The sequence below is a fragment of the Rhopalosiphum maidis genome, chromosome 2 (assembly GCF_003676215.2).
Source record: "Rhopalosiphum maidis isolate BTI-1 chromosome 2, ASM367621v3, whole genome shotgun sequence".
In the NCBI taxonomy this organism is placed as follows: Eukaryota; Metazoa; Arthropoda; class Insecta; order Hemiptera; family Aphididae; genus Rhopalosiphum; species Rhopalosiphum maidis.
Genome location: NC_040878.1, coordinates 21,929,759 through 22,193,194, shown reverse-complemented (window position 1 = coordinate 22,193,194; position 263,436 = coordinate 21,929,759). Strand labels below are relative to the sequence as shown.

Sequence of the window (263,436 nt, the reverse complement as noted above, 5' to 3'; positions counted from 1 at the left end):
TAAAATATCAAAACCTAGAGACTAGAGAGACATGTTATATATTTTAATATGAAATTATGACTCCTATACAGGCTTAATAATTTATTATTTAAAGGATATAATACTGTTTCTTGATTGGAAAGTATATTGTACACTCTTGAGAAATGAATGTTTTCAATTTATATTTTAGTTAAAGATGAATAACGAGCAAGAAACAATACATAGTTTTAAGTACTAAAGGATAATGAGCATAATAATTGAAATTTGAAAATTAGAAAGTTTAATGAAGTATATTGACTTAAAATTTATTTATTATGATAAATAATAAAAAGATGATAAATGTACCTAAAGTAAAAAAAAGTTAAAATAATTAAAAGATCATTAATATTAAAAAAAGGGTACACAAGTGGGTATCGCTCTGCTGTATAGTAGGTCACTATAATAATGGATGTGTTAAATTTGAACGCAATGACAGATATCATTGAACAACGATTTTTAACGGAGATGATATTTCAGTCTAGTATAATTAGTAGGATATATTAAATTATTAGCTGCATTTAAATTGTAATATATCATTATTTTACGTGATTTCGTAAAAAATTAAATTTTATACGCTCATAAAATTGTTTCTATATTGACGCTAGAATTTTTTTTACAGTTACTTGAAGGAAAACTTATGGATAACCATATATTGGGTTTTTCAATCTTAGGTATAAATTACAAAATGTTTACTAATTTTCAACTTCTAAATTTCTTGCAAATTTTCGCTATTTTGATACACTTCATAAACATTTGAACTTTAAATGCTTATAAACAAAAATTTTGACTAACGATTTTTGATTGTTTTTTACAAAGATAAGTACAACTTATAATAAACCTTCTATTAAATTTTAAAGATCTTTCGGATTTGCCAAATTCTTTTAAGCATTTCAAAAAAAAAACTTAAAAAAATCAAAAATTTTATATTTTTTATAAATAGCTTTAAAAAATCAAAATATTTTGAAAATTTAATCGTAAATATATAACGCTAATATAAAAATTTGATGAAAATTTCAAATATTTACAATGATTCTTTTTTTTTAAATAAAAAATCGATTTTGTAGAAAATTGATTATGCGTAAAAATTCCCGTTTTTCTGTCACTTTTTTGGGGGTTTTTCCTAACGCTTTTGAAAACTACTGATTTTTTTACTTTTTACCTCCTTAAGTACCAAAACTGCTGAAGTCAAAAATCAAAACATATTTCTACTCCAAATCATTATGACACAAAAAAAAAACAACGTACATCATTATAAAATCAATACATTCCTCACTTCCTTCAGAATCTGAAAAATATACATGATTATAAAATCAAAAAGAATACTTATATGACTAAAAGTTAAAAATATATTTATTTATTTAAAAATTAATTTGGATATAATAATATTAAAACATATATCGTTATAATAACATGAACCAAATTTACTAAATACACCATCTTTAAAATCAATACATTTCTTGAAATTTCAAATTATTACTCTTTATAAATTATAAATTTATTATTATAGACAATATGAGTGCAAAATCACTAAAATTTAATTAAATAAATCGTTTAAAAACCCGTAACTAATGAATAATAAAAGTAAATTATACAAAATAACAAATGGTCACCCTGAGGAATACCAGGAATTATAATAATTACAACTGAATCAAAGTAATGCAATTTGACGGTTATAGTTAAATGTACTAAAAAGGGTTATAATAATGAAGAAGAAAATGAAAGTTGTTAAATTTCTAATGATGAATATGATCAAACGATTAAAAAAAACCATATAAATTATGTTGGTCTGAGAGTTTTTACATAAACGTAATAATTATACCGCCTTTACTTCTTATTCAGCTGTTTCAGTCTCTACCAGTATTGGTCTTTTGTTAATAATATTAACAAGTTTAGAAATTCACAAGAAGGCATATTTCAGAAAAATTTGGCCTTTTGCTATTTTTTTTTTTTTACTAGAAAAATTTATATTTTGCGCTAGTGAAGCACACCAAGCAAATATGATAAATAATAAATACAAGTATTTAGATAAATTATGTGAAGAGAGATGCCATCCAGTGATGGAACCCAACGTGATTCTGAAAATAATTTATAAAAGTTTTAAGATGGTTAGATTTCTTGATTTTCGAATAATGATGTAGCTAGTATGATAACATTATTTGCATATTCCTTAAAACTTGCTCTTAAATGCGTAGCTAAATAAAATTAAAAACAAAAAAAATACAGAAAAATATCTCTGCTTCTTAATAAGTGGTAAGTAGTGACGGCTCGTCATTGATGGGGTCGCTATAGATAAGTTAAATTTGAATTCAATAAAAAAATCATTATATAATTAACAATAATATATATAATATAACTCATATTCTGAGCGGAGACAGTCTATCAACCCATATTTCTAAAGATAATTTTCATATGCTTATTTTTTATTAGATATAAAATAAGATAAACAATTTTTTTTCGAAATAAAGATAAAACTTATATTAGTGACAAATATTTATAAGATATTTTAGTTATTTAATACTATGAGTAGTAATACAAATAATTGTTATTACTATTCGATTTAGAACAAGCGATTTATTTTTAAATCATTTATTTTCAACACTTTGTTAAAAATATTAGAAAAGAAAAAAATAATTTCTTAAAATATTAAGTTAAAATGTATCTTTTTATTAGATTTAAATTTAACTATTGATTACAAGCTTATAAGTAATAGGTTAAGCATATGATTTTAATAACATATCAATCATTTCTACTCACAATCTTCCTTAAATAAATAATTAGTCGTATTGCTACAAAATATATAAAAATGTATTATAGGTACAGCAGCCTGCCACTAACTAATTTAATATCAAATTAATTTCACTTATTATTTACAGTTTACCTTATTATTTATTTGATTTTAGATAACAGTGATTTTCGTGGAAGATTGAATAAGCTTTTTTTTCATCATTTGGTAGATAATCTTTTTTACATTTTCTTAGAAAAAATCATCGCAGTAAATAGTATAATTTAATTCAAATTGCATGTACGAAAAATGTTACAATCACCTAATTTACCACGAACCACAAACTACGACTTCTTATTAAAATGGAAATATTGCTTAAGTAGTATAAAGCTGTACATTGTTTATGGATTTCACTCAAACAGTAAAAAATATTATAATATAGTGTAAGCATATATAGTTTAATAAAAACATATGAAATAAAAATCTGAATTAACGAGTTCTACAAATGTTATACGGCACAATCTAAATAGTTGAACAATGCATTTTATTTTTTCCTATTTCATAATTTACATAAATCATAACACAAAAATAGATCATGTGGTTTGAATTAATCACGGATGACGAATTAAATATATTATGAAACTACTCGGTCACCCCGAGAGAGTAATAATTGAAGAATGATGAAATGCCAATTATTTTACGGTGAAACGTGGTCAAAGCTGACGACCAAACCTACAGACTCTTCCACATTCAAATTTGTATTCAGAATACGAAATCATCTGAATAATATAATCACATTCTTGCATAGAATGAAATGTGCGATTTATATGTTGTCTACTATATGTCTGTAAACTGTTGCAGGACTATATATTATTTGAACATTGGTCATGATCATATTATTTTGAAACAAATTGACATTTATAAGTTATTGAACATAACGTTTGAAAGAAACATAAGAAGTAAAAATTACTCTAAAATTATTAAATGCCTATTGCTTTTATTAATCTATATAATATGTATATAAATTATACATGTTACAGTTATAAGGTTATAATCCAAAATCTATTATAACTAGTTCCCATAGATCCGTTTAGTCGTTTCTGGTTAAAAAACTGGAATTATAATTAAAACCCATACAATTAAAACTAGTTTTAACTTAATTTTATTAAGTTAGAACTACTTGTGTCTAAAATATTTTAGTGAAATTTAAAATAATCATGTAAAATCCGTAATTTTTATATTGGAAGTTTAAACTAGAGAAAAATAGAAATAACTATATATCACAATGTTTATTATAGACGTGTATTATATTATTTATTTTTAAAATACAAACTATTGTGGCATTTAGAATTGTATAGTATTTAATTTTTCCTACATAAGTGACGATAAATTCCGTAGGATTTTTTTGTATAAAGTTTATGGACTCAGAACTACACCAATGCGCACCAAATTGTGCACGCATATTCATTAAGACTCGAGAAGTATTCTTTGTTTCGTTTCTCAACCATTTTAGGTTAATATAGGGTGATTCACACATAGATTTTGTTTTGACACATGGAAATCTAATATTTTCGTTTTTTTTATTATATTGTTTAAAAAAAATTAAAATATTATTTATAATATTAACTACGACAACCAGAATTAAACATATAAAATATAAAAGAGACTTCTACAAAATATTTATTTAAAAGGCAATATCTATATACTTGTAGCTTATTTACTCAAAAACTACTCTATCTTAGAGATATCAGAATAGTTTAAACTATAGGTTTACCGACATTTGAAAATATATCAAGTGCTCATTCAATCTGAAACAAATGGATTACTTATCTGAACTGGGGTATCTACATTAAGTACATCAAGTCCAATAAGCTACACCGTTATTGTACCGTATTTTATATATTTTGTCTAGTTTTTTCCTGGTAAACTTGGGTAATATAGCAAGTATTTCATAAAAATAATTATGCGATAATCTGTAATATAATAATAAAGATTAAATAGTAACGACTTTGAAAAGCAATGGATAATGGCAAGGCGATGACTCGTATAAGATAAGAAACAAATCGTTTTTAATTAATAACATTTTTAAACCATCGAATGTATGATATATGCTTATAAATATAATTATATAGGAAAGTCTACCACTAGTGTCGAGTCTAAAATGCGCAATCATTGTATGAAGTGCTATGTTTGTCCATATTGCATACTATAATATTGTTTACTTACCCGTGGGCCGGCGAGGTATATAGGCAATTTCGTTACAACGACGTGTAGGTGGCTTTAGAAGTTTTGAATAACATTCGATAAACGAATTAATATTACGATTTTTATTGATTTGGCAATAATTTTGTGATTAAAATAACGAGACAACTATGACGCAGACGTATGTGACTTATTTTTAATTGTAAATGATAGTTTATTTTCAGATGAGCGAACTATAAGCCCGTACGCCCTGAGCACGTGTAATTTCAATGTTGAACGTATTGCAATAAAAAATAATAATTTAATTATCATGAATGGTTTCTATTTTTCGTTATATACGTAAAATGAAGAAATAATATTCCAGAACCACTGTTATGGTATCAAAACAAATACATTTATTGTGAAATGAAATTTAAAAAAACGTATCGTGATCTCAATTGCTGTACATTTAATAGCGACATTGAGCACCGATAAATAATTTGCTATTATATTGTAACATACTCCTTTAGATATTTATGTTCAGATTACACCATGTCCTAACATTTTCTTAAAAACGTTAACGGGAGCCGAACGACTATGGTTTACATATGATTTGTATTATAATATTATACATAATATGATTACTTAATGAAAATTAGTTATTGTTTATACAGTTTAGACCCGAGACAATATGTATATTTTATATAATATATATTATTATATACACTTAGATTCATAGGTGCTTCCGTATACGGCACTCAGATGAAGTTACGTGCAATAAATATTTAAGTATATTGTTTTGTGTGTTATCAATATTTACTTTGGAAGTTAAACAGATTAAACTTTCACATACTGTTTTCTTTACGAAATAAAAATCTAGACTTGTGGCCGTACGTGGGTCTCGGGCTCGTATTATTTTCGTTTGACCCAAGTTAATTTTTAGAAACTGAACGGGACGTCAAATACCAGATTTGAAGATACCGTATAGACATGATCTCCGAGTATATTATTATTTATAGTATAATAACTTATAATATAACAGCAAATTATTTATCGGTGCTCGATGTCGCTATTAAATGTACAGCAATTACTTATTATTTATAAGCTACTCAATACTAGTCGCACAGGAATTATATTATTACTTATACCTTCCTGCAAGTCGAATGTGGGACACCGACAAATCACAGTGCGGTCGAATTTTTAATTACATCCGTTCAAACGCCTTAGAATGTGATACTTGCTCAGACGGTAAACGCAAACTATGGACGAGCGTGACGTTAACATCAAAGTCAAACGAACACGCGAAGACAATAATTACGTATAATAATATTATAGCGTTGTGTTTCAGACGGACGTTTTTTTTTTCGAGTTGTTCAGACGACCGCGGTTTATTGAGACTATATGTCCCGTAGTTCCGTTGTTCATAATCATTTATAATTTTAGTACAATATTATTTTGGTTGCGTCAGAATCGCGCGTTAGATAATTTTTTTTTTTTGCGACTGTACCGAGTTGCGTGCTCGTATTATTCGCGTGACTGGTTCAAATTTCGATTGTAACGTTTTTAACTAATCACTAACGACCGATTTCTTGTTGATTTGCACGTACGCCGTGTACGTATATGTATCTATAATGAATTCGGTATACTTTAATACTGTTTTTTTGGGACTAAATTAAAGCAAATAGTGATTAGATATATGATTATTATTACTCGATACGTGTGTGTAATACGATCTATAAAAAATAGTATAATAATAGTGAGCATCCAGATAGATTAAACGATTAACAAAAAAATGAAGGCACTATTATTTAAAATTATTTTTAAATTCTGTTCTATCCGTAAAAAAAAATTACAAGCGCAATATTCACTTAAATAATAATTTTTGTACACAATTCAGAAACACCGATCTTTTTTTACTTTTCGATGTTCAGTACACAGGATACACTGTAAATTTGTCTCTGAATTGGTTTTTTGATCCGAAATATTGTGTTCTAATACTGGTTATGTCGATGTCGTGAATATATTTACAAACACACAGTGATTGGAGACGAAAGGGACTTCAAGTGTTGAATCCCACATTCCTTGAGCTATATTTAATGATACGTTTTATTCTACATTATTAATTACATGTAAAATGTAACAATAATATTTTTCAATAACTTATGGATGCAAAATAAAAATATTTATTACAGAGAAAGTTTTTGGTATTTATTACACGTACAGAGATATGAATGGTATAGTAGCAGAATCGAAAAGATAACGTGTAGAGTATACGAGGTTCGTTCGATATTATTTTAACCATTTTAATAATATTCTTAAAATTTTTATATATAAGTATATTTTGATATTTAGAATCACAGTGAAAAGGTTCGAACTCGATTTTTTGACAAATCGCAATTTTTACACCATCGTTATTTACATTTAATTTTGGTCGATAAAATAATTTAAAAGCGTTTTATTCTTTACATTTAGTCCACAGCATCTGAATAGAATATTTTCATTAAAACAAAAAAAAAACAAATTTTAATTATTCTTGTAAATGTATGGACAAAATAAATTGGTGAAACCAAAAGCGTATTCACGTGATTAACAGAAACCAGCAGAACCGAGCACAACGATAATATAATAGCACAACAATTAAACTGTATAAAACAAAATATTCTTGGTATACGTGTATTTAGGTATTTAGCAGAGTAGAAAGTATTAATACACGCGATATAAAAATAACTGTTGAAAGTCGGCAAGGGAATTGATAGGTATATAGATAGATGACTTCTGGTCGACAAATCTGTCAGATGCAGTGTCAACAAAACAATAAATTAGTAAAAGTCACTGATCTAACTGAACTGACGTCGGGAGATCGATTCAAAGTCAAACAAAGATATTTGTTTTGTTTTTATACACACGACACGAATTCAAGCAAGTAAAAAAACGAAAGTAAATCTTCGAGGCTCCTATGAACGTCCGAAGACCACCGCTTGGGCTCACACAACAATCGTCGAACGCTTGCAACGGTATGATATTACCACGATCAGTAGGCAAGGTCAGTACGTACACAGTACAAGTGATGGTAATTATATCTAATAAACCGTAACTCGTATTTTGTAAATCTCTCGTGGGGTTATTGCTGCCGATGTACCCGCGAGTGTACACCTCGAACCCGTCGTGCCAAGTCATTCCGGCCGTGGAATTTGCGGTTCGTCGGACACCGCGAGTGTGGTGTATAATAATATTATAGTGCCGGCATGCATATTTATACAATCCGAACGACCCGGCGGGTGGGCGGCGGCGGTAGTCTTCCGTATAATTAAACGCCGCTCGTCGGATGTCAAAACGCGTATCGGCGAACGCACCCGCGTTGTTAATAAATTCTCGTACGAGCGGGCGACCGTACCGCACTGCACACGCGTAGCAACAGCAACAGCAACAGCAGCAGCAGCAGCTGAGGACGATACGTCTTGCTCGCCCGTCCTTTGACTAGTGACACTCGGCCGCGCGTTTTATTATTTGTACATTACCATAACATATTATGTAAACACTGTACACCCGTAAATATATAATAATATTTAATAATATCACATCTTTACAACTTACATAATGCCTTATATATTTTATCGTAATAATAAACACCGCCAGCGTGGTGTGTTATAATGTACTATAATATGCAGACGTTTCCGGCACTGTTCTTACTAACCGGCACGCATACCTACTTATAGTAAATTACTTATTTTTCTGTAACTTCGGCTGTATCGCTATCTCGATTTTAATAGTCAAAACGTGTGCATCGTCTATTCAATAATGTTCTCGCAAATATTAGCTTAATCTACTTTATATTTTACGCCTAATAAGCTATTAGGAAGGTAAATATGACCAAAAGGAGTTATGGTATAAACTGATTTAAAAATGCATTTTTATTTTAATCTATAACATAATTTGGCCTTTGAAATTGTTAGTTTATTTCAGGTGGCTATGCCCATATGCTCAATTAAAAAATAAATAGCGATTCCCAGCGATGGAGACAATTTAGTTTGCAAAAATATTACATCACATTACATGAGAAAAATCAGTGTCTAATACAAATGACTTTGCTCGTATATAATATCACCGTGAGTGAATAATGTGACAAGAAAAATATAGTATTATATTCATTTGAATATGTACTTATTTATGTTGTCAGATATTTTAACGCGCAAGTTGTGTTTTCAAATTTCAAATTTTTTTACATTAAACAGGTTACGACTATAAAATTATTTTACTACGATGATGTGACTTTAATATTACTTAACAACTTGTATATTTGTAGCCATTATTAGGGCAAAGTAGTATATACTTCTAATAGTAGGTCATAAACATTTAAAAAATTGTACTAAAATATGTTTGTTTTTAGTAAATAATAATATAATTCTGGGAAACGTAACTCTTATAAAATGGCAATTAAAGAGAGAGCATTAATTTTTTTGATTTTATATATTCCATAACTATCCGTGGTTCAAATTGGATATGTACCCCAACTCATCTATGTTTATACCATAGTCAACCATTGAGTTATTTGCCCTAATTTCGCTTCTACATAATGCCTATAGATTACATTCTTCTCTATTTATACCTCCTGATTTGAATTATTAACAGTCCCGTTGTTGATTACCTGTAGTTTTTAATCAAAACATTTTTTTTAAGAGTAGATATGTCTTAATAATTCTCGGAAATAATCTTTACTTTTTTTTAATCCCCTGCCATTTGTCCAACATCACTGTAAAAAGCAACATTCAAACTCACCTTCCGCTTAATATAGTATTATTCCATAGTAAAATTTTTATTTTTGACTCTTATAGCTTTATATAAGTTGTTATATTAACAACGACCATGTTCCATGTGTAACCTAACAATGCTCAAATTTTTTTTTTTACAATAAAAACTTTTATTGGATGTATATTAAGATATAGGTATATAACTTATAAACAAAAAAATTGTGTCCACAACACTTAATACATTTCATCGTAAAATTTTTGGTTTTTACCGTACTAAAAAGTACTTGTATTAAAGCTAGTGATTTTTATTTATGTACCTACTTAATTTTCGCGTGTGTGCAGTATACATTTTTTTTTGTAAGGAACCATCTATTTTTATCAATAGTTATTTTTCATTAATTTTTGTGGACTAACAAGTTCTCAAGTTCATTTATGCTCAATTAATTAAAAATAGTCTATTATATTAGATATTATTTTTATGTATACAATTTGTAAACATTTTTTATTACTAGATCATTTTTGTGAGTTAAAAAAAATGTATTTTAAACTATACTATTTTGGTATCGTCAAATTTTATTTAATAATTTTTAAATTAAAATAAACTAATCAATTTTATATATGAATTCCTTCTAGTATTTCTTGGATTTCCATTATTATGTTTTATTTTCTCTTTATGAACTAATTAACTTTTAGTGAACAAAATACTGGATTTTTTTCATAATGGTATTTGTAACTAGAAGCCATATAATTTAAAAAAAAAACCATTTCAATCAGTTCAAAAATGACTGATTGATAGAAGTAATTTCAAAAAAAATTTTACGATACACATGAATATTACACGTTAAAAAAAACAATATCATAAATATGGGGACTTTTTATTAATGATGAAAAACAAAGTCCGGATTAAAAATGAATATTTGTAGACTGATAGAGTGTTTCCAGTTATCGTAGACACGCTGAATAATAATGTGTATTATAAACTTTATTGATTTTATTTTTTATATTTTGTAAAATATATTCGTGAAGTACTTGCATTTTTCAACGTTTTACGTGAATTTAAAAGATTAATTCGTTTTAAGAGTACATTCAACTATCAGTAGAACGATCATCAATACATCAATACTTTTCATAATAATTTATAAGCGATACAATAATATATATATAAATTTATAACATTTATATATTATAAAAATCATAAAACCGTATTATAATCACAGATATTTTAGCGTGTGTGCAAAAATATCGAAAAACAGATAGTAATAATGATAATAATATTAAAATAATTAGGAATTTATTTAGTTTAACAATAGTATATTCATAAACCGAAAAGATTTAACTGTTTTTTTTTTTTTTTTTAAAGTTCAGTTGTATTTGAATTCATTTTAAAAGTCTTCACAAATCGATCGAAAAATCAAACCGACCGGATTTAAAGGGACTTTAAAAATAAACACTAATAAAATATACTATTTGATATAAGTATGAATGTGTATTTTTTCTCCCGTTCTCGTAATACAATTTATGTTTTAACGAGATTATGTAGCAGCGCACCACTCTATTTATTTATTTTTTCATACGCACTTTAGCCGCCGCGGTGGTCTATCACACATGCTTCTCACACATCCGCATTATATTATATCCTTTTATTATACGACCTCTCGTCGACGGACACTTTTCAGATCTAATTTGTCTCCTGACTCTTTCCGCGATCGGTCACGGAGGATAAAAGTTTTACCCGCCATCACGCCGCGTAATATTCGGAACTCTCTCCACGACAAACACCACACACTACCGTAACACCAAATGCGTTTCTCCTTCGTCCGGCCCGTACAGCATACAGTGTACATTATAATATTATTATACGGATGACAGCTAGGCCTATACATATATATGTATGTATGTATGTATGTATGTATGTATGTATGTATGTATGCATGTATATGTCATATACTCATATGGTACGTACATTATATAGACTTACTTTAATACTTTTCGTGCGCACGCGTGCTTTCTTGATTTTATCCGATTCCGACACCGTTTCTGCGTTCTCGGTCGTTTCGCGACGTTCGCGTTTCCCCGTCCCGCCAGCGCGCGCGCCACGCATTCCGGACCACGTCGTTGCGATCCCGTCACGCAACCGGCTCGCGATATTTTCACTCCGACCTAATTGGAATTCCTCCGCTACGTTACGTATTATATTATTATATTACAATACATCAATACGCGATTTAAGGTATACACATTGTGACGCGCATTCGGCAATGTACATAATATATTATTTGCCGTTTCGATCGCGTCCGATCCGTTCTATTCGGCAAATCGATGTCGAAAACGGGCCGATACAATACAGAAATATATTATACTCAATAGGTCGAATTATCGCTATAATAGTAGTAATAATAATAATAATAATAATATAATAATATAGTAGTGATGGTTTTCAAAACAATATATATGATTTGCCGAATAGAACGGATCGGACGCGATCGAAATGGCAAATAATATATATTGTTTAAAAAACCATCACTACTATATTATTATATTATTATTATTACTATCATAACGATAATACGACCGATTGAGTATAATATATTTCTGTATTTTATCGACCCGTTTTCGACATCGATATCAACGACACTACGCACCGGTCATATTTCTCTATTTGTACCGTCGTACAGTCGTAGCACCACAATGTCTTTACGTGTACCTACTAATGACTGAAAGCTACGATTTATCGTATAATATCGGCCCTATTTAATTCGTGTACGCACGGGTAAGTTTATTCCATTATATTCGTATTGCGGTCATGTTTAATTCACTATATAAAATTATGAATAATTTAAATTTTTAAAAAGTTTTTCTTTTGATATAAAACGTGAGTTTATAAAGATATTTAGCCCGCCATATATTTTAACAGTGATGTAATTTTTTCTAATGAAGAGAGTTCATTACTGTTTATAAGTTTTTCTTTTTGATATAATAATTAATAAAGAAAACAATTAGTAAAAACTTTTTACCGATGCCTAAAATAACTATTTTCATGGTGGGTATAATAAACATTGCATAAAAAAAAATAAAACAAAGACTACCTGTCTATTTGCAAAACTATAAAACTTTTCTTCGAATATCAATTTTCTCTTTAATATTATACATATTTATACACCTTCATCGCGTACAACAGTTTATACTTAACCATACAACCGAAACAATTAAAATTAAAGTAAACTATTTTTACTTTTTGATTGAAGTTAATATACATTTATATCACGGTTATATTACAATATATAGATAACCACAGTTTATATACATATCATATTTAAATGTAAAAATATAAATTGAACTATAGATATAATATGTTTATCGTGATGTTATTATATTATAACCATATAAAAATAGATATAATCTAACTATACAAAATTATGGCTTTGGTACTCAATGGAGTTGTGTCTAAGACCTCGAGCCAGGGCCTGGTGATCTTAACAATTTTATAGAATTTGATTTATAGAACAACTAAGGTTTCAGTTTCAGTTTTAGTTTTAAGAAATAAATATTAAGGTTTCAATTATGATTTTAATTTTAAACATACCATTATTAACTTGGTTCTTAAGATTTAAAAACATATTTACAGTATACACGTCATTATGAAATAAAAGTTTGAAAAGTACTGATGCTATACTGCCTATACCTATACAGTCTATACATTGTAAATTAAATTAAATTTTAATTTAAATCAATCGTAAAAGAAAATATTAAATATTAAGCATTTATTTTGTAATCAATTATTTAGATTGAAATCATGCAAATTTTAATTTAACATTTATTCCATAATACTTGAAGTAAAGTAAATAATACAGTACACCAAACGTTTAAGTACTTATATTTTTAGTCATTATTCCGTATCTATAACAGTTGGTATAAAACGGTCAGTGATCGTGCGGTTTGGAAACTGAAGAACTCAAGGGTAATAATTTATAATAAATTAATTCACCCATGTATTATATTCAATTATGATTCACTAAAGTCACTCACTAGCTTTGTCAGTTACCACCGTGACCATAACAGTGCGTTATGTTATAAATGACCCAGCTGATATTATAAATAATTCAGGCTGTAGTAGATGTTGAAATGATCCTGGGCATAAATGATGCATGAATTGTAGAATGTTTAAGAGTGACAAACACGAGTCGCTAGTAAATTGTTTATATGGATGAATTGTAAATGAAAATAGAATTAAATCGTTGTCTTCAATAATCAAGATAATTTTCTCTTCGACTTCTCTCCTATATTATTTCTACCTAAATTATGCATAGGTTATTAGAATTATTACCAATTATAAAATATTATATTTTACAATCTGCATGCACCTAACCGGCAGTTGTGAACTTATTACCTCACAGCTAACCAGCTAACTTTTTTTTTCTGCGGATTTATTACCTATAAATCGTGTATAATATTTAACAACAGAATTTGTACTCGGTTTACTTTTACAAAATTTTTAAGCTATCTATAATATTTCATGTTATAAAAAACCAAAAGTACCTAATTATTTATTTTGTTCTACTTTTAGTTTAAGTTTTCGTTTGTAAAAGACATCAATATTCAATATACACTATACCCATTAAAATAAATAATTATGAACTTAAATTATTTTATAGATATATAAATATTATTCATATTTAATTTAATTTAATTTAAAAGTATGTAGTTGTCAAAGCGACAATAGAAAACGAAAATATACATATAAATAAATTAAGAAGAAAGGAACAACAAAAGTCCACTTTATCATAATGATAGGTGATTATTTTAACAATAAGCACTCATTATATCGAAAAGTATTAACGTTATTCAAAACACTTTATTTACGTAGGTAGTTATTGAAAAAAGTTATATTTTTTTTCTATTTTTATCATTATAATTTTGTATGTTTTAACTTTTTTGATAGACAAAATATATTTTTAATTAATTAAAGAATTTCGATACATTACAATTGTATTTCAAACGAGTACCTTGTTAATAAGATATAATTTTTAAGTATTTTGAATCTTACAAATCAATTGCAAATTTTGAGTGCCACAAAGGAATCTCGTCAAATATTGGTCCACTTCTTTGCTCATTTTAACTCTTAATACTTATAACTAATTAACTACTAGTTCAAAATTTGATTATTAAATACGTGAAAAATGCTCTGAAAATATACTTCAATTTATAACAATTTAAATAATAAGTATTGCCATTCAAAAAAAATAAAACACCTACAAAATAGCAACGATAAATTATTTGAAATATATAATTGTTTTTAAAATACATTTAAATTATATAAAAAAAATATTATCAAAAAGTTAATATTATCTCTTTTTCGTAATAAAAAAAAAAAAATAATAATAATAAAAATGTTCTATATTATTTAGTTGTTATACTTGCATAGAAAATAAAAAAAAAAATTATATTTCTACCAACATATGAAAAAAAAAACCAACTTAATATATGTATTTAACTAGGTATATACATCAACAGTAGTTCGTATTTCTCAGTTATTTGAAAAATACTGAGTATTTCATTTTTATTGTGGTTTTCCATGGATTAGATCGGTATAAAAAAATACTTAATACCTCCAAGTTGGGATCTGTAAAGTCAACACTCAACACCGTATAGTACATACATTATATAATATATAAATAAATTCGGAAAAAATAAATGTGAAGGTTTATTGTACGACCAGACTAGTACTGACACTTTATTCTATGGCTGACACGCTATCATACTTCTTACAGCTTTTCTGTAATATATTATTATAATAACGATCGATACAAATAAAAATGACACGGTCTTAAACTATATAGTAAGTCCACTTCCAGATGTCTCCTGATTCCACACCGATATAATATTAAATCTAGGCAGGTACTATATATTATTATAGTACTCATAAACATGAAGTTATGACCTGTTGTTCTGTTTAGCGTTGAATTCTAATGTATTATCGTGATATTGTATGTAGATATCGTAGTAAATAGGCATTTCGTGTACCGATAAACCGCATAATATAAAGATTAGTTTAATATTAAAATAAAATAGTTTTAATTCTTTGACAATTTTAAAATTTCACACGATAAAAAACTTAAAAACTCAAGGTTTGCGTGTTTCAAAATTGTTCTCCGCTGTACCCACTTGCACACGAAAAGAAAATAATGAAAAAGAAATGCATCATGTTGTTTTATCGTTGAGCCAATGCCGTCGCATAATAATTTACCAAGCGAGGAAACACACCATATATTGATAAACAAATGTTATTAGTCCACAGCACGATAGGTAGGTTATACAGCATAAGAGGGGAAAAAATCAGAAAACCGCACGTCATGCATTTTTATTTGAGAAAGTGGTTTGACCCACGGAAATCCAGTGTACGCAAAGGAAGCGAACTCCGTGTGCATAGCGAACTGACGTGTTATTATAATATATTGAAATTAATTTGTATGATATAATGATAAAAACTATGTCATAATGTGTTACACATTTTATAAATAGTCATTGTATCAAGTTCTGCAGAAACGTCTTGGCAGATTTGTTCGATTACAATGTATCTGCACCTTCGTCCTTCAATAGTGAATAATTATAATAATAACCAACCGGCGTCGGGTATTAAATGAAAACTCTATGGATTTTACTAAGATTAAATAAAATCGAACAAACGTTAGATACTCAAAACAATAATTTAAAACTGCATTTCGAAGAGTAGGAATATCTGATAAACAGTGATTTACTAAGCATACTAACCCCCGATTTTACCTTCATTAATTAATTAATTTATATTTTTGAAATTTTCGAGTAATTAACTTTTGGACCCCATTTAACTTTTTTCAACTTTATTATACCATTTAAAAATGCTCTTTAACGAAATAAACTTTTTTTTATCAAATGACACACAGAATTTTTTTCTGTAAATTATTTTTATATTAATTAATCTAATAATATTTTATAAACACCTAGACCAAAGTTTAATCGAGTAATTTCTGATCTGTTAAAATGAATTATATTTAATATACTATGAAATACTTAATTAATTATTTACTATGTTTCAGCAATTTTGGTTATATAATAAAAAAAATATTTGAATGTTGATCGATTAAATTTGATTTACAAAATATTCTAATCATCTTAAACCCCCTATATTTCAAACATATAATTCTTAATATGTCATACAATTAAATAACTTAAAAAATATTCATTCAAATTTAGATTCGGGTACGCCAATATTTAAAAAAAAAATGTACTTGATAACTAATAGGGAAAAAAGAAGTTGGTATCACCAATAAGGATGATAATCCTTAAATTGTATAAAAAATTTAAGTATTTGAAAACAAAATCATTAAGTATACTTAAGTATTCTAAACTAAGAATTAAATACATTTATTATTAAATGAAAAATAGGGGTAAGCATGCTTGGTAAATTACTTTATACAATATATCTACTTGACTTCATAAATATAATAATCTTAATTACGCACGGAGCATAGTACTTATTTTTTTTTTAAATACAAAAGAAACAATTAAATCGTCTTTTCAACAAACATTTTAGGGAAATGTATAATAGAATATGTTTACAAGTATAACTAGTTTATGCGCATTAGACGACGTAGGTAATCAAATTCTCTAGAGATAATTAAAAATATTATGTTCGACGTATCATACTGTCAGATAGACAGACTAAACGAGCAACAGCATTTAATCAAACAAACGGGAAAAATATATACTAAAAATTATTTAAGACCAGGCGTGAAATCATCAATCGATGTGAACCAATGTTATTATAGAGCAACGAACACAGTTATTGTTACTTATTTTTTCACTAAACTACTACAGAAATACTCCAGGAAATAATTATAATTATTGCAACAGTAATTAATATTATAGGCTAAATATTGTTAGTAGAAATTAATATTCGATATTAATTTTAATAATTTACGACCTAAAGCTTTTAATACTATTGAATATTTCATATTTTTAAATTCATAACTTTTTCATTTTGTATGGGACGCCTAATTCTCTTGTATCTAACAATATTTAAAAAACTAATTATTTTAATATTTATTTACATTGTGTTTATCTCGTTTCAAATTATTAAGTGATGATAGTTAAAGCCAAGGACTGGAACCGAACCGAAAAAAACCAGTTCTGAAACCGGAATATTTAAAATATTAAAAACCGAAACTTTTATTTAGTTGAATAAGGTACCGTAACCAAAGCTTTAAAATTAAATAGGTTTTTTTAGGTTATAAAAATATAATAATTTTATTTATTATAATTTATTGGTATTGCAATTTTATGTATAAATTATATATATCTAATTTATAAATATGATCATCTGAGTTATCTAATATTTCTCATACTTTAATCATAGATCTATACAAAACCCGCAATCATATAATAATATTTATTTAATTTTTCTATTAAAAATTAGTTGGAACCGGTACCGAAATTATTTGAAACTGATAACTTTATTTTTTTTTTTTATCAAAGAATCAGAACTGAACCAGAATAGTTATTTTATTTTTAGAGAACAAGTACCGGAATCGATACTGATAAATTCAAAATATTCCAGTCCTTGAGTTAGACACTTTATTATATAAATTAAAAATATACATATACGTAAAAGTAAAAGTAAAAACATCGAGTAAACGCAATAAACCCTGCAAAATTATTAATTTATGAACAATAAAACAAAAATCAAAATAGACTTCGTTAAAAACTGATGAGGTACGTGAAATATTTATACAGTGTAGTATAAGTATTAAATGTATATCATAATGCACAATAAATTTTTAGCAGTATTTGATAGACTTGTAATTTTTTTAAAAACAACAGTAAATTTTGGATGGGCGTAGAAACCTTTGAAGCCGTGAGACAAAGGAGTCTAACTCATCTATATTAACATACTGATTATACAAAGTTACACGAACAAAATTCCTTATAAGTAACTCACGATAAAACAAAAATATCTTCAACATTTGTAAAATTTATTTTTTTTATATAATTTTGAGGTTAAAATTTGGACGAAATTACATATTTGAACTATGATTCACGAAGTTCATTATTTTGTTAAAATGTAAAAATTTTAATCACGGGAACTTAATACTTTTACTTATATTATTATACTTTATACAAGCAATAACATTTTCAAAAATGTAATGATTTTAACACAAATTAATTCAACCTATTTAATTACAAACAGTAAAATAAATTACTTTAATAGCAGTATAAAAAAATAAAATATACTTAGTAGTTATAGTGATAATGAAGTATAGACTGATAGATCGTCTCCGATCTAAATCGTTTTTTCATTTACAATAATGACATACATTATCATTTAATTCAAATTTATTACTCATCCATCACAGTGGTCAACTCAAAACCTACTGTAAAACAATACTGTATATTAGGTCTAAAATAAATGAAACTTCGTACTACGTTCTTCTTAATTTCAAATTTACACGTCATAAAAAGCTTCTTTATGCCGATTTTTATAAGCCACGAAGTTACAAAGACTTCAAAAATAAAGACTTCTGCATTGAAAGAGGTATTGAACATACATACATTTGGTATTTGATAATAATTCTCTAGTTGAGTCACCAATCAAAATAGCTTCAATGCAAATAATTAATTCAATTCAAAATCGTTTTTTTGAAAATAGTGTCATTTAGATGTGGTAGTGATTTATGTAAACCTCACTCCACTTTTCAGTCATTGTTATGTTTTTAAACAACAAACAATTGAAATCAAGTTTTCAAATTATCGAGAATACAACTTAATCATATTTACTGTCCAATTTTTCTTTTCAAATTAAATTATTAGTTTTCAATTGTTGTATAGTAGACAATTAAATACATTTTATGTTCCAGTCTACTCTGGTCTTGATTTCTGACGCAATGAAACATTTTTCGGTGGGGATTAGATACATTATAATTATTAACAATAATATAACACAAAAATTATACTATTAAGTCATAATAATTATATTTATTACATTATACTAAGTAGATTATAGGTAGGTTACCTACTTAAATATAATATGTTATTCACCTTAGTTTAAATATGTAAATCACGGCATTGGAATCTCGATAACCCTATTAATAGATGCATGCATTTAGTTAATAAGTATAATATTGATATACGTATTAACGTTTTGAATACATATATATTAATAGTTTCTACTTCTTAAATCATTAGTACATTTTTTATTTATTTTTCAATCTTTCATAAATTGTATAGTCAACAAATAGCTCTATTAATATAACCATTAAGGTTTTTATATATCAAAAACAAATAGTGGCAGTACCGCAACATGTAAAATATAGACGTTTTGGCTCAAGATGTTTTATTTTATATTATTTCTACACTCGTAGTTGCGTTTTAAAGGTCACATATTGCACCACTATTATTCAATTTGAAAGTTTCTGATACCTTTTTTCACGACTTTAAATTATGTCGTATAATTTAAACCTATAATTATGCCATATTCCTATAAAATAAATATGTAAATGATGTTTGGCAACACATTCTCGTTTCATTGTATAATTATTATTATATGATATATGTTTTTTTCTTTGATATTTTAGATAAAAAATGCTTGGATGCATTGCATTGACTACCATTAATACGGATAGGTAGTATATAGAATATATCACTGAAGATGATGACACGGAGATGGATGACATCAACTTCGCAGTAGAAAATTGTATATTGTATGAATATACAAAGTCTACGCAATATTATATATATATTATTTTTATATATCAATTTTAAATCAATTGGACAAGTTTATTAGAAGGACTATCTTCTGCTGAATCGGACTTTATTAATTGCAGATAATAAATACAGTAAAAACCCTATTGACAACGATCGGCATAATGTGAACGATACCAGTCAAGTTCAAAGCTGCTATGTAATTGCATTAACTCGGTTATACTTATTTCCACCGGTAATCAGTGTACAATGTACACTGTACATACTCAGTAGTACACAGTGTACACATTCAAGTGAACGCTCTTATACAAATAATCAAGTTTCATGTTTACCACTTATCGCCTGCTCGAATGTAGCAGCTTATTGGTCACTACGAGCTATGGATGTCGACACGAATGTGGCTTATTACTATTTATTACTGTATTGAATACTGTACGAGCTAATTCTTGTACGCTCAACAACTGTTCACAATTATTAACGATTTAACCAGGTAAGCATTTTTCAGAAGTTAAATAAATTCTATTGGTGCTCTATAATTTTCACTGTTCTCTATAACTTATAAACACTTGTCCTCCAATTTTTTTTTAATTTTTAATGCTCCACCGTAAGTTTTTACACGCAAAACAATTTACTTGGAGAAATTAGGTAGGAGGTAGATTGGGCATAATTTTGAGAAGAAAAAGAAACTATTGTAATGATTTCCCAGCCGCCCTCCCCCCCCCACGTTCCAAATATTAGCAATAAGTACTATTGATTTCAATCAAATTACAATTTTACTATCTTGTATCTACCGTGAATTCTATTTACGAATATTGGAAAAAAATTATCATTCATAGATTATCAATATCTACTCAATATGCGTATTTTACAGTAATCACGTTTGGTTAAAAGATATGTTACCAATATCGCGCAAAATATATAATATTATCAGTTTATTTTATTTTAACAAACAATTATAAATCAGTTTATTTTTATTGATAAATATTATAAAGAATAATATGTAAGTAATTAAATTTGTTGTAACTACCAATATTTTTGATAAGTTTTTTATCCAATAACTATTACTGAACTTCGTTGAATAATTGTTTAAGATAAAAAAAATTAATAATTAACACGAGAAAAAAATCATGCTTTTTGATTGTATTTTTGTACCCATTTAATTATTATTTATTACGTATAACTATAAAATATGAATCAACAATTATGCCTAAATAAAACAATACTTCAATTAATATTCATTATTTTATAAATTCCTTAACATATAAACAAACATTTTGAGTAGTATATAGTATGAATACTTATTTAAATTTTCATCCCAATCAATAAAATAAAGATGTATGACACAAAAATAATAAATTATTGAATTAAAAAAAAAATGATTATAATATGATTTATATCTAAATTTAATATTCTGTGAAATAAAATATAGGTAATTGTTTTTAAAATTGTAATAAAACAAAGAATTACAATTCGTTAAAAACTGGTTTAGCGTAAAATTGCCGTTTTTTCTTATTATTTATTTTTTATTTTTTTTTGTTTTTCTCAGTTATTTTGAAAAGAACTAAGAATGTTTTACCTTTGATCCTCTAAAGTAACAACTAGATTCAATTTCTGTCAGAAACTACCACCAAAGTTGAAATTCGAAGCATTTTTATTGCCTCAAATGTGATGACAGACACGAAAAAAACACATATCATTGTAAAATCAATACATTTATCGTTCCGCTTCGAATTTAAAATATATAGTTAGTTTTTTTTCGTCATGATGAAACTATTACGTTTTCTATTTAATTTCTAATATTAACAATAAAATAACAACATAATAATAACTTAAAACGTGTTTAGAACTTTCGACGACACATAAATAAATAGATAATACGAAATAATAATTAATGCAACATCTTACAAATAACCGTAGAAATAGGCGTACATTTATCAGAAACATAACAGTTATTTATTGATACAGCGAAGTTGTTAATCGCCTAATTACCTATCCAACTACGATATCCGTTTACAAAACCGGATAGAAGCGTTAAATGACTAAATAATAATTATAATATAATGTGCGCGTGTTGTATTAATTATGTGATCAACTTGAATCGGTCAACGAGTAGTGAGTACATGCATCAAATGTAGAAGTATTGATAAATGATAAATGTAATAAATACTATATTATTGAATATTATAAGTAAGTATGATACATTGTAAAAGTTAAATCAAACTTAAACAAAAAAATTGAGGATGATTATCTACGTAAAAACTAATTGTTAACTGGAAAAACGTCTTTTGACTTCTTAAATTATTAATATAGTAAATTTTAATAAAAAATTTATAACACAGAATCAAAGTAATCAACATTTAAAGTTGTATTAAACATTATCAATTCATAATAAATGTACTTTATTATGATGGAAATCATAATAGTGGTATGTGTTTGATTAATAAACCACTATTTTTAAATTATTCTGTATATTATGTTTTTGTAAATTAGATAATAATATATTTATTCTAATTTCTTTATTAGTTTCTGTAAATTATGACAAATTAATCATAATACATATTAAACAATCATAATATTATAAAATTGTTTTTATGTTAAGAATCGTACAATTTGTAGATTGTTAGCACAAGTCATATTTGTTAATATAAAATAAGATTAAGTTATAATATTTTACAATTTAAAATCAGCAATATAAAGTACATTATTTAAATTTTAAGTTATAATCCAAATTGAGAATTTAAGGGTTGTTTATTTCGTTATAAAATATGACTTCAATAGTTGAGCTATAAGCTTGATGATGAAAGCTAATAAAAACGTATTACTTCATGCACATAGCTAATTAATAAAATATATAACAATATGATATTTTGTGTTCATAAACTTTATTAATGACTTTTAAAAACCAAATTGTTTAGTTTTAATTAAATATTTGACAAATAAAATACCTATTATATTGCAATAAGATTATATTTTGTAAGCATAGATAAGTCAGATAATTACAATATAAATTTTGGATTTTGTACCAAAACATCAAGGGAACACTTATAATATGGTACTATACTGCAGGCGTAATGTATGAGAAAATAAATCTCGTTTGCATAATACGATCAGAATAATAAGTACTTAGTTCTCTCAGTTGTAGTTATTAGTTGGTAACGTTTTATTTAATATTTACAAAATAATTTTAAAAAAATAATAATAATTACATTTAAATTAATAAATACCGGAAACTTGTATAATATTATCGAAAAAATGAAACTATTATTTGTGTAGAAATTATTTTGAAATTAAATAGATTCGATTACAAATTATTTTTTAAATTAAATTTGCATTTATTACAATATGCTTACATGAGGGACATACATTATTGTTGGTAGAAAATTACAATCATTTAAAACACTGCGTAATTGGTACATTTAAATAGATTATATTATACAATATTATTATACATTATTTAATTTTCAAAAATTAAACAAAAAGTAACCTCTTAACACTCAGTAAAATAATAATAATGATAATCTTTTGTATTGCACTAAAAAAAAAATGATAATATTTTAATTTATTTTTTAAGCTGTTTAAAAAATATTTTCATTTTAAGAAAAAATGGTTAAGCTGATAGATAACTAATCCTAGTTTATAGTGAATAAATAAAAATAATAACAACACAATAGTGATATAATTAATAATTGATGTGAAAAATTGTATATAAAAACTACTTTGTATCATGTTTGTTGACGAAAATTTCATTCAGCAATAAATGTTATCTAAAAAATCCGTTTTTATATAAACATATTATAAAGTATAAGTTTAACTTTAGAAAAAATAATTTTAAATGTATATAATTGTTTAACAATGATAGGATAGTAGGATAAATGGAGTGTGACAGGGCATTATTGCAACTAGACGTCAAGTTCGTGTGCAGTAAAATTTCTTTTTCAAATGTTATTTTAGGAATAAGTAATTTGATCTATTTATTTCCATGATGAAAATCGTTTTATTTTTTTATTTATATACTCATACATGTATACAGTTTGGTAATATTGGCAAATGCGAATATTTTTTTTTCTAAATGTATATCCCTTTAATTAGATTACAGTTTGGTTTTTCAGCAGCCAATATAGGAAACCAATTAAAATTGTATCTGTATCAATAAAATTATAATCGATGTTTAATATTCACCTTTTTCTTTACAAGACATTTGTCACAAGGTTACAATAAATAAGTTACCTGATACCTTGTTAAAAAAAATACATCTATTTTAATATATTATCAAATAAATTAAATTTAACAATACCAGATGATTCATTTAAATGTCTACACTCATCAATTGGAAAAGTTTTAATTTATTTAAAATTATTTCAAAACAACACTTCTGAAAATTTTTTTTAAGATTTTACTTTTGTAAATGACATCATATAAATTAAAAATAATTTCGTAATCCTAAATAAAATATTATTTAGAATATATCGATCAATAAAAAACAGACAAGTACTTTAGTAGTACCTAGATAATAGTTGAGTACTCAAAGTTTTGATTAACAGAGTAGTGGACCAACATTTTGTGGGGTACCCCTGTACTACTCTGCTCCACTCGTAAAAACTTTAAATACTTAACTAATTAACTAGTTATTTTAAATTGAATTTATTATAATATATCAAATACCCTGAAAATATTTTACATTGGAATATAAAATGAAAAATAAATTTTATCTTTCAAAAAGTAAAAGATTTAAAAATAAGTAAATAATAATTATGAGAAATATTATATTTCTTCAAAATAACATCAAATTACGTAAAAAAAATGTTTTCAAGATAGTTAGCACTTTTTTAAAATTAGAATTGTAGACACCTAAATGAATCATCCTGTGATAAAATTGGAGAATTTTTATTACAGTCGGTCGTTGTTATAATATATATATTTAAAATGAAATTAACATTAATTTACAAAGATGCCCTACTGTAATAATTATGATTGACACTTTATGTAAAATATACAACCATATTTAATTTTTAATAGTTGTTGTATGAAACGAAATTCAACATTTGAATTTGTTCTAAAATGTATACTGATATATATAAATGCATAATACTATACAGCAAACATATATTACCTAAGTTGCTGTGTAGCATATAATAGTAAATAATTTTATTAATAAAAAACTTTTTCACTATGTTATAATTAAAATTTATATGTCTTAAATCGTGTAGCTTATACTTTTCGAAATCGGGATAATAATCATAATTTATTGATATAGTCAATATTCGTCTGAAAAATAAAAATTTTAAGCTGTATGTACACAATACCGAATTTATGTAAAAGCTTAAGTTATGAAATATTTGAAATTAGAATATCATTAAGTATCATATTGCGAAAATTATTATGACTGCAAGAACTATACAATTTAAATTACAAAATTAAATTAAATGGTATTTAGCTAATCGGTTAAATAAAGATGTGTAAATAATTAACTATTCATGAAGTTTTAAGTGAAAGTGATAATACCCTACACTGATAAAATTTTATCATAGAATCCATAATCACTCGTATAAACTCGAATTATATCAGTAAAAGTGTACCGCATGTTTATATATATTAGGTACCTATACTACTAAAATTATACTAAAAAATAAAAAGCGTATAAGTAGTCTAAATCCATAAAGAGTCTTAAAAACTATACTTGTATATGTATAATTTTTAAGTGCAAACGCAATTTTAATTTTTTGATTTTATAACTTTGAACTTTTAAATAATATAGCTATTAGCTTGTAATTACTTGTATTTTAAGACTTTCATAAAAAATATTATTATTTTTATTATTATTATACAACCCACTATTATATTTTTCAAAAACCAAAATATCTTGTTTCAAACGATATAAAGTAGATAAATACTATCACAAAAAAAATAAAAATCCTTTTTATTTTATAAGTAATACGTAATAATAAACTATTAATTATCTTCGTATTATTCTAATATTATGGATCTTTATTTTTAATTTTGAGTAATGATATTTGAGTTGAGAGATATTGAAATATTGAAATGTCTTAATAATAAAATATTATTATTTCTATAGCATATTTATAAAACCATGATATCGTTGAATGTGTCGTTCCTACTTTTATAGCTATTGCAACGTATGTAGGACGAATAATTAATTTTTCAATGCTATATATTAACAAATATAATATATAACTAACTAGTTTAGGCAAACAATACAATTTTATATTGTTCTTACAAATTTAAGTACGATAATCAACATAAGATAATTTTACAGGGCGTAAGTAACACGCAACCTTCATAATATGACAGAACAATTTGAACCCATTTTTCCTCATTTTATCTGCAACTATTGCCATTCCTATTCTATTTCTTATAAATTCTTGTCTTATTCTATCATATCTAATTACTCCACATAATATCAACATTAGCATTCTAATTTATTTACAATAATTATAAATTGTGTAATAGATAATGAAATAAAACTAATTATTTTTATGATTTCATTTGATTTTATTGATTTATAATAACTATTATTTTAAGTTGTTCACTTATTCATGTGCAATAATAGTTTATGAGCTCTTGCACCAATTAATTCTTAAATTTTAGAGAGCATTTGAATCCAACTACAATATTAACCAAATGTGAGGTACAGTAGCTCTACAATCTCGTATAGTAATTTATATATATATTATACCATATCTCAACCATTAGTTTCTAAAAGGGTTTGGATGATTAAAAAAAAAAAAATAGGCAAATGGATACTACTACATTCAACCTTAAGTATCGATTGAGTCATTTTAATGGGTGAATTCAATTTTAATTCAATGCTAGGTATCTCATCGTATACGACACACGATTCTGAGCAGAAAAGATTTGTCAGCCTATATTGGTGAGTTTATATTTCATGAAATATTTTTTTTTACAAGTTCATAGCTATTATAGAGTAATTTATTTTAATTTTAGTATTACGGTAGGTTGATATTTTTTTCTTGTCAAAAATATTACATTTATTATATTATTAATATTAAACTATTATAGTAATATGTATTTATATCATATTATATTACTGTTATTAACCCTGAAATTTATAAAAATGTATACCTTACTATTAGTACCGTAAAACATTATGTGAATAAATTTATACTGTCCATAGTATAAATATATAATACTTATCATAAAATAAATAAATATAATATTTTGAAAATGTCATTACGTATTGATAACAATATAATACATGCAAAAACTTTAAATCCTAACATCATTTTTCATCGTTAATCATTTCATTCAAATTTGAAATTTTTAGTTCTATTATGAAATACTTATGATGAACATTGTATTATATTTTTAAACATTAGCTATAAAAGTTGAATTTTGTATACGTTGTTTACTGCAAAATACTTGTAGTTTGTAATTTTTGTAATTTTTATATAACAAACCATTACTACCCAATTATTTAATACAATTGAATCCAAACCACAGTAAATTGTGTTTTTGATACCGTGATATGTCAATCAAAATCGATATCTGTGTTCGACTGTAAAGTGATTTTCAGTATACAATATTTACATACCATGCAATGGAGTAGTTACTTCACTAATGAATATACTTATCAGTTATCATTAATCCTAATGTGAAATATTTGAGTTATTAAATGTTAAAATAAATTAAATAATTAAACGCGACGGTTTCGGCTATCAGATTTCATCAAAAGCATCAAAACGATTAAGTACAACTACAGTTAAAAAAGTACTACAAACTCTGGTCAAGCACGTAGTATATGAATGTGAATGACAGCTATTGCCATTGTGACACGTCATATCCGAATATTTTATACTTAAACTGACATCCACTAACATAGGTCATATACAGGTTAGGTACTGCGGTCAACATTTGCGGTAAATTAGTTCCTATTCGACTTAACATTTATTATAAATTATATAGTATTTATAAAGAGTGATTATTTTAACAATGAATACGTGTCGATCGAAAAGCAACAACATTTTATGAAATTGTCTTCTTCAAAAATGAAAATGTTATAAGTACTCGTATTATTTAATGTAATGTTATATTTTTAAATTAACTATATTCTTAGTAATAAAACCGTAAATAATAAATTATTATTAATAATAATACAAAAAGGTTCTGTGTTTTTCTTTCTTTCGAAATTGACTTTTTCAAATATTCTTTATAAGTTTTCAATGGCGCATGTTTTAAGCTATAAATTAGTTTGATACAAGTAATAATAGTAATAATGAATGAGATACACAAAGAATAAAGATTGTATGTCTTTACAATTATCATATTTATTATTTTTTAATATATTAGATCCTTTATACTTTATAACATTTCAAAGATAGGTACTATCTTGAATTACAAAACTATTATTAAGAGAAAGAGTCCTATCCTCTGTTATACTACCAATAACACAATATCAATATAATAATTATTGTTTCGCGGTCAAAACAAAAATTGTTTTCCCAACCAGTCAATCGGAGATGGAGATATTTAAGTGTGTAATTGTAATTACCAATTATTTTATATTATTTTAATTCTTTATAAATTATATACTTCATAAAGCATTTTGATTCCATTATTATTATATTGTTTTCATTATATTTTATTTTATTATTGTTAAATTCATTTAATGTTGCGTTATAACAATATACCTAATAATTTAAATAAAAAGTGATTTAATAAAATATTAATGGATGTTTAAGATAAAATTATATCATATTATAAAAGGTGTATTATGTTGACATGACTGATAACAATTGTGTAATCTGCTATGGGGAAAATAGGTACTATCTAAAAAAATAAAAATTATTTAACGAGTAAAATGGTCCTTTTTATAGAACCTTCTCACACCAAATTGTTTTTTTTTTTGTTGTTCTTCTTTATTTTTAAAGAATTAACTCAAATAGTGAAATTCTATATTCGCATGTTATATTACTATAGAAAGCATGCTTGATTTTGTTGTATAAATTATAAACAATTATACTTATATGATAAAAAAATATTTGACAACAAACCTTAAAAATGCTCTGCTGAAAAATTAGTAATCTTGACATAGAACCATTTTACTCTTATCGCGTGCGTTGTTAATTTAAAACTAAAAAATAATAATGATAAAGTAAAGTAAAAAACATTAACGTTATACATACGTAATTCAAATTTTACAAAAAAAAAAACAATTTATCTTAAAAATGCAGTGTTTTAGGTTAAAATAAGTCACCTCTTACTACCTACTAAAGTAGAATCTAATTTATTATTTGAAATCTAAATAATATGGAATCCTGTTTCGCATGGAATAATAATTTAGACCCCAAGTCAGATGTTTCTTGAATAAGACGAAACCCATCTCACGTATAAAATATGTAAAATATATTTTATTACTCATTCTAGCTGTATAACATGAAAATTATTGTAATAATAATATACTAGTTAAGTAATTTAAATAATTATAATACGATTTAAATTTATTATAAGTTGGATTACGTTGTTATAACTTATAGCACAGAACATTTATGTATAAGTAAGTACTTATTATTTGTAAATTACGAATACATATTTAAAGGAAATAAAATTATCGAAACTATAGTTGCAGTTAATACAATGCAATATGTAAAACTTAATCAGAGTTTACATTTTAAGAAATATCCGTATCAATAAAACCGAAATGAAATCAAACGTCAATGAAAAGAACAGTGAGTTGATGTGAGAGTGATTTTCAAACGTGAGAACAATAAATTTAACTACTTCTGGGCCAATTACACAGACGTCAAATAACTGTAGAACAGCTGCCAATCGTAGAACTTCAAACATAACAGGCTATGTCATTTGCCATAGCTAATGTTGAAATTAAACTTTTTGGAGATTCAAACAGTGTATATGAGAATATTTAAAGAATTATTTTCTCTAAATTCAATTGTAATGTAGTTCAACTTAAGGAAACAATAAACAAAATTTTGTAAAAAATATTGCGTTAAACAAAGTTGTTATAAATAGTAATAAGTATAAAAGTCTGTAATAAAAATCTGTTAAAAATTACCGTTTGTTTGATTATATCTAATTCCTAATTTTTTTTATTTTTTTGTCGTATTTAGTTTAAATGTATATAATATTATAATAATTTGTATAATCATTTATCATCATTCATCATTATACTGGAGGACTTCCACAAATAATGACTGCAGTATTACGTTATACGAGAGTGACATATTTGGGACATGCAACATATTATTTTGTAAAATGTATAAAGTTGTGCTTTTATAAATTTATCGATTTTTTTTATTTTTAACAAAGCGATATCGCACCAGTGAATATATTTTATCACTTGACGATATATAGGAAAGTACGTGAGAGACAATACGACGCGTACAATTTTACGTTTTAAATAATAAAGAAAAAACGCACTTAAACGCTAGAAGGAGAAAGCGTATTTTCCGGTCGACTGCGATCGCTGCAATATAACAAGAAACAAGAATATTAAGGAATAAAACAATGGTGCAGCGGCCAACAGTTCATTGTCGTTTTTAAAAATGAATTATTGGAATAGGTAATGACTTGGGGGATAAATCCGTAAAACCATTGTCATTATACATATAACTCAAATTTATATATCTGCAATAGATATTATGATCACGACAATTGTGTATTAGTTTTCTTAGATATATTTATATACAGACGTCTGGTGGTATTACATGTTTTGATGGATTTGTGTGATTTTATAACTAATAGATAGGTATTTATTTAAAAATTATTTTTATATCAACTAATATTTGCTGAATGAGATTTAAAAAAACTTATCAGAAGTTTTCAGTATCTTTGAAAAAAAAAAAAAACTGCCCATTAAATTTAATTAGAATGTCAGTGTTTGTGCGAAATTCCTACAAAACGTTTTGTATCTTTAAGTGTTCTGTTGATGATATTTTAAGTATAATAACATTATATTTAAAAAAATTAATTATCTGTCTACGTAATATAAAATTAAACATCATGATAAATTAGAAATTATCTTTATCATTAACGTTTTTGAATTCACAGAGTGATGAATGTATTGATTTTACAATGATGTGTACCTATGTTGTTTTTTTATTTTTTTTTTTGCATTAATAATATAAAAATACTTTGACTTTAAACTTCGATATCTTTTCTAATAGAAAAGTGAATCTTTTGTTGGTACCTTTATAAGGTCAAAGTTAAAAATTTTTAATACTTTTTAAAATAATAGGGAAATAAATAAAAAAAAATAGAGAAAAACGGGAAATTTAAAAAAAATCGCTATGTTAAAAACTTGAAAATTTAATACGAAGTCCCTCTCAAGTTATTATTAGTAAAATTTAAAAGAAAAGATGAGCCTAAATCCACAAGCTAATTTTAACTTCCTTATAAGATTCTATTATGGAATCAAAAACATTCAAAAAATAATATATTAACATGATTTTTTTTTGTGTAAAAATTATAATTCAATGCATACAATAAATGACCTTAGTCAGTGACTAAGTAGACACTTGACATTTTCTGTACATATTTTTTCGTTATAAATGTATGTGTTATAAGTAATATCTTCTATGATCATTGATCGCACGATAATAATTTAAACAAAATTCTAGATAAAAAAAAAATCGTTTAATGGATGAATTACAATAAACAAAATAACAAAATATATTATAGTATATAATTAACATATATTATAATATGGCTAGTGATGCATTTTGTATAAGCACCATAGTGTGTTGGTTTGGTTAATTTTTTGTTGGAGATTTTAATTAACTAAAAAATGCTAGAAAGTTTCATCGTTTCCGTGGTGTAGCGGTTATCACATCTGCCTAACACGCAGAAGGTCCCCAGTTCGATCCTGGGCGGAAACAGCTATCTTTTACATATTTTTTACACACATGATCAGTTTTGATTTAGCTCATGACTGGGCTTTGGCACCCCATACAAACCTAAAAACAGTTAACAGCCTTAATACATTGCAATAAAATTATGTTATATTTAATTTAAAAATTATTTATCATTGTACCTAATTGTTATTAAGAACAAAAAAAAAATATAATCAACGAAAATAACATTCATTAAATAAATTATAGATTACGTACAAACACATTAATAACTTTATCTTTGTTTATAAGTTGAATGATGCTTTCTTCGATAAATAGACAAAATAAAGGATCACGCGATGTAGATTAGCTTATCGAAAAACTAAATCTAGTCTTTAATATTTTAAGTTTTAAAAATACTTGATAAATAAAATAAATAATAATTATACACTTGACTCACATTTCAGAAAGTTTTAGAAAGCGTGAATGCAGTTTTTAAGCAAGAGGCGAATCAAAAATAAGTATCAACTAGTATGTAAGCAACAACTGTTCAATGATATTAGGTAATTTTTTTTTAATAATCAATAGGTATATGAGAATGGTATTTTAAAAAATAACTTAAAATCGGTTCGTTTTTTTTTAACTTAAGTATAAAAACAAAAAAAAATAGCTTGAAAATAATGCAAACTGTAACCTACAAACAGAGGTTAAAGTGGGGGACGCGGGGGAACTCAGTCCCCCTACCACTAGCCCTAATGGTGATTAAAAAGCGTCCATTTTAACATATTATTCGTAAGGTAAGACCAGGACGCTACAATTATAACTAAACATTAGTCAATTAAACTCAGAATTCCGTTAAGATTAAATCTTGGTTTCATTTTTTATGAATTCATGTTATTTAATGTTAAAGAAAACAATCATTAACGAAAATACAATTTATGTTCCTATTTAAATATTTATGGTTTTTTTTTTTAAAAATAGCTCTTTATTAAATAATCTAAAATTAAAAAATAAATATATATACAGGTAAAGTGTAAATGTATGATTTTTTAAGCATGATCGCCCCAACATGCGTAGCATTTAATTTTTTTTTGTGCAATGTAAAGTATTAAAAGCACTATGATTTAATATTTTTTGTCTGGGTTTTCTTAAAAGACAACCAATACTTTACATTTTACAAATTAATGTTATGAAAAAAAAATATTTTCTTTCAAAATTTTAAATTTGTATAAAACATTAATTATTCTTAAAAATTTAGTATTATTTCATATTTGTGATTTAAATTTTTCATGAAATAAATTACAAATTTGAACATCATTCAAAGATAAAAGTGGGATGAGTATGTTATACATAATCACTGTTTATACAGCGATTTGTGTATACTTAAAACAGTAAAAACCATATGGAGACATTAGTCCCCCCTTAGTTGGAATATTTTCCCACTTTTAAGCCCTGCCTACAAACTTCATGTTTTCGAATTTCGGCTAATTCAACCTATGTATCGCAAAATTCGCATTAATAGTATCAAAATTAATTAATATAATAATAGAAATATAAAATAAAAATACTTCACGAAACATCGTTACTTATTAATAGTTAATACTTATTAATATATAAGCAATAAGCTGATACACAGTCTTCGCTCAGTGTCGTTATTTGTAAGCAATTATATTTATTATTGAATTCAAAGTTAACATTAGATATTTACCCTTTCAAAAATTTATATTCAATGACAATGACAACGTTTGGCACTTACTATTATACAGCAGAGTGATTACCAACTTTATTACCTCTCTTTTTTTTATCAACAAATATTTTTGATTCTAAAACGCAATTTATAAAATAATATTTTGAATGGACATATAATAGTGTAATTATAGATCTGAAATCAAGTATAATAAATATGGTTTTTTCAGATGAATAACAGTAAATTAAATAACAATTATATTTTGTAAATTATGTACTTATGTAGTGATGTGATGAATAGAATCTACTTATAGTGTGAACGTTTATCTTATTTTTTGTCATAGATTTTAATTGGTTAAGAAATTGCAATTAAAGTTTCATCGTTTCCGTGGTGTAGCGGTTATCACATCTGCCTAACACGCAGAAGGTCCCCAGTTCGATCCTGGGCGGAAACATTCATATTTTATTACATGAATTCAAACACTTAATGACCACGCTACATAATATAGTTTTTATTAACTTTTTTTTTATTTACTAAAATCAATAAATATGTACAAGTGTAATGTATAAACGTGTAACAAGTATATTTAGAAAATTCCGAATTTGTATTATATTTCAATTCCATGTCAGTATATCACGTGTATAATTCTAGATACATAACCTACATTAGTATATTACCAATGTCATATTTATGGAAGGACAAATGGGACAATTGCACTGGGCCCGCTCAAAAGAGGGGTCCGCTAACTTCAGGCGTATAAAATTTATACTTTGGGAAAACAAAATAGATATGGATTTTATTTGGATATTTTGGTAGGTTATTAAGTATAAATGTATAATGGCTTTTTTCCGAAAACGATGGCCTTAAAGCTGAAATCAAATTTGAATTAAAACATTAAGTTTGATATAGAAGTGTAAAAAATAATAATCAAAATACTAATTTTTATTTAAATAAATACGATGACTTAAATTTGTTTACTAACTTGAATAAAAATTAAACATTAATCAGACACATTTAAAGTGTAATGTTCTTGTATACTAAATAATCATATTTTTGAAAACAAAATGTTATTTTAATATTCTATGATCCAACTACTCATTTATAAACAGCTAATTACATATAACATTAATTTAAAAATATATTTTGCGTACGTTTTATTTTGGTATTGAAAAAAATAAAAATGAACAATTTGGGGCCCGAAATTATAAATTGTATCGGACCTATGAATTATTGGTAAATCAGGCACTGTACCTATATTACAATATGTTAAGACATAATTGGAATGAATGAAAATTAACTCTAAGTCAATCGAGGACTATTATACATTTTTTTAATCCATTACTTATTAAATAATTATAACTTGGTGATATTACCTCTCTGATTCCTGTGTCGATTTTCTTGTTGAAATCACAGTTCGCGTTCAAAATGTAACGTGAGGTGATTGATATACATATTAAAATAATTATACCTTTTTTGTTTAATTAACTATTGTAATTTTATTTAACTATTTTTTTAACAAAATTTAACACAAATACTTTAATTTACTACAAACGCATATAACTAATAACTTATTAATATGTCTTATTGCATGAACGATCTGCGTAGTCTCTTACACTCGCCTTTGACCGTCCGTATAATAAGACAATAATAACGCGTCTGAGTCTTGACCAGTAGACTGGAGTCCTTTTATAATATAATGTTGTGTGTGTGTGTGTACAATATCTTTCGTTAATGGCTAATAGTTGTTAAAATTATCTTATTATACATTTTAAATTTAAAAAAAGGTATGATGGCTTAGGCGCTCATCATTACATAATATTATCCTTTAGGATCAAAAACTAAGTTATAATCTGAAAAAGGTAATTAATCTCAATTATAATCACAAAATAATTTCAAAATATTTATTTTAAAATGGGTAAAATATAAGTAATTATGATGTAAACCATGAAATCACCAACTGCAAAAAATAATAATGACCCTAATATCTGTCGACTTAAAAATTAAATTGGCTTTTGAAAATTTGCGAGGATTGAACTAAGCCATGCAATTATTGTATGTACATTGCACGTATTATACTGTACACAATTTTACACATCTATTATATACAATTTAATCATACCAATTATTCAGAATAATTATAACATACCTATAGTTCTATATTATAATTAAAAAAAATAAATGTCTGCAATTTGTTACACTACAATAATTAATACAATACAATACAATACAAAACAATATTATAGTACAAGAAACAGTGTCACCTTTACCAATTGTACATATTAAAATACATGAATTCTATTTAGATCAATATACGTTTCCGTGGTGTAGCGGTTATCACATCTGCCTAACACGCAGAAGGTCCCCAGTTCGATCCTGGGCGGAAACATTAACTTTTTGCAATTTTTTTTCTTCAACATCTATATGAAACATAAGTTTTTTAATTTAAATTAGTATTTTGAAATAAATTATTATTATTACTATTCATAAAGATATTGTATTCAAAATATAAAACTACAGAATATTCATAATTTATAATCGTCTAGCAAATTATTTGCTTTTATTTCACGTAATATTATATACGTATTAAACGTAGTTTACAAAAATAAAATCCTAGAAAACCAATATTTTTACCAACAATGGATTTTATGCACCATAAGTCACAACTGATGACAATTTTTTGAAACCACCAAATTATTTAAATACGTTTTTACAGCATTAAATATAACAATTCCTTTGGTAGTTTCATGTAAAGAACATAACTCTATTAGTTCTTCATACAGTTCAAATTATGATGAAATACCTTAAACATATTAAAAATTTACTTACATCTGAAACATCAGTAATTTCGTCTATCTATTACAAATATGCACAATTTGTGATTAAAGTTGACATTGTTTTACGAATGGCACTATTAGTGCTATAACAGCTATACGATGTATCATATGGTGCTTCTTGAAAGTGATTTTTTTTTTTTAATTCACGCGCTGTTTTGTTTTTATTTATTGATTTAGTTATTTTTACTGCACCATTTTTAACAAATTCACCATCCCGATTAGATAGACCATCCTTAGATTTTTTTATAATTATTAATAACAATAAACTTAAATGATAAAGAGCTCACAGACCATCTCCGTTATACGTGTTGAATGCATTTAAATTTCACATATCCATTACAGTAAACCTACTCAATGACGAAGTACATTTGATTCATTATGCATAGCTGATCGGTTAACTACCACTTTCCTCCTTTTATATTTATTTTTCTCTTCTGTATAATTAAAATAAGTTTTTCGAAATTATCTATCTTGTTTAAATACTAATTGTTTTAAATTGGCACATAATAAACGGTTAATAATGTGAAGATTCCCTCAGAGTCCAACATTTTTATTTACTAAAAATATAAAGACAATTTAAAAGTCATTTTTTTATTTTGAAATTTTAAGAATTTAGAATCATTTTTAAAATTATAAATTATTTAGTTAATGAATTATAACTAAAATATTCGATAAAATAGAAACTGCAACAATCAATAACATTTATAAATCCTTACTATTATAATAATATATGCATTATAAATTTATAAGATAAAATAATTCATCACTCTCTTCACAAAATATCTAGATTTAAAATTAATTTTTACATTGTTTTAATAATGGAAAAATGTAGATAGTTATAAAAAAAACAAACTGCATTATTTTTCATCCAATGCATTCCGCTGACTCCATTCAATTCACGATTTAAAAAATATTACTTTACCCACAATGTATTTAAAAATGTTTATGTAAAAGTGAAAATGATTCACTCGTCGCTAAGTGCACTTTGAAAATTATTCCTAGTATAGGTAAATACTATAAAACCATTCGATTTTAAGTGTAGTGGTTAAAACTTATAATAAAATAAAAATTTCCTAGATTTTTGTATGTAACATTTTATGTCTCATAATATTTTATTTCATGAGATGCATTAACTTTCATCAGGACTTACCAAACAATTATTGTAGGGAACGTGCAAAAACGGAAAAAGTTGTTTTTTTTTTTGTTCTTGGTATAAAAGCATATGTACTCTCCCAGAGGTGTGTGACCTTCTAAACCAAATCAGATTAATAAGTTCACGATAAATAGGTACATTTTTCTCATGTACAAAAGTTTCTATCGAAATATTTACTAAAGTATATAACAAAAGTTATTCAGTAAATGCGAAAAAAGTGTTTTATCTCCATTGTAATACGTTAAAAATACGTTTTAAAATTTTTAAATCATTAAAATTACCCACTGAAAAATTGATGATGAAAACAGATTCAAAGTTAATACATTATTAAAATTCACAAATATTCTCGAAAGAGCGTAATAAAGGTCATTGGACCAGTTTTTCTGGATTAGTGCCATCCGTGGATGATAGTAAAAAGCCGTCTTTAGAAATAAACTTGTTTTTAAGCAGACATAGGTACATTAGATAAAATATTGATATACCTAACCTTGTCATTTAATATAAAATTTCTATTTTCTCATTAAAATATTATGTTATTTATATTTTAATATAATGTATTAGCACAGTATTCTATCACAATTATGAAATTAATATTTTATTGAATTTTCATAAGAATTTCGTTGTTTTTAAAAATCAAAAATTGCTTTTTAATTATATCTATATCTATATTTATAATATTTAAATATGTTTTTCATACGAAAATAAAATGTATACCTGTATATCGGGTTCACAACTCCGTCATCTGTCGTGTCATGTGTCTTTTATCGTATTTTGATTGGCCGTGGTAATTTATTAACCATTTTCTAACGAGAAATTTTCAAATTTCCAACTAACTCAACTTTTGGAGACACGACAGAAGATATCATTGTGAATCCATCATAATAATATGCATACACTTTACAATGCGTAAGTCCAAGGGTTACCAAAATCTAAAAATCTAAATTTTGTTTTGATGATAAACGGAAATATTATTATATTACCCTGGCTGGTAGCAAACAAAAACGTTATTTTTGTTGGAAAATTAAAAACCGATTGTAACAATAGTTTATACTATTCATTTTGTTTTGAGATACAGCTGCACGATATAATATTTATATAATTTTGGATTTGTGATCGACAATGCCAGAAGCATAATCTATTGTTTGTATAACGACGCATTATACAATTTTACATAAACCTGCACTTACGAAATCGTTAAATTAATAATAATTATATAATGCTCGTGTACATAAATGCAATATATGAGTTTGTTTAAATGTGAACTTTGAAATGGTAGCGGTTTCCGAGCCCTAAAACTTTTTTCGCTCGACTTATCATACATACCGCCAGGGTTGTGGCGTACGTAAAACTCACGATTAAATAATATTATATGATATTATGATGTATATTTGGGATGTGATTTTATGTTGTGGTTTTTTTTTCAGCCTTTTTGTCACGAATGGATACGGTTGGTATTTTATAGCTCGAGAGAGAGAGATTTCTAAGGTAAACTTTGTTCTCGGCCACTCGGTATGGGGAAAATTTTCCATGAACCAATTTGTTTGTTACGTACGGAAAAGTTAAAAATTCGGCGTAAAACGTTCCCCGGAGTACGATTTTTGCTGCGGTTGCATACAAATGTCCTACATTTTTCATCCGGACAGTTTCTTCAATAACTAGGGAATAGATGAACATTTCTCAGTGTCACGAAAAAACGTCCGGACGAAAGATTTGTTTTTTCCAATTGCAAAACATGTCCGCGCGTACAGGTATATACGCTATATTCGTGTACGTTACCCCCTCCCCCCCCCCATACGCTGTACTTATGGTAACACGACTTGAATAATTATAACGCGCGTGCACGTACATGTACTTTGGTTACGGTTTAAGAGTTTGTGTACACAGCTTTTTTTCTTTTGTGTACCCAATCAATATAACACGATTTCTAGAAGTTTAATCAGAAGGTTTTTGTTTTTTTTTCACTTAAACCATTTTTGGAAATTGTAATAATTTATTAATAAATGGCAATAACATTTTATGTGTTTTTTTGTTTTTTTTATATAATATGTAAAATACTATATAATTACCGACTACTGTGATGTTGTGTAAATACAGATATTAATAAAACGAACTCTTTAAAAATGTCTATAGTGCCGACCCCCGATATAACACTAAGAAAAATTACTCATCGATATTAAAACTATATTAGTGTGTTGTTTATGGTTATAAAATAACGGCCGGTCTTTGAGTTAATCTGAAGTTGTTATGCCACTTACGTTTTAAATATCTATATTAAAAATTTTACAGCAATTTATCACACTTTATATTATTATATTAGGATAATAAAAACAGTTTTAAAGTTATAAACTAATACATTTAGATATAAATTATAACTATACTTTTAAAATTATGCACTGTAGAAATATTTGTGAGACGTGTTTACATTTGTTTATTTTACATATCTTTTATATATTAAATTAAAAAAACCATTAATTTATTGTTATACATCAATGCTTTTTAATAAAAAAATATTACAAGCACATTCATTATAGTATTTTGTTTATACACTTTTATGAATATTTAATGTTTTTCATTATGAGCAAATTGTCTATATTATTACAATGTTAAGCTCGTATAAATTAAATTAGTTGTATTTAATAATATTTAATTTAAAATAAGAACAATACAGCCTTTTATAAAATATAAAAGTTGAAAAAAATATGAACAAGATAGTACCACTATAGGTGTCAAACGGCCCATTATAATGAATATAATGTTAAATTTAAATTCAATGATATATCATTGTATACGAAAATCAATTTTGAATGGAAAAAGTTTGTCATTATTACATCAAGGACAGTTAACGATATGTTTTTTGATAAAACTATGAGAACAATTTATTTAACTATTAATATTACGGTGTTGATTTAATTGTTTTGCTGAAATCATTGCATTTATTGTGTAATTATTAGTATTTAATAATAATAATAATAATACATTTTTATACCATATTATTATATAATTTTAATCACTGTTGAGTCAATACCACCTAACCTCACGGTAAAGTAATATGTTATAAGTGAATTATATGTTTTATTATTTCACGATAGGTTCGTATTATAAATAGATAATATTTTGAAATTAACGACATATTTGGAATATATATTTATATTAAATATATTGCATATTGTTCAATTAATAATTTAGTTTAAAGTTTTAAGTTACAACAAATAATGTTTTTGATTAAAACAAAATAATTAATGTCATTATTCATCATTAAAATATATGATTTCATCAGAATTTTAACTTCAAATAATTGTATATTTTTCCAGTATGATCTACTTAAGAGAACCATTATAAGACATTTTGAAACCTTATCTAAAAAAATTAAAGACTTTTTAAATATTTAATTACAAAATACTTGTAGTTAAAAATTTAAACTTAAAATGTACATAAAAAAAATTCTTTACCTATATTTTAATAATATATAAACGATATAAGAAAAACTTATGTGGGATCTTGAATTAAATTTTCATGAATTTTAAACAAGTGATAATTTTTTTATCGTTATTTATAGATAAAATAACTAATGACCAAAAATTGTTATACCTATAAATAGTTCAAGAAGAGTCAAAATATTAAAAAATTATACTATATGTAGATAAGATAATATAAAAGTTCAGTACATATTTCTAGTATCTACGATTATTCTTTTTTTAAAAACAACAAAAACCAAAATCGTTTGAGTAGAATAGTTATTATATAGGTCATGTGACTTTAAGTTAAATTCTGTTAAAAGTAGAAAAATCTATGAGAAATCTTGTATTAAGTTTTAAGTCTTAAGAATAAAAATTAAAATAAAATTTTGATGAATTTCTAATTGATAAATAATAGTTATGTCAACATTTTATGAATTTTGTCAAAATTATTTTAACAACTATAAAATAATTTTGTGATTATACATTTTAGAAATTTTCAATTAGTAAATAATAAACAATTTATCAGAAACTTCTTTTTAAATTTTCAAGCAATAATTATTTTTTTTTAATGTCACAAGAAAATTTAAGAAAATGAAAAAAAATTGAAAATTGAAAATGACTGTAAATAGCTCAATAAAAATAAAAATATTTTTAAAATTGTATCGTATGCAGGAAAATTTAAATAAACATTCTTTGGATATTTCAAGTATCTAAGGTTATTACTGACTTTATTAGATTAGTGTAGTGTAATAATCTCATAACCGGTCATCACGCGCGCAGTCATCTATCCAACTCTTTGAACATTGACACAGTGTAAAAAATACTACTTCTTATTGCTCTTACAGTCCTATCCTCACAGGGTCCAATTCGCTGAAAGTGACTTTCACACACGCGAAGAGTTCCCTTCTTATATAAATGATAGAAGTGCGCTAGACACAATCACTTCTCGCAAGTAATAAGATATTAACAAAGACTGATAAAATCGTTTCAATAAATAATGAAAAAAAGGTTATTCGTTTTTAAGTCCCACAAGAAAAACTAAATTGATTTCGTCGAAAACTGGTTTTTTGCAAGAATTACCGTTTTTTCTTAATTTTTTGTTTGCTTATAATACTTATTGGAAATAATTAGTTTTGACCTTTTCGAGATGCAAACTAGATCCAATTTTCTATTTACAACCACCTTCAAAGTTAAAAATTAAAGCATTCATATCGACTATTTATTGTGTACACGTGTGCACACACAAAAAAACACATATCAATGTAAGATCAATGCATTTATCACTACACTTGAAATCTAGTGTATTTTATATATATACATAATATACTATTCGAATAAAAATTAAGACAATAAAATAAAATATATTTGAACAGTTTGAGCTATGATTTAAAAATATCTCGCATACAACTATGTTTACGCCCTTCGATAGCAATTACTATGTACAGTACATATTTTATTAACTTTACCATTCCATTCCTATAACTTATATTGCATAATCAAATTGGTCTGTACGATAATAATGTGTAATTTGCGACCCGACCGTGGTGAGATGTAAATTAATTCGAAACAACGTACGTACATATTAACAGACGAAGAGACAAAAAACGTCACGTTTAATGACGTGTTCGTATAATACTCCACTTGCGAGGCATTTTCTAAAGATAAAATGCCCCATAACAATACGTACCTATCGTATTTCGGTCGTTACGTTTGTTTATGTAAGCGTTGGGAGTTTCCAGAGTACGTCCCGAAATGACCCTTATTTATGTCCGGAGTGCGTCCGGGATAAGCGGTATCACCCGAGTGCGTCCCAAGGAAAAAAAGATTGTTTTTTGACGTGTCATGAATGCGTCCCGAGAAAGTTTTTTTAACGTTCCCCGAATGCGTCCCAGTTAATTTTAAGTTACTTATGGAAGACGGAATACTACAAGAAGGTAAACTTGCTCACATCTCAATAATATAATTTGGTGACCAAAATTATATATAATAATCATAATTATATGATTTTAGATTTGTGCTTATTTTTTATAATAATTGTTGTTTTTTATACTGATTTTTCAATAGGCTTATGTTTAAATTTTATAATAATACATGCACTTTTATTAATAAAATATATGTTTATTTTGAATAGAAAAAACAATATTTGCGTGTTAAGAATAACAAATTACATTACACTTGTAATTCTACGCGTACAATATATACCTCTAAGTTGTGATTTTGATTATCAGTATAAAATAACTTACAGGCGTATATTGGAAACTATAATTTCCCGCGCTCAATAACTTACAAACGAACGAACCAATAGATGTGCCTATAAATTTCTACTTACTCGTCGTTTAATAGCCTAACATGTCTAATAAACACATGCCAATAAGCGGCCATGCGGTACTGTTTAATCAAGTTTGTTCGTATGGTTGTTAAGCAATAAACAAACGGAATTCGCTCTGTGTCAGTGTGTAATCAAAGATATTAAATTTCTTTGCCAATTTGCACGCGGATATCTCATTACAGCCATCGCGTAATATCAGAATAAATGTAGTTAAATATTTAAAATTTTAAAATATATTATGTTGAATGTATATAACCTAATCGATGATAGGTACGAGTATTTCGATTAGCCGCGCAAAATAAATTCAAAACCTAAAAATATGCCAAGAACATTAATTTCACTATTAAACAATGTTATTTTTTTTTTTTTGGTAAAATAATGTACTAAGTGAAGTATATTACACAATAATGCGTGAAAATTAATTAATTCATCATCAGAAATAGAGTACAAGAATGTAGTAATATTATACTAAGAGTAATACACCATTAAGATGGTATAACTTAACGATCGTGCATAGCAAACGAACATATTATTGTGTATTTCTGTAGTAACATGATAATATATTGGTTTGAGAGAAAGGCGAAGCCGAGACTGATACAGTGCAACACAAACACGAGAGATAAAATAGAAATACCAAAATATGTTGAAGTTCACTCGTCGTCTGTTGCCTGTCCGTCCAAAACTTATAAGGCTGCATACTACCATGGCCTCACACTACTTCGTAAACCAAAAGGATAAATAATGCTTGAGCTAGTCGGTCGAAGTCAAACAACAAAAGGTTCCTTCTGCAGTTGATTGTTTAGGATCGGATACGGAAGCAAAAGTGAAATGCTCGTTCTTCTACTGAATTGAATACGTACTATGCTATGTAATAAAGGTTATAGCCCAATGTTATGTATATATATATAGAAGGTATAGTAAGTGTGTAGTTTATAATAATGAAAAATTAATTTGTATTGTATGGGAAAACGAAATGGAGTTATTATTATGTGATAAAACTTTTTTCCTTTGAATTGGTTTTCGCTTCATCTGTTCGTCTTAATTAAAAATTATAGCAGCATAACATTTTCGCTGCTTTCTGTTTGCAAGTCACTGCATAAATATTCATTATTTTCAAAGTTTATCAAATAATCTTATTTAACAATAAATATGTTATAACATAAGTAATCTTTATTAATATCCATTTAAAGTTTAAATATAAAATACGATAATTAGTTAGTTTAAACGCAGAGTATTTACATATTAACCACGTCAAATTTAGTTCATAATCCTAATTAAAGTTTCAAATATAATAAAACTGTGTAGATTTAAAAGTTAATAATATACAAATATTATAAAAGCACATTAGGCTACTACAATATTAATAATATGTCGTGACTACATCAACGAATACCTGTATGCACTGAACGATTAACGTATAAATATTTTTCTAAAAACAAAAAAATATCTTTTTTTAATTAATACTGTTTGATTGAATTTAAGTTTTTTTTTCCCGAAATATTTAAATATAACCTAACCACTGTAACCATATATATAATAATATATAACATATTGAGATGTAGTTAATAATTATGGTGTTATGAATAATATAACTAACCGATTTATACTGACCAACACAACAAAACTAGTTCTTTACATTACAAAAAGTTTATGATTAATTAAACAAAACTGAAAGATAATATTTACAACTCAAAACATAAACGATATGTACCCATATAACAATGTGGCTAATGACCAATATATTAAGAACTAGTGTTTGGAAACGTCTAGTTCAATATTATTTAATTCTCTGAAAAAGTGATTCAATATAATTTACCACACATTTTATATTTTTATCTGCTCAAAAATCAAAGGAATTGGCCATTTAATAATTAGCCATTTGCTTAAGTTGTATTAAATCATCATTATTATAATTATTCATAAAGTTTGAAATTTAATACGATGCAATTTTTTCGGTGGTTTATGTTAATTTTTTGAAATTTCAAACTTCAATTAATTTATAATATAAATTAAATATGAATCATTTAAATGTACTTCACATATGCACGTAGATACAATAGGTACATAATAAATATGATATAATTGTACTTGATAAAATAAATCAATAAATTATTTAAGATAATTATCATTTATTAAAATAAAAATATAATTTTATTGTTTTGAATGTATTTTTTTACATTTTTTTCAAATACATTATTTGAACACTTGATTATAACACTAATAATTGAGACTTACCGTTTTTCTAAAAATATTTTTCCTTAAATTCTATGTAGCTATACTCTATACTAATATACTATGAATGCGAATAAACGATATATATTACTAACATATTATTTTAACGATCACTACCTACTACGTTTTTCTTTGGCTACAGCAGTTACCAAAGTCATTACAAATTTTAATTAAAACAATACGAATATTCGTTTTGCACAATAATTTAGTTAACATAATATTATGTATTCTATAATAAACTAAAATATTTTATTGCATCTTGTGATTTGCAGCTCACCTACAATGATTTTGAAACGCCTGTGAAACAATTATGCACAACACTGGTGAACGACTTGAACAAACAATCTGATAGATAATTTGAATAATATTATACAGACGAATAAATATACATATATATATACGCACTCAGATGTGATTCTTGAAAAACTATCAACACCGAGAGATTTGACAAACGCGAAGCGGTAGACGACAATGCTGCAACGCCTGTGACAAGACTGTCGCAAAATCGTCTAATATTGTATTAATCAGAACTGCGATTTATTGTTGTGGTTTAATTTCATTCGACTCTGGAAAAAAAGACTGACCAAAAAGTTGTGGCGTCAACCGTTATTAAATCATTGAGTTCAATATAGAAAAAAAAGGAAAAACCTCGAAAGAAACCCCTGTCCCACGGCGAAGAAGACTTTCGTAAAGCAGTTTTAACTCAAAAATAACTTGCGTTTATAAAGGTTTCTATAAAACGGTTTATTTCTTGTAAGTACTTAAAGTTCTATAAGCACCTATTACATGGTAATCGCGTCAGCGAGAATTAACAATAAATATTTAACGTTATTTATTTCCTCAACTATTTTGTAAGTTAGTTGATATATTTGTTCACTCATCACTACTGCAGTCTGTACACTCCATACATTATTATACATATTTTACAGACTCTAAAACTCAAAATTATTGTAAACGATCAATCTAAAATACCTCAAACGAATAAACTTAGTGGGACGAGACAAAATTTTAATTTTGTAATCACATTGGAGGGCTTTTGATATGTTATAAAATAAAAAAATGTCGATGTTCGCTCGTATTATATTAAGTCGATAAGATATTTTAATCTTGCTGCAAACGCACTTGTACGCGTATATCATATATATCTCGATCTATTATAGTGGTTAATCGTGTTTTTGGTTAGATGTATTAAAGTTGACATATGTCAATAATAACATTGAATTGCGTATTCCCCAACTATACGTGTTTATTTTTCTAACGGCACCCATATAGGTTATATATTATTATTACTGTTTGCTCGATTTGCATGGGGCGTATTCATACGTATAATTGCGTTGAAAGTTGGGACAGTAACAATCTGGAATGATGTTATTTATCAAGATGTATGTACAATATGTAACAAAACGCATACACAATATGCTTTTACTACAACTTCGGGGATGCGAGCACGTGAAAGCTCCGTCTCACACCCACGCGCCATGTTGAAATACGACGTTATACGTAGTTTAAACAAAGTTTGCACAATCGAGATTAACTACTGCAAACAACTCAAATATTCGATGATTTATATTGCATAATAATGATATACATTAATTAAAATACATGGTTATTGGACGAAATCGAATGCTATGAATTTGTGAACATTTATAATAATATTCAGGTCAATTTTTGTAATAAATCATAAATAACAAAAACCAAAATAAATTTATGGGGTATAGAGATCCGTGAACTTTTATCGCAAAAATTCGACTTCCCAGGAAAAACCCTCACGCCTCGTGAAATAAGACGGATTTTAAGAATATTTTTTTTTCTATTTAAAAGATATCCGTCTCCTCTTTACCAGTCGGATTGAACTCTGATTTCTAAAACTTTAGAACTTTTGAAACTAGAAATTGTGTAAATCGTTACCACAAAACATGTGTACATTTAATAGCCTTGCCTTAATAACTATTTATGATATTTAGCATATTATAATGGTATATGACATACATATTTTATAATAAAACATGTAATATTGTTATTATATATTAGTACTAGATGAAAAATGTATAGTTTATAGAACATGGCATATGTCAGTCTCTATTTCGTATAATTTACTAAGCAATATTATTCAATATTTGCTATAAAAAACGACTAAACTATTTTAAAACTTAAGTGTTTTTAACCCCCATAATATATGACTTGGGATATTGATATGAAAAATTATGAATTTAACCATTAATTACCTTTTATTTATTTCATACGATTAAACAAATAATTTTATTAATTTTTTCATTCATCAAAAATCCAGTTCCACAGTTATTCTTATAAATTAAAAAAAAAAAAAGTAGTATTTTATTATTAAGGCTAGGGACTTCATACTCTAAAAGTATTGCTATGAAACAAATGTCTATATTACTTAGCTATGATTTTAATGATTATTCAAAAACATGCAAACTTTTATAGAAGTCACGAGCCCTACTTATTATTCATTGATAAAAATAATAATGGATGAATTGAATAATGTGACTATAAGATAATTTTTTCACTAAAATAAATTAGGTCTTTATAATGCTTCACACAAGTTTAATAATATTTAATTTAAAGTATTACCTACACTTAAATAATAAAATATAAATATAATATCATGTGTAATATGTATAGAAATTTATGTTACGTTATAATCTCGAATATTGTGTCGAAACTAAACAATTTGTAATGTTAAAAGTTCATAAAACAGAAGACGATTGTCGATTAACACTAACCAATATTTATAACGTACCATCTCCCATGGGAAAATATGTATAATTTTATATAACCTTGCTAAATGTGTATAAAGTTTACCATTGAATTATAATATTATTTAGGCCAAAGTCTTATAAAATGATTATTTAATCATAATAAATTACGTTTAAACAATTTTGGATTAATTTAATTCAGTTATATTATTATATATAGTTTGTTATACTTACATAGTATCATCATGAAATAAATACATTGCGAGTATAAATATTAAGTAACTTTTTTTAAAAAAGAGTTAACACAAACATTCTATTGAAAAAATTTTAAACTGAGGTATAAAATATGATATAATAGTCTGAATTTATAATAAATTTTAATAGTTGTATAAATATAATATATAAACATAATTGTAGCAATAATTATAATAAATACTAATTATAATATATATTTTAGAACGGGTTTTGATTCGTTTGGTACAAAAATAAAAGATCATTCTCGGGTTTGATCCATAATTATACATAATAATAAATTATTAATAGACAATACATTAATTTACATGCGTGATAATTTCAAGTATATAGAATTTCCTTACAGAGATGTCTCTTGGTACTTCTACAATAATATTCGACGATCACCGTGCATTGTATTCTACTGTATTTTAGTAGAGTTCAAAAACGAGTAAAATCATTTTATGACTAGTTAGTTTAAATGAACCAATGAACCATTCACTTTAAAAATATATTTTCAACTAATGGACTCTAGAAATTTATTACATCGCCGTTACGATTGCCATTGTTTAAATAATATTTTGGTTTTAACTAACCTAGAAAACAACACAGTATGGTATGTTTATAGCTTATATCAAGTGTATAATTTAAATGAATTATTTTTAAAATTCAATTACAAGTAATTAAAGTAAACATTTTGTAAAAAAAAGTATTCATATACATTAAAAACACATATTATAAATTAGATACCTACTATTTTAAATTACTATGTTTAAATACTAATATCGTCCACTTACAAATTGAATTTAATATATCACGAGTAATTAAAATTAATTGTACATTTGTACGAGTATAATATATTGTGTTTAACTATGTGAGGTGTCTTCACAATTCAGAAAAAAAGTGAATAGTATCTTATAATTATCGATATTAATATACAAGGTGTTTCAAAAGTCTTCATACGATTACAAATTTATATAGCTCGGCAATCGTTAGCCGCAGGTAAATTACCCATATACTAATCGAAAGATAACTTAAAATAAACTTGGTTATCTAATCTTTTCATTAGTATATGGGTCGTTTACTAGTGGCTAACGTTTGCCGAGCTATATACATTTGTAATCGGATGAAGACTTTTGATACACTCTGTATTATTATAAATTTTTGTTTTAAAACGGTTGAAATTGAATAACTTTACACGAATATTACTTTTGTATGTCATCTGGTAGCGATGATAAAGTATACTATCGACAAACCAAATAACAAATTTAAATACATTTTAAATTACTTTATTACAATTATCGATATAGAAAGAACTTGTTCATCGAGCAATTTTAATTTTTAATCTCTAAAAATCATAACTTTTTAATCATGTATAATAAATATAATATAAAATAATTATGTTCATTATGTATAATAATAACTAAAAAGAAATATTCCAATAAAATATATAGGTTCTATTACATCTGATGAGTTAAGTAACTTGGAGTCTTAATAATAAAATAAATAATAATTTATGCATAGAAAAAAATCACAGTATAATATATTTTTTTATTTTATTTCTATTTATTCATGTAAAACAAATATTATGTAAGTAGGTACGCTTTATTTGTTGTATTTATAAAATCTATTATTGTACACAGAATGTTTTTTTCTTAATCGAATGAAATAACAAATAATTTAAAAGTTTCTGTTTCAGGTTTATAAATTATAAAGAATAAATAAATAATAAACTTAGAAAAAGTTGTTTCATTTTGATTAAAAACTTATAATTTTTTGATAAAAATACTAAATGTTCAACGTGTTCTAGTGACAAAGTTTTGTTATCATTTATCATGTTAGGTACCATTTCGCTACTAAATAAATAACCTTTCACTCGCGGAACACTGGTTCCTTTTATACGTACAAATATTTCTCACTGAAATAAGTAAGGACAATTTCCTTCAAAACTTTCCGCTATTGAAAGGCTCCAAGTTCAAGTTAAGTTTAAGACATTTATAAATAATTTGTAAATGCACCGTCGTAAATATTTTTTGTATTTTCAACAATTCAATTTGTTTTTAATAACACTTCTGTATAAAATATAAATAGTTCAAAATACGAACACATAATACTATATTATATACCGTGTATTCAATTTTAAAGGTAATAAGAAATATTTCGAATGCATGACTTTGAATTTGATTCGGAGTTTTTTTTACTGTGTACAGGACATATAAATATATCTGCTTTTGATAAATTCTAATTTTTAACTATTTTTATAGTTAAATACAAATTTCTTAAATAGGAATCACTATTTTTGATACTGGATTTGGGTTGCTTTATTTTTTTTTTTTTGAGAACTTTGATCTTTACTGTTTTTTGATATCTTCTAAATTGACATTTTTTGGACAGTCGAAAGTTAAAATTAAATAATTCGTAAATTTTAGGTATTATTATAATAATTTATTTTGATTAAAAAAGTGGATTTATTATTACATCGAATTTATAGAAAAATAGCATCGATAAATAATAATGTATATCTAACCTAACCTAGTTATACCTATAAATGCATAATTAAGATAAAGCGTCGAAAAATGTGATAATTATAAATTACCTAATTTAAAAATTTCAACTATCTTAAAAATGTCAATTTTTAAGATTTCAAAAAACTGTGAAGATCAAAGTTGCTTAGAAAAAATAAATTTATCAAAAACAGCTATATTTATATGTTCTGTACGTAGTAAAAAATCTCAAAGTCATGCATTCAAAATATTTCTTGCTACCTTTAAAATTGAACATGCAGTATAATAATATATTATATTAGTTAAAAAAGAAAATGTTTTATCCGAAATCCAAAAACAACAATTAAAAAATATTATAAAGTCAAACAGAAAGACATACTGCAATTCATAATAATTAGACGATTAAAAAAATGCTTAAATTGTGATTTGTTGTTTTTACTCTGTAAAATAATGGATGAAATATAATACAAGACTTCACATCCTTCCCTAAAGTGTGCTGAAATAGTAAAACATCATTCCTAGCTGCGTCTATTGTTATGAGATCATTAACAAAGTGAAATTTATTAAAATTTAAATTAAAATTGTATTTTAATATACTATTATGTATACTGGATAAAATATTGTAGATATTTAATGCAACTTAGTGCTTTTTATTATTTAACTCAAACCTTTCGCATTTCCACATTTGGTATTTATCTATCGTAATAGATGTACCGAACTATAATAATACGACTATTTAATTCTTGTTACTTTTTTTAGTCATTTACGATTAATTGTCCAAATAAGCTTCACATTAAGTTGATTGACAATTGGGTAAATAATGGAAGTGATTTTATTGTAAACATCTTTTATAATATATGGATTTGCATGTTTTTTATTTGCACGTGACTGGTATAATAATAAGGCGACGAGCACTACGTGTCACATTAATGTAGTGTTTTTTTAGTAATTTTTAATGATATTTTTTAATACACACCCGACCGTAATTTGGTATAACGATTTATTGTTAGATGCCAGTGTCTCCTTCAATTGCTCAACGGTTTTGTTATTTCTAGGGAACTATTTATTTACATTAATTCTAATTGGCCATGACTGTTACGCGAAAACATTTACGTATTTATTCGCCGTAAAACATAAGGATAACCAGCAGTTCGGCAACCATACAGCGCGTGGATAAGTGCCAAGATGACGGGTGGTCCTTAATTTATTTCATAAGCTGTGAATATATATGCACTAATTGAACTATAGGGATTTAAGGAACGATGTGAGCAGACTTTATGTACACATTTCTGTTCAGAAATAAATAGTTTTGGATTCCGAGTAAAGCGGGGAAGTGAACTTAACATATTATAATGAACTTTAGATAGGTCATTATTCAAATTGCTCGGTAGTGTATATAGGTGAACAAATTTAAGCAAGCATCCATTTTTTGATAAATATTGACCATTTTTGGATAAACCGTGCACCGCCCACAATCGGTTTTTGAATACTACGATTTATAAAGATATACCCGCCCCACTAAACCCCAGTATCAGCACTTTTTCTTTTTTTGATTCCACAAGAATATAAAAAACAAATTTCCGACAATGAATAATGATGACATCAATCTGATAGGGCTTAACGCCGATAAGCAATTTTAGGTATTGTTATTTGTTTAGAAATAAACAAAAACCGTCATCGACTAATACGAATATTAATGCACAACATTTTATTATTGAGAATAGTTTTCGAGATGAAATTAAAAACATTTTGTTAAATGTTTGTCTATTTAACAATTATATTTATTTTTTTTAAATTAAAAATGTATAAAAGAAATAAAGAGATTATTGTCTGATATAATTATTAATTCATCATAATGTATTATTATAGTGTGTAACACACCTACGTTTTCAATTCCATTCCATCATACTTCTTATAATCTTAGGACTAATCCTTTGGATCGTATTGCCCCTGAGTGTAATGAAATGAAAAATCTTGATTTGTTTTATTTTTATACGTGAGATTTGCATTTAATAAGCCAAGTTTACTAATATGTTTTCGTAAGTTGTAAATTCAATGGATATTGTATATTAATTAATTGCTAATGATAAATCTATTATTAATATGTATACTTAAAAATTAGACAATATTATATTATGTTCATTTTTAACCAGTCTGTATAATTAAGTCCTTTTTGTAAATTTATCTAAACTGTATTGAGCTTCATATTGGTTTATATAAATAAATCCATAAATTATATATACATATCTATTATAATAATATATTATTAAACTATGAGATTAACAACAAAAAATAAATTAGAAACGTGTTATATTATAATAACATGCAACGTCTGATTGATTATTTTATGATGTATGATAAATAATTTGTCGTGTTTTAAAATTTGAACCTAATAAAATAGACAACATTTTGGGTAAATTTTATATTTATATGAGTTAAGGATATATTTTTTAAATAGAATAAAAACCTTAATTTGTTTTTTTTTTTTTAACACAACACAGCCATACACATTTTCTATGGATAATTTTTTTTCCTGAGCCTCAAATCAGTTTTTGTGTAGTACCTATTGTTTAAATTTCAAACTTTGAAAGGTCTACAAAGTAATGAAATATAATAGTTTTGAAAACTTTAAGTAGCAATATAGGGCAATTTCATTTATTCTCAATATTTTACAATCAATTTTTTTGTATTATATAAATTAATAATCATGTGTGTTTAAATTATACAATTCTATGAGATTTTATTAACCTAACCTAAGCTTGTAATTATTAAAAAATATTGAAAAGAGAAAAATAAGATAATTGTTATTTATTTTTTAAGTAAACGAATTATCAGAAAACTTTTGTTTCAACGCCGACGACTGTGGTAGAAAAAAATCATTTTCTAGACGAGTATTTTGTACTCAGATAACGAAAAAGAGTTTTCGTCATTAAAACACAACTGCGTTAAATTTAGATTGGACATACAAATCATCTTCTATTCATTATATAAGATCGTAACACACTATTACAACATGTTAAATACCTAAATGTAAAACGTATATGTTTCAGGTCAAAGCTAATAATTATGTATTGATTTTTCAAATTTTATAAATCATCGACGGATTTAAAAAAAAGATTAAAATATATTTTAAAATCATTTATTTTATAACTGTAATACTTACTCTTTGGAAAATATACTACAATACAGCAATATTAATATTGCATGGCATATTTCCTATTAATCGTAACACAAAATTTGTAAAAAGTTAAGGCACATTAATATGAAATTCAAAGTATCTTGATAGCTTTTCATGTCCTTATAAATACATAATTATTTTAAACTACTTTATTAAAATAATTTCTAATCATAAATCGTGTCGATTAAAGATTGAAATGTAAAAATCACCAATAATTACCATGTTTATTATTCATATTATGTTGATTATAATATATATATATATATTATGAATAATGATTTTAAGATATTTATATCAGAATTTAATTAATTAATGATTGTGAATGTTTTTCACTACTACGCATGAAATCCAATTTTTTGTATTTTAAAAACTTGTTGAATTATATTCAATGAAAGTATTATCGTATTGCACATTATTATTATTGTATTTTAATTCATGTTTAGTCATTAGAAGAAAAATTTTTTTTTAAATCTGTTTGACTACATATTTAATTTATTGTGTGTACATTTGTTTGTAGTTATTATTTTAATATTATACCAAGCGTCAAGAATGCACATTCACCGCGTCGGAAGTGCATGCAATATTGTAAAATGCACAATGCATACGTATATAAAATATAATACAATAGATTAAGTAATCGACATTTCCAGAAAGATATGATGCATTTCCAAAACTCATTATTAATGGCCGTGGTCAACTTTTGAACAGAAAAAAAAGTATATCTATATGTTTCTATTGGCACAACGTTGTTGCACATTTGAAAAACGGTGCAAATGGTCAAAAAAAAAAATCCCGTCCTTAGTAAAATAAAATTCTGCTTATAATGAAACGATAGATACGTTCGGTAGACAGGAATAAAGCTGATCAAGTCGAGACGTTGACATCACAAACTTTAAAAAGCTCTACCGGTGAAAATAAAATATGACAAAATCTCAAAGTGATCTAACAGCGTCTTAAAAACGAGCATAACAATATATTTGACTAGGAAAAATTTCGCTAATGTAAAATTGCGCCGTCAGAGTGTTGTCGGACAAAAGCGACGATATTTCAACTGAGCGAAGCGAATAAAGTCGGACAAAGTCTGAAAGTAATCTAACAACGTCCAACAAGTTACCGAGAAATTTGTCGGGTACATTTCGTACATAACGTCTGTCATGTCTGTGGTGCTCACTCTCTACGAGGATGTACAATAAACTCGTACAGTGGCGACATACCTGCCGTTTCATCGAATTCCGACGAAACTACAACGATAACATTATGTACTCTCTGTATATATTATGCATGCGCGCGACGTCAACGGATGCAGGTTAGCGTGCCGGTCGGCACCTGGCACCGCGGCAAACGTTTATCCGTTTCCCTACCGACCCCCGACTCGGGGGGGTGGTGGTGTGTTTTGGGCGATGTAGTGGTGGCAGCAGGTCAGGTACACGATAAAGAGGCCGAGGGGGTTATGGCTGCCCGAGCTTCGCGCGCTGCGAAATCGGATTAACGTCATGCATGTCGGGCCGACCGGATCTCGCGACGAAAACAGCCAAGACGACGACGAAGACGCCGACGAGGACAAAAGTGCGCGTATAATATCCGCCGTGCCGGTCAGGTGTCCGTAAAGTCGTCTTCGTCAACGTTCTCGTGAAAACCACCACGAAACATGGGCAACACCGAGAGCAACGTGGCCAGTGGCGTCAAGAAGCAGGTTGACACCTCGTCGTTGCAGATATACAACCTGGTCGACCTCAAAGGTTCGTATATCGCATATTGTCGTGTGTTGGACGCACAGCTTTAATAGATACTCCACAGTATTATAATATCTGTGGCCTAATAAATACTATCCAATTTAAAATACACGCACGTAATATTTTATATATTTTGTCACTTAAATGAAACGAGTGCATAACAAATATGGTATACGTAGACGATTTAATAGCATTCGAATAAAAATATTTATAAAAATCTCTGGCAGTGATTAATCAAAAAATTGGTGTTTTAAATATTTTGTATCACGTCATATCAGTAATTTATAATGAGCCAATAACAATTTTAAAAGTATAATATTAACATTTCGTTTTGTTATTCTAGTAAAATATCTTAATGGTAGATAAATCGCAAACACAAAAGAGTAAATGATATTATAACTACATAACCTTCAATTTTAAATACTTATTAGAGCATACATCGCGCGTAAAGCATAATTCAAATACTTTTAATGTCAAACCATATTTTAAGTTTCGCTAAGCAAAATCATTTTTTTTTTAATCGTTGCTGATAGTGCAACAATTTTAGGTAATAATACTGTTTAAAAATCTTTTGTTTTTAAAAGTGATTTTTAACTTTACATTTCCAACATAGTTTTCATATTTTTGTTGTTTAAGTAGTTATTATTTCAACATATAAAATAAGATGAGCAATTCAAAATAGTAAAATATAATATTTAATAATATTATTATATCTTCATTTATAGATATATTATTGTTACTATATCTATTGTAAATTGTAATATTAACGTTTAAGACTCTAGTAAATCGATCAGTGACATTGGAACATTTCAATAATATTCCAAGGTCACTGATCAAAGTTCCTAAAACTCTCAAAGTATTTGTTAGCTAAGCATAGTTATTTATAATAATTTTATATTTTTATTGAATTATTAATAGTTTGATTTAATATATTTGTGTTCACACACAATAGATATATAAAAAACTAACAACTCGAAACCAATATTTCAAAAAAAATTTCTTGCAAAATATTACAATAGCATCATATTATAATATTTACAATACAATATTAGTATTTAGGTAACAGCTAATACCACAATATAACGTTTTATAGAAGTTGTTTCGGTTCAGTATTCATCTATATAAAACATAAGGTCCTATATATATAGCGTTTTAATATCATATAATTCGCTCGGTTCTATGATGTTATATTATAGAATTACGTTTTATGTAAAAAGGTTTCTAAACTTTTCTTGCGATAATCCAAAATGATGTTGGTTCATAAAATATCTTGCCACTTTAATCACTTATTTTCAACTACTACGACGTTTCAACAAAATTGCTTTTAAAATAAATAAAGATTATTAACAAACTTACAAATTTAATTCATATCGCTTAACTCATTAGTCACTGTAAAATGCATGCAGAGTATAACTTAAAAGGAATTAATTATTATGATTTATACCCAATTATGTGTTATGGTAAGTACAATGTTCATGTTATAAAGTTTTTAGAGGAAATTGTTTTTGTTTTTTTAACAAATCACTAACTATACATAAAGTGTTTATTTTAAATTGATTAAAACAATTTAACAAATTTAAAATTTTATAATAATAAAACACTTTTCCAAATTAATTATTTTAAATATTTTAAACTACATTAATTTGATGTGATAAATATTTGTTAAAATCGAAGTTTTCAAATTAAATTTCTATAGAATATTATTTTATTATTTTATTATGTAAGACGAAGACAAGTCGATAAAAAATCAGTATTAAGTTAAAAAAAAACCAAGTCTAACTATCTTCTTATTTTATAGGTTTATCTTGACCACCCATGACATTAAATCGAAACTATTGAATTGGTCTTTAAATAAAAAGCAATATTTTTAAGTGCTATAATTAAAAATAAATGTATAATTCTTAAACGACTATCGTTAGTAATAGTATCTATGTGATGATTATTGCTTAAACTATATACATTCCAGATATAATATGAAACATAAATATTTATTTACAGTATTTCATATAAAATAGTTACTAGTTAAAATAACATCAAAATAATGTATTATAACTTAGGCGTGTACAAAAAATAATAAGTAACAAAACAATTATTATTGTAAATAAATAATAACACTTAAGACGTTTATTATAAAATAAACAATAAAATATTAAAGTAAGATAAATATTATACATTTAAAAAATAATAATGTTTTGTTTTCAAAAACTCCTCGAATACTTATGAATATTTATATAAATATAACTGATTATAAAAAATCTTTAATATAACCGGATATTGCATCTGATTGTTGTCTTAAAAATTACAGATGTTAATAAATAACTGTTTATTTTCTTGTAAGAAGAGACAATTCCAAAAATAATAAAATGGATATATATATATATATTATCAGTATAATAATTTGAATTATTTATAAACGATATTTCAATGTGTTTATAAATATAAATTATATTAAGCAGTGACGGTCTAAACTCTAAACAAATAAAATAAATGTATATCAAGTCAAAGAATTATACAGGTGAAATTGACAATGTAAAAATTATGTTGCAACTTGAAATACATTTTACCAACTATTATCAATATGTTATACCGTTCTCAAGTGATGATTTTTCATGCACGCAGCAATTGATTTGTATACATGTATATAGATTTTAAATGTATTGATCAAAGTGTAAAAGCACTCAAAAGTACACGCAATATCAAGAATCATCCTCTCGCCTCTCGGCCAAAGAACCAATAATGGCGATACAGCGTCCTTTATTAATTATTAAATATTAATACAGTATGCAACATTACAGCGCCACGACCTTTACTTCCCGGAATCATTATAATAGGTCGTCCGGATGGGAATTTTCAACCAAAACGAAATCAAGGGTGAACAGTTATAGTCATAAGTATAGACATTTTATAGATGTAGTTAAAACGATATATCCCGTATGCCGCTTACCAGTACCGGATATATTGTTGGGGTGAAACGTCCCGGGTACTGCGATACCCTTGCTTATGAAAATTATGAAAATTATTATATTCCCGCAGAATGGTGCCCGGGACGGTTTTTGTTGCAGTGTAATAATTACAAATTACTTATTACAAAATTAAATGTCCTTTATATCGATTTCGTTACGAGATGGTTACACAGAAGAGTATATATTTTACATTATATAATATATATATATAATATAGAGTAAAGGTATTATACGTATTATAATTTATTATATATATATATGTGTGTGTAACGAATTAAATTTGGATTAGAATTAAAAAGAAAAGTATACACAGAATAAATGTTAATCTAGTTATCCTTTTTCCATTATATTACATGCGTACCATTTATTGCGGCTTAAATTTATGCCTGCTTGAGCAAAGCATTAAATATCCCTTTTATTTTCACCATCGTCTTAGTGTATATATAAATATATAATATACATTTTATACTCAAACTAATCGCAGTCTTCGATAAATAAACTCGATCCGCATCAAATAATAATGATATGATACTCGCAGGTACACCCGTTTCGTGTCATCGACATTTATTTATCACAATAATATATAATTATACAGACGGTATTGTATTCCGGAATTTTATTCATTTAATAACGCATTGTCTAGCTCAATAAAACTTCCAAGTATAATATTTAGTTATTTTTTTTTATATATATACTCATATCGAACACGAAAAAAAAATGTATACTCTACCTATATAAAATTCCGTCCACACGTTATTCAATTTGAAATTTTTTCTTGCCATGTTCCGATTTGAAAATCAATATGAATTTCGTACGACCTTCAATTGGTCACGCCAAGTATGATATTATTTTTATAACGATATAAAAACGGTTAATTTTTTCGTCCTTTTAGGTTGTGGTCTTCTTGTAGATTTGATGAAGAAAGCTGTGCAGACGAAAAATTTTACGGAGCTGGACAATGCGATCAAAACCCAAGTGGAGCCCATGCTGTACAACAAGGGTGAAGGTAGAATGATACCGATCGCCAAACTCGTATTACTGAGAAATCGTGATCGTTCCCGAGCGAGATGGGTTAGTGAACAAATTCAAAATTAAAATTTTTTATTTTTTTACTACACAATCTATAAAAATAATATTTACAATAAGTGTGATTGTTGTATGATGGCTGTTGGGATAATTGAAAAGGCCACTTTTGATGGATTTGAGGTACTTCAGTGGATGGTCTATTATGCTAAAAGGTCATCACAGCACAACTTACATTTTAAGCACCTTTCAGGATCACCAGGAATGTTAGGAGCTAAAAGTCACAATAATAATAGCTCAGTTATAAATAGGTTGCGATGGTTTTGTAGATGGGAAAATAAAATCGTCTTTAGAGAACGTTAACCACTATTTGGACGAGGGGAATAGAAATATTATTATAGAGCGTGTGGTTAAATATTTAGTATGGTACTTTAATGATTTTATGAAGACATTTAGATTGAAAGGTTTAGACACAGGTCGTGTTGGATAGAGTTTATCATAACATCAGAACTAAATTTCGTAAATCTACATGGATTTGAGTGTATTATACATTAGTGTATGATGTCCATGTAAGTCACCCGCGTGAACTTAATTCTGCATGAGTAACAGTCTAACAAATTTATTAAAGAGTTATTAGAGAGATTGTAAGTTATTCGATAGAACAATCTTTACGCCCAAAATTAGTATTAGATTATTATATTTTGAATACCACAAAATAAAAATATAAACGCATCGTGCATACAATTAAACAAGCAGGCGCAGATTGCGTCCTATATGTGGTATACTATGGCAACGCGCGTGAAGTAAATAAATATACCATACATGTATTCATCGACTTATCACAATTCCGAAGTTATCAACAAAAAATGCATTACTCAATGATTTTGTTTTACTATCAAAACATAGTTTATTAATAATAATCAAATATTTATTTTTCGTTAGTTATTACTGTTTTAGATGAAATTTTAATGCGGCAATTATTTGTCCAACGCGCGTAATCCGACAGACGTATTCTGGTTTTCATACACGTTTTGCGATCATACATCGCTTTATAAAAATAACAAATTAAATTTGAAAGAAAACCTAACCAGGTTACTTATTTTTGGAGAGGTGAATAAAATGGTGACGTTGAAATGTTTAATCATTATTCCTAATCAGAAAAATCAGCATATGATTTAGAATACGATAATTTATTAAAACACAATCCATATCCTACGAATATTCAAATATATATAAAATATCACATTTAATGTTTTTTCATAAATCTAATAGAATTTTATAAAACCTCTTATGGAAATATCTATTGATTTTCATATGAGATAAAAATTTCACCACGCGCTTAGTCAAAGGTAAAGTCGTTATAATAGTAGTAAGCAAAAACTAAAAAAGTGATCTAATAAATAAAATAAAAGAACAAGACTTTATTATTGGAGCGAACAAGATATTGCTTTCAGATAAATAAATCGAACTTGCTACTTATTCGTAATGGTTACGTATCTTTGATATGCTATTTGAACTGGTCATATAGCATTAAACTTTTTAACGGTCGAAAATGGTTGTGTATAGCTAAGGAAAAAACAAAGACTTAAGAGCACTGATTTTTTTTCATTTAATGTTTTACAAAAAAATATTATAAAGTAAAATATTTATCGAACGAAATGGTGTAGTATGATAAATTATTGCGTGCATATATTTATATATATGCGTATATAATTTGGGTGTACAATTAAATACAAGATCATAAACAAAATTTTCCTAAGATTTTAAAGATATATATTTTATCAAAAGTGATGAAAGTATAACCGAGTTTGAAAATCAAGGGGGTGCTAAACGTTACTGTAAGGTTTCAAATGGACTGCCAACTGACATTTTTAGGAACGTACCGTGCTTTCCGTTTCCTCCCAGCATGGCGTAAGTTATATTATAAGTTTATAAAGTATACCAAGATTTATGAAAAAAAAATGAATGATTATACTTGTGTATTAAAATATATAAATATATTTCATTTTTACGAAACAGAATATAATTATGATATCAAGTAATGTTTAAATATTTAATAATACTAGTTTTGCTAAATTTTCTATAAAAATAGTAAATTTTTTAATATTTTAACGTATCGTAATTGAAAACTGTATAATGCCGTTATTTCACTAAATTAACGTTTAAAGTTTAAGCAAAAGGTGTGAAGTATATATATTATCTCCGTAACGTAATGTATTTAATTCTCTACGTTCTATGCATGTCTGAACTTTAAATATTTATAGTTCGACAACTACTACCGAGTGATTAATATTCGATTTTAGTTCATTAAAAAAAAAGTATCAAACTATTCTAACTTATATTACAACAATTTATAATGAAAACACAAAAACACTCCTCTCGTAAAACTGGTATGATTCGATTATTTCCACATGTTCTCTTCGATAAATATAGACATCTAATCCTCTTGTGATTGATAAGAATTAACGATTTCTCAATTTTAAATTGAATAATAAATAATAATAGGTATATTAGTGAGTTAAAAAATATAAAAGCATGGTAAAAAAACAATACGTAAAATGTTACTGACATTAATTTAGTTGTATTGAAATAAATAAATTTATAAAAATATTTCTTAATCGTATAAAAAAATTAACGAGTCAATGAATTATTTTTATGAAATTATGATAATGATTTTCTGCCGTAGTTTATAAATTATAATAGATGTATAAAATGAATCCAAATTAATGATAATTTACAACTGATGGGTTTTTAGGATATTTCATCAAAAGCGTTTTCAATTTATGATTCAGTAATATGTAATACCTATTGATTTTGTAAAATATTGTGAACTAACAATAATCATAATAAATATTATTCTCCAATGTACGGTGACTTCTTTTATTCGAAAAAGTCGTGTCTGAAATAAAATATTATAAAATAAATACATATTACATATATATGTAAATGAAAAATTATTTAATTGTAAGACCGATTAGTTATATAGCAACACACTGTCACTCAGAATCTAAAATAATTTATGAATTTTAATCGAAATAGATATATATATATTTATATTAAGCGGACTGCCCACCTTGTGGGTTGCCAAAAGACACACTATACATATTCAATATTGATATACATAAGATTGTAACAAAATTATAGTAAATAGTTATATAAATATAATTGCAATTAATATAAAAAGATAAAATCTCTACTGGTAGAATTGATGACGATTTATAAAAATAGAAAGTTACGCAAATAATTATTATTAATATAAGTAGAATTATTTTTCTGTACTTTATATTAAATAATTACAGTTGACTATTCGCTATATTTGTTCTTAATACATTTTATATTCGTTACAAATCAAATTTTTAAGTAAGTTGTATCTCATACACTTATGTTCTATTTATGTCACTTGGTGTCAGCAGTATTAAAAACAAAATGACTCAATAGTTTAGATTTATATATATATCAATTTTTATCAAATATCGCCTTATAAAAATACATCAATCGGTACAGTTAATTTATGGTAGATAATAATCGTAATACATATTACATATACTACTGATTTATTTTAGAACAATAACATACTAGAATTGATCATAACATTAATTTCAATTTACATTATTATCCGTCTGACCTAATATCATAGGTCATTAGTCAAATATTAAAAGTAAATTTGAAACCATTTTTATAATAATATCAAAAATAATTGTTACATTAAATTACATTAAAAATCACTTCAAATAAAAACATTAACTTTAATACAATACAATCAAATTCTGTCAATAGTAATATGACATTTGCTTTTAAAAAACTTTGAATGTTGACTAAACTACTAAAGGAACTAAAAAAAACTCCATACATGTTAGACCATAATAACTTATATAGTATTATATACTTTCTGCCTATATACATATGTTCTTACTATAATCATGAAAAAATTAACATTAATTAACAATATATATTAGACTTAACTATAGTATGCACAATATTTTTTTAATACTATTTTGACTTAAGAGTTAATAATATACAATATTAAAATATGCACCAAATTATGTTGTATTCGTAAGTAAATCAATCACCACAATTACTTCGTTTTTCGTGACTATAGGTACTGTAATAATAAAACTACACCTAAAATATAAATATTTAATGATTATACTTTATGCCATGTAAAAACTTTGAATTAGATATAAGATTAATAAAAAAACACTAACGCGATAAAAAATTAAAATGTATAATGAAATATTGCTTTAAAAGTGTTATTAATATTTTCAACTGGAAATTAACTTGTTTCTTTAACTACAAAAAAAAATTATATATTTGTTTATTTTAAACTAGATAATTACATTATTTATACGAAGTATGTGTTTAATTTCCATACAAATCAAGTTATAAAGTGTCGCCATTGGGTAGCTGCTTTTATCATGTACGATGTACCTGTGTCAAACTTTATATACTTCCACATTCATACTTATCGTAATTTTAATTAGAAATTAAATCGAATTTTCGAAAGTATTTCCTTTGACCGTATCGTTAGAACCACAGTTTCAATAATACAATTATTCATTATTATATACACGTAAGCGTATTCGACGAGCTGTAGGTAGGTAATAGGTACCATTTTTCACTCATAGGTAATTTAGTAATTACATTTAGGTCTAAGGGCTTACGTGTAGTAAATAATATATAATTTAATAGATTTCTTATCATTTACTAAGCCTAAAAATAAATCATTTGTCAAAAGCGTATTTCAAATAATTGATTATAATATATGATGGTTCAATGTGTACAACGATAAATTAAAATATTTATAATTACAGACTATATTATGCGGATTTTTGTTTGACGATTTACTCCGATCGTTATTTTCTAGTATCCATTTGTACAATAACAACGAATCAAAAGATATTTATAGTTTTAAAAATCATTAAAAAATAATAATACAATAAACCAACAATTTTCCAAGACTATAAATTAATCAAAATATGAAAAACAAATATATTTTAACTTTTAAGTTTAATTACGTTGGTAGTCGGTAGACTTGTAAATTATCAAAGTTTCCAGACTATACGATTCTCCATAAATATATACACAACAAATATGCACATATATTGATTTAATCGTGTATCTACGCTGTACAATTATTATAATTAACGAATGTTATAATAAAACATTAATGCCATCATTAAAATAATCTTCTACAATGGTGAATGGCGAATATTAGTATGGATATGAATTACCGACAACATGGTTAATATGATACTGTTATATGTGTTTGAATTACTTATGGAAGGCCATTGTCAAAACAGATATGCGTGTTGAACTAACACGTAAGTACTAAACATCCATTCGATAAAATGCCCATCAGATTGATCGCAGGTATAAATTTGCTGTAAAGGGTCCCATTAGGCTTCCGAGTGCTCGTGACTGCCCAATTATAATATTATAATTTATAATATAATATAGTATAGCATAACCAACGTGTGCATAATTTTTGCCCCTGGGAACGTTTGTAAATTTTAATTTTAATTTTATTTTTAATATGTACATTGTCCTCAATTTTTTTATTTTATTTTATTTTTTTGCTTGTAAAATGACAGCCATACGGATATAGGGTGAAACAAAAATACCCGGCTATTGAAATAACTTTTGTTATAATCAATATTTTATTATTATCTCTTTTTTTTATATATATAGAAAACAAAAAATATAAAATTTAATTATATTTGGTTGGGAAAAATTCAAAATTGTTAACCTTAGTTTTTTTAAGTCGTGGTTTACTTTACAATTTTTTTTTTTTTTAAGTAAATTAATTTGAAACGTAATAACTCTTTTCAAAATATTATTTTTGAGAATTTTTAGTTATGAATAAATCTTAAATTATATTTTGTTGCTCATTTAATTTTCATATTTTCTTTTAAAATGTTTAACTTGTATCAATTTTTCATTTTTATTTATCAGGTCTTTCTGTTATACCTTGTATAGTAGAACATAATAAACCAAAATAATTTAAAATAAGTGTAATAACACTAATAACTAATAACTAATATCGTTATAATACTTCATAATTATGTTTATTTATTAAAAAGAAGAAAATTGAAAAAAATTAATCTTAAGCAGTTTAGTGAACTGATTGTCCACCAAATTATTATCTATATATATTTTTTGAGGACTAAATAAATCTGCTTTAAATATATCATGTATTGATACATCTTGTCAAACATAAATCATGTAAACATTTACGAATGAGAAATCTTTAGTATGAAAGAGTCAATAAGTAAATACTTTCACTTTTCAAAAGCTTTATTGTCGGTGATGGTTTATTTATATAATATATATAATACTATAAATATTTATTGACCGTGATAATGTCTTTAATTATTATTTTATCATTATTATCAAATACTCCTAGCTATGTACACGTATATTTATATGATTATATGAATTTAATACTGTAATAAATAGTTATTTATCCTAATCTTTTTTTAATAATACAATAAATGCCACGAATCTTTTTTTCAAAGCAGGACATATTATATAGCTACACTAAGCGTGATTTAAATATTTGAACAATTTCTTTCAATAGGTAAAAGAATTAGGAAAAAAAATAATTAAATTGTGATTAAAACTAGGGAAAAAGTAGTACACGTTATTTCATACATCATAATACTTACCTACCCGTAATAATCGACGACCACAACACTCACACTTGCGCGCGCAGTCACCAAAAAAATATGCTATAGGGCATAACGTATATTTTAGGAACACCGCCTAGTTTCCGGGCGATCGATTTCACTTTTTAACGGTTTAAAAAATCTCTGCCGTAGTTTTAAAAATGTGTGATATCGTTGGGGGGCGTTTGATGTTTTAGTTTGTGGCTTTAACGAGTTTTTATTTTTTTTATTTTTTTTTTGTACCTAAATTAATACATGCACACAACGCAGAAAATCGTGGTGAAAAAAAAATAATCGCATCAGCCATCGTTTACTCACTGCAATGTGAGGCAAAAAAACTCTACGACTAACAGACGATTATAATCTTTATAAAGATTGCATTCACAATTTAAAAACGATACATTTCAATACATATGAATTTGTCGAATGTGTAAATAATAACTAACATACGGTTATTATAATATGATGTAATATTGATGTTGGATACAATATACAATTTAACTATCTGCGTTTATTAATACGATAATATTATTAATATCTAACTGTATTTAACTTTATTTGTAAAAGTTTTAAAATAAATTTTTAATTGCTTATAAATTATAAAGACCCATACAAATGGTGAAAAATCCAATAAATGCATATTTAATTAAATTGTTTTTAACTATAAATATAGTACACTATAACCCACAGAAACTAATTATAGAATTTTTTGCCAACATTAAGTTGTACATATTGCATAATTAATTTCTAACACATATTTTACACGTTATTATTATTATGTTATCCAGTTTATAGCTAGCGTATAACACCAACCCTAAGACCGTGTTCTTAAAGTTACGCAACAATTAGAGGAACGATGCCCCAAAGCATCACTCACCTAAAATTCGATTAAACTTTTATGTAATTTTGTATGACATACATATTATAGACGTAGTATTAATTAAACAGTTAATCATTTCGTTATGATCGTATAATATGCAGTACTTATACATATGTGATACGTCTACACTTACAATAGATAACCAACAATAATTTTATGTGACGATAGTAAGCATTGGTTTTTTGTACAGTAAAAATAATTGTTTGTTATTGCAAACCCAACGATTGTACGTAAAATAACAATAATTAAAATATTACGATCATTAACGCGACGATAATACGTTCTCCCGACTATTTGTATTATTTTTATAATTTATTGATATATCGTTCAAACATATTATTATCCTTGGTAATGAATAAAATAAAACAGCTCATAGATTACTCATTCGAATATTGATTTCGATACTTCGAATTCTTTATAAAAATTGTCCACCAAATAATTTACAGTGGAAAAGGCAGCTGTCGTTTGAAAACCAGAAGTGAGCGTCCACGCAAAATAACATACCTTGAGTAGAGAAAAAAAAAATCACAAGAATTTTTTAAAAAAAAACGGCGTCATTGAGTGTATTTAGAATTTCCAAAAATCACAATTCGAATAAATTCGTACGAGCAAGTGACGACTACGCGGGGGCGAGCGCGTCTGATAAATCACACCCTGTATACTGCGTTTGCACGAATAATATCGAACGGGTTCTCGCCGTTTCCACGTGCGGTGTGACGCGTCACTCGGCAATGAACGATAACAATTACAATACATTGTTATATATACCGTTCCGCGGAAAGCGTCGGGAGCACACAGCGCCGTTCAAATATTGCCATCGGTACGGAACGCCCAAACGGTTCGGTTGTACGATGTTAAATATTACGGTCGCGGCGGCGGCGCGGCGGGTATAAAGGACGACGACGGCGTGCGCATAAATTCGCGGTCGCGCAACACCGATAATGACAATATTCGATATTGCGGGTAGGCAACGCCGCCGTATTGTTATTGTGCGTCGCGTTCGAGGACGTTTCGCGAAAAGGACTCGCCGCAATATCATAACATATGTGCACGTCATGCACTGTGCGTGTACGCCCATACTGTGTGTATTATAATGTAACGCAAAAGCGAATGGAAAACCTACGTCTTTCGCCCGCGACGAGCTTAAGCGGTGTATTCCGTACCCGCATAGTGACGCGTTATAATACTGTATAATACATGTACGGCGTAGACAAACGCCGTGTAGGTCTTGTGTGTGCGTGTGCAATGCGCTTTATCGAGAATACGGCCGCGGCGGCGGCGGCGGCGGCGGCGCGTTATTATTATTTACGATGAATTAATGTTTTACACGCGACAAACACAATACCGTTACTTAATTGGAAAATTACGAATTTAATTGAGTTGAAAGCAGTTCACGAAATTTCGGTCCGCAATAATAATTATTTCAATTATCAGTTTGACATCACAGCGAAAGTTCCAGTCGCTGTCGCTCGGAAACGCGGTCGGTGTGTGTGCGTGTGTTGTGCGGGCGCGTTTATATCATAATATTGTGTTACATAATATGCAATAATAACATGACAACACGGGCGGGTAAACGATAAAAAAAAAAAAGACCGCGCAAACGTAGTTCTTCGTTTTTGTTTTTGTCTTTTATTTTTTTTTTTTTTTATCTCCTTCGACAAATTAATCGACTTCCCAATGCTAATTTACACGGCCGAGTGGAATAACAAATTAAAATGCAAGATTAGCACGGAGGGGGAGAGAGAAAACTTGCGCCATTAAAGCGTCACTGTCGACGAATAAAGTAAACGTAATTTATTTCGTTTGAAATTTAAAACGCGTGCCATAAATAATAAATTAACGGCTGTTGTTTTCCATATGTAAAGTAGAAAAGGCCTGCCGTGTTAAGTCTACTACTTCGCAGTAATAAGTAATAATATTGCGTTAGGGACTTGCGATTTCATTACAAGTAATATTATTATTATGTATGGTATACCAAATATATTGTACATAGACCATTACACGCCAACTACACGGTGCAGTAATAACATTGCAATATAATATTACCAAAAACAATATATATATATATATGTCTCGACTGTCCATGACTCCAAACAACTATCACAATTCAAATGTATATTATTATTCTAATTCGAAGCGACGTGGTCGCGCCATACCACGTTAAACATTAAAACATGTAAAAATAATAAAATATTACCAAATTCATGAAAGTTTGATCACCACTTTGACTGTCGGTTGTGAGTTACGATGAATATTAATAAAACGTAGTTATAATATTATTTCGAATAAAGCTTGATAAGTTGAAATCAAACAAAATTCATGTTCAAAGGCTCATCATCAGTCGCCATTTCCACGTACTTGACTGACCAAATATCCTCTTTTAAGTTACATTATTACATTTTACACTGTTGCGTTTTAAAGGTAATAAGCACATAATTTAGGCCATAGTACGTGCAAAAAGTACAATGATCGTGTACCTAAAACAATTTCAATGTAAAATTGAGCGCCTTTTTTATTAATATAGTTTTTCGTTTTTCGTGTTTATATACCAAAATGGAACCACACTGTACTGGCTGATAGTAAAAATGATGTTACATTATTAATACCATCAACTACGTCTGACCAACATATTTTATTATGAATAAAGACCATAGTTTTATATTAAAAAAGTTTACTACATTAAAATAAAACTCAGTGACTATTATCTCGATCTAAATAATAATTATACTGTATAATATAATATATTATAGCTCTCAATTTTTCAATTGAAAACGGACAACAATGTCGTAATACTTTTAATAAATATATCTAGTCGATTAGATATTTCTGTTTTATTTCTAGAATCATAAAAATTTAAAATTTAAATAATAACCAGTGTACATCGTATATTATCTTAGGATGTAATGGACAATGCACATCTGTCGGAATTTCTACTTGTCAGCTATTTGTTCCATTTATAGAACGTTTCAGTCAAAACTTTTCAAATAAGTTAGCCGTAATTTAATCCCATCGGATCTTTAACGTAAACGCATTTGGCAACCGAGTCAATCTGATTTTTCTTTGTTTTCCCAGTTGAATATTAATTCCACCGCCAATTGGATCCTTCTACTGGGATTCGTCAGATATCTCATAAAGTCTCCATAATAATATCTGTTACTAATGCGATTTGTTTGCTACTACACAGCTACCGCCATTAAAGAACATGGAAGACGCCAATGATTACGACATCGAAAAAGACATTCCAACCATCGAAGAACTGGAAAAACTGGGTAAGTGCACCGCGTCGTTGCGACTCATTCCCCAAATACTATTTGAAAACTTTTCGCTCGCAGGAGAAGTGCAATACCGGGAAGTGTGCTGGGATCTGAAGGAAAGGGGTACCGTCGGTGAAACGGCGTTACATCTATGCTTACTCAACGCTACGTCTATACACGCCGACTTGGCCAAAAGGCTATTGCATTTCTATCCAAAACTTGTAAACGACATTTACATGATTGATGAGTATTACGGTGAGTTATGATCGAACGATTAATCTCGAATAAAATCATCAAATAATTACAATGTTATTTCTATATTCTATATTGTATCTAAAACTTTTGGCATACTGATTTTTGAGTTGTGTTTGTTCTGTATAACTATATCTATAATGACGCTATTGGCTATTTAACCAATACAAATAATTTGATTGAGTTATAACTGACTTTTACGCATACTTTATTATAAATCATGGTTAAAGTAATCAATGGAAAAAAAAATATTTATTTAAAAGAGGTAATCAAAAAAGGATATTTGCTGCTAAATTGGATGTCAAGCACCGGATTTCCAAATATTTTATTCCTTTAACGAATTAAGCAAAGATATTTTTATAAAAAAGTATGAGTATAAGTACCCGATAAAGAATTTGATTTTTTTCTGTTAATAAGTTCGTTTTTAGCCCAGACAAATTAATATGCATTAATAAGAAAAAATTAAAAATTATAGGTAAAGCAAATTTTTAGTTAACTTAGTAAAATTTAAATTAAATACACATTTTTTTATATATATATAATTACTATCCTAATTTATTTTTTTTTTTTCAACTCAAAAGTGTAAAACCACTATACAGTATTTTTATAGAGTACATCATCGAAGTTTTTCATCATTAATAAAAATACAATTCACACCTGCAAAATGACTCAAAATATTTTTGACATGAAAAGAAAATTGATGTAAATGTAATAAAATAAAATTAAAATTAAAACAAAATTAATAAAAATGTAATTAGTTCATTTCGCGTTAATTAAAAAACAATTAATTTAAGTTTGTACTTAAATTATCGGGAACCCAAAAGTAACTAATTTAGATAAATAGTTAATTTAATTTTAATTTTTTAACTCGTTAATACCTATCCTTAATAAAAGTCATTCGAAAACCGTGCATTTCTCGTAATGGACCACTCTGTATATTTATATTTATATGTTTATTATATGTTTTACCCCGCGGAACTGAACAAAAACTATACACTAGTGGTATTTTTGGTTTTTAAATCGATTTCTGGTACAGGAGAAAGCGTGTTGCACATGGCCATTGTCAACGAAGATCCGGCCATGGTGAAGGTGCTGATGGACAGCGGGGCTGATCTTAACGAACGGTGTTTCGGGAACTTTATGAGTACGGAAGATCAAAAGGCTTCACGATCGGATTCGCTGGACCACGAATGGGTGAACCTGTGTCCCGACACCAATTACGAAGGGTAAACAACGTGTATACAGAGTTTAACTAATCCACAGATTTTTACATCGTACCCTAATCAAATCACTCGTCTTATCCAAATCTCAAGTAGACATATAGAAAACGTTTTACTCAATATAAGATATGTGTACCGATCCATCTGAGCTTCTTGTACCATACGTTTGATCGTCATTGTTCTAAAAATCAAAAACACACGAATGCAGTATAGGTTCATCAACGAACACATGCACGCGCTATATATTACCACAAAATAAACGATTTTCCAAATCGCAGGTACGTGTATTGGGGCGAATATCCACTGTCATTTGCAGCGTGTCTCGGCCAGGAGGAGAGCTATCGTTTGATGTTGGCGAGAGGTGCCGACCCCAACAACCAAGACACCAACGGCAATACGGTCTTGCACATGCTCGTGATTTACGAAAAAATCGTAAGTCAATCCATACCAGAAATAATATACTACAAAAACGTATATCTATATCTATATATATATGTAATATGTACATATAGATTTATATGACATGACATGGATGTATATTATACACATCAAACAGAAATTTTTTTTTTTAATAAATAACAATTATTTTTAAATTATCTAAATGTTTGTCAAAATATATTATAAAATAATTTTCCAATTATTAAATTTAAAAAATATATATATATATTATTTATTACCACATTGAAGTATTATATCAAAGTTAAGTATAAGTTCACAGTACAAAATATTATATTAATCATGATAACAGTTATACAGTTTAATTCCAAACAAATATGTATGAATATAAAATAAATAAAAGTATTACTGAGTCAGACAAAATAGGTATGGCTTTATTTTATAAAATTAAAATATGATCATACACGTAAATTATTAATTTAAAAAAATCTCATTTCAGCGATCATAGGTATGATAAAAATATTTTAAAAATCGATAAAAATAAACGTATAAGTCAAATAAAAGTAAAATCAATTTAAACATTTTAAAATTCATATAATTAAAAAAAACTAAGTACTCATAATATTACCATTGTCGAAGTTTATTTCTGCAGTATATATATATCTATATATTATATATTATATATTATTATTTTTTTTTTTGAGGTATGCGGGATAATTATAATTTGGAACAATGAAATATTTTATATAAAATTTCTAATGGTGAAGCATAATGAGAGATAATGAAACAGTGACTTCTCTAATTTTAATTTTCAAAATGAATGATACAATTTAATGATGAGTATATTAATAGACATACGGGTTAACCTTAACGTCCTTAATTTTATTTCAAGTATTTTTTTTTTTAATATTTTTTACAATTCAGAAATACCTGTTGAAACGTTACAAAATTTGACTTTTTCATTTTCATGGTGGTTTACGGTTGCAATCGAGTGGGTGCACAGGGTTAGTAAACACGCAATGTAAATTTCTTATGAGACACTTTTCGAACAAATCGATAGCTGTTATTCTACTATTATTTTTTTTATTTAGTCGTTTTAATATGTTGATCATCTTGCACATATTGTAGAACGTGTTATCATGACCAAATCTCTTGACGACCTTCGTTCACATATACGTTTTATAGTTTATAGTGATTATACTTATGTTATAATATATAATATATACGTAGTATTTACCAATATTTTATGTACATGATGGAATCTTCAAATTATATATTATATTTAATTTTGAATGCAATTTTAAGGTCTAATTAATTATTTTTATTATAATATCTAAATTTGTTACAAATCTAATTTATTTACGCTTCGCCATTAGGAATTTTACAGATAATAAGGTTTTTATGGAATTTTAAGTAGGGAAAAGTTATTCAATAAGAACTTATTAAAAGAATGAGAATTACGTATGTGTATTATCGTAAGGTTTTCGCGATTTTTACATATTCCAGAAGACCATAACATAACTTTTGTTACTTTTTTACTTGACACGTGATACATTTATGCATTGCATAAAATTAATATCAGTGGTTTCTAAACTTTTTTCGACAGAAACAAGAATCAAACCTATTTAATTTTTGGCGAAAACGAGCTGTGGTGAAAACAGTCAATATTAATTTGGAGAAAACGGGTATTACCCATGTATATATACCTACTTTTGGCCGACTTATGTCCCGCGTGTTTATTACGCCCGAATTCCCCCGTGGCCAAACAAGACTCATTTCACTTCGTGCTTCCCATCGATCCTTCCCTTTCCCGACCATACCATAACCTTCTCTCCAAGCCGTCGCCATCACAATAAGCGTAATCATTATTATTTTGTACTTCGTCTCGCTGTCGTAACTTGCATCGTATGGATAAACTACGTCCCGAAAAAAAAAAAAAAAAACCGAAAACCTTCAGCGCACTGAAAATATATCGCCGCACATCATCCAACCTCTTTGTTTAAGACCACACCGTGTAAAATATATTGCACAATACCTGTGGATAATAAATAACCGAAAATCCGACTTAGCATAAAGTTAAAACACAAACAATGGGCAGCGGGAATACACGCGACGATCGATAGTTTTATTTTTTTACGTGTAGCGAGTTAGCAGTTGCAGTCGGTAAATTTAGTAACAAGAATTTACAGCGAGCGCATTTTTATAATACTATAACAGGCGTATTCGCCGTATGGTATTACTTTTTAATCCCGGCGCAACACGTGTATTAACATTTCACGGTGAACGTATATAAAGTTCAAAAATCTAATTCCGGTCGCGTCAAATACTTACATATACGAAAATATCATGGCGTTTTTATAAGCTCACTTTCTAAAATACTGTGCTCCTATTTATATTATGTACTAAATAAAAGTACCTACATCAAAACCGTTATTACATTTTTTTCCATACACGGTGGAAATCTTGTTTTATTTTCTCAACAACAAATCTCACAAAACCATAATAAAATATAATATTAATATTAATATATATTTCTACATTATTATTCATATCTATGTACAATAAGAACGATATACATATACATATTTAAATAAATTCCAAAACTATATTTTAAATTCAAGGCAATTTTCACATATGAGCCATAACGTATATTATTCATTTCTATTAGATTTTTCAACAAACGATTAATTTGAACAAAAAATTATAATAATCAATAAATGCGAATATATGCCTGTTTGTCCTTTATGTATTCCTTCATCATTCATCCAATCACCATGAAATTTTGGGAAATAGTATACCTACTACTGTGTAGTGTGCGAAGTGGGACAGCTAATTGTTAATAATTGGAAATAGATTATATACCTAACCTAATAACCTACCCTAATCTGTGTGTGTGTGTATGTGTGTGTGTGTGTGGCTAAAAACAATTTATAAAATCGATTAAAAACAATGAAAATTAATTAACAAGAGAGAATGATCTGATTACGGAGATTACAGTCTACCAGTGACGTCTTTAATTAACCTAACTTTTATTTTATAAAAAAAACCGTACATCTAAAATGTATACTAGTCAATACTACATTTAGTGTGTCTGATTAGTAATCGAGGAGTTTTATTTTTAGAATAAAAAAAAATTATCATTTTTTTATGATATTGTTTGTTATGCATTAGACGAGTGGGTGTACACGATATGTGATCCAACAATATCTTAGCACGGCGTAAAGTCATTTCCTTTCGTTCATCAAGCATTGATGACACAATAATGCATCAAATATTTTTATCTATACAACATGCCTTACCATCGCCCGCAACGTGTGAAAAATATTAGCCGCCGAGAAAAATGGGATGTAATGGATATAATGTAAAAATCGCGAGAAAAAATATAACACAAAATTCCTACACGGCGGAGACGGGTCCAAGACGGGACGTGCCAGTATTTTCGATATATTATTTTGTGTAGTACATCGAAAGTAGGAGATCTGACAGCGATATAGCAGTGGTAAGGAGTGGAGAAATTTCAAAAAATGGCGATCACACTTTACACGCATACTATCGTGATGATAATAATGTGATATATTAAATAATAAATACATTTCAGTCGCGGCATCCGTTATTTACTGCAAGGAATTACCATAAGGGACACTTTTAGACACTCGAGTTTTACACGGATCCTTAATGAGTGGCAGATTTGCTACACCTGCTGGCAAACTGGTGCTGTCGTTATAAAGATGATTCTCATTTTTTTACTTTTTAGCGGCTCAAAAAAAAAAAAAAAAATACATAAATATATGCAAACATTTATATAATAATATTCTTAAAGTCAGTTTCATTAGAAAAAGAAAACTATTTCGATTATTGTATATTCTCGGATTTACAGATTTGTTAGAGAATATTTTACTCTTTAGTTAGTGTCTCATTCTCTGGTTATTATTATCTACGTTGTTTTTCTCGTTACTTCGGTGTATATACCTAACCTGCTACAGTGCTGTATTGTAGCCGTGATTTGATCGTCGCACGATCGGTGTTTAGTGTCATTAAAGTTCTTTTTTTCTCTTAGTCTTACATGCAGGCTATTGGGTCTTTTTGTACACTTTCACCAAATGTCACATCTATTCCAGTCTAATGGTTTATCCATTCTCATTGACTCATCGATATTTGTGATATATATATAAATATATTTTTACCCTATCTGACCACTGTTAAAGAGGTCTGTCCTTAATCGCTTATATTGTTCCTTGTATTTCCCAGTAATTTCACACAAGCTAGTGAATTTTTTACATAACTTTTCTATCGGAGACAATATTTAATCTTTATAATTATTAATAACTCAGTAATTAATCTTTGCTTTCATTTTACTACCGGGCGCAAGTAGCAAGAATATGATTTTTCTTTTTTAGTTTCGTTTAACCCGCTAAAATTGAAAATTTTTTGTTTAAGATAAAATAGACACTGTTTGCAGCACTAAACTGTATTTAATTATGCATGTTATTGTTAATGTTTATATTTACTCCTAAGTATTTAAACAAATTTATTTGCCCAAAATAATAAGAGTCTACTTTTAGGGCTGCCTTATTCGCCACATATATATTCATTACTAAGTACATTATAGTTTTATTTTATGTATCTCCTAATATTATAATATGATGTTATTGGTGTAATCTGCGAGCGAGCGCAAACACAACATTGTTACCATTTAGTTCAAGTTCGTTATTTACTGATCTATTATCTCTTTAGTCTAAATATTATTCAAATATTATGATTGCTATAAGTCCTAAAAAATATTATTATAAATCATAACTGATCAAAAAATGAAATTCCGTGATAATAATATTATATGTATGCACGTGTGTTTCCGGCAGTCGACGTTCGACATGGCCTACGAGATCGGGGCGGAGCTCAACATTAGGAACGTGCAAAATTTGACGCCACTCACGCTGGCCGCAAAACTGGCTCGGATCCAAATGTTCTTTCACATACTCAAAATCGAACGGGAAATTTATTGGCAGATCGGTAAACGAACTATAATCGCTTACATGAACCACAGCACCCATGTATTACACCACACAAATATATATTTATCAATATAAAATACACATATACACGCGTAGTTAAATAATAACATTTATATGCTCGGGTAGTGTATAATATACATATACATTAAAATATAATATATTCTATATAAAACACATATATTTTTCAGAAATAGATGAAATAGATGAGTATATACTTGGTGATATAGAAAACTCTGGCTTAGCTCCATGAACACATATTATTATATAGTAGGTGCACATTCACCATACACTATAGAAGATGAGAAATTTTACAAAATTAGTGAAAAATCACATTTGGATTTTATCGAATTATTTATTTTTTCAATTTAAATTTAAATGGTGATAAAGCTTTAGATTATGATAGTTTAATGACCACCCATGTATAAATAATTTTTCTATTTAAACTTGGTATTATAGTAGACGTAATTCTAATGTAGTATATATTCTTAAGTAACTAGTTATCCTAAGAGTTAACATATTAAATGGATTTTGACATAATCAATAATTTTGGTTATTTTTTTCGTAATTAATTCAAAATATAACGATTTCAGACTAAAAATGATTACTTACTAATTTTTTAAATAATTTAAATAATATAAATTTTAAAAATAATTTTCGAAAAAAAAAATCATTTTTTGGAATTTTAATTTTATAAAAATAATATATTAATCTACTGCCCAAAAAAGTGAAGCAAGGCGTATTTCAGAACTACAGGCCTATAGCACTATATTTTCTTCCATTTCATTTTTTATAACATCGTGTAACCTGGCGCACTATATAGGCAAAATAGGTACATCTCTGCATAGAATATTATTTTTGAAATGTCTAATATTGTTTTATGAGTAGGTATAGTAACATAATAGTATTATATTTTAATTTCCCTTTTCTTTGTTTTGAAATATTTAAGCTATACTGGTTTGAAATTATCAAAACCCATAAGAAATTAGTCAAATAATGCTCGGAAATTCGCGATCTGAAGTATATTCCTCTGACTGGCTGATTGCGAAGTTATGGAAAACCATCTTTCTAGAATATATTTACATTTATTATTGTTCATTTGTATTCAATTTCATGACCATAAACTGAAAAGCCATATGTATACACCTATTAAAAATTGATAATAACATTTTATCAGTCCAAAATACGAAAATATTAAATATTATTCAATTTGATTAACAATTCATATTTCCCCTAATAATATCATTTTTTTAAAACAATCAATTAAATTACTCACATACAAAGTTTAAATATTTTATTTATGATACATTGTGGTACGTGAAAATTTTAAAACAAACAAGTCCTCGAGTATGTAAATGGCATATTATGTTTTAAATAATTTCCAGTCTTTAATTATTACTATGCAGGACGCGGGAGAATACTGTCAACCGCCAACGTGTAATTAGGACTGTTGAACTTGAATATATAATACTTAAACTTACATTGATTATTTGTGTATTTGATTATTTTATACTTCCTTGTGGTTTTCCGGCAATGAGGTAATACAACGGTGTATACTATGTTTAGGCAGTATAACTTGTGCCGCGTACCCCCTGACCCAAATCGACACTATCGACAACGACACGGGGCAGATCAGCAGAAATTCGGCACTCAACTTGGTTGTATTTGGCGTGAGTTGATATTATTTATTTTTTATGTTAGATAAAAATTGGTTATTAATATTAAAGCTATTAGCAGCTGATTTGATGCAGTCAGTGTTGTAATTATACATTATAATACGAAAAGTATCATTCATTATCTAACATTGTACAAAATAATCTAATGTCTAAATAATATTATATTTCCACCGTTAGTGGTTCATCAAAAACGTTAAAGTTTCTGTTGTACTTTAAAGGAAAGTCCAGAACACTTGGAAATGATGGACGGCGTGTTGGTGGATCTGCTAAATGCCAAATGGAACGCTTTCGTGAAATTCAGGTAAGCCGCCAGTGCGAGCACCTCCTAATACCTGGTATAACATAATAAATCGTGACCAAAAGTATTGCGGTCACGTTTCACTCGTTGTAGAACAAACAAAACGTGAATCTTGTATACGCACTATTATTATTATTATTATTATTATATACAATCATCTGCATTGACGTAAGAAATGGATAAAAATTTAAGGTTAAGATCGATTTGAAAACCTAGTAAAATGTCATTTAAATTAGCGCGACGTTCGTGTTCTTGTAAGCACACTATGCGATGCATATTACAATTTTAGATATCATACAATATACATATATAACACTTTAAAATACGCGCGTGTGTGTATGTATGTGTGTGTGTGTGTGTGTGTGTGTGTGTGTGTGTGTGTGTGTGTGTGTGTGTGTGTGTGTTACGAAGATGTAAGTTCGAAACAATATTCTCAAATGAATGCACACTACAGGGTTAAAAACGTCCAAACTGCGACAAATGTGGCCCAAATAATACCAGTTTTGAACCAATGTTTCGTAAAAAACATAAAAATAAAAATATATATTTATTACGATATAAAATGATATAATATAATTGTGCAACCATGGCACATATTGTATATTAGTACAAATTATATGCAACTCTGTTTTGTGTTACTTATTAAAATGTATAAAATCTTAATCCGTATAATATAAATAAAACAAAGTCAAAAAATATCTTATTAATATATTTACAACGTGTAATCAATAAGAACAAACGTAAAATAAGAATTTAATAAATGTACTGGTAAAATTTCAAGTACAAATATAATAACATATAATACTATACAATAATACAATTTTATTCACCATTTTTTATTTTAGTATCTATTGGATTTATTTATAATCTTATTATTAGAATTTTTAAGTATAACCACAATTTATTTTCAAATATTTGGATTTTTATATTCTTTAAGTCGTATCCTGTGGCAATCATTTTAGGTTTATTATTTTCAAATAAGAAACTCAGTTTTTACATAAATTCTTAAGCAGATGGTTTTCTTAAAAACAGTTTTATATCTAATTAAAAATGTAAGCGACTTATTTTTTCGAATTATTTGGCTTATTATTCTAAAAGCAATGTTTCCATAATAATAGGTTATTACAAAGGCTATAAACCTATTGATTTAATAATGTTATTATTTTATAAAGATCTACTAACATTTGACCATTTTTAAAAATATCTAAAGAACGATTATTATTACTCTAAGTATAATTTATTGCATATAATTTATATTTTATGTAAAACTATAATTATTAAGCACTTAAATCGTATTAGTACACATATTTTAATAACTTAAAAACTACTCATTTGAATTTCAAAAAAAATCACCTGCTTCACAGTTTACATCAAAATAGAGTTGTTCTGCTAGTAAAAATAAATTTATATTACTATAATTAATTAATGATAAAAAAAAATGAATTTTAAATTAGATTCGTTACTCTTAAGTAATCTTAGCAATTTCAAAAACAGAATTTGAATATATTAATTATCATAAACAATCTCATTTTATTTTTTAAATAAAAACTAAATCGGTTTCTGAAAAATATGGAAATAATCAACTTTTCATCTATTCAAATAATATAAACACATTTTAAATTATTAATACGAGGATTTTTGCAGTCAACTTTTTTGTTTTTAACCGCTAAACTACCATAATATGATTTCAAAAAATATACGTACACTACCCTTTCACACTATTATATTTTGTTTCGATGAAATTTTATCAATCGATCTAACGTTGTCTCTTCTTGCACGCTTTATATAATATATATCGTACGTGTGTATATGTATAAGATAACATGGTAATGTAGTCATTATAGCATAAACGTTTTCTCGCTGCCGTCCCCTCGGCCGCCTCGAAAACTTCATTAAAGTTCCAGACCAGAACTTGTGTGTTTGGTTTCTTTTTTATTTCCGGTTCTTTAAAACTATGCACATTCGAGTGGTAAATTTAGGAACGTGCTCACCATTCCGACCGAACTGACCAACTCGCGATTCACCGAGGGCGGCATTTGATTACAACCGCGGTATACGCATCATATAATATAATATGCACGGCGCTCCGAATCGCGGTATAAACTTATTTTATTCAAACACAAAGCTGATTGCACGTCCGCGTTCAAATGATACAACTACCAAACGCGGTATATCAAATATATACCTATAATGTACGCATATAGACCGTGTTATTGTAGAATGCATAGTCGACGACGCGGTCGATCGCGAATAACTTTAAAATATTATTATACTATAATTCGCGTTCGTCTCTGCACGCGCGTACATAATAACATAATACAGATTGGTCAACGTCCATTACAGTTGTTTTCATAATAGCTACGTATTCAAATGTGAAGCCAAAGATGATATTTTGCCGAGCCTAAAGACGGGAGGAGGTAATATGAGTAATAGTCGCTCCAATACAAATTTCTCGTACGCAATCGATATCATAATAAAACATGTGATACCCATTTATACACGAGCAACATCGCCGCTGCTATATTATCTGGCTATGGCGCGCCGACCTGTAATTGAAAAAAAACTACATTTATTTAACCGCTTCGTTTTCTAAGAAAAAATTTCGGTCACGAGACCCGCACTAATACAAGGTAGGTAGTATAGTTACTAGGTAGGTTCATATTGTACGCAGGTATACATAATACATATACGCATGCACTCGTGCACGTCTTCGTATTGTTCGTCCCGATCGCGTGTCGTCGTTGCAACAGACGTGTCCCGTGAGCCATATAAATCAATGAAAATAATAAGATAACAAAAAAAAAAAAAAATATGTGAAATATAAAATATTCAAAGTTTGTCCGCAGTATAGCCTCGGAACCACGTCGTTCGCACACCGACACCTCCCCTCCCCCGACAACCATTCATACACATAAACACACGCGCGCACACTACCTCATTCACAGCGGCTGCATATAAAGGAATTTCGATACGTCTCGTACATTATATATTACTTAGTATATGGATTATAATATTGTACGCAGATGTACGTGGATTAATGTATAGTGCGTCGAGTGTATGTATATAGTTAATCGTTGTTAAAAATGTTATGGAATAACAGGGCGACGGTTGCATGGGATTAACGAAAATAAATAAATCACTTGTATAGTCGTCTACGAACGATGAGGCAATGAGGCATGTTATGATGACGCGCACATATATAATAATATTATTATAGTATTATTATTATTATTATTTACGTTTGCGTGTTGCGCGTTCAAATAGGAAGTGATATTACGAGACAAATCGTATTTTAACGGTTTAACTAAATTCGTATGACCTAACCCGAATACTGATTAGAAGACCACAGGGCGCGCATCCGAATTGATTGCTAAATCCGAATTCACAGCAGGGTCTTTGTTTCGTTTACTCTGCGAAAACTATTTAGTTTAGTTCCCTCTTAATGATAAGTTTTTTGTTAGTTGTCTAAATATTTTGAAATTGTCAAGTACTGAAAATAATAATATACATAATGGTAAATATTTTCAAGTCTATATCAGAATAAAACTATTAACAAAATAATTAAAAACACTAGTGAAAAAAACACCGTTATTGTTTAAACATCAAATATTGTTAAAAATTGAATTTCAAATGTCTATAAAAAAAAATTAATCCTTTTATATATAAAAGGTATTTTTAAATCCTGGAAAAAAAATTTAAGTGGGATCTATATTGTAATATAATGTAACATATTCAAGTTTCTGACTAGGAAACAAAAATACAAAATGTAATCAACCATTAAAAAATTAAAATTAAATTTCCTTAAAACTATATTAGTGTAAATATTTTGAAATGTGATCGTGCATAGAAAATTATAATTTAAGTAATAGTAGCATTTTTGATCTAAGTTTATTAATATATTTTCAATTATAACAAAATAATAAATATTTTCATTTTTTTACCGAAATCGAATTCTATATTAAATGTATAATGCCCTTACGTAATAAAATTAAAACTACTGAGTTTTTAGCAACAAAATATTTTTTATAGATTTCATTATTTTAAATAAAAAAATAATATCAAATTTGTGACGATAGAATTCAAAATTGCTTAACTAGTTTATGAATAAATTATGAGAAATCTTGTATCACCATTTTAAGATTTATGACTTAGAAACAAAAATTTTAACAATATATAAATAAAAATTCAAAATATCTACAAATAGCTCAAAATGAGTCAATATTTTTCAAAACATTACGTCTTTAAAATTCTTATATAAATATTTGATAAAAATTTTACTTGGTTATTTAACTCCTTCCCTTCCTTTTCTTGATATATTAACTATAAAATTTTCTACCAGAAACTGTTGTCTAAGTTAAAGATTTTAACTTCTCCGAGGGAGATGAAATCGCAAAATCTCACGTAATCTAAAATAATTTTAGTTTACTGTTCACTGAACATTTGATCCTAAACGAGGCTCTAATGGAGTGATCGAATTCAGGAAAAATGTCAGTTCTGTCGTAATGGTAGTATCAAAATATTGATAATGGGTAATTTTTTTACAAAAATGTATTTATCATCCATCATCGCCTATAAGACCCTCAGGCCATAGTTCCTATCGCGGTTAGGTTCAATATTACAATATATTATACTCATAACCACGAAAGTTGGCAACCTCTATATAATAGTAAGCAAATTACTTGTGCAAGATAAATATTACCGTAGTATAAGAAAAGCTATGAAAATAAATAACTTATGCGCGAGAAATAATACGTAATTATATAACTACTGTATTTTGCTATCGATTTAAAATATTTGTCGAACGTAACTAGACGAATGCAAGTTGAAATCGATATTTTCGTTTAGGTTCTATCGGCAGTTCATCCTGTTCGCGTTTTACTTTTCCATATCCATGGTGTGCTTTGTTCTGCGTCCCGGACCACCTCCTACTGGTCTTAAACCACCACTAATTAACTACACGTCCACATCGACCACGGTGGCCACCACGCCGTTAGACTTCATGGACAACGAGTCGATGTTGCCCGACAACGTCATATACGACGAGATGATGATTGCTGGCGGCGTTCCGATCGAACTCGACACGGTGATAACCACAGAAATCATGACAACAAACACAGCCACAGACACAGCCACCAACGATAGCGGTATCGAGACGCCACTGATCTACGAAGACGGTGGTGGTGGTGGTGGTGGTAGAAGTGATGGCACTGTAAGTTTGCATGGTAAGAGTTCGGGTTCGGACAGAGGCAAACACAGGAGCACGTGGAATCCGGCCAACCATACGTTCAAGACCAACTACACATACAACTACAACAAAGTAGGTGGCGTACGTACGAGTGTACGACACACCATATTATTATAATAATGCACATTGCGATAAGTCATGATAACGTCGCTTGACACGTCGGAATGTATAGAATAATATTACATGCGGGTAGATATGGGTATAATATATGCACATTTTGACGATACAAATATCCACTCTCTTGGCGGCGTAAGGGATATTTCTCCCCCGAGAAATTATGTAACACAGAAATGATGGGTTTTAGAATTGGAATAATATAGATTTCAAAATCTCATAGAAAAGTCTCCGTCATTATGTATGTATAATTTTTTTGTGAGACGTTTCGTTTATTAACGTGACAATGGAGTTTATAAGCTATCGTCATTCAACTTTATAATATACTAGATTTCGGTTGTAACCTTTAAGATCTTCACACCGTATAAGGATAAAAGATTAAAAACGTTGTACACACGAGTACCGGTAAGTGATACGATTAACGCGAGTTCAATGATGATTTCGATGAAATCAACATTTCAAACTTTCTATAATAGCATGCAGAAATACCTGTTATGTATTGATCAATTTAATATTTATTATTTCATCAATTAAAATTCTATTTTTCTGAACAATTCTTAGAATAAAATTATACTATTATAGTATAGGTAGTATATTTTTAACAGGAGTGTATACTGTATTTACAATTATTTCCTATACAAAGGGATCATGCCATACCTACCGAAGGGTCAAATTTCCAGGGAATAAATATCGTGGATAAACAACCATAGTTATAATAATATTATATAAAACCATTGAAATATAATACATTAACTTTACATACAAGCGTAGGAATTGCACGATTATTTCGATTTAGAAATAGGTATTATATTAATGGCAAACTAAGAAATTCAAGTACAACTGCACTTTAAGTAGCTGAGCATAGGTATGAACTGAGTCGTCGATAAAACCTTATCGAACTAATTGAGTGTCCCGGGTTTCTTAAATAAGTATAAGTACCTATTAAATGATTTGTGTAAATTTTAAAATATAATACTAATCAAGTTATAATGAGGTACAACCTCACATTCAACTTAAAAAAAAAACTTTATCCTTTCTAGTTATAGAAACTTAAAACTGTAATAAAAATACTACATGTATGAGGTGTGATAAGGTGTTTTTTTTAATTTCTTTGTGTTAATGTTAAAATATTTAATTCATTTCATAAAATATGTGTGTAATATAGTGTATTAAACTATAAATCAAGTAGTCTTTCTATAATTAATGCTTAAACTAATAAATTATTAAGTATAATGTTTTTTATTGGTAAGCACATAAACAATAAGTTTTTTTTATGTATTTAAATGTTTGATATTTATTTTGTTTAATAATAGTTACATTTTTTCTATAACTTCGTTTATTTTAATTATATGATTTATTTTGGTTAGATTCAATTAACGTACATTACAATATGTTAAACAGTGATAATATTTCTATTTCAATTAGAACTATATAATACACTCACAATACAACACGTATAAAATAAAAATAACTACGTACCTACTCAAATCATATATAAAAGTGCACAAACACAATTAATTTAATTTCCGTTTCCCAATCGCGAACTCAATTAACTTATTTTTATTTTATACCAGGAAAAATTTAGTATATTATATTTTTTTCTATGTTCAGGTTACGTCAATATAAAATTGACTAGGTATCTTAAATCCACTTTTCCTGGGTTAAATATACTTTGATTAATAATTCAGTAAGCAATGTGTTATTTATCAAATTTTTAATTTTATAATAATTTCTTTTTTTATATAATTCGTATTAATAATAACTGCAACGTTATCAGAATACTGCACTATAGTGTCGGTGAAATGCCAGCAGGATTTGTTTAACTTGTTTTCTCCATTGAAAATTAAGTCACTATACCGGACAAAATGAATGGTGAAAAAAATTAAAACGTAATATTGTTGTAAATTAAAAGTGCTGACATTTATCTCATCGAAAAGTCAAAAATATTATTATTATTGTAATAGTATTGTATTATGTTTAAGCTATTGAAATACAAAAGAGTTAGATAGTATATAACTACACTGTGAATCAATATTTTTATATTTATCCGTTATAACATTATTGTTATTACAGTTTAGAAAAAAAAGTCATTTTGTTTGTACAATGACTTAGCTGTAGGTACTTTATATTGTTTGTACTATTTACTTTTGATTATAACATATTAAAACAATATAAAAAAACAATTTAGAAAAGCTTATATAATCTATGTAAGATAAAATCCAATATTCTACTTGTGTATTGAACTTTTAATTGAACTAAAATCAGATTTATAAGAATTCTAGAGTCTAATAAATTATGTTAACTTCGATGAAAATAAATACTTTATACTTATATACTAATAAATGTTTAAAATTCAAATAGTTAGTGTCGTAATATTTCTAGTTATTATAAGGATAAAAATTTATGAAAAACATGATTTATTGTAAAATAAAAATTATTAATTAAGTATTTTACTTTTAAGTTAAACTATTAATAATTCGGTTACTATATCTAATATAAATAACAGAAAATAAATACAATTATATAACAAAAAAATAATAGTTTTTAAAATACATAATATGTTTATTATAAAATATACTTTACAAAGCACAAACGAAAACCTAATTCACGAAAATATTGCGATAAGTATATTTTTTTCTTAATACATCTTTGGTTGGAAACCATTTCATAAAATTTGTCTTACAAAGTATTATTTTTGTTAATATTTTACTACCGTTGCAGAATGCAGTGTATTATTTTAATTTCAAATTAAATATTTAATTTTAAAATATCTAATTATTATAATATATTATTTAATCATCAACAATTTTAAACACATTGAATAAACAATGACAGTGTCATAGTCATACAATTTATTTGGAATCGCTCAAATGTTTCATGTTATAGAAATTAATTTATTATAAATGTATATAGACTTATACTTATGTTGTTAACAGTCAAAAAAATTTTGGTGGAACAAAAGACAAAAGGTGTGCAGACTAATGGCTGTACACTCAACTGACGATTTAATCAGAATGGGATCGGAAGTGGCAATGTTTGTGGGAGCCTTCCTCTATCTACTGGCTGCCGTCAGGGAAGCTGGATTTTTGGGCACACAGATGTTCATTGAAAACTTGGTCAGTAATCAGAATAATTTAAGCCTATATAGTCATCTTAATGCTTAATAAATACTACTTAAGCTTGCGCCCACATTTCAAATATAACCCTACTTACCCCGGCAGTGATTAATAAGATATCAGCAATGATAAGTCAAATCTCTCGTGACTGAATTTTAAAAAAAAATTGCATATCTATTTATATCAAAGATACATAATTTACATTCAATATTTTTTTTATATCTAAAGGAAGTAAAATACTAAATATACAGCTGACAAATACATAAAAATATGATACATTATTGTACAAAATCTAGTCATATTATTCTCTACCACGTTTGTAAGAAAAAAAAAATTTTATCATGCTTGTTTATATTACAGAAAATACTATACTTCCCATTAAAACAAAATTAAAATCATTTTTTTTTTTCAATTATATTAATTTAAAAGTTATTAAAAACAAAAATAAATTTACTTAGTAGTTACTCATAAGTCATTAGGACTAGGTTTTGGAAGGCAATGAAGAATTATAGGTAGTCTAAGTCCACTCCTCTAAACTCTACTAAGTCTACAAATACTAATAACTAAGCTCATACACAATTTTCACAAACTTACTTTTCGAATTACAAAAACACGCACTATGGAAATGTATCCAATCCAACTGCGATGGGTACACACTATACATCCAAATCCGTGAAAATCGAGCAAATTACTCTTAATCTAACCTAATTGAAATACCCCAGCTCTCAATTCGCCGAAATCTAATACGAAAATAAAGCGTAATAATGAAAATTATAACAGGGTTTTACGATTTTTCATGAATGTTTCATTTAAAATTTACCTTTGAGATCATTAGGATATTAGACAACTTTTGAAACCTACTGCACAATAAAAATGTATATTAAAAGAAAACTACCTATTTCACTAGAAAAATTATAATTTTTATGAACGAAAGAACTCAAAAGACGATAATGTGTACTATTATTTTAAAGAATACTTGATTCAAGGACAACTAGCAATGATAAAAAAGTAGTGATTTGAGTATTGTTAAGGTATTAAATTGAAATGGCATGTATTGCAGTTGAATTGATAATAACAAAATCACCGTACTTAACTACTGAAAAAAAGCAAAAGCGAGTAATGGATTTAAAAACCACTCAATATCGAGGGTCTTTAAATAAATAAAATAAAATTATAAGATCGTGTTAACTTGCTTAGCATAAAAAGTATATTCCCTTGACCTGATATTACGAGCGTTGTCACGAGAGTATACCTGTATTATATGCCAGTGTTATACCTATACCTGCTGTTATTGCTATACATATTCGCGTGGTGGCACGGTGGCGTCAAGAGAACAATAACAATATGCAAAACTGCGAAATCGATCGAAACTGATTAAAATATTATACCAATATGGTCGTTATATACTTCAAAAGTTTCACGCTATAAGTTAAAAGTAGTTTTACATAAATTACCTCGACAGTATTTTGATAAATAAGATTTATTATTATTTATTTTAAATAAGTGTTTGGTATCCACATCTACTACAAAAATACAATTGATACATCTCCTACTTTTTTCCTTTGTTATATGAATGAAACAAAAATCTCGTCATAGTACTTATAGTGGGCATGGTGCAGATGATTTAAAAATTTACGCACAACAATTCAAAAACCAGAAAATACTGGTAAGACTTAGGTTTTATGGATTTTAATTTTAAAAATACAAATTTAAAATCTTCAACAACTCTACTAAATAATAACTGAAGCATTTTTCGTCGTCATTATTGCAGCTCTTATTTGAAATTTCGTAGAATTTATGATTCATATGTATACACTCCACTAGACTGACATATAGATAATTGCACATACACAGCTACTATTTATAAATGGAAGTGCTACAGGCCTGAATCCTCTTTTAACAATAACCTTTAAGACTATAAAGATTAATATTATATATAATACCAGGCTGTGAATTTAATGCACTTAAAAACTATTAAATATGCATGCATATATGCACTAAAAACTAATAAAATAGGCTTAAAAATATGCTATACAAATTCTTAAAATATGCTCTCATTTTTCAAAAATATGCAAAAAAAATAATAAATTTAAGTTTTATCTTTTATCTTATTTTTTTATTAATTTTGGTTAAAAAAAAATCATTAAAACATGCATTTATGTGCCCTAACCCATGAAATATGTAAAAATATGCAAAATAAGATTTGGTATTTGATTTAAAAATAAGTCAAAACAAATTTTGGCTAAATCCATTTTATTACACATTGTAGCAAAAAAAAAACATGCAAATGCATTAAATTCACAGCCTTGCGATATAAACAACCAATAAATTCATTAATATTAACACGATCTTCTGTTAATATTTATGGTAATAAAAATAATTTGCTTACTTTCAATAGTATTATCATTATATGGTTTTACTACCTCTAAGGATTTAATAAAGTTGTTGAAGTGTAAAAAAATTACAAACTTTTAACAGTTAACTTTAAGTTTCTTTGAGAAAAACTTTACCTAACAATATTATTTTCGTATAATATTATTAAGTAATTCGTTCACCTCTATAAAGTTAATATTTTTAAGAAATTCAACTAAACCAGTTGAGGTAAAAATGTAATTGACTCATTCTTTTCGATTTGGTTAACATATATATTATTTATCTAAATACATACGACATAATATATATATCATTATTTAAATAATAAGGTAACATAATATATTATAAACATATTATACAATCCAGCGTGTTTGAGTAAAAATAACTTAATATTGATGTACAATTAAATTACACATACTCATTGCGTAATTTAAGTTATAAAGATCAAAAATCGTTTTTTATTATAGAGATTTTATTAAAACAACAATTTAACAAACACTGAAATATGGTTTTATTATTAATATCTAAAAAAAAAAATACTATTAAAAATACTTTTTGGCATAAATTGGTGCATCCACGCAGGCCATAGCACCAGCGAGAGTGATGTTTCTATTTTCGTGCCTGCTCATGATGACCATACCACCGCTGAGACTGACGTGCTATGACAAAGCCGAAGACATAATAGCCGTAATCATCATGTTGACCACTTGTCCATACTTTTTGTTCTTCTGCAGGTACAAAGTCATATATTATTAGCTTATAATTTATAAGAAGGGAGTGGATTTACATGCAAAATCTATTTATTTTTTTCAAATACAACAAAAGTGTATAGAAACATCTAAGTTAGAAAAAAAAACCACGTTTAAGTCTAAAAACATTTGTTTTTATATGATCAGCTTCATACTTTTGATAATCAGGATCGACTACAAACTATTGCATATATAAATGATCTTATAATACTGTTTTGCTCAACTCTCACAAATTTAATCATAAATTAACGAATTTTTGAGTTCATCCCATTGAGTAATCTAAAAAGCTAGATTTTAAAATTGTTCTATTAATAAATAATGTATGTATAAATGGTGTGGCTACATTATATTATTATATAATATATTGTACTCGATGGATAACGAAATTCTATTCTAATATTTGAATCTTTTACTAAACTATTATTTCATAAATTTAAACACTATAGTACCTATCTCATACTCTCTCTCAAAGTCACATAATTTATGACATACAAATCTGCTCCCTGAATATTTAAGGTTTAACACGTATTAAAGGCACATACATACATGCACATTGCACACGCGTGATAAGGCATAATTTATTATCATGCTAAGAGTGATCAATGGCCAATATTTTTATTTATAATACCTAATAACAGCAATAAGTGAGTATGGTACATTTAACGCACGTTGCTCACCGGCAGGGGTTTCAAAACTGTCGGACCGTTCGTGGTGATGATCTATAGGATGGTCATGGGAGACTTGCTGAGGTTCGTTTCCATTTACATGGTGTTCGTGATGGGGTTCTCGCAAGGTGAGAATATTATCATTAGTAAAATGTACGCGTAAGTACATGTCTAAACGATGACACAGCGGGTTGTCGTTATTATAATTCATAAGCGTTTCGGCTGCAATAGCGCAGCGAGAGAAGTGTTGTAAAATAACACCCCCTACCCCCTTCAGTGGCCCTGTTTATTTATTACAAGTATATTGTGCATAATACAATTTAAAATAATATAGTTATTAATTAATATAAATATTAGTATTGACAAACATTATAGATGATATATTTTATTTGGTCCGTTAACTATTGGGGTCATTATTTTCATAACACCTCCTTTAGAAATTTCTGACTACGCGCTTGTTTCAGAATCATCTCGCATATATGCTTAATTATTTCTTATATTTTTTAAAGCGTATAAGCTGGTTGAATATAATCGTACCCTGACTACTCTTGCCTCATTCCCACCTCAAGTTAACATTTATTTTACTTCCGGAGGGTACATAATGCTGATTGAAAAAAAAATTGTTAAGGGTTTTATAGTCAATCACACAGTCATGTTATAATATTATAGTCCAAAAATCGAACAATACATTATGTAGATATACCTATGTATAAATCATAAAACTATAAACAGTTTTTGAATTAATTGTTGAAACAGTTGTGTAAATTAAAACATGTTTAATCATAAATATATAATATACTGACCTAGCCAAAAATTGATCTAACATGTTGCTCTAATGTCTAATCATGAATCATTTTATGCATTTTATATATTATGTTCACCTACAAACTCTATATAAATATTATAGCCACTCCTATAGCTGAACGATTTCCACAGTAATTATTTTGAAATTAGTATAAAATATATATAAAAAAAAACGACCACCAACACATAAACAAAATTATATTACCATATTTTAAAAAATCTGATTTACTCGTCGTTGTGCACAAACACGACAAGATTCTTTACAAAAAAAAAGTACGCGAAAAGATCACGTTTTAGGAATATTATGTGCTCAAACAAAGTGCATCCCCAATCACTTGGATCGGAAAACGAAGGCTTAAAATGTGAGACTATATACTTGCAAAAACATTTGATTCCGCAGCTTATTATGTGATTTTCCTGTCTTACGACAACCCGCTTACGCCTGAGGGCATTGATGATTCTGTGCTGAACCCAATGCCGACACCGACCGAGTCAATCATGGCGATGTTTCTGATGTCCGTCAACACGTTCACAGACTACTATACGGCGTTCGACAAGACTAGTCACACGTTGGTCGCAAAGGTACGTTACGTAGTTTTGGATTTTTTTTTCTTGATTCCTTTAAACGTGTTTAACTATGTTTACTAATAATTATTACAATAATAAATATCACATATCTACATAGTATACATTCAGAATAAAAACGTAATGATTTACTTGATTTTTCCATTTGGACGACTACGCTGTTAACCATTAGTGATTAATTTAAACGTCTGGGTTAATTTATCCATAAATTATAAAGATTTTGAGGTCACAATTATTATATTATAATATTGAGAACACTGTACACTTATGTGTAGGCTTAGTTTATAATCGAACCTATAACCATTAATCCTATGTAATATTTAGATTAATAAACCACAAATATAAAGATTGACATTTAAAATTCAAAGCTTATAGGATCAGCTTATGGTTTCACCTACAACAATGTTAAAAATGAAAAAATAGGAGCAATATTTTAAAACTTCACATTTAGATCCTGAATCTTTTGAATTTAAAAATTAAAAATATTAAAAGAATCGCTCGTTGGCATAAACACAGTTAGCGATATTTTGATGAATGATGATCATTTAAATGTGTACACTAACTAAATTTACTTTATACAATTTAATAGTAAAATAACACGAAAGATGGGGGTGTATTTTAATTATTTTTCGATAAATTTTAATTTTTTAGACATGGCCCAACACCGTGAGTTTATCAGTGTGTGTATGTGTGCAGTAGTGTGAACACCTTTTTTTTACCATCTTCCTTTTCAAAAATCTATGCCCCTACCACCTAGATATATTATCATATAATATACAGACATGGTTTGTAAAAAAAAAAAAAAAGACAAAAGCAGAAGAAAAATTACTTTTCGACGCCATCGCGACCGCGGTGTGCATGTATAAGCAACAAGAATCACAATACATATAATATATAAGCACGCACGCACGCACGCACGCACGCAAACAGCATATGATACAGTCTAACGCATAACAATAAAAAATGAGTATTGCTATACGGAAATATATATATTATGTATGTGGTTTTTATTTTTTGTGATTATACGCGCGCGTGACGTTGCGTACACGTAAAACGACTGACTTATGTTACGCACATACAGTGTGATCCATTTAGATCATTAAATAATTTTTCTTGGCTATACACTCGTTTTTTACGTCGACATTTTTTGTATTTTATAAGACCATGGCAGTTGTGTGACCATGAAGTTGTCTTCCCAACTTTGTCCGATCGTTTTAAAAAATGTACCAATATTTTACAAAACAATTGCAAATAATTGCAAATTTTTTTAGATTTGGCATATTTTTTGAATAAAATCCGGAAACCAACTTCACAGCTATGCTATTTTCATAGTTTCCACTTTGAAGTTTGAAATACAACTTATTATTTTTATTTATAAAAATCTATTATTTAACTTTTTTTTATAAGTTCCTATACTTTTCAATTTCTACAGTCACATAGGTGTTTTATTATTTTTTTAATAATAATCTATACTCTTTTAGTTTTTTCATAGCTAAAGGCAGAAAACTTACACTTGCTTTTTAATATACCTATGCTAATATTTTAAATTGAATAAATATACTATATATATATATATATATATATATTACATAGTAGTATAAAAAATTATGGAGTAATGGACCACAACTTTTGGACGGTATCGTAGCAATTTTTTTAAATTTGTTAATTACAACATTAAATGATTATTGGTGAAACTAAATTGATTAAATAATATACAATAATAGTCGATGTATATCAATGTACATAAAATATTTGGAAAACTATTCTGTTTCCAATTATAAAATTAAAATATATCTAAAATGTTTTTTTTTTTTCATACAACTGTCATAGGAAATAATAATATAAATACAATTTTTGTAAAAATGTAGTGTTATAATAATAATTATTTGAACCATATCAATTTATTTATTTATTTTCAAATGAACGTAAAAAATGAATTTAGCGAGTTCGGTGAATCAACCCGTATAATAATGCAGTACGACACAACGTTTGCGTGCGTATGTGTGTGGGTGCAGGTGTGTATAAGAGTTATGTGTGCGTGCGTGTGTGTTTTTTAACTTTTTTCTACATACTACGTTTGCCGCGTGAAACGTAGTTTTGCTTTATAGTTTTCATGGTAATTGTGGCCATACTGCTGGTGAACATGTTGATCGCCATGATGGGAAACACTTATCAAAAGATCGCCGAGACTCGGAACGAATGGCAGAGACAAGTGAGTTGAATGTTTATATAACCTACCTGTAAATATTAATATAAATTATCACGATTATATAGTTTAAATAAGTACGCATGATATTATATAAGCGGATTAATATCTTAAAGGAATTTTGGAATACTCCGTTTAAAAGTATATACTTTTGGGGTATACTTTGAATCTTAAATAGAAAAGTTTTTTTTTTTTTTTTGTCACCGGAAGAGGGAAAGTTGAATCTTTTTTCTATATAACAAATAAAACTATACACATTTTATATAAGTAAATCGACTTTCAGTTATTTTTAATTTTAATATTCAAAATGTATGTTCAAAGAAAAAATGTCGACTTTACTGTTACTATTATGCATACAATGAAATCTCTGTATATCAGTGAACAACCATAGGGAATTATAAAATGTCCGGTATATACAGAGGTACAGTGGAAATATATTATAAGATATGTACATAAAAAAAAAAAATTAGTCATATTATGAAATAGTAAACATCAAAATCGTTCTTATTTATTACACATACAATGTACCTATTTATTATAATTTATAAAAATGTAGATATTATTTATATGTATTTATTGTAACTTAATTATAATTTGCTTATAAGTATGTACAATGTACGAGTCTTAAAAAGTAAATAATAATTTTTGTAGTACGTAAAAATGTCCAATTAAAAAAATTAGTGATTTTGATTTTGATTGAATTATCAATCATCATCTGTTCTTCAGATTAGCTTCTAATGTCTATCATCTTATTATTTAATTATTATTTTCCATTCTTCTTCATACGTTTGTTTTTACATCGACTAATTCAACAAATTTTCATCTATCAAATAAGAAAATCATAAAGATAATAAGGAAATATGAACAAAATTTATAATCATAAAGATAAATAGAGTATTTTAATTATTTCAACATTTTCGATAGTAATTACTAATTACATGATATTATATTATATCCATTGATGAAAGATAACCTTTTGATACTAATTTTTAGTTTCCACGTTCGTTATTAAGAGTGCGAGTGTCTGCTTTTAGAGATTATTAAAACCCTATTGAGTTCATATATTCTTTCCAGGGAATTTAAAGTGTCCACTATTAGGAATACGAGCACTTTTGAGAAATTAATTCAATTGAAGTTTTAATGTATACAGTCAAAGACGTATTTAAAGGTAAATGCGTCCAGGCGTCCAGATACCCTTTTCCAAAATGTCATAGATGTTTACAAATATTGACACTGACACAAAATATTTTCAGTTTTCAATTATGAATTTAAAATCCTGATATTAAGTTAACTATTTATTTAACTACTTTAAAGGTTACTGATTTATACTTTTATATATATCATATTGACATATTATTATAGTTTCTATAATGATAGATTGTTATTAATAGATGACGACTTATATCCGTGCAGCTGATTTATGTAAATTAAAAATATTATTAAAATATAATAAATCTCATAAGTTCACCTGACCATCTATAATCGCGAATTGGTATTGTCTTCTTACTTTGAAATGGTAATTTTTGTTCGTTAAAAAAGAGTTAACAAATGAACGTAAAATAATTTATTTGATCAATAATAAGTTGACCAAATGTGAAAAATTAAATTCAATGTTTACTAAAAAAAAAAAAGGTAGGCACCTATACATATTTTGGACCCCCCCCCCAAATAGAAAAAAAAGATTTGATTACGATCTTTGTTATGCAATTCATATATATTACGATTATAACTTATTATAGTCATCTGTATTAATAATTTTGTAGATTAAAATTTCCACTAAGTTCCAAAACGAATAGTATACCTAATGGTCCATTATGATGCTATTATTATTATTATTATTACTGAGAAGGTTACATAGTTTTTAAAATATAAGGAGTTATGAAGAGTGGCATAGTTATTCTGAAATCATTCACTACGACACTACCCATAAAATGTATTGCCATTTGTACATTGTATAGTGCATGCTATGCTCGGTGTATAGTTTCGTAAGGTAACAGTCGGTAACCTGTAGCTGTAGGTATGCAATATAAGTACATTACGTGATAAAGTGCGGTGGTTGACTTTTAAAATGTATATACATCTCTTTTGAGGCGACGGAAGTTCACAAACTTTTCACCGCATTCGATTCGTATGACGTCCTAGATAGTGCATTATATTCAGTGATGTACACGAAAACTTTCCGTGAACGCTAATGACTGTTGTCCGTTGGGAAAGTTTCTAAATCAGAGTCAATAGTTCAAATCGACTGTTATTTAATTTTACACCGACCATAGTATTACGATAAGTATGTATATTATTAAAATGTGTACATCTACCTATACGTCAAGAAGGAATACACGTCAAATCTAATTACAAATGAAAAAATATGGGATTTCTCTGTGCATATTCTTGACGAATATCAAGATGAACGTTTACGCTTATACCTCACTTCAACGTTCAATCATTGATTAAATCAATGCTTCAATACACCTATAATACATTATAATATTATCTACTTACACGTCGACAATAATCGCTATTACCTATAATTCAAGGTTTAGTTACGGCGAATCCTGATGTATTATAAAAAAACTATATTAAATAATACTAATTTTTAATGTCAATATCAATCTTATTTTCGTGATTATTTTTTAAATAAATATTTTATGATATTTTCAATAAATTAGTATATATTTTTTTTTTTTTTTTGTCCAGTGAGCTGTAACATTCACGTTACATATTGGAAATTCTTTGTATTTTTGTAAAATAGGTGTATTTGTATTTATAAAATATTTTGTTTTTGGAGATTTATGATAATTATAACTATAATTAAGTACTTACAACAGTAATCTAATAGTTTTTTTGGTTATCATTGATGTCTAGTAAAAGACGTTAATACTCAGGTACCTATCATGATTTACCGTCGTCCGCAGTAGCATACATAACATAGGTACTATGTATTGTAAACTACAGACATTATAGTCACGTCAAACTCGTGGATTTTCCGAAACGTCAATGATGCATTTCACCGAATATCGCGACGATGATATATTATACCAAAGTTATAGTTGTAATAATAATAATAATAATGTACACACTCGTTCGTCGTTCCTATAGCCTATTACAAAGAAGCCACTATATGCATATTGTCTTTCGAAATCACCGACGAATGGGTATAGTAATATTTAGTTTGTCAACTTTACATTATTATAGTCGTTTTAAAGTCGCGAACAGCAGACTCTACAACAGAGATATACGTGCAGATTAAATTGCTATGCATTACCGCGTTATAATAATAATAATATTACATAGGTTACCAAGTATTGCGTTCATGTCTTTGTGTGTGTCTGTGTGCGTGCGTGTTGTATAACGACACGTAATACAGTATAAATTGTATTTACCATCTATGTTAGCTGTCAAGCACGTCTATTCTCGTCCGGTTAAACTTTTTGCAATCGTGTTTGTTAGTAATGTCGAGCTCAGATAAAATAGGTATGCAATTCAAACGTATAACAAGCTACCTACCAACCCAAAACGGCCCAAACCAGAAATTCAAAATTCAAAATCTAGTTCCTGTTTCCTTGTAATTTTCAAAGTTTTCATTTATTTTTACTAATCTTTTGAACTAATCAATAATGCCACATAAAGCCACATGCTAGCATCCTATTTTGTTAATAGAATATATTCGTTCCTATTTACAGGGGCCGACGCTAACAAAACTCACGTATTTAAGGTTCAGTCGCTTATAAGACCAAAAATCGCATGGAACGATCCAGACGTATCCAAATACATTGAAAAAATCAGTTATGAACTTTAATTTCGTAAAATAAAATAAAATAGTAAAAAATGTAAACATTTTAAGTAAAAAATGTTAATAAATTTGTTTTGAAAAGTTATTTTTGTTGAAGTGGTTTTAATTTATATTTTATTGCATTTCACGTACGAGTAGGAAAAGGAAAATGTAATAATTTTGAATGCCCGTTAAAAATATGGTTTGCAAAAGTCAGAAATAAAGATGCTTGCAACTCCAGAGTCCAGAACCTTTGCTTTACTTGAAAGCTGAAAAATTAGAAGCAAAAATGGGATAGGTTAACTTCAAAGTGACAGACGAATAATTAGGTATATCGATAGAAAAAAGGATATTTTTTTTACCAAAAATTACCTAATTTTTATTTATAATACTAGCAGTTAGCACAAGTGTATGTAAACGGAATAATTTAAAGTAATAAAACACAAAAAAAAAAAAACAAATTTTTTATTAAATAATATATTAAATGTAATATGTTTAAGTAAAATATGTGAAACAAAAATAAAATTAAAAATCAATTCATTTTTTTTCATTTTTTACTAGATTGTCTATAAAGTTAATTTGTTTACAACTTATAAGACACGCTTCATGCTGGTTCCAAAGATTCAATGAACCTATAATTATTTAAATTTTTAGTTTTTTAAATACAATATGTTTTCATAATTTGCCACATTTATTCGGAAAAAAATCGTCGACCTAATAATTAATATAATTTTTTTGCTAAACATTAGAACTGATTTTATCTGCAAAAGGTCATTCCATCCGAAACGTGTCTCTTCCTAATTGTTAGTTATGACTTATTATTTTAATTAATTGTAACAAACACTAATTGAGCCAGCTTTACATTTTTTCTGACTTCACCTTCAATTACATTTTATTGGGGATGTTAGATCATAAGATTAACATTATTTAATTATACGATTCAAATTCACGCCAAATTGAAAATTTCAAATCATTTTGATATTGTATTTGTATAAATGTTATTATTAAGTAAAAATCTATTCTCTTGCTTGTATTTAAGATTCTAAGCAAAACGATGAATGTATGGATTTTATAATGATGTGTGTGTATTTTTTTGCTATCATCACATTTTGGAACAGTAAAATTCTTTGATTTTCAAAAATGGAATTTCTTGATATAATTGATATTTTAGGTCAAAAATAAAAAATTCCCAAACTCTCAGAAGTTAAAAAAAAACGGGAATTTTTAAGCAAATCCAATATTCGCAAAAATCAATTTTGTTTCTTTGGTGTAACTCGAAAACAAATTTCTATAGATACTTGAAATGTGAATATAATCATTTATCATTTACAATAAAAATTGAAAATCGAATGCAAGATCCCACAAAAGTTGCTCTTACATCTGTAATTTTATTAAAAATACATTGTCACAATTTTTTTAATATTAATTTCAAATTAGAATTTAGACAAAATTACAAAAAATACAAACTATTTTATAATTATAAATTCATTAAAACATTTTTTTTATAACCAAGTTTTGAAAATGTAATACAAGATTTTTATAAGTAGTTCTTATTATAACGTCTTAAGCCATAAAATCTAAAAAATATATATAAAGACATGTTTGATACATCTATATTTTAAGATATTATTAATTTATACTAGTAATTAGTATAGTTCATATTTTTACTGTTTTGCCGTACTTTAAGATATTATTAAATTCAGTTATATAAGTTGATTTAATATGGTATAAATATAATATATTATTATAATAATTATATAATAAATGAAATATTTCTTATTATATTATTTATTTTTAATATCCTACTGGACCTACTGACTACTACAATACTAACAGTAAAAATAATCACTTTAATAACTATATCAAATAGTAAATACCTATCTAAACATATCACTTAAAAATATAGGCTGTCAAACCTGTGAGTGGTGACACGTCGAAATATCCGGTACAGACCATCACCGCTCTGAATAATTGTTTTTCGTATACAATGATATAGACTATAGATGCCATTGAATTGGCTCCCAATTTCGGGTAAATATGAAGTCGACCCTCGAATTGACTCCCGAAAAATGAATATTTGAATTGGCTCCCTAAACTGCAAAATATGATTATTTAACAAGGGGTTCTCATATTATACCCGTTCATTACTTCTATGTCATTGACACTTTGCACTCAACTACTCAAGTATAGTCTAACGCTGGATATACCTATACTATTATATATATTTATTTATTTAATTTAGTCTTATTGTCTTAATCATCGTAATCTACTACAATAATCGAATATCATTGATTTCTATACACCACTTTTATTTTGTTGTTAATATTTGATGACCACAATAGCCGTGTATTAAGCCATTAGTGAACACTTTATTAGTAGATATGCTATCTTCATACAAGTACAGTAAAATTATCTATTTATCTGTAAATACCGTAAAACAATACAAATAGAGGTACCTACCTATAAATAAACAATATTTTAAAATAAAACAAAAAAGATATTGCGTGTAGTAAAATTCGTACTAATAAAATATATTAAAGTGCAAGTTCCCATGAATAATGTATTAAATAATCATCTTAATACATTTTTTAGATCTTATGATTTCAGTGAATGAACTACTTCTGTAGAATCTTGTGTTAAATTTTCAAAACCTATACAAACAATAAAATTTTTATAAATGCAATTTTTTGCTATGGTAACAAAATTCGTTTTTAAGTGCGTTTGGATTAGAAATAAGTACCTACCGCGTATATTATCTATTTTATACATTATTGTTTTATCACATTGAAGTGTTGAAAAAATTATGTATAAAGCATTTTTAAATATGAAAAATTATTTCATAGGTACTTTGTCAAGTTTGTGATAGTTAATCTATCAACACCGGTTTAACGTAATATTTCTAAAATATTATAAACATTATAACATATAATTTAATACCATAATAAGCATAATAGTAATGACTAATGAAATAATGAAACCACCTGAGTTCGGTGTATCTTTCATTGTATCCACTTTTGTCTTATTAATAATAATAATACCTTAATCTTGCGTTGTCACGATATTTTCAGTGGGCTCGGATTGTACTGGTGGTAGAGAGAGGGGTCAGCCCATCGCAAAGGCTCAAAAAGCTCATGTACTACTCACAACCGATGTCAGATGGCCGAAGGGCGTTGGTGTTGCGGCTCAATCAGACGGTAAGCAAATTCCAGTAAAAGTAACACGCATCTACCCACGTCCTATATGATACAACTTAATAATTAGTATATAAAATATACATCATATATGCATATAGCAGCGATCGCTGATCAGGGGAGGAGATTACAGAGGATTATCTCCCTGAAATAATTCCTCTTGTCCCACAAAAAATAGTATACCTATACCATTTCCTACGTTAGTTTTCGACAATACTTGTCTTTCTCGAAAATTACCTGTATCAATGAAACAAATAAATTGAAGTATGAAATTGTATTAGGTACATATTTAACATATTTAACACTTATATAGAGTACAGTGACGACGCCGGGGACGGGCAAGGTTAGGTTAGGTCTGGCCTAACCTTAGACATTATTATATACTCATTATTTTTTTTTTTTTTTTGTGGTTTGATTTTAAAATTCTTGGCCTCCTATGGCCCTGCCTGGAAAAAAATCCTGGCGCCACCACTGATAGAGTAACAATTATGTCTGACGTCTACATTTTAGTGTTCAATTCAAAACTTCTGGGCCGAGCTGGTTAGTGTAAAAATAAATACTGATCAATTTGATGTTAGTAATGATCATAATTTTATATTTATTTCATTTCCGATTTCTAACTATTTAGTTATTACTTGTTACCTTTATTGTTCTTACGCCAGCCACTAGCAATGCGAAATATCATCGATTCGACTAATTCATGATATTATTAAGTAATAACTAATAAGTATTAATTATTAGAGACATTAGTATATTAATTACCGATAGGCGCTTTAAAGTCAGCGCTCATTATTTCTTATATTGACGGATTTCACCACCAATAATCTAGAAAATTTTATTATTTTTACTAACAAATTTAAAAAAAAAAAATTCATTCAGAAAAAAAGATGAAGTTCACATTTTGAATTGTGACCTCGTCTACATTTCAAACAAACTATCTAAGGTTTGAATTAACACAGTGCCTAATGCTGAACTAAACTTTAAAAACACAATATTGTTTTGTCTAAGTACTATAACGACGTATAAATTTTAAATATTTAAAACAAGTAATTTGGATACAATTTATGTTACCATAATCTGATATTAGTTTATGTGTATGTGCGGATTATATGCAAACAATCAACTTTATGTCTTTATTAACGCGTATTGTACTACATTAATTTTGCCTATTCAAATTGTGTATTTTTGTTTAATTTTTTGTTGAATGTAACACAACCATTAAAACAATCCACAAATGTGAATAGAACAGGAAATAGGAAGAATTTTTTATTACAATGTCATCAATAAACTCCAGTCATTCTTTAATTAGAAACTTAAAATTGGGATTTCACTTTCATGTATAATGTATACACATGTGCATATTACTTATTAGGTTTATTTTTGTACATAATTTGGTAGGATGTAAGGAGGTTAATATAATCATTAATCATTGATGCCAATAGAATGTACATAATGATGTAGGTACATAATTAAGGTAGTATACGCACATTATACACACAACAATTTAGTTGAATATCAAACATTTGTTTAATATAAACAAATGTATGACGAGCATAATATGTGTATAAAAAAATACAAAATAAATAAAAAGATAAAAATTATTAAATATTTTTAACTGTATTGTTACAGTCACGAGATCGAAAAATAAAACAAACAAAAAAAAAATAATAATAATAATCGCACATAATCATAATAATAATAATAAAATAAGAGTACAAAACACAGTAAAGAGTATAAACACAATTACATAAACAATATAATAAATATACAGCAATTGAATTTATCAGTTGTCCGCACAAACACATAGATCACTAAAATATATGAATTACAAGAGATTCTACAATGGATAAAAAGTACTAATAGTAAAGTAATAGTATCTTATCAGTAACGGGTTAAAAATAATAGCCGGTATAAATGTTAGCGTACAATTCATCAAAAACATAATTCAATTTTTTATTCTTACAGATATATTTTAAGATTTTTATTTTTTTAAATATTTAATGTATGTAGGATGAAGACAAGGACCAAATGAAGGAGATATTAGAAATGAAACGCATTCACAATCGCTATGTCGAAAGAATGCGTGCCAGAGACCTGAGCAGCAAACTATCGTCTTCGTGCGGAAAAAATGCAAACAATGGGACAATTAATCTAAAAGCAAATAAATAATATTTGTATAATAATAATTTAAGTCCATAAAAAGTATGTACAGAATTATATATAGAATTACACATGATTATTTATATATATATATTATGTATAGCTGTATAAAATACATCAATTATATTTATAATGTATATATTATAATTAAGATACTTTCAGTAAAGATGGTTAGCTATAATAAAAAAAAAAATATACAAAAAAGAAAAACATAAAAACCAACAATATAAATCCTAAACGTAATGAAAAAGAAAAATATTAATTTAATCAAACATGTACAAACAGTAAAAATGTTGTCTTAAACATCTAAGAAAAATGACAAACAAAAAAGGAAAATATTAATATTTTCTGGAAAATGTTTTAATTGTCTATTCTTAAATGTAGTAAATAATTGATGAAATTTGCTTTTACTAATTTGTTTAAATTTTCAAATTTTCTAAAATTAAATAATTTGTAACTTAACAAAGCACACACTAAAGTTTATTAAGGGTCAATTTTTTCAATATAGGAATTATTTCATTTAATTTTGCTTAAAATGAGTTTCTAAACTCAAAAAGAATTGATTTTATCAGTCTCCAATTCCCAAAAATCTTAATATTAATAAAATGATTATGATAATGGCGTACAACATTTACTTAATTATATTTTTTCACTCCAAATCTCTTCCTTTTATACAAAATAATACCTAATTAATTATTATAATAATACAATTATGTTTATTTAATAGTAATATGCTAAATATGAAAAACAACAATTATTTTTCCTTGTGTTTTATTTTTAAATTTATATAATTAAATATTTGAAAGTGTATATAAATACAATAAATACACTAATTATTTTTTATTATTATTATTTTTTTTTCCTTTTTTTTGTAACTTTTTGTTAAGACATAACAAAGCAAGAATACTGGATATGAATATTATAACAAAAATTATTGTATCCATAATAAGAAGAAAAACAACATTAAATTTGCTAAATGTTCAATAACTGGCCTATTGTTAATTTCATTACCTACATTCAAAATATAAGAAGACCGAGGAACATATTATACGTTGTGACCACCAGGAAACAAGTATACCACACAAGCAACATTATCAACCAATCCACAAAAATTGAGTTAATTTGAATAATATGTCAAACAAATTACATAAATAAAAACCCAAAATCAATAGCACCGATTTTTTTGTATACAAATAAAAAAGGGTGTTTTATGGTTTTATAAAGACAAATATAACAAGACAACTATAAACTAAAAAAAAATAATAATAATAATAATAAATTAATAAATTTAAAAATAAATATTTTATCCTATACATTACGTTTAAGTATTAATAATATTTAAATAACAATAGTAAATAAAAAAAAATGTAAGAACTTCTATTGCTATTACTGCGTATACTTTTATATTGCAAATAGTTGAGTTAAAATGTTAAAAATAACAATATATTGCGAAATGAAAATTCATAAAACATTGTTTAACAAAAAGTCTTAATATATACATAATATATATATAAAAAAAAATGTATGCAAAATTATACAAATATTGATTAAAATTAAAAGAAAAATGACTTATGGAAACACAATTGGTAGTCAAAATTTTGAAACATTGAACATAATGAAGTAAATAATTAAACATAATAGATAATAGCTATTATTTTGTCATACAATTTATAATAAAACATTGAAATTTGCTATTAAACACATTTTATGTATTAATAAGAAGCCCAAAATATTATAGTTTGTTTAAATAGTATTCACTTGTGGCATCATGAGAACTAATATGTTCGTAAATATTCTAATTAGTATTTACAATAGTAAAATGTTCATAAACATAAAATGTAATAAATATGTAAAACATAAGTTATTTCCAATTGAGTATAATATTATATAACATGTATTGGGGAATTTTAAAGAAATCTGAAACAGAGTAAACTTTCCTTACAAGATAATGTCTCAGACTTTCTTAAGAAAATATTGAAGAAAGAACAGATGGTTGGTGGTAACGTAAACTGTACAACCTCCTTTTTAATGAAGTCACGAAGCTTGTTTGCCAACAATAACACCAGGTCTGGACGGCCGTACGGGACTGTTTGATGTTACCACCGTTGTACCCTGAGGAGTCTGAGAACCACTGTGGAACTGGAGGAAAGGGTTCATTTCCACCTATGAAAAAAAATATATGAATGCTTAGTACATCAATTCAAATTTAAATTTGAAATTGTTCCAAATGAGACTTACCTTCAGCAATTTCTGATTACTAGTCGCTGCGTGTTTAGTTAACGCGAGGGGTGCTTCCTGATGATCATCACTAAACAGGTGATCACCCTCTAGGTGTCTGATTGCTTCGACAATGGTCTCCAAATTTTGTCTGGAGGTACTGGTGAGGTAAACACGCGCGGACGGTAGTACTTGCTGTTGCTGTGGAACTGGCTCCTCTTCGACTGCTTTCAATCGATCATCTTCAGGTGCGTCGGTGGCCTCAGTCTTAATAAGCACACTGTCTTCCTCCGGCTCTCGCTGGACTACCAGATTGTCGGACTCGTTCACTTCAATAATCTCCATACCAGCTTCCTCTCCAACCACACACTGCAATGTAAGAAAAAATTGTTTAACATGATGAATTTCGTAAAAGATAAAAACTAAAATTTCAAAACCCTATCCAATCCCCTTACTGTATTTGTATTATGGTGGTACTGGATCGTAGTCTGTGTATTTTCCGTGGTAGGTTTTTGGTCAACAAACACTTCGCCTAAACGGGCTGAATATACTTTAACTTGCTCTTCTAACTCGACACGCAGATTTTGCTCTCGTTCTAATTGCGATCTTAATTCGGCTACTTCGTCAATCATGAGTCCGCCATCATCTAAACCTTTAAATACATATTTTTATCAATGAACAAATGTCAAACAAAATAATTAATAAATCATATATTTTTTAAATATATTCTCATTTTCTTCTAACACATTTTACTGCGCATTTCAAATGATTACGTATATTATACTTAGAAGAACCATAAGTGATATAGTAAACAAATTAATCAGAAAAAAATGTTCGTTCTGGTAATTATAAAATATGTCAACTACATTATGCGCTACCATCAATGAAAAATAATGAATCACAGATTAATTGACTGTATATAGGTCAATATAATTGATTTTGCCAATCAAATGCTATATCTTCTTTAATAGTAAATTAATAGATAAAAACAAATAAAAATGTTTGGAACTAAAATGAAGAAATTAACAAAATTCCTAGAAACCAACCATTATCGGAGTAGGTAGGTAACCGAATGGAAGTGTTTTAATTATTTAAGTTCAATTCATAAATATCATTGCGTACGAAAATTTCTGAGCGGGGACAGCGTGTCAATGTCCATTTTTAAGGATATGTTAAAATTTATTAATATTACCTAATAATCTATTATTAGTAAATTTATTGTACTATTGAAAATGTAATAGGTAAAACTTAGTTTTCACAGAAATATCGAATGTTAATTAATATATAATAACTATATCATGTATTATTGTTATAATTAACTTTTAAATAAATATCAATGTACCGTAAAACGATGTGATTAGTAGCGTTGTACTTGTAAATAGATTAAATTGAATGTAAATATTTTGAAATTATTACTAAATGATTGACAAGAATTTGAATTTCCAACGATTATAAAAATAAATTATACCAATATATCATTGTACTTTCAATAATTTTAAGTTACTATAGGAAAAACTTGTGCATGGTAAATCTTTATGATTTTATATTTTTAAATAAAATAATCGATTTTGGTAACATATAAATTATATTCATATTTATTTTCCTTATTATTTTAAAAGTATTGAGAATAAAAACTTTTAACCCCCACTATTCCACCCAAATTAGATCCAAAACAAATCGTTGTAAAAGCAATATATTCATATAACGTTTTACTCAGAATCTAAGTAATATTATTTTAACATGTCATGATAATTTATTTGTAGTTTTTTTTCCAAAGAAGCATTTATGCCGACTCCCAAAATAATATTACGAACAAAAAAAAAAAGGATAAAATATCTTGTCATGTGTCACTGGAATCGTGTTATGGAATATGTATTCACTATATAAATGATAACATGCGTAATTCAGTTCAAAATCTTAAAAATATAATATAATCGCTTTGTATGCAATTATTTAAATGCACTAACATCAACTTCCTAGTTCCCGTAATTATGTGTCATAAATCAAAATGTAACCACACATAATATTATTATATATAAACACAATCGTAACCCTGACGTATTAAATAGAATAAGCACAATATACCGTGCAGTGTAAGTTATTTAAAACACCCTTTTTATTTTTTTAATGTACCTACTTGCTATTTGCAGTTTATTTGGTAATGGTGAGAAATAATATTTTGAATAATATCAGTCTAAATTGAACATTGAGAAGTATTATAGTTTTGTTAAATTGTATACGCAAAAAAACGATTTTAATAATAACCATTTATTATGTCGATTTAAATGATTAGTAAGATAAATAAATTTAAATCTACTTAATATTCATGACAATTACATTATACTTTTAATTGTGTATACAACACACAATGAAAGTTATGTTAAAAATCTAGAAAAATGATTGATAATTACTTAAGAGATTAAACGCAAAGGACACAAACGAATATCATCACGAATAAATTACTGTGCCTAAAACAGTTGTACTTTCTGTTAAACACATTCTCACAGAATACACAAAACCACATATTACAAGTATACCTATAAGTATCTGTTGGTTAAAAAAAAATTTAAGTATAGACTCGACAGTAACAGTCTTTTAATTTTAATTTAATTAATTTAATTGTATAGGCAGTCAATTTTACTTGGTCTTGCAATATATAAATAATTTTCATAAATCAACATCATAATTAAATATTCATATAATGTATGTATTTATTTTATGTTAATGCATTTAAGGCTGAAACTATAACATTTTTTTTTTTTTTTTAATTGAAAAAATATCAATTCATACTTTTTTGACACAAACATTGAGAGTAACAGTTTACACGTATACCTCAGAAACTCGTTCTCAATATTGAAATTTCATACAAATATATAATATGATGTACCTACATGTTAATATATTTGTTACTTAATATATAAGAAAGGCTGAATAAAGTATAATTTTATTATTATAGTCGTAACTCGTAAAACTAAACATGTCATTTATTTTTTATTTTAATCTCGATTATAAATCGAAAACTATAGGTACCTACATGAAGAACGAATTACAACATATTGTCCTATATAATTTCATATTTTTAAATGTATAAAATCAAAAAATACAATACTGAGTATTCAACATAAATCTATAAAAACATAACACTTAAATCATTTTAACCATTGTATAATAATAATTTTGGGTTATGTACAATTTTACAATAATTATCGTTAACAGCTGCAGCTGCACGCGAGTCCTTTTATTTACAGACACCGCGTACACAGTAATGACGGACATCTTTACACAGCGGCCGTTGCTTGTTCTAACGAATTCAAATGTGTCCATTATAATAATGTCAAGTTACTACATTATAATTAATTTTAATATAACAACAATGAACACCTCATAATTAGCTCGGCACAGAGCACGAGACGACAAAACGAATTTTATGAAAACATTTTATACGTTACATTTGAAATAAAAACGCAACCGATCAGACACGCGATACTATAATATTACATAACAATGTATAGACATAATATGGTTTATCTATCCAGACAGCGGAAACACGCTAAGCGCATCTGTCTGCCTGTCGTTATAATAAGACGGCAACGATATGACATTATATTATACTATTACAAGGGTGGTTTTTGACAAGTTTAACTCCTAAAGAAGGAGAAGGCGAAAACATTTTGCACAAACATAACATCCCACTTTTATCCGTTGATAGGTGTAATTTTCTACGCACTTTATACCAAAACATTATGAAATCATTTTTATTCATAACAAATGTATTTTATGTTTGGACGACTACAATGGATATTAGTGCTACTTTCATGTATTTATACATAAAATGACCACTGAAGTATTGTAATGATGACAGAAAGGGCAACGTAACGAGGAATTTGCAAGTGTGAAGGCCGATATCGTTGATTGATGAGTGGGAAGCAAGAGGGGATAAGTAGTTAGTACTTCAAAACATCGAACTTCCTAATTTCCAAACTATCGATTTTATATTATAATATTTAATATTTTTCCATTTATCAATTATATGTATAATTTACTAGTCTATTATCAAAAGGACGAGAATACGAGATCCCTATCCATGATAAACAATATACCTAACCGTTTGTCTAGAATATCGTCTACCAGATCATACTAAGCCAAATCAAACATCAAAATAGTGACATCTAGGTTGATATTACAGTTACACCTAATATCTCCCAGCTACCAGGTATTAACAATATTTAAAAAGGGGAGAATATTTTCGAAATTAATATATTATTATATCTGTAAAATATATTCAACTAAGAAGTTACAATATTGACCATATATACAAGTAATACACAACGGTATATAAGAGCACATAAGACGTAACTTCATCATTACTATATTTCATGAAAATAATATGGTGTTTTCTCTATAATATTCTCCTCTTCAAATTTGATAATGGGTGTTTAAATGCGATCTATGCCCTTGAATAAATCTGCTGAGCATTCCATGATTGTATAATATTTTGTTTTCAAATATGCATTTGTGTTGCTACATTTTAACGCGCCGTCTAGGACAAAGCGTTATATTAACCTAGCATGCCACAATTTCGATTTTGCTAAATAAAATAATTATACTCTATTAGTGCTATGTAGCTTAATATATAAACGGAAACAGTGTATCCGACTATCCGAGTGTATCATGACAATATTACCTATTCTTTCAAGAATTATTTATATTAAACAATGATATTTTCCCCAATTAATTTTGATTATATTTTGTGCTTTGTGATTAATTATTAATAAGTTCACAATTTCACAATTTAACTGAATAATACTAACCACCCCACTCTACCACTCCGAAGTTTCAACCAAACTTCCACCCTTTACGTGCGAGTGACTATTTAAATTACGGGGGCGGTACAACGATTTTGATAAATAATGATCGACGATGAATAAGGAAGCTAAGGCAGTAATGACATAAACAGCGTTAGAAGATACGAGGCATCTATTATATTACCTGATGCGGTGCCGATCACTTGGATATTATCGGGAGATAAAGCACCACTGCGATGATCACCGTCAACGTTGGTGTTCAAAATCACCACACCTACACAAAACAGACAAAAAATCATTATAATCGTTGTACTCCACCGGGTCACATTCGGATGTTTTGTTTTGTTCGGGGTTTTATGTATTTTATTATTGTTTTCTCGTTTAACGGATGAATGGAAATGGAATACACATTGCACGCGCATTGCATAGGCGCATAGTACCCTATACTGCAGCCGCCGTAGGCCTATAGCCCATTATAATATATAAACAGCGGAAAACGAGAAAAACACAATAATATTCGGGGTGAAAAACCTAAAATAAAATATAATAACAATAAAAACACCTGGTTCACGCTGTGATCTCTGTCTCTTATTCACTCACTCACTCACTCTCATATAATATTATGTACAATAATAAGTGAGATCAAAAGCATGACACAAAAGAGGGATAATGCAATTTTTCCCGTGTAGAAACCTGCAAGACTACCACACGCACACACACGCACACTGTGTAATAAAAGCGAGTGCGTGCGTGCAGCATCCGTATGACGATAATATTATACGCAATTTAAATGGCGCGGTGGAAAAGAGAAGAATGTAAAAATATAAACGTAATAAGTAATAACCGGCAGGTGCTGCTACCTTGCCGCGCGTCGTTGACCCTCTCTCCACGACGCTTTACAACCAGCCGAAACCACCCGTCACGGTCGCTTGTCCGCGATCCCCCCCCATCTTAGTCAATGACGCCATCGCGTACTTACCGGTGGAGTCGTCGATTTTGCGTTTCTTGTGCACGCTGGCTGTGCTCAACAGCTCACCCTCTTGCTTGCTCACCAGCCGCTTCAGCTGACAGTTTTGCGACAAAAGTCTGGTCTTCTCCTGTTCCAGCTGGTATATGTAGTCAGCCGTGTGCTGTAGGATTGCAGCCTGCGAAAATACGAAAATTTCGAATGTAAAAATAATATAAGATGACATATAACTAATTATCGCGCATGCGCATGGTATATAATAAGTACATATTATTATTGCATCATATGAGAGCGTTGTAGTATGAGGGTGTAGACTTTGAATCGGCGCCTATAATACTTGCGTCACAAATTTTATTTAATAAGTAAATTGTTTAGTTATTCCTCGCTACGCTTTATAAATCTCTGAAACGTTGGGCAGTCTCACGTTTGGACGGGTTTGAATAGAGAACAATTTGTTTTTGAGTTAATGATATAATCTATTGTATTTATTAATTAACTTATACAATTTGTTGTCAGAGTGAAATAATTCTGCCCGAAAATAAACCTAAGTTACAGCTTGGATCTGAAATTATATTACAATCGGTGATGTTGAAGCGAGGCTCAACGACCAAGCTAAAAATTGTAAGCTGGGATATTAAAATAAAATTTTAATTTTATAACATATCCAGACTCGTATTTATTGCGGAGTCTCGCATTTAACTACTTGGTAAAGATACTGAGGTAGCCATTAAAGAAATAAGACCAGGTGTTTTTATACATTCGGCTACTACCTAGTTCATAGAGAATACTAAAATTCCAAGGATCGACGAACGGGTTATAGCCACAAATGGGTTGTTTTCGGCAGCTCTGATCTAATTTTATTTTTTGTCGTTAAATTGTAACTGTCGAATTCTAAGAATCTATGAGCGAGTTTGCCGCAGATGTGTTGGGTAATCTAATATCGGTAATAAAACATAATAATATTCTAATATAATAAAAAGTTAAACGACTTCGTCGGATTACTTAACAGTTAAGTCCAGATCATAAAGGTCAAAAATAGATCTAATAGCTTCCCGAAAATTGATATTAAAAATCAATTATTTGAATGTACATCGTTAATTTACAAATATAATATATATTTTTTTGCATATTACTCGCGGTATAATACTACAGTGGACCGTTGTAAAAAGAAATATGGAAAAATTTCTAACCATTAAACTCGAATTAAACATTGTATAGACTAGATAGATCCCATATCCTATATTATATTAAGTATACCAACACATTTAACAAATATTAGAAAATATAATAGCGTTTATATTTATATACCACATACCTATTAGCTACGTGTAGGACGAGTCGAATAGTGTAGAACATCAATCTTATCTAATAATTCAAATATTTATGTGATAGGATATGTTACCTTATATTATAGTAACAAATAATAAATTGTACGATTTATCCACCACTCTTAACATTATAATAAATCAAACGATATAAATGTATAAAATAAATAGTTAAAGTATTCAAGTATGTTTAATTTATACTTAAATAATATCCACTGTTTCTCTGTTTCTTAAATGTATAAACTAAATAGGTAGTTATTTCATAGAATAACGCTATTCAACACGTCATCGTCACTGTAATACATATTATTATAATATATGTAAGTAATATAATTCACAATAAAAGTTCAAAATATTAATGAAATAAAAAATACGTTGTTGTTTCATCATAAAACAATAATTAATATTGATTTATAATCATAATAAAATATCGATTTTGGTGTCAAGGATAGAACATCGATAATATGATATGGCCGACTTGCGTCAACGAAAGTTACAGAGACACAAGTACCGGGCAATTTACTAAAATGTACCGATTTTAAGACGCAATACATAAACAGCCCTTTGTAATCACTCGAACTGGAAAATTATTACCATATTGAAAATTATTTGATATATTATGTTTAATTTTATATAAAGTAATAATTATTTTCTAAGCACGTCAAAACACATATTATTTTTAAAAACATATTGGAGACTTTTGTATTTACACTATAGATCGAAGCACAATAGCTAGAATACTAAAGCGTAGTATAATATCATAAACAGAAATTTCCATTGGGATGGGGTTCTTATATTAAATGTGTAAATATATATATGTGTGTGTGTGTGTATTTTATATATTTTAACACTCAACTACCCCATGATGTACACCTTTAGTGTATTATACACGTAGAATAAATTATTATTGTGGACATTGCATTCTTGAAAAAAATTTAAAAATTACATCTAAATCGCATACGTTAAGTATTTTATTATAGTTGCCCAACTCTAATATTAATATTTTATACAAAACTATACATCACATAATAACTATAGAACATAAATCACGATTTCAATAAACTTGTATAAATACAAATGTACACTCGTAGATCAATCAGACATTCATAATTATATATATTAAGTATACATTAATTAAAACAATTTTGGTACGCATTGGTGGCGGTGACAGCAGAATATTTAAAAGTATACCGATATATACAATTATAAAACTCGATTATCGCCTGAAACCGATAGTCCATAACGTTTGCTCTTTGCAACAAACGGGTGGTGGGCATGATATGACATTACGCGGATAAAGGGTAGAACAGAATTATTTAAAATACAACATCAACCTGTAGACTGTAGTGCATGAATTATTCTTTAATATTATATAATACACGCGAATATTAAAATACGTTATAATTAAATTATATATATATATATATACACCATCACTTGTGAAAATATTCAAAAATCGAAAAAAAAAACCAATATAAATTGTAAGCACGTTAACACTTAAAACTTCAAAGCTGTCTGGCATGTGACATATTATTTTTTAATCCCACGTGCATTTGACTATTTCAGTCATATATGATGGCACTTTAACGTAGAGTGAGTTTTTAAACACACGTTTATTAAGTCAAGCGATTTTTAAACAAGAGCGCATGTTAATATTACATTTTCCGGTTTATAGATTAATTTATTATAAGAGCATAATAGTTGAAAAGGGTATTTTTCAAGGAGGGGTTTATCGGACATAATAGACCGCACCCTACGAACATATAAACACACCGCACTTACAACAAAAAGATTATTAAACATTTTTTCAAACAAAATTATTTTGACAACGTAACAACAACATAACGTTAAGAATATATCCTGCCTCTGGAAATTCGAGAAAAGTTTATGCAAATATATAAAAAAAATTCTACTTCAATATTGAAAAATAGCTTTCTGCTATCGACCGTTAAAAAATAAAAAAACGCCTATCCGGTTCCTCCCCAACTTAAAACGTTTTTAAAAAACCACTGGTAACATGCGTACATATGCGTAGTACGATATATTATTTCATCATATTAGACGATTATTACCTTATCCGATCTCAAACGAACCGCCTGGGAAAAGAAAACATCGCCGTTCGTAATGTACATGTAGGTAAATGATAATATTACGATGGCTATCGTTTATAGATATATATAAACATAATATAATTACAGCTGACAATTACTAATAATATAAATTAATGATATTACCGTTATAGATTACTGATTAGAGTATATGTACGAGTATATTATAAATTATAGTGCAATATAATCGTTGGCAGTGTGCATCAATAACATCGCGATCCGTTTGCCACTGCACATTTGACCCCGCAACGCCATCATTAAAATATCAATGATATGATTTTTCCGACATGTTTTCAATTATACGATTTTCAAATTTTCTCACGATTGTGCACGAAAAGTAGTTTAATAATTAAAACGCCGGCCACTTATACACGACCTAATGGATATTGAACTTATGAGTACGCACTCACGAGAAAATGCCACGTACAATCGTTTTTATTACCGACCAATTATTAAAAATCAAATATGTTATTTTTAATTAAAAAAAGTATTCATTTTCTAATTAATTAATTAATTAATTGTCAATTCGTGTTTTTCACTGTATGATACAACTATTACGATAAATATATTTTAATTTGGCCAAATTCCAAAGGCGTTGAATTATATTAAAAATAATAATCTACAAATACAGTATAATATAATGTTCTAATTGGTACATGCATGTTTACTGTATACTAACGTGTTATTCATAATAACAATAGATTTATAAATATATATAGTATCATGTACTCACAACTAAATATAAAATCAATCAAAACAAACTTACATGAGTGATAAATGATAACATAGAATATAGATATGTACTATGTTTTTAGTAGCACTGTGATTCTTCTATAAAATTTGTACTTGACTTGCAAGAATTTACGTAAACATCAAAATATAAACATTATAAATTTATAAAGATTTCCTACTTCCTTTGAGACAATAATTATAATATGTCTTATAATTACTAATAATCAATATACTTAATAAAATATAGCAAAGACCTGCTCGACATCTTAAATCATATTTTCTCATTTCTATCAATATTCAATATATAATCATGTTACGTTAATGAAATACTGTACACAATAATCATAGAAGTCTAACGATAGTATTAATAATCAAATTTATTTACTATTTAATATATATTATTATAGTATGTTATACATTATTATACATATATATATATATATATATATATGTATATGAGCCATGTAATTAAAATTTAAAACGTCAGTTTAAAAATATTGAATGAAATCAACAAATAAATAATTAATTAATTTTTATCGTGATAAATTATATTTTATAGGGTATATGTTAGGATTAGTCAAAGCTTATTATCTCAGTAGATTTATAAAAAAAATAATGAATGCAAGGAAAGACGACTGTTTAATTCAATAATTCATTTTTATAATATTTTACTACCTATTACGTATTTTAGGCCAAAAGAAAAATCTAATTTTTTTTTTTTTTTTTTAACTGAAAAGGAAATATTGTTGATAAAAATGTGTGTTTTCAATTTTGAGCATGGACCAATGTAAAATTAAATATTAAATAATTCGTGTAACGAAAATGTATAAATTACTGTTTAACACTTTATAAACTTACAAATTATTTGCATGTAATGAATATTATGAACGTTATCTTTTCAATTACTTAAAAATGTTTAACCCTTTCTAAAATCACGGAACGATAGATAATAATATACCACATATAGGTACGTAATAACATATTTTAATACGATTAACATTATCGGTACCTAGGTATTTACTTTGTTGGCTTGAATTTGTATGTGTATAGGGTATGAACTTATGTAATAGCACTATGCACGATAATTTACATAGTCATACAATTTAAAAAATAGCTTATAAACACAGAGCAATTTTAAAATTATTACATAACAGTAACCATTTTCTAAATTATACAGATTAAATAATTTCAATAAGTTCTATTTATAAAATGAAAATGACACGAATACGTCGAGGGTACCTATTAAAAAAATAAAAATGTTTTAACGATACAATTTATATGGTTGAATGATTCGCGTTGTAAACTTTCACGGGCATTTACAACTTCGACTTTAAATCGTAAATAACACAATATTGACTTTATTGTCATACCGTCAATATCATTAAGTCGTAAACATACAAATTAAAAATCGATTATCAACTTTCCCCCAAAAACTACTGAAATTCCTAAATCCGTCATTTATATTTTACTCTCGAGTATTTTAATCATGTCCTAAAAATATGTCCAACATACCTTGGTATGAGGGTCCATCATCGTGCCACTGTAGTAAAGCTGACAAATGAATATTTTTCTAATCCATAGAAAAAATGTTCAGGTAACTCGCCCTGTGTTAGTAATAATAGCAATGATTTATCCCAAAGATATAGTTCATAACAAACATAGAGAGAAACAGATTTTCCAAAAGTTCAATAACAATCAAGTAGACATAATAACAGTGTACACTATTTCAATATTAATCGATAACCAATTTAAACCTTAAATAATATTTTCAAACCAATAAGTTTCTCATATTTATCTTTATTTAAATGTAAGAAAAACAATATTTTAACATCTACATCTGAAGCACTGCAGTATCTCAATAAATTTATTTTTTACAAATGTTTTAGTTTTGTTATTTTTTAGTAAATTATTGTTAATTATTTTATTTATTACGGTTTTCAATTTACTTAATACGACATTATAAAGATGTTTAGTATCGACTCAACACCGCTGTGTATCATTAACAATAAATCAGCCGTTATTGTTATATATTAATAAAAAACAAATTTCTTTCGAGTACGACTCCGGAAACCGACGCACGAAATCATACGGCGCGTAAAATAATATCGGTTAGGACGGGTAGGCCCACCCACGTCCGCCTAGCCCGCGACGTTGATCGAGCCCGCGCTCACTGCACGCTATAGTAATGGATGTATAGTATATAATCGGAAATAATAATATCTCAATTATTCTATAAATCAAGACATTTAGATCATAAAAAATAATCAACCATTTCCGATATACCAAGTAGAATTTAATGGTCGACAACAATATAATAATGATGATATAATGATTGGAATTGAAAACGTAAAGATAAATATAAATAATATAAAATACTATTATTTCAAACATGAATGATATTATAAAACGTTTGAGTGGAAATATTTTTCAGTGATTAGTTGTTCAGGAGATAACCTATGCATTTAAAAAAATGTAATGTACCTTATGGCTTATATTAATAAATATTTTATTTTATTTTATGACAATAAATATGACAGTATACTAATTAAGTATTTTTATCACATCAATTAAAAATTTATTTATATACCAAATCCGTAACATAATTAAATGTTGTTGGGAAGGGGGTCCATCCCAGGCGTCAATTTTTTAGCTTTTAAAAATTAGTTGATTTTTTTATTTATTTATGTTACAATTAATAAATACTTATAAATATTAAGAAATCAAACACAAAATGTATTCAAAATATTAACAGGAAAAAAACATTGATTTACTATTTAGTAATAAATCAATTATAACTAACGATTATAGTGACAAGGATAACATCGATAACAATATTGATATAAACCCGAAACAGATGAAAAAGTTACTAGTCGAAATTACTTCCTGTAAAATATAACTTATTATTTTGGAATGTATGTACTTTCCGCCTTGAATCATAGCTGCTGATGATGATGCTGTATCAATATCAATAAAAAATCAAAATTATCTATATATCTATAAATAAATATATATATATATTCATATTTTGAACTTTGGACTTTGGTTTATATAATCTGATCATTTTGTAAGATTACGTAAAAAAATAGTATATTTTAAAATGACTGAATAATAATAGGTGTTATGGCTTCAAGAAAATAAGACAAAGAAAAAATAATTAAAAATTCACTTGTTATTTCTAAAGTTCCAAATTAAAAAATTATTTAACAACATTGAAACCTTAAGAATTTCACGCATATGTTTTAAATTTTGAATGTTTAATAAGCCCTTGTAAACTTTTTGTATTTAAATAGGTACTCTTCATACTACACAAACACATTTTTTTTCCTTGTAACGCGTATTTTCTAACTTTCTTAGAGTATTACTACGAAAAGAAAGAAAAATTCGGTGACTTTTCCATAGAGTATTCAACCGAAGAGATGAGTATATGGATCACGAATCAAAATGATAGGAAATACCTTGGGAGTACAATATATGATACTTTAGGAAACCTTTCGAAATGTAATGTAAAAAACTTGCATATCAAAGTAAATGGGTAAGAAGTATGCATATACCTACTTATATTATATTGTGAGTTACCGGGAATTGGTTTGTTACCAATGTTACAATCATATTATATAAGATTCAAGCATCTGTGCAAGTCTTGTTAAACAGATCTATTTATATTATTTCGTCTTGCGGATCACAAAACCGTCTTTAGAAACAATAAATTTAACGAAGTCTCAACGTGACGTGAGCGGTACAGTCGCAATGACAAAATTTAGTTTACCCGGAAATCGTTTATAGCGGGTTTACATAACCGCAATAAGTACCCGGCAGTCGTTGCGTTCGACCATATATAATGTGCACAACTGTCGCTATAAAAACAAACGTTATATTATTATTATTATTATTATTATTACACGGCGAAGGCGATATCGATATTATGAGTTATGACGTCCGTCGTGGCGATGTGACGGCGGTGGTGCAGATGGCTGTCGAAGAAGAGAAAAAAACGTACACGCACGCAAACAGCTGCATACGGCGGCGGCGGGACAGAAGGTGCCAACGAAAATAAAACGGCGCCAAAGTCTTCGGAATCGAGAGGGTGGTGGCGGGGCGAGGCAGCTCAGTCTCTCTCGTTCCCTCTCACCACAACTCGCCGTCACTCGCTCGATCTCTACATTTTTCTCTATCTCTTTCTCGCGCGCGCGCGCACGCACACACACACACACACATTCTCCCGATACGACACGCGTATGTATATGTATATATATATATATATATACATATACTATGTATGTACTTGGTGGGGTTTTTTTTTTTCCAAAGATATTTTTTACACCGCGAATACGACACGCCGAGTATTAAGTTTCCACACGCAACGACGACAACAATAACAACAACAAACGATTACGACGTATTATTATTATTGTTGTACACGAAGCGTCCGAAGTGGAGACCGAGTCTCGACTTGGCCATGACGACGACGACGGACCAATCGTACGACCACCGGCACGCCACCGGTGCAGCGCGTCGATATCGTATATATATATATATACGCGTCCACATCGCCGGTCAAGAGGAGAATCCAAGGCCAACCGGTGAGCGGCGGCGTTCAGGTGAAAGAACTAATGACCTTGAATGTGTGTACGTCGCGCGCCCGGCCACCCAATGTTGTCGTCGTCGGGACCGAATTCGTTAATTGACGCAACACCATTACGATGGTTCGGAGAAGAAAAAGAGTACCGACGGGACCGATCGTTATCACGACACGCGGGTCGCGTTGTCGGGGGTTCGGGTGGACACGGCGATCGTTTTTGCACGTCGTCGTCGTCGACTATATGGGCTGTAAGCAGAAGTAGGCGCGGTAGGCACGACGTGCGGTGACGGCGTAAACGACCCTTAGCAAGCTATCCGCCCCTTAGTAGCCGACGAACGAGTCGCGCTAACCGACAACAATCGATAACAGTACATTGTACTGTTGTTGTTATTATTATTATTATTATTGTAGTTGTTGTTGTTGTTATTATTTCTATTATTATTATTATTATTATTATTACTATTATTATTTTTATTATTATTATTATTGCAATACCGTAGTTACCACCGTATACTGATCTGAGGGCCACGTCGCTTTGTTAACGCAAGACCATAAAAAGTGGGACACGGTTTGTGGATATCCACCAAATTACACAAATAAATTAAAGACTTCTGTCAAGCATTGTATTTTGCAGTTATTTACACTTGCAATATGCATCTATTATAGTTTTTATTAGCGATATTTTTAATTAAAAAATTCGGTTTGTAATGTTTATATAGCAGTGCTTCTAATTCCATCGGTTATCGTATTTTAAAGCTCAAAGTTTTCTTACTAAAACGTGACAAGACACGTTGACGAAGCCCGAGTTTTGACGAGTTCATTTCCCCGAGCTGCTACAGCAAATGATAATAACACTTCTATATACTTATTCATTCATCGGATTTATTTCATTAAAATTAATTTTTCCCTATCACTAATTCAAAATGAAACTGTGTAATAAACATTCACCTGAAATGCACGGTATACCTATGCCGCCTTCAACAAGAGAAAACCGGAGAGAGCCAGTAGGGGAGTTCGCTTGACAGGAGCGCAATGAATAAATGTTCTTAACCTTGGGGAGGGAAAAACTGTCCGAGTTCCAAGAAACGGGGTGAGGGACTTACAATATATTTATTTACATCATATTATATATGCGTTCCACTTAAGTAGATATATATATACGAAAACATTTCACACACACAAACTTCATCAATCATTACTCATTATACAATTCGTTCAAAATTTACTTACTATACACGCACACAACAATATATCATATAGTATTATAGTGTATATACTGTATATACACACTATTAGGACGTATATTATATACAAACGATATCGATTTTCGTCAACTCAACACCACCGCATGTGGGGCCGCCCAATAATAGAGTATTTCACCACGCACATGTACACAATGTTATTATACTATAAAAATAATATTATATAATATACTATATTCACCGGACGACCTCGGAATATGCGCCCTTACCCCCACTCACTCGTCTACCAATGTCACACATTTGAGTTTTCGACAACGGGCGAAAATTTAACAAGCGTTTAATTCAATACGTCGCGCCACTATATGTAATAATACGAGTGGTTATTGCATACACATTTATTATTACTTTGTGTATGTCTGTTTTTTTAACATTATGGCCAGTTGATCGGTTTTTTAGATTTCTCGAGGTATAACATAATATTTGCGCCACTATTATAATTAAATTTTTACGTTCAGAAACAAAACGCATTATTATTATCTAAATATGCTTAATAATTATTGGCATTTACTGTGGTTATCGTAGAACACGTGATGTAGCCATGTGTGATGCACGCGAGTGTCAACCACCCCAGGAGGACCATGATGCGATTCTTCACGATGTACTTTGAGCACAAGAATAGTATAAGTTGGTATACGCCCTCGGTGTAACGTCCCACTAACGTGCATGTTTATATACCACGATAATACCCATTATATATCCACACACAACAACGTTAGAGAAAATTGTTTAACAAGATATTGGATGAAAATTCATCTATTTACAAAAATTTTAACATTAAATAGTGTGCGTCGTATATTATGTAGACATATTATATAAATGCATTGAATGCCGGTGTAATACGCTTGAAATATAATAACCATTATTGGTGTATAATAATATATGATTCGCGATAAAATATTATCGGCAAGACACTAAAATAATGGTTGATAAATATTTAACAGGTAGTAACTCTACAGTCCAAGAGACAGAGCACGTGCATATAGTAATATTAGATATATGTAGTTTAAGGCGTGGACGTCATAAAGTTAAAGTATTGTAACGAACCATACAGACACACCGCATCGTTTCAAAGGGTCGAGTACTTGAATTTTTCAAAAACAAACTAGTGTTTTTCGGGACAGTAATATAGTACTAACCTACTATAAGTTATAATTTAATAAGACCGTTTTAAATTATAATTTTTTTAAATATTTAGTATAATATAACATACAATACCTATAATAGAATAAAAATTAAAAAAGTTTACATGACTTGAAAAACTAAACCATTCGTCAATATTGCTTACAGAGTTACACGTGACACAGCACCATAATACATGCTTTTATTTTCTTAGGAATACAATCAATATATGACCCGGAAATGTTTTGCTATTGATCATCTTTCAGGAATCTAAATACATTTCTCCATGTCTAATTAGTAATTAACATAGCCAAGATTATTTAAACTGTGATTAGAAGATGGCAAACATTGTTTCTAGCTCCAAATAATGATGAAAAACAAACATCGAACTAGTGCGACACACAATATTTATGACGACCACCAAATTTTTAATTTAATATATTATTTATTAACTATTAAGATAAATAATCACAATAACAATACACGCAATAAAGTCTTATCACTGATATTATTTAAATATGCTATATGTGTATTGTATTATTATATAATATAAGTATGTATTACTATTCACCTAGTCACTAAAATATAATAGGAATAAGAAAAACATTAAAATAAAATCACAATATACGATTTGTAAACGCATTAACAACGAGTGTATAATCGGGTTAACTGCACGACAGTTAATGGTAACTTAAAATGAAAAAAATATAGTAAAGTGGATCAAATACCGATCAGACATTCAGACGTGATTGTTATATAATATAGAGATGCAATAATATTTGAGTCAATCGGTCGAGTTTTTGCGGTCAGCGTATTGTTTACATAATAAAACATGGTTTGTGATATATTACTAGAAAACGAATCGTTGCATTAAAACAATCTGTACACAACATAAATAAACAAAATTTTAATAAGAAATTAAAATATAACTATATATATTTGTACTATAGTACAATATATCAATAGGTGCATACAAATTGTTTAAATAAATTAAATATTTTATTGTTTTAACGTGTATACTACTCCCGGTGCATATCGAGAAACTACTATACGTTCTCAAGTCCGTGGAAATTGACCTGTTGTCAATTAATTATTTTTTAACTGGCCTGCTGTTAAATTTAATTTTACAAAAAAGATACATCAACAAAAGAAAACATAATTGTTCAAAACTATAAAATATCGGTAAACGAATTAAGATATTATACCTATATCATTTATACAACAAAAAATATCCAATCATAATTTTACTCATATAATTATGAATTATGATCTTAGATATTTATTTTTGAAATATAAAAATCAATTTAATATATGTAGAAATCCGACGTTAGGAACCCTCGCGTTTGTTACAATATGTGCATCAAGAAAACACATAATTATGTATTTATTTCAAAATTAGATTAAATAATAGAATAATTTAAGTCGGTATGTACTATGTAGTAACAATTATAAATGAAGTAAAGCGTAATTTCTTTTGAAGTATAAAAACGTTAAATAATGACTTTCTAAAAAAATACAAAGTATATGATGAAAGAATAATAGTCTATTTTAAATAACAATAGACTTAATTTTAGAAACAAGACCTTAGTTGTGTATTATACATTAAAAATCAAAAGAAATATTCTCTTTTTTATCATTACAATAAGTACAACTCCGAAAAACAATTCGAGTTTGTATTATTACAACTTACAAATACTACTTCCATAATTTCGTTAAAAAAAAAAATCTAAAATAAAAAATAACCACAACATTAGCTTGGTCTTTGGACAAACTTTTTAACAAGGTAAGTATAACTATTAAAAATCAAGTATTTAAACTGTTATATAATTGTATTCTTATTTATTATACGGCAATAATAAACTCAAAAAATCATATTATCATTATTATAAATGAAAACTAACAATTGCAACAATTGTTTATGTAAGCACAGAATTTCACGTTAAACTATAATAAATAATATTTAAATACATTTTATACAAAATCTACAGTTTAAAAAAAAATACTAATTTATTGACTTTAAAAATTTAAAACGTTTCGAATATAATTATAAATTTTTCATTTGTAAAACAATATTAAGAAAAGCCATATAGTGTGGCGTTTGACTGCAGCCACTAAATAGTGCTGCGGTCAAGTACCGTCCAGCGTTGCTATTAGCTCTCGGATGCGTGATCACCCGGGTTCTTAGCAACGAAGCTATATACTGCAGCAGTAAGCATAAAAAAATGTCCACAGCTAATGATCTAAGTTATCGAAGCTTAACTAAGAAAAAATAATAATATTAGGAGATAAGAAAATCGAACAAAATAGAAATCATCTCGTTCTCGTAATAAAAGTAAAATATTAAAAAAGTTATTACCTAATTATGAAAAAATATTTATTATAACTATTAAAATACTTCTATAATAAAACATTTATTTATATACTTCAATAAATTATTTAATTATTTGCAGTTTAAAATATAATATAATATGGTAAAAAGAAGGTACACTCAATACTTAAAAGCAATTATGATAATTAAATTTAGTTTTCATAATTAGTCATAGGCACGATTTGAGTTTTAAATGTGGGGGGGGCTATTATAATTTGCATATATGTACTGAGTATATGTTCCCTGAGATATATAAAGATGAAAAGGGACAAAGGTACAAACTATTTGGGGGGGGAGTATGATTGACTTTGAGAGAGCTTAGCACCCCTCCCAAGCCTCTTCATCAAATTGCGCTTATGTAATTAGTAATAAAAAAATTAACCAAAGCATAATGAAAAATTCATGTATAGATAATTGAAAAGTTGTCATATAACTGTTTAAATATAAATTATAACATATACCTTTGCTTTGTCCTGAAAAATAAAATTATTTATTTACGATTTACGAAATATTTAAACTTTGAATACACTGTATATAAGTATATATACAATATACTATTGGTATAATTACGTTCATCTAGCGTAATCAAAAGAAGGGAAACAAACGAAATCCAAAATATAAATTTCTACAGCTATTTTATAATGTGGTGTTCAAAAGTACACATAAACCAACTAGACAGTGAAGCATGAATATTTTAATCTTAATTTAGGAACAAATATTATACAGTAGATTCTGATTATGCCAATATCAATACGTCTATTTTTCGTCGTCTAACATTAAATTGAAATTCTTTTAAAACTACAATTACAATAAAACTCGAAATCTCGAAGTTTTTTTTTGTCCCTCTTAAAATTCGACTCAACGAGAATTTACTTTATATGCAACGATCAACTGTAATTGAAACGAAGGGAAAAATCATTAAACTAATTAAATAGTTTGTGTATACTATTAAATTAACAATTCGAAAATGTTTTCTAAAAACAACAAGAGCAGAGAACACTTTTTAGTTTTTTATACGAAGTGTATCAATTATACTGAAAACGTCCCCGATACATGGGATATCTACAGTAACTACACGACGTTTAGGTATCTATGGATACCTATAGGTAAATAACATGTAATCTATTTTCTATAGCAAATCTAACCACCACAGGAAAATCATTTACCGCAAATCATATATTATTATAACATAAACCATCGTGAAAATGTGATTTCAACATATGGTACCAGTAAGCGGTTAGATAGTGGATAGTGTACAGAGGGTTGGCGTTGGTCGGTCGGTGGGAGGACGCGGAAGAGACAGGCCCCTTTAATTTAATTTTTTTTTTTCAATTTTCATTTATATCCCGGGGATCCGGCGGAAACTCGCGTTACGAATATTAATCATCAATCAAGTAACGACGGAAAAATATGTTTGGCGCACGTGACTCGATCGATCATTCGTTGGTGGCAGCGGAGGCGTCGTCGTAATTAATGAATGCCGAAAATGGCTTTTTTTATTTTTATTTTCACCCCTCCTCCTCCTCCTCCGATAAGCACGGGGACCACGCCCTTAAAACAGCCACCGTCAGGGGAAATAGCAGTCGGGCGCGCGGGTGGCGACGGCGCAGACGGATCAATAAAAACCCTCTAGCCCGTCTCGGCGGCGGTTTACTATATCCACACACGAGGCGGCATAACCACGCGTATAATATTGTACGCCACGCGGGTTACACACGACATCGAATCGCGCCGCCGCCCTACAAACTGACGTATGCGCACGCGCGCAGACCAAAATAATAATAATAATACATACACATATATAAATTATAAAACATGTAACTCGGGAATATCGTACGTCGTCTCCACCACCACGCTGCAATACACCTTCATCCCCACTCATCATCCCTTATTACAGCAACGTGTGTACTCACAAATACTATATATATCATTACAGAGGATTGGTGCCACGCCCGAAAAGGACCGACGAAACACTCTACTACGACTGTTCCGCTGTCGTACGTGACATCACCAAAAACATAAACACTGCTCTCTTGAGGGACGAGACTTTAACGTGTCCACATGTTGAATACGTACGATGATCGTCAACGATGACTAAAAAGCTGCTACAGTATAATCACCTGTGCTGCAGTCGACGTACTTGCTACAACCAACGCTAGGGAGGATATAGGAGGATTTATCGTGGTATACCAACTACAGTTGGCAATAAACCATAGTCGCAAATCGAAACGTTCACTCTCGGTATTCAAATCTCAATGTATTAGACAAATGACAATTTTTATGTTCCGTAAATCTAGTAGTACTTGCCCATTTAATTTTTTTATAAACACCACATATTAATCGTGCTTTTTAAAATTTTGGACACAAGTCGTTAGCTGGTATTACATTTTTTAGTGCCTTTATCAATGTAGGTACTTTTGTTGTTCCCGATTCGATCAATGCTCTAAGTTGGCTTTGTATTTTTATACAGAGTTAAGTCAATTATATTCGTTTGAATATTTAATGCATGTTATTGACGTATTGAAAGCACAGGCAATAAAACATGATCGCAAAATTCGCAATCCACGAATTGTTCGCAAAAAAAGTTACAACCACCAAAGCGGATGTCATGGTAAACAAAAATCCAAGAAAATTCTATGTTTACTTATAGAAGACATCAATATGTATATATATATTAGGTAATAAAATTGAAATACATTGAATATGCATTTTTTATGTGTTATGAATTATGACATGTTAAAGTGCATTGTTATTGAAGAATACACACCTGACCCAAATAAAATCATACAATTTGAACACAATATTTACAATACTTGCATAGTAAATAATCATGAACACAATTTAATATATATATACATTACTATCCAATAAGCATTTTCCTAAATGATACTACTACAATAATTTATAAAATGGTATATGATAAATCACACATATAATAAAATTAACGACGAATGAGTAAAATAATAAAAGTATAGATATCTATATATTATACATTATGTCCTAATTTAATTAATATAAAAATAGATAACATTTATAATACTACAATACATAACATATGTGAAAATTACATTTTAACCTAAGAGCATAATAAAGTCTATGTATTCGAAACGAGTTCGTAAAATATTATGTCTACATATTAAAATATATATCTTTAGTTCAGGGGTCGGCAATGGCCCGCGCAAGGGATATAACTGGACCGCCAAAAATTTTATTCATTTTCCGTTCGTTAAAGCAGTGGCGGTTTTGGTTGTATTTTTTTAGCGAGGCAACTTATGTATCACTTCCCCTCCATTCATAACAAAAAATTAACTAATATTGAAATCGATTTCATTAGGCGCTGTGACAGTAATAACGGTTTATGATTATCTGTGTTGTTGTTGAACGTGCCGCAGTCACGGCGGGCCGTGTCGGGCGATCTATTTTTATGATTTATTTGAAAATTACGATAGCATCCATTGTATACCGCTGTTTATTAGCTCAAGAAAATAAATGTCATTTTTCTCATTAAATTAAAATATACAATTTTGTTATTATTAGTATGAATGTATAATTACATTATAAATAATTAAATATTAAATACTTTGTCTCAAAATGTGTTTTTAATACAAAAATTAAGTTTAAGTTTTTTTTGGCCCTCGAAATTTTTTTTTTTTTTCAAATATCTGGACCACCATATAAATTAATTTCCGACCCCTGCTATAGCTCATTTTATTACACACACTATCGTTAACTATTTTGAAAATGTTCAAATCAGAGACCAGAATACCCACCATTAAATTTAATCTGTAAAAAAAATACTAAACCTTAAAATTAATTGACAGTTTTTTAGCTATACAGTTAAAGCAGTTACAACGATTAAATAAATTTAAAAAAATTTAATATATATATGTTTGTGTTAAATCTAATCAAAAAAAAAAAAAAAAATTGACAGAAATAGATAGATAAAGTAAAGGTATATTGGATATTTGACTACAAGAAAAATTATATAGGTACCTACCTATATTAGTCATATTATATTTTGGTTTTTCTACCTAAATCATATTTTATTTTAAATATAAAATAATGATTTATCCAGTTCACATATAGTGGTTATATAATTTATATCCCTATTTATATTTACTTTTTGATGCCATATAATAAACATTATTTAAAAATGAAACAAGCATAATTGATATTTCCATTGTAATGTAGATATCGCATATAAAAAATTAAGATGTATGCTGTTTCACTGATAATTTACAAAAAATACATTCAGGTATTAATTTTTTTATAACTGGAGTTCATTGTTAAATCAGAATCATAAGAAAATATGAAAATAAGTTAATTTTTCAAAAATAAAATGTAAGAATTATATTTAGGACCACATTATTTTTTTTAAGATAGGTGATAATTCTTTATTGTGAAAGAATGTATAAGTAGGTAATTAATTTGATTTAGCTTGACGAAGATATTGATATTGTTCAACGCTCGTTACAAGTTACATTTCATACTACACATTATATATGTACATATTACATACGAGTACTTTATATACTCATAATTTTCAATATTACAATTTAAATGCACACAATACTTTTTAATGGAGAAACGAGATTAACTTTTTTTTAATTCAATAGATTCAAATTAAAGTTTAATCGTTCATAGAAAAATTAAGTAAAATATAATTTTCAAATTGTTTGTTAGGAGCATGTGAGCAATATTCACTATTTCTGTATCCGTTCTTAACCCATGCGCAACAGCAAAAACACAAAATTACAAGACAAATTTTAACTCTAAAAAAATTAAATATTTAACTTATATATATTATTATAATTGATAGAAATTTTATAGCGAAAGTTTGACGAATAATTTATAAAACAAATATGGTAGTTGCATGTATAGACAAGTTGTCTTCATAAGATTAATATTCATTAGAATAATTTGTACTCTTTTTCAATATATATTTATGTCTATAAAAGCATACTCTTTCTGTATACGTTAATACAATATACATATAAATGTTACATTATGTACGACATTAGGTATAAGTAAGCTTAAACATAATATTTGTTGGAATTTAAAGGTAATCTAAAACTTCGTAATGCAAGATTTCAGAGTTTCATAGAGTAGAATTACAACATAAACGAATTGTGGTAAAAATTATTTTAAATTTGTATCTATTACTCATGCATAATATGTTTAACACCAATTTTTTTATGATCAAACCATTTTCCAATCCAACATTATAATTTAAATATTATATAGTCAGGTTCTTAGTTACGTAGTCGTCGTCGTGTCGTGTAATTCTGATAATTCAGTTTTTGTAATCACGGCATCAATTACTACCATGATCTACCCGGAAACTTCCCAAGTTGTGTCAAACTCAACTATATATAGGACATGAAACGGTAAACGACGTAGCCGTTAACGTGGTGACTAAAATTGCACAAATATTATATACAAAATAAAGTTCAGTTAATAATACTGTTAATAGTAACATATCAATAGACTATTTGAGGATAAAATAATTGTAATCGTCAAATTCTAGAAAGTATTTATTTATTTTACAATATTTTTAAACGAAATGAAAAGATACAGTAGAGAACGATATCTGAACGGTCGACAGAAATGAATCAATTTAACTGGCATTCGACAGGGAAAAATGGAAAGGTTTGTGACAGCTTAGGTTCTACAAGAATCGTTAAGTTAAATAATAAAGACATTTTTCTTTCTAAAAAAATATATCATAATGTTCATTTATAAAAATAACATTAAAAAGATTAATATAAGGATGGTTTAAAAAAAATGGTAATGTTTTTAAACGCGTGCGTTACCACTTTGGATGTCTTAAGTGTGATATTATATTAATATTTGGATGGCGTAGTCGTAAAAATACCGACTGAACTGAAGGGCTTTCAAAAATCAATTATGTACCCCATATTCTCGACCGTATTATATACACATAACACAGTCTTCCCTCCTTATATATACCAACCAACTAGACATTAAAAATTAAATTTTCAAATTAGACGAGCCCCGAAAACAAAAATAATGCAATTATAAAAATAGTCTCGCGACCCCATCATATAGAAGAGTTCAACGATCAACAGTCAACAGTGGAAAACGTGATATCGCAATTTTGGTTATTTAAAGGATTCCTCGCACTGGCCCCCGGCACGATATTATTATTATAATTTATTATCATATTATTAAAATAGTTGTAGTAAGTACCATACACACGCGTCATACCGTAAACGTAGTACACGTCATACACTCGGCGGCACTGGTAAACATGTCACATGTACGCATGCGCAATAATACGTTATACATACATAATAATATTATAGTATGAACCGAACCGCCGCCTCCGATGGAATGCGCGCGTATAATACTATATATTATTATTATATGTGTGTGTATTATAGTTGCGGGTTGACCCGAGGGCCTGGTTATCCATATGCGGCAATGCGTTGAATGAAAATCTACCGCGCGCGTCTGAGTCATTTCCTGTCGGTCAATTCCCGCACGCAACTTTCTCTCCACCCGTATGTCCCCCGGTAAATACATATTATAGGTATCGCATGGTACGCATTATTATCTGTATGTAAAGAGTACACGTACGTAACGTACAACACGCATCGAACACATACCGAGACGCGACGCGACGGTGGAAACCAGTCGGCTGAAGAATGCGTTCCGAGAATGCATTCTACACACTTAATATTATCATAATCTCCGAGCCCCGTTATCACGCATAAAAAAAATGCATTTAAAAGCTTGCTATACTCTACGATTTTTCTGGAAATAAAAAACGGGCAAATAATGATTATTAGTATAATAATAATAATAACAGTAGTAGTAGTAGTAGTAGTAATCGTAGTAGTAGTAGTAATCGTAGTAGTAGTAGTAGTAGTGGTAGTAGTAGTAGTAGTAGTAGTAGTAATAGTAGTAGTAGTAGTAGTAGTAGTAGTAGTAGTAGTAATAGTAGTAGTAGTAGTAGTAATAGTAGTAGTAGTAATAGTGGTGGTGGTGGTGATGGTGGTGGTGTGCGCGACGATGATTTTAACCGTTCATTAAAATGTGAAGAGCGCGAACATCGGATTTTTTAACGTGAAGGTAGAAAGTGGAGACGCGTTACCACGGTAACCAAACGGGGCACCGGAAATCATGGGTGGGGAGCAGAGGATAGTTGAAATGCGCGATTTTTTGGAAAACAGCGACACACGGGGTCGATACACCCGCCGAAAAACATCATGCCGGGGTGGTAACGACGCTGACGTCACGTACGGGCGCAAGCGTACCGTCGGCTGACGTCAGCTCACACGCGATGGGATCGATAGCTTCGCGGGGCGTGGAGCGTCTACCATTGCCGCCGAAAGAGTACCCCACGGGCTTCGCGTCGTCACCGATAACGATATGCCACGTTGTTTTTTGGAGGGGAGGAGGGAAGACGCCGCTTTGAATAAGCATTTGCTTCAATACGTTTGTTTATATTTTTATCCAATAAAATGATCACCGTGACCACTATAAAACGGGTTCAAACTTATACGCACTACCTACATAGAAACACGTCACCGGATGCCGTAGGTCAGTTGAGGTACACGACTATAGCCACTACGATTGTAATATATTATTATTTAATTATGATCCCCTCGAAATAGACGGTCGTGTATGTTTTATTTTCTACGTGTCGTCTATTTTTAGAAACAATACCGCCGGACGTAAGACGCAACATTAAACCGCTCTCGTGTTGTTGTTGTATATATTATTATATGTTTAAATATAATAAATATAACGAAACCTGGTGCACGCACACGCACGACACAACGGTGTACTGTAATTATTATGCATTACGCTGAGCAATTGACGCGGAGTGGGGCGGGGGCGTAGATAATAATGGATGCACCGCCGCAGCAGGCGAGCGCGGACGAAAAAGCATTGGAGAACTGAAGAACAAGTCTGTTCCAAGAACAAGCGACGGCGCACACGGGACGAGAAACTATAGGCGTGAAGGACAACGAGTGCGTTGAACCACCAACCGCCGACACCGCCGCAAGTATCCGAGACGACGATGACGGCGGTCTGTGCTAACAGAGACGTAGTAGTTGTCGTCGTGACCCAAACGCGGGCGGAAAATGAAAATATTATTATTTACGTCGTAACATCTCATTGCTACCCGCACGACTCCGACGACCATCATCACAACGTACGATACGATTATTGTACATTACTGCGGCGTTCGCCCGATCCCCCCCCCCCGGCCGCCTTTCGTAGATCCGATCGAAGGGGTTTTTCAATTTTTATTCATCATCATCATTGTATATTATTTTTTATACATATAATTATTAGAAGTTGGCAACAGTGGACGCGCGCCGCTTGTGTTCTCGCCAGAGTGATGACGGGGAGGGAGAGGTGGTGTACAACACTCTAACCGCCGCATTCATCAGCTGTGGCCGAACGACGTGTGTGCCGCGGCGGCGGTCTTTGCGTATGAAACAACGTACGATATTATATAGTCGTCGTACGAAACGGCGTTAAATAAGAGTGGGAAACGTTCGATTGACGGTCGGCCGGACGGACGAGGCTACGAGACTCACTCATATACACACACACATACGCGCGCACACCGCGTGTAATAAACCAAAAGATAAACAGCTGACTGGCTGCCCGTTGCTGCGACACCCATATCGTGGCCCCACGAGTTTCGCGTACCGCCGCCGCTGACACACACACACACACACAAAGCCTACAAAGTACTTGTAGTGTGTGTATTCTGTGTAATATTATTATACTCGAGCCGCCGCAGATGATGGGCTCGATGAATGAAATCGTTGTGCGTATAATAGTATTATGTGTGCACGCATCGACAAGGACGACGCAAACGTAAAAATATAATAATAATAATAATAATAATGATGATAATCAGAACGAAAATAAAGAGATGACGAGATACGGCAATTTTAGACCGCCGACAAAAAAAACTGTCGCCCGCCAAATAATAACTCACAATAATGTTTTATACGCATACATATATACACAGTATACTATATAATTCTCATTTACGTTTATTATAAAATAATTGCGTAAAGAAAAAAATATTATGATAGCTTTTTAAGCATTATTATTATTTATTCACCTTGCTGAGTTTCTCGCCCTCGTGGTGGGGTATGAGTGTCCGCAGATTCTGGAAACCCGCGTTTATTGACTGCATACGACGTCTTTCGTTGGAGTTGGCGATCTCCCGTCGCATCCGTTTCTCGTGCTCCATGCTGACGGTCATCTGGGGCGTCCTATGGCCAACCACAATAGGTGCAAGTCCCGCTGGAGGCGAATCCACTCCTTCCTCGGACGCGTTTGTCAGGCTAGATGTAAAAATCAATTTAATATCAATATTTTTGATATGGTATAAGGGAAGGGGGATTTATAGTCAAAGCGATTAATGGTTAAACTCCGGAAATAATTCTATGGATGCCAACAACGATAATTTACCGGAAATAGTAGGGTACGTTGCTAACAACAATTATCAAACACCAATAAGACGACAGGTGTGAAGAAAACCTAATTACCTGCAGTGGATCGCGGTTGTACACATCATAACATCGGGCCTTCTAATTTTGATACCATCACTCACCCCATGTAATATTATGTAATGCTTGAAATAGCTCGGGGAAAACTACACTCTAAGCCTTCTCTACCTATTTATATATATATATAATATATATAGTCCTATGTTTCGCAACACGTGGTTTTTCTTGAAACAATTTGTTTGAATGCAGTTTTCTAGTGTAGTGTATTTTTTTAAAGTTGTTAACCGATTACAAAAGAAAACCTATTTAACCCTTACAACTTCAAACTTTCTAGTGTTTGGATAAAATTAACATTTTAAATGTAGTAGATATTGGACTTACAAAACAAAACGTAAACAATTTAAACGGGTAGCGGTCTAATAATGGAAAAACCACCATCATATGCAATTATTAATTCTTATGAGTTTAAAAAAAATCCTCAAAGAGTCAAAATCGTACTAAGCACCACACCGTTTAAAAGCACGCCGATATACTCTATACCTAACATAAGCATTTCCCAGTAAATTCTTTATTTTAACTCGCTATAACGTATTTTAACGTTATTTTTTGGTAATAGGAATACACAAGCACCTTACTATATTTAATCTGGAAGTAATAAATATCTATTGACTTGACCAAAAACCAAAACAAATCAAAGCATGCCAAAATAAATTGTACGGCCCACAGGCGACAGCTGGTGTTTAGTATATAATACATCATACGTGTATTTTTTGGAAGTGCTTCTTTTATGTTATTTTCTTTTCATGGCGTAACAATAAAATGTATAAAACGATATAGACGAATATTAAAAGACGGGAGGGTTATATTCGGGAGTTATACACGAAAATATGACAATGATCGGTGTTAGTCTGTTACCATACAAACTCAGTAGTACACAATAGTATTGCAGTTGCCACACGTTTTTTTAGCGTTGTAGAAGAACTAAGAAATAGGGTTGAACGAAAAGAAAAGAAATTATTGATTCTGTTACTTATTCAATACTCTACTATTCATTCGATTATCACTCAAAACAATCAACTGAACCAATGTCCAAAGTAATATGGTTACGCTTTGCAAAACAATAATTTAAATTTTCGAGACAACGGTGATGTAAAAATGTAAATATCATCACGGAATTATTTACGGTCCCACAAAACGTCCAATGTTTAATATTGCTATCTAAAAACGACACGTGTCTAGCAAACAGTAACATTATGAAATAAATAAATTCAAAATTGGAATGCATCGTTTTTTATTCACAAAAGTTAATGAATTTGAAACTTTATATATGTTGTTTTCAATTATTCCAATAATCCTCCTGATTTCTCCAGAACTGTTTCATTAAATGCGATTGATATTTACTCAGTTTATGCGAAATTGTGTTTTGAAAAAACAATAATGGACCTCAATTGGAGTTTTCTTTTAATTTTCTAATCAGTTGTTAGGTTAATAAATAAAAATTGTATTAAAATTCTTAATCTTTTATGCGGAAATGTTTAATTGACAATATTATAATACAATCATACATATAATATTTTTGACTAATTTCTAAGTCCAACATGGATATGGTAAGCACTGAATTTAATGAAAATTGTATAGTAATTCGGTATTTATACACGACGCAAGTACAATTCATAAAATATACAAGTGAACAATACAGTTAACATTATTTTTTACATGTACTACAGGTAAAATACGAAAGTACCATACCCAGATTTTCAAGTTAAAAGTATTACAAATATGTAATAAGTTTAGTTTTTTGTTGCCATGTAAAACTCTAGACTTAAACGGTGTATATATTCGAGAGTACATTGACAGCATAGACATAAGTATATCACAAAAACAACAAAATCATGCAACCAGGTGAAAACAAATGTTTTAATACTATACCTACGTGTGGATAAAAAAACTACACTACTCGGAATGTGAACACGGGTAACTTTTCGGACGTCAACGATTGATAGTATACACAATTTGCACAAGAAACTTAACCTTATCGCACGGCAGTGACTCACGCTCGCATGACTAAGAAGATGTTTATAAGACCAAAAAAAATAAGGTAGGATTATGATATGCCCGTGTATGCCTAACCTAACCTAACCCAACCGAACGCAATCGTAATAAAAGTCAATAAGTAGGAAAACGTCTAGTCCGTGGTCGTTTTATTATCAATAAGATTTTTGTCGGAACTCGTTTCTCCTCCTACTCGCCGCCTTACTAACGCGATCGACTCGTTTATTATTTTTTTCTATTTTTTGCGCACCCATGTCCTTGTGCGATTTATTATTATTGTTATTTTTCTTTGCCATAAATAATCGCCGTCTGGCCCCCCTCCGCCCGCCAACCGATCAAATCACGCGTTTCGTTCCATCCCGGTCTAAGCACATTATTATCTCCGTTCGTCAGCTGTAAACGACGACGACGACAACGGCGGCGGTTGCGGCCGAATACGCTCGCCTCGCCGACGCCGTGACCTCCAGACGGGATGGGTAGCGACGACGGCGGTGACGCTCTGCCCACGGCCCGATGGACAGGCGAAATCGAGCGCGCGCGCGCAATGCTAACCGCAGACGTCGGGTTTTGGTTTCTCCGACCGACCGCGCGCCGGCCGGCCGTCTGTGTCCCGCTCCTCAAGCCGCCGCACACGAAACCACGCTCGCCGGCCGGCCGGTGTACGGCCTTCCTACCGCGAGCACCACCTAGAATAATAATGCCGAGCGGCGTGGCCTACATAGTCGTGTCGCCGGCCGGCCGGCCATCCCCTAGGCCGTTCTAGCGTTGAATCGGTGCGATTGAGAAAAAATTATCCAAACCTACGGCGGGACCAATCGTCGTCGTCGTCGTCATTAACATTATACGCCACCGGTGTGCACGCTGCCGTTTTGACAGCTGTGCCCGCCGAAACCGGTTGCCGGCGGCGACTAGTTCACGCCGGCGCACGAGAGCGCGCGCGGTGAGAACGACGACGGCGACGACACAACAATAGGGGAGGACAGCTGGCCCAACAGCTGGATGCCGGCGACCGATCGACCATCTGCCGCGCGCGCGGTCCGGACTGCATCAGTAGTCGGGGAGTACGGGACTGCACGATCGGAAAATATTTTGTCGTAAACTAAAAGGAGAATTCCCAGCAGCGAAAAAACGCTACTCGACAAATACAATTATTAGGATAAAATTATTAACTACGATTTTTGTTGAAGCGTGCAAGTCGACTGCCGATCGCCGAATATTCAACAATATTGTATAATAACAAATTTACAACTACTACTACTGTCGTCGTTGTCGGCAGTCGATGGGAGACGATAAACACGGGTCTTGTTTATCGATTATTTGTTTTTATTTTTGTGCATTGATAAAGATACAGCACACAACAGCTGACGGGCGTGTACAACACGACAGATAACTATGCACACACGTACACACATGCAAACGGAATTGAAAACCTAACCGACGTTCGTTTGTATAATGTACCAATTATCTTTTGCCCCCCTTCCATTCCTCCCTGGCACACAAACAACAAAAAATTCCGCTCACCTGCAATAGTTTAAGTCCTCGTGGTCGTAGTGCTGCAAATCGTCGAACCGGTCTTCCGATCTGATCGTTATAGCCGTGTCCATGATACGTGCGAAACGCCGGCCCGACGTTGGGCGCGCGCGAGACGGCGAACAGGGCGGACGACGGTATTCGGGTGTTTTTTTTCTACCGAGGGTTGCGCACGGTCGAAACGAACTGAAACTGACGTCCCCCTTGAATTTTTCCGTTCAAAAACGACAGCACGAAGTAAACGAACTGTTGTTTTGTTCACGCTCGACAATATAATAATATTGTTATTATTACGTCGTCTGGCGGACGGAGCGAAAATCCCGTTGGATTGCGCGCGGTTTCGACGGCAGGGCGTTCGTACGGCGACGGCGGCGATTTGCCGGGCAACGGGGAGCTGACGAGGAAAAAAAATGGCGCGCGCGCGTAACCGATGCACGTACGTACGCCAACACAATGAACTGCGTTATGGCGGGAAACAGCTGTGCGCTGCGCCGCGCACCGATGCCGCCGCCAGAGCGACGTGCGCGTATTCGTACGCCGCGCACGCGGCCACCATGTTTTTCCCGACATTTTTCACGCCCGGTGTCCGTTAGACGCGGCCACGACGTGACGCATCGGCCGCCAACACGGGCCATCCGATCGGTGGCCACCAAAACGTCCGTAAAAGCCGACAAACGGCCTTTTCGAGATGGGTACTGCTCACGTGCGGGCCGGCCCGTCGGCGTTGGTGGGGATAGACGGGATAGGTGATCGGTGGCGGTATTGGTGAGTGGCCGAGGAACGCGGTGGCCGGTAACGTCCGCCAGGGAGCGGTACTGCGTGCGTCGTGCAGACGTGAATCACTCTGCCGACCGTGAAAAGCACACAATATAATACGTGTACATCCGCCCGGCGCCCCTCCAATTTTTTTTCAAATTCCGCAACGTTTCAACGACCCGAAATGAGGAAATTTTTTGAATTCCTCTAGTGCGCGTCTAATTAAGTTGGCACTAGACGATCGGTATTGTCGACCGTTCCATTTTTTAGATGTCGACACGCCGTCCTCATATTAGACGATAATTTACTTACCTTGCCTGAGACATATCAAAATATGATTGTATAAATCAAAATATTATGATGTATATACGCAAAACATCCCTTACAATTGTACACATAATCATCCACTGCCCCAAATACTCAACTGGGTGCCTTCTCCTAACCTAAACATCACTTGAAAAGCCCTCACTCAAAACAACATGATATTTTTAAATTTTTCAAACAGACTTAGAGAAAAAAAACTGTAAAAACCTATCATGTTTTCTCTAATATTGTAAAAATTCATAATAGTATGTAAATGTTACCTTAGGCTAATAATTGTTGTTATTGAAGTTTTAACATTAATTTAAAAAAAAAAAATTATAATATTCACGATATAAATGAATAAGTTATATCAGATTATAAGTTTACAATAAAGACAATTTACTTTATATTCGTAACTCATCAATTCGTCAAATAAAAGTAAACACGATAATAAAATGGTTGTGGATTTATTTTTCGGCGATTTAATATAATATTAAAATATATATATATATATTATAATTTATTTTATTTAATATTTTAATACGCGTTGCCTTATAATTGATACTATAACTGTTTTTAAGAATATGTTATTTGTTATGGATTGATGTACACAACGCTATTAATTTCAAATGTATTATTAGTATTATTACAATTGTTTACATTTTTTATCGCTACAACATTGTTGCTATTTAATCTATTTTGTGGCATTTATGTATATCAATGTACGTTGATGAAACATAAAATACGATTTTCACTTTTACAACAATTATGACGTATGTATGATTTTCTTGTACACACGCACGATACTTATTGTGAATAATTCATATACACACTAAATGTTTAAAAATAATAAGACGAGTATGATCGTCGTCTAAACGTAGACAAATGATTTTTATTTTTATGAATTGTCAAATCTTCAATAGATTGCAAAATGGCAAAAAATCATAGGAATGACGTCATAATTCAATAGTACTAAACTGCATTTGATTAGATTGTGGATTGTATTACAATACGTAAAATATCAATATTACATCTAATTCTGTTAATGCGTACAAATTATTGCTTAATAAGTATAAAAAAAGGCCACAGTGGTGATGGGAAGGGTACGTAACAACTCCCTTCCCACCATGATTGCCATTAGCTGTTTATTATTAAATATTAAAATGAATAAATTAAACAGAAAAAAAATTATACATACAAATAATAAACTAATAATGATACAGTACTAAATATTTGAATTTATCATATTATAATTTTAATAAAAATAAAAATGGATAATATTCGTAGTGTACAAATTGTTCTAATGTTTTAATTTGTAATATTTTATCAGTGATTTCTTAAATAGTTTTAGTCAACAGATTAAAAGCTTAACAATACTTAAATCATACATCATCAATTAGTAAAGAATTTGTAAAATAACACTAATATTGGTGTTAATATGAAACTCATGTATACTATAATAAAATTTAACATATTTAATAATATTTCAATCACTCGTAAAAAATTTAAATATTCTAAAAATAATGAATTTTATTTCAATCAGATTTAAAAATACTAGTTGAGCAAAAACAATTTCCATTATTAGTCTGTTATTATTCCTAATCACATTAAAATATAGATTATAACTATTTAACCAATCTAAGTCGAATAGTGTTCTCTTGTTCACTAGACTATTTAGTATTTAACTATAAATACATATTTTTTTAACATTTAGTGTAATTCGATCTAATAACCATATGTAGTGATAATAATAATTATTATCAGTTATCATTATAAATATTATAGTATAGATTATGTTTGCATATAAAATCACAAATACAAGTCAAAAGGTCAATTCACAGGTATTTTTTTCTTTTAGTTTTGTTTTTCAATTTTTGTATAAGATCAAATATTTTCAGTGATGGGCCAACTTTATTTCCTGTCATGTGTATAATTTCTTCTTTGGTGAGATTCAACAATTGTATACCATCAATATTCTGCAAATAATTTTTAATTTAACAAATATAAAATAAAGATTTTTGAAAGAAACTAATTACTTGGTTTAAAAAAACATCACAATATGTTGCACACTGATTAAATAGTAAAAACTCCGATACATCTCTTTCGCTCCACATATTGGTATCTTTTTCCAAAAATGATCGTTTAATTAATTCATGTTCATCTTTAATACTTGTTGAGTTCTTAGAAAAAATAAATATTAATTAATTTAAAGTTTACACTGTTAAGTTATTTCTTCCAAATAAATTAATTCTAAAAATATTTTACTAACTGTTCTAAGGTAATATGAAAACATAAATAATTTTTGCCCAAATAACTAAGAATTAAAATTATACTAACATTTTCACTAGCAACTGGTAGAGATTGATCTGGACCTAAAGGTTCAGCTGCTGAGACTGGACTTAGTTCACAAGTTATTTTATTTTTAGCAGTCCATGTCTGACACACCTAAATAAAATAATATTAATATTGTATATGTTAATATAATATTTTTTGTTATTATTACATCCACAGAAGTATAACAAGAAGTAGGAACCTTAGTATGTACTACTAAAGGTGGTGCAGTTACTTTTTTGGCTGGTACACGTTGATTTTTCTTTGACTTTTTCTTTTTATGTTTACTAGGTCGATGCTCTAAAATGAAAATTAAATCAATTTCAGTCAAATATAGTTAGGTGTATTAAACAATTATTACCTTGAATGGGTTGTGTAATAGGTCCTTCTAATTTATAACCAACCAACTCACACCAACCAACTGGAAATATATCAGAAGAGCAACAATCTAACCATTGATTGAAGTCATTTTCCCATCCATCAAAATGAACTTCTATTAATCTTCCTGCTGTTCTTACTATAGTTGCTACACATATCAAATGAGGATTCATTAAATCAGTACACTCAAGTTTCATATCACATTTAAATCCATGGTCAGGTACATCCTATAAATATTTTGATAAAAAAAAAATGTATTAATACTAACATACTGATCTATTAATATAATAAGATGTATTGTTTTTTTATAATAATTAATATTCATATTATATATTTAAAGAGCTATAATCAATTCAATAAACATGTGTGATTTTTTAAATATTTTCAAACAGTATATATATATATATCAAATCTAGATTAAATAAGAGGAAGACACATTAATAATAATAAATATTTGCCATTTAGTTAATATTCTATCATAAATATTTTAATATAGATTGCTTGAGAAACATAATAAAATCAATATCTCAGTTTTTATTATTTTTAATTTAAATACAGTCAAATTTTTTAGTAAATTATCACTTAACACGTACAATATCTTAGGTCTCAGTTAAATTGTATGTGTTTTATATTTAACTTTATAAAACCTATTGGTTCTAACACTCAATGTGACCAACCTACATGTTCCAATTGGAATTGCATTAAGTAATTAAACTGTACTCAAAAAGGAATGAATAATTGTTAATACATAATTCAAATAAACATAGATAAGTAGATTATTTACCTACACACACACACATGCTCCTTATATTATTAATTTCACTTAAAAATACAATAATATATATATATATTAAATCATACCATATCGAAGAGATGTTCTGGGGCTGCTATACTGTTAGAACTTACTAAATAGTCTTTCCATACAAATGGATCAATAGAATTTTGAGGAGGTTTTAAAGTAATACCGTGTGCTTCACAAAATCCAGCTGGCATAATGCTTGCTGATGTACAATGATAACAAAACCAATCTTTTGGTGTACTATTATAAAAGTCAATAGAGATCATTAAATAGCCATCATTCAATACCTAAAACATTAAAAATTTAAGCTTTTCTTAGTATATATTTTATTTAAACAAATTAATGATTTCATCATTACTTTCATAATTGTTGCAACACATATTGATGCAAGATTTAAAGGATCAATTGCTTCCAGCTTCATTCCAACTTGAAAACCTGACTTGAATGGTATTGACATTGGAAAAAGATCTTCTGTAGCATCATCTTTATCACGTAAACCTTTTGATGTTCTATCACAATATTCATCAGGAGCACACAAACTATGACCTACTCGACCAGCCCAACCAACTGGATGAATTAATGGTGAGTCTTCATGTACCCAAAATACTACAAATTATATAATTTTAATTCATTATTGATTTATAAAACTGTATTAAGTTAAAAATAGATTAGTTCTCTAACTTAAAATAAGGTGTTGGTTTATTGTTTGTTTTCTCTCCTAAACCCATGGACAACATAAACAAAATGCATAAACATGAAATATATATATATATTTTATTTTTTTTTTGAGAGAGACAATAAGAATATTGTTCTGACGTCTTTCAAATTATAACCTTATTTTTCCTTCTTTGTAAATCATTACATAAGAGCCGAATTGTTTTCAAATTGCTTAGCCCCCATGTAGCATTGGATATTGAATGAATAAGATAAGCATACTATATATACAATTGTTGAGTTCTCTAGGGTCCGGGAACTATCTTCCTTAGCAAATGGTATGTATATATAGAACATGGCCTGAGAGGACAAACAGGAAAAATGCAACTTAAATGGGGATACGCGGGACGTGCCCAGCGTTAACCCCATACAATTATACAGAGATACACATAAGATAATTATAACCTGACTCATATAAATGTAACCTCAAACGTGTGATCAACTCTACTCACAACAGGTGTGACTAACATATGTCTTATGAATGTCACTTTGTTATTTCAAAAGCCTTGCAAGCATATTTTTTAAGATAAACATAGTAAAGCAATCTTTCAGAAGCGAATAATCATCAAAAACAAAAGCTGACAAAAACCAATTTAAATGAGAGGAGTAGTCTGATCGAATCAAAAAAATTAGTCGCTATTAAAGGCTAATTTTATATGATACAGAGTACAAAAAGAGAGTAAAAAAAGTTCTTACCTTGTTCTTCATCATCATAATATCTTAGTTCTAAGCGTTTACCAATTATATTAAGAATTTTGGCTACTTTAACTTTTGATATATGCTCTTTATCAATTAATTCCAAAGTTAAATCAATTCTGAAACAAAATAAATTGTAGTTACATAAATATATTTAAATAAGTTAAAAATATAAAATAAAAACTAAAATATTACCGAAATTTTGACTTCAGAGATTCAAATATTTTTAAACGAAAATTTGTAGGTAATGTTCTAGCTCCAGTTAAACGCTTGACTAAAAAATCTTTCCAATCACAATGTTTTGATTGAATAGCTTAAAAATGTCAAGTCAATTAAACAATAATATTTTATTTTATTTTCCTAATTTAATTCTTACATTTTGGAGGTATTAATGGTTTACCCCTTGTTGCACACCATCCAACTGGATGAACAACACAAGAACATAAATTTACCCAAAAATCACTACTTTCTTCCGATTCATACCCCTCATAGCGTAATTTTGCTTTATATCCTAAAAATAAATTAACATTAATCTATTTCTATAAATCAATATAACCTACATAATATATTTTTAAAACACAAACCTGCAATATCAACTATAGAAGCAACCCAATAGTAGTCCGGAAATTCTTCACTAAAATTATCACAATCTGTATTTACAACTTCAACTTTAATTCCAACTGCTATATCATCCCAACAATCGGCCATAGGAGCCTATTCATCAAATTTATTTTTGTTTTAAGACAAAATGTATACATTAATTTAAACTATTAACTATATTAATACATACATAACGGAAACATTGAACAGGAACTACATCATAATTTTTGTTAGTCAAATCTTTCACCCAGTCATATGTTTGGGGAATTGGTCGACAAGGTTTTTTATCAGGAGGAAACAATAAATCTTCTTCAATGGGATATGAAGTAAAAGAAAGAGAATCATCGGATTCAGATTCATCTTCCATAATTGTATTAGCTTTAACTTCGCTATTTGTAGCAGGAATAATATAATTATTCACATCAATTTTGGGCTAAAATATAATAAAATAAGAAAGCATTTATAATTTTAAATTATTTTAAAATCTGTAATATACAACATTACTCATATCTAAAAAATCAACACCAAATGAAAAAATTTCTCAACAAACAGTTGTGTGCCACAAGATAGTAGTGGGGCAAATTAGTCATGGCCACTGGTGCAGCAATATATGTTGAGAAATTATTTTAGTTGGTATAGACAATAGTTAATAGAACAAAGTGCCAAACAATATTTATTCTAACAATATATATAACAGTATAATTAATAAAAATATATATATGATGTGTTTTATGTACTTGTAAATATTAAAGAACATAAATATGTTAAGCTAATATTCAATAAAAATTATTTAGTTACTAATACAAAGATTGTTTTATTTTAATAGGTAATATACCATTTCAGTAAATAAATGTCCATCATTTACAGAAGTAGATGATTCTAGTTCATCAGCTATATTTTTATTTGGAGATTCTTCTGACCAATAGTCCACAGACTTTTCCATAGCAGCCTTAACACAAGCTTGACTGCAGTAATTTCTTAGTTTTGTGTAAAATGAATGTTTAACACCAATGGCACCACAATTTATACAAACCGCTGTAAAAATATGATAGTTATGTACCTATTCAACTTTAATATTATTTAATTTGGAAACTATTAAGCAAGATATTACAAAAGTAAATGAAAGATGACATTAGGTTTTTATACTTCGATATTATGTACTTAACAATTATTATATTATACATATTTAATAACTTGATTATAACATTTTTATAAAATAATATAAATAAAAATTATATTGCCTGTCATAAGAAAAAAATGCTGAAAATAATTGAATGACACAAAACAAAATCTATTACTAGAACATTGATTATTTTTGCATTTTTTGTATTTGTAATACAATTTATAAATCTAAATCAAAAGTTATTAAACTATTATAATAATTATTAGTAAATAAATTGATAGAACATTTTAAAAATGCAAAGTATATTCTTACCCCTTCCTTCTTTTTCAATAGGTAACATGTTAGGATCTGAATCTCTTTGATATGCAATAGGAGTTTTTAATTTTAGTGCGGGATTTTGAATAGGTTTAATTTTTCGAGAACTAGGTACATTTATTTTTTTTCCTTGTTCACAAAAGCCAACATTATTCTGAATACTGCGTGCATTTTGGAATTTCCATACTCCATTAGACTTATCCACATCCTTTGGATGATTGTATAACATGTAATTGTTCAATTCCTAGACATATAATTAAAAAAAGTAAGTAAGTTATAAGTTCTGTTTAAACGAAAAACTAATATTATAAAACAGTAGATTTTTAATATTTAACTTAAAATTAAATTAAAATCTTAACATTAACAAAAATATTTGTACTACATATTTCTATATATACATGTATACAAATACAATATAATTGTACATCTATTTGATAGATATTTCTATACATATATATAAAATCAATACAAAGGTTTAATTTTTTAAGAACAAAATCCAACATTCTAAATACTATGTGTAGTTGATACACAATTTTAATTCTTTAATAACTTAAATTTTCTTCTTCCCTTAAATTATAGTAGGACAAATCATACCTGAAGTAACAAATACTAACTCCTACAGTCATTAAGCGCTTTTCAACTAGACTGAATTACCCAATACAGGTCATTTGTATTTTTAGATATTTTAAACTATTTAATATTTTTTAGGAAATATAATATTAAAATACTTAAGTCAATTAATTAACTAAATTAGTGATATTTGACAAAAACTACAAGGTTATTTAGACTAAATCCATTTTGAAAATTCAACTTTAGTATAAACAAGAATTAAATAAAATAATTTGGGCTTATACCATTAGTTAAAAGTAGGTACCTATTAATTGATAATTAAAATCTTACCAAAATATTACTAATTATAACCAAATATAGGTTATTGTATCTTTACTGCAACATAATATCATTCATTTATACATAAATTAAAATCAGTTATAAATAACACAATGCTAAAATGTGTCATATATTATATTTAAAAAAAAATAATGTTAAATACAATAAATTTACTTGTTATAAATATGTATACTAACCATTCTAGGTTGAATATTTCCTGTCTGTGGCATTGTATTGTCAAAGAATCCTGGATCTATTGCTGTAGTATGATCATTTTCGGAATGAGGAATAAACATGTTATTGTCTCCATTCATCCATACAAAATTCATTTGATCTAGGATCAAATATTAAATAAAATATCTATCAATTTATAACCACATTTGTAATACAAATATTAAATAATTTAAAATTAATATAGAAATTCTAATTTTCAAACATATCAAAATTGTTTATTAGGTAAGTACATATTTTAAATAAACAATTATAATAATAATAAGATTTTAGAAAAAAAATTTTAAAATATTTAATATAATTAACCTACCTATATATTATTTTAGAATTTAACCTAAGTTATTCATGTGTTAATAATTGTTTATAAAAACCATTCAAGCTGATTAATTAAACACATATTTTTATAAGTATATAGTACAGCTTAAAAATCAACTGGTAACTAAGTTAAATTAAGAATTAAATAATATTTATAAAAAAAATTGTTTGACAAATGTTTTTTTTATAATTATTATTTGAATAAATATTTAAAAACAATAGAACCAGTAAAATAATAATTATAACTCCTAGAATATTTGGAATATGATTAACCTAAATTTAATCCCGTTTGTGACCTTAATTTATCTTATGTCTATTATTTAAAAAAAAAATTGTTCTAACAGTTCAAAAACTAAAAATTAATGTTTTAAGAAGCAAACGAGTTAAATTTTCTAAAATGTACTACCTTTATGAACCGGATACTCCATTGTTGTGAAAATTAAAGATCAAACCCGCAGATCGAAATTCTTAAATTGCAATTGGTGATGGCATTAGTTCAACATCGAACACATCAAACGAATAATTTATACATAGAACATCGCGTTAACAATCGTCGTGTGAATTTTTTTCATTGTAAAAAAATGTTTAGCCACCAAACACACGATACATTTTTGCAAATAATAGAATAGGCATTTTTTGACGAACGGAAATAAAAGAAAGACATAAACATACGCCAATTACCAGTAGTTGATAACAACCCATTAACAGGGTTGGTGGTGGAAGAGGGATGTGTGCGGTATCAGAACGTATTATGATAACGATGATAACAATTTATAAATAATATTGCCAATATCTATGCCGTTACAAATTTATAATCCCCAAGATAACATAACCATTTCGGTCACCATTATTTCATATTTGTAAATAGAATGTGGATTTAAATGTTATGATTTAAGAAACAACATAGTATAATATAGATTTTATTGTTAAGTATGAAGTAAATTATTACAAGCCATTAGAACCAAAACGAGTACAGATAATTCGTTGTAGTTAAAAATATTAAGTTAGATAATATATATTTAATTTATTACTCATAATTTTACCTATTGGCCACCATACAATAAACATAATTATCAAATTAATGTAATTATGGTAAATTAATTAAAACATCACTTATATTGTCATAAAAATGTAAAATTCCAAACATAGGAAAAATATTAATTTTGCAAAAGTATTTGACAATCGGAATTTGATTATTATGAGTTATGAGTTTATGACATAGGTCATAGCCCATAGGTACTATGACATTATGTGTAGTATGTAGCTATAAAATTCAAACAGAATAAACTTAAAAAATATTGCAACCCCAATTTGTTATTTCCAAAATATTAAAAATTAAGAAATGTTTTTTTTTTTAATGATTAATCCATAAGCATGTGCAGACATCGCTATTAATACTTGAATAACTTGGTGAATATGTGGATGGGGGGTATAAAATTGACTATTGAAAATTCTAAAAAACAGCAATGTGTACAGCTTTTTCAAATTCTGCATGAAATATTTTTACACTTAAGTTTTATTTTATTAACTGCATTGATAAGTTCATTATGGTTTTCCACATGTACACATATGTTGATGCTTGTTTATTTTTTAAAAAACAGTGTACCAAAGGTAAATAATAATAATTTGTATAAACATAAATTGTGTATAAGTGCATGAAATATTTTGGCGCATACGTAAAAGTTCCATCACCAAATACGTGTTTATTATTGTAAAGTATTTCCAAGTTATTCTTACAAGTTACAGGTAAATAAAATAACAAAATTATCGTCACTTGAAAAAAAAATTGATTACCTTTATGCAACAACGTTTGTTTCATTTCAAAAGTTGTTTTAAAAGATTCGTCATAATTTGATGGTATAATGATGTGGGAAAACGCTTTTTTCATACACAATATATTGGTTGACGTAACAGCTTCATGTCACCATCATTCATGTTCTCAGCAAAATCAGTAATTTTTAATTCTTGGCGTATTAATTTGTTTGTACTAGTATGCAGATTATTTTCTGCCTTTCTTTTCATTGAGCTCCTTACAATTTCTCTTGATATTACCTGATTTGCATATACCTCATGGTTATGCTCCGAACTTCTAGATTGGTCGGTAATTTGGTCACTATTGTTTACAATAACACTAGCATTACAAAATTTGTTACTACACCGATAATTGAAATTTCTATTTTTTAATTGCCGATATTCTCGAAATTTAAAATTATTTATTATTATACAACGTTTTTCTCTCCGCGATGTAAAACAAACAGCGTTCATTGTTATTACGCTGCAATCGGAGGCTTAACCAAAATGTATAAGAAATTTGTTATAACTTATAAGGTTTATCAATTATCGCTGGAAACAATTAATAAAAATAGTGATAGATTAGAAATAAAGCAATAAAGATTAAAACTTGTCCCATACGACATGTACTTGGCGTGCACTGCAGTAATCGCGATTCACGATCATGACGTATTATTATACTGATAGGTGACAACTGATGAGATACCACGATTGAAAATAATCGTTATACTTTAAGACACTTTGTACACCCAAAACTATACCTATTAACAAGTTTACGTTGTTCACAATTTTGTGCGCAAACGAGTCTCAATCGTGCAGACATGAGACACGATTAGCAAATAGCAGGGCCTCAAGATGGTCATAAACTCACAAATAATAAGTAACTATGTAAGTAAATATTAAAATGTAGGTACCTCTATACGTGAGTTCTGTTCAACAGTTCAGGAGTAAAGTTGTTTTCAAAATTGCATGTCTACCACATACATAATAATATATTCCCCGTAAATTACGACGTAATATATAAATTAAAATATTATAAAACATTATTTAATATTATTTATAAATGGTAAATGGATAATGGACAATACGAATCGTGGACATTTTTCCCCAGGACAATTTCCCCCTGGCTATTTTAAGCATGGTAGGACATTTTCCACCAGTAAATTTTTTGATGCGGACATTCCCCCCCCTTATTATAAAACTATTTAAAACATGTATTTAAAATAAGTATTAAAATAATCACAATATATTTTCCTATTTTTTAGATAATATTTGAATGGTTTTAAGACATTTAAATCTTGGCCTTAGCAATAACATTTGGTATATTTTTCTCTAGAACGAATTTAGTATTATATCATATTATTATATATTAATATAACTTGAATTGTTAGTTTATTGTACGGAATAGAACTGTATCAGTTAACAAATAAAAATTTCACTGAGTAATTAACTGCCTACCCTGCGTATCCCATGTGCACCCACTAAACAGGCACGTTTATAAAAACACATGTGACTATGTGAGTCCATTACTATAGGAACCACTGGGAAACTTGATATAAATATGGCCCACTTAGTAATAATAAAGGATCCCACGTAAAAATTATGATTTATTGGTATAGCACTATAGCATCAGAAAAATTACCTACCTATTCGTTACATTATACGTCAAAACTATAAAAATATTATTTTATATAGTAATTATCCATTATTCTGCAAATCAAAAACACTTTTTACCTGTAAAATCCGTTTACAGATGTTAATAATTTCGTTATAATTTAAAAATATAATTCGCAAGAACTTATAACAATTAAAACGTTTATGTATATTGTTATTATTATTTATAATGTATATTATTTGGAGTTACGCAGGACACCATGCCACCATATGAGGAGGCGAATTGGCTTACACCCCAAAAATATCTGGTTATTATTATGTATTAATTAATTTGGCCTACAAAATTTTTTAAAATGAGCGTATGTATTAAAATTTTATATTATTTCTTTATTCTCAATTGATTTTTCAATGCCACAACTTTCACATAATTGAATCCATAGTATCTCTAGATAATTCAGTATTTAGTTTGGTATTTTTTTTATATTTTTTTTTCTCATTGACTGATCTATTTTTTTTTTTTTGGATATACATGATTAGAAGTTTAAATAAAAATTTTTATTTTTTTTTTATTATTATTTTTAAAAAAGTAATATAATTATTTACGAATAGTAATTATACATAATATATAGTGAGATACGTATTATCAACAATAATATTACGAATGCACTTGGGATAAATCAAAATTATTAGTGATATAGTGAATGCCATTGGGTCTTGGGCTAATAAAAAAGTACAATAAAGATAACGTTAAAGTTTAATTAATTTGTGGGCGAGTAAGCAATCCACAAGTAGCCAATCAACGATGGATTAAAGTTGACTCTCAAGTGCTTCCATATCTAGTGTCTGTTTGTAAAAAGTATATGGTTCAAAGTTTTGTTTGAGTATCTTTATAGTTATTTTATTTTTACGGGTAACATTTCTATATAAAGAGAAATAGATATAATTTTTAGTTAAATTTACAAAAATACACATTTTTACATTAGTATTGAATATAAAAAGTTATACCATATACTGTATAAGCACAACTTTAATAAAAAAAATTACTTAGGATCCTTAAGGACATTTTAATTTAAATCATAATTATTGATGTGAATGCGATTATTTTGAGATAAAATATAATTATTGTTTAACAAATTAATATTAAATTAATTTATCATTCTTCTATAGCCTTCAAATTTTGATTTATACTTGTAATACAGTATTTTCGGGTACAAACGGATAGAATATAATTTAGATTTTTCATTCAAGATTTGCTTATTAATCGGTGAAACTTGGTTTAATTAATAATACTCTCAATACTCTGATGTCTGATGTCGAGGGATGTTTGGTATTTTTATAAGCAGAGATTTTAATACATACCTTAACACAAAAAATATTAGAGGATGCTAATTTTAATTTTTTTTTTTAAATTAGCGTATGCTAATATTCCTTAAGCCTCCCTCCCTAAGCGTTTGAGTTACAAATTTACGTTAAGTATTATCAGGTACGTAAACAAAAAACAATTTCGGAGGGGGGATTTACAAAATATAGCAATACAAATTGTACCGCAACATAATAAAACAATTTTTTCTTCCTTACTCGAAATTATTTCGGTGGCGGGGGGATTGAACTCCAACTCCCCTTTGTATTAATTTACTTCAAATCGGCTAAGATCCAAAACAGACTCCGTGATATTTTTTTTATTTTAATGGATACTGGATACAGTCATGCAGAGATACAGTAATATAATAATATAATTAGGCTTGTGAATTTGCAGGAAAGTGATTTTTTTTTTGTGATTGTTAAACGTGCTTTGTAAGTACCTACATAATTTGAATTATATAACAACAAATCCATTTATGAAAATTTTATTTTGCATTTTTTGACGTTTATAATTGTTTAGATCATATTCTCCTTCTTTAATTCATTTTTTGGTAATTTTAATTAAACTATCAATTTACATTTTTGAAAACCTTGAAAAAAAATTTTAAAAATGTTTCAAGCGAATAGCATTATTAAAGAATCAATCAACTTCAAAATTAAATCAACTTTTTTATTAAATAAATAAATGTTTAAATGTTTTTAATGAATATAATATACTAATATCAATAATCAATAATAAAAATATAAAAATTAAATTAAAAAACATTTGAAGTGCGTTTTAAGTGCATATTTTATTGCATTTTTTGACTTTTTAAAAGCATTTTTTATGGTTTTTTAGTGCATTAAATTCACAGCCCTAAATATAACTGTTCTTATTTTGTAATGACGATAGAGGGAGCTTTTAATCCATAGTTTACTTTGAACTTTGGTTTTCTGATTCTCTAGCTTATCATCTAAGATCTAATTATTAAATTATAATTACAGCCATTCACGTGATTCGTGTTATTTTTTAAATACTAAATAGTTTATTAGGTATCTCAATGACTTATGTACAAATTTAATATATAATGTTTAGATTGATTTTATGTTCAATAACAATTTATATTAATAATAATAACATTGGTTTTATATTATATAAAACTATGTTTTTCTTCACTTTCTCAGTATCATCATAGCCAAAGCGTATTTTTTTTTTTTTTTGGTTTGGGGGTGTCCACAGTGTCTGGGCACCCCCAAACCAAAAAAAAAATTCAATATTCAATGTCTACAATTGAAGGGAATTTGGCAAACAATAATATGTGATTCGTTATGAACTAATTTAATATTATATAGTTCATAACGAATCACATATTATCGTTTGCCAAATTCTCTTCAAAATTTATCGACATTAAATATGAATTTTTTTGTTTTATTTAAATAAGTCATAAACTAATTAGGAAGGAAAATAAATTTAGTTTTAAATACTGTACTTATTATCCTATTATATTTTTAATTATTTATAAAACCGTTAATCTTATAGCATTATTGGTATAGAATTTAATAAACAAAATATATTATACATAGTAATAATTATGTTTACAATAGGTATTTTATATCTGTATTGCTGTATGATTTAAATTGCATAAAAATTACTACTTTTAGTTAAATAAATAAAAATGTTTCATTACAATATTTGATGAGTATATTATGAGTTTTGTGGTAGTAGATGTAAAACAGAAATATTGCAACCAATTAACAAATAAGTATATACCTATATTATCTGGACACCCCCCTCCAAAAAAAAAACCATACGAAATACGCCACTGATCATAGTACAATAAAATGTATTATTGGTCCTAAAGTTATGATACTGTTGTTAAATACCATTGCAATTCTCATTTCTCATCATAGCATAAGTATACTGCTTTTAATAATTTTAAACCTGTTGGTTGTCGGTTAAATCAGCTGAATAAATAAATAATATTATACAGTTCAAATATTTAATAATTCATTGTAGTCTTAAAATATATTATATTGTACCTACAACGGCTATAACTAGATTGATTAAGTATATTTAATCAATGCTATAACCTATATAACTCGTATTTATAAATCAGTTTATTATAATAAGTACCCAGAAGGCTAGAAATATAATAATAATACTGTTAATCGTACGTCTGGAACGCTGAGACACTAGTACAATACAGAGGATTAGTGTTACGGTTACGTCACCATTATTGTTATTAATCCTTATCAAAAATTTCATTTGGATAAAATAGATCACACATAAAAATGTTATTTGCAAGTATATATTTAAAAAAACAGTTAATAATAAATAATAATTATACTTAGTCAGGCAAAATTATAATTAAATTATTAATTTAAACAATATTAGTATTTATTATGTTATAATTCAATACAACTTTTCATTTGTTTGGATTCAACCAATTCATTGATAAGAAATAAGTATGACGTATATTAGGACTGCTAATAGTGAACATGAAATGAAAACCTAAAATAACAAGTAAACATATTATAATATCTTATTCTTATCATTTATCATTATTTGTTAATTTGTTATTAAACATAACTCATACTATTACCTGATATTTTTTATAGTATTAACTGTGTGATGTGTATATAACGTAAGTATCAACATTTATAAACAACATATTTTCAAAATTTACAATATAATATAACAAAACACATACCATTCTTAATATTTATCCTAGTACAAACAATTGAGTTAGTCTCACTTAGAAACTTTTTTTCTTTATTTAATTCACATAACAAACAAAACAAAAATATACATTTTTTTCTTTTATATCGTGCTTTTATTAGGAAATTCACATTTATAATTAATACTATACATAACTACAAAGTTATATTAGTGATATTAATGTTAGTTACAACAAATAATTATAATTAAATTTATATGTACAATTTAATAAAATGGTCAATAATATGGAATTCATATGTTCTTTTTTAAATTTTATGAATTTTTGTTACTACAAGAGCGCCTGCCTAATGATTGTATTTCTGGAGATTGTTGAACAACTAATAGATCAGATGTTACTCTATTACGTATTTTACCTTTAAGTTTGTTATTTGCTTCATTTTTATCATTTTTATTTTGTATCAAATTTTTGGACTTAGTTTCTATAGAAGATGAAAATTGCTTTTCATTTTTTAGACGTTCAATTTTTACTTCTGGTAAAATCAAATCAACGTTATGACCAAATTTTAGACATGCTTTTTCTAATGCAAGTTTTGATTTCTGGTCTTCATCACTAGAGCGCAAGTTTGATTTTCTACTAATAGTTTCAGGTGTAACAGAACGGTTTGATGTTCTACCTCTCAACATTTCTGGAGTTACTGACCTAGACGAGCTATCTGAAATAGTTAAATCTGTTAAATTATTTTTATAATTCTTACGCTGTTTACTATTATCAGAACTAAAACTTGATTCTGATACATTTCTACTTTTTCTTTTTCGACCTCTAAAATTTGACATTGTCTCAATCTTCTCTAAATCTTTAGATTGATTTGATATCTTTTTATGTAGTTGTTTTAAGTCTTTTAACTTATTTTTTTCATCAGATTTACTATTTTCTAGTTTATCATTTGTGCGCAATGATCTTCTAGTACATGGACCATCATCAGAACGCTCTTCGCTTGTTTTAACTGAAGAGCTATCTAGTGTTGAAGGAATCGTCTCATTGAGACCTTCCTTTGAATCTACAGAAGACATAGAATTAGATTTAGATCTTGTTTTACCACTCCAATTTAATGATTTTTTCTTATTAACTTCATCATTTAGACTTTCTTTTTCTAGTTTTTTAATTTTTTCTCCTTCTTCAGCAATTAACTGGTCAAATTCTTCTGGTAAGATAAAATCTTTCATACTAGTATCAAAACTGATATGTTCTATAATATCAGCAGCATTAAGATCCCATTTAGTTGCCAAATAATCCCATATAACCCCATTTGGTAGATCAATATTGTATTGTTTTTTTAGTTTTTCTTTTAAAAGAAATATACTTAAGTGTTTGTTAATTCCACAAGGCTTCAAACGTCTCATATTTATTAGCAAACACTTCTGAAGACCTATAGTCCATTCGAAATCTTTAATTGATTCTGAATCAACAAGATCACTGTTGTCTGTTGTTGAACAATTTGTAACGTCTGATTTGGACGGCGATTGATTTGACATGACTGAAAAAAATTATGGTTGTTATGTGAATAATGATTCCAGAGGTATAAAATATTTAAATATCTGTACTCAAATACTCACATCAGTCACATTTATTTTTAAGTATTTGAATTACTTTTTTAATGTATTTGACCATTATAATTATATAACTATTATTAATACTTTTTTTTCAATGATATTTTACTTACTTTCTCAAATACTTTATAAAAGTGTTCTTTTCAACCCTGTAGGTGGATGTGGTCAAACCACCATTGGAGTAGGTAATAATAATACCACCACTCGAAAAAACAATATCGCAGGCGCCGTTTTGTCGGAGTTGGTGTAATCACTGTAATAATGTTATGAATGGGACAGTCCCAAGTTATTTTTGTATTCCCATTTTGCTGTTTACAGTTGTCTCTTTTATCCGTCGCAACCCACTGTCACTTCGTACGTTTTGAGCTTTCGTAGCTGCAAGATTACAACTTTCAGTAAGCTTTTTAATATTTACCACGGTTAAGAATTTTAAGATAGTACTATCTTAAACTGCAGTCTATAAGTCTACAACCATGAGCATTCTCTAATGTTCATGTCTACAACACTGTCCACTGAAATTGAACTGTTTACAATTCTAAATTCGGTGTTGTAGTCCAAGCAACTTACTGTATGTATGTTTATGTTGTACCTTTAACTATAACTATTGTTCTGTGCAATCACGTTATCACAGACTGCGTCAACAACTTCAGGTCTGGCAACATCAAGATATCTTTAATCGTGTAACCAACCAACGCGTCTTATAACCTAAAATTAATTTTGTTTTTGGCGCGAACACACTATGTAGTAGTGTAGTACGTTTTCAAATTCAAATAACACGATTGTATAAAAAATGTGGTATGCGTGCCGCTGAATACAAGGTATTTGCCAGTTGGCTTGTTACTAGTTTGAATGTGTACCATATTTAATCATCAATTGTGACAATTGTGTCTACAAAATTAATATGAACAATTTCAAAAAAAAAAAATCCTAGATTCGCCACAGTAATATGTGATACGGTACGTATTTACTTCCGACCGAAGAAGGTAGAACACAAGAACTACAATGGTTGCCTTCCATGCGCTAGTCGCACTCGACGCGTAAATTTCACGTTCGGTATATCGGTATAACACAGAACTATACACTTGCAAGTTGCAATCGCTATCAGCTAATATCCTAACTGTATTTGCTCTGTGGGTTCACGTGAATATTAAAATGTTAATGTCGATCTATCCTACTTCCTATACGTCTGTCAGATTAACTACTAATATAGAACTAAATTGGAAATAGACGAAGATTAATCGTTGACTGCCCTGACCTAAAAAACTAAAGAGTAGACAGCAGGCTTAAAGGCTAAAACTTTAAAAACTTTTAACTGACTAGAAAGAAGAAATTACTAAGTAATTATAGTAAAGTAATGGCAGTGGCTATTGTAGCAATGTAGTAATGTAGATACTATTGTTTATGAAAAAATAGTGTCTTAATATCTTATGTTCAATGTCTATAACTAAATATAAAAATATTTAAATAATACATTACTCAATAATACTCATTCTCATCACTACAGTCTAGCCATTAGCCAATATATATATTATACACTTATAAATTTATGATTCATATATTTTTAATCAAATTAAATTGTTATCGAATATCAATTATAATATTATATCATAGCTGCTGGCTGCTGTACTCTGGGTAATCATTTCCTAATTATTATGTTTGCCACATACCTGTCAGCTGTCTGTAATGGTATTTATGTTACTGTTAAGTGTTGGTAGGTACCTATCCCAATGAATATCTGAAGATAAGACCTGGGTTCTTACTTATTATGTTAAGTATTTTTTATTTATTTTACAGATAGAAAAATTAGTTGACTGTTACTTCAGATTTTCACATCAAGTACCTAGTTATTCCTTTTAATCTTAACATTTTAGCATTAGCAACAGAATTGTTTTCATAATTTGAAGTTTTATTAATTACTGATAACAGAATGGAGCTAGTAAAGGCTGCTAAAACAAATTTACGAATTAACTTAAAAAAAAAACTTTCACTTATGACTGCTAATGAAATCACTGAACAATCAAAAATCATAACTAATAAAGTAAGTTATATTATATGAGGAATAAACATGCTTTGAATTATTTAATTATAATGTTACCTTAGAACTTATTTAATTTTGTTAGATTTTTCATACTTCATTATTTGTTTTATTGCTTACAATATTAATCAGTTCAGTTCATTTTTCATATTATATAACAGTGATATCGAATTATTTACATTATTATAATATCTAGGATAACTTAATTATTTATATTTTAAGTATGCTATATTTAAGTTGAATAGTTCAAAGGATTGGATTAATAATATACATATATATATGTATATATATATGATATATTATTGACTAATTTATTTTACAATTAAAAATTGTGAGTAATTATATAAATTATTACTTATTTAAATCATTTAAATTGTAATTTAAAAAAAAGCTATGATTGTCATATTTTCAGTTATTATCTCATCCAGCATATAAAAGAAGCAACAGAGTGTCAATATACCTCAGTATGGATTCTGAAGTGCAAACATATAGTATTGTTAAAAACATTTTTGACTCAGGAAAAATATGTTTTATTCCAAAGTATGTCAATACTTTTTTTGAACATCTGTAACGTATTTTCAGTTAATAGTTAGATTTTAGGTACAACAAATCTGAAATGTCTATGGTAAAGATAAAATCAATAGGTGAACTCAATAGTTTGCCAAAAACCAAATGGAATATTTCACAACCAGCTGATGATGATGTGTGCGAGGATGCATTGGCAACAGGTAGGTTACTTTATTAAATTGTACACAATATGTATTTGAATAATAAAATATTTTTGTTGGATGTTTAGGTGGTTTGGATTTAATAATAGTGCCAGGCTTAGGTTTCACCACTGATGGTAAACGTTTAGGACGAGGAAAAGGTTATTATGATCGATGCATAACTGAATATAAGAACAAGTATCCATTGAATAACTTGAAAACCATTGGATTAGCATTCAGTGAACAAATATGTGAAGACATACCTACTAATCAACAAGATAGTTTAATAGACTTTTTAGTTTATCCTTAATTATAATTATCAATTATATGTATAGCCCTATGTATAAAATGATAATTTATGTTTTAATTTTATGAAATTTTTAGAATTTTAAGTATTTAATTAATGGTGATCAATATTTTTATTCATTTCCACTTAAATAGTTACAATGTTTTTATCTAAAATAAATTAATTTAATATTACATTTTATACTTCGACACATATTTAAATGTTTATTATATTATGTTTTTTATTATAAATTATTATTGTTACATTTAATTTAAAATACATTTATTTTTTAAGCTAATCAATAAACTAATAATTATTGTAGAGATATATAACATATAGTGTGTACAAATATTATCAAGTATACATTTTTTTTAAATTGTATACTAGTAACATTCTTAAATTATAAATATCTAGTTCTAGTATTTAATGAGCATACATATATTACAAATATCATATGGCTATAAATTATTATAATCAGTAGTCACAAATTATATTAATGCTGTATTTTTATATTATTTGAAAATTTACAAAATTAAAAATAAGTTCTACATTCAAATATTACAGTATGTCTGAACAAAATAAATATTTAAAATATGAACACATCAGTAATCATTAATTTTAACTGATGACCCATTATAACTTAAGTATTAATGCAATAGGAGATGATATATATTGTTTATAACTAAAATACTAAATATATTTTTTGGATTTATTAATAACAAACAAGGAGATGCTGTGATATGATTATGTATAATATATAAATTATATAATATATTTTATGGATATATAAATATTATAACTAAAATTTACAAGTTACAACTGATAACCATGCTATTTTCACAGTATGTTTGTGGAATGTCACAAATATTTGTACAATGTGATTTAATGTACGTACAAACGATATGAGAATTTATTAACAATGATCATGTATTAATAAATAATAATAATTTTATATTTAACGATACAATAACAATAATAATAATAATCAATACGTATATCGAGTATTATAAGTAATATTATTATTGTTATTACGTTATTTGAGAGACGAGAGTTAGAATGCGATGTCATCAGAGAGAGCCGAACATTTTTTGTCCTCTGGTTAGCGTGAGGCTCACGGTGACCACGGACACGAGGAACATGATCAGACCCACGCAAGCAGTGATGAAGCGACACCAACACCTATGCTTCTTTCCCACTTTGATCTTCTGCATCAACTTTTCAGCTTGCTGCGTGTCCAACGTGAATTGCAGTCCGCGTAACATGGCGCCGCAATCCTAAAAAGACAAGACAAATGATTAAGAACTACAATGTATAAAGTGGCTATTCAAACAGTATGGTATTAACTATTGTAGTTTAGCTAAAACGGGAACGGAAAATAAATAAATAATATTAAATAAAATTGTCGTTCAAACGCTCACTTCAATTATTATGTATATTGTTTTGAAAATATGAAATTATGTGGATAACATAGGTAAGCACATACGTTTAGAAAAAAAATCGCCCAAACCCTTTTTAATTATATTAAATTGCTCGGAACAGTATATATTATCTATCTTTCGGGCAATTTTGGATCTCGAAATAATATAATCGTTCAATCGCCAAAATTCGAGTGAGTGTCGAGCATACCATTTGTAATAGTAATAAAATTTAAATATAGCTACCTATAATAGTATATATTATATTATTATAGATGTCGATGCGTTCCGCCGTTCACTCCACAAGGACCAAGTGTTTAGGTTAATCAAACGGCGATAGTAATAGCTATAGGTATACAATATACATGCATAGATGTAATATGTATTATTAAATAACTATCGAAACCACATCGAAAGTGTTATACGTCAAGTCGAAGATACGATTACGGAACACTAAATGTATTGTAAAAGTCGAATTTATATTAATGTATTTGAATTAACCCTGACTCCTAGGTATTTTGGTTTTATACTTCGTCTGTACGTCAAGTACCTATCCATGTCGTGGTAAACGACTCGAATGATAACACTATGATAATTTTTCTTTTTACTGTACCTATAATAATATACTCGTATGGTTCTCAGTTCTCACGGGTATTCTTTATGTAATATACAGTAAACTATAAAGATAATATAGGTATAAGGATCTAGTTGATATATTATACACCCAAATAATATCGCGGCTATTGTAATAATATTATATTGACACGAAGAACTCAAGAACTTATATCTAAGTTATAAGACTGTGTTGAGTAGAAGTGATTTATCGTGTGATATTGATTATTGACCAACTAAAACATCGTTTGAATTATTTTGAAATAGCCAAATAGGTTATTGGTATTATGCATATTGTAATAGCTATGTATCTATAAGATATAACGACTAAACATTATACAAGTGTACTATAATTATGAGTTTAATTGACTTGTAAATTGTAATACTCGTAGTAGAAGTTTTAATTGTTTATATATAACACATATTATACGTATATATTTTCTTAAGAAGTACAGATTGCCATAGACATATTATATAATTAGCTTATTTTTCAAAACATATTATAGCGCTAGCGCATATTTAATTGCTTTATAGCGATAAACGTCTCGAGCTCTGCACTCTGCTCCAAATAGAATAGGTAGATAAAATAAATTTGATAGTTTATTCTAATAAGTAATAGTAGATATAATATTTATATTTAAGTCATTTAACAAATTCAAATTTTTTCTTGATTATTTTTAATGATTACTAAATATACATTTAAATAAGTAATAAAATGTTTACAATATAGTAATATACCTATCTATTACCCACACGACAGTCTTTACTATTGTATGCACTATGCTGCAGTATCTGGTAATAATACACTTAATTATTAATACTACTATCTACTATACACCATAGGTAAAAATGGTAGAATAATTATACACGTATATATTCAGATGTCAGAACAGAATTTAATAGGTACTTTATTTTACATAATTTTACTCGTTGATTTGTGAAGTAAATAGGTATATAATTTGTATGAAATATAAATACCCATAAAAATAAGTTACATTTATTAAATATGTATACAATTTTTTTATAATATTATTAAAGACTCGCAAAGAATAATTGTTTATAATATTTTAGTTGTAGGTGCTCATTAGCACTTAAATGGATATTTTGCATTATGTGGCATATTGTTTTCCCGATTTCATTCTAAGAACATTGTTTAATAAAATGTGTCCTTCTAAAAGTGTCATTAATATTTTATCATTTTATGTATAAATGTATAATCATGTGGACAAATAATAAATTATATACAAGAGGACTGTATAATGTATATATTCTATTTCCTGTGATAAATTTTTAAGGCGTTTGGTACCGGTTCTGCAGTCCCGTATTGTGAATTCATGTATGTATATTATTAATGTATATTGTATAAACAGTTGTTCGTCTTGATCGCGTGAACACTTTTCATTGTTATATAATTTTATTTAAATATTTCAACAACAAAAAATGGTTTTTATATAAAATCTAAAAATGTAATTATTATTACAACAGATTACAGGATTAGGTAGTATTTAGTTGAGTAACGCGTGTGCAAAATAATTAATCTGATAGTTTAAGTAAAACCTAAATATTATAATTTATAAAATACATTTAATGAAAACCGAATTACACCGTGTAGTGTGTATACCGTACACGTTATTGTTTTTAAAGTATTTTTTATAATCTTGTAAGATAGATGAGAATTAAACTTTGAAATAAATATACAAGACATGTACTAGTAAAATGGCAAGCAATATGTGTACATAGATATATGCGGTTTCAAATTGCAAAAATTTATTAGAAAATAAAAATGTTTTCATCACAAACCAATGTTAATGAAAAAATAAATATAGTAAATAATTTTCACTGTGATTGGACGTTTTTATTTCCTTCCATAACTTAAATATAATAACCTAATACCTATAAAAATAAAAAAAAAAAACCTTAAATGTACAAAAATCTTTAGGCGTTGCAACAAATTAATTATTTCAAATCTATTCATGCAGTCGAAAAAAATAAAACCACCAAATCACAGATAATGTTCATTATCCAGTGACTAGTGTACCAATTTACTGTTTTTGAAATACATTTGCTCATTCTAAAAAATATAATTTAACCGAGTGCCGGTTTTTTTTGTTGACTTATTTTGAGATTTTATTCACAAATTATGCATTTATGACATAATTCTTTTGATGTACTAATGTATACGTAGTATGTATACCTTTATGGGCAATATGCATATGCGCGACTTGCATTTATATATAAATAAACTCGAATAAAAATGAATACGTGCACGTACATGACCACCTATATTATGTTATTGCCTAATATTTTGCTCTACACCGAGCGACGTGCTGAAAACTATATACGTGTATCTTATACATAAGAGCTAATTTTAACCGCACGCAGACACAAGGGCTGACGAAGTCGTTGAATTTTTGATGTTCGACGATACTATTATATCAGTATAATATATAGTAAGACATTATATTAGATTCGTAAAAATACGAGAAAACGGAAACAAAATAGAGAATAATCCATCTTACGCTGTACGCGATATTATTTTTTTTCCAAATAAAATACCCGTTTACGCTAGAGCGGCATATGTTTAGTGTTGATCACGTCTCGGCATCATATAATAGCGATCACACACACGATGTAATAATACGACTATATATTATAAGAGTATAGTTGATACAATGGACGTAACTCAGTAACTACTGCACGTGGATTGTGGGTGTGCTACAGCCCAGTAGAATATTATTACTTATATACACGATCCAGGCACTTATATTCAAGTCTATCTGAAAAAAATCACATATAGTCATACAGATACGCGTACACGTACACACGTCAAATTTTGTAAATTATATGACACATCCCAGTGGCGATCCTTTTAACAAAGAATAACATTCATTGTTTTAATGATTAAATACATGTTTTTAAAAACAACTTTATTGATTAAAAAAACTTTTCATAGTTTATAAAGTCAAAATCATTATTCATAACAACGTTTTAACTAATAATGCATTTTACGATATTTAAGTTTTTTAATCGTTTGAGCGACAAATTTACAACATATTATATATCTGTAAATAGTTTTAATAATTTTAATTTTTAATTTATTCGTACTCCAAACAGACTACATTTATAATGATATACGATATAATGGTGTTTTGTTACGTCTTTCAATTAAATAAAAAAATATTTTCAAAAATGGAAATAGTTTTTTTTTTATCAGATATACTGAGCCGTGTTCACTGTTAAAATGAATCACTCTGCAGTACGCCGACGGTACCTACCTATTAAGTCGATTTTCGGAACGAGCGTGCGTGTGCAAAATGCGCCGCGAGAGTGCGCAGACGACGAACAAAGGCGACTATAAAATATTATTATTATATTATATTATTGTTGTACAACGCGTTTGTTCGCATATTACGTAAAATCGGTTTTATATACCTACGTTTTATACACGCGCCTGTATATAGCAAGGGTGCCGAGACCGTGTTATATCGTCAAGGTCATCCGGAAAAAGCGGTCGCGGTCGCGGTCGACACGGTGAAAGCGGACTCGAGAAAGCAAACGGGAGGATTTTCGTTGAGGGATTTTGTGATCATGTCGTATATGCAACACGATAAATGCGTTCAAGTATTATGATAGGTATGTGGGGAAAGACGCCACTTATTTTCTCTGACGATCACGTGTCTTTTGCTCTAGGTACTTTTCATAAAAACATAGGAGCACACAGTTTGAATTTCGAACTCAGTTTTTCAGAAATATTTTTTCAGTACTCGTCAAAACATAGTCTATATAACATAGACTATAACTGATACTTTCTTTTTATTTTAGTATTAACTACGGGCGAGTAATTTATAGGTACCTATACTTATATCACTCACAAAGTATTACATCAAACTTTAAATATACTCAAAACAAACTATTGCAGGTGCAATTATAATAATCGATAATTTATAATTATTGACTGTAAATTAATATTCTCCATTACACACTATGAAACACTCCTAATGAATCATATCCATAAGAAATTATAATAAAACATTCGTTTATTTTTCATAAACGTTTTTTTACAACAAAATGTACGATAAAAATGTTTTTAAAAAAACAAAATTTATCTGAAGAAGCGAATGTTAAAAAAATATCACCTTGTATAATATATATATATATTAAATACTATATAATATATCTATATATCATGTATGTAAATGTAACTTATGTAGTATGTAGGTATATCACACGTAGAAGCATGCAGGGTATATTTTTAACGTAAGACACTCATTTTAATTTGACTTAACTCCGTATTTCTAAATTTTAATTAATTATTAAACTAGTCGTTCATAATTCAGTTTTATATACAAGAAGTCACCGAACAAATCTGATTTAGAATACAACATTTAAAACACGTGTTGTTAAAAAAGTAATAATAAAAATATATTGTATTCTAATGATTTCATATTATGTAAAAGACATTTTATGAATAACCCTGTACATATTCTTTTATGATTTTTTGATATAAACCCATATGATTGTAGAATATAATATAATATATACGCGTGGTGTACGCACTGCTTATTGTCGGACGATACGCTCATTTCCGACGTACATGCCTCGACCACCTTGACGACGATTGTCATTTTTTTTTTACGTAAATACCGCTGGAGTACGCGATCAACAATTGTATTCCATAGGCGAGAACTGTTCGTTTCGTTTTTTACGTATATATACCTACCACGCGTGTATAATATATCATTATAATTCAAAATAATACAATACGACTACAACAACTGTTGAAATAGGCGTAGTGTGTACCGATCTTACAGTATACGATCTTCCACGAGCGTGGGACGCAAAAACGAATGCCTAATTATGTTTTACTTATTTTTGAAAATATTTTCCCCTGACAAATGACGAATATAACGACCACGCCGAAGCCGGGCTGTCATTAAATTAAGTTTGTAGGTACATAAAATAACACATTTAGCATGTAGGTGCATACCTACCCATATTTCGAAACGGCTATATCTAAAACAGGGGACTTTAACGATCGGATAATAACCTATCGGTACTACAATGCCGAATCACGTAGGAAAAATGCTCATAACATCGCTAAATCACTATAATACTCCATGTAATATTAAACATACCCGTAATATACACTTTAAATCCTTGTATCCTAGTTTTAAGATCTAACGCCTATTCCCCCCCACCCGTATTTAAAAAATATAAAGAACACGTATATCTATATCTTACAGATTTTATTTTTATGTAATGACTCACATGACACATTTTGCACATACTTAATTATGATATTATACATGTAATACGGTTTCGAGCTGTTAGTGCATGTTCAGCTACGTTCGTTCCTCCTATATATTAGTAAACCATATATTATTATATAGATTATCAGCTTCCGTTTTCAGTCCATTCGTTTCCCACAATATTACATGTTATCATCATTATTGTACGTTACATATAATATTATTATTATCTAACAAGCCACAAGCGGCCATATTATAGTAAGTTAGTTTACGCACGTAATATGGCTATACAGCTTATGTATTATACGTTATATTATTAACGCACGTATACGCGGTATACCTAATATATCCATTGCAGCATTACAAGCATGATGTTACCTTCGTTTTCGTATTATATATACACATAGATATCTATACTTAACCTACACATATAATTTATTCTGTGGTCATTAAAGATAATAAGAATATAACAATGCTCATACTAATATTGTTTAATTGGTTCTCAGAACGCACTGGGTCACAAGTTTACTATGTACTTGGTAATTAAAAGAAAAATTAATTAGAGTAGGTAACTATTCTAGAAGCTGCGACTAGTGTACAATATATAGGTACACTAACATATATTTTTTAGCTGTACCTATTATTTTTATGTAGATAGTTTATGGTAGTACATAAATACTATTATGATAATTAATAATTTACAATGTAAATGTATTTATATTAAGTACTAGATTTAAGAGAAAAAACAAAATATGATTAAAAAAAAAAGTACGAGAATCAAAACGTTTTTAAAAATTAATATTAGAATAATACTATATTAATTTATGCAGGATACAGTAAGTTAGTAGGTACTTCTTTTAAATTATTCATTTAAAATCTTGATTTATAATTGATTAGGTTATCGGTTTAATATTTTAAGCTTGTATAATATTTATAACTTATCAGTATTTTGATTTTCTAAGATTTTGAATGTCTACTATTTTAAACGAAATCATTGTAGTAATTAAAGGAAAATCCTTAAAAAATGATTACAAAATATATATTTAAGTTTCAAATTCAAATATAACAAATGAACCATTGATGAACAATAATTATAGATAATATATTAAGTATATAAAAATAAAAAATAATAGAAATACTTTTATATCGAATTATAATTTATACAATTATATAATTATTTGTAGTTGATAAATATATTAAAAAAACAATGTACAATGTAGGCATAAAACCAAAAAATTCAAAATAAATTGCATCTAGCAAGAAATATTAAAAATAGATACTATACAGTAAACAAAATGAAAAAAATGAAAATTCTTTAAAGTATTTCACATTCATTGATACAAGCAAGAACTAATAATTGTATAATATTTGAACAAATTAAGTACCTATCAAATTTCAAAATCACATTATTAATTGCATTTCAATTCAACTTTAAAATGCTTAATCAAAGACTTTCTCCTATTATAAATGTAATTAACGGCATACAAGAAATTATTGTTAGTTGTTCCATGTAAAAATATTATTCTAATCTATATAACTCGTACAATGAGCATATAGGAACTAGACAATTTGAAAATGATAATTCTTCATTTCACTCTTTAGTAATAAATAATTGTTAAGTATGATAAGAATTAAAAATTAACAAAACAATTAACTACGAAAAAAATATTGATTTGGTAATAAACAATAGTTGTTGGTACTCAACGTCAAATTCGAAAAATGTAAAGACTAATCAAGAAAAATTACTGATAAGGTTAACTTGATAGTTAACAAAAATATTGAATAACCCAATACCTCCTAGATACATTTTATCAAAATATGATGATATTTATATAAATAATAATAATAATATTAAATATTTAGATATTCCATATCAATATATACTATATAATATGTAATAAAAAATAAAAAATGTATACAATAAAATGATAAATACCTCATACTAATTAGGTAGGGACTACATAATGTAAGTAGAGGGGTAAATCAAAATGACCTGAGACATAATAATAAAAGTGTCATATGAATTGTTTGATAAATTATTGTTATATTATATATCGGTATAAAACTTAATGTTGATTATATATTTATATAGGCAATAGTACGTCAATCTGTCCTTATATGTATCGACAAATTAACCTATGGTAAAAAGTCGATTATTAAACGTGAGATACTTAACCTTTGGACACTTAAACTCCTACGCCCGCTGGTATTAATTTCTTTTCGCTTTCATTACGTTTCTCATGTGTTACATACACATTAATATATAGTACCTGTTATTAATTATTATACGTGAACATCTATAAGACACATATTTCGTTGTACTTGAACAATAATGTACTCATGTATATGCATTATTATGATCGATTTGACTTAATTTTTATATACTTATCATATGTTGACGTGTTGTCGTTGTGCTATTAAAGTTCTCAATTTTACTTTCACGCAGGTAAAATAAAACCTTCTTTTAAAAGAAAATGTATGTTACTGATATACCATTAGCTTAGTATAAAAACAAAAGTACGATTTTTAATCAAATATTTATAATTTGGAAAATATATTATTTAATAAGATCCATTATGAGATAACAAATGCAAATGTTTGGCCCTTAACTCTTTTCTTTACGCATTAATACATATAATAGAACATATTATATAAATTAAGAAAATATTTTTCAACATTAGTATATCACCTTAAATTATTTTGTACATTCAATATGTACCTATTATGACAATATAACGCCATAATCAATAAGTGTATTATTCTTTTTCCGATTAATGTATATTTGAGTACATATATTATATGTAAACGCGTGTTTATGAATTGAGATTTCAACTAAACTAAAAATGTCAATAATCATTATTATTCATGGATTCATATGATACCATATTTTTGGTTTACAAAAAATAATACATGGATTACACCTTATTATAACTTACTATAGTCTATACGTTAATATAATTTATACTGGTATCGATACTTCCAAATTGTATGAATTTAAAAAATGATCATAGGTACTTGAAAATAATTGGAGGAACCGAAATCATATTTTTAAATATATTATGACTATTATAAGCTATTCAGATCTTAAAAGAATATATTTTTTATTTATTTAAAAGTTTTTGAATTACCTGCATCATTTTGATTTAATAATTATAAAATGTTACTTAAATAAAAATGTATCTCTCCATTCAAGTTTAACATAATTAATTATATTAAATATATCTTTAGAAGCATATATTTTAAGATTATCACTACAGTAACACTAACAACTAGTAGATAATATTATGTTAAACATAAGTACGTATCTAAATTATCAATAAGTAGATTTAGCATACGTACAATAATAATTAACTGAATAACTATGATTATAATATTATTTTAAATAAATCCAAAAAATGAAAATATTTAAGAACGATTTTTTTATAATAATCAAATTATTTGTTTTATTTCATACGTCAAGTTTTTAAACAAAAACAAATAACATACCTATAAACTATATAAATGGTAAAAAAAGATATTAGATAATTACAAGAAAAATTTATAAACACATACAATGCACTAAATATGTTGCTCAATCAAGTTTGCAGGATCATAATATTATGTTGTTATATTTTTACGAGAGTGAGAGTAATTTTGTATGTAATAGTGGTAGGTACATATAAAAATAATATTAAAATATTAACGGATATAAACATAATACATTTAGCTTTCTCGTTTTGTTCCGTTAAACTATAAATATTCAAATCATAATAATATGTATATTGCGTATATACACCACAGTGTATGTACACACAACATACTAGACACTGGCATTATAAATTAAACTACTCAATGTGCAAAAAATGATACATCATTTTTTTAAACGAACTGATATGAACGCCTACATATTATATTTTATCAAAAATTAAAAAAAAAAAATTACGTTTATTGGTAAAATTACGAATTTCGAAGGTGTGAATAGCGTGTATATAAATTTGGGTTCCAGAAACATAAATTCATGATATTCATTCTATAAAATAACGTGATTAAAAAACTTAAATAATCATGCAGATGGGTACGCATGTAACCGACTGAAAAGTGCTTGGCTAGTTCATAATTTACGATCTCGATTTATTAATATTATATAGTCATTACTTGTTACAAAATATAGTATTATAGTGAACTAAAACGTAGGTACCATTTACTACTCAGGATTTTAATCGTGGTTATTGTCCGTTCTTTATGGTGTAAGCAAATTTTTATGTGTATGCGTGTATAATAATATAAAGGTATGTATATTAAGTGTATTATTAATAGCAACCATTTGGCCATGACATACTCCAGATTTAAATTGTTTTCAATTGCATAAACACATATTAACTATCTGCGATATATAACTATTAATATTTGAATATTTTGTAAATTATATACGATTCTAAGAAAAAAACAATTATATTTTGCTATTAATTAAACCGTTTTCAATTGGTGTGTTTGGCAAATAATGCATTTGGTTAAGAATGATATCAAGCGTCAGCTGATTCCAGTCACAACGATACTCATAAAGTCATAATTCATAAGTACTTAAGTACTTATGTAGTATCAAAACGAAAATGAAATACAATATACAAATTACAATGAAATATATTTAATGTATTCAAAATGTTGAATATAATATATACCGTAATTCGAAAGATCGAAAAAAATACATATATCCCAATATTTTACAGCATTTAAAAATAATATGATATATTATTCATAAATAGAATTAGAAAGATAAAATTGGGAGATGGAATACCTCAATCTTCTGTGTACCTTTATTCCCTTCTAAAGATTTTTCTGGAAAATTTAATTGGAATTTTAAACTGATTGATATATTTTAAGTTATAAAGTCTTTATAAGTATATATAATTTTGTCTCTAGAAAATATTCCATTTTTTCCAATTTTATATAACATTAAATGTATAATAATATTGCAATCGCTGTGTCATGGACCAGAACAGGTACAAATAAATAATGTGAAGTGCGAACTCCCACTGATTTACGATCGTGATTCTAGTCGCGTTTAATATATCATATTATTAATATGTTATAATAATAACACACGTGGCTATAATATTATTTGTTTTTATGAAGCAATTTAGTGGTATTGCTGTTTATATAAAATTATAAACACTTTTTATGAAGTATGATATACATATATTTATAATATTTATATGTGTATAAGTGTTAATGTACAAGTAATGTACAAGTATAAACACGCAGCAATTGGAAACAAGTCGATAACGTGACCTGCAGTGTTTTATGGTAATATAATAAATTGCAATAAATTGTAACTATCTGTACAATATTCGGGTATATTAAACTAAACGTTCACTCATCATAATAATAAAATTATATTATATTGCACGCACGATACATAGCTCAGAGTACTTGGAACAAGCTTATAACCGTTCGTATTTTTTTTTACATGTTTTTTTTTTTCAAACCATTCACTCCAATGTCATCTGTACGTTAAAGAATTACGCGTAATGTCGATAAGTGTTATAAATATTATGGTGGTTTTATTATTTATGTGCAGTATATTGCGCGTTAGTTTATGATCAACAAGTTAAAATGTCGAATACCTACAGGCTATAACTAAATAGTAAAGCAAAAGTCTATATTTAATATCATTTATGTAATTTGTAATACAATACGCTACATTAATATCCAATTATCATTAGTAACGAATTTGATTTGTCTTCTAGGGGGGAACAATATCCTTTTGGTCCAAAATGTTATACTTTCAACGCTTTACCCACTATTCATATATTGATGATACGACTTATGGTGGTAACTTATGATGTCTATGATCTAGTGGGGCATGGTACCTATACCCCCCCCTAAACGCCGCGCCTAATTATAATGTACGTCCACATTATCAATAGTGCAGTAGATAGTGGCATCATTCTATTAATTAGTAATTTATCTTAAATAATTGATAATTAATATGTGCACATGAGTATTTTTTCCAATCGATTCGAAAATGTTAGCGTGCTCGCGCGGCAGAATTTCGGTTGAAACCCGAGCCAGATTGAATAAGTTATTCACAACTTGATTTTATATAAACTCATAGATATATCTAAAGACACATATTTAAGACAGTTTATAAAAATACATAATGATCACAATTTGATACGAAAAAATCTGATTACACTCAGTAGTCAATAAGTACCAGTTATAAGAGTTATAAACTAAGAACTAAACAAACAGGAATCAAAATTAATTTTGGTTTTGATCAAAATAAAATTAGAATATTATCTCTGTTAAATAATATATCGCGATAACACTAATAACCAATAAAATAATTGAAATATAATATAATTTGAATTTAAAATAGGCATATAATGAATACCATACCTATTGATATGACTTAAATGATTCTACACTTTGATATAATATATGGCCATTTTCAAAATTGTATACCTACTTCGTTTTCATTTGTTAGAATAGATAATAAAAAATGCACCTTGAGTGCATATATTATATTTCAAATGAATAAAAAAAAAAACCCGCCAGACAGTGTACCTAATTACGCCCAGCAGGCTAGAATAATGACTAGTCGTTAATTATAATATTAAAAATATATTTACCTAATACAAACGAACTATTATTACAATAGATTTATATTAATTCAAAAACATTTCATTCATAGACGAACTCTTGAAGATTTGTTTGAACACGTACTTCGTCAACAATACCTACAGGAAATGCATTAAACGAGCTAACATTTGAATGAAATTTGTACATATCTATATAATATGCCATGATGTGATACGTTATATTATATTAATACTCTACGTAGATTTTTTTTATTTTATAGTTGTATACATTATGTTTATAAGTTTGTCGAAGAAACTAATTAAAGATGATACTGATAAAATTTTTAACTCGCACAGGTTAGAATAACATTAATAATATATAAAACTTTCCCTGTCAACACCATCAAAACACGGTGCTTGATGGTATGCAACATATAATATAATAATACGTATATGTATAGGCACGTATATATTTTTGTCTGCGAAAGATTATACTATAGTATTATACTAGAGACATTATACTATAGTCTATAACGTATGAGGTAGTATGCATGTATTTAGATATTTAAGTTTTAAATTATATTTATGTTATGTTTTATTTGGTGGAGATTAAATGCCGCGGTATTTTTGGTTCATGAAAATGTCTAAGCATGTCATATTATAATTTATTTGTACTTTAGTCTTTATATTATTATAATAGAAGGTATTCATTAAATGTGACGTTTGCTCCACAAAATAACACGAGTAATATTCTTGTATTTCTATTCAAGCAAAACGTAAAAAACGTGTCCACTACAACGCAAGGTCCCTTTTTATACGCATACTTATTTAAGTATCTACATGCAAAAGTACAACCCAGCTCCACTTCGTAGAAAATCATGTGGTTTACATGCTCACGTTTAACTGAGTACCCGCTATTGTGATTAGTCTTATAATTTATTATGTATTTTCGTTTGTAATATTGGTCAATAGGTCGATGAATAAGTTTTATAACTATATGCACATTTTATCTTTATATGAATGTTTGACTCTAAAATTATAAAAATAATTAACATCTTATTAATACGAGTGTTATTCAAACATGAATTAATTGCTCATCATTAAAAGCTATATATCATTTTATTATTATTTCATGTTTTCTAAGATATAATAATTTAATATTATTATGTATTTTGAACCTTACATTGAAGGACTGAAGTATCAATAAACGTTACATAAAATGGCAATATAAATATATAATAGAAAGGATTATAACGTTTACAATTAATTACTGTAGTTGTCAAATAAATGATGTGTTTAGCATAATATAGTTAAGGTATCAATAGATATTCTTAAAAAATTATTTATGTTGTTATTTAAATTCAAATCTCAGTAAAATACATTAGTGTTTAGGCGTGTTTTGACTTATTAGAGTGTCCTTAAAACAAACAAAAACTACCTAAGAAATGCATAATCAGTATAACTTATACGGCCTTGCTTCGGAATCAAGCCTGTTGTATTTAGTGTACATAGCAAGAATATCAATACCTTAAAGTAATAATGAAATAAAATACAATATATACACAATATACATAGCCGGTATTATATTATTTGGAAAGCATTCCCAATAATTTAAAATTTAGAAATATACTTGATAAAAAGTAGATATCAAAGTTCATAGTGATTCATTTTAGGCCATAAGATATTCGTTTTGTTTAAAATGTAAATAATTACGGAAGTATTCTAGAAAATATTATACAATTAATATTGTGTAATACTATTAAACATACAGACTGTATATCTAGCCATTGTGTGTTTGTCCGTTTATCAATAAATCATTGATATACGAACATTCTCAGCTGAAGTGACAATCGAATGAATTATTTAAACACACATAATTAAAATATAATATACGCTTGAATCGATCAATATATTACATTCTCTGCTGTCCATCAAGCGAAAAAAAACCTTTCCGCACCTAACATTCTGAAAAAGTGGCAGTAGGGAAATAAAATGGAATAGGATAAAAAAGGTATTTATTTGAAATAAATGTTCATCATCGTAGACGATTTGGGGACATTAGTTTTAATTTTTAATTTTTACTAATTTAGATTTTGATAAAAATTATTTTATTTTTATATTTTTGCAAAAAATAGCGTACCTAAACGTAATATTGCGTTTCATTAGAATACAATTAATTTTGAACAAATAACAATACACATCGATGTTATATGACTTTTAGATTCCGAGGGAAAAAATGAAAATATAAAATTGATACAAAAATTAATCAGAAAAACAGAAAAACTAAAATAATATTATATTAGCTACCTATATGGGTAGGTAGGTTTATGTTTATATTTCCCGCGTTAAATAAGCGGTCATGCGGAACACGTGTGTAGCGCGCACGGAATCTCACTCTCTCACTATCTTTCTATGTATCCCTCCTCGCCACTCTCTTTCTGTACGTATGACGTCTGTACGCGCACAAGTCCAATAATAATAACAGTGACGATAGAGATAAGTCGTCGCAGTGCGGATAATAATTATGACAATAAATTATTATATTATTTGCAGCGTTCTGTACACCGCGTGGTCGACGTCATACAGGTTCCCCAGCGGCCAGCACCCGAGTATTTATATTTACCTAACTATATGTATATTATAATATTATGGTGTTTGACTCGGGTCGAGCCGGTGCACTCCCAAGGCCACAACGTGCTTTGCCATTTTCACATCGCCTCTCCCGTAATTTGGGTCAATTCGAATCGCTTCCAAGGCTCGCGTGTGTTTCGAAACTCCATATTCGTTTAGGTATTTATACACACAAATATAATATAATATACGTATTTATCATGTTTTCTGTGCATTAGTTTTTGACCATTTTTGATTTTCGTGATCCCCGTAGACACATTACTACAATTTATAGTATTATAGAGACAACGTATGTACATGGCGTACAGCACACGCGCATACAGTGTACACTCGAAGTCGATTTATGTCTATATAATCTACACCTAATAAGCATAATATGTATAAAACTAAAAACGATTAAACAAATTAATAAAAATAACCGATCGTGTGTCTGAATCTTTTACCAACGGTTATCCGTGAGGTTATAACGCGATCATTTTTACCTATAGAAGAATATTTTTTAATAAAAATGTAACATTGTATGACCACAAACAGATCGGCATACGTTAGGTTTTTATCGAGATTTTCGGTCAACATTATACAATAATGAAAACAAAAGCAGTATATATGGTATGTGTGCTGATTGAATATTGAAAGCACTCATATGGATAGGTTATACCTTAGACACTTGTACACGTAGACGTAGTCCTACTTTTCCATGTCTGCTTTAAAATCAATTGTCATTTGTAACTTAACGGTGATTGAAAAGTGATGTTAAACTGATAGGTATAAGGAAATGTCTATTTTGACCGATCAAGTACACTGTACGCACTACTACACTATTATAATAGAACCAAGTCAAATTGAGAAATGATTATAAATACAAAAGAAAAGATTAAGTAGTTATATTTTGCCGTACAATGCTACACGCGTATACGTAAAAGTACTGATAATATTATTTACGTATATATGTTTTGAAAATAATATCAAAAAACAATCAAGTGAATATGAATTTAAAATATTAATATACCTATTTTTTTGCATTTAATATTACATTTTAATCATATTTAAATGAGACAATATTAATTCACGTGAATACTTCTTTTAAATTTATTTTGAGACTAATATTCAATTATTTATGTATTTTCGGAATGGTGTGCGAAGCGTGGTATAAGATTCCACAGAATGAAAATCGAATCGTAACTATGATTTCATAATCATATACAAAGACATATTATTGTATAATATGCTATATAACTACTTTTTACACGGCATAGGTAAGTAGGTATTTCGTTTCAACGTGGACGAAGACAAGTCACCTGCATTTTCTCGGTCATCGTCGCAAACACGAAACGATTATACTACAGGTCTGTAGATAATACAGAGGAAAACATAAAAAAAATAGTCATCGATATTTTATATACCTACACATAACATACGATGTTACGTAATTCTTAAACTTATGTCGTCGACCAAAAACACGCAAACGGATCTGCAGAATTGACTATCATAGTATGATATATAAAGTGTGGGCTCGTATACCTTTAATGTTTATATATAATGTATTCGATAATTCAATATATATATTTATATATATTATACTGTGGTGGTATATACAGTATACTGGTATCTTACACGTTACGTGGAAGTTTTCAGACGTAGCAACATTCAATATTGTTTATATTAGTTAAACTGTTAAATCTTTAGAAACAGAAACGACACGTTATAATCATGCTCGACATGTATGTAATATTTAAAAAAGTTTTCAACTTCAAATTTAAGGGAGGAAAACATGATCAGGAATTCGTTTCCGGATTAGGACGTAGGAACTAAAAAAATTACAGAAAGTCGGTATCCGACGAATTCATCAGCTGCGAAGCAGTGTGTAATAATAAAAACAATAATAATAATATAGATATTGGTCGCCCCCTTCTGATCCACCGCCATAGAGTAATGTCGATGCACCGGGCGTGCAGTTTACGCGAAGGAATAATGACGGTGTCGATAATCGAACAATATGAGACGCGGAAGGCGTCCGTGAACCTAAACAAGTTACAACAACGCCGTATGCACGTAGACATAATTTATACTATTTAATCTGCAGTTTCATGTATTACGATGACCACCGCCACCACATGCATAAAATCCTAAAAAATCGATGGACAGTATTTTTGGGCTGGTTTGTTTTACACGAATCTTTGACTGTAGGGGACAGTTCTCGTGCGGTATTCGCAGTGTCATATGTCTTAACGAAATCTACGATTACACGTGTGATTCAGTAAGTTCATGGCCATATAATATTAGATGATTACGAGACACCGTAATTATTATAATTACACAATGTTATGCGATATATTTGTAATTCGTCATTAAATTTTGCTCGGCGACAATGATGTATACCGATTGCAAATGTACAACATATTTAAAAGAGCTAATTTTTGATTTTTGTAAAAGTACCTGTAATATATTTAGGACAAATAAATAATATATATTCATAATTGATACTCGAATGATTGCGTAGAAAGGAGAACGATATGACGACTCGCCTCGTGCAGTATATATATATATAACTGCCAACTTACATATTATGCGCTTTAGTTGCAGTCTAACTATCTCGAAACTTTATTATTATTTTTTTTTAAGTATTCCTCGGGGTTTCTCACGAGTGTGGTGATCTTATCGTAACAATGATCATCATATATTCACGACGACAAATCGTCCGCAAACGTGAAGTTGTTTCTTATTCGTTAAGCGTAAGCTCGCCCGCTACAGGACGACGCTCGACACGCGTAACCGCGACCGCAATACAATAGGCAGTGCATTTATACACAATACGTATAATATTGGTTTACGGGTATGTGGTAGCGACACAATAATATGCGCACGGCACCGTATAACCGCATTTCGCGTTGCGGTCGAGACGGGTCGGCCGGAGCACAGACCAGGAATTATAATAATATATTTCATATTATTATTATTTGTATATTATTATTATGCGTTATACCACCCGAAGACGACCTCAAAAACGAGCACATCTTGCGCACGCTCGTAAACCGTATACATTATGTACGGAATACATATAACATCAAACATAATCGTCTTGTTCATTGTGTCACCACATCACCACCGCGACGACGCCGCCGTTGCGCAATCGTCGCTGGCCGTAGATATATAATAATACGACGTTGACTGCATATAGCCATATAGGTATGCCGCGACAGACGTTATATTGTCGTAGACTTACAAACCGCGATTAACTGGGATCACGCACCTATATTATATTATTATACGTATAGGTGGCATACGTATTAGTATATATATATATATTCATTATAACGCCGTCGTCGCGGTCGTGGTGCGGTAATAATAATAATAATAATAGGTATTTGCAGCATCGCAACTAATTGGGCGGCGGCGTTTCCATCTGCCGCAGAGGCATAAATGAATAAGACGCAAGAAGATTTATTACTGGGTGTTTGTGTACATGTACCGTCCATCCAACCCCGTCGCATATGCGACGATAATGTCATTTCATCCCGTGGGTTAGTTATAGTCTGCCTGTATAATAGCTGGTAACATTGGTCGGCGGCGTGAACAATGTACACGCCTGTACGTATAGGTGCGTAATAATAATAATAATCATAACGAACACGCGGCGTGGCAATCGTGTCTTGTATTTATATACACTTGCATGCATGGATATTGTATATATATATATATATATAATTATACGCAGAGTGCGTTTCGTCTTCCGGCCTATACGCGTCTGCGTGCAGTTCGTGACGCGATATAACTGCATAATATAACATAATGTATATAATGTGCACTGTGACATTGTTATATGTGTATACATTATATATTTATGTAGGCTTACCTAATAGAGTAACAACCACCATCACTTGCCCACATCGGTGTACGTCTTAAGGACGAGAATAGGCCGCACGAGATGAGCGGACACCAGTAGACAGTAGTTATAATACAGCAGGGAACAGGGTAGCGTTTACGGTTTCGATTTATGCAATTAAAATCCATACAGAGTTGTCGGCATCCATATGATCGGGGACGAGTAAAATCTATCATTTCGTACAAATGTCTATGAAAAAAATTATTGCACATGAATTTTCAATATTTTCAAATTTCTATGGTAAAGACTTATGTAGTATTTACCCATAATGTCAGGAACGAACATGTGTTAAGAAACAGTATAGTTACCGTGTATAGTTTTTTATGGTATACTTAAACCTATTTTGTGTGCTATGTAAAATGTACTTGAATACAAAGGTTTTATCCTATAATTATTTGTGAGACGCGCATAACCTAATTGCGCCTATGTACAATTAAATATAGATATACGTTGATATGTAAATTAGGTAGTATGGGTATTTTTATACCTATACGCTTTATGATGGTCATTGTCGATGAAAACAGTGTGATCCACGAAGTTTTTCAACATTTAGAATTTTTACGCAACTCTTGCGGGTATCGTTTGGGTTTAGGGGGAAATGCGATGAATGAGAAAAAAATATTTCACCATACGACGTGTATTGTATAGCATTATATAGTACATACATGTAAAATATATATTATGTGTATTATACTATATTGTATAAGTACCTATAGTTCCTTGGACACCTCGAATGGTAACTATATATATTGTACGTTCATATAATAATAAAAACGCACAACGAAATGTATAACGAAAATCAAGTATCTTTAGTACATATAATACTGTTTGTAGGTTTTAATTGTCGAAAACCTCGCACACTGGTTATACGAGTTGTATCAATTTTATACATGACTAATTATTCCGTACCGATATGTTTATACACAATATAGTCATATTACAAAGTTATTTACGTAATGACTAAAGAGCCCTTGATATTGTCATTTAATGTGTAGTATAAGAACTGTACAAGAGTATTGAATGCTTTACTCAAAACAACATAATATTATGAATCATCGAACTCTGTACACCGTGTGTACACTGTATACTTCAATTTTACACTATCTACGTTAGATTTATTTATGCCGTTTGTATAAGATAAATCGTGTTTTTTAAATGGTATTTTTTCGATCAGTGTGAATTACTAACGCACAGATACTTTTTATTATTATTATTATTTTATTTTTAGATCTTATTATGAATTGGTGAGAAACAAAACATGCACTATTTTTATGCAAAATAGACTTTTTATATAGTACCTAATAGTTGTAATCGTTATTATGATATAGCCATATAGGCCAATCAGGTGGTTATTAGTAATTTGTGTGTAATATGATAGTCATAAATTCATACATGATATATGTATTAATGTATTAACTAATGCGTTGAATGTTGATAGGGGTTATTATAAACAGCCGTTTTTTTTTTAAAGTTATGATATATTAATAAATTAGTAATGGTATATATTTAATATATTATAATTTATAATATAATACATTAGTATACATATAGCAATACAAATCGTCATGGATTTAGGAAATAAAATTGATTTCGACTCGTCAAAATAATATTTGTTTACAAAATAATCTTACATGATTGTTTTTACAACAGACGTTGACCTTAAAATTATTAGAATTTTAAATTTTATTAGTATCCATCGACTTTACGATTTCACCCTGACTACACAAACCACCAACTTATTCGATAAAAAAACCTTCAACTGTCTTAAAAATATGATTTAGAGTAAAACATACTCGGTAAACATTACAATTATCTCTGACCAAAAATATTTTAAAGACAAAATAAATCTTTTTATCTTTTGTCTTAAACGCTTATGTATTGTAATTTTTAATAAGCAATGGATAACTAAATCAACAAGGTAAGTACAAATAGGTACTATTCTCGTTATATAATCTCGTAACGGTATTGATATATTTTTTTTTTAGCGAGCTTATGTACATGAATTTATATATTTTAAGGTCATTAATTAAATCAAGAAAATTTGCAGTTATTTATTCACTAGTTATATATTAGTAGTATATTTTTTATGAATTATACATATGTGTATGTGTGTGTATGTTTAATCGTTTAATGTGTTTACAGATTCCTATATTTGATTAATAATTCTTAGAAAACACGATTTGGATTAAAAAATATTGTCGAGTTATACGTACGTATTTGTCCTAATGTGAGCCATAAAAAAAACTTGTTGGAATATATGATTATTATTTAATAGAAATTAAATGATATATATAATTATTATATATGTAACACTATGTATGTTGTATAATGTATTGACTATTGACTGTATTATTATAATTTATAATTATTTACATGTTTACAACAGTATAACATGCGATTATTATTCTAAAGTAGGTGTGTTTAAAAACGTAAAAACTAATTATAAATATTATAAGTATCTATAACTAATTCAAAATAATATATTAAAATACTATATGTTTATATTATATATATATATATATATATATATATATATCATTAATTAGGACTAGGGTCATATACGTTCCTACTAAACTGTAGCAAATCCTGTTTGTGAAAAGAATTCCAACGAACATCTAAGTTTAAAATCTTGTACGTAAAATCCTGAAATTTCTCAAGTCTTTCTGTAATATGTGCCTACTGTGGAAATAACCATACAAACTACTACTAAAAATATACAATTTTCAAAAAATTACAACAAACAAGAAAACAATAATATTCCCAAGTTGGAAATCCCAACATAAACACACCTCAAACACTGAAATAATAATCAAAATGTTTTCTCAGATAAGCATATTAATAGTACTTCCCAAATTGGTAAAAAAAAAATTTACTTATGTTTATACGTAAATGTTATATAAAATTCCAAACTTGATATTTCTTAAAAGTTATTCGAATACAAAGACCTAACCTCATAATTAACTTCCATCATATCCGGACCGAAAATAAAAATCTAATAATCCCTTACATATGACTTCTGATTACAGGTATTAAAAAAGTCCTAAAAAATGTCAACTAATATCAATACATTATTTTAAAATTATTGAAATACATAAATAAAGAAATTTGCTTATATATTTAAGAGGACGTAGTACCCGTATGTGTTGTCTCCGTCTTACACACGTGCGACCTAGCAAATTTTCGTTCACCAGTTTCAATACTGTGCTGTTAGTTTTGATATAAGAGTGAACTAAACCTATTATAAAATTCAATGGTAAGATTATTGATATTATTTTTAAGTAAGTTATGACCTTTTTGAAACTGTACATTTTAAAATGATCATAACTTACTTAAAAATAACAATAAAAATAAAAAGCTACGTGGGGCCCTGGATAATAATCTAACCTTTAAATTGTATAATAGGTCAGTTCACTCTAATATCAAAAATAAAAACACACAATATTGAAACTGATGAACGAAAATTTGGTATGTCGCACGTGTGTAAGATGGAGACAACACATGCGGGTTCTATGTCCTCTTAAGAGGTACTACTAATAAATAAATTTTTCCTTTTTGTATTCATGTCGTTTAATTTTTTTCTTGTAAATTAATCAAATGTATTTATTGTTCTTATAAGTATTGATTATAAATATCTCTTTAATAAATAATTAAATCGAATATGATGGATACCATAATTAAATTTGTACTTCCACAGTGCGTGATCGTAAGTTATACACTTTTTAAAGAAGTAACTATATTGTTAAAAAGTGGTTTATCTAGAATATTGTATTCAATGTACTACCAAACAACTATTTATTACATACTATAGCAACAATCACTATAATAAACGTACACACTATGTATTGATCTTTTGTCTGAGTATATAAGTATACCCGCTCGATCTGTATTGTTATTATTATTATACATTCATACAAATACAACAATCGGTACTCCACACATAATATAATATAATATTTTTATAACTATCAAGTCACATACATACATATATATATATATATTTAACGTTTTTGATAGGTTTTTTCTTCTTATATTATAATGAACTTGATTGGATGGGAGGAGGTATTATGTAATTCTTCATGTATGTAGCTACGACAGTACGGATTAAATTAACAGTATAATCAGAGCATTACAATAATAATATTCCTCATCAGTAGTATAATTTGAGTATGACCTAAGCGGATCCGTTCTTTTTGACATAGTTTAAACACTGGGTTAAATTAATGAAGACAATTATTAAAATAGATAAGACTATCTTACATTAGCATTGTATTATGAAGGTTTTTGTTTGCAAAATGTTATTCGAAGATGGTAGGTCATAAATAGGTAGTAAATTTTCGAATGTTTTATTTTCTTATGCGATTCAATGAGTTTAGTTAAAATATAACATCGAAAACAATGAATAAGTGTCATTGAATGAAGCTTAGAATACAGGAATATATATAAATATTTACTTATTTTAACATTTTTAACTAAGAGCAGGTGATACCTATCTAACGATAGGTATAAAGACGTAACAGGTCTATCCTATCTTTTTATATTATGCAAATTTTTTAATAATAATCTAATAATTACGTATATTATAAAAGACATAGACAGAATGTCAGAATTATTTTGAGTTAATTCAGCATTGACCGTTCTTAATATACAAAATATACATTTGTGTAGAATAAAAATAAGATAAAGAGTTATGGTAATTAACGAACTTTAAAGTGACATTTAAATAAGTAATAATTATAATTCAATAAATCATATTGCTTACGATAAAATTTCAGAATAAAAAAAAAATTCGTTGCTAAATAAGTTAAGATATGTTATAGAACAAAATAAAATAAAAATTTGAATTAATGCCGAATTCTCAAAAAAATCTTATTTTTACATAATGCTGCATTGTTTTGGACCACAAAGATATTTAGATACGATTTCGGATTTTACCCCGGATGTATAAATTCGGCCGTGAATCTTCCACAAGATGTGGACATCAGTTATCATATAACATATTTCTATGTATTCGTAATAAAATATACAATACAGTAGGGAATATACATATTTTATCGAATTTTATTATAAATTGAGTTTTGTAAACACGAAAATAATAATAATAATAATAATAATGTGGTCGAGACGGCGGCAGTGATAGGAGGTCGGGCAGTATTATTATTGTTGTATCCAGTCTGGACGCCCGTTTACCTTGCAAGGACGGTCACCAACACGTAAACATTAGACAGGTTAGATTCCCTATTCAATATACACATACATACATACGCGGGTATAATACGTATCGGATTGCACTTATCGTAGGTCACGAGCGTAAGGACCTTTTTGTTTTTATGTTTGGTTTTTGGGAGGGAGGTCCGAGGGTATATATATACGCGTGGTCCGATGAAAGTAATCGATATATATATATTTATATGTCCAAGTGTGTTTGCCGTGTGCTTGATCTCAAGGTTCCTGGGAAGATCGTGCATGGTAAAATTCCAAGATAAACACAAGTACTATCTCAAGTCCGCGGAGGGAACTGATATCGAAAAAAGAAAAAAACAGGATCTATATGCGTATTACGTCGTATGTGTAATACGTACGTGTTTAATATAATGTATACACACAATTACACCATAATTATCCTAGTCACAAAAATGCATATCCCCCCAAACCGATGTAAAATCATGCAGACGACCTCGTTTATGATACAATAAATAATATGATATAGACTATTGATCCCCGATTAATATTCTAAAAACATATCATTGCCCAATAACGTACAAAACGTATTTCAAAAGTCCAAAACAATATTGTACAATATTTTGACTGTGCATGAAGATAATTTATTTTATATTTCAACATTTATTACTCAAAATTAGAATTTGTAACATAAAAATATCAACAAAAAAAGTCCATGGTCTATAAATAACATAAAAAGGTGAATCATTTAAAAATTATAGTATACCTAAAATATGATAATTTAAACATTTTGTATACATTTTAAGTCTGGAATTTTTAAACTACAGATTTTATCAAAAACTGGTTTTATGTAAAATTTCTTGTTTTACCATAATTTTTATTGTTTTTCCTGATTATTTTTATAAGGCCTTAGAGTTTTTAATTTTGATCCTCTTTAGTATCAACGTGCCAACTAAATCAAATTTTCTACCAGAAACCACCCCCAACGTTGAAAATTTGAAGCATTTTTACTGCTCAAAAAAGCGATGACTGCAGACAAAATTACATATACACATTGTAAAACCATACATTTACCGCTCCGATGATAATATAAAAAAATATTTTATATCTCAGATTCTCAGACTATACTACAAGTAAACATTGTAAACCAAATCTACGATATCACTAAAATACTGTTAATGACTTAAGTCTACATAACTATATTGAGTACACGTAATCATTTTCGTGTTGAAAAGGTTAATGGAAAAATGTAATTTGTTGTACGATAAAGCATAAAGAATATTACACACTTTGAAACACTATAATTGTTAAGTTAACATCAAAACCTCACTTTCGCTCTCACTTCATTCGCACAACACTTAATCCAATAATTAAGAAATAAATGTTATGAGTGTAATAACCTATACTGTATAGGTAAACCGAATACCCCATTACTCGTTAGAGTTATTTGAGTTTGTTTTTGAGTATAACTATACTTAGTTCTTCTACAATTTGACAAAGAAAATGTTTTTAATTTTAGTAGTTTATGAAAAAGTATATTACGGTACACAATACGCGAATACATACATATTACATATTTCGTTAAACCATAAAGCAATTGATTTCTCTGAGATGGTTTATAAGTGTGACGATTATATATTGCAATAAACTTATAACTATTAATTACTAATGATAATTATTATGATTTATTAGTTAATTATATCATCGTTGTAGAGAAATTTCATTTGATTATGCGATCAAAAACAGAATTTATAAATTATAATAATACATACTTTACAAAAATTATGTATTGAAAAATACTATAATAATATCTACTTATACATGTATAAAAAAAAAAAAAAAATAATAAAAATGCTTATTAAAGTAAATCTCGATAGTAAGCAAGTTCGAATTCACCGTAACCAGTTGTGGGAAGGGGGTGCTTTTGAAATTAAAAAATGTTTTATGTTTAAAAAAAAAAAATCAAGAAACGACCACCTCGTCCCCCTCTCCCAGTCAAATGACGTCCAAACTTATGCGTTACGAGCATTCGACGTAAAAACTATGTTATTATTCACAGCCTATTCATAATTTTCGCAGATTTCGCCCGATTTGGGCACGGTTTAGAAGTGTACAAACACCGCAGGAGTCGCTCGGAAATTAACAATGATCAGAGATTCATTGCCAACGGTTAGCAACAATAATAATCGTCAGCTGCGGGTTCATTATATTAAATTATATATATATGGGTAATCGATATTTCGCCACGGCGGCGGTTGGTCATGACACGCGGACACCAGCGCGTTTCACAAACGAAACACACACACATACACACACACAATCATAATGTATATAAGTACGCGTCACACGGCGGTAGATTGAAATCTCATCGTATACGGCGATTATCCCGTACACTATGGAGTCGTAGGTAGATAATATAACAGCGGTAACAGTGATATTATGACGTAGCAGAGTGTAGTGATTACTGTGGTAGTGCGTGTCGCGGTATAATAACACATTATATATATATATGTATATTGTAACGCGCGAGCGTATAAATGTGCGACGCGCATTATCATAATATATTATATTATTATTATTGTGCGCGTCGCGATATTATAGTCCGCGAAGGGCAAAATCGAAGGACGGGCTCGACGCTGCCCGCGGACGGTCGGAGACCGGGATTCTCGCGCTGTTGCGCAGACGGTCGCGTTTAGCGGGTGGTGTATACCTAATAGATGAAATCAGTAATAATTTACGAATCGCAGACATCGCGCGTTGCATATACTCCACACAATATATGGGGCGCACGTGCATTAATAATATTGATGCGCCGAAGCGATCCGAAACACATTCGCGGTGACAAAACATACCAGAGATTCACATTTAAAAGATACCTACGTCTTGTACAAAATATCATGCTTTACCGAATTCAACGAGCTTAAGCCATTCGACTGTCGGACGACGATAACCAATGGGTTTTTATCATTTTTTAAGACTACGAGTACTTACACAATTAAATTATGTTTATATGTAAATTATTATATTTTTATTCGTATAAGTGTACTTTGTGTCTAGCTCCCTTTTTTTCATTCCTACACTCATCCTGATTGCTTATGTCGTTTAAAAATGCATTATATATACAAAATTCGGTTTTAGCGCCATTAGGATTCCTTCACGCGGCTCTCTCTCTCTCTCTATATATATATATAATTATATATATACCACGAGTCACAACTATAACATGTTCGCGAATTATGTATATTATTAAATTGTTCTTCCTATTTTTATTTCGGTTAAACGGCCGACCTATAATAGTTTAGACACTTTCAGAGGCCGAAAATTCAAATTATAATTTAGTCTCATAGCGCAAACTTCCTATAATTCAATCATTGCAAGCACAGGTATAATATTATTACTTGGTACTTGCGCATTGTTCATCGCATCACAACCGTGTGCATATTAATATTATATGTAATTAGTAATAATTTACACTTAATAAGTAGTATACACTGTACAGTATTGAGTGTACGCATATGTTATATTTTACACCCCGGTACTCAAAGATCAAACAATAACCTTCTCAAACACGATTTCCTAAAACGGAGCCCGGTGATTATTCTAAAAGCAGAACTTTTATTAATTAATCTTGGTATTCGTATAGGAAAAAAAATAATTTAACACTAATTATTGTCATTTATCCCGATGATATTTACGTTTTTTTATAAACTTTTTTAAAAACAACACTTGCAATTGACTGTACGAAAGATGGACTTCGAGGATTAGACGAAATAATAAATTGGTGTGTTATAATATATTGAAATGTATACTATACGTATGTCACAAGTATATATTATACATATATGGCTATAATATATAATATATACAACACGCGCTAGGCACAATCACCTTGCGCATCTCGTTACGTCCAGTCGCGATGCGACTTACAGTATGTGTATTAAATTTGATTCATTATAATAATAATAATAATAAATTAATAAACAATATAAAAGCTCGCGAAAATTAACATCTACATCACAATCGCGAAACCGATTAATAACGTTTTGCAACGAAACAATTCTCAAGTACAAAATATACTTTAATTGTTGTTTATTGCGTGTGTTTTCTGTACGGGACGCGCACAAAATACGTCTGTTCACACGTATAATATATTATACGATGATGATATTATTGTGCAGAGAAACAAATAAATATCAATTTGTTACAAGGACAGTGCGCTGTCGTCGTCCGCGCTCCGTACTATCATTAAGTGTATTGCTAATATATAAAAAAATACCTAATCAAATACCTGTACAAAATGTTACCTATGGATAAATACGAAAAAATTAGGACTGCATAAAGTAGGTAAGTAAGAGTAAGTACCTCCTATAATCTATATGATAGACATAGACAAGTGCCGCAATAATCAGAAAGGCAAAACAATCGACCGCGGAGGCTTAACTACATGCTGCAGGCTGTTGCGCATGTCCGCCACATCCGAACAAAAAACTCGATAACATGAATTAACGGTTCGAAATATCTAATTACGAGAACACACAGCAGTTAGCGTTTAAAGTACATAAATATAAAATGCGTATATTATGGTCGCGTCTGCACTCTGCAAATAAGTATAATTATACAAGTTACGACACGTTTGGGATTATATTATATACACAGACGCACCGTATGTATATAATTTATAAACGATCGTCTGCGCAACCGATAGTATTTATCTATTCGCAAGAGTGTTTAATGATCGCGTAGTCACCAAATGTTTAGTTATCTGTGAAAATCGACATTAAGAGTCTACTTTAGCCGAACTTGCCCTTCCACCAAAGTCGTTAACAAGCAGTCTCAAAAAATATGAGTAGTACAGATATTAAACTCAAAGTAACTCATAGTAACTCATAGAACTCATATTCTGTTATCATCATGGTTCATATAACTTATATACATTATATATTAATTATTTTTCATAAATGTTTGTGCATTTTTTTTTTTATATTAGGTACGCTGCTGAGTATAATATTTTGTAATCGAATCGGTGAAAACATATAATTCTTCGATAGAGTTATAGATTTTCAGGATTTCGATACGTTATGGAAACATTTAGGACGAAAAACGCTATTGAACCAGTCGGTAAGAACAATAATTATACAATTTAACATTCGGGGGAGGGGGGCTCCTCAATATTCAGTATTCTCAGTCCGGTAGGTTAATAAGTTATTTAAAATAACTAACAATGATATTATAATCGTGTACTCACGTAGTGTAGGTTATCAGTCTTTTGATTGAGCCTCAGGTCCACGGAATTCCAGTTGTCTATCAGAACTTTGTTGATGCCAACACCGTCGCTGAAACGAGGGTCCAACGTCAGTGGCGACTGATTGGAAACGACCGGACCGTTGCCGGCGGGCGACGGGTTGACGTCGTCCAAACACAGTCCTGCGTCGCCGCCGCGGCCGCCACTGGAGGTGGTGCTCGTGCTGCCGGTGCTGATGGTGCCACCGCCGAACGCGGACGAGTACCCGGAAAAACTGCCGCTGCTGCAGCCGCCCGCAATTTTGCCACCGCTGTTATTGGTGCTGCTGGTGCTGGTGCTGCTGGTGCTATTGCTGCGGCACCGGCAACGGGCGCAGTGCCTGCAGCACTTCACTCGCGGTATGCGATCCGAGTCCGCGGGGTAACCGTGCAAACCGCCGTCCGCGTGTCCTGGCCACACCGGTCGCGGTATGCAGTATTGATGCACATCGATGATGCCCTCCTTGATGGGCGACAGCAGCCAAGGCGCCGCCGTCCTCTGCACCGGACTGCCCGACGATCCGTCCAACGACGGCGGCGTCGATCCGTTCCTCAGGCACTTGGTGGCCGGCGGCGAACCCTTGTCCAAGCTTGAGTGGTCCGAGTGCGGTTGGCTGTCGTACCCGGAACTGCCGCTCTTGTTCTTCCACGTTTCATTATTGTTGTGGTGCACGTTCTCGTCGTCCACGTAAATCGGATTTATTCTGTAACATGAAATATAGTCAGAATTGTTCCATTTAACTGCAGCACCTATTATAGCAAGTATTTGCTATAAAAGGGTGCTTAAAATAAGAATACGACAGCTTAAAGTCTAGTAAATATCACTGTATAGGGTGATTCACCAAGAATGTTAACTCTCGTTTTCGTCGTTAATAATGCAGTTATTCAAAATCTGGTTTGGATTTTTTTTAAATTAAATTATGATGCAAACAAATGTTTTTCAAACATCAACCTCACTTTTCTACTGTAAGTTATTTAAAGGATATTTTTCTAAAAATTTTGAAGTATAAAAATGAAAATTTGAACGAATAGATTTTTAGTTGGTTAACTTTATCCACTCTAAGGATATAGTATTATGTGGGCTATAATAAATTAATAATTTATTGATATTTATGGCTTATAAAAATGGTTTAAATAAATACCATGTATGGTCCATAATTTTGAATTAAGTACATAATTTATAAATTATAAACTAAAGTTTTAAAAAAATTATATCCCATACAGTTTACAATAAAAAAGGGGATTCTCACTTGTAAACCAAAATTTTTTATCGCTTAAGGACACTCTATATTTTATAAGTAGAACTGAAAATCTCAAGATTTTGAAAATAAAATCTCAAAGTACTTATATTTAAAAATTTAATAAATCAAAATTTGAGTCTATTTATTATTAAATGAAAAATGGGAATGAGTATGCTTGGCGAATGGTTATTTATTTACACTGTATAAATTAAATCAGTTTAGTTAAATAATATTATTATTATAATATCACCTAAAAAAATATTTTTTTCCATCTAAAAACACTTAACGAAATTTATTCTGTCTATAACTACTTTTTTCGTTAGTACACCTGTCTTAAAAATAGTATTACCACCTACATTTCTATCAACTAAATAATATATTTTACTAGTATTATTTTTCGTTGTATAGTATGTCATAGTAGTATATAATAATTAATAATATAACATTATACTGACTATAGTATTATAATACATTGTACACTTGCTATTCAGTCGCTCTCAACGACGATTAGAAATAATTATTATTATCAACTTACATCACTATATATATTACCTATATGATTATTCGTTAATAATTGCAATAATTATCATTATTAATAAGAAATCTGAATAGGAATTATTTAATATTAAATACAGAATTTACGAGATTATCGCGTATAATAACTGAATAATATATGTTATCAGATAAACTGGCAAAATGTGAAATCTTTTACAAATGAATTGCATCGTGGCATAAACATATGTCCGGAATATTATAGTATTGCATAAAAATTGTACTTATTTAATTACAAAATATTCAATATTTGTAATTACCTATTATTATTAGGTATACGTGAATGTAGCAAAAGAGATTCGGTGTTAGTTTATATTCTTAAATTGTGTATACCATATTGTCCATATTGCAGTATGGTATACGAATACCTAACGGCTAATATATGTATTGTACCTACATAATATTATATATACGAACGTAAAGAACTAGTTAATAACTTGTATGTCAATTATTCTGCACTAATAATTTTTACTTATGTTACCTTTAACAAATTATAGTTGAAGCTTATGTTTTTATCCGTATTATAGTAATATAGTTGAAAACATAATATTGAAGTTGTTATTTAAATGTACAATTTAATTAAGTATATTGGAATAAGACATTATTTATAATCAAAATTTAAACATCAAATATTTAAAATGACATTGTAAAGGAGATATCAGGTAAAATACATGAGTAAATAGTAAAACGCTATTTTGACCAGATTACGAAATGAAAAACAGTTATTTGAGTGACGTGCTGTCAAATATCAATTACGAGCACGAATGTGGTTTACTAAAATATTCTATACAAATAAGGATTGACAGGTTTTGAATTAGATCTATTTTACAAGTATAGTACAAGTAGTACATAGTTACAAGTATATGTAGTTTATTATATTTATATATAGATATTACACATATTAGTATAACATTTTATTATTTATATAGTATATAGTATACATGTATTTTAACAGTAGTAAATAGCTGTGATAATTACAATTATTTATAATATATTATATTATGATCATTGCTCACACAACGTGGCGCAAACAAATCATGAATATAAATAAAATTAAGTTTTTATGGCGGAAGGTTATACTTAAACGTAAGTACTATTACGCTATAATATAATGTACAAATACAATAAATAAATCACGCAATGTTAATTTAGGTCTATAGCACTGTAATCATCGTCAAATATTATACTTAAAAGTTAATATAGGTGCATCTATACTTAAAATACCTAATATAGTTGAAAATATTATGTCTATGTACATGGATGTTTATACAACAACGTGTTGGTTAACGTAATTTCAAGGTAAGAAAACTTATTTCTACATTTTGCTTAATAATATGTAATTACATAGGAATTTACGAACATGTTAAAAGTAAAATGTCAAAAATAATTAAATGTTACGAATACTACGAAATTTCTCATTAAAATAATTTTATTATATTTGATTCATAAAATCACTACCTATGTAGTTCAGTTGAAAAAAAAAACAAACTAAGATTTAATCATATATAGTCATTGACTTACGAGTAACAAATAATTGTTGTAGTCAAATTAATATTTTCTTGAAAGTTTTCAAAAAGTGGTGTATATAAAATTTAAAAACCCTATAAATATTTCTAATAGTGAGTTTGGCGTTAAAAAATTAATAGAGATTGCAGATTATTAATGAAGGTTCGTGTAAAAATATGTTGTAATACAAAATGGATATTAGGTTATGGGCTTATTACATTATGTAGATAATCTGTCATAACATCATCTTTGCTAAATTTCTGCCAGATAAAAATATTATACGTCGAATAACGACCTTCTCATCAGTATCGTAGAATTTCTCCTCACAACTTAAATTGCAGTTACTATCAACTAATTCCGTTAAAGCGAACTATCATCAAAATACAATTTAAAAGATATAGTTGTAATTTTTTCATTTTTTTTTTAAATCCTTTTTTGTATTATTTATGAAATGTTTACAAGACCTAATTTGATAATTTTTTATTGTAACATAGTCTCTTGTTGCCGATAGATTCAATAATAATAGAAAAATACATGTACAGAGTACATTTATTATAATACTATATTAGTGTTACGAAATATAGTAAAACCAGAGAATACGAGCTATATTCACTAGAAATAAAAAACTACAGTTAACTTATACGTAAACGTGTAAATTTTTATAAACTAAAGCGATTAAACTTAATTAATAAGTAATATGATTATTTGTAATATGTATATAAATTATTTAATTTTCAACTTGCTATATTAGATATATATTAGATATTACGAAGACCTGGGTCTCTTTAAATTTGAATATCCTATTGGTTGAGGTATTAACAGAAGGAAAAATGAAACGAATAATATTGGTTTTAGCACATCATGCTCGTGATCAAGTTCTGAACAGTGGACGGTGGTGTAGAATCGTTCAGGCAGTACGAATAGCCATGATTCACGAACGATAAATGGAAATAAAAGAATAAAATATAATATTATTACTAAATATTTATATATATATATATATATATGTATATATATTATATTTTATATTTATATGCATTTCTCTTTCTCGTTAGACCGTATAAGGTCAGCCGGGGGAATTGCAACATGATTTCGGTCTTCTTGTGCTACGGGGAGAATAATGCACGAACAATGGGGGCCGATCACGGTGCATATCAATCGTCCGACAAATTGTCACAAAAGAGAACCGAAGGATAAGTAAGTCATGTTCGCGTGAGCTGATTTTTGTTCGTGAAAATTTTTCGAAGTCGGCCGTAAATCTCGTATCGGCCCCGTGTCTTCGTGCCGAGGATATGAAGGTAAAACGATATTGTTACTTATGTATATACATATATAATTTATATATACATAGGCTGTATTATAAGCACTCGCACACTGAAACTATACATAAATAAATACATCGTTCGTGGACTGCAGTGCACCACCGTAGTACAGTGTATATCAGTGACCTTGGGATGTATATATATTGTGTGTTTGTATTTTATTTTTCATCTCAAATATCCAAGTACGTCCTTATTAGGTTTCTCCCGAGTTTGCTGGACCATAACCGGCAAAATACCACACGCCGCCGCCTCAATACGCGGATCCCGTGCAGATGCAGTTGCGCCTCTCGATCTTTGGGCACACAATCTCAGTAAATTAATAACAATATTATCCTCGCGTGTTCTTCGAGTACACCGACCTGGATTACAGTCCGTGGTTCAGAGTTCACGGTTTCGGTTTTTGAATATTCGTTGTCGTGTACGGTTTTTCGAGTAATTTACCAAAATTTAAATGAAATATAAGTTTTTCATACGATTATTATATATTTATATGTACAAATATGTATTTATATGTAGCAATGCATTACAATACCGATACATTTAAATGATTAATATTTTTTATCCAGGAGTTAATTGTTATACTGTGTGGTGTGAGGCGTGTGCGTGTTTACATAATAAATATATAAAAAAATTACCGTTCAGTTAAGTTTCCAAACAAAAAAATTTAAAAATGTTTTCATCCGTAAAATACATAAATAATTTTTGCTCAAAATGAATAACAATAAATTGGTTCAATTACTTTAATTCTTAATCAAGTATAAGCAAAACCGAGCAAACACAAATCTCACTTTCAACTATCACATCCAATGAACGCTGACTGAATATCGTCATCACTAATTTAAATGATTGAAACCAGTTTTTTTCGCTGGCTTAATTATTCACGTGGGATTCACCTTCGCTCTCTAATTCTCCGATAAACCACTGTAACCAATCGGAAGCAGGAAGCCAAAATGAAGATAAATTTACGAATATCATATAGGAACGAAAAAAATATATTACTACTCATTTACAAAAATAAGGATATTGACAATACTCATCGCGAAAGATAAAAACCGTAGCGAAACAACATACAACTCATCTGTTGTTAAATGATTCTCACGTTAGTTCCGTTTCTTAATGCGGAATGGGATTTATATTGAAGGCATCATTTGTTATTTTAAAAATGTCTTATTTAAAAATTACAAGAAACAAACGTGGTATTATATTTCAATGTTAAAGTCATATGATTTCCGAGTTATGGGTTTGGTAAACATTGTACATAATATATTATTAACAATGAAGTAGATATATGTATACATACATTTTGTTTGATGGGAGTTTTGAAAGTTTTCTGTCATCAGGTCATCAGATTGAATTTTACAAAAATATGACTACGATTATCATCTTTACTTTGTGATATAAAATATACTCAGTTTATATATTATGAGTTTATGACCTGTTAGTTGTTACAATAAGTGGTTATTGAATATTGTTAAAAAATTTACCTAGTAACAGCATAGACATGGGACTTCTTGTAGTGATTGATTGGATAAACAGTGGCCAGCGGATCGTCTGTAGGATTGGCCGGCAATTGCAGCCATTTGTGCATCTCTGAAGACACACGCACCCATTACACTTCAAATACTGCCTGTAATATTATAAATAAATCGTCATGAGTCATATGAGTCATATTTATATATATATATATGGAACATATTATGATTTATCGTGATTATTTGTTATAAACGCATTTATAGTTCTAAATTAATTAATATTCTAAGGAAGCTATATTAAAACGAAGTTAAACTAATATAAACATAATATAAAATATCTAGGCTATTCAAATATTATAGAAATTACATCATACCATATTTAATCAATGACTATATATATACTAGCTGTCACTTTCGATGTACTTCGCTATACCATCTTACAAGTTTCACTTTATTATTATTCAAGCTGTTATAACATATTTCTTATTTTTAATTTATAATTTGTAATTATTATAATAATGATTGAACATAAGTATACGTGATCCATATTTTCACGAATACGTTGAACATGTCTCAATAAAATTAAAATAACTGTTATTATAATATGACTTTTTAATAATATCAGTACAATACTATATTACTTTTACGATTTATTTATATTTATTAAAAGTCAAATAAACACTATTTTAATTATTAATCATCGCAATTAACTCAATCTATTTATTGATTTTTATTATTATAAGTTCTAACGTAAATACTTTATATATTATATGCTAAAATACATTGTATATAGTATCTTAACACATTTACTTATTATTATTATTATTGATAATGAAATATTATAATATTTAATTATAACTTATAGTTAAGTATAAGAGTTGTATTTTAACTAACGTAGAAGTGTTACAAACAGTTGCCATCTTTGATTTAAATTGACTGAAAAAAAGACGACGAAAACAAGTTTGGTTTATATCAAAGTATAAAACCAGATAATATTATGTGAATTTATGTTTCATAATATTATTCAACAGATTTAGTTTCAGTTTCATTTTACATATCATTTATTTTTTGATAATAACGTTATTTTTACGAATTTAAGAAAACCAACTATACAATTGCATTTAGAAAGTAAAAATAAATGTACTTTTAAGGTTATAATATATGAGCTAAACTGTTGTAGTTCTAATGATTTGTTATTAAAATGATTTATATTAAATTTGTTAGTAAGAAGATGGAATTTTTTATTGAGTTTTTATTTACAAGTTATGTTGTATATATTAGAGACAATTTAAGGAATAAGAAAAGATTCAAATAAAATAAAGATACATTTTCAAATTGAATCAAATATTTTTAATGTGAATTTCTTTTTCGAAAGCATAAATGCTTATATATATATTATTTGATTATTTTTTAGATCTATTTGGTACTTATGGCGTATAGACAAAAATCTTCTCTAGTTATACTTAAACAAGCTACTATTTTAGTGATTATTTATAAAAATCCGTGACTTTTTACAAAATATTACACGATAAATAGGTACATCGTAAGATTGACATAATAATAATATGTAAATATAAGTGTTTAAATACAGCTAGTAAATATAATATAATATGGTTTATACTTTAAAATTTCAAGTTTAAAATGTTAAGTTCAAATTAATAAATATTTAATTAAACTACTAGTGAAACAAGGAAGTAATATAATTACTTAAAATGTGTGTCATTATAATTGTTTACATAACTAGCCAGAAAAATGAATGAGCTTCGATAAGCAAATAATTTAAAAAATGTTGAAATTCACTTTTAACTTTTCCAGACCAATACAATATTTTTAATTTGGACACAACTTTGATTAGCTGTAAGACATGTATGGAGCTCATCGATCTAATTGATTATACTTAATGCTCAGGTGCAGTAATAAACGTAATATGCATCGGCAACCTTGCCACAAAGTTCAATCAACCCAATATCGTTCAGACGTCCAGTAAACTCTCGTATTGTGTCATTGGACAATGATGCAAAATGAAAAAAAAAATGTAATCAATTCTATTATGAAGAAAATTATTTTTATAATACATATACACACATGTCCCAAGGCATGTGTATAGCAGCCATTAGCGGATACAATGCATACAATACATATTGGGCAATTACTATATAAGATTGGATGTATCGTATATAATAATATAACTGTTTTGGGATGAACATTGTGTTATGAATTGCGAGCAATTATAACTGCTGCACTTCTATTTCAACGAACCCGCAGCATCGCACGACGAAATACTACTGAATCAGTCCCTATAGATGACGTTGCTTATGCAGATATAGCTCAATAGCTGTATAATTATCAAATTGTTACCGCCGTCGTTGTTTTTCCTATCATAAGTTTATTTAGCTGTGTTTTTGTCGTTACGTAACCCGCACAAATAGTATTATGTCGTGGGTATAATTATGTATAATTTAAATATGACCACCGGACGGTCAATATTTGCGTAGGATCATATCTCTCATAAAGTGTGATTACGATTTTACTAACTGTGTGCGAATTTATATCCTGCGATCTTATTGCCAATAGCTATTAGTTCTAAAATTATTTCGGACAGAAAGTTAACAATTCACAAATTTTCACAAAATAAAGTAAATATTTTCACACAATGTTAAAAATTAAAATGTTTATAACAATAAAATTATCTTTCGATTTAAAGGTATCATATTTTATATTAATTGGCTATACAAAAACTGTAAATGCCTACTTGTGAATTATTTGCACAATCAATAAATTCAATGAGTTTCAACATAAGAAAATCATAATTAAAAAAAATATATGTATTTTTGAGTTATTATATCAATGTATTAACAATGCGATACATCTAATATATATAATAATTTATACTATATGGGTACTATGAATTTTTTTTCCGACAACCCTTGCTGGTTACTCATATTTTGTAGTAATAATTTTTATTTTTTTTCTAACTCATCAGCTATAATTGTTTAACTTTAAAAAATACTTTATCTCTTCACAGACCTTTTCTTACATCTAATATAAATATTTTTTCGTTCAACTTTGCTTGATTTTATTCTTCTCTCGATATCATCACTATCTTCTTTGCTGTTTATTTTTATAACTTTTTATCTATGTTGATAATATATTATATTGTATATTCAGAAGAAATATTATTTGTTACAAAATAATATAGATCAATAAGATAAAACAAAAATAAAAGAAGTATAAATTTCATTTCATGTATTGTATTTGTACTAGGCAATTATACAGTATCAATACCGAAACTCGAAAGAACAATGAAACGAGACATACTAAAAATTAGAGCAATTAATATTTTATAATATATAATATAGGTGCTTTATATTATAAATTGATATTATATAGACACGCTCGCGCTATGTTTAAAATATTTGCAAAAAAACGAGTTTAGAAAGCGGTTAAAAGTGAACGCAAAATGCTAAAATTTTTAATAGCAATAAGATATTATTATATGTATTGACAAATAAAAACAAAAACAAAATTCAATCATGTAAGCCAATTATTTTTTTAAAGCACTAATTATTGAAATAATTAGAACATTTTGTTAGAGTAATTTAAACAACATTAATTAGTGAGTAGATGTGTTAAAACATAATGAAGTGCTAGAATAGGTGCAGGACATGGGTGTGAATATACATAATAAGTACAGGCAAACGATATTATAGTCTAAGTACAATAATATAAATTAATTGGAGATTTAAATATACCTATCAATCGAATTCAGACAGGCATTTATAATGTGAATAAATTTTGTAAATAGTTTGTCAGTTCACAAAAATACAATGATGAATTTCTATTCAACTTGACGTATTATAGCAGTTGAGAGTTCGAAACAAATAATCATACAAATAAACTATTTTAAACAAAGATTTAATTTTTAAAAAGAAATCAAAGGTCACAAAAATAATAATACTATTAATACCATAATAGTGATAATTGCAAAATTCATGAAATTAATATAACAATTTATGTATTGTGTTATACTCGTAATAGCCGTAATATGTGTGCATCAAAGTAATCAATCGGTAAACATCCTTAATTGACAACAATTATATTGCAATAAAATTATATTATAGTATTTTATTCCAAAACCAAAATTTGGAGTAAAAATCTTAAACAGAATTAATTATCATTATAAAATAAGTTAGGTTACGTTGTTAATAATACGGATACGCGTTATGTGGGCATTCCAGAATATTCTATTGGCGCAAAAATAAATTTTTTTTGTAAACGTTTGATAAATTTCGCGGGCCACGGATTTGCCATTCCTGCTCTATAGTCTGTATACCATGACTATAGACCCATTGTATAGATTTTAGTTCTTAATTCCTTTAAACTCCTCAAGACTTCTCTTGGTATTTACTTTATATGTGGGCTGATAAATGGCTAGATATATATGGTCTTCGTCTCCTAGAAGAACTCAACATTTTCAAAAAATGCACTCCTAGCAAATATGATGCGAGATTATAGACTAATTATCATTAGTCAACTCATACACAAGTCACTTTTGTTTCTATTTCGTTTCTACTATGTTTTTGTTTCTTGTAATTGTTAATGATATAAATTAAAGCCGATTGGCGTTTAGTGATAACAAATAAATAAATAAATGAAATAAATTTAAATAAATGTGGTGCTGTGGTCAATGGTCACATCCTGTTTCTTAAATTGCATCTATACATTTTTTAATAAAATATTCATTCATTTTGTAACGTTGCTCGAGTTTGATCGCAGACAACAAGAAACAATTTCGAAAAATCGCAAAAACTATTGTAATATGTCTATTATTATATTGGTGCTGTACAAACGTAAAGTGTATACATTGCATGTAATGGGTTTTGCATATATTGTTTTCTCCGCGCGCGATGTGTCACATTATTACAATATATAAACCTGTCAAACAATTACATCACATATTATGTTATGCCGATATATTTTTCATTTTTTCCGACCGGACCATTCATTGTTGTACTTTTGAGCGGGAGTATAATGAACTGTATGGAATTTGTCACCATCGCCATTGGCGCTCACGTATAACATTCGACAAGCTGTTATATATTTTCTTTTTTTCGTTCACGCGCCGAGAGGGGAACACAATGGCGTGGTTTTTATTTTTTTATTTTGTTCGTACCGTGCAAGCTATATAATTTATATTTTCATTCAACGCGAACTATATCATAATGTGCAGGCTTTAAAAACAGATTATTCAAGCTGCGCTGGATCGTCATCGTAACCGTTCAACGCTCGTGGATGAACTATAACTATGATATGTATATATAATATATAATGTGCATTGTGTACGCGACAGGATTTTGTTTCTCGTATATACAGGACGAGCGAGTGGTCGATTCTCTCTTGTTATATTACCGCGTATATACAATATATATATATATATATATGGATATTATAATAATATAGAGGTACGTTGAACTTGAGACCCGTAGTGACGTCATTATACTGTCGAGGGAAACTCGTGGAGGTACCTATTTACACGCGTACATTGTGCGTATATACGTATTTGTCACGGTCTATAATATAGTATAGGTTTATGTATGGAATCATGTTGCTTCTGCGACAAATTGGAATTTCGAGTGATTTAAACACGATATTATTATAATATATATATAATGTTTGACTCTGAAAAATAATTATTCGGTTGTCGGGGGACTAGAGGTTCGGCTAATGAAAAAAATCAATGTCATTATACGCAATACGTACCGGAGGCGAGTGGGTTAACTTTTCTGGAAAATACCGAAATGACATCACTGTAGCACACGTTGCTGCCGAAACGTCGCGATCTATACGCACACTGTTTGAATAAAAAACCAACGTCCGCGAACACGATGTGCAGAGTGCTACTGAGACAGTATTATTATATACGCGTAAAGATACAACGATTGCACGAATAAGAGACGTCTTGTATTCGCGTTTAACGCTGAAAATCGTATATATTAACACTGTATGTGCCTAGCGCCTGCCTACGTATTATAACATATATTATAATAAACAATTATTATTATGCGAACAAAAATGTTATTACTCCCACGGTCGCCCGGGGGGGAGCGTTGCAGGTCTGTGCGCGCAGACTACCATTTTTATATCGTTATTTGTATTATATTATGTGTGCACGTGTCGTAGGTATATATAGATGTATGTGTGCGATGATTATATTTGCGGGACGACGGACGTATATAATTAAATGAAAGCACACGTAGCGGTACCGCAGCGGTCAATTATTATATTGTTTTGCCACGGGAATATTATATTATATACCTATAGCGTAGTGCGTACCATACGCGCCGATAGATCTGCGGAGTGATTTTCGATTTTGATCGTTATTCGTCGGCGTAGGGTGTAACAAACGGAAGTCGTTCGTAACTGGAAAACTAATTTCATTAGAATACGTCAACACAATATTATAATAATATTATATGATGTATATATAATATGCGTTATGGCAATATAGACCTAGGCACGTTGGCCGGGCGTACTGCCGTTCTCCGCATTGCGCAATGATAATCACTAATTAGGCGTGTGTTTTTATAAATTAAACATTATGTGCAGGTAGTTGAACGATCGACCGATGCAGTATTATCATCGGATTCGAGCGTGGACTTATATAGTCAATAAACAAAGAACACCAATGTACGACGGCTGTACGACTATAGACTATACTTCGCGTAGAAAAAAAACCGAATCAAATGGTCGGCTGTTATGTTTTTTCTTATACGTGTATGCCTACACTCTTAAAAACCGTGATCGTGATTATCTCGAAAACGAATACATTAACACATATAACGACCCAACGGTAAGTAATTTTTTTATGTTTCCATTCGTCCTAATGATTTGATCATATTATTACAAAACCAATAAAGTAGTTCGTATAATAATAAAGACAGTGTATGAATTTGAGAACCATATATATATATACCTACATATTATTATAGTATGCATTAGCCTAAATTGCACCGGAGCGTTCAAGACATTCAATCGTAACTCCAGTCGTGAAAAAATACATTTTGCAGTTGGGTGAGGAGGTGTTAGTGATGAGATGTATTTAAATGCGACACAAAAAATATATATACATAAATATTATGTATGTATATTCTATAGATATACGAAGTATTATCACTAAACAAATCATACAGAGTGATTCTTTTATCTCAAATCATACAACATAATAATAAATAAAAAATTCTATATATTTTTATATATTTTTTTATTTTAAAAATATCGGTCAAGTACTTTTTTTATGTTCTTCTATGATGACAATGGTATATTCGTTGTTAATTTAATTTTTAATTCCTTGTGTTTTCTATGTTGTTACGCGATTATGTTAAATGGATCACTCTGTTTGCACGCAATTTATTACATGATGTGCACTTATTACCTTTTATTATGCCAGACGTAAAGATTCCAGTGACATAACTCCAGTCTCCAGGTAATGTATTGTTAGTAACTGTTGAATTGTTAAAATATTAACGTGCCTTTTTTTCCTCTCTCGTACTGATTGGATGCTTGTAACTATAGGTATAGCAAATCTATATTGGCAAGCATACGCACAGTCACACCTATTCTTAGCGAGGGGTTTTATTTTATTTATTTTTTAATTTTATATTCATACGGAACCTTTCTCTCGTGGGTTAGACTGCTGCTATCATGTAGTCATTATACACATACACACAACACACACATTCGTAATGTTTATTCGGTTCTTCTGACGGTACCTGCATCATAGAATATGTGTTGGAGTCGGTTTTGTGTAGGTATTTCTCCGTTTGTATTTGCATATCGTTCATTCGTAATACTATTTTATTTTGTTTAATAAAACAATATACCTACCTATTCATACTAATTAAAATAATTTGAGTAAAAAGATATAACGTTATAGAATACGTCGATCCTATAAAAATAACAAATATATTTAATAATAAAATATATTTTCAGGCTTTTTTAATGTTATACTTTACATAATAACTCTGCGGTAGAACTAGCGGTCCAAGACGATTTTATGTAAAGAATATATTATATTTTATATTTTAATTAAATTCAATTATTATTAGCGTTTTTATGGAACTATAAATATTATTGAAAATAATATAATAAAACTTGTATTCTGTTAAAAAGAAGTGAATTCGTGTTGTTTCAATACTTTTATACTATAATCTAATACATTTAATTATATTTTGTTTTTAAATAATTTACAATTATAATTTTTTCCCATTATAAAAATAAAAATGATAGTAATTGTTCGTAATAATGTAACATATCCTTCATACGGATATTACTAAATAATAATATTTTTCTTAATTTAATTATGTAATCCTCTATATTTTTTTTTAAATTTGTTTATTTACAATCTATATTTAATATAATACAATAAGTAAATTTGATTATTAGAATTTTTGACATGAGTTCACGTGATAAGAGAAAATATCCATTAATATTACTCTTTAGTTAAGAATAGGTAAGAAAGAAAACAACAATAAAAAAAAAAAAATACACTAAAAAAAAAAACTAGGTAATAATCAGAGTTCAAGTTTATAGACTATTATTACTATTTAGGATAAGAGGTCTCTGGACCATTTTCTTTTTAATCTACGGGTTATATCGGATAATTCGATAGCGGATAGATTGGCAATGAGGGGGTTTGGGTGATGATGTAGTTTTTTGTGAAAACGTTTATTTAATTTTGAGGCTTGATCAGATATGGATGATATGTTAAGATCATTATAGAGAGTTAAATTACTTACACACCAGGGGGCATTGGTTATTATTCTGAGGGATATTGATTGAAATGCTTGTAGATTTTTTAAGTTGGAGTTTTTGGCAGCTCCCCAAAAATGGATTCCATAAGTAGCTATAGGATTGAGGAGTAGACCCTCTACATGAAATGTAATATTCGCAATAAATATATAGATGGAAAATTGTAAAAAACAATATATATATACATATTTTATAAAACTAAATGTAGATTAAATATATTTGTATAATTTAAACAATTATTATTACGTAAATAATATTTGTATTTATATAGTTAAATAATTTTGTATTATTATTAATTAAACAAGTATAATTCAGATATCAACACTTTTTAACGGTTAATGAAATATAATCATATTTTTCAATGAACTAAATACTATTAATGTGAATACAATAATTATTATGAATAATACATTTTCCGCGAAATCGTCCTTGTCCTTCGTCTCCTTATGGATGACTTTTACACAACTACGGGATATAAAAGCAAGTATTTAAACTTCAACTTATGTTACTTTTATATTTTCCAATGAATAATAATTAATCATTAAAATTGTATTAAGGTGTCGAGCTTCACGAAAAAAATTATTATTATAATGTTTTAATTTATACTCTTGCCACTATGAATCTCGTGCGGGATGCCTTGGAATATGAATCATTCGAATTGTATGTTTCACTATCATAATGTGATCTGTAGATAATAGATATAGGTTTAATTTAATTTTATGGCGTTAAGTGTAAAAAAACCATTACATAACCGTGCTGATGTATTAGTTGATTTATATTTTTATGTAATATTGAAATGTGTATGTTTAGGATATTTCTATGAAAATAATAAGCAAAAACAAATAATAACATATTAGATAACTTAACCAACAGGACCAATGTGTTTAATGACAACGCATCAGTAGTTATGTGACAATGTGCATAACTTCAAATAAAAGGATCATGACTTCGCATTTTTTAAATATATTTTAAATAAACACTTCTGGTATATTGTTCAACTTTTGTTGTTATAATATAATGTTTAAATATATGAATACCATAATAAATACAACAGCTACAATTGATTGTAATTATAATATTATACATAAATACATTTTAACTTTTAAAATATTTATGGATATATTTGTTAATTGTTTATCATTAATCATTAAAATCAAACAATAAATATTTATAAACGTATTAAATCATATATTTTTAGTTAATACTATTCTTTAAATTTAAAACACATAAATAATAAAATAAAAGCTTCTGTTTGAGAATGAATAGATATGAATATATAAAGATTAAGGATAGATATATATTAACTATTATTTAAAAAAATTTAATATAAGTTAACGTTAGGTATATGTGAAATGGTTTGTCACAAAAGCTTCTAAATCATACATTTTTAGTTGTTTAGGAGAATGTTTTTATAATTACCTTCAGGTTACCTCGCAAATTTATATTTTTAACTGATTATTATATACACTGAACTAGAATACGGAAGTTGTAGACATAAAAAACAACAACAAAAATTTAAATATCCTAAAAAAACCAAGATTAATAATACTTTGTCATGTTTATTTTAATGTATTTAATTGTATTAATCAAGTATTTCTAATATTTTTTTAAATATACCTAATTCAATAATAAGATTATATTTTTATGAAAAAGTATATATTTTATATTTATTTATTATGAATAGAGTCCGGATTTAAATACCCTATATTTTTTTTTATACAAATTGATAATTTATAAATAAGATATAATTATTGTTTTACTAAAAAAAAAAACTGAAAATTGAAAAATTGATAAAACGCGGCAATGATGTTGACACACATATCTTTTTGGGACAGTATTATTTATTCTAAATATACATTTACCATTTACCCGATAAAACTATTAAACGAAAACAACTTAAATATCAAGAAAACAATTCATCTTTAGATAATAATTTAAATAGGCTATAATTGTATAGTAATAGTATATTAAACAGGTGTGCATCAAAATTAACAAAATGACTCAATAATGATAAAAAAAAAATGCTCTAACTAATGCAAAAAAATGCGAAATAAAAGTTTCAGCTTTGAAGCACTCATTACATGAAACGAATTATATATAATTATATATATGTATAGTTTAGAAAGCATTGTCGAAGATCAGCCAAAAAAATATACACTGCATTATTGCATTGAAAAATAGGTCCTAATAGTGAATAAAAAAATACAAATACATACATGTTAACTTTTAAATGAATATTTTAAAATGTATTTTGAAATTATTTTAATAATACAATTAGACTTTTATTTAAGTTGTGGATATTGGTTAAATAACAAAATGTAAAATGTCAAAAAATGGAAAATAAATATTATCAATAATTTAGATATAAGTTATTGAAAAATATTTTAAGCTAAAAGGCATCGTATAAAACGTTAAAAACAATAATAAAAATTCATCTTTTTCTGAGATCTATATGACTACATAGTACATAGAAACACTATAATTACACATAATATATTATCTTGTACTTGCACACCAATTGTTTTTGTTACTTTTGGTCTAAAATATAATATATTCTATTATTTCTATTCAAATCAATTAGGTACCTTTAATTTTGATTTCTAAGAACGAGCTTTTTTCAAAAATATTTTATTGTGTTTTGATATTTTCATGTTATTAATATTAATACTATTAAACTATATAATTTAATCGATATTCGCGTGAAGACATGAATAGAGAATAAATCACAGCAAAATAAGTAATTGATGATTAATAAAATTTAATTAATATTATTACTAGATTTGTATGATTTGTAACTATTATTCAACTAAAAATAACAAAAAAATTATGTTATGTATTTAAATTAAATTCAAAACAAGTTAAATAAGCCACTGAATTGAAATTTTGGGTTTACTATCATGGAAGTTATTACTCACCATTAAAAAATATATTATTATTTTTAACTTAAAAAGAATTTTCATAAAATATAATTTAATTTAAAAGGATATAAAAGTTTATGTATAGAAAGTTCAAAAGTTCAAAATGAAACTATAAATATTTTATTAAAATAACAAATTTCCATATAATTAGTAATAATAGTAATTTAGTTTTGGACTGAAATCTTAAACGGATGTAATATTTCAAATATACAACGAATGTTTAAAATAACAAAATATTAAGCACAAATTTACTTTATTTTATAAATATAATAAAAATCTGTTGTATAAAATATATCAAGTACTTGTAAATAATAATAAATGTATAAGAATTAAAATTGCATTATATATTTTGAAACAATTAAAATAATTTTACATAAAATAACTTTAAAATTTAATGTTTATAAACTTAATGGATTTTAGTTTATGTTTATTGTAATTTTCCAATTTATTTTTAATTTAAAAATATTATTAAAATATTGTTGTACCTACATCAATAGTTCTAACTGTGTACAATTTTAAAACAAAATGAAAATAATCTTATTATTTCTGTATTCAATATTCAAGAAATATTATGTATTGTATAGAAAAATTAAAAATGCATACGAATAATATAAACGTTTGAGACGGCGTTTGAATTATGCATTATTCATACATTACCCAGTACCTTTGATTTTTTCTTGAAAAGAATTTTAGCAAATACATTTTTTTTTATTTCTATTTAGTTTTTCATTAAAAATATTGATAGTAAATTATTAATAACTAGTTTAGTCACGAAGGTAGTACATAAAATGCCACTTGTTTTTAATCTGACAATATATTTTAATACTTTAAATATATATCTAAGTAATTGTCAATGCAATCTCATAAACTAGTTGTTTAGTATATATTAATTTAGTTTAGAAAAATGTAGAAAAAAATTAAATATTTAGCCAGTTAAATGTAAAATAAAATATCTTATATATACATATATGCACTTATAAGATAATAAATAAAAATATAATGTATCGATAAAATAATCTATAACATAATATATTATTAAAACACCATTATACTATATAGTCATGCACTTATATTATAGTTTTAATAATTATATTAATAATAATTAAATGGGCTCAAAGAACAATTTTACAAACACCAAAAATGACTTAGATATCAAAAAGTAGCAAAAACTCACTGTAAATAATTCGTAGCACATGTGGTAATCTGCGATAAAGCCGATGACCGGTGCTATGCAATCGATGTCGGAAGTATTAAAAACAAATAAATATATTGTATACAATGATAATAATAATAAGCCGGCAGCGAGCAATCACTATAATATACAAGTCCACGTGCGATCAGTCCGTTACGGCAGTAGATCTACGCGGTTGATCACTATACACATCGAGCACGCAACGGTGACTGAACGGTCTGGATAGACGATGACGGCACTACAGCAGTTCGACGGAAAGTGAAACTTCGCACAGTCGCCGTACCCCTCCACCGGCCGTACTTCTATATTATTATGTCTTAGACATTTTTATACACTAATACGTTGTCGTATTATGTTGTTGCGTTATTGTCACTATGAAGTATAGACAGCTGTATTATATGTAAATATATATATATATATATGGCGAGAGAGAAACCCGTACTTGACACGCAAAAATACAGAATTTAGATAATATAATATAATATAACACTGCGGTGTCAATGCGTGTCATATTATAAGCACTTGTATATGTTATAAACGTATAACTTATAAGTTATAATATGATCTGTCCAAAACACTCGATTATAAGCGAGTATTAATATTAAACCATAAGTGCTACGGGCTAAATGTTTCAGGGATAAAGTTTCACGTGACTCTACATACACATACATATGTCAGGCATCAACCCCTATTTAAGTGCACAGTTCGATACAAATATAGTGTAAATACTAAATTTAATATGGATTTATGACGAGGTCAATTTTAAAATTTTTCGATGACTATACGAACGTAAGGAAAAACTAAATATATTGAACATTTTTAAAAAGATTTCATTAAGCGTGATCAATAAATTTAATCCACGATGAGTCTTGCACTCTTATATTCTATTAAGATTTTTGTAAAAATTATTCTTTAAAATAATCTCTGGATAACAAAATAATCTATGTAATATTATTTATATTTTGTATATAGTTCTTAAGCATACTCGTATATGAATATATATATTTTACAATATTTAAATAATACATTTATCAGGCTGATAAATAAATGAATAACCTCAACTGGTGATCTTTTTCTATCAAATAAATAATAATAATAATAATAATAAAAAAAATATTCAAAAAATAAGCATCCACGATCTTATATAAAGTCTATGGTGTAAAAACAAATAATTTACCTGAAGACATTTTATCCATTACGATTTAGTGGGTGTATGATGAATTAATTACTTATTTTTACTTTATAATTATTATATACAAAATAAAATATATGAAACAAGTATGATTTCACTTTATACTTAAACGTAATATCCACAAAAGGTACACTTCCGAGTTATCTAACCTACCTTTTAAAACGAGCGACAATAGTTAAAGATCGAGTTAAGTAATAATATAAAATGCTGTATTTATTTAATTAACATAACAACCTGATACGTTTAACATGTGTTTGTATTAAAAAAAACTATGGTGCTAAATTTGAAGGGTTGAAAGAGATTAACAGTTTATTAATGAATCGAAATTATTTTATCTAAATAGTAAAAAGCGAGGTAGTTTTACATACTCGAATTTCGAATACATGTACAATATTAATGTATTAAAATCTTATTTGGAATTATTCCATACTAGAATAGTAGAATGGAAATTATCACAGCAGATAATATTTTAATAATGGAAGGTTTAATGGCAAAACATTTTATATACATATTAAACACGAACCACAATTAAAGATAAACCATAAAAATAAATAAAAAACAAATATGGAAAAAAATGTAAGATAAATCATTTTTATGTTGCTTATTTAAACGATGCAATTATTGTAATATACTGATTAAGATATAAAATTAAACTATAAACTTAGTACAATAGTACAATTATTACATATATATTTATATATTTATATACACCACGAGCCTATTCACACTGTTCTACAGTAATCAAAAGTAAATAATAATAATGATAATTAATTATTAATAATTTCAATATTTTCGGTAAAACTTAAATCGACCTGCCATAATATAAACTAATAGTAAAATTAATTACTTTTATAACAATATAAATATATCCTGATAAAATGTACTAGCTATAGTAATATGACTGACAGACTATCTTCCCTCAGAATCGTTTTTCGTATGCAACGATTGAATTCAAATTTATCCTATAGATTACAGTAATTTAGTCATTGACAAGGTACACTCAACACTTACACTTACTTACTGTACATCAGAGCAGTTCCCTACTTTCTTCCCTTTTTTACATCAAAAATACATCGAATATTATGATATTAAATTAATGTGAAATTTTGTACCATTTAAATCGTAAAATAATATATTTATATTTTAATTATGATTTAGAACAATAGTGTCAGTTTATATATATATATATATATATATATATATATATATAAATACGTATATGTGTGTGTATGTGTGTATATAAGTTTTTTGTACGGGGATGTAAAAATCACTTAAAATTTATGTGTGTAATCATTATTAAAAAACAGATTTTTTTTGTGCTTTTAACATCCCACCCAACTGATCGATAGTTTGAGCCCTTTCCGTAATTAGATTTTTTTCGTTGTTTATCTCATTTTGAAAATCACGCAACAGATTATCGGTTTGTACTTGTTCCATATCAATTTTCTCCATCATCTCGTGTAATGTTTTATTCAACTCGCAAATATCATCTTGCAACTTCTCATTTTTCCCATTCATTTTCTCCAGGCGTCTCCTAGTATCGTTAATTTCCTTGCGAATCGCATCATCTAGATAATCGCCTTTGGTAACAGTGCCAAAGTTGTCTTTTTCGGCCAAACTTGCTTTTATCTTGTTGTAATGTATTAATACCCTCATGACGTCCAACCATTCTCTCCTGGCAACCTGTAAAATATGCAAAACAATTGTGTGAATGACAATTTCTCGTAAAAATTGATCTGGTCGTTTTAACAACTTTATAATCCAATATGCCACGTTTTATTTCATTTTGTAGGTCTCTTCTCATGGCCACTATTAAATTCTCTTGTTTTTCTAGAAGTCGAAGGACGATTTTCTGGCGTTCTCTCACCAATATAGATAAGAACCTATTTGTTGAATTATTATACGTCAACACCGCCGGATGGTACAGATATGAATTATACTTACATTTGAACCAAGCAAATGGGGTATGTTTTCGCCAGTGCGTCAGTTACTTTAGTAGTGGGTTTTTCCGCCAAAGCTCTATCCCACATCATTTCAGACACTGAGTTCGAACAGGTAGATGCGGGGCTAGTTAGAGTTAGTATTGCAGTCGTCGAAGCGACTTCTATTTCGGATAATTTATTGTTACGCTCTTCGATCTATATATAATATTAAATAGATTAAATAACTGGAATCATTAGTCAATCGTTACGAACGACTCCAGATCATGAAGATTAACACCGACTAATCAATTTTAATAAGATAATTTAATCTTAAATAATTCGAAAAGTCTAAGCTAGGTACGCTATATATATATATACTAATTAGATGCATCGAAAATATTTTAATTATCTATATTGATTTTATTTATAATTCTGTTATGTTATATTTACGTCTCGTATTATATTTTTCACTCGTTTTTTCAACTTTGAGAGCATTTTCATTTTTTTGAACAGGTGTGGATTGAAGTTTTCACATCCTTTACTCTCGATCTAAAATTTAAAAATGATTGCATAATAATACCTACTATATTCACTATTCACTATTTCTCGTTGTTGGCTTACTATTAGTTTTTCAAGCAGAATTTCGACGTATGGATCGTGACATGCAGTACTGTTAGGATCCTCTTCACTCAACATCTCTTGTTCGATACTACTGTATACTTTTTTGAAAAATTCATAAGTTAACATCCGAATTTCCGGTGCCTTTCGTTTTAGCAAAATTGATTTAATTTCGGCCGTAAATTGATACATAACGTTTTCCTGTCGACTTTTACTATTCTGTACATTAGATAAGTCCACTTTTAAATCTAATGGCTTTGCTACAGGTGCGGGTCTAAATTAAAAATGTTGTAAAATGTTAGTACATACTTTGATAAAATGAATCGGTACTAATACGAATAGGTATATCTACAATTATACACTACGATATTTTGAATTATTTTCTTATACATTCATTATATACTTGTACTAGTATTTTAAGTAGGTACATAATTTGTTTAAATTATTTTTTTATAATTGTAGTGTAAGGCTGTAGGCAGTTATTAATAATTATATATTTTTTAACATTAAACTCACGTATTACTACTACATAATAAATAACTAATGTATACTTTATAAATATAAATACTGCAGTATACAAGTAGTATTTTCTACAAACAGTTACCTCAGATTTATTACTTGTTCATCTTATTAAAAGGACCATTAAAATATTAAATTATATTTGTGATGACAGTTGGGCCTTAAACCCACTCATACTTGAATAATATTTGTAACTAAACGATAATAATAAGTAAACGACCTTACATTGGTTGACCACACGGATTAACCCATCCACATGTCGTATCGCCTATAGTTACAGCTACGTATGCAAATAAACCATTATTTTCGGGTAAAGTTCTGCATGCTATATAGGTTCGTCCATCATTTGATAGATGATTTAAGTCGATAATTTCCAATTCCCGGTTTCGAATAAATTGAGACCATTTACTTTTGTTATCGTTAATCTAAATATAAGACGATATTATTGTATTCTCAATTACACACGAATTAGACACTAACTTCTTTTTCACTTAGTGCTTCTAAAATAGGTTTAGTAGTAATTTCCTTAAAAACGCCATCCAGAGACAACGTATCTGGTTTAGGGGGTTCGTTAAACGGAGCGCTGAGTTTACGGCCAATCATCTTTAAAATTAATTGTGATAAATATATATTACGTGTTTGTTTTTCATTTGTTGTCTTATATGGTTCAATTGCGAGTTTATCTAACCATTTCTAAAAATGTAAGCATATACACAATACAGTTCAGAAATTAAAACATCCAATATATATATATATATAAATATAGAATACGTACACTGCATATTTCTTTATCACTTAAAGATTTTAACTTATTAAACGGTTCATTAAAATGATCTAAAAAGAACAAAAAATCCTCATCGACTTTTTCGTCAATGGATTTCACCATTCCAGCTGCCATTGTGTTAATGTTTGTATTTTGTTCTTTTTCAAATAAAATTATTATAATTTATATATTTTCAAAACTAATTTAATTGTGTTTGTGTAAATTCATAATAACACGTTGCAGTAGCTATGAGAAACGAGTATTTTTAATATAAATAGCTACTATTAAGTTGTTATTCATGCTGTTTTATAGGTAATTAAAATGTAGATACAGAATTTTAAATGATACTTTTATACAAAATTATTGTATAAATATTTTACTATTAAAAAATAAAAATATTATATCAATGTATTTAAAAAACAAAATTTTTAAATTTTATGTTTAATTATTTATTATTGTAGGAAATTGCATAAGTAATATAGTAAAAATTAACTTAATACCTATAATATAATATTATATGTATTTATTAATTATATTGAGTGATTATTTTAACAATAAACACATTATTTCGGAAAATATTTAAGTTTTTGTAAATATTTATTTTATTTATTCAAATATATTTTTACATTATCTTAATTCATTTAAATTTTGTAATAGAATAATATCATATGAAATATTTTTTAATATTTTGGTTTTAGTTTATTTTCTTTAAATGCAAATATTAAAATAGGTATTCAGGATCATAATGTATAATTTATACTGTATTCAATAATATAATATAAATTGCATTATAAATATATACATGGTAAGTTAATTTCAACAAATTACATAATTAAAATATAAATATATATACTAGTTAGTCCTAGTCTACTCAATGGGTAAAGAATAATTGATAGGGACACAATTAAAATTAATGGAATCACGAATAATTATAATTGTGTTCATGTTTCGAAAAACATTAGTTAAATAATCAATTTCAATATAGTTATACACGGAAATAGTTTTGATTATAATTTTAAAACATTTCAATTTGTCCTTAAACTCTAAGATATTTTTTAAAAAAAGTAGAACTTTTGCCAACTTTTATCTGACTTATTCAATGACGCACTTATTCAATAAAATAAAGTACTTTGAATTTTGAAAAAATGACCAATAATAAGCCTAAGTTTATCGAAGGACTATCTTAACCATTGTTCCCGCTGTACCTCTGATAACAAAACTATTTAACATTATTCTATATCGTTGGGGAAACGCCAGACGCACGAAACGTGGGTGCAAAGGTTTTACTGATATATATTTTTAATACTATAGTTTTGTAAAACGGAGAAATTTTACGAAGGCCGTAGAGCACTTATGGTCAATACTTGCACGATCTCTTTTGTTTCAGTAGTTTTTTTTATGTACAATATTATTATTATTAGCTTTGCGTGGTAGAAAATCGTTACATATTATGTGTGGGCGAAACAGTTGTATTTACGATAACAATGACCTCAAAATTAGTCGAATAAAAATACATGTAAACTATGCCGTGCGCTTGATGGATATAGAATTAAGGTAAATAAAGGTTGCACGGGGTTCAGGGTGACAGGACATCAGTGTTTCCATAAATAATGATAAAAATAAATTTTAAAAAACCATCTTCATCCGTAATGTATGCATAATTATTATAATAATGGCCGAACAGTAATCTTGTTTGTTACGACACATTATGTACACTTTTCGATATGAAATCAAAAATGTCCTCGACAAGGCACACTAACCTTACTGGTTTTATAATTTTTACATTTTATTTATAATGACCAACACCGTTTAATGTATACTAGTCAGACGGGATGCTAGTGATATTGTTAGGAAATTTGCAGAAACCGGATGAATATATGTGGATTGGTGTAGTATTTTTTTCGATTATTGACGCCGATTTATGTTCACACGTATAATATGACCAAGTCTCCATACAAATATAATGACATCTAACTATTATTTGTAATCCACTCGTCCTATTGGAATTTGTACAATTACAGGTTTTTTTTGTTGAACACTCATCTGCGTTATAATAGATTCGTATTTTTTTATCGATAACAGGAAGTATATAAAAATGTTTAATCAGCTACACAGAAAGGAAGTGTAAACTTGGAGTATTTCGTTGTCACGGGCGGCCAGTTATTATAATATACGAATACGAAATAGGTATCTCGAGTCTCAGGATTATTCATATTAATATACATGATTATGACTATAGTATTTTAAAATTGTTTTGTTTACAACCAAAATATTTTTAATTTAATAAAACGTACCATCTCTTATATTAATAAGTTAAAAGAGATTAATTAAATAAAAAGTTATAATATGATATTGTAATTGGACAATTTTGTAGTAGTACGTAAACACAATCATTTATTAATTTTATGTACCTACCTATATTGATAAATTATATAGTATCAAATGGTCGCCAAGGATATTAAAATTGATAATTATCAATATATATTTATTAATTTCTACCTATTATGAGTCAACTGTGAGTCTTAAACTAATCAAAAAGTTAGGAGTTAAAAATGTATTAGCGTTTTCAGTTTTACCCCAAGGTAGTATACTTGTGTGGAGTACTGCGTATTGCGAACACGAATTATTTTGGACATTAGTGATTCACAATCCGAATATTTAATCTATAAAATAACATTGATTATCCTTGGACTAAAGTATTATTTATTTATATGTTAAATAAATAATATATAGTTAGGTATTTCCAAAATAAATCAGTTGTACTTGGTTTTGTATGGACGTCTGCATTTTATTTGCACGTGCACATTTTATAAAGTCCATTTAAACAAGAAGTAAACTTGGAACATTACATGTATATTTTACTAGCGTTAGGAGATTTAATCAAATGTTATACTTCAAAATAATTAGACACGTGCAGTAGGTTTAACGATGTGCTCAGGGGCGTGCTCGGGAATTTCAAATGGGAGAGGATTTTTAATATCTAAATCAAGGTATCAAGAGTAAAATTGTGTTGTTAATATATAATAATTGTATTATGAAAATACAATAGGAGTGGGGTAAAAATTAAACTCTTTTAACCGTACCCTTATTCTCATATATATAACTAATTAAAATTTATCACGATTTATATAACTTTATAGTTTTGTACATTATGTACCTAATTAACAAAATTGATTATTAATATTAAATATTATAATATCAATGTCAATAATTTTTTTCGCGAAATTATTTCGTAATTTTTCTATTTTAGTTTGTTTTATAAGATAACAAACTAATTACAATGTTAAAATATTACCATAAACTTAAATAGATATTTTATAAAGAATAAGTTCAATAATAATGTAGAAAAGTACAAAATAATATCACTACAATAGTAATATATTGATTAATTTATGATTGAACTAGGCGCATCCAATAAATAGATGTATTTCTATTAAATCAAGTTGTTTTAATTATCGATTCATTTAAATATATCATATATATATATTATATGTTTATCAACACCTTAATCAGTGATGTACTAACTATAAAGTATTGGGTATAATTTTTTATAGTAATTTTTAAACATTTTATGATCAAATTTATTTATATTTTATGTTATTCTTATATGTATTTACACGACATAAATACCTATAAAAAATAGTTGATTAATAATCAAAGAATACAAATTTAAAATAAAAAAACATTTTTACTACAAATAACTATAATTTGTGATGTACCCCCTAGCTACTATATATTATTAGAGGACGTACCTATAGTAAAATATGGAATGTTTTCACTTTTTTACTACAAAACAGATATTATATGGAAAAATGTTTAATAATTTATGATTTAACCCGAAGACGTATATTATGTGTACATAAAAGTTTTCAGGTTAAGGCTGAACATTCAAGATATGTTGGACGGATAGATCATACTCGTAGACGTTCGTTGTGCTGAAACGTAAAAAATCTCGGGAATTTTTCTCAGAAAACAGAATTCTTACACACGCACGTAAATCATTGTATATTTTTGTTCATAACGCATCATTATAGGGCCGAGATACAGCTCGCGATATATATACTCTAAATTTCAAAACGGATAAGTAGACACTCGGATACGTTTTTGGAAACAACGTTTTTTGCGCATGTTGGCGTACATCAAAAAACTCATGTTATAATAATAATAAACATACGTTACACAAACTGTTGACGTGACATAATAATATATTATAGTAGGCGGTACTCAATATTATTATAATAATAATAATCACTGTGTGATAACGATATAATCGGCATCGGCCTCCGCCGCCACTCGGACACATCAAAAATGTATTGGCGCCATTCGTCGTCTTTGCTGCCGGACAATGTTGGTCAAGGCGCCGCGCGGACACGGACGCGCCGGGCCAAGGACCTTGCGCGTTTTAAATGTTTTCCCAACGCGCGCGCCGCCGCCGCCGCCGCATGCCAATTTTAATGTAAAAACACACACCCGAATCGTTTTATTATGTGTCACCGATCAAATATAGTGTTATACCCATAGCGCGGCGTAAGTGAATATTCGATCTGTTTAAATACACTGCATTCGTACAATGTCGCGTGTCATGACGGTAATATAATTTAGATTGTGTATATATATGTATGTATAATACAGGCACGTAACACATCGTATATGTAAGTACATGGACACCGGTGCACAGGTACAACAGTCGTACAAATAATGAGTCCTACCTACATACGGGTAGGGTTGCGATCGTATTATCCGAATCGATGACGGATACGAATCGAACACAAAAATTAATTCATGACTGTTCAATAATAATTATATTGCGGTGTTTATGAAATAAAAAATTATCGTTGTTAACTATGTAATTATTGTTATTACTTATTAGGTATGTTATTATTCACCACCAAACCGAAAACCAATAACTATTTCGCCAAATGTATTTCATAAATAATCATTCGTTATACATGTTACGTAAATGCAAACGTAACAACTGCAGAGTACTGAGAATGGAAGTTATGTAGAACAATATTAAAGGATTTCATGTCTAACCACGTGCTAAACAAACAATATGTTGGATTTCGGGTAATGAATTTAATGCACTTAAAATCTCGAAAACTGCAGTATAACATACACTATACCTATGTTAGCTAAAGGTCATAATTTAAAAATAAAAAAAATCTATCGAGTGAAAAGTATTTAAAATTAAAGATATTATTATTATGACATGTCTACATACACTGTAAAATAGTTATAAGACGAAATTTAAAAAAATGTGTGTAAAAAGTTTTAGTTAACAGAAATCATAAAATATATTTAAAAAAAGGTAAAAAAAAATGAAAAAATAGATTAAACGGGCCACCTAAGATAGATATCTATTAAAAACGTCAACATCTATAAAATAAAAGTTTTAAAATTGAATTCATTTGTATTTAATTCAAACCTGTATAAATAAATGTATGTAAATAAGTTAAAAATAATGCATTTTAATACAAATTTTCTAACTCAAAACTACATAATGTATATAGACATACGTTGAACATGGTTAATTTAGATAATTTTAAAGATATGATTTTGAATATATCAGTTATATCACAGATCAAATTTGATTAATAATAATAAAAAACAAATTATTTTATATATTTTATTTACTTATATATTATTCTAATGACAACACTATTATGATTGCAAATTTTACGACAATGATGAGATTTGTGTGAACATATTTAAATTACAAGAGCTTAATTATTTCTTCTTTTCAAAGCTATATTCCACGAAGAAATAGATTTTCACCCGTGAAATACATTTGTCTACAAATAGGTTTATTTTTGATTTCATTATTCAACTAATATTTATAAACTGAAAAACTTTTAAAGTAACAGTTTTTCTATCAATTATTAAATTGTAAACTGTGACTCGCCATAATATAATCGTTCTATAGAGATTGGACAATGATCATTCAAATATTCAAATCACTACAAATATAAAGCACTCAATAAATAATTTAATGTACCTATACTATTTGAAAAACCCATTGTCAATACCCTCCCTATTTCATCACGATACTGAGTGGGTGGTCGTCAGTGATTATTATAATATTTTTTTCTGTGTGGAATGTAACTAAGGAATTTGAATACTGAAGGCTTCTTTTCAAAACTAGCTAGCTAATGCCAATGAAGGTGAAAACAAGAAAATGTTTATGATTAGTTTGTATTTTTTTTTTTTTTTTTACAGTAGAAATGTGAATACTGAATACAATTATTATAAATTAGTAAGAACTGCCTATGAGTTTAAAAATAACCAAGTTTTAAATCATTTATGTTATTGATTGAGTGGTTGTATGACCACGATCTTTATACTCGGTAAACTTAATTTATTTATTATCATTTTAAGTAAATCCCGTTTACTAAAAACCATTTATCAAAGGTGTAAATATTTAATATATTTTTATTAAAATATTTTGACGTTTTTATCTAGTCGATATACGACCGTGACATTTTATAAACATGATGTCTGTAGTATTCTAAAAAATCAACATAATATTATCTAAAAATAATATTCCCTTTGATTGGAAAATTATTTCTATCTCGATCCAGGGACGAAAGCAAGAAAAATTCCTGAGAATTTTTGAAAGTTATTATCTTTGTATATTGTATTGTCTTAAATTAATATTATTTGATTTTTTTAAAGTACTTTTAGTGTTTATTATATTTCAATGAATCAATTGAACCTAATTCTCCTTTCTCTGCTACTCCTCAACTTTCATCTATATTCTATGGTCATCAAAAATTAAATTAATTAATAAAAATAATAAATAAACACTGTTATAATATACAGTTGCACAGTTTTACGTTTTGAGTTTATGATAAGGATAACAAATCGTGACAAAAAATAAAATTATATCGGTAAAATAAATTATTAAATTTTAGATTTTATGCGGAGCAATAAATTTATTGATTTTAGAATGATGTATGTTTTTTTTATGAATGAATACATGATAAGTAGTCGGAAAAGTGCTCCGGTTTTAGGTGGTTCCAGATAGAAAATTGGATCTAGCATGAACTTATTTTCAAAATAATTGTAAAAAACAATAAAAAATTATGGAAAAACAGGAATTTTAAATTAAACCGAGGATACTCAAAATATATAGTTATATACATAGGTATATTTAGTGATACAGGCTGAAATAGGTTAAATTAAACTAAAAATAATTCAAATTTATTATACACATCTATTATACAGTGATTCACTCGATACTGTATAGTAAGTATAATAGAGCGATACCCACTTTCCTAATTTTTTTTAAGTATATTTATTCGTATGATTATTGAAACCGAAAATTAAAATAAGTTTTAAAAACAACTTTTAGCAAAAATATATATTTTTTTTGTTTTTTACAAATTCAAAGGCTGAAATAACATCTATATACATTATACATGTGTATACAAATAATAAACGTCGACGTATATAATAATATAGGTAAACGTTACAATTGTAATATAGATTATAATTTATGTCTTTATTTTTAGACTCCGAGCCGACTTTTTTTAGTTATACGTCATACTATGATTTGTTATTCGGTACGCTAACACAACCTTAGCCTTTAGAAATAAGAAATAGTATAAATACTTTATTCTTTGAGAGTACAGGTTTCTGATGGATAATTTGCTCTAGTTCGAAAAAAACATTTTGATGACATTGTTTGTTATAAGTAATTCAAAATAAATAACTATAGTCTTGATTTTTTTACCAAATATTTATACTATTATTTTCTAGACTTACTCTAACTTCAATATTTATTTTCTTCAAATAAACATTTTAAATTTTCGACTTAATTTTGTTTTAGAGTAAATATTATTAAAAATCTAGCTACTCAGTTTGCACGTGTAACCTATAATATACTCTGCTATTAAATAAATATTTATACAATTCAGATGCGCATTATTATTATGATTCCTAATTATAATTATTAAACAGGTGTATATACTACATAGTGTCTATTATTCGGATTGGATAACACATCTATAGATATATATTGCGTGCGCAAATGACCGTGGGATTCGTTTTTCTTTAATCTCTGAGCACGATTAGCCACCGGGCACGTTCTTTGCTTTTGCGTAATATCGGCGGTGATGCGCACGTGGACGACAGACAACGATTTGACGAATATTCGGACCAAAGGTCATTAATAATTCCACTCGGGTCGTCGATGGCGGTATACAAGTATACCTATATACCTAATATAAAACAAGTAGGCACTATATAAAGACATTATATTATTAAATTCTTAGTTCTTACATCACATTTGGATACGCGACGTCACTATAATAGCAACGTGCACATTTTGTTAAAATATATTATATTTTCTCAGCGTCTTTTTTTTATTTAATAATAATATACTTATTTTATTTAATATCAGTCAAGATTACTAGGCCTCACTGAGTTTAAACTCGTGTGGAAGAGGCCTACGAGTTATCTATGCACAACACATGTGTTGTAAATGCATTTACATTTTTCTTTTTCTCCTTGTATAGGTACTAAAATACACAATAAAAAAATAAAAACAAATAGTCAATATTATAAGTTTGAACAGCAAAAATAAACAAACAAATTAACACGTAAAAAAATGGAAGTATAAAACAAATTAATCATGATACTTCAATATTGTAGCGTCGTATTTATAGTGAAGCCAATGAGTGATATTTTTTTTGAATATAGGAAGGGATATATAGTATCAAAGTACATAATATATAATATGTATAATTGTATATTATATTCAACTTAATCAACTTATTCGTAGATATTCAATGTATCAAACATTATGTTTGCCTGTACTGTATTATTGTATTCTATATTTTATTTTATATTGTACTCCGGTGTCGTCAGACTACGCCGCCGTCACCACTGGCTGAGAGATGAACAAACACGCATAATAATAATAATAATAATAATAATAAATATTATTATTATTATGTTTGGTAATTACACTCATCGATAGTCAGATGCGTGTATTTAATCGATAGCTGTATGTGCCAATATATTGGATTTTTGCGAAAATTATCTAAGTGACCCAGTGTGCTGAATTAAAACAATTGATTGAGGTAATTGGGGTGATAAAAATATTTCAAACGATAAACAGAATGATCAAAATGTCAAGGTTCCTATCAAAAAAAATTATCATTTCATATCAAAATATTTTGTAATATATTAATAACTATTATAACAATTACCAAAAAAAAATTACTGAGTTATATTATCATTACTTCATTGATTTCAATTATAAAAAATACATAGGAAATATTTTATGAGTCCAAAAAACTCTTTAGGACACCAAAATATCCCATTTTTGTTTTCAGATAATAACTACAATTGATATAACAAGTTATCACCTTAAAAATTTCACAAATTTATCAGAAAGATGGACATTTGTTTTTAAATTTATGAAGAATTTTGATGGTGATTTTCAAAATTTTGAAATAGTTGAATTTTTATGTGTACATCTGGTTTAAATGCAAATATTGAAAAAAATGGTTTTTTTGAAAATTGACGTTTTGTTCAGAATTCCATCACTATTAAAAGAGATATTTTTCCAATAAAATATATTAAAATTTACAAAACAAAACACTATATTATAGTTTATTATAGTCCACCATCAACATCAATAACGTCAACCAATTACTTGTATATAAAAATGTCGTTCTATTAACATATTTAAAATGTATACTATAAATTGGGTGACCCGTCCGGACGGTCCGGTAAATTATAACCAGTGACATTTAATCCATTTAAAAAGAACCTGTACTAACACTATCCGGCAATAAGAAAATAATATAAAAAAATTGATTATGCGTAAAAATTTCCGTTTTCCGTTACTTTTTTAGGGGTTTTCCTAACGCTTTTGAAAACTGCTGGACATTTTTTACTTCTGATTTCCCAAAGTACCAACTAGATTCGTTTTCCTTTTCAAAGGTGCTGAAGTAAAAAAATCAAAGCATTATTACTACTAATAAACGTGATGACAAACACAAAAAAAAACATGCATCATTGTAAAATCAATACATTCATCACTCCGTTTAGAATCTAAAACAAATATATAGAAATTATAACTATAATATTATTTTCATAATTTTTAAAATCGTCAGGTAAAATATAAATTATTCTTTAAGGCAAAGGTTCTAAAAGTGTGGGGCGCGACCTTCCGGGGTGGCCACGAAAACTTTATAGGGGGGGGGGCGCAAGAAAATTTTGTGTTGTATAAACATGTATTTTATTTTACAAATCAAAGTTTTGTGTTCAGAAATTTATTTTTAGAATTATTTGTTGCATAACTAACATAACTTTAAATATTAAATTACTCATAAAAATGATGTACGAGATTTATGAGAATTATAGATGTAATCATTGAAATGTACCTATATTATATACAGTGTCCCGTGAGGATTTACCCATTACAATATCTCCTGAAATAATGGAGATATTATAATTCTGGTTTTTTAATAAGATTCACAGGGACAAGAACTACAAATATTTCATGTTTTAATTTATTTTTATGTTTTGGTAAAAAAGTTAAAAAATGTATTTTTTTTAATTTAATTATTTAAAAAAAACTGAAGATGGCTATTTTATAGAGTTTTTTCTGAAAATATTGAAGTTTTAATATTTTAATTATATCAATTTCCTGATTTTTAATTTTTTTTCTAGTTTAAAAAAAACTGCGAATTTTTTAATACGATAATGCCATAGTGGTATCATTGTATCAAACGTATGGCCCGCGTGCTCGTACGGCTGGCGAACGGGTTTCAGTGTAGCTCGCAATAAACATCATATTTTATTTCTTCAACATTGTTCAATTTTTAAATAAAGTTAATAACTATTGTACAAAATATCAATATGTACATTTTTGTTATACCTAGTATTAAATACGGTTATATTATAATAATTATAATAAATAGATAAAACAAATGTATTTTGTTTACTTTAAATTTAGTAAAAAAAGGTGTTTTGTTCGCCGTCGTATGAATACGTAATAGTTAATATTTTATGGCTTGTTGGTAATTTGAGTATGGCATAGTCCGTAATTTAAATACCTAATTTAATGTTTCGATATTATTATCTTGTCCCATTTTTTGGCAAGACTCAAACATAATATTAATTTCGCAGTTTTTTCGAAACTAAAAAAAATATTAAAAACCAGGAAATTGATGAAATTAAAATGTTAAAACGTCAATATTTTCAGAAAAAAAAAAACTCTACAAAATGGCTATCTTTAATTTTTTTTTAAATAATTGAATAAAAATTACATTTTTTAACTTTTTTACCAAAACATAAAAATAAATTAAAACATGAAATATTTGTAGTTCTTGTCCCTGTGAATCTTATTAAAAAACCAGAATTATGATATCTTCATTATTTCAGGAGATATCGCAATGGGTAAATTCTCGCGGAACACTGTACTATAACAAAAATTGTACATTTAAATTCCTGTGTATATTATTTATTATGGATTTTAAAAGTTTTCTTTTATTGACGGTATTCATTTATATTAAGTTTCTAAGTATTATTTTATTGAAATATAAACATATTTTTGAATTATTACATATTTTCAGTGTTTACACAATTGTTGTTAAATGTTATAATTTTATAAATATGAGAAAAAAACTATTACAAACTATTACAAATTATAATATACTTTACAGATAGGCAAAATACTACTGTTTATGATATTGGTGTAGTATCATACGTTATTTAAGGCTAATAATTAAAACAAATAATTTGTTATTATATTTCAATAAGTAATATTTTTTTTTTTACTTTAAATTCTCCATAAATACAGGGTGATTTTTTTATCAAACACTCATTAATTCAAAAAGTATTCATGTTTTTGAAAACATTTTTTTACATAGTTTCAAGTTGTTAAAAAACAACGTTTTTATTAAAAAAATTATATTTTTAAATATTTTTAAATGTGTAGTTCGGGGTTACCCCGCAAAATGTTTGTCCACTACTCCGCTTGTCTAAACTTTAAATATGTATGACACTATAACTCATTAACTACTCGCCCTAAATTCGATTTTTATGTATCAAAATACTCAGAAAATTATTCTGCATTGAAATATGAAATTGAAACTGTTGTCATTCAAAACAATAAAAAAATTTAAAAAATGTTTAAAAATAAAATTGTTTAATAAAGACATTGTTTTTTTAAAAACTTGAAATCTTGAAACTATGTAAAAAAATATTTTTAAAAACATGAATATTTTTTGAAATAATGAGTATTTCATGATAAAAGAATCACCCTGTTACGGAGTTTAAATTGTTTACTATATGTCTATATGATGTTAATAATGTGGTGTAAAGCTCTGAGAGACATTTAATATGATGTAGATGTGATCCGGTGGTTGAGTTGTTCACCGGTGACCCTAAGATTGTAGTCTGTAGATTGCAGATAGAAACGTGATCTTAGATTTGTATCTACAATCGTGAATGGCACCGCCAGTCCATATAATCAATCCTCAAGCATATTGTGTAAACTGTAGAGAGTACACTATACAAAATTAAATTTCCAATCTATTCGGGCCATGGTATGAACACTGAACAGACAAACAGTACAGAACCTGTAAAGTAAGTACTACAAAAATTCTCAACACATTACATATAAATTATTATTAAGAAAAATATAAAATACAATAAATACATAACTATTAAAAAAAAACGTATACTATCTAATTTTATAAAAACAATTGAAACTACACATAATTAACATAATCATATATTCTGATATTCATATCAGTTAAATTAAGAATAAGTAAAGAAAAATACACTCTATTGTCAATTATTTGTGTTTAATTGATATTATAATACTGATTACAAAAAAAATTTACTCAATTCTTAAATTATTACAATAATTCGGATACATTGTATATATATGAGAGAATGAGAGAAATGTTATTAAAATCAGGAAGCTACATAATACTTTGTAAAGGTTAGATTATAATAGGCATGTCATATTATTATGGAATCTTGATAAAAAAAATTGTATTCTTACTAATCTAAAAATGTAACCATACATGTATATTAAAAACATGGCACCAATTTTACTTTAATATTTTTGTTGGTTTAGTTGATCGAATCTAACATAAAAATATAAGTACTATAAAATAGGTATGCCTTACTGGTTCGTAGAAAAAAATTAAATATTATATACTATGACCTCAGTTTTACAAAAATGTAAATTCTATCAAAACCTGATCTACAATTACCATTAGAGTATATAAGCTCATTATTAGAGCACTATTCAAGAGGTTGTCTGCACGATTTTTCGTGTATAGAATTTTTTTTATATAATTTAATTATTTTATTTACACAACTTGTAAAAATAATAGGTATGATAAATTGATAAGTGTAAATTATAACTAAAGAATATGAAAAAGAATTATTTGGAGAAGCTGCAGCTGCTGATGCCCACTGACGACACGGATGCCCCTATAGGGTTTCAGGTACAAATGATTAGATCACAAACAAATAGTAAAAGTCCCTTATTATCTTTTTACTAAAAATATTTTTCAAATTATTAACAAGTATATATTATGTAAAACGCATTAATTAAATTACATCAATTGAATATACAAGAAATTATACAAGCATATTTAAGGAAAAATGTATAGATCAATCCTGTATCCACTTGTGCAAAACTGGATAATTCAGCTACAAATGTATAATAAAAATGCGAAAAATCCTCCCCCAAATTATGCTTATTATTATGTTTTATATTGTATTATTTACATAACAGTGACTTAAATTTTTGAATAAGGTACCAGTTAAGTATATTTATTTATTAGTCTAAATCTCTGAATCACAATACCGCAATGTCCAATAAAAATTGTAATCCTTTTGTTTTAGAATATTATATAAATCAGTGATTTTACTAGTCTTCTTTTAATTTTGAAAATTTAGCTGTTTAAAATGATTGGTTCAATTATTGGTGGCAGATTTGTCTTTTTTTCTTGTGATATCTCAACTGACGTTAGAACTTCAAAAGTATTACTTCCACGATTCCACATTTCATTTCAACTACATTGTTTATTGTACAAATCATACATAAACAATATAAGTACCGTAAATTATAATTTAATACTTTATTAATTAATAATAGTATAGTACGATACATTTTATAATGATCTGGTGGTAAATGGGAGCTTCGCATGCCGATCCAAATCCACTAGTACTAACATACAATTTTCCGAGCCAGCCGGAACCCATATATTTCGAATCACCTGCAGGATCTGTCTTTATCATCGTTCCACACTGACAACTAATATTTCTAATATTAATTGGTTGAACAGAAGTATAGATAGTGCTATTAAATATTTTTGACTGTTTATATTTGACCTTAATATAAATTATTTCACGAAACTCATTATCGTCTATTATAATGCAAATTAGATAAGACGCAAACTAACTGCCAAATACAAACACACTTTATTACCTATACTATATAGGTAACTACGTGTTCAAGTTAATAAAAAAATTGCTTGAATGATATACAAACGATTATAAAATAATAAAACATATAAATTTTAGGTGAGTACTGAGTGACGCTTTTGGTGTACAAGACGTGTATGACCTAAACTCTAAAGTAGTGGACGACAGTGGTGCAACTTCAATGTAAAATGTGGCAGTGCTGAAGCCACTTATATTTTCAACTGACAATTTATTTCATAAGTGGTTTATTGTGCAGGATAAAATTACTTACATTTAGGTGCAACAATATCCGATAAGTATATTTAAAAATAGAATTGAATTAATCTTGTTTTTATTTTTAGTGGTACAACCTACAACGGCCACAATCAGATAAATAGTAAATACGCCATACTGATTTATGATAACAACTCATTTTTGTGTTATAACCCGTTTCCTATTCTACCATCTACCAACGCCCGACAACATGAATCACTCGAGCCCGCCGCCACACTCTAATATTATAATATATATCCGTTTAGTAAACACTAAACACTAGAATATATTGTATAATATTTAAATGCACGACAATTTGATAATTTGAACCACCCATCAATAGTGAGTTTGCTGTCCTATACCAATTTACCACCATCACCACGATTTAAGATTATCAATCATGCCCCCGCCCAGAAATAAGGTCAATCAAATATCCGTTTACGTAGGAAGTCATTAGTTTTTTGTTCATTATCTGACGGTAATATACAGATTTGGAAGTTTCACTTTTAAAAAACATATTATTCCAGATTCATCCAACTATTTATTATTTTAAGCATTAAAGCGTCTATCATAAATATTAGTATTTATTGTTCTTATGTTCTGTGTTAAAAATAACAGTTAAAATACTACCGGTTTCGCATTTTTATGTACTCTTTGAAATGTTCTTATATCGTCTTTGGTCACGAGTTATCAATTACGGTGTATCATCGTCAATCATTTTTGTGAATGATTTTAACAGATGACCACCAATGACAACAATAAAAATCTTTTATCATTATCTTTCGAAATTTCTATTGCTCTTAGCTTATGCCTTCTACGCAAATTTAGTGCGACTTATTGTTAGTGTTTTGGTGACTATTAAGTGTTAACTATTGAGTAGTTGTAATTTGTGTACGGTATCTTTGAATTATTATGTTCATTGTATGAATACCTAGGTTAATTAAATTAATATAAATAATATAATATTGTATACACTATGAGTTTCCTGGGTAAGCTTTTCGGTAGCAAAAAGGAGGAGAAAGGACCATCAACCGAAGATGCGATACAAAAGCTACGATCTACTGAAGAAATGCTGATTAAAAAACAAGAATTTTTAGAAAAAAAAATTGAACAGGAGGTAGCGATAGCAAAAAAAAATGGTACAACTAATAAACGAGGTAAGTTGACGTTATGTCTTTACACTTTTTTTGTTAGTTGTATAATTTATTACACATTTATGTTATTGGTTTTCAGCTGCATTACAAGCATTGAAGCGTAAGAAACGGTACGAACAACAATTAGCGCAAATTGATGGTACTATGTTAACTATTGAACAACAGCGAGAAGCGTTAGAAGGTGCGAACACAAATACAGCAGTATTAACTACGATGAAAACTGCTGCTGATGCACTTAAATCAGCTCATCAAAATATGTAAGTTCAATAATTATTGATTTATATCAGTCAAGTTAAACCTAAATATTAAATTGTATATAATCAAAATATTCTTATATTTATATAAGTATTTAGATAATACTTATAATATAATATAGATATATACACTTTAAAATGACAAGTAGCAAACATTAGACTCCTCAAACTTCTTCCGATACTAAAATCCAAACTAAACCTAAAAACAAAACATAATTTAAAGCAATAACAAGACCAATTTGATTTTATGGAATCCAAATTTGTAACCCAGCCAAGTCTTCTAACATCTGTCCAATCCAAGCTCATTAGAATATTACTCTTAGATTAATCACAGGTGCACCATGGTGAGTCAGTAATGCTTCCCTTTACAAACACCTTAATACTACAAATGTTAAAGAACTTGCAACCATATACTACAAACAATTCCATTCTAAACTTAATCCCCACACAAATCCAACAATAAAAAATATATCCTCTAACACTCTACCCGAAAACCCTTTACAATGCTTAAAAAGGAACTGGTTCTGCGACCTATTATAATTTTTTTTTAAAGTTGCTTATTAAATAATAGTCTAAGAGGGTGTTGCTTCTTCTCCCAATCATGTCACTCATGTTAATTTATTATATTCATTATTTATCATATTTACTTATTTTTCTCTATGGTACAGATTATAAATTTATCTTTTAATAGTAAAAAAAAAAAATATGTATATATTACACAGTTTATACATTTATGTAAGTTTTATCATTATTTAAACAAACGTTTAAGGTGATTTTTTTTAATTCCATATTGTTATTGGATTATTTTAAATATAAAAGTAATAAGCAATGTAATTAATTAACTTAATTGTCTTCTTCACTTACGAGTTATAGAAACTATTTTACCAATATTGAGTGTAGTATACATCTATATGTTTTTATTTTATTTATTCTTTGTATTTTGAATATTACAAAAAATTGTTTGTTTATCTATTTAACTTTTATAGATAAATTATTAATTTAAAATAACTTAACAAATTAAAATATTTCCATAATAATTTTATAAAATCTAATATAAGAAAGTCATTCATAAATTGTATCATTTAATCAAATGTTGACATTCATTTTCATTATTCTATTCTTTTATTGGTAAATTATATTTAGTTTAAAATATTGATAACAATTATGATTTTGAATGAGTCATTTTTAACAATTTGCTGAGTCATAGTTATTACCTAGTTGGTAACTAGTAATTTAGTTTTCCAGTCAATAGATAGAAAACATTAAGGTCTTTGAAGATTTCTTTGACTTTTTCTCATTCATAATTTATTGTCTTCTTTAAAATCATATTTTTCATAATATCTGCATAATATATAACTAAAAAAAAAAACTTTAATTTAAATTTAAAATAGTTATCTAAAAGTGTTATGCATTAAATTTCATTTTGAAATTGTCTTCATTGAATAGATTACCTATTATTAGACACATATAAAAACAGAAGGGGTGGGGGGTTACAAATTTAAGCATTACAAATTGTGCCGCAACATAATAAAACAATTTTTTCCCCGTTAATCGAAAATATTTTGGGAGAGGGGGGGTTGTGTAGGTATTACTTTACTATTATGGTATTCTGTGTAATCTATATTGTATTATACATAATGCATATGTATTTTTAATTACATTCATAAATCCTGTAAATCATATTCTTAATTTCTGTAAATTTATTTTCTAATCTATATTTATATACTTATATATAAAAAAGTTACAAGACTGGACAAAACACTAATTTTATACTACTATTTCTAATATTTAATTTAAAACCTTAAATATATCATTGCATTCATACAATTCTGACTGAAGCTTGATTAAAAATGTAGTCATGTAAATTTTTTTTAATGATTTCCAAATACCTCTTTAAAGGTTTAATTTGTCATAGATTTGGCAACTTGAAATTCTTTTGTATCAAAGAAAAACATTTTTCACTCAATGCTATTTTTAAGTAAAACATCATTGTAATACTAATTAATTTCTTGCTTCACTAAGTATCAAAGTAAAATAAAAAGATAGGCACCTATATTTTATACATATTTATCAAATTTATTATCAAACACGGTGTTGTTATTAAACAATCTATTTTTATAATTTTAGATCAATTTTAGGTTCCTTTCTTCAATTTTTTGAAATAGTGGAAAATAATTCAGGTTATTAATTTCAATATTTATAAATTATTTAATGTGATTAAACAATAATCTATTCTGTGTATGTTATGATTGTGTTTACAATTAAAAATAAAATAGCATGTTTGAAATGATTTAATCGGTTTCTCTTTAAGCATTTTATTTGACATTTCTTTAAAAAAATGACTTTAATTTAGTTTATTATAGGAGTACAATATACAATTCTCATAATTATAATATTGATTTTGTAAGATATTGTGTGTTATAAAATTGATTAGTATAGGGATCAGTTATATGACATTAAAATTTCTAAGTATACATTTATGAACTAAAAATTTAAATTACACTTATAGTAAAGCGTTGATTATCCGCACTAATTGGGACCCAATTGTATGCAATAAAAAGTAATATATAATATATTACAATTGGAATATAACCAATTTATTGAAGAAATTAAAATGCATTAAAAAATTATGAAATATGTTAAAAATGTTGTTTTATATATCTCCAATACAGTTTGAAAATTGTTATTAAAATTAATTATCTTATAGGAATGTTGATGATGTTCATAATATGATGGACGATATAGCTGAATCCCAAGATTTATCAAAAGAAATATCAGAAGCTATTTCAAATCCAGTTGCATTTGGAACTGACGTAGACGAGGTAAGAATAGTAATTCATTTTAATAAATTAAATGTCAAAATTGAATCATTTTTGACATTATATTAAAAATTATTATTTTATAAATATTTGTTACATTATAAATCATTTACTTAGATTTGATTTTCTCCTTATATTAATAACTAAATCTCTATTAGGTATATAAAAATATATATTTTTTTTTTTTAACTAATTAGTTTTCTTTTATAATTGATAGCAATCAAAAAATAAATAATAATGAGAGTTATAAATATTTATGTATAAAAATCATTTTTGAAAAAACATCTAAGAGGTTAAGAAAAAACTATAAGGTTAATCTAGCAGGGAATTAAGTCCCATATTAAATTATAAATTAATTTTAAATTTGTAATTGGTTAATAACTTTAAACATTAAATATCAAGAATAATACTCAAAACTTTCAAATATTAACTTTATAATTTAGTATAATATGTTTTGTTTTTATAATTTTATAATAGTGGTTTAAAAAAATAATAATATGAATGTATATTTTACTATTTTTTAATTGAATATTAACACCATATTTAAAATTTTAAAATACCAGGTTAAATACCTAAAACTTTGCTTTCTAGATTTATTATTGCTATTATGGTGCAAGTAAAATATAAATATATGATAATATTGTATAATATTTAATCTCTAAAATGGCTAATTCTGACCAGTATTTAGTTAATTGTTACATGAACAAATTTTCAATAATATTATAATTTTAACAGGATGAATTACAAAAAGAATTGGAAGAGCTAGAACAAGAAGAATTGGACAAAGAGTTGTTGAATACAGGCAAGACACCTGTCACCGATTTGCCAACGCCTGCAGTGCCAACATTTGAGCCCAGTGGCCGAGGCAAAGGTATTTTTAAGGAACAAATAATAAATTTATAAAATATATTTATAAGTTGTTTTAAATTTTTAGCAAAAACTAAAGCTGAAGAAGATGATGACGAAATGAAAGAATTAGCTAATTGGGCTTCATAAAAATTATTTGAAAAACTTTTTTGAAAATATTTGATGGTAAACATGAAAAGATAAATATTTTTAAATTTATAAATGATCAGTTTATTTGCTATTACGTTATTATATAGATACTATTTAACACGAATTTACTGTCAACATACCAATTTTTGTTCATACCATTCTTTTTATCCAAGCAAAAATAAAATCAAATATTTTGCTGTTAATAATGTTATCCAATCTTTATCTTTGAATTCAACAATTATTAATTTAATTTATCCAGCAGTGTGAAAAAGATAATAGTAAACTATATTCACATTAATCCAGCTTCTTGTATATACATACTTTCTTATTGTTAATTGTGAACATATTTTTAATCAAATTCATAATTAAAATAAAATATTTTATATAGAATAGTATGCTGTTAAATTGATTTATTTTACTTTTACACTTCTTTTTTTGTAATTATAATTGTAACGAAAAATATATTAATTTTATAACTTAAATATTTATTTTAATTGATTTTATTAAAAAGAAAAAAAATATTTTTTAGTAAAGTGTTGTTATGTGTTGAAGTTTACACACTGCACGGCGCATTATTAAAAAAAAAGAAGACCGGCTTAGTAACCTGTTTTAAATTAGCATTTGAGTTTATCAACTTAAATGATAAATTCAGTAGGGTTGAGATTTGTTGAAATCACTGATATATAGTAATTTGGTGTATATATTTAAGTACTTATATTTATACGTTTTTATAGTATTCAGTGTATATACTAGTAAGAACCTATTGTATATTGTCTACTATTTATGTTGTTTTTTATTTTGTAACCATATTTTTTTTAAAAAATATTAGAATTACTATAAATTTTTGGTGGAAAATATTGACAACAAATTAAAATGACTTTATTTATGTCAAATAAGCAATAATGTAGTCTACAATAACAATATCCACGATAAAATAGAAATAAAGATACAAATGATACGTTAATATTATGTATTAATGAATTTAAACCAATAAATAAATAGAGAAAAGTGGGTAATATTATATGAGATTATTATTTTATTTATATTATTGACACCTTAATAGGCATTAATATGTTCAGAATTCATGAATTCGGTTGAAAGTTTACATATTAAGTATAATTTCATGAAATCAACAAACACAATTTGCAGATTTTGTGGCTATTAGCATAATTGGCAATTTCTCTGCTGAATACAATGGTTACAAAATTCATAAATTTGGCATTACATTTATAAAACAGTATATAGCTGTTTATATTTAATCAGTTACTTGTTATTTCATTTATGATAAAATATATTTTATTATATGATTATGAATATAGCTAATAAATAAATCATTCATTTCATGAACAAAATAATTTAATCCCTTTGTATTACTGTTAAAAATTATAGTTTAAGTTTTTATTTTATTATCATGGTAAGGTTTATATACCTATTTTATAGCTTATTTATTTTAAAATTACAAGGATTGGTAATCTTTCAATTATTATACTTTATTAAATACAAAATTCTAAATGACAACCTATATAGTTATTTGTCCAAGTATTACATTATATCACAAAACAAATTATAAATTTATGAAAGCAAACAATACATAAGTATGCTGATACTCTTTAAATAAATATAATTAGCTGTTATAATAACTAATTGCAATGTCATTCTAAGTTAGTTCAGCATAAAAAATATAATTACTAGTAATTCAAATTTATTTTTCTTTGTAACTTTCACAGTATTACTCATTAATCATTATACTGTTATAAAGATGATAAATTTGTAAACTGACAAAGACCAATATTATTTCTATATATTCACTGGCTATTGATGACAATTTATTTGTTCTACTTTTATAAAACTGACTATTTATCTGATTAGTCGCATCATGTGTGATCTTTACATGTGTTCAAGGAGACCATATTATCTGTTATGGTTATTCCAAGAATCTTAGGGTCGTACAACGTTTTCTTATGATAATGATATCATTATTACTTTGTCCATATTTGCAATATATTCTGTTGCAACTTGCATTGTTCTTCACATTGGTTATGATTTTATTATTAGTTTAGTTTTAAATTGTGAATATATATGGTGTTCAGATATTGGTATGAATTAAAAACTGCAATAATTGCATAAATCAATGTGCAGCATCATGTGTGGACATATGCCAGGGGGTTATTTTTCATACATAAATGGGAGATATTTTCTGAGCTGTGTGTGAAAATTTTTTTCATTTTTAATAAAATTTTAAATTTGTATCGATTCTGAAACATTCTTTACAATCAAAGATAACTTTTTTTTTTTATATTGAAAAACAGGCAATTAATTATCAGATTAAAAATAATAATATTTTATTGATATTTAAAGTATTTAAAATATACTATTCTATTAAATATTTATAAATTAGATTTTATTAGTATTTTTTATGCATAAAACATGTTAGTTATCATATTTTGATAAAAATAATATGATAATAATTCAATACATCAATAATAACAAAAAATGTTTGTACACAATTATTATTGATATTAATTAACAATTTCTTAAATGTAGATCTTTAGCTACAGTATGACGGCAAACATACATCATACGCATTTTATTATTTTCAAAATTGTCTATTGTTTTTGCCCGTGTTTCTTCCCAAGAGTAAAGGTCCCTGAAAAAAATACAATGATAGAAAAGCAAGAAAAAAATATTAATATATTTTCTTAAACTGATAACATCAAAATATAATTTTAAAATAATCACCTATATAAAGGACGAACATATTTCATTCTTCCAGTGGTGTTGATAAATTTAAAAATGAGTTCCAATTGTTCAATCCACTTGTATTTTACACATGTTCTGAGCCACCTGATAAAAAAATATACATGGGTATTATGCATTTCTGCTTAATTTTTATTCATAAATCTACAATTATTGCACTAAATATTTTTAGTTTAGTTCTTACCTAAATACAATTTCACGGTTACCATTACTGTTATAATCATAAGCCTCTTGCATTGCTTTTACTTTTAACAAAGTAAAATTATTCGATTTCAAAACTAATGCTAAAAATTGTATGATTTGTGCTGTTTGAAATTTATCCAAATCAGACTTCTTAAAATTGTCACCAGTACCATCCCATTGTTCCCAACGGTTTAACAAAGAGATGCATGCATCTTGTTCACTTGTATCATACCTTTAAAATTATTGAATAATATAAATATTTAACTTTTATTTACATATTTTCCTAAATCATTTGACTAAATAGATACTTACAGAGGTATTATTGGAGGCATGCCACAAGTATACAGCCATAAATCCCAATCAATTTTTGAGATGGCACTGTCCTCCCGGAAATAATATAGCAAATATGATTTAAAATCTTCTGTACCAACAGACTTATACTTGAATTTATCAATATAGGATTTGAAAAATATTTGAAATTTAGCTGTAAAATGTTTATTTTAGAAATGATAAACCCATGCAAGTTACTTCTGAATTAAATGACCTTACCAGCTCCCAATAGCTTTTCTAAATAGAACAAGAATGTGTGACCTTTTTCATAAGGACAAGTGGAAAATGCATCGTCTGGGTCAATACCACTTAAATCAACTACTAACTTGGTTAATGGATTTTGTGCACCTAAATTATCAACCTACAATAATACTTATTTTTATTGTTACTATGATTTTTTAGTAAAAGTAGTTATAGAAATATTAGTAAATATTTACAGATTGTTTGAGATCTTCAAGACCACCAAGAGCAGCAAATTCCCTTGAACTCTCACCATTCAATAGTCCATGTATTCTACGTTCCACATAAACTGTAAATCCTTCATTCATCCAAAAATGTTCAAAATTGCGATTTGTCACCAAGTTGCCAGTCCAACTATGTGCTATTTCATGAGCCACAACATTTACAAGACTCCTATCACCAGCCTATATCAGTTAACAATAAATATATTAAATGGTTATAGTTATCTTTGATATTACCTAACTTACCAGTAGTGTGGGAGTGACAAAGGTCAAACACGGATTTTCCATGCCACCAAAAGGAAATGAAGGAGGCATAACAAGTAAATCATAAATTTTCCAAACATAAGGACCACATACATTTTCAGCGGTTTTCAATAGATCAGGTGTCTAAAAATATCATCAAATTATACAGTAAACAAATATTCAAATGTTAATTAATATATTATACTTGTTCAAATTCATATGCAGCTTTATCAATTTCTTCAGGTTCAGACCAAACTTTTGATATAGGACTTAATGTTTTACTGACTAGATTACCAATAGCTAGAGCTATTAAATATGATTGCACAGGAACAGTTTGTTCGAATGAAAATGTTTGTGTATCTCCATTGTCAATTATTTCTAACGGGACGGCACTCATCAATACTGTTAATGGTTTAGGAGCTGTAATCTGTAAGTTATCCATAATTAAACCATCAATATATATAATTTAATATTTTAGAAAACTGTAAAATTTTTGATAATAAACATACTTTTGCCGAGTATGTGGATTTCGTAGATGGAGTATCTTGACAAGGTAACATGGATCGAGCATGGGCAGGCTAAATAATATGTATAATTCAATTGAAATGAATCTATTATTACAAGAAATATAACATACTTGACATTGGCTAAACAAATATGGATGGGATTTGCCCAGAGTTTGCTCAGGTGTAAGCCACTGTAAAGCCGAGGCAGTTTTAGATGTTTCATAAGTAATTTGTATAATGCTCCTTAAGTTTAAGAATTCAAAAATCAAAAACAATGTTATTTAAAATTGTATTATAATATAACTATAATTTCTTACTCTTTTGTGGATGGTATTTTTATTTCAAGTTTGGAACCAAATACTTCTAAGCGATCACCTATACTGTAATCTAACAATGTTCCATCATCTTTGTTTGTAATACTTATCACATTCAAATCAATGTTGTCCAAAATCTAGAATTTAAATGATTTGGGTGAATTATTTTTGTATCATAAATTAATTATTTTTACCATACAATATGATCACAGCTTTCATCAATTTTAGTTATGCTTAAATCAACAAATCCTTTAAGTTTTTCATTTTCAAAATCAGCAGTAAGTTCTATATCAATATGAGTTACAGCAACTTTTTCTAAAAAAGTATAACATAATTATATTTTACTTTTAAACATAATATGTTTAAATACTTGAAGTATAAATAATACAATTATAGTTTTTATGAATAGTTAATTATTTAATTTGGAATACAGTTATGAAAACTATAATTATTTTTATGGTTTTATTTCTTTATATTTTAGATATTCTAGAACTATTGGTTTTTCATAAATTATAATTAAAAAAATCATATGTAGATTAGAAGTTTTTAATTAAACTAATAAAATAATTGGTAAATAATAAATGAGTATTTAATGCTAATATTAGTATTAACATTTTAGATAAATAATTAATATAAGTATTCCAAAGTATTTCAGTAAGTAGCACTAACATTAAATTATAATTTAAAAACCAACATATTATCTAAATAATTCTAGTAATTATAATTTTAAGTGTTGTAAATTAAAATAATAAAATAAAATAAGCACATCACTTTATTTAGATACTAAATCAAAATGCAATAATATTATTTAATATTGTGATAGGTATATTTTCTTAATTATCTGTTTGTACTGTTTGAAGTCTTACTCCCAAAGTTCAACTATAAAGTATGAAAATGTATAGCTTAATTAAAGTTAATACAAATATTAAAATATGTTTTAAGGTGCCCAACTATAGTAATATAATAGATATTTAAATATAATTATTTTTTATTATCACAATTAAGTATGCTGTCAATTATGAAAGAAAATTCTTCAAAAAACATTTTTTTAAATACAAAACATTTATTAAAAATATAACTTAACATTTTTAAGGTAATATATTTTTATTATTGCTAAACAATTAAATTTCTAAATAAATTATTCAACTGTGAAAAGTTAATGCAATTTCATGTATTCTCAAATAATAGGTTTAAACAATCATATTTAAAGTATAATTTTGTTTTATTGGTGTTGATTGTGGTATATTTTTTTAGATTACTCACCAGGTAAAGAATAAGATCCCGGATCATTGGGACTTAGCCGTTTTTCCGATGACATATTTTTACTCTTTATAATATCACTATTATAAAATAAAAATTATTTTAATATATTATAATTGATTTAAACTAGAATTTTAATTTAAAGTATGTAATTGTTGTAAAGAGTAAAGACCTGTGAATCGGATCTGTCGTAGTTTTGTAGTCGTCAGTCGAATTTTGAAATTTCAACACAACAATACTAATACATCATTCAGTTGACACTCGACTCGACTATAATTATATTATACCACAAAATGTATTTACTTATCAGTAAATCTGAGTATCAGACCATTACCACACCACCTAATACCACAACAACCTGTTGCGATAACCCATTATCATTTATTGGTATTTCGTAGATATCATGAACTAAAATAATTATCTTAGTTCATGGTAGATATTTATATTTATTACAGAATCTCTGTGATATTTATATTTTGTGCGAAGAACACAGGCTATAATAAGTATAATATTACTTATTTGTGAAGTTAAAACTATTTCTAACATCGCAAACTTGTCAATTAAAATTAAACGTAGTATAGTTATATTTTTTATTTTTATAATAATATGTTGTAATGAATGTAATGTTGTATCAGACATAAACTGAACTGTATCCACTGAACTGTGACTGTAAATAGTTCGGTAATCAGTGGTACAGTGGCTGTATCCCCAAATGCTTAAAACATCAAAACAATATTTATATGTACATCTGTAGCGGTTAGTAGCTTTATGTTCATTAGTTCATTACTAAATAGTCAACACTCATGTTGGTCCGTAACATCGTTATTGTAATTTGTAACATTTTCTAAGACTTAATATCTGCACGATCCACAACAAAAACACCATGCATTTTTAATTTGTATTTATTCTATGAAAATTTTAAGCAAAAATGCACTGTAGACTTGTAAATTATGACAAATTCATCTCTACAAACATATTATGGTTGTAGATGGATAATTTTTAAATGCTCACAAATCAACTTGATTCAAAATTAAAATAAGGAAAAAAATGTTTATGAGAACCTAAGATATTATACCTTCAATTTTAAAAATATTGAAAATAAAAATTGAATAATTCTGAACGTTTAACCCGACTTATGAGTTCATGACATGACGTTTTAATATTGGCATATTACGATCTGAAGATCTGATGATAAATGTTGTGCGTTTGAAAGACACTTGTGATTATGACGCATAGAAATATCTATATTATTTTATTCTATGATATGACGTCTTCGTCATGGGTAAATACTATATATTTTAGGCATTTAGACAAGTCCTCATATTATAATGGTATAACACTAGAATATGCGAAATAGCTAAATTCGAATTACAAAGTAAAAACATTTTCCATGGTAATTAATAAATATTTCTGATGTGTTTATTAGCGCTATCTACGAATAAATTACTGTACTAAATGCACAGGTTTCAATTTCGGTCGTCGACTATCTATCTATGTATGCTCAATGTTCAATGGTCAAATCTAAATCAAATGGTATTGACAATGGGTTAAAAATTGGGCTTAGAATTTAAATTGTTTTATCTAAATTTCTTAAAAATATTCAAGTCAATTATTTCCGAAACTTCCAAAATGTAAATGTAAAGGTGAGTAACTAATTAGTTTCAATATTGTGTTGCTTTATTGAATGTAACATTATTTTTTATAATTTACCTGTAGTCGCCTCGTCGGTTTTGACATTTGGTCTAACACGATAAACTATGAAATACTATTGTTTAATGTGTGGTAATTAGCCATTAATTTGTAAAATTTATGTTTTACAGTGTTCAGTGTTTTAGCCATCCAAAGGACCAGATTAAATTTGGTATGTTGTGTTAAAATGTGTTCAACATATTTAAATTATATAATAATTAACCATAGGTGCATTAGTCACACAATTTTATAAGTTTTACTATAAAAGGGAAATAATGACCTTTATCATTTTATTTAAACTTCTTCCTTTTCAGATTCATTGGCTGACAATGGTAGTAACGTTAAATTCTGCATGTTATAATCTTAACAAACAAAAAGCAACTAAGAGTCAGTATGATTTCAAAAATAAACAAATCCAAAAAAGTGTGTATATTTTCATTATTTATGTATTTTTATTACATATGTATAGAAATTATTAAAAATTATAAAAGGTACCTACTATTGTCAAATATTCCCACATTTTTTTATTTTAGTTAACATATAGCACATTTTATATAATATATCACATTTATTTGCTTTTACAACTTATCTTATCTTTTATATTATACTCAAGTATTTTATAATTAATCTTGTTTTAAAGTAATAATATTATTTATTTTAGTTACATAATTATGATCAATACCTATTAGTTTTCCAATTACATATTGTAATGAATTTATATATTTTACTAATTACTATATTTTAATTTAATTTAAATTAGATTATAATTAGTCAATTAGTTATTAGTATCTAATTATTTATCTACTTACTAAAAATATTTCTCTTTAGAAAAATGTATAACAAACAATAATTTAAATTTTTTATTTTTCAAATTGTTACAATTGATTCCCCAACAATATTTTATTTTTAGTTTTGTAAGATGACTAAATAGTAAATTGTTTTTATTAGTTTATTTTTTAAATAAATAATCGCTAGTCAGCTTGAGTAAAATACCTTGGTATCTAATTACAATTTTTATTTTTTAGAGGCAAGCTCGGAGTTGGGTAGAAGCATTATTTCAAAAAAGAGATTGTGTAACTTTTATTCCATCCACTACCGATAAGACTAGGTAATTTTTTCAATAATTCAATAATTAGTTTATAATAATTATTATTATTTATTTTTAATGATTTTAAATTGAAATATTGATTATAGATGCAGCTGTGGGCTTTCATTAACATTCCACTGTGGTGGAGGAAGTGGCTCTGTTCAATTAGATCCTGATAATCCAAATGAAGTCTGGTCCTCGTTAAGACACACCGTAGTTTCAGCAACAGATGCCTATGGAACAATTGAGTTTCAAGGTGGCCCCCATCCTACCAAAGCACAGGTAAACTATAATAACATAATAATTAATAACATATTGATAATATACTAATGAGGATTAATGAGGGTTAAGAAATTGTTTTACAGTATGTTAGATTGTCACATGACACTAGACCAGAAACAATACTGCATTTATTTAATCGAGAATGGGGTTTAGAACTACCAAAATTATTAATAACTATTCAAGGAGGAAAAGCTAATTTCGAAATACAGCCCAAATTGAAGAAGGTATTACGTAAAGGGTTATTGAAAGCAGCTAAAACAACTGGTGCATGGGTATTTACTGGAGGAACAAACACTGGTAATTTTATAACATTTTTCTTTTACTAAATTTCACATGTAGAATTTTATTATATAAAAATAATTTTATATTTAGGTGTTACTCGTCAAGTGGGAGATGCACTTTTACTTGATTCACAACGTCCAGGTAGAGTTGTGTCTATAGGCATAGCACCATGGGGTATTATCGAAAACAACCATGAACTTATTGGTCATAATAAAGATGTTCCCTACCATTCTATATCATCACCTAGATCTAAATTAGCTGTGTTGAATAATAGACATACATATTTCCTTTTGGTTGACGATGGCACATCAGGGCGTTATGGAGCAGAAATTGAATTACGCAAAAAATTGGAAAAATACATTTCAATTCAAAAGCTGCATCCAAGTAGTTTTATAATATAAAAATAACTTTTAAACAATATTTCAAGATGATTATTTTGGTTTAACTTTTATAGGTGCACATTATAGTACTCCCGTTGTTTGTCTTGTGATTGAAGGAGGTACTCATACCATTAGAGCAGTGTTAGAGTATGTTACAGATACTCCTCCAGTACCAGTGGTTATATGTGATGGTTCAGGCAGAGCAGCTGATCTATTAGCTTTCACACACAGGTAAACACTTATCATAGCTTGAAATTATCTATTTGCTTTTTAAGTATTAGTAATTAGATAAAAATGAAAAAGGTGGCCTATACCTTTTGAATCAGATATGCAGTGGATAGTGGCGGACAAACTGTTTTAGAAAATATGAAAGAATATCTATTAAATACCATACAATGTACATTTGAAGTTGGACAAGACAAAGCTGAACGTTTATATGAAGAACTCATCGAGTGTACAAGGCATAAAAATATGGTACTTATAAAATTGTATTTTATTCTTAGTTTGAAACTTATTTTGATTTTTGGAAATATAGATCACTGTTTTTCGAATGAGTGATGGTCAAGAAAAGTCACAGGAATTAGATCAAACTATATTAACTGCATTATTTAAAAGTCAACATTTATCTCCTTCAGAACAGTTGAGTTTGGCATTGACTTGGAATCGTGTTGACATAGCTAGATCTGAAATATTTGTTTATGGACAAGAATGGCCAGAAGGTAAGTCCTTTAAAATATTTAATACTTGATTTATTTTAGAATTGCATAGTAAATGTGCATGTTATTTTTTTATAGGTGCTTTAGAAGAATCTATGATGCAAGCTTTAGAACATGACCGGATTGATTTTGTAAAGCTGTTGTTAGAAAATGGTGTTAGTATGAAGAAATTTTTATCTATTTCTAGGCTGGAGGAGTTATACAATACTGTAAGTTACATTATACATAATATTACACAAATTTATTTAAAATACATTTTTTCCTTGGATAAAAATTTAATTTCTGTTTCTTAATACTTTATTTGCAAATTAAATTTGAAATTCTTTATTAATTAGATACATATAACTACTAAGAATGTTGACTTAACATAGTAAAAACAATTTTAAGGTTTTTAAATAGTATCATACAGGACTGTTATTTCTATTGTCCTATGCTAAATGATAAATAGTAAAATAGTAAAGTACAGTTGATCATTCTGTATAGAAAACAAAAAGTTGTATTAATTCAATGACTATAGTATATGCATCAAAAGTAATTTGTTATACACCAGTAGTTAACCAATTTAAAGTAATTTGTATGCACAAAATAAATTATCAATGTCAAATTAAGTACATTACCTCAATTATAGTTATTTGGTATTTTAATTTGTAACGGTTGTGTCACATCTATTGAATATTTAATACTGAAAAATGTGTTAAATTAATGTTACTTTAAATTATCTATTTTAGTATTTTATGTAAAACTATTTAATTTATTTAATCCTAAAATAATTTAGCATGATGATGAACTAGATAATGTAGAAATGAAATAAATACAATCAAATATTTATGAATTAGGAAAATTTGAGTTACATATTATCAATAAATATCAATGCACATTTAAATTTTTACATATCCATATTTAATTTGATTTTTTTCAGAAACAAGGACCAACAAATACATTAGGATATATATTACGGGATGTTCGACCTCATATCCCTCAAGGTTATATGTATACATTGCATGACATTGGATTAGTAATTAATAAATTAATGGGTGGTGCATACAGGTAGAATTGAAATGTTATTATTTTCATTGTTTTATTTATTTTTTGATTTATGTTCTTTAAATAGAGCTCAATATACCAGACGTAAATTTCGTGCAATGTATGCCCAAACACGCCGTTTGAACAATACGCATAGAAATAGTGCTTCATTTACACGTTACTATGGAAACAATTTAACATTGGGCGTTTTAGCCGATTCTGAACATTCTGAAGAGGAATCTCTTTTTGAATATCCATTTAATGAGTTATTAGTACGTAATTAATTGCTTACTTGTTATATTATTATTAATGTCATTACAATCTTATTTCGTAACCAAGCTATAAGAGAATTTAATGTATAATTTGATGTTGTTTTTTTTCTAAAAAAACATATTAATTAGTCTAAATAAATAATTAAAAATACCATATTTATCACTACATATGCATTATAACTAGCTAATTGCATTGAGTTTAGATGGTATTGATTAATAATTTGTTTAAATTTTTACATTTTAAAATTGTAAAAATATATACATAATAATTAATAACATATGGTTTGTTTTTTTTTTTATTTTAGTAGAAGACACAATCCATATAGGACTTGTTTAATTGATAAGGGGCAAATTATTTAAGTAAACAGTTGAAGTAAAGATTACTCAAATAATATATTTGAACTTAGGTTTATTTATTACTAATTTAACCAAGGGATAAAATCTTCTCTAGATTTTAATGTGTAACCTATATTTGTTATTTGTTTATATGAATTTGTATTAGTGTTTTATCTGAAAAAAATGATGAAGTTATTTCTATAAAAATATACATAAACATATTAAAATTGGACTACTTTTTAATCTATATAATATATTTCGATACTTCACAAATGTTACAATTGTTTGTACTAAGATTAATAGTTTTAAAAATTTAACTACAATTTATCCAGTTATTTAAGTTAAAATTGAATTGTTTTTAAGAATTCCGCATCAAATGTTAAATCTCATAATTTATTTTTTCACTAAATTTTTACTGATTTGAAATATTTTTTTGGTTTGATGATAATTATTGTTTTAAACTTTCAAATTACATATTCTACATAGTTTATTTACAGTATAATTGTACAAAGTTGGCTTGGTTTTTCATTTTTTTAGATTTGGACTGTGTTGACTAAGCGTCAAGAAATGGCATTATTAATGTGGCAACATGGGGAAGAAGCATTAGTTAAATCACTTGCTGCCTGTAAACTTTATAAAGCCATGGCACATGAAGCAGCAGAAGATGATTTAGAGACAGAAATATATGATGAATTACGAAATTATGCTAAAGTATTTGAAGATATCTGTATGTATCAACATTTATAAATTAAATTAAATTAAATTATAAATTATGATAAAATATGATTTTAGCACTTGAGTTATTGGATTACTGCTATCGTCAAGATGATGACCAAGCCCAACAAATGCTTACAGTTGAGCTACAAAATTGGAGTGGTCAAACTTGTCTTAGCTTAGCTGTGGCTGCAAATCATAGAGCTTTGCTTGCTCACCCTTGTAGCCAAATTATACTTGCTGATTTGTGGATGGGAGGTCTAAGAACAAGGAAAAATACCAACATCAGGGTATTAACAATATTAATGCTAAATTATAGATACATTATTCTTAAAAAGTGTTTGATTATAGATTTTATTAGGATTGCTATTTCCACCATATATATCAAGGCTAGAATTTAAATCTCGAAAAGAATTGCAGTCAATGCCTCAAACTGAAGAAGAACATTTATATGGTTTGGAATTAGAAGAAGAAAATGAAAGCGTGGAAGGAGGTGTAAATCGGTCACACTTAAATCTTGTGGAGACAAATTTAGATGTATGAATTAAAATGTAATATTATTATAATATTTATTAATATATGACACAATTTAAGGGTGTATCATCATCAGTCAAAGATAATGAAACAGCTGAAAATGGTACCATGTTGCCAAGTGCTTCAATTGGAGGTACAATTAAACATTCTGATTTTGAACATAAATGTGTAACTCCGTCATACGAATATAGTACTTTTGATTTAAAGAGACAGCGACCATTGCCTTTGAGGCACAAGATCATAGAATTTTACACCGCACCAATAACTAAGTTTTTAGCAAATTCTGTTAGTATTTCAAAAATATTGAATTATGATGATTTTAGTATGCTGTTAATTAAATTAATAAGATAAACAAATGTACTTTGATTTTACAGGCGGCATATTTTGTCTTTTTAGTTCTTTTCACATATGTGGTACTTGTCCGTATGGAAGAAAATCCATCTTGGCAAGAATTGTATGTAATTGCTTATATATGCACGTTTGGTTGTGAAAAAATTAGAGAAATTGTTTCTTCTGAACCTACCAGCATTAGGTAATATTTAAAATAAATTGTATATTTTAATGTCTACTAGATCTTAATTTAATAATTTTTTTTAGTGATAAATTTTCTGTTTGGGCATGGAATATGTGGAATCCGTGTGATGCTGCAGCAATTATTTTTTTCTTAACCGGTCTTTGTTTAAGGTTACAACCATCATCACAGGCTATTGGAAGAGTTATGTTCTGTACAGATATTATTTATTGGTATTTGCGAATTCTGAATATACTTGGTGTTAATAAATATCTTGGTTAGTAATTATCAAATAGTTTTGAAATTCTTATATTATTTATACATGAATATTTCTTCATACATTAGGACCACTTGTTACAATGATGGGTAAAATGATAAAAAATATGCTGTACTTTGTAGTACTTTTACTAGTAGTGCTTATGAGCTTTGGAGTAAGCAGGCGATCAATTTTGTATCCTGATTCTGATCCTGAATGGATTTTAATCCGAGAAATATTTTTGCAACCATATTTTATGTTATATGGAGAAGTATTTATAAAAAAATTATTTAATTAAAATGTATATGAATGTTTTTATAATTTATAATATATTATTATTTAGGTGTATGCTGATCAAATATATCCAGGATGTGACGAATCATCTGGCATGCCAAATTGCCAAACTGGGAGATGGGTCACACCATTAGTAATGGCCATGTACTTATTAGTTGCCAATATTTTACTTATTAATCTCTTGATCGCGGTTTTCAACAACATTTTTAATGATATTAATGCTATATCTCATCAGGTAATTTTTAATCAATAATAAGCAGTGATGTACTGAACAATGTTCAAATCTGAGATAAACTACCATTTTTACTACCCTTGCACCAACAACTTTTAATCTATATTTTTTTTACATCTATTAGTAATCTAATCTCATTATTATTACTAAAAACTTTTTATTATATTAAATCTATTACCCAACAACCACTCATTTTGGTTTTGAGGCAATTGCCTCAAAAAAGCCTACTTCAGAATTCCATTGATAATAGGTATAGCGGAAATCAGTTGACAGTTATTACAAATTCCAAAGGCCAGCAAGTTTATCTTTATATAATAAATAATTTGTTGTAAATAGGAATAAAGAAATTACTAAGAAAAATTATTATCGGTACTAAAAAACTATTCCTAAACTAATGACATGGTATATTTGAAAGTTTCCATACTATTAGCAATACTGTATATTATTTTGATGATTAGAATTTTATGTATAATATTAGATACAACACTTTTTTTTAGGTATGGATGTTCCAGAGATTTACAGTTGTTATGGAGTATGAACAAAAGCCATCGCTTCCACCGCCTTTGATTTTTTTTTGTCATGTTTTCCTATTAGCAAAGTATCTTTGTCGCAAAATTCAAGGCATTCAAGAAACTTATGACAATGGTTTAAAGTTATTTTTGGGTAATGAAGAATTAGAACAGCTATATGATTTTGAAGAAGAATGTGTTGAAGGATATTTTCGTGAGAAGGATTACAAATTACAAATGTCTATGGAAGAAAGAATTAAGATGTCTTTAGAAAAAACTGAAAATATACAACAGAAAGTAGATGATATTAACCAGAAGGAAAACTTACAAAACTCATCAGTACAAGTATGTTATATTCTTTAATTATAATTTATTCATTTATTTACAGTTGGATTAATTTTAGGCTTTAGAATTTCGACTTCACAAGATAGAAGACTTAATGGACCAAACATTGTCCACCTTAGGTGTAATACATAGATTCATGGCAACACAAAATGGTGACCAAGATAGTGGTAGTAGTAGTGACAATGCTCAAAAAAGAAGTAATTCTTATGAACCAGAATTTGATTCTGATCCAAAAATTCTTCCTATCACTGGTAGAACGAGATGTATTAGTGAACGATCAGACTTATTATCAGATATTTCAGATGCTTTACCATCTGCATATCGTAGAAAAAAAAAGTATTCATTTCATGAGAAACGTCCACCAAATTTTTCTGATAGTAACTTTTTACTGTCTCAATTTGACGGTGTTCCATCATTTAATGATAAAGGAGGTATAGAACTATACAATTATGAAAATCGTCGGATGTCAGTTAATTCAGCAAGAACAGTAGATAGGAAATTTGATACTGAAAGTACATTATCACCAGATTTTAACTGTAAAGAAGTAGAGGATATTGATTGTGGTGATGTTGATTGCAAATGTGATAGTGGTGATCATGCTATTGCTAGATCAAGTGTAGATCGTACAATCTGGGTAGAACCACTCATCAAAGTGTTTCCTCCAACACCTAGCAGACAAGTTTACTCAAGGTACATTTTATTAACAATTTTAATAATTTATTTATATTTAATACAGTTACTTTTAAGTTATATTACACTAATATTTAAAATTAATACTTGGTTTAAACTTAAAAAATAGTATTGAAATCATCATAAAATTCATATTGTTTGATGATTAAATTTTATGTATAAATTTAAAAGACTAAATAAAGAATATTTTGCAACTCTTCAATAAAACCTTTTGCAATTTAAGTCATAATCAAGTTTTACCATTCTTTATTTGCATAAGAGTATTTAAATAATTAATACTTTTTAAAATTTTAATTAATATATAAGAAATAAAAAGTTCTTATTCACTAATTAGTGCTTTAATACCTTTATACTATAAGAACAGTAAATAATAATTAATAATAAATTTAAATTGATTCTTGCAAAAAGATAAACTAGAAACTCCAAATGGCTTTATTAGATTTTTTTTTTTTTTTGTAGCTTACTATCTCCACACTGTGACCATTCACCTAATAGAGGGAATACACCAGTACCACGTACTAGGCATGCGTCTGAGATGTCAAACCCAGAAATTGCTAGATACCTGGAAAAAGAACATCTTAGAGATGCAGAGGAAAATGATTATCATCTGATGGAAGGATTAATAAAACAACATAAACCGAAAACTTCAAATACAATTGACATACCTATCAATGCTCATAACGATCATGTGAGTAATATTTTGTGTGATGTAGGTATGCTAATAATAATAACTTTATACATTAATTCAGATGATCCGTCGACGCACATGCACAGATATAGATCCAAATGATCTGCTTTCCAACACTCCAAATATGACAGAAAGCTCAACATCCTATAATCCGCTCAACAGCATGTCTTCCAAAAATTATGATTAAACCAAATATTATTTTTAAATCAAATAGTGAGTAGAAAATTTTTTTTTTTTTATTATACTATTATCAATTATATTTATTTGGGCTCTGATTAAAATTCATTAGTGTACTTAAATTTCTGTGGGCAATTCTATTGTATTATTATTATTATTATTTTTTTTTTTTTATAAATTTTTCTTCAACAAAATTGGAAAAATGTATACAAATAGTTATAGTTACCTACTTATTCCGCATTGTTTTTTTTTTTTTTTAATAGTTTAAAACATTTAAACAATATTTTAATTTAGTTGTATATGTTTTTCTATGCACAGACAATTTTAGAACAGTGAAATATTTTTTTTATATTTAAATGTAGGCTATTTTACCTAAACAATTTTAGTTTATTAAAATATATTGTTTCATGATCACGAACAATAATATATATTGTTTTTTTTCTTTTAGTAATTTGTTATTTATTTTTTTTTGGATTAGTTTGAAGTTGAATTAATCTTATTGATTATTGATTTAAGAAAAAATGATTTAATTTCATTCCTAAATATGTAGATATGTCCCAATTCTGCATTAACACCTTTATAATATTTACTGTTGTTACCTTTTATAATAGGTTGATTTAATTATTACCAAAAACATTGCATTTATGTATTATTAAAAATTGATTATTAACGTTTACTTTAAAGTCCATACTATCTTACTGTAGAATGGTGTTACCTACTACTGGACTACTAAGTTTATAGTATAAAAATTGTTTATAATGTAACAAGCAAATTTTTTTTTAAACTAAAATCATCAATTATGAGGAACCCTCACATTAAATTTTTAGGATTTTAGAAATTTTTGTAAAAACTTTAAAAAAAGTAAAATTTCAATCATTTACAATGGTTTAATTTGTTAATGGTTTTTTAAATAGATTTTATTAAAAACTGGTTTTGCATAAAAGTTTACATTTTTTTTTTTGATTTTTTTTCTCCAATTATTTTGATAAGTAGCCGGATTTTTAATGTTTATTTCTCAAAAGTACCAACTATTATTCTACTAGAAAAGATAATGAAGTTAAAAGTTTAACTATTTTTTCTTATATAAATCATATATACAATATATAAAATAAAAAAACACACCATTTAAAAATTAATTCAAAAGAAAAACTAAAATCTCAACACAAAACCACTTTTTGACAAAACCGTTTTTTTTATTGTGTTATATCTTGTAATTAAATTATAGCCAAAAACCGTGTTAAGTTAAAATATTAAAACATTTTTATAATATAATTTTCTTTACATAGATAGGTAGTATGATTTTCAAAATATTTTGATTCTTTTTAAGCTATTTATAGACATCTTCTATTCTCGATAAAGAACTTAAAAAATTACGTGAGATTCCTTTTTAGTGGTACATTGTAGGTATTTAAAAATATGACACGATTTAATTTAAAAATAATTTAAGTTTAAAATATTGATCAAATTTTTCAAAATTACGCAGGGCTTAAATTACAACAAATATAAATATCGTTTTACTTTTTCGGATATTTAAACGTTATAAAATAGTACCCAATGTTTAACGTTATTTATTTATTATATTTTCAAACGTTATTTGATTTTTCTGTTTAATGTTGAAAATAAAATAAAATTGAAATACCAATGACAAAATTGATCATGGATATTAGAACTATTTGAATTAGAAATTTACTATTTAATAAAAAAAAACAACAACGCAATTTTTCGGAAAATATTAACTATTGTTCATAAAGTTTATACTTTGAAGGTAAAAAAAAAATAGGTAATAAATAATAAAAATGAAATCTTCATTAGAATAATATAATTATATCAAAGCAGCTATGAAATACCTCATCATGACGAGGTAAACTTGACATCTTCTATAAAAAAAAAAAAGGTTCCTAACCTATCTCTTTTTTTCTAAATTTTATTAACTCTTGTATAGTCTTATAGATGTTTAAGTTAAATATTGAAAAGTCACAAAAAAAAATTATGTTTTTCTTGTATGTTGCTGTTGACTGGGAGTAAGTTTATTCAGTATTCCCAGACTCCCAGTTTTTAGAGGTATCATTTATTTTTCTGCCTTATCAGAAGGGATTAAGATCTATTTCTTTAGCCCTCGAGGTAACATTACGCACTTATTTACCGCCTTACTAATACACTCTTCCACTGACTCAGTAACTTATAAATGTTGTTAGGAACGGTTCATTAATCACGAATTCAAAACTTTTAGTTTAATTATTAGTCTATTACTACTGTCTACTGTACATTAATAACTCTGTTGCAACATTAAATCAATAATTATTATAAATTAATAACTTTAAAACTAAGTGGGTACGACTGACAACCACGATCTTCGTCCACTGACCATTGTTTTTAGAAAATGGAACACAAACTTACAGTAAAATTACTAATTAAAGTAAGTTTATTACGTACACTATCAAATACAAAAATAATGATTAAATGTACTTATGTTATCCCAAATTGTAATAGGGTATCTGTCGTAGTATTTTTTTGATTTTCAACAATGTTCATGGATTAAAGACTCAATCTTCATTCGTGTAATTAAAAATATAAACAATTTTAGAATACATTTTGTATGTATTAATCTATACGATGTATGAATTCTTAAATCCTTTCTGTAGCCAAATGGGGAAAATTCAGGCTAGGAACTGTGAAGCAGTTAAAAAAGGTAAAATTGAGTGCATCTTCTATTATTTTTATAATTCTATGACAAATTCTAAAATTGTAAACATTGTAAACTATAACTGTCAGTCAGATGATCATAATAATTATTAATGCCTAGTATACCATCTGATTTCTAAAATTAAATTATTTGTAAAATAAATCATTAGTGTATACTTTTCGGACGTTAGGAATTCCTACTCGTATGTTAGGCGTATTATTGAATCATATTATATTTAAATTAGTTTGGGCTTTTAAATGTTTATGTTACTGTGAATGTCCGCAATTGGCGAGTGCTGACAATCACCTAGTGAAGAATGTCATCATACACCTACTAAATTGGCGAATGTTGAAAAATTAAAATAATATAGACATGTACTAGTGGATGTTGACATTTACATTAGGATTTTGGTCAATGTTAACATACACAACACGGTTTTGGTTAATGTTTACATAGGTTACGTATTCGCACATAATATTATGGTATAGTACTATAGATATAGACAATAATATAAAATAGAAATTATATGTTTAGTTATAAATATTAACAATTACTTTTATTAATTAGGATTATTATTATTGAACAATATTATACATGTATTATTAATTTAAATTATGATTATTTTGCCATACAAAAATGATTATTTTAAAACAACGGCGAAAATTGTTCTACTTATTGCAACATGACAAACTGTCATGACATTTTGAACTGCATAAAATGCCAAAATTTCTACTATCATACTTTTTTGTAGTGCACTTTGTTTTGCAATTACATCGTGTATAGGTATGTACTAAAATTTTAGATTAGATCAGATTTAATAATATCGGCATTACCAACATTCACCAATATCGTTATATAAATAATAAATGTCGACATTTGCTAGTAAATGTTTACAAACAGTACAAATTTAATCAATATGCCAACATTCACCAATGACTTTGGTGTATGACGACATTAACCGGTGAGTCGCCAATTGCGGACATTCACAGAAACATTTATACAAAAGTTGGATTGGCTTTTGTGATTCTCAGTCAATTTAAACATCATGCGGTTGCCGTATTGACTATTGACATGCATGAACTAAAAGTCTATAAAGTACGCACTTTCAGACATCACCTGGCACTTTGTCGAACTTCATAACGGAAATGGAGTTGTTGTTGTTATGGTGTAGTATAGTGGAAGGCGATGGTAGAAAGAGAACGCCATACCCGAATGTGTTGTCTCCGTCTTACAAACGTACTACATGGAAAAAACGCGTTTATGCAGTCTGAGTAGAACTCGCTCAATTTTGGTTCTAGAGTAAATATACCTATTACAAAATTAAAAGATGATAATATTTTGGAAGACAGGACGCTGAGTTTTTTTAAAAAAAATTTAAATGTTAAAAAGTTCAAGTTTGTTTAAAATTTTTGAAATCTTTGTTAATTTTAAACGATTATAATGAACGTTATATTGGAAATAATGGAAAAAACTCGGCGTCTTGCCCTCTGAAATATTGTCATCTTTTAATTTTGTAATAGGTATATTTACTTTGAAACCGAAATTGAGCGAGTTCTACTCAGACTGCATAAACGCGTTTTATGTATGTCGTACTTGTGTAAGACGGAGACAACAAGCGGGTATGACGTCCTCTTAACCCTTCCACTAAATTTTCATAATTTAAACAATCACGTGCTGTACGTAGAATTGATACGATGATAATACATTTTTTACACTTTACCTACAGTTGTAAGTACATCGTTCAACGAGCGACTGAGTAATGAATAGCGCGGATGAGCCGAGTACAATCTGAAAAACCGAATTGTTATTATATTTTGATCTGTAGTCAAAATTTAAGAAAATATATTATTAAAAACATTTTGTGATAAAAAAATTAATATCTATTATATGTGAGTATATAAATATATTACGTTTATTTGTATAATAAATATGAATAAATAAACCAAACGTCATTACTCTAATACGATATGGTCTTACAAATATACCGGTAACATGTATTATACATCAATAAAATAATAACTTAATAAATTAAATGCCTACATCGACAATATAATAATTATGATATCATATAAATAGATTTATATTATTTTAATTTCAAGCGAATAATATTAATAAATAATAAATAGAAATAAAATAATTAATATTTATAAATATATATGTAATATAAATAATCATATAAATTAATGGTATTGGTTGCCAACATAATAAATATTAAATAAATTAACGCGGAATCGAAGCTCTTGAAAGTCATCGAGGCAAGTATAATATAACATTATAACTTATACCCGAACCTCGACTGGCTCGACTTTTACAAAGTATAAACGATAAAATAAGAAAATACTCGCACGCAAATAATATGATGCCGAATTCAACAAATAAAATCGTACAGCCGATAAAATTGGTCGATTCACATACATACATATTATCTATGGAATGTTTATGACATAAAAATAAATTATATATTATATGGATCCTACTGCCGATAAAACGAGGCAGGGGAGTCGCCCTTAATCCTTAAATTCATTTTTATCTTACAAGTACCTAAATATCCAAACCGCTTAAATTAAAAACTAATCATATTTATATACCTATATCAGATATGAAAAGTACCTATTATATTATATTATTAATTATTATATAGATCGATATATTTTTTTTCCTTGCTTCGGTTCTCTAAAATCCACGTCGTTGCTGCATTATACGTTAATAATAATAAATAATAATTATAATTTTAACGATAATATTAAAATATTATTCTTAATCGTTATCGTGTCGTCTTCGTTCGGCTGTTCACTCATAAAGAGTGGAATCCAACATCGGTTCTCGCTGGAAACCGCGGCTGCCACAACCGTCCGGGCCCTTGGGCATCCTTACCACGTTGTCTGGCGTCACGAGGCCCAAACTGGGCCTGCGTCCCCTGCCGCCCGACGAATCGGAGTCGACGGACAGGCGACGACCCATGCCGCCTTCGCCCATCGAAGACGAGCTGCTCTTGCGCGACCAGTTGTGGAATCCGTCCCGGGGTTGGCTGCCGCAACAGAACTCCGACGTCGAGTCCTTGCGCATCATCATCTCGCCGCCGCCGCTGTTGCTGCTGCTGCTGCTGCACCGCCTCATGTCGTAGTGATGGCCGTTGTCCTGTGTCGAGTGTCTGCGCATGGCCATAGGCTGTTGCTGTTGCTGTTGCGGCGGCGGCTGATTATGGCCGCAACAACAGCACGGTTGCTGTTGTTGCTGTTCCGGGCCACGGCTGTTGGCCAAAGAGAAGCGGCGCATTCCGAATGTTTCCGGTATGGACACGCCGCTGCTGGAACGCGAACGGCCCGAGTAATAGCTCTCCGAACTGGAGTCCCAGCCGGACGACATACGCCTGTTGTGGCCGTAATCGCCGGTCTGCTGCATGTGGTGCTGCGGCGGCAATACGTACGAATCACGTCGCGAGTACCCGGACGCGGAGCTGTCGGTACCCGAGTCCCTGGACCATCTGCGCTGGTTCCACGACGAGTCGGACCGCATGAGCGTGTTGGCCGACACCTTGCGCTGCATGCGCATCTTTTGCCTGTCTTCCGCCTCGGAACCGCTCTGGCACGACGACGAGTACTCAGAGTCGAACAGCCGGTTCATCGGCGACTTCTTGGCGGCCGCCGTGGCCTTTTTCTTGGACGCGGGAGCGTTGAGCTCGAGCACGCACATGGACTGCCCGTCCTTGGCCTTTTCCGATGACCAGTCTTTGCTCATCGCGTTGTGCGCAGACTCAGTGCGCACGAACTCGATCAACGCGCTTACGTTGCTGCCCATCTCCGGATGTTTGTTGACGAAATGACGGACGTCCGACGGTATGGGGTTGCCCGGACGGAGCACGCGGATCAGCGCGATCTCACCGCAGCCGCGGAACAGCTCGGCCACCGACTCGATGGTCACCGGCTTCTCCTCGGCCAGGTTGATGGCCACCACGGTCCGGGAGGGCGTCGTCTGGTCGTACGCGGGCAGAGCCTCCTTACGCCTCAGCTTCGTTCCGGATTCGTTCACCTCCAGTTTCTCAGACCTGGTTATGGCGTATGCGACGGCCCGCCAGTCCTTGGCCAGGTGTTTCACCCGCTTGAACGACGAAATAAGCTTCAGAGACACGTATCCTTCCTTGTTGCGGCGGACGTGCTTCAGCAGGAACGCGTCTTTGACGATGTTCGCGTCTGAGAAGTAAAATTCCACCTGGTCGAGTATGCGCTTGGTGGTCTCTTCGTCGGGTGCCACGAACGGCGTGGACTCGTCGCCGGACTTGAGCTGACCGCCCTCGTACGCCGAGTCGGACGAATCCGTGTTGTTAATTCCGGCGGCGGCGGACGCGGCCGAGTGGTGTCGGCCACCGTCGTCGGTGCCCGATCCGCTCGAGTTGTTGGCAGACGACATGCCGCCGGTTCGACTCAACGAACGCGGGTAAAACGGCGCCGCGTCGTACGATAGCGATATGTCACTGTCTACGGACGACACGCTGGCGCGCTTCAGATCAAATGCCTTGCCGACGATCGGCAACGGGGCGGTTGTCTTGGTAGCGGGCAGTGGCGCTACGACCTCTTCGGTGAAGTCTCGGTCTCCGGCGGTCTCCGGTGTGGTCTCTACTGGACTCTGTTTTTCTTCGACGACGGACGCGATCTCCTGCTTGATCTGTTCCGTTTCGACTGATGCGATCGTTGCTGCCATCGTTTGCGCGCGAACACTCACCACATCACACGGAACCCGCAACGGCGTCGGTCAAAACGCGAATAATCTATCTATCGGGTATGTGCTTATGTTTCGAATTGCACTATGCGCACAGACACACGCGCACACACGCTCGTTGTTGGCACGCGAACACACACACACACACGCGTACGCGGAACGGGTTTTCCGAAACGCACGCGTCTTATGTCTCGTCGTCGTCGACGCGCGTCGTAGAAATCGAAAGTAACACACACGAGCTCACACGCGCGCGCGGCAACCCCCCCGAACACTATATAATGTTATGGTAATAATAATAATAATAATTGTGCACACACGGTTTCGTGTGTTATTATTATTATTATTATTATCGGGTTATTCTGTTGCGGCGGCGGTCACAAACGCGCACTCGCTCTCGTTATATGTACGACGGTGTATTCGACGATATTCGAACGAAACGCACCCCCTGGCTGCAGGTGGCGGCTGTCAGGTAAATATGTCGTCGGCGTCGACGGTCCGCGGTCGTCTGTGCGGCAGCGCGGGATTTATGGTGTCGGTGGCGACCGGTCGCGTATTTAATCTACGGCTGTACGTATTAAAAAATCAACTAAAACGCTGCCGCGGCGTTCACCTGCTTATATAACATGTGCGCAGATCCGTCCAGGGTTATTGGACCGCCGGCGGTTCAATGTCGCCGGGCCCCCACCGCGGCCGCCGGCGGAACGCCGCGCGACGGCCCGTCCGTCGATGTGTCGTGTTGTCCCGTGCGCGCGCGACGAGCGAGAGAGCGAGAGCGAGCCGTTTTTATCCCGCACACCGAACACGTATATGGATAACGTTATGTGGGGTGTGTGAGTGCGCGCGCGGTATTATTGAGTACACCGATTTACGCCTTTTACTCTCGACGACGACGGCGGCGGCGGCGGCGGCGGCGGTGGCGGTTATTACGAGTTGTTGTTTACTTCACTTCCGATTCGCACTGTCCCGCACACTCGTCGTTATAATATGCGCGCGCGTTCTCTTCCTTGTTCCGGACACCGCGGCATTGAGACTTTAATGTACATGTAATGTCGAAGTGTTCGCGAGCGTGTGTGTGAGTGTGTGTGCGCGCCCAGGACCTTGGGCGTGAAGGTGGCCGCCTGGATCGAGTCTGTATATTATCTCCTTTATTATACATAATAAAAGGTATATAATATATTATTATTATTATTATTCGAACAAACGTCGTGGTTGCCACAAACCATATTATGAATATATTATACCTATGTACTTACATACATGTATAAGTACATAATACATAATACGAAAAGAAACGCTTGCGCTCAATACTAATAGAAGAGAAAAAGCTTTTAGCCGTATACAGGGTGATATTGATCGAGCAAATTTTGATTTTCTGATGTTTTGAAAACCATATTTTTAAATTATTGAGATTTGTTTGGACTACTGAAACAGCATAATATGCTGCAGACGCTGGTACAAACTTTTGTTTTTCAAATAAGAGACCCCCTATAAGGGGAGGCCTTTTCTATTGTAAACTATTTATTATAATGATAATTTTTCTGAAAATATCGTAACGAGATGTATTAGAGCCAAAATTCCAAATGGTAGTTTTAAGTTAATTTTCAAAAAAAATTATTTTACATTTATTTGAAAAATAGAAATTTGTATTAACACAAGATATTTTTTAAATAATAAAAATTCAAGAATTTTAAAATATAGTCTAAATATATTTAAAATTATTCCAAGACTCAATAGGGTTATAGCGTGCCTATTGAATCACTGTGTATAAAAGGTTATTTCACCTGGTTATTATTGATTCTATATTTTTATATAGTTTTATATTATACAATTCGTATAGGTTTATTGTAAGCGGTGTGTGTATTATAAGGTCCTTCAGACGAATTTTGTAAATTTTTACGCTTATCTCCCCCCCACACCCACACACCGATATTGGGCAGGTATATTGCAATGTATATAATATATTAATATCCGTTTGTATTCGGCGCGGAAACGCGAAACAATAGAAATTATCATCTTGTAACGTATTGTAATGTACAGTCGAGTATATATCCTAATGTTCTACATATATACTCCGAATTTGTCCTTGATTGTTATATTTTTTTTTCAAATCCTTTTTCGGCGACAACGTCTATACGATGAAACGTTTTCGGGGACTGTCCGAGACGACTAGACATAATGCATGCCGTGCATCAGCTGCGTATAACTGTCTGAATGTCAGACAATGACATTTTATGATCGGACCCTAGCTGGAACGGTTTTCTTTAAACGGTTCAATAGATTTCATACATAATTAGTATATCTTATGACTGTTGTAAAATAAACCATATAATGTATACGGACAACTTCCGTTCAATATAAAGAATAATATAAAGAACAATATTATAATGATAGCACCTTTTTCGTTCGCTATATATATATTTTTTATATGATTATTACTTATTGATTAGAGTTTAACACACGCATACTTAATTGCGATTAGTTAGGTAGTAAATAGGCACCTACGTTTGACATTGCATCACACACACACTTTGCCACTTTGGAAATAATACCGTTGTTTTTAGAATATATATTAGGTATATAGGAATACCAAATACACGGTAATAAATTCAATTACTCATACCTTAACCGGCTTAATCAAATAAATTTCAGATCTAATGTTTGCGTTATAATATTATATAATTATGGTTAATAAGTAATCATAATCAACCAGTTTCTTAAAATTTACTTTATATTTTACAATATCTCCGATATCGAAAGTATTTTAGCATTCTGATTTAATCCTCCATAATAGCTCATTTACATAATATACATATTTAATATTTTCAGACGGTTTAACTACTACCTTGAAGACCCAATCAAATCAACTTTTTTCTTAAAATTATATAATTGAAATATAAAATAATTATTAATTTACTGTTTTTAATACTTATTCGGTATTCCAACACACAAAGTAAATAATAGAATTGTGATGAATACTTTATTTAACTATAACAATTATGTAATTTATTACTTGTCCAAAAATCTGTTAAAAATTGGCATATTTAATTTAATTATATAATAATTTGACAATTAATGTCCATTAATATTTTATTTCTATATTAACAATCATGCCATATTAACTTAATTATAGTAAGTAATAAACAAATTAGATCCAAATGTTATGCGTAACACGTATGATGTTTATGGTTAGTCAATTATCCTTGAACGTGTATTTAAAATT

General features: G+C 28.2%; 11 protein-coding genes and 3 non-coding genes across 23 annotated transcripts; 7 read left to right on the top strand and 7 right to left on the bottom strand.

Annotated features, from left to right (window-relative positions):
• The first annotated feature begins 32,200 nt into the window (after window positions 1-32,200).
• Window positions 32,201-32,273, top strand: Trnav-aac. The gene has a single exon. It is a non-coding gene; the product is annotated as a tRNA-Val (tRNA).
• Window positions 32,274-34,293: 2,020 nt separating this feature from the next.
• On the top strand, window positions 34,294-34,366 carry Trnav-aac. Its single transcript has one exon. It is a non-coding gene; the product is annotated as a tRNA-Val (tRNA).
• A 1,859-nt stretch (window positions 34,367-36,225) lies between these two features.
• Trnav-aac lies at window positions 36,226-36,298 on the top strand. The gene has a single exon. It is a non-coding gene; the product is annotated as a tRNA-Val (tRNA).
• A 19,768-nt stretch (window positions 36,299-56,066) lies between these two features.
• On the top strand, window positions 56,067-104,903 carry LOC113551855 (transient receptor potential cation channel subfamily V member 5). Of its 2 annotated transcripts, XM_026954394.1 has the most exons (17): window positions 56,197-56,287; window positions 60,137-60,315; window positions 70,997-71,081; window positions 71,145-71,321; window positions 72,355-72,544; window positions 72,817-72,970; window positions 77,794-77,944; window positions 79,510-79,613; window positions 79,838-79,920; window positions 84,763-85,234; window positions 88,213-88,392; window positions 91,348-91,499; window positions 92,198-92,307; window positions 93,384-93,565; window positions 95,664-95,780; window positions 102,612-102,737; window positions 104,745-104,903. In XM_026954394.1, exons 1-17 carry the CDS (start codon window positions 56,197-56,199, stop codon window positions 104,901-104,903), a joined length of 2,712 nt encoding a protein of 903 aa, XP_026810195.1. The 2 variants fall into 2 exon arrangements, 1 of the variants encoding a protein (XP_026810195.1); XR_003405146.1 differs by lacking the exon at window positions 104,745-104,903 and having other exon boundaries at window positions 56,067-56,287; window positions 70,997-71,321; window positions 95,677-95,780; window positions 102,612-102,638.
• A 1,576-nt stretch (window positions 104,904-106,479) lies between these two features.
• Window positions 106,480-139,927, bottom strand: LOC113554259 (transcription factor AP-4). 2 transcript variants are annotated; one of them, XM_026958015.1, is made up of 7 exons: window positions 139,456-139,927; window positions 135,492-135,717; window positions 112,896-113,061; window positions 112,101-112,190; window positions 107,567-107,763; window positions 107,133-107,480; window positions 106,482-107,057 (listed from the first exon to the last, which is right to left on the bottom strand). In XM_026958015.1, exons 1-7 carry the CDS (start codon window positions 139,536-139,538, stop codon window positions 106,929-106,931), a joined length of 1,239 nt encoding a protein of 412 aa, XP_026813816.1. In that variant the 5' UTR covers window positions 139,539-139,927; the 3' UTR covers window positions 106,482-106,928. The 2 variants fall into 2 exon arrangements, with proteins under 2 accessions (XP_026813817.1, XP_026813816.1); XM_026958016.1 differs by lacking the exon at window positions 112,101-112,190 and having other exon boundaries at window positions 106,480-107,057.
• Window positions 139,928-141,505: 1,578 nt separating this feature from the next.
• On the bottom strand, window positions 141,506-151,179 carry LOC113553748 (polycomb protein Sfmbt-like). Of its 3 annotated transcripts, none has more exons than XM_026957250.1 (16): window positions 150,708-151,179; window positions 148,565-148,701; window positions 147,477-147,723; window positions 146,877-147,076; window positions 146,232-146,474; window positions 146,026-146,155; window positions 145,818-145,952; window positions 145,637-145,754; window positions 145,442-145,560; window positions 144,390-144,637; window positions 144,094-144,318; window positions 143,216-143,459; window positions 143,057-143,154; window positions 142,861-142,968; window positions 142,560-142,703; window positions 141,506-142,499 (listed from the first exon to the last, which is right to left on the bottom strand). In XM_026957250.1, exons 1-16 carry the CDS (start codon window positions 150,799-150,801, stop codon window positions 142,359-142,361), a joined length of 2,631 nt encoding a protein of 876 aa, XP_026813051.1. In that variant the 5' UTR covers window positions 150,802-151,179; the 3' UTR covers window positions 141,506-142,358. The 3 variants fall into 3 exon arrangements, with proteins under 3 accessions (XP_026813051.1, XP_026813050.1, XP_026813052.1); XM_026957249.1 differs by having other exon boundaries at window positions 143,027-143,154; window positions 150,708-151,178; XM_026957251.1 differs by lacking the exon at window positions 150,708-151,179 and adding an exon at window positions 149,320-149,595 and having other exon boundaries at window positions 142,359-142,499; window positions 143,027-143,154.
• A 4,913-nt stretch (window positions 151,180-156,092) lies between these two features.
• On the top strand, window positions 156,093-161,093 carry LOC113553417 (5-formyltetrahydrofolate cyclo-ligase). Of its 4 annotated transcripts, none has more exons than XM_026956736.1 (5): window positions 156,093-156,304; window positions 159,742-159,985; window positions 160,395-160,522; window positions 160,583-160,710; window positions 160,779-161,093. In XM_026956736.1, the coding sequence occupies exons 2-5, from the start codon at window positions 159,875-159,877 to the stop codon at window positions 160,997-160,999; spliced, it is 588 nt and encodes a 195-aa protein (XP_026812537.1). In that variant the 5' UTR covers window positions 156,093-156,304; window positions 159,742-159,874; the 3' UTR covers window positions 161,000-161,093. The 4 variants fall into 4 exon arrangements, with proteins under 4 accessions (XP_026812537.1, XP_026812541.1, XP_026812540.1 ...); XM_026956740.1 differs by lacking the exon at window positions 156,093-156,304 and adding an exon at window positions 158,634-158,903; XM_026956739.1 differs by lacking the exon at window positions 156,093-156,304 and adding an exon at window positions 159,559-159,658.
• On the bottom strand, window positions 156,390-158,532 carry LOC113553416. 2 transcript variants are annotated; one of them, XM_026956735.1, is made up of 3 exons: window positions 158,515-158,532; window positions 158,061-158,322; window positions 156,390-157,874 (listed from the first exon to the last, which is right to left on the bottom strand). In XM_026956735.1, the coding sequence occupies exon 3, from the start codon at window positions 157,870-157,872 to the stop codon at window positions 156,652-156,654; it is 1,221 nt and encodes a 406-aa protein (XP_026812536.1). In that variant the 5' UTR covers window positions 157,873-157,874; window positions 158,061-158,322; window positions 158,515-158,532; the 3' UTR covers window positions 156,390-156,651. The 2 variants fall into 2 exon arrangements, with proteins under 2 accessions (XP_026812536.1, XP_026812535.1); XM_026956734.1 differs by having other exon boundaries at window positions 158,389-158,528.
• A 501-nt stretch (window positions 161,094-161,594) lies between the features above and the next one.
• LOC113552215 lies at window positions 161,595-211,025 on the bottom strand. The gene is made up of 4 exons (XM_026954969.1): window positions 210,777-211,025; window positions 197,889-198,031; window positions 191,749-192,487; window positions 161,595-162,249 (listed from the first exon to the last, which is right to left on the bottom strand). The coding sequence occupies exons 2-4, from the start codon at window positions 197,990-197,992 to the stop codon at window positions 162,043-162,045; spliced, it is 1,050 nt and encodes a 349-aa protein (XP_026810770.1). The 5' UTR covers window positions 197,993-198,031; window positions 210,777-211,025; the 3' UTR covers window positions 161,595-162,042.
• A 2,257-nt stretch (window positions 211,026-213,282) lies between these two features.
• LOC113551114 lies at window positions 213,283-215,943 on the bottom strand. The gene is made up of 8 exons (XM_026953153.1): window positions 215,821-215,943; window positions 215,526-215,738; window positions 215,271-215,470; window positions 214,530-214,800; window positions 214,359-214,457; window positions 213,931-214,124; window positions 213,740-213,869; window positions 213,283-213,669 (listed from the first exon to the last, which is right to left on the bottom strand). Exons 1-8 carry the CDS (start codon window positions 215,941-215,943, stop codon window positions 213,283-213,285), a joined length of 1,617 nt encoding a protein of 538 aa, XP_026808954.1.
• Window positions 215,944-231,304: 15,361 nt separating this feature from the next.
• Window positions 231,305-236,223, top strand: LOC113552829 (charged multivesicular body protein 4b). The gene is made up of 5 exons (XM_026955781.1): window positions 231,305-231,680; window positions 231,757-231,934; window positions 234,639-234,753; window positions 235,486-235,621; window positions 235,685-236,223. Exons 1-5 carry the CDS (start codon window positions 231,500-231,502, stop codon window positions 235,744-235,746), a joined length of 672 nt encoding a protein of 223 aa, XP_026811582.1. The 5' UTR covers window positions 231,305-231,499; the 3' UTR covers window positions 235,747-236,223.
• Window positions 236,224-238,227: 2,004 nt separating this feature from the next.
• Window positions 238,228-242,084, bottom strand: LOC113552951 (leukotriene A-4 hydrolase). 2 transcript variants are annotated; one of them, XM_026956009.1, is made up of 14 exons: window positions 241,973-242,084; window positions 241,804-241,880; window positions 240,740-240,855; window positions 240,544-240,677; window positions 240,358-240,469; window positions 240,230-240,298; window positions 239,926-240,147; window positions 239,724-239,864; window positions 239,454-239,660; window positions 239,236-239,377; window positions 238,999-239,170; window positions 238,688-238,918; window positions 238,486-238,590; window positions 238,228-238,393 (listed from the first exon to the last, which is right to left on the bottom strand). In XM_026956009.1, the coding sequence occupies exons 2-14, from the start codon at window positions 241,856-241,858 to the stop codon at window positions 238,270-238,272; spliced, it is 1,830 nt and encodes a 609-aa protein (XP_026811810.1). In that variant the 5' UTR covers window positions 241,859-241,880; window positions 241,973-242,084; the 3' UTR covers window positions 238,228-238,269. The 2 variants fall into 2 exon arrangements, with proteins under 2 accessions (XP_026811810.1, XP_026811811.1); XM_026956010.1 differs by having other exon boundaries at window positions 241,804-242,052.
• Window positions 242,085-243,274: 1,190 nt separating this feature from the next.
• LOC113551489 (transient receptor potential cation channel trpm) lies at window positions 243,275-253,222 on the top strand. The gene is made up of 25 exons (XM_026953756.1): window positions 243,275-243,443; window positions 243,621-243,661; window positions 243,804-243,912; window positions 244,515-244,597; window positions 244,684-244,858; window positions 244,942-245,155; window positions 245,231-245,524; window positions 245,595-245,751; window positions 245,847-245,994; window positions 246,056-246,239; window positions 246,315-246,445; window positions 247,156-247,283; window positions 247,348-247,531; window positions 248,405-248,594; window positions 248,660-248,871; window positions 248,933-249,118; window positions 249,176-249,400; window positions 249,490-249,647; window positions 249,713-249,903; window positions 249,972-250,153; window positions 250,226-250,411; window positions 250,906-251,262; window positions 251,321-251,952; window positions 252,412-252,640; window positions 252,702-253,222. Exons 3-25 carry the CDS (start codon window positions 243,883-243,885, stop codon window positions 252,825-252,827), a joined length of 4,602 nt encoding a protein of 1,533 aa, XP_026809557.1. The 5' UTR covers window positions 243,275-243,443; window positions 243,621-243,661; window positions 243,804-243,882; the 3' UTR covers window positions 252,828-253,222.
• Window positions 253,223-258,159: 4,937 nt separating this feature from the next.
• LOC113552200 (la-related protein 6) lies at window positions 258,160-260,809 on the bottom strand. Its single transcript, XM_026954947.1, has one exon. The coding sequence runs from the start codon at window positions 260,196-260,198 to the stop codon at window positions 258,291-258,293; it is 1,908 nt and encodes a 635-aa protein (XP_026810748.1). The 5' UTR covers window positions 260,199-260,809; the 3' UTR covers window positions 258,160-258,290.
• Window positions 260,810-263,436: the final 2,627 nt, after the last annotated feature.

What these genes read in the sequence shown, in the direction of transcription:
- LOC113551855 (XM_026954394.1), top strand. Translation starts at nt 56,197, where the DNA reads ATGGGCAACACCGAGAGCAACGTGGCCAGTGGCGTCAAGAAGCAGGTT. An exon ending in ACACATACAACTACAACAAA is followed by an intron (nt 85,235 to 88,212) that starts GTAGGTGGCGTA and finishes TGTTGTTAACAG; the next exon opens with TCAAAAAAATTTTGGTGGAA. An exon ending in CGTGATGGGGTTCTCGCAAG is followed by an intron (nt 92,308 to 93,383) that starts GTGAGAATATTA and finishes TTGATTCCGCAG; the next exon opens with CTTATTATGTGATTTTCCTG.
- LOC113554259 (XM_026958015.1), bottom strand. Translation starts at nt 139,538, where the DNA reads ATGGACACGGCTATAACGATCAGATCGGAAGACCGGTTCGACGATTTG. An exon ending in AGGGCGAGAAACTCAGCAAG is followed by an intron (nt 113,062 to 135,491) that starts GTGAATAAATAA and finishes GTATTTTCGCAG; the next exon opens with GCTGCAATCCTACAGCACAC. An exon ending in GTAATCAGAAATTGCTGAAG is followed by an intron (nt 107,058 to 107,132) that starts GTAAGTCTCATT and finishes TTTTTTTCATAG; the next exon opens with GTGGAAATGAACCCTTTCCT.
- LOC113553748 (XM_026957249.1), bottom strand. Translation starts at nt 150,801, where the DNA reads ATGAAAAAAGCGTTTTCCCACATCATTATACCATCAAATTATGACGAA. An exon ending in CAGAACATCTCTTCGATATG is followed by an intron (nt 143,460 to 144,093) that starts GTATGATTTAAT and finishes AAATATTTATAG; the next exon opens with GATGTACCTGACCATGGATT. An exon ending in TACCAGTTGCTAGTGAAAAT is followed by an intron (nt 142,704 to 142,860) that starts GTTAGTATAATT and finishes ATTTTTTCTAAG; the next exon opens with AACTCAACAAGTATTAAAGA.
- LOC113553416 (XM_026956735.1), bottom strand. Translation starts at nt 157,872, where the DNA reads ATGTCAAATCAATCGCCGTCCAAATCAGACGTTACAAATTGTTCAACA.
- LOC113553417 (XM_026956736.1), top strand. Translation starts at nt 159,875, where the DNA reads ATGGAGCTAGTAAAGGCTGCTAAAACAAATTTACGAATTAACTTAAAA. An exon ending in CAAAAATCATAACTAATAAA is followed by an intron (nt 159,986 to 160,394) that starts GTAAGTTATATT and finishes TCATATTTTCAG; the next exon opens with TTATTATCTCATCCAGCATA. An exon ending in CGAGGATGCATTGGCAACAG is followed by an intron (nt 160,711 to 160,778) that starts GTAGGTTACTTT and finishes TTGGATGTTTAG; the next exon opens with GTGGTTTGGATTTAATAATA.
- LOC113552215 (XM_026954969.1), bottom strand. Translation starts at nt 197,992, where the DNA reads ATGCACAAATGGCTGCAATTGCCGGCCAATCCTACAGACGATCCGCTG. An exon ending in CATGTCTATGCTGTTACTAG is followed by an intron (nt 192,488 to 197,888) that starts GTAAATTTTTTA and finishes TTCATGTTACAG; the next exon opens with AATAAATCCGATTTACGTGG. An exon ending in AGACTGATAACCTACACTAC is followed by an intron (nt 162,250 to 191,748) that starts GTGAGTACACGA and finishes TTGTCTTTTTAG; the next exon opens with GATTGCGGCGCCATGTTACG.
- LOC113551114 (XM_026953153.1), bottom strand. Translation starts at nt 215,943, where the DNA reads ATGGCAGCTGGAATGGTGAAATCCATTGACGAAAAAGTCGATGAGGAT. An exon ending in GTGATAAAGAAATATGCAGT is followed by an intron (nt 215,739 to 215,820) that starts GTACGTATTCTA and finishes TTACATTTTTAG; the next exon opens with AAATGGTTAGATAAACTCGC. An exon ending in AATCCGTGTGGTCAACCAAT is followed by an intron (nt 214,801 to 215,270) that starts GTAAGGTCGTTT and finishes TTTTTAATTTAG; the next exon opens with ACCCGCACCTGTAGCAAAGC.
- LOC113552829 (XM_026955781.1), top strand. Translation starts at nt 231,500, where the DNA reads ATGAGTTTCCTGGGTAAGCTTTTCGGTAGCAAAAAGGAGGAGAAAGGA. An exon ending in AAATCAGCTCATCAAAATAT is followed by an intron (nt 231,935 to 234,638) that starts GTAAGTTCAATA and finishes ATTATCTTATAG; the next exon opens with GAATGTTGATGATGTTCATA. An exon ending in TTGGAACTGACGTAGACGAG is followed by an intron (nt 234,754 to 235,485) that starts GTAAGAATAGTA and finishes TAATTTTAACAG; the next exon opens with GATGAATTACAAAAAGAATT.
- LOC113552951 (XM_026956009.1), bottom strand. Translation starts at nt 241,858, where the DNA reads ATGTCATCGGAAAAACGGCTAAGTCCCAATGATCCGGGATCTTATTCT. An exon ending in CTGCATATGAATTTGAACAA is followed by an intron (nt 239,865 to 239,925) that starts GTATAATATATT and finishes TGATATTTTTAG; the next exon opens with ACACCTGATCTATTGAAAAC. An exon ending in AACCGTGAAATTGTATTTAG is followed by an intron (nt 238,591 to 238,687) that starts GTAAGAACTAAA and finishes TTTTTTTATCAG; the next exon opens with GTGGCTCAGAACATGTGTAA.
- LOC113551489 (XM_026953756.1), top strand. Translation starts at nt 243,883, where the DNA reads ATGATTTCAAAAATAAACAAATCCAAAAAA. An exon ending in TACTGGAGGAACAAACACTG is followed by an intron (nt 245,156 to 245,230) that starts GTAATTTTATAA and finishes TTTTATATTTAG; the next exon opens with GTGTTACTCGTCAAGTGGGA. An exon ending in ATCCATTTAATGAGTTATTA is followed by an intron (nt 247,532 to 248,404) that starts GTACGTAATTAA and finishes TCATTTTTTTAG; the next exon opens with ATTTGGACTGTGTTGACTAA.
- LOC113552200 (XM_026954947.1), bottom strand. Translation starts at nt 260,198, where the DNA reads ATGGCAGCAACGATCGCATCAGTCGAAACGGAACAGATCAAGCAGGAG.